We start from the raw sequence: 288358 nt of genomic DNA on the forward strand, positions 1-288358 counted from the left end.
TTCAGTTTTAATTCATCTTTTGTTTCTAGACTTCAACTCTAAATCTTTCCATTTCATGTATGGATTATGAGTCTGTCCTTAAACATCTATGGCCCAGACATCCTATACTCAGTTGTACTTAGAATTAGCTTTTTAAAGACATACACTATAATCCTAGCTACTTGGGAGGCTGAGTTGGGAGGATCACTTGGGCTCAGGTGTTCAGGACCAGCCTGGGCAACATAGTGCAATTATCTCTCTCTCTCTCTCGCCCCTCTTCTCTCTCTCTCTCTCTCTCTCACACACACACACACACACACACACACACACACACACACAAATGGCCAAGAGGTAGGTGGAAAAATTCTCAACACTGCTAATTATCATGGAAATGAAATAAAACCTACAATGAGATGATCTCATTCCAGTTATAATAGCCATTATCAAAAGGGAGAAAATGCTGGCAAGGATGCTGAGAAAAGGGAACTCATTCCCACTTGGTGGCAATGTGAATGAGTACAGCCACTATAGAAAACAATATGGAGACCTCTCAGAAAACTAAAAATAGAACTACCATACTGTCTAGCAATCACACTACTGGGTATTTATTGAAAGGAAAGGAAATCAATATATTAAAGGGATACCTGCACTTCCATGGTTATTGCAGCACTATTCACGATAGCAAAGATAATAGAATCAACCTAAGGGTCCATCAGCAGATGAATGGATAAAGGAAATGTGGTATATATACACAGTGGAATACTATTCAGCCATAAAAAGGAATGAAATCCTATTGTTTGCAGTGACATGAATACACTGGAGGTGTATCCATGGAACTGGAAGTCATTGTATTAAGTGAAATAATCCAGGCACAGAAAGACAAATACTGCATGTTCTTACTCATGAGAGCTAAAAAATTTATTTCATGGAGGTAGAGAGTAGAATGATAGTTACCAGAGGCTGGGTAGGGGGTGTACAGGGTGGGGTGATGAAGGAAGGTACGTTAATGGGTAGATACAAACATACAGTTAGATAGAAGGAATAAGTTTTAATGCTTGATAGCATAGTAGGGTGACTATACTTAACAATGTAAATTTCAAAATGGCTCGATTTGAAATGTTCCCAACACAAATAAATGATAAATGTTTTAGATAATGAGTAACATAAATATCCTGGCTTGATCATTATACATTCTATGCATGTCTCAGAATATCACAAGTACCCCGTAAATCGGAACAAATATATATAAAAAAAAAAATAGTGAAGTGAAAAAGGAAAACAAAGTAGCTTATCTAAGTGCTATTTTCTTTAGGTCACTCTTACCAAAAGTTTAGGTTATCCCAATTACATTCCTAATCAGATTTTATTTCTCGGATTGATATTCAAGTTTCTCATCTAGTCATTTAAAAGTTTATTTTTTCCATAAAGTAAAAGCAAGTTTATTTAAAAAGTAAAGGAATAAAAGAATGCTACTCCATAGGCAGAGCAACCTATTTACTATTTTTTTTGGAGCCACAATCTCACTATGTTGCCCAGGCTGACCTCAAACTCCTAGGTTCAAGGGATCCTCCAGCCTCAGGCCTCCTGAATAGCTGGGACTATAGATGCCTGCCTCTGCCTGGCTCCATTTTTTAAATCCTTTTAATGTAGTGTCTACTCCAAGCCTTCTACTTCTGTACAACTTGTAAAATTCTACTTTCATGCCTTATAGATGAGATAAATGGCATGATTTACCAAGTGCTTTCTCTGTCATGGCCACTATGCTAAGTGCTTTTATATAATTTTTTGCAACATACCTGAGAGGTAGGAGCTATTCCCTATATTTACAAGTGAGACGAAATTGCTCAAATTCATAAAGCTAATAAATGACAGACTCTGGATTTAAACCTGGATCTTTCTGACTCCAGGACCCACGATTTTAATATATTACATTGCCTTCCAAACCAAGCTATAAAAAATTCGGGCGACTTGGGCCAGATGTGGTGGCTCACACCTGTAATCCCAGCACTTTGGGAGGTAAAGCAGGATTGCTTGAGCCCAGGAGTTTGGGGTCAGCCTGGGGAACACAGGAAGACCCCTGTCTGTCTAAAAAATTAAAAATTAGCTGAGTATGGTGGCAGATACCTGCAGCTCCAGCTACTCAAGAGGAGTGGGAGGAGATAGCTTGAGCCCAGAAGATCAAGGCGTCCGTGAGCTGTGATCGTGCCACTGCACTTCAGCCTGGGCAATAGAGCAAGACCCTGTCTCAAAAAATATATATAGGCTGGGCGTGGTGACTCATACCTGTAATCCCAGCACTATGGGAGGCCAAGGCAGGCGGATCACCTGAGGTTGGGAGTCTGAGATGAGCCTGGCCAACATAGTGAAACCCCATCTCTACTAAAAATACAAAAATTAGCTGGGCCTGGTGGTGGGTGCCTGTAATCCCAGCTACTCGGGAGGCTGAGGCAGAAGAATCACTAGAACCCAGGAGGTGGAGGTTGCAGTGAGTTGAGATTGTGCCACTGCACTCCAACCTGGGCGACACAGAAAGCCTCTGTCTTTAAAAAAAAAAAAAAGTGACTTAAAAGCCAGGCAGTGGCTCATGCCTGTAATCTCAACACTTTGGGAGGCCAAGATGGGAGGATCATTTGAGCCCAGGTGTTTAAGACTAGCCCAGGCAACATTGCAAGATCTGTTGGGAAAAAAAAAAAATGAGGTGACTTGGGCTAGTGGCCAAATTAGAATCTGGGTCTTAAACCACAAGCCAGTCTACTTGATTAGCTCATATTTAAATTTAAATCTTGTTTGCTGTAACTTTGGGCATATTACTGTATATAGCCCTTGCCCTCAAAGAGTTAGTCTATCATGAAAGACAAATATAGAATGTGAGAAGTGCTATAGTAACAGATGGGTGAGCAGTTAATTTGACTTAGATGCAGGAAAGAGGCTTAGACATAGAGAATGAGCATATTAAGAGAGGGCAGGCTGGGCATGTTAGCTCATGCCTGAAATCCCAGCATTTTGGGAGGCCGGGGCAGTGGATCAACTGAGGTTAGGAGTTTGAGACCAGCCTGACCAATATGGTGAAACCTCGTCTCTACTAAAAATACAAAAATTAGCCAGGAGTGGTGGTGCCTGCCTGTAATCCCAGCTACTCAGAAGGCTGAGGCAGGACAATCACTTGAACCCAGGAGGCGGAGGTTGCAGTGAGCAAAGATTGTGCCATTGTACTCCAGCCTGGGTGACAGAGTGAGCCTCTAGGAAAAAAAAAAAAAAAAGAGAGAGAGAATGGGCATTCCCAACTGAGTGAACAATACGGTTGGCCCTAAGTATCCGGGTTCCACATCTGTGGATTCAACTGCAAATCAGACATATTTGAGGGGGAAAATGCCTCAAAATTCCAAGAAACAAAACCTGAATTTGGCATGCATCAAATACTATGTTGAATCTATGCAAATGAAGTTATGTGTAGGCATATTAGGTATTGTAAGTAATCTAGAGATAATTTAAAGTTTCAGGAAGATAATATGTCATTTTATATAAGGGACTTGAGCATCATGAATTTGGTATCCATGGAGGTCTTGAAACCAATCCTCCGTGGACACCGAGGGACAAGCTCTATAAAGGGAGTCAGAGGAGAGAGACTGCACCGTGGGTTTAGACAGAATAATCTGATATGGATGCGCAGGCAAATGAGAGTGAAGAAAGGGAAATAAGTCGGGGTCCAAGTTGTAAAGGGTGGTAGTTGCAGATTCTGATAAGAGTATGGACTAAGTTCCAATTAACAATTAAATGGGAACATTTAAATTGTTAAATGTGTAAATTCTGGCCTGGCACGGTGGCTCACGCCTGTAATCCCAGCCCTTTGGGAGGCCAAGGCGATCGGATCACCTGAGGTCAGGAGTTCAAGACTAACCTGGCCAACATGGTGAAACCCCATCTCTACTAAAACAAAAAATTAGTAGGGCGTGGTGGCGTAAACCTGTAGTACCAGCTACGCAGGAGGCTGAAGCAGGAGAATTGCTTGAACCTGGGAGGCAGAGGTTGCAACGAGCCGAGATTGCGCCGCTGCACTCCGGCCTGGGTGACAGAGTGAGACTCCATCTCAAAAAAAAAAAAAAATGTATAAGTTCTGATTTATTAGATTAGAAGTACTGATAAAACACTTAGAGAAATGTTAATTGTTCAGTAGATCAATAAGATTAATAAACTAAACATTAAACTTTAGAAAAAACAAAACTCCTCAACTGATATGGATAAACTAGTATCCCTGGAGCCCTTTCAAAGTGAGAAACAGAAAATGACATATGGGAGGCTGGGTGTGTTGGCTCCCACCTATAATCCCAGCATTTTGGGAGGCCGAGGTGGGTGGATCACCTGAGGCCAGGAGTTCAAGACCAGTCTGGCCAACATGGTGAAACCCTGTCTCTACTAAAAATACAAAAATGAGCTGGGTGTGGTGGTACATGCCTGTAATCCCAATTACTCAGGAGAATGAGGCATGAGAATCAGTTGAACCTGAGAGGTGGAGGTTGCAGTTGAGCCAAGATCGTGCCACTGCGTTCCAGCCTGGAATGAGATTCTGTCTCAAAAAAGAAAGTAACACATGGGAAAAAGAACACCTAGACCAGATTTACGTCAGAAAGATTTTGTCATAGAGATTAAATAGTAAGTTTGTGTGATCTCTTGACTTAATGGATAAACTAGGTTTAACTATTATTGAGAACTGTTGATATATAGTTAGTAATAGCTTTGTGGCTAAGATAAAATCAGAAAATGACCAAAATGGTAGCTTTCTAAATGTTCATGTTAGTGATAATCTGAAATCCTCTACCTTTGTACCTTCAGATCTTCAGATTCTTTTTTTTTTTTTTTTTGAGACAGAGTCTCGCTCTGTCACCCAGGCTGGAGTGCAGTGGCCAGATCTCAGCTCACTGCAAGCTCCGCCTGCCGGGTTTATGCCATTCTCCTGCCTCAGATTCCCGAGTAGCTGGGACTACAGGCGCCCGCCACCTCGCCCGGCTAGTTTTTTGTATTTTTTAGTAGAGACGGGGTTTCACCGTGTTAGCCAGGATGGTCTCGATCTCCTGACCTCATAATCCGCCCGTCTTGGCCTCCCAAAGTGCTGGGATTACAGGCTTGAGCCACCGCGCCCGGCTTTTTTTTTTTTTTGAGACAGAGTCTTACTCTGTCGCTCAGGCTGGAGTGCAATGGCACGATCTCAGCTTGCTGCAACCTCCACCTCATAGGTTCAAGCAATTCTTCTGCCTTAGCCTCCTGAGTAGCTGGGATTACAGGCACGTGCCACCATACCTGGCTAATTTTTGTATTTTTAGTAGAGACGGGGTATCACCACATTGGTCAGGCTGGTTTTGAACTCCTGACCTTGTGATCTGCCTGCCGCGGCCTCCCAAAGTGCTGGGATTACAGGTGTGAACCACTGCGCCCAACCTCAGATTCTCTTAATAAGCATAGTTCTAGTATCACAAAATGTTTATGTCACATGAAGGCATTTCACTACTCATACAATGTGAACATAAGCATGAAACATGTCTTCCTAATCTATTTATAGGTTAAAGTTCTCCTGTCCTCCTCCTTTAAAGGATTAACCTTGCTTCCAGCCAAAGTTAATTAAAAATTCTTTATTTAGTATATTCTCTCACTCAGAGTAAGCTTGATAAACATAGGTTGTTTTAAATATTATAGTAATGGTTTATTGATAGGTAATTTGGTTAGTAGAGTTATAAATACAAAAAGGGAAAGGTTACCAGAAATAAGACATTATTTCTAACAAATCTTCAGGAAAATCTTGATTATTAAAATCCCTTTTATCTTACAAGTGTTGCATATACAGTTTTAGCTCTTCATAGCCCTCTACCAATAAGGCACCTGCAATAGTAAATAATTTGCTACTGCAGCCTTAGAGAGCATTTCTTAGAGGTCTGTTGGTGCTTCTCCTGACAAAGTGCACTTTTTTATTTTTTTTCCCCTGAGACAGAGTCTTGCTCTGTTGCCCAGAGTTGGAGTGCAATGGCACAATCTTGGCTCACTGCAACCTCTGCTCCTGGGTTCAAGCAATTCTGCTGCCTCAGCCTCCCAAGTAGCTGGGATTACAGGTACCCACCACCATGCCAGGCTAATTTTTGTATTTTCAGTAGAGACAGGGTTTCACCATGTTCGAGACCAGGCTGGTCTCGAACTCCTAACCTCGTGATCTGCCTGCCTCGGCCTCCCAATGTGCTGGGATTACAGGCGTGAGCCACCATGCCCAGCCAACAAAGCGTACTTAAAAAAAAAATTATTTTTATTTTTTAAATTTGAGATGGAGTCTCACTCTGTCACCCACGCTGGAGTGCAGTGGCATAATCTCAGCTCACTGCAACCTCCGCCTCTTGGGTTCAAGCGATTCTCCTGCCTCAGCCTCCCAAATAGCTGGGATTACAAGCATGCACCACCACACCCAAATAATTTTTGAATTTTTAGTAGAGACAGGGTTTTCTCATGTTGGCCACGCTAGTCTTGAACTCCTGGCCTCAAGTGAGCCACCCACCTTGGCCTCCCAAAGTGCTGGGATTATAGGCATGAGCCACCATGCCCAGCCCAAAGTACACTTTTAATCAAGACAGTCACACATTTATATATATCCTAAAGTCCTAGTATAAAAACTGTGACTGAACTGATGGACTAGAATAAAAATAATAAATCCTTAGATCCATGCCAGCCTCTCACAAATTATCTGAATTTCATAAAAATATGAAGTGTTAACACAGAGATGGAATGGCAACTGACTTTATGAAAGCTCGCACATTGAAACTAAACAAAATCTCAAGCTGTGGTGTGGAGCTATTCTGTTACCAGGCAGCACCCCCTCACCATATAAATAGCAGCTAGCTACTGGTTTCTTAAAGCCAAACTAATGATGGTTTTGAAGATCAACCTTGTCTATTGCCCTACTCGTGACTCAAAATGGAACACTTTTCCTGTCTCCTGACCCTTTTTCTTTTAGCTTATTTGAGAAGAGCCCTGAAATGAAAAAGGATCATTGAGTGAAATATAATCTCCTGGAGTATCATCTCCTTACTGTAGATACCCCTAACAACAACAGGAGGCTTTGACTCAGCCACATTCCAACAGAGGTTCTAAGTCAGTATCCTGTAAGGTTTCCATAGTCCTGGAGAACTTCACGCAAACTTCTTCTTGGTGGCTGTGAACCTCTCCATGTACTAAAAAACATGAAAGAATACATCAGGGGTATTTTGGCATGAGTAAATAAATAAAAGTCTAATTTTGTGGTGTTTTTTTTTTTAATTTTGGTTTTTATTGCATGTGGTTTTTCATTTCCTACAAAATATAACTGCTCTAAATGCAAAATTAAGTACATAGTTTTGGCCGGGTGCAGTGGCTCACACTTGTAATCCCAACACTTTGGGAGGCCAAGGTAGATGGATCGCTTGAGCCTAGGAGTTTGAGACCAGCCTGGGCAATATGGTGAAATCTCATCTCTACCAGAAATAGAAAAATGAGGCATGGTAGCGCCTGTAGTCTCAGCTAATCAGGAGGCTGAGGTGGGAGGATCACTTGAGCTGAGATCCTGCCACTGCACTCAAGCCGGGTAACAGAGCGAGACCTTGCCTCCAAAAATAAAATAAAAATAAAGCACATAGGGCCGGACGCGGTGGCTTACACCTGTAATCCCAGCACCTTGGGAGGCTGCGGCGGGCAGATCACTTGAGCTCAGGAGTTTGAGACCAGCTTGGCCAACAAGGTGAAACCCCATCTCTGCAAAAATTAGCAAGGCCTACTGGCATGCGACTGTGATCCCAGCTACTAAGGGGGCCGAGGGATAAGAATCACTTGAGCTCGGGAGGTGGGGGCTGCGCCAGTGAGCTGAGATTGCACCACTGCACTCCAGCCTGGGCAACAGAGTGAGACCCTGTTTCACACACAAAAATATATATATATATCTATGTGTGTGTGTGTGTGTGTGTATGCATGTATATATATGCGTGTATGTATGTATATATGTGTGTGTGTATATATGTGTGTATATATCTCTCTCTCAAAAGACAAAGATGAAGACAAAGATGCTTTACAATAAGCTGTCTCTAGAGAAAAAGTCATCTTGGTACAACACCATTCAGCCGATGCTTTGAATCTACTTCCAAAATGGGGAAGAACAAATCCTGTTGACATTAGCTATAAACATTTCTGTGGATTACTTCACCATTGTCTTCTCTGGGGTAGTGACTAGAAATGTAGAAGTACATTAATTCATACCTTATCATAGCCTTCCAGTTCTCGAAGTTTCTTTATTTCAAAAAGATTGCCTTCCACAGCAAGCAGACAGATCTGGGAATCACTGAGGATGCTCTGGGGAAGCATGCTGAGCTCAAGACAATTCTCTTCCAGGCGAAGAATTTTAAGGCGAGGACAGCAAGATATCTTCACTGAGATCTGAGATATCTATTGAAAACCACAAAAGAATAACACGATAAAGCATAAGCACTACATTGGTTACTTTTAGTACATTAAAACAAAACAAAAAATCTTTACTTGACTATTTGTTCTAGTTTTCCCCTCTTTTACCGCCTCCATTTTCTCACTGCCTACTCACTCCAGAAGCCTCTGTTATCTAGCTTCTGTTACTACGCCCCCACTTAAAAAAAAATGCTTTTATGAAGGTCACCAGTGGCTTTTTGGGAACAAAATTTTCTGATGATAAAAGCACTGTATGTCCATTATAGAAAATTTGAGAATCGCAGGTTTAAAGAAAAAAGTTGACCTAGAATCCACCACCCAGAAATAACCACCATAAACATTTTGGTACATTTACTGCCGATGTTTTATGTGTACATAGATACTGACCACTTTACTACCAAATTCAAGGATCCATCGTCCTCAGTCCCTATTGCATTTAACTGTACTATCTATCCCTTCCTTAAAACCCCTTCTTTTTGTCCTTTTTGGTTTTTCTTCCTATCTTTTGGATTATTCCTTACTTCTCTTGTTTTTATAGGCATTTTTCAAGTAGCTGTCCGTAATACTTCATATGTCATCTTCTCTCTCAACTTTTCCTAGAAAGCTCATTCATTAAAGTCCATCACTTTTGTTATGACCTCAAGATCTGTATCTACACTCTTACCTTTATTCTGCTCCCATGTTTCCAACTTTCATTAAGGCATTTCCATTTACAAGATTCACCACAGACAACTTAGCATGTCCATTCTCAATAGCACCACTGTTCCTTTAGGCCCTCAAGCTCAATACCAAGCAATTGTCTTTGACTCACCCCTTTTGCCATTTAAATACTAAAAGTCACCAAATTCTTTGATTCTGCCTAGTATCATCTCAAACCATCACTTATTAGAAATGATGGGAACTTTGGTAAGTTCAATAACTAGCAATGCAAGTTCTCAGACCTCATCCCAGACCTACTGGATCATACACACTGAGGGCAGGGGCTAATGACCTCTTTAAACAAGCTTTTCTGGTTATTCTGATGCATACTAAAGTCAGAGAACCACTGAATAAAGGTACTAGCAGAGGTGAATGTGGAGCAAATCCTCGACTAATACTTGCTGCTTCACTGATTCAGTTTCCCCACTCCCCCCCAAGAAGCTCTATAACATATAAGAATATCCACTTAAGGTAAAAAACATGAGGCCAATCCCTCAAAGACAGACTGAATTTCATCATGATGTAAAATCACTACAATCTAGAAAAGGAATAACTACATGCAGCTAGTGGCTACTTTAATGGATCATGCAGATCTAGAAATACAGACACTAAAAAACTAAAGGCCATCCAGTCTCACAGTGTTGAATGTTTCATCACTTGTGCCTTCATGCCTAGACAAGAATGTTTGGATTGGTTTTCCAGACAAATATTAATTGAAAAGCTGCCAAAGTAATGGAAACAAATTTCAAATATAATTAAAGCTGTATAACAGTGAAATGGGCTCTCTCCAGAAAGCCTATCACTTAATATTCTTCAGCAAAAATAGAAGACACACTTAACAAAGATGTCAAAACCCCCCCACAAAATGAAAAAACTGAATTACCTCTGACACCTAATTCTGAGAACCTCAGTTTAGGCTTCATTTCCACATTCTATCCCTGACATAGCTCCTGGCTAGGTGGTTCGGGGCATATTTGAGGAGGATCTGAAGAATTCTTCAAGGTTTGTGAGACAGTAGTTTAACTTTTGAAATGATCTCTCCCTGTTACCTACCTCATCCTCCCGAAAACACCTACACAACTAACACATCCAGTGTCTCAACTAATTCCATGGCACTTTGGGCCTTGAAATTAGTTCAGCTTACAGAAGAAACCTCTCATCTAACCTCTGATACTTAGCTCTGTGATGGCAGCTTAGGAAACAAGAGGTTAAGAGGTATCAGGAGACCATAAACCCACACATACGCTGTAGGGGAAAAAACCTTAAGCTCTAGACCTGATTCTGGTTGAGGTTGAGTTCGATGACTTGCAGCTCTCCCACTGTGTCAGGTATACTTCGAATCTGGTTCTTAGAGAGATCCACCACATCCAGGTGCCGCAGGCTACAAAGTTGGAGAGGTAATGCTCCCAGTTGGTTCCCAGAGAGGCTCAGGGTCTTGAGGGCAGAGAGTTGCCCAAAGGTAGACGGCAGCTCTCTAAGGTGATTGTTGTTCAGGCTTAGCGTCTCTAGTTTTTTCAGATTGCATATCTCATCAGGCAGAACAGCTGGCAAAGAAAATGTTTTTAAAACCTGAATCTGATAGAGCTGAAAACAACTTTGATGAAGTTTCTAAAGACTATATGGCAGCCTGCTTCGCCTCTTGTTAATATATGTAAAATACCCACATGTGCCATTTTTAGGTATTGCATTTTACCAACATAGTCTTTAGAAGGTGAGGGTGCCATCAAAATGCAGGTGAGCATTTGTGTGTATAATGGACTCCTTTTGTAAAGGGGTCCAAGGCACAATTTGACAGCAATTTTGTGATATTTGGAAGATCCTCCCCTTCCCATCCATCCCCCATTCCAAGTTAGGTAGCTTTGTTTACATTACATCCCCAAAATGTTCTTCCCTTTCAAGTCCAAATTAACCCAGTAACAATCATTATAACACCCAAGGAGGCTTATTTTTGATGTAATTACAAGTAGAAAGAAGGCTTCAAGGATTCCGGCATTCTGCAACTTGAGCCCTCCTGCACGGTTTCATAACGAAAACAAAAATCAGCTTGTAAGAGAAAACCACCCCTGGTAACAGCTTATCACTAGCAAAAGCCTCCCAGGCAAGAGTCATACTCAGTTTGTTGTTGTTCAGGGAGAGGCTCTTCAGCAGAGTGAACTTTCCTATCAGCAAAGGCGGTAGGCTCTCGATCTTGTTGTTGGACAAGTCGATGGTCCTGAGATTGCTCGTGAGCTTCTGCAAGTCTGCGGGGAACTGGAGAAAGGAGTTCACAGCGTGGAGAATCCCGCACCGACTAAGTTCGCTGCCCCCGCCGTCCCTCTCCCTTTAAGTTTCCCGGTCGTGTCCCTCCCATTCTCACCTCGGTCAGCCCTCGGTCCTTAAGCTGAAAGACACCAGTTTTCTGCGCCGTTTCCACATGAGCGCGGAGCGCACTGTTTCCCATCCTAGCACCGCGGCTCAGGTCCCTGCGGGAAGGAAGCGCAGCTGTCACCGCCCAGTCCACTCGGTCGGCCTCCCGCCCCAGCTCTCATCTCCCGCCGATCCCTGGCTCCTGGGGCCCGACCCAAGAGTGGCAAGGAAGAGACGGAAGAACAGACAGCCCGACCACCAAGCCCTGCCGCCTTTGCAGCTCTGCGGAGGCCAGGCGCCTCTGGGAGCCTACGGAAGATCAAGGAACCCCGGACTCGCCTCCCACCGCTCAGCTGCCGGATGGCTCCGCAGGTGAAGACCCAGGACCCGCAGTAGCCGGGATGCGCTCCCCGGCTTAGCCCCGGGCGGGACCGCCCTGTGACGTCATCGAGTCGCGCCGTGCGTTCGCCCTGCGTTCCAACTCACTCTTGGCGCCTTCGTGGGAGGTGAGTCCGAGCCATGGCGGCTGCCAACCCCTGGGACCCGGCGTCCGCGCCTAACGGCGCTGGGCTAGTGCTAGGCCACCTCATAGCTTCGGGGATGGTCAATCAGGTGCGTGGGGGCGGCTGTGGCGTCATCAAGGGGGTGCCCACGATGGCAACAGAATATGGCTGTGAGTTGGTGCTGCTGGCTGTGGGAGTGGTGAGGGTCCTGGTTGGGGTCTGTACTATAGTAATAGATCCCCTTCCAGGCAACAGCCGCGACTGTTCTGCCGTGGGTGCTTGGAAAACGGGGATCTGAGTAGATGGTGTTTAGGGTAGACTGTGTTTTGAGTGTCTGTAGGGTAAATTTGTCCCTGGCCCGTTTGTGGGAGATTAGACTGCTGTTACTGGCCTTTTTTTCATCCAGTGATACTGCCTCCAGACTGTAGTGTAAGGCGGGGATAGGAAATACGGATCGTTACGTCCCCTTGCGGAACAAGCATTACCAACAACGCTCGTTTGTGGGAAGTATTGAATCGTATTTGGGGCGGGAGGTACTGGGTAGAGAAGAGCGCTAGAAGCTCTTTTTTCGTGTTTTTATTTTATTTTTATTTATTTATTTTTTGAGACAGTCTCGCTCTGTCGCCCAGGCTGGAGTGCAGTGGCGCGGTCTCTGCTCACTGCAACCTCTGCCTCCCGGGTTCTAGCGATTCTCCTGCCTCAGTCTCTCGAGTAGGTGGGACTACAGGCGCGTAGCGCCACGCCCAGCTAATTTTTTGTTTGTTTGTTTTAATGTTCAGTAGAGACGAGTTTCACCGTGTTAGCCAGGATGGTCTCGATCTCCTGACCTCGTGATCCACCTGCCTCGGCCTCCCAAAGTGCTGGGATTACAGGCTTGAGTCACCGTGCCAGGCCTTGGCATCTTTACAGGCAAAAAAAAAAAAAAAGTACTGGCTAAAAAGATAAGACCTTGGAACGTGAATGGAGGAAGAGGTTAATTTTGAGAAGGAGAGAAAAGAGACATTAACCCAAGGAGTCACAAAGTGGCAGTTTTAGGTTGGGCAAGAAGAGCATGTCGGGGGAAGGAGCCAATAGAGTGAGAAATTGAACATGTGAGGAAATGATGGAATGCAAGTGACAAAAGGGCATGGGGAAAGTGGGATCAAGGGCATTGAGAAAAATGGGGAAAGAAATTTTGATATATAGAGGAAGTTGAGGAATTTCACTAAAAAGAAAACAGAAAAGTTAAACTGATCTGTAAAAATTAGCACTATATTAGCCGGTGTGGTGGCGTGCACCTGTGGTCCCAGCTACTCCCAGGACCACATGGGTCCCAGAGGCTCAGATGGGAAGATGGCTTGAGCTCAGCAGATGGAGGTTGCAGTGAGACGCGATCGGGCCACTCCACTTAGCCTGGGCAACAGAGTGAGACCTTGTCTCAGAAAAAAAAAAAAAAAGCATTACAAACATGATGGAAGATTTATGGAAATATATAACTTTTTATAGTTAGAAGAGCCATTAGAGACTCTAATACCTTAGAGTATTTTTTAATTTAAGAAACTAAGGCTTAGACCAAGAAACTTGCCCATGGTCACTAGACTGTTGAAGGAGAATTAGATCTTAGCACTCTCCCTTTTGACACATTGTGTCCTCTCTCAAGATGAACTGTTATAAGAGGCTGTGATATTGTCTTGAAAGATTTTAAGCTTTTGTTGAACACCCATTGTCTGGGTGATCAGGAGATTCAGGTGGTCCTAGTTAACTACATTTCCCAGGGGTGGCGACAGCCCTCTACAGTTTAATCCTTCCTCCCTTCTCTCCTGTGTTTTCTTTTTCTTTTCTTTTCTTTATTGTTTTTGAGACGGTGTCTCCCTCTGTTGCCCAGGCTGGAGTGCAGTGGTGTGATCTTGGTTCACTGTACCCTCCGCCACCTGGGTTCAAGCAATTCTCGTGCTCCAGAGTAGCTGGGACTACAGGCACCTGCCATCACGCCTACTAATTTTCATATTTTCAGTAGAGATGGGGTTTCACCATTTTGGCCAGGCTAGTCTCAAACTCCTGACCTCAGGTGATCTGCCTGTCTTGGCCTCCCAAAGTATTTGGATTACAGGCATGAGCCAACGAGCCCAGCCTTTTTCTTATCAGGTTACCTAGTACTCTCACTTGTATTGTCCAGTTCTCCTGTCACAAAATAGTTTGGCAAACTCATAATAGAAAACATTTTTGAGGGCTCATGCCTGTAATCCCAAAGCTTTGGGAGGCCAAGGCGGGTTGATCACCTGAGGTCAGGAGTTTGAGATCAGCCTGGCCAACATGGTGAAACCCAGTCTCTACTAAAAATACAAAAATTAGCCAGGTATGGTGGTAGGTGCCTGTAATCCCAGCTACTCAGGAAGCTGAGACATGAGAATCGCTTGAGCCCTGGAGGTGGAGGTTGCAGTGAGCAAAGATCATGCCACTGCACTCCAACCCGAGTGACACAGTAAGACCCTGTCTCAAACAAAAACAAAAAACCCCCCAACTTTTGGTACTTGGTATCCCTCTAAAGAGCATTGGTAGGAAATACAAATGCCTAAACCAAAGGAGTGAGGCACTGGTGAGAGAATTCTAGGCATTGATGGGTGATCTCTTTTTTGGGGGTGGTGGTTGTCTTGGTGGTGTCTACTGTCTCTCAAGTAACATTAATTGACAGTTACTGGTTTTACCTACAGTTAACATGTCCCACTCTATAGCTCCTTAAGACCTCTGACAACCTTACTACACAGCTAGTCCCAATGAGGGAGCTATTTACAGACTTGTAGGTTGGTTTTACTTTAAGCAAACTTTATACATAAAAACCTTTATCTCTTTTTTTTTTTTTTTCCCTGAGACAGAGACTTGCTCTGTTGCCCAGACTGGAGTATAGCGGCACAATCTCGGCTCACTGCAACCTCCACCTCCTGGGTTCAAGCAATTATCCTGCCTCAGCTTCCTGAGTAGCCGAGATTACAGGCACGCACCACCACGCCCGGCTAATTTTTTTTATTTTTAGTAGAGACGGGATTTCACCATGTTGGTCAGGCTGGTCTCGAACTCCTGACCTGAAATGATCCACCCGCCTTGGCCTCCCAAATTGCTGGGATTACAGGCTTGAGCCACCACACCCAGCCAAAAACCTTTTCCTGTTAGAAGGATTTAGCACTGATTCTTTCAAAATGATTTGTCACATCATCCCTTTAAACAGCCCATCCCTTTAATGCACATCATTTTTTGTGCATTAAAAATTAAGACTACTGAATTCCTGCTGGCAAGAATTTTTAAAAAATTGAGTGATGCCTAAGATTGTGATTTGATACAACTCTTCTGGAAAACATAACTTGTTTGAAGTTTTGTTTCAGTCCATTAGAGAGTGATTTGGTGAAAGAAAGGTAGGGCTCTCTGTAGGATAATGGGGTATTGCTTTAGTTTATTCCCCTAGGGACTGCTTTAGTGGCCTTACATTCTAGATATTTTTCCAGCAAGTGTGAGTGAGTCATGGAGTCTTGACCAAAGCTTGGTCATTGCTTATTGGCAATTAATAAGATCAGGGTCTGGATCTACAAAAAAAAAAAAAAAAAAAAACACGCACAGAATCTACTAATTCTATTTTCTTAACCTGTGTCCTACTCTCCTCTACACCTACTCTCCCATTTGAGAGCCTCTGCTCTTAAATTCTCTGCTATACTAACCTCCCTTTTAGTGTCTCTCAGCTAGAATTCAGTATGAAAAGGAAGGGATAGGAAAAAGAAAGGGTGCCCACAAATTACAAATTTATATATACATATGTGGTATATAATGTTACCAGGATTTTTATATTAAGTGTAAAGGTTCTGGATTTCAGCTTCTTCCTGTGCCTAGCCACGGAATAAACAAAAATACCCTGAATAGACTCCTTTTTCTCAGGATCCTTTCATTTTCAGGGTTCTTTTGCCCTCTGGGGCATGTAATAGCAATATATAATAACAATAGCTAAAGGAAAAGACTTTTCTGTATTCTCAAATCCCTGATGCTTTTTTCTTTTTCTTTTTTTAAATGTGTTAAACTAAGTCTCAATCCTCAAATAGTTATACTTTCTATTCGTTATAGAAAATAAGCCTCCACCTCCCTAAGTGCAGGGATTACAGGTGAGAGCCACTTCACCTGACCATCTTTCTTTCTTCTCTCCTTTTTTGTTATCTGCTTCTTAAACATTCTTATTTTTCCTCTGGTTTCTCTTGCATGTTCTTAGCTAAGCACCATTACTCTACTGTTGAACCTGACAGTTTACTAGTTTGCCAGATATACAACTAAGATTAGTGTATAAGCGTGGAGAGAGGGAGATATACCAGGGAACAAGTTGATTACAATGTGATACATTGTAGAAAATGTTTTAGGCTCATTTACCTCCTGAGAGAAACAAAAAAGAGTCAGCTCATATGATGGAAAGACAGTGGATTAGATGTGTTCTCACTTCCACCCTCGCACACATTGGCAGTGTGAAGTTGGAGTAATACTTTCCTGTTCCTCAATTTTGCCATCAGTAAAATATCTTGTGTTATCTACTTCAGTGAATGGCATAACTCTGTCCACTCACGTGAAGCAGAATCTTTGGAGTATTAACTGGATTTTATCCCTTATTCACCATATCAGTTAAGATTTGTCAATTCTATCTTTGCAGGAACTCCGTCTTTTCTTCCTTTCCTTTTTAACTGTTACTGACCTAGTCCACATTCTCATCCTCACCTGGAATACCGTAGCAGCGATCTGTTTAAAATATCCAATCTCTCTAGTCCATTGCTCCACTAGTGTTGTTTATGTTAGCTAGTTACCAGGGTTTTCCTTCTTTTTTTTTTATTGTGGTAAAATACATACAACATATAACATAAAATTTACCATTTTAACTATCTTAAAATGTACAATTCAGTGGCATTTACTATACTCAATATTGTGCAACTATTTTCAAAAACATTTTTATCACTCCAGATGTAAACCCTGTACTATTCCCTATTCCCTCCTCCCTCTTCAGTAGTGTTTTTATTTTGTTTGTTTTGTGGGTGTATTTTTTTTTTTTTTTTTTGAGAGAGTCTCGCTCTGTCGTCCAGGCTGGAGTGCAGTGGCGTGCTCATGGCTCACTGCAGCCTCGGCCTCCTGGGCTCAAGTGATCCTCCCACATTGGCCTCCCTAGTAGCTGGGACTACAGGCATATGTCATCATGCCTGGCTAATTTTTGTATTTTTAGTAGAGACGGGGTTTCACCATATTGGCCAGGCCGGTCTCCAACTCCTGATCTCAGGTGATCTACCCACCTCCGCCTCCCAAAGTGCTGGGATTACAGGTGTGAGCCACCAGGCCCAGCCAGTTTTATTTTTCACACTTCCCCAGTTAAATATCGCTACCTTCCCCGCCGCCTCTGAGACAGGGTCTCACCCTGTTGCCCAGGCTGGAGTTGCAGTAGCATGATCACAGCTTACTGTATCCTCAATCTCCCAGGCTCAAGGGATCTTCCCACCCCAGCCTCCCAAGTAGCTGGGACTATAGGCACACGTTACCATGCCTGGCTAATTTTTTTTTTTTTTTTTGAGACAGTCTCACTCTGTCACCAGACTGGAGTGCAATGTGGCGTGATCTCGGCTCACTGCAACCTCCGCCTCCTGGTTCAAGCGATTCTCCTGCCTCAGCCTTCCGAGTAGCTGGGACTACAGGTGTGCCACCATAGCCAGCTAATTTTTGTATTTTTTAGTAGAGATGGGGTTTCACCATGTTGGCCAGGATGGTCTCGATCTCCTGACCTCGTGATCTGCCCACCTTAGCCTCCCAAAGTGCTAGAATTACAGCCGGGAGCCACCATGCCCAGCTGCCTGGCTAATTTTTTAAATTTTTTATAGAGACACCCTGTGTTGTGCAGGGTGGTCTCAAACTCCTGGGCTCAAGCAGTTATCCTGCTTTAGCCTCCCAGAGTGCTGGGATTACAGGTGTGAGCCATCATGCCAGGCTGTATTTCTAAATAAGTATTATGTATGATTGTATTACTTCTTTACCAGAAAATGTTCAGTTGCTCCCATTTTCTGCAGTATGATTGTTGAGCATAGCACTCAGGATCATCTGTGATTATGTGGAGACTATGTTTTCAGCTACCTCTTACCCTGTTTTCACATATATGCGAACACTGGTGGTTATTGAGCATTTATAATGTTTTTGATCTTTCTATCTAGAATACCTTTTTCTTCCCATACATTATGAGCCTCGTGAGGGTGGAGAGCTTGTTTCATATTTGAATATTCCATTGCCTAACTCAGTAAGTGTTTATAAAATTGGTTATTTTTAGACAGTAAACTTTTACTGTGAAGACCAGAGAGTAAATATATAAGGCTTTGTGGGCCATATGGTTGCAACTACACAACTAGGTAGTTGTATAAAGGCAGCCAGAGATAGCATGTAAATGGATGAGACAAGTCACGTTCCAATAAAACTTTATTTCTAGACCATGAAACATGAATTTCGTATCATTTTCTTTGTTTTTTTTTTTTTTAGACAGAGTTTTGTTCTGTCGCCCAGGCTGGAGTGCAGTGGCGTGATCTTGGCTCACTGCAACCTCCGCCTCCCAGGTTCAAGCAGTTCTCCTGCCTCAGCCTCCCAAAGTAGCTGGGATTACGGGCACCCACCACCATGCCCGGCTAATTTATTTTGTTTATTTTTTTTGAATAGAGACAGAGTTTCACCATGTTGGCCAGGCTGGTCTCAAACTCCTGACCTCAGGTAATCCGCTTGCCATGGCCTCCCAAAGTGTTGGGATTACAGGCGTGAGCTACCATGCCCAGCCTTTTTTTTTTTTTTTTTGAGATAGGGTCTCACTCTGTCGCCCAGACTAGAGTGCAGTGGCAATCTCAGCTCACCACAACCTCTGTCACCTAGGCTCAAGTAATTCTCCTGCCTCAGCCTCCCGAGTAGCTGGGATTACAGGTGTGCACCACTACTGCCTGACTAATTTCTGTATTTTTAGTAGAGACGGGGTTTCACTATGTTGGCCAGGCTGGTCTTGAACTCCTGACCTCAAATGATCCATCCACCTCAGCCTCCCAAAGTGCTGGGATTACAGGCATGAGCCACTGTGCCCAGACTGTTATAAAATATTGTCTTTGATTTTCTTTTTCCCAACAATTTGAATATATAAAAATCATGCCTGGCTCACAGGCTATACAAAAACAGGTAATGGGCTGCATTTATTTCATGGACTATAGTTTTCCAATCCCTGGCCTATCTGATCTCTAAAATTCTTTGGCCTGGGCACGGTGGCGCACGCCTGTAATCTGAGCACTCTAGGAGGCTGAGGCGGGTGGATCACCTGAGGTCAGCAGTTGTAGACCAGCCAGGCCAACATGGTGAAACTCCAACTGTACTAAAAGTACCAAAAAAAAATAGCTGGGCATGGTGGCGATAATCCCATGGTAGCTGGGAAGCTACTTGGAAAGCTGTAATCCCAGCTACTTGGGAAGCTAAAGCAGGAGAATCAATTGAATCAAAGAGGCAGAGGTTGCAGTGAGCGGAGATCATGCCATTGCACTCCAGCCTGGGTGACAAGAACAAAACCCAGTGGGTGGCTCACGCCTGTAATCCTAGCACTTTGGGAGGCCTAGGTGGGCAGATCACGAGGTCAGGAGATTGAGACCATCCTGGCTAACACAGTGAAACCCCGTCTCTACTAAAAAATACAAAAAAAATTTAGCTGGGCATGCTGGCAGGCGCCTGTAGTCCCAGCAACTCAGGAGGCTGAGGCAGGAGAATGGCATGAACCCGGGAGGCGGAGCTTGCTGTGAGCTGAGATCGCGCCACTGCACTCCAGCCTGGGTAACAGAGCGAGACTCCATCTAAAAAATATATATATATATGTATATATTCTTTGCTGTGCTAGCATTGTAGAAAACGAAATGATAGAGAAAATTATGGATGAAGTCTAGGGATGCACAAGATAATACTCAATTCTGAGATAATGTGCATGGACTCGTGGAATGAAAGGATAAAAAAGAAGGGGTAACCTTTTTGAAAGAATAATTATGCCTGGATACAAATAATCCTTTAACTGAAAGATAAGAATGTGAATATACACAGTATGAATGACTTGTAGCCAACTGAGGTCATTTAGCGAATCAGATAAATGATTCCATGAAGGGGAAAAGTATTTGATTTCAACCCCAGAAGCTCAGAGAGACTGGGCCTGAGTCATTTGGAAAGATAGAGGTGATTCTCCAACAACTTTAGTCTTAGAATCCTTTGATAAACTATCAGTAATACAAATCTATTTTGTATGATACCTTAGGAAATAATACAAAGGGAGTGTGTTGTTTGTTTCTCTTATTTTTTTTTTTAATATTTGAGCAAGTGATTTGTGATGGTGAAGGTTCTAAAACAAGAATTACACATTGCTACTGTTTTACTTTGTACTTCATGTTCAAAGGCAGTGTTGGACATAATATATTCTCATATTTTAGACTATGAGCATGCTATTCCAATGTACCTAGAAACTTTTTGTGACATTCTGCTACTTTCCTTGTTCGTTTACCAATAGGAGATGTTAAACATGTCTAAGAAAACAGCTTCTTGTTTTGTGAACTTCACCAGACTACAGCAGATCACAGACATTGAAGCTGAAATCTACCAGGTAAATCATGTTGAGCTTTTCACTTTCTTTTCTTTTTTTTTTTTTTTTTTTTTTTGAGACAGAGTCTCACTCTGTCACCCAGGCTGGAGGCTGGAGTGCAGTGGCACGATCTCAGCTCACTCCTAGCTCCGCCTCCCAGGTTCACACCATTCTCCTGCCTCAGCCTCCTGAGTAGCTGGCACTACAGGCGCCCACTACCCCCACTGGCTAATTTTTTGTATTTTTAGTAGAGACGGGGTTTCACCATGTTAGCCAGGATGGTCTCGATCTCCTGACCTTGTGATCCACCTGCCTCGGCCTCCCAAAGTGCTGGGATTACAGGTGTGAGTCACCGCGCCCGGACTGAACTTTTCTCTTTGTACTTCTAGTATAGGAAAACAAAAACAAAAGCTGGCCAGATGTAGTGGCTCACACCTATAATCCTCGTGCTTTGGGAGGCCAAGGTGGGAGGACTGCTTGAGCCCAGGAGTTTGAGACCCTGTATGGGCAACATAGGGAGATCCTGTCTCTACAAAAAAATTCAAAAAGTAACCAGACATGGTGGCACACACCTGTAGTCCCAGCTACTTGGGAGGCTGAGGTGGGAGGATCACTTGAGCCTAGGAGGTCGGGGCTGCAGTGAGCCATGTTTGCGCCACTGTACTCCAGCCTGGGTGACAGACGGAGACCCAGTCTCAAAAACAAAATGTGATCCTCCCATCTCAGCCTCCCAAGTAGCTGGGACTACAGGTGTGCACCACCACACCCAGCTAATTTTTTATTTTTAGTAGAGATGGGGTTTCACCATGTTGGCCAGGCTGGTCTCGAACTCCTGACCTCAGGTAATCCACCCACCTCGGCCTCCCAAAGTGCTGGGATTACAGGAGTGAGCCACTGTGCCTGGCCCCGGATACTCTCTGATTGAGCTAAATGTTACTTTTGTTCCCCATGTAGAAAAACCTGGAAATTGAACTCCTGAAACTAGAAAAAGATACAGCAGATGTTGTTCATCCTTTCTTTCTGGGTAAGTGGTTTGGTTTTAGTTAAGTGGATAATCACTGGAATTTCAGCTTTTTCTTGGATTACTGTAATAAGCACCAGTCAGTCAAATTATGATGCACCATCGTTTTTCCAGGTGTTGTTCCAAAGCTAACGAAGTCGTCTATTTCTGTGCTGAAATAGAAGTTCTGTTGGCTTTAGTAGTACAAACAGCATAAAAAGTGACTAAATTGGCTCTTCAAAGTCAGGAGAACTTGGAAGAAAAGTCTGAGGAACTTTCAGATTAAAGGAGACTAAAGGGACATGACAACTAAAGCACTGTACGATCATGGATTGATTTTTTTTTTTTAATGAGATGGGGTCTTCCTATGTTGCCTAGGGTAGTCTTGAATGGCACAAGCAATCCTCCCAAATCAGCCTCCCAAGTAACTGGGATCACAGGTGCATACCACCATGGCTGGCAATGTATTGAATATTTGACGAGAAAGTTTTCTTGTGGCCAGGTGTGGAGAGTCACACCTGTAAACCCAGCACTTTGGGAGGCCAAGGTGGGTGGATTGCTTGAGCCCAGGAGTTCAAGATCAGCCTGGGCAACATGGTGAAACCCTGTCTCTACAAAAAATACAAAAACTAGCCAGGCATTGTAGTGTGTACCTGAAGTACCAGTTACATGAAAGTCTGAGGCAGGAGGATTGTTTGAGCCTGGGAGGTCGAGGCTGCAAGGAGTTGTAATCATAGCACTTCGCTCCAGCGTGGGTGACAGAGTGAGACCCTGTCTCAAAAATTAAAATTCTTTTTGCTGTAAAGGACATTATTGGGATACTTAGTGATGTTTAAATATGGGCTGTACTAAATATTGGTAGTATTGTATCAATGTTAAATTTTTGAATTTGGTAATGTGCTGTAGTTATATAGGAGAATGTTCCTGTTCTTGGGAAATACATGCTAACGTTTCACAGGGAAAAAATATGCTGTCTGCAGCTGACTCTCAAATGGATCAGCAAAAATAAAGAGAGAGACAGAGAGAGAGAGAGAGAGTGTGTGTGTGTGTGTAGAGAGAGAAGGAAGATAAAAAGAAAATGTAGCCAAATGTTAACAATCAGTGAATATAAATAAAATGTATATGTGAGTTCACCAATTTTTTTTGAAACTTTTCTGCAAATCTGAATTTTTTCAAAATAAGAATTTTAAAGACAGGTCAATTGGCAGCCATAACTGAATGGGGAAAATAATGAGATAATCAGAAATAGCTTGTAAGATGACTTTAAGAGTGTCACCCTGTCACCCAGGCTGAAGTACAGGTCACTGTAACTTTAACACCTGGTTTCAACTGATTCTCTCAAGTAGCTAGGACTACTGGCATGTGCCACCATGCCCAGCTAATTTTTTTTTCTTCAATTTTTTTGTAGAGATGAGGTTTTACTATGTTGCCCAGGCTGGTCTCAAACCCCTGGCCTCAATTCTCCCAGTTCAGTCTCCCAAAACACTGCGATTACAGGTATGAGCTAGCGCACCAGCTAAGGTGACTCTTTTTTCAATGGTCTTTTATAGACTATTAGAATCAGAGATAGGAAAAAACTTTGTGTTAAGAATACAGCTCTGGGCCGGGCGCGGTGGCTCACGCCTGTAATCCCAGCACTTTGGGAGGCCGAGGCGGGCGGATCACAAGGTCAGGAGATCGAGACCACGGTGAAACCCCGTCTCTACTAAAAATACAAAAAATTAGCCGGGCGCGGTTGTGGGCGCCTGTAGTCCCAGCTACTCGGAAGGCTGAGGCAGGAGAATGGCGTGAACCCGGGAGGCGGAGCTTGCAGTGAGCCGAGATCGCGCCACTGCACTCCAGCCTGGGCAACAGAGCGAGACTCCGTCTCAAAAAAAAAAAAAAAAAAGAATACAGCTCTGGCTATTAAGAACTGAATAAGAGGTAGAGATGAGAAACACAGAGAAAGAATTTAGCACTAGATTTGGTTATCACTAGGAAAAGAGATAATAGAAATATATTATATATACAAAAACCGACTAAAAGAAAATTGTTGAAAATGAAATTGGTATTGGTATTAATACCAATTATTAATACAGAGGAGATAGGAGGGTAATGATGGGATGAATTTCTGACATTGGTGGTGTTAAACCAAGGCAAAGAAGAAATTATTAGTGATTCTGTTATTTGTCCTATTGCTAACTGTAATTACTATTTTTAATTTGTATAGCTCAGAAGTGTCATACTCTGCAAAGCATGAATAATCATTTGGAAGCAGTGCTGAAAGAGAAGAGATCCCTTAGGCAAAGACTGTTGAAACCCATGTGCCAGGAAAACTTACCTATTGAAGCTGTTTATCACAGGTTAGACTGAAAAGTAGAAATTAACAGTTACACCTGTTTTCTCAGTTTACTTTTTGTTTTGCAGTTACTTTGCAGCAGAATTCATAAAACAATTAGTGATTCTATTTGTTAACATTATTAATGTTGATATATTAAACCAGAAAGAAAATCATTGCTTTTAAACCACTATACCTATGGCAAAAAGAAAGAATTTGGCTATCGTGTTTTGGGAATTACAAATTATGACTTTAGTGAAAGAAATTAGATCCATAATATGTAACAAAAATTGTATGTGAAGTAAATTCATTGTTGTAAAGTAAATTCATTGTTGAGTTAATGTTGCCTATATGTAAAAATTCTATTGTGGGCGTTTAACTGGGGCAGATGAAAACACTATCAACTAAGGGAGGAAAAAACCTGGATTTTGTTCTCATCGCTACTGTTTATATGCCTCAAAGCCTTGAGCAAATGATTTAAATTTTTCACTTGGTTTCCCAATAAATAGAATGGAGATGACTTCTATTGCCCTCTTCCTCACAGTATTACAAGTATCAAATTGAAGATGTAGATTATGACTAATGATAAATACCAGCCTGGGCAACATGGCAAAATCCCATTTCTACCAAAAAAACAAAAACAAAAAACAAAAATGAGCAAAGCATGATGGCACACACCTGTATTCCTAGCTACCTGGGAGGCTGAGCTGGGAGGATGACCTGAGCCCAGAAGGTCAACTCTGCAGTGAGCTGTGATTGTACCAGCCTGGGTAACAGAGTGAGACTCTGTCTCAAATAAATAAGAAGCAAGCATCTGGGGATCTCATTGCTAACTTTCTCCACCAGTGCCTCACTAGCTTAAGCAAATCAGTATCTTCTTTTTTTTTTTTTTTTTTTGAGACAGAGTCTCGCTCTGTCGCCCAGGCTGGAGTGCAGTGGCCGGATCTCAGCTCACTGCAAGCTCCGCCTCCCGGGTTTATGCCATTCTCCTGCCTCAGCCTCCCAAGTAGCTGGGACTACAGGCGCCCGCCACCTCGCCCAGCTAGTTTTTTGTCTTTTTAGTAGAGACGGGGTTTCACCGTGTTAGCCAGGATGGTCTCGATCTCCTGACCTCGTGATCCGCCCGTCTCGGCCTCCCAAAGTGCTGGGATTACAGGCTTGAGCCACCGCGCCCGGCAGTATCTTCTCTTAAGTGTCAGATTTTTTATTTTGTAGGAAAACAATAGATATGCAAAAACTTATTCTTCCAAAAAGACAAAACAAGGCTGGGCACAGTGGCTCACGCCTGTAATCCCAACACTTTGGGAGGCCGAAGTGGGCTGATCACTTGAGACCAGGAGTTCGAGACCAGCCTGGCCAACATGGTGAAACCCTGTCTCTACCAAAAAATACAAAATATGCTGGGCATGGTGGCACATGCCTGTAATACCAGCTACTGGTGAGGCTGAGGCAGGAAAATCACATGAACCCATGAGGCAGAGGTTGCAGTGAGCTGAGATTGTGCCACTGCACTCCAGCCTGGGCAACAGGTGAGACTCTGTCTCAAAACAAAAAACAAAACAAAACCCCTTTCCTGTGGCTATATTCAGTATCTCTTTAGTACATTATCATTACCCTTAGCGTATATACTGTACTACATCTAAGAACTGGGCAATGATTTGAAAGCGTTTTTGCAAATGCAGAGATTCAAAGTAGCTTTCTATGTAGGCTATTTCAATGAAGTACATTTATTCTTATTGTCTTCATTTTTCACAGAGAATGAGTAGGTTGAAATGGAATGAGGCGGGGCGTCATAGCTCACGCCTGTAATCCTAATAATTTGGGAGGCCAAGATGGGTGGATCACTTGAGGCCAGGACTTTGAGACCAGCCTGGCCAACATGACAAAACCCTGTCTCTACTAAAAATACAAAAAGTAACTGAGTGTAGTGGTGCATGCCTGTAATCTCAGCTACTCAGGAGGCTGAGGCACAAGAATCACTTGAATCCAGGAGGCGGAGGTTATAGTGAGCCGAGATTGTGCCACTACATTCCAGCCTGGGCAACAGAATGAGACTCTGTCTCAAAAAGAAATAAATGGGGCCGGGCGAGGTGACTCATGTCTGTAATCCCAGCACTTTGGGAGGCTGAGGCGGGTGGATCATGAGGTCAGGAGATTGAGACCATCCTGGCCAACATAATGAACCCTGTCTTTGCTAAAAATACAAAAATTAGCTGGGCATGGTGGCATGTGCCTCTAATCCCAGCTACTCAGGAGGCTGAGGCAGGAGAATTGCTTGAACCCAGGAGGCGGAGGTTGCAGTGAGCTGAGATTGTGCCACTGCACTCCAGCCTGGTGACATAGTGAGACTCCATCTCAAAAAAAAAAAAAAAGAAAAAGGAAACAGAATGGGATTTTTTTTATCTAGGGAAATTCCTTTACTTATATGAGAAAATGATTATGATTAACATTGAGGTTTCTTTAACATTAAGTTGGATTCCAGATATGATTACTGTTATCTCTTTCCATTTTTTTATTGGATGACAGGTTGCTTAAAGTGAAAGAGAAGGACCTTTTTTTAATCACTAATATTTCTATGAATGCAGGAAGGTTGTTATTGGCTCTCTAGGTTGATTGTAATTCTTATCTCAAATTAAAAGTCCTGATTAAAGGAAAAGAAAAAGAACGCAAAACAATTAAACTTTAAAAAATGGTTAGGCCGGGCGCGGTGGCTCAAGCCTGTAATCCCAGCACTTTGGGAGGCCGAGGCGGGCGGATCACGAGGTCAGGAGATCGAGACCATCCTGGCTAACACGGTGAAACCCCGTCTCTACTAAAAAATACAAAAAACTAGCCGGGCGAGGTGGCGGGCACCTGTAGTCCCAGCTACTCGGGAGGCTGAGGCAGGAGAATGGCGTGAACCCGGGAGGTGGAGCTTGCAGTGAGCTGAGATCCGGCCACTGCACTCCAGCCTAGGCGACAGAGCGAGACTCTGTCTCAAAAAAAAAAAAAAAATGGTTGACTTTTTTCTTTCTCTTTCAGATATATGGTACATTTGCTGGAATTGGCTGTGACTTTCATTGAGAGATTAGAAACCCACCTTGAAACAATTAGAAATATACCTCATTTAGCTGCAAATCTAAAGAAAATGGTGAGTATTAATATAACTATCTTTAGTTATTTTATACTAGAATCTTAGAGGTATGCTCTCCCAGTTTAGCTTTTTAATAGCTAATATTACGAGCTAGTTATTTTTTAAATCAAGAAGTGTTTTCTTGGCCAGGCAGGTGGCTCACGCCTGTAATCCCTGCACTTTGGGAGGCCGTGGCAGTTGGATTACTTGAAGTCAGGAGTTGGAGACCAGCCTGGCCAACATGGTGAAACTCCATCTCTACTGAAAATACAAAAATTAGCTGGGCATGGTGGTGCACGCCTGTAATTCCAGCTACCCAGGAGGCTGAGGCAGGAGAATTGCTTGAAACTGGGAGGCAGAGGTTGTAGTGAGCCGAGATCGTGCCACTGCACTCCATCCTAGGCAACAGAGCAAGACTCCATTTCCCAAAAACAAAAAAAAAAAGAAGTGTTTATTTAGACCTTGGATTTAACATTTTCTTTTTCATATAATTTTTCTTTAGAAGCCATTTTAAATTCTTTTATTCCAACATTTAATAAACATGTGTTGCCTTCATTGTGCTGTGGCTATGCTACATGTATTGTGAAAGATAGATATGACCAAACCCTGCCTTCAAATTCTCAATGTTTGGTGAGACAGCTATAAAATATGTATTTTCTACTTTATAGGATTGTATTTGCATAATCGATGCAGCAGAGAATTATAAAGAGATGCCATCTATTGAGCATAGAAAAGAGAGGAATTACTTCCAGTCTAGGAGGATTCTGAGTAGGATAGGGGTAGGAAGACTTCAATTAAGTTTTTGTTTTGTTTTTTAAATAGAGACGAGTTCTCACTATGTTGCCTAGGCTGGTCTTGAACTCCTAAGCTCAAGTGAGGCACCTGCCTCAGCCTCTCAAAGTGCTGAGATCACAGGCATGAGCCACCACGTCCGGCTTCAATAAAGATTTATTTAGGTGTTAGCAGTAAGCCGAATCTTTTTTTTTTTTTCTGAGATGGAGTTTCACTCTTGTTACCCAGGCTGGAGTGCAATGGCATAATCTCGGCTCACTGCAACCTCCGCCTCTTGGGTTCAAGCGATTCTCCTGCCTCAGCCTCCCAAGTAGCTGGGATTACAGGCGCCCACCACCACGCCCTGCTAATAGTTTGTATTTTTAGTAGAGATGGGGTTTCGCCATGTCGACCAGGCTGGTCTCCAACTCCTGACCTCAGGTGATCCACCTACCTCGGCCTCCCAAAGTGTTGGGATTAAAAGCCTGAGCCACTGCGCTTGCCAAAGTAAGCTGAATCTTCAGGAACAGGTGAAATTTAAGTATGGAGGAAAAGTGATACTCCACTTTGGCTGGTGCCTAAAGGTATTGAGGAGATTAGCTTAGGGTTAGTTTATGCAGTGCCTTAAAAACCAGACTAAGAATCTTAGACTTTACTGTCTGAGTATTGGGGAGCCATTGGATATGTGTGTGTGTATGTGTGTGTGTCTATGTGTGTGTGTGTTTTCTTTTTTTAGTGAAGGGTGCAGAGGAGTGACTTGATTAGAACTGTGCCTTAATCATGGAGAAAATACTGGATAGAGCAGACTGAGCCTTGCTACTCCTAAGTATGGGCAGAGAGTATCAGCATCACTTGGAAACTTGTTTTAAATACAAAACTACAGACATCATGCACCCTAGACCTTCAGAATCAGAATCTTATGTTTTAACAAGTTCCTCAGGTGATTCCTGTGCACATTAAAGTTCGATCAGCTCAGGCCAGGCGCAGTGGCTCACGCCTGTAATCCCAGCACTTTGGGAGGCTGAGGCGGGCAAATCACAAGGTCAGGAGATCGAGACCATCCTGGCCAACATGGTGAAACCCCATCTCTACTAAAAATACAAAAATTAACATGGTGTGGTGGCGCACGCCTGTAGTCCCAGCTACTTGAGGGGCCGAGGCAAGAGAATCGCTTGAACCTGGGAGGCAGGTTGCAGTGAGCCGAGATCGCGACACTGCACTCCAGCCTAGCGACAGAAAGAGACCCCGTCTCAAAAAAAAAAGTTTGATCAGCTCTGGGTTAGAAGACTAGGCAGAGAAACCAAAGGCAGAAAAACCTGGAGACTAATTTACAGTCATTCAGATAAAAGATGTAAAGCGTAGAAATACAGAAGATAATTTTTTTAGATTTTGGAGGTCAAATTTTTAGAACTTGGCTATGAATTAGACAAGGGACACATCAAAGATAATGAAGTTTCTAGTCTGGGTGACTTGAAGGTGAGTAGGATCAAGTGTGGGTTAAAGAAGTTAGTTTGTTTTTTGACACATCTTGCACATGTAGTAAATGGTCAATCACTGTTGAACTGTAGTTAAACTGAGTTTGAGATATTGAAGGTACATCCAGATAGAGATTACCAATAGTCTTAAATGTGGGCCTGAATTTTAGGAAGGGGGTTAGGTTTAGCAATATAAATTGAGGGTCATCTGCATTGAGTGATTATTGAAGACAAAAGAGGTGAACTCACAAAGAGTAGGTTGGTGCTATAAAGTGGGAAGGCATAGTTTTAAGGAACTTTTGAAGTAAGGGGCTGGAAAAAGATCAGGTGTTAACCTTTGGTATCAATTATTCATGATATAATGAATTAACAAGAGATATAATTTCTCCTGTTTCCCTTTTCAAATGTTACAGAACCAGGCTTTAGCAAAGATGGATATATTGGTGACTGAGACAGAAGAACTGGCAGAGAATATACTCAAGTGGCGTAAACAACAAAATGAAGTTTCGTCTTGTATCCCCAAAATATTAGCTGAAGAAAGTTATCTTTATAAACATGATATTACAATGCCTCGTTTACCTTTTACTTCTAAAGTTCATGTCCAAACTACTAATGCCAAGTAGTCATCAACTTTATTTTTGCTTAATTATGTGTAGTCATATGAAGTCTATTTCTAGTTGACTGTAACGTGGGTATTAATAGTCTTTGCTGCTAGTAATACTGAAGGAACCTGCTTTATGTTGGAGTATCAAGATCTCAGGTTCATTAAGACCAAACTGACTTTTCCTTTGTTTTTTGTGTATTTTTATTCTACCTTTCAGTAAAACTAGAGAAGATAAAAAATAGCCATGACAATTTATTAACATAAGTGAATTAACCATTTCTCAGGCAGAAAATTCTCTTTTTTAAAAAATGTGTGTTTATGGTCTGGTGTGGTGGCTCACACCTGTAGTCCTAACACTTAGGGAGGCTGAGGCGGGCAGATCGCTTAAACCCAGGAGTTCAAGACCAGCCTGGGTAACATGGTGAAAGCCCGTATCTACAAAATATACAAAAAATTAGCCGACCATGGTGGTGCATGCCTGTAGTCCCAGCTATTCAGGAGGCTGAGGTAAGAGGATCACCTAAGCCTGGGAGGTCATGGTTGCAATGAGCCATGATCACACCACTGTGCTACAGCCTGGACCACACGTTTCAAAAAAAAAAAAGTGTGTTTCTGGCCAAGCACGGTGGCTCGTGCCTGTACTTTGGGAGGCCCAGGTGGGCGGATCATGAGGTCAGGAGTTCAAGACCAGCCTGGCCACCATGGCGAAACAACTGTCTCTACAAAAAATACAAAAATTAGGCTGGGCGCAGTGGCTCACGCCTGTAATCCCAGCACTTTGGGAGGCCAACCCAGGTGGGTGGATCACCTGAGGTCAGGAGTTTGAGACCAGCCTGGACAACATGGTGAAACCCCATCTTTAGTAGAAATACAAAAAATTAGCCAGGCATGGTGGTGGATGCCTGTAATCCCAGCCACTTGGGAGGCTGAGGCAGAAGAATCGCTTGAACCTAGGAGGCAGAGGTTACAGTAAGCCGAGATTGTGCCACTGCACTCCAGCCTGGGCGACAGAGGAAGACTCCATCTCCAAAAAAAAAAAAAATTAGCCAGGCATGGTGGCATGTGCCTGTAATCCCAGCTACTGAGGAGGCTGAGGCAGGAGAATCACTTGAGCCCAGGAGACAGAGGTTGCAGTGCACCCAGATCGTGCCACCACACTCCAGCCTGGGCAACAGAGCAAGACTCTGTCTTCGAAAAAAAAAGGTGTTTCTGAATTAGAAGAGTCTTCTTGAATCTGAAAATGTCTATGGTGATTATTCCTATGGGAATGTCACTAAGTATGCAGAAAAGAGTAACATAGCCAGCCTGACTTATCCTTTGAAAGGCCTGATGATAAGGTTCGTCCTTGGCTGTTGCATCTGGGAACTTAGATATCAGGTGTCTTGGTCTGTTCTGCCGTCATAACAGAATTACACAAACTATTTTATAACGAATAGAAGTTTATTTGGTTGATGGGTGTGGAGGCTAGGCAGTCCAAGAACATGGCGCCAGCATCTAGCGAGGGTCTTGCCATGGCAGAAGGCGTCACGTGGCAAGTGAGCATGAGAAAGATATATAGGTCTAAACTTAGCCTTTTATCATGAGCGCACTCCCGAGATAGCAGCACTAATTCACTAATGAGAGCAAAGCCTTCCTTACCTAATCACTTGTTAAAGGTCTCATAACACTTTTACAATGTCAATTAAATTTCCAACACTTGAACTTGGGGGACATATTTAAACCTTAACAGGAGGGCTCCACTCACTGAAAAGAGTGGTTCATGGTAACTAACCTGTTTGTACAATGTGGTGTGTGCTGAACACCTGCTTTCTTCCTGGGAGTCTAGAATTTTGGTACATGGTAGGTAGAAGGTACCTACGTGACCAGCCCCCAGTAAAAACCCTGGGCACTGTATCTCTAACAAGCTTCCCTGGTAAACAACATTTCTCACATGTTGTCACAATTCAGTTGCTGGTGGAATGAAACAACACATATGTGTGACTCCACTGTTAGGGGACTCTGGGAACTTATACCTGGTTTCCCCAAGACTTTGCCTCTGTACCTCTTCTCTTTGCTGTTTTGCTTCATATGCTTTTGCTGTAATAAATCATACCTGTGTGATGATATGCTGAGTCTTGTGAATTCTAGCACATCATGGAACCTGGAGGTAGTCTTGGAGACCCTGGCACACAAAGCAGTTCCTGAGTGTTCACTGGCAGCTGTAGAAAGAGGCAAAGAAGAAACAGCAAAGAAAAGGGCACATTGTGGTACAACTTTGGAGGTTTACCTTGCAAAATGCTCAGATATTTTACCTATCTGAGGTTATTGTGCATATAATAGAGAGTGATATACTAACAACTGCCTCAGGATATACTCTTTTTAATCAGTATTGTAACTACCCTTGGCTTATTTTACTTTTAGACTTGGGGTTCTGTTTTGCAATAAGACATGTACATCAGTTTTGTTTTTTGTTTTTTCTTTTCGAAGACAGGATCTCACTCTGTCACCCAGGTTGCTGAGAGTGCTGAGAGTATGGTATGGCCTGATCTTGGCTCACTGCAGCCTTGACCTTTCAGGCTCAAGTGATCCTCCCACCTCAGCCTCCCAAGTAGTTGGGACTATAGGCACGTGCCACCATGCCTGGCTAATTTTTGTATTTTCTGTAGAGACGGGGTTTTGCCATGTTGTCGAGGCTGGTCTTGAACTACTGGGTTCAAACGATCCTCCCACCTCAGCCTCCCAAAGTGCTGGGAGTACAGGTGTTAGCCACCGTGCCTGGCCTCATTGCACTCCTTAACACAAGAAGACTTCAACAATGATGAGTAAAATAGTTGTTTATAAGGAAGCAGGATCATTACCAAAATAAATCCGGCTAAAACAACAGGAATCGTGTTTTAAAGCCTACTTCGCTAATTTTTACTAGTAGGATAGGAGTGGTAATATCTCGAACATTACATAGGCATAGCATTTAGTTGTATTTCATCAAAAATCTCTTCATACCCCACGTTGGTTTCAAAACATACTATGCTTTTTCTTGATGTTATTTCCTATATTCATTTTTGTGTGTCTGTGTATGTCACAAATATTGATATGCCTCGTTGTTTATTTTTGTTTTATGCCTTTTTCAAAATATAAAAATAAACCTGTAATTTCTAACTAAAATTTTGTAGTCCTAGTCTGAATTTAAAGTGATAGAAAGGACTGATGTACTCTTTAGCTTATACAGTATAGGCATACAGGCTATCAGAATCAAAAGAGCTGGAGGTAAGTTAAGCCTGAGGTCTACTTTAAAGGGAAAAGCTAATTTAATACTCTTCCAGAGTCAATCAGTGCTGATTAATTTTTCTTTAATTATTCAACTTTTAGATGTGTGGATACTAAAAACAAAAAATCAGCTCTGCATGCCTTTTTTTTTTTTTTTTTTTTTTGAGATTGTCTTGCTCTCACCCAGGCCGGAATGCAGTGGCACAATCACAGCTCACTGCACTCTCAACCTCCTGGGCTCAATGGATCCTCCCACCTCAGCCTCCCAAGTAGCTGGGACTACAACTGCGCCCCACCACACCCAGCTAATTTTTAAATTTTTTTGTAGAGATGAGGTCTTGTATTGCCCAGGCTGGTCTTGAACTCCTGGGTTCAAGCAATCTTGGCCTCCCAAAGTGCTGGGATTACAGGTGTGAGCCCCTTTGCACCTAGCCTGAATGTCTGTGTTTTCTACTTACACTAGAAGAGGTGTGTGATATTTGCAAATTTATTACCAGCATAGTAGTGATACCAGTTTGTGAAGACCATTCTGGAACAATTGAGATGCTGCCTGGTTTTCCTAGCATTTTTCTTATTTTCTTTCTTTCTCTATGTGACTCTACCAGTCTGACCCCTGATTTATCCTCTGATTTATCCCTGATTGATCCCCTGATTTATCCCTGATTTATCCTAAGTGAAGTCAGGAACATAGTCTGAGGATTTCTTGATATGCAAAATCTATAACAGAGTTGAGATTTTAATAAGACTGTAATTAGTGTATTGTGGGATTTCTTCACATATCTATAAAACACATGAATTTACATAAAAGGTTTATCCCACAATTTGGGGAATCCACTAATTGAGTTTACTGAAAAATTATGCATTAGACCCTTGAACAACATAAGTTTGAAGTGCACAGGTATATGCAATTTTTTATTTTATTTATTTTTTTTGAGATAAGACTCTCATTGTCACCAGGCTAGAGTGCAGTGGTGTGATCTCAGCTCACTGCAACCTCTGCCTCCTGGGTTCAAGCAATTCTCCTGCCTCAGCCTCCTGAGTAGCTGGGATTATAGGTGCACACCATCATATCTGGCTAATTTTTGTATTTTTAGTAGAGACAGGATTTCACCATATTGGCCAGGATGGTCTCGATCTCTTGACCTCGTGCTCCACGCACCTCGGCCTCCCAAAGTGCTGGGGTTACAGGAGTGAGCCACTGTGTAGGGCCACAATTGTTTTTTTTCAATAAATATATTGGAAATTTGTTTGGAGCTTTGTGACAACTTGAAAAATTCACAGGCCAGGCATAGTGGCTCATGCCTGTAATCCCAGCACTTTGGGAGGCCAAGGCGGGCGGGTAATCACCCTAGGTTGGGAGTTCGAGACCAGCCTGACCAACATGGAGAAACCCCGTCTCTAGGAAAATTACAAAATTAGCCAGGAATGGTGGCACATGCCTGTAATCCCAGCTACTTGGGAGGCTGAGGCAGGAGAATTGCTCGAACCCAGGAGGTGGAGGTTGCAATGAGCTGAGGTGGTGCCATTGCACTCCAGCCTGGGCAACAAGAGCAAAACTCTGTCTCAAAAACAAAAACAAAAAAGTTCATAGATGAACTGTATGGCCTACAGATATCTTGAATGCAAAAGATATATGTAGATACTGGTCTATCATTTACTACTCTAAAATACACAAATCTATTAAAAGTTAAATTTTATGAAAACATAGACTGTACATGTAAGCAAATTTAAAATGCAATATTAAATTATAACTCCATAGCTGCCACTGTCTGGCCACAGCCCCGCGCTCTTCGCCGTCGCTCACCATCTTGCACAGAGTGGCCCCGGTTCTGGGGTTTGGTGCCAGAATTAAACAACCATCATGTCGAGCAAAAAGGCATACCAAGACCACCAAGAAGCGCCCTCAGTGCGCGACATCCAGTGTGTTTACCGTGTTTGACCAGTCACAGATTCAGGAGTTCAAAGAGGCCTTCACAACTGATCAGAACAGAGATGGTTTCATCAACAAGGAAGATTTGCATGATATGTTAGATTACTTCTCTAGGGAAGAATCCCACTGATGCATACCTTGATGCCATGATGAATGAGGCACCAGGGCCCACTAATTTTACCATGTTCCTCACCATGTTTGGTGAGAAGTTAAATGGCACAGATCCTGAAGATGTCATCAGAAATGCTTTTGCTTGCTTTGATGAAGAACAGGCACCATTCAGGAAGATTACCTGAGAGAGCTGCTGATAACCATGGGGTATCAGTTTACAGATGAGGAGGTGGATGAGCTGTACAGAGAAGCACCTAATGACAAAAAGGGGAATTTCAATTACATTGAGTTCACAAGCATCCTTGCTTGTGAAGAAACATGGAGTAAAAGACAAAGATGACCGAAAAGAACTTTAGCTAAAACCTTCCAATTACATTGTCTTACTCTGTTTTATTTCTCACACACTTCCCCCACCTTCATAGAACCTGTTGCATGCAACTTAGTTTCACACCTTTGCCTCTTTTTTTTTTTTTAATGTATTTATTCCAGACCTTTCTGCCACTTAGCACCTGTATAATCAGACTGGAAATGGGGATGAGGGCATAAATTGTATTGAAAAAGAGATCGCCAATAAAAATGGCCCCCCCAAAACATAACTCTATAAACTAGTACGTACTGTACTACTGCAATTTTGTAACTGCCTCCTGTTTTAGTGAGTCAAGTGTTGCCAGTATCTGCTTAAAACTCTGTGATGCTAATCATCAGAGCAGTTCCTCTCTTCAGTAAATTACAGGTTACAGTAAATTATTGTGTATTACAATAAAACGTGATCTCTTGAGGTTCTTGAGTGTTTTCACCATATTCAGTGCAATACCATAAGCCTTGAATAACATCAGGGGACCAGTACAAAGTGCCACTAGTGATGCTGGAAGTGCTCTCAAGAAGCAGAGAAAAGTCATGACATTACAAGAAAAAGGTGAATTGCTTGTTATGTACTATAGATCTGCAGCTGTGGTTGCCTACCATTTCAAGATAAATGAATCCATTGTAAGGCCCATTGTAAAATTTTAAAAAATTGTGCAACCATGACCACAGCTACACCAGCAGGCACAAAAACCTTGCGCTTTTTGTGAAATACCTTTTTTATAGTTTATTTTTATTTTTTAATTTTTGTAGAGATGAGGTCTCACGATTTTGCCTAGGCTGGTCTCAAACTACTAGGCTCAAGCAATACTCCTACCTTGGCCACTCAAAGTGCTGGGATTACAGGCGTGAGCCACCATGCCTGGCCCTGAAATAGCTTTTTATCTCATATTGAAAATGCAGCTTTTGGCCGGGTGCAGTGACTCACACCTGTAATCCCAGCATTTTGGGAGTGGGCAGATCACCTGAGGTCAGGAGTTTGAGACCAGCCTGGCCAATATGGTGAAACCCTGTCTCTACTGAAAATACAAAAATTAGCCAGGCGTGGTGGTGCACACCTGTAATCCCAGCTACTCGGGAGACTGAGGCAGAAGAATCGCTTGAACCCAGGAGGCAGAGGTTGCAGTGAGCTGAGATCATGCCACTGCACCCCAGCCTGGGCGACAGAGCAAGACTCTGTCTCAAAAAAACAAAACAACAACAACAAAAAAAAACAAAATGCAGCTTTTATGCGGGTACAGGATTGCTGTAAGAAAAACATACCTGGCTAGTGCGGTGGCTCACGTCTGTAATCCCAACACTTTGGGAGGCAGAGGTGGTCGGATTGCCTTAAGTCAGGAGTTCAAGACCAGTCTGGCCAACATGGCGAAACCTCGTCTCTAATAAAAATACAAAAAATTAGCCAGGCGTTGTGGCACACGCCTGTAATCCCAACTACTCAGGAGGCTGAGGCAGGGGATTGATTGAAGCAGGGAGTTGAAGGTTTCAGTGAGCTGAGATCGCACCACTGCACTCCAGCCTGGGCGACAGAGTGAGACTCCATCTCAAAAAAAAGAAAAAGAAAAAAGAAGAAAACATACCTATATATTCTAATACGATTTGAGAACAAGCAAAGTCATTATATGACAACTTGAAGCAAAAGGAAGGTGAAGCATCTAAAGCTAAACAATTTTATGCCAGTAAAGGACGGTTTGATAAATTTGGAAAGGTTTGGTTTACAATATGTCAATATAACAGAAGAAGCAGCTTCTGCTGACCAAGAGGGAGCAAATGAGTTCCTAGACACCATTAAGGAAATGATCGAGAAGAAAGGGTATCTGCCTGAACAGGTTTTTGGTGCATATGCAAGTGCCCTATTCTGGAAAAACAAATGCCACAAAGGACATTTATCAGTAAGGAAGAGAAGCAAGCACCAGGATTTAAGTCAGGAAGGGATAGGCTAATATTTTGTGCAGTTGGGTTTATGATCAGCACTGCCCTCATCTATGCAGCTGCTAACCCTCAAGCCTTGAAGGGAAAACATAAACACCAGTCACCTGTCTTTCGGTTGTACAAGAAGACCTGGACAATAATCCTTTTTCTGGATTGGTTCCCTCTCTGCTTTGTCCCTGATGTCAGGAAGTACCTTGCCAGTAAGAGACTGCCTTCTGTTATTTTATTTTATTTTTTTTAGACGGGGTTTCACTGTCGCCCAGGCTGAAGTTCAGTGGCCTGATCTGGGCTCACTGCAGCCTCCACCTCCCGGGTTGAAGTGATTCTCCTGCCTCAGCCTCCCGAGTAGCTGGAATTACAGGCGCTCGACAACACGCCCGGCTAATTTCTGTATTTTCAGTAGAAACGGGGTTTCACCAGGTTGGTCAGGCTGATCTCGAACTCCTGACCTCAGGTGATCTGGCCTCAGCCTCCCAAAGTGCTGGGATTACAGGTGTGAGCCACCGCACCCAGCCTGCCTCGAAAATTTAACCACAGAATTGACAGTTCAAGCGAACGCAGAAAATAAAAGTATTTAGCAAATTACTTTACAAACTTTCAGAACAAAACTTAATTGATTTACTTGACTTTACATAGCACGGACACCGAGTCAAAGAACAAAAACTATTTCAGGGTAAGCGGAGCCGGGAACAACAGACTTGGCACTGCGTCCTCGCGGCCCACTCGGCTCAGGATTGGCTGAAGCTGGGCCGGCACTGATGGGCCCGGCGCGGCACGCGCAAGGGTGGGGGCGTCCCAGGAGGCCGTGGGTCGTAGCGAGGCGAGGCGAGCCCGGGCGTCCTCCCACCCACCGACTAGCCAAGGCTAGGCCGGCACCACGCGGCTCTGGATGCAGCGCGTGCTTGGGCGGGGGCGACCCGGGAGGCTTCGGGTGGAGTGAGGCGGAGCGAGCGCTGGCATCCTCCCGCCCACCACGCTAAGGAATGACCGAGTCTCGGAAGGAACCTGCCAGCTCCGGCTGCTGCGCGTGCTTGGGCGGGGGCGCGTCGGGAGACTTTAGGGAGGATTGAGGGGAGGCGGGGCCGGGAGTTCTCCCGCCCACCGGGCTCAGGATTGGCCGAAGCTAGGCAGGCACCGCCCCGCTCGGGCGGCAGCTCCCGTCCGCGCGGGGGCGTCCCCAGAGGCGCGTGGGGCGGGCGGGGCTGGGTTGGGGTTGGGGCTGGGGCTGGGCTTAGGGCGGGGGCCTGGGATGCTGCCGCGGAGCTGACTTGCTGGACTTGGTTTGTGGCAGACGGATGGCGAACGTGCGGGTCGCCGTGCGGGTCCGGCCGCTCAGCAAGAGGTGAGTTTGGGCGGGAGGGGGCGCCTGAGGCTTCGCAGGAGCTGAGAAGAGCTGGAGGTCAGCGTCTCCCCCTCCAGAGATTCTGGCGCGCAGAAACCGGTGACAAAGTGACCCGGGGGGTCGGGGTCCGGAACCCACAGAGGCCTGTCGGGACGGGACCTCAGTCGAGCTTTCGCGTTGTGTCCTGGGGATAGCGGTTCTCGGACGGCCGCGGGAGGGCTGCCCTGGGTGAGCGTCGCTGGCGTCCTGCCAGCAGGAGTTTCGAGGGACGGCGGCTCGAGGCTCGCGGCATCGGGTTGGGCCTTTGAGAAAGGCTGGGAGAGGGATGAGCATTCTCCTTTCTCTTTTGGGGGGCTTGGGTGTACCCATGAGGACTGAGGCTGAATGTTGTGTATTCCTGGGTGTGCATGGGTTTCTCTGCGAAGATGTGGAGAAAGCAGAATGTGAAGGCGTGAGGGGGAAATTGAGGCCCACACAGGTCACGGTTTCTTTCTGTGCTCGACAGCTGACTTAATCCAGGACGGAACTGTTAAGTAGGGGAAGTTGTTCCAACCCCTTCCTTCTGTCAGAGCCCTCAGTGCCCGTTTCCTCGTGGCTTATTTTGATCGCGCATCTCTCATCTCTGCCCTTGAGACATCCAGTGTACAGCCACGAACTTTTTTCTCTTTGTCACCAGATGAAGTGTTTTTTAAAGATCAAGTAGAGTTTGTTGACAGGTGGAGAGAGTGTAAAGAGCCATCTATGTAGTAAGACCGCCAAGAGCAAAGGACTTAGACTGTGAGGGACTAACTAGAGGTTAAGTTTTGATGGGGAAGGGGTGGTTGGTGTGGAGAGCAGTGAGTGGTGGGAGGTAAATCTGGCAGAGTGTCCTTTGGGGGACCAGAAGGCACATGTTGGAATTATTTGGCAAGTTTAAAAATCTCTACGACGTAAGATAGTTTGATAATTGGGCAGAAGGATTAAGATAGGCATTGTCTCCCATAATAAAATTTGGTACTAGTGAGGATTATGTTCGTCCTCATATGGAAATGATTGTCTTTGAAAAGTCTTGTAATTGACAGACTAACGAGAAGAGCAATGAAATGGAAAGAAAGAAAAAGAGAATAGGAAGAGGGCAAAAGAGGTACACTGAAGAAAGAGGGAAAGCCTGAACTGCTGCGTTTTGATTGGTAAATGGCGTGGGACACCTGGCTTCTTCATAACTGGATGTGGTAGCTCAGGGCTGGGGGATTTTTCATATGTGCAGATGCTACTCTGGAGGTAGCCTCTGGTATATTCTGTATTTGTAAAACTGTTCTTTTAGGGTTTTCAAGATAACAATATTGACCACTCCTAACAGTAACTTCTCAGTTCCTTGGACACTAGGAATTTATTTTTTAATTTTTATTTATTTTATTTTATTTTATTTTTTTGAGACAGTGTCTGGCTCTGTTGCCCAGGCTAGAGTACAGTGGACGATCTCAACTCACTGCAAGCTCCGCCTCCCATATTCACGCCATTCTCCTGCCTCAGCCTCCTGAATAGCGGGGACTATAGGCGCCTGCCACCACGCCCTGCTAATTTTTTGTATTTTTAGTAGAGATGGGGTTTCACCATGTTAGGCAGGATGGTCTCAATCTCCTGACCTCGTGATCCACCCACCTGAGGCCTCCCAAAGTGCTGAGATTACAGGTGTGAGCCACCGCGCCCAGCTGAACACTAGGAATTTATAATAGCATGAATTAGATTAAGAAAATGATGCTGAAATTGGTTTACTTGCAGCCGCAGTAGAGAATAACATATCAAACAAAACTGAAGTGAAAAAGAAAAGCACAATTTATTTACTTTAGCTCAAGTTAAGAGCCTTGAGCAGCAAGTGGTAGGATGTCAAGACTGTAGATACCCAGGTGTGAACAGATTGTAGCAGGCTGAAGATTCAGGAGCAGATACAGATAAACCCAGTGTGGCCCTAGCCAAGAGGTCCAGATCACTTCCCTCTTCTCACAGAATCCTGCAGAGATGGCAGCTATTCTTCAGAGTGTGTTATACGGTCTTCATTGAGGCTTATCTGAATGTGGGGAATCTGGTGATTATATGGTTTGTTCCAACCTTCAAATAAGTCATTGGCACACACTCAGTTGACAAAGTCATTGGATCTGATGTGCTTGGGAAGAAATCTTAGAGACAATCTGGCCCAAGCTTCTATTTTTTATTTTTCCAGATGACAGAATGGTTTGGCTTAAGTTCTAAAAGTAGTTAGAGCCAAGATTTGATTCATTAGACCTACTGCTCTTTCTGAGATTACAGAAAAGTTGCACTTGTGTCTCAAGTGCGCATTTATTCAGTAGGACTAGAGTTGACCCTCAATTTTTTCTTTTCTTTCTTTTTTTTTTTTTTTGGTGATGGAGTCTCACTCTGTCACCCAGGCTGGAGTGCAGTGGCACGATCTCAGCTCACTGGAACCTCCGCCTCCTGGGTTCAAGCGATTCTCCTGTCCCAGTCTCCTGAGTAACTGGGATTACAGGCGTCTGCCACCATGCCTAGCTAATTTTTGTATTTTTAGTAGAGAGAGGGTTTCACCATGTTGGCCAGGCTGGTCTCGAACTCCTGACCTCAGGTGATACGCCCGCCATGGCCTCCCAAAGTGCTAAGATTACAGGTATGAGCCACCACACCCAGCCTGACCCTCAATAAAATGATACTGCTGTATAGGAAATGGTTTTGATGTCCTCCTCTCTACCTCACAGTTTCCCATAATCAGAAATTCCATACCTCATTATGAAATTGCTGCCCCTTGTCTACCCTCAATTAACCATTGTGAGAACATATCTGATCTGCCAATACTGTAGGCTCTAGAAGACTATTTGCCCTTCAAAACTTACTCTTAACCCACTGTATAGCTTTTTTTAAAAAAAGTTTTTCGAAGAATATGTAAAATGAGATTTGGAGTTTAATTAAAATCAGAACAGGGATACATTAAACAAAAGATACTTTTCTGATTATCAATTTTTGAGACTCAAAGCATCCCCAAAACATTGGCAATCCAGCTTGTTCCTGAGAGACAGCCATCACAAAAGGTTTTCACTCTGAACTATTCACATTTTTGTAGCAGAAAACAGAACAAAGTTCTGCAGACATCCTCTCTTCTTTCTAAAATGTGTTCACAAACAGGGTCTTTTCATAGTTCAAAAGGAAAACAAACAGGTTTCTTTTGTGGCCAAACGGCCTGTGACTCTCACCCTGGGATCTGATTTCTAAGAAAGTTCAGGACACCAAATCCAACCAGAAATTCCCAGGACACCAGTGGCTACTTAACTATGAGGGGATGGATGCTTTAGTCTTTCTATGAGGGGAGTCATTCTCCTGGGATTGTTGTGCCTGTCAATAGTCCCAGGAGAGGTAGGTGGGAATGCAAAAGCTAAAGGGTCAGAGAAAAGAATGAGTCTTTCACGAACAACCCATAACAAGGCAGAATGGTCCAGTTTTACAAACCACCCACTATGAACTCCAAACATGCACACCCAAAACTGGAGGGGAAAGGAAAGAGCTTCTGAGGGATGAGGAGAGACAAAAGATGGTGACATAGAACAGCAGACTTGCCTATGAACATTTCTCACCTTCCTAACACTGGAAGATGTTTAATTAGAAAGTTGCTGTTCAAAATGGTACTGAAAACATATTTAAAAATAGGTCTGTAGTCATCTTAAAAATAAAAGGTCACTTCTCAGATAAGAGGAGTGACAGATATTCTCAGATGCTAACACTTGAGGTATCTTTGATGTAAATTTGAAAAATGGCCAGGTAGAGAAAAAGGAAGGAAAGGAAGGAGAGAGGGAGGTAGGGAGGGAAATTCAGAGTATGATAGGAAAGGCAAGAAAACTGGGAGGAACACATTTTTTAAGTCCATGCTTATCTATCTCAGCAGCCAAACAAAGCAGATCCACAAAGGGAAAAAAAATGCAGTTATTTTCTAAGAACATTCTGAAAATCGACTTCAAACTCAAAACATAAGGAACTGCAATCTGAGAACAGCTATCACAATGCTAACTGGACTTAAAAATGACTACTGAGACTGGGTACTCAAATGGGTCAATGCTCTTCAGAGGTCATTCTTAGGCATTATCTGACACGATACTATGATCAGGCCTTACCCACCAAGTGGAGGCCAAAGTGCCTCTATTACTTGCTATGGACCTGCTCTAGGAGCCGACAAAATCACTTGGCTTTCTTGAAGTACAAGAGGACTCTGCCAGCAACAAGATGCAGGCAGGGAGGAATGGCAGAAGAAGAGCAAGACTGGTTACCAAGGGCTCTCTTCTGATGTACGGAGTTAAAAATGACTGCACAAATGTGCTAAGTAAAAGAATGGGAAGATGAACTGTAATACCAAAGACAGAAGACATTCCTCCCAGAGGAAAGAAGGGAAGTGGACCTCAAAACAGTGTCCCAGGGTAATGCTACCAGAGTTGTACGAACTGTGCTCTGTCCCAAGGGACAAATACCTGAAGGTAAAAAGGAAAAGCAGCTCTCTTCTTATCATTTCCCCCTGCTGGTTTTAAAGACCCAAGTCCAGAATCTTGCAGCACTGAACCATAGGTGGGATACAGGGAGGAGAGGCAGAGGGTAAGGAACATGAATGGTGTTAGGCCCACCAAGCCTCTGTATCCTTTCCCCAGACTTCCCCATTTCTTCCCAAGCACAACAACAACACGCCAGGCAGTTGTAGGTTGATATTGGGTTTGGGACAAAATTGCGGGGTATGAGGGTGACTCAATAAAGGAGAGCCTAGGAGGCCGGGCACGGTGGCTCACGCCTGTAATCCCAGCACTTTGGGAGGCCAAGGCAGGCAGATCACAAGGTCAGGAGTTCGAGACCAGCCTGGCCAATATGGTGAAACCCCGTCTCTACTAGAAATACAAAAAGTTAGCCCGGTGTGATGGCACACACCTGTAGTCCCAGCTACTCGGAAGGCTGAGGCAGGAGAATCGCTTGAACCTGGGGAGGCGGAGGTTGCAGTGAGCCGAGATCATGCCACTGCACTCCAGCCTGGGAGACAGGGCAAGACTTCGTCTAAAAAAAAAAAAAAAAAAGAAAACTAGGAAAGCCAGAGTTTAACTGTTTTCCTCTAAGGGATGCTTAGCTCTACAGAAAATACACCAAGGGCCTTCAATCTAACTTGTTTAACTGGGAAGGGGAACAGGAGACAGGGAGAAGAAATGGTCAGATGAAGCTTATCTTCCTATCATCATTTGGCACCCAGAGGAGGAGTGGGAGGTGGAGAATGTAATGGGGACTGCTGGTATTGCCTCTTCGGTCTTTTCACTGTTGATCCTATTGGCCAAATCAGGTGCATTCAGGTGTCCCTGTTGCTGCTTTTCTTCTAATCCTTGCAGGAGAGTCAGATGTCCATCTCCAACTGGCACCACCCCCAACTGCATGTTTCTTGTCAGGGTTGTTCAAATTACTGACTTCTACTTTGGAGTCTTCACTTAAGGTGCCAGGGCTAGTGACTCCTGGGATATTGGGCAGATGGCAGGGTGGGGTCCTAGCCGTAGGAGAACTGCGAAGATCCAACAGAAACTTTCTATCATAAATGATTCGAGTTCCTTCTGGTGTGGTGGAGAAGAGCGTCCCCTCGGGCGTCGTGCAGTGGTCATGAGGTAGCTGCGCGGCGTAGCTGATGACCACGGTGTGGGTGGGGAAGGCGCGGCTCTGGCTGGGCGGATGGCCGCTGCCGGCGGAGGAGGACATGGCTGTGGGCGCGGGCTCTGGGCTTTGTGTGGCGGGTAGGCGGCGGCGCCGGGCCGGTCTGCTCCGGCCCCTCGGGCGGGCGGAAAAGCGTGCTCTGCGCGCTCCTCGCTCGCTTCCTCTGGTTCCCTCGTCCCGCTACACCCCTGCCTCTCGATCTTCCAGCCTCAGCAGCGGCGGCGACGACGATGACAGGAAGCCTATATAACTTTTTTTGTTTTTGTTTAAGTCTGTAAATAGGGATAACTACTTCAATGATTTTTATGAACATTTGATAAAACAATACAACAATTTTTATTGCTCAGACCCCTGTGCTTGGCTGTCTGGTTTTTAAAAGTTTTACAAGGGGTCAGGCACTGTTTCTTACGCCTGTAATCCCAGCACTTTGGGAGACTGAGGCAGGAGAATCGCCTGAACCCAGGAGTTCAATACCAATCTCTGTCAACAAAAAATAAAAAAATAAAAATTAGCTGGGCATGGTGGCATGTGCTTGTAATCCTGGCTACTTGGGAAGTTGAGGTGGAAGAAATGCTTACGCCCAGGAGATTGAGGCTGCAGTGAGCTATGATTGCACCACTGCACTCCAGCCTGGGCAACAGAGTGAGATCCTGTCTCTAAATAAGTAAATAAAATTAAATCTAAAAACCCCTGTCTCACTGTGCTTCTCCTACCCCTAGTTCTCTAGGTCACAGCCTGGGAAGCCTGAGGAAGGATAAAAAATAAGACTGAAGATATTGTCTCAACTTTCAGGTTCTAGGCTAGGAGTAATTTAATTGATAACTTTCATTATCAATTAAATATAATTGATATTGGATCAATTATATTTGGTAAGGAGGATTATATATAATATTATATATTAGTAAGGAGGATGTACTAATTAATTTAATTCTCATCTGTTAACATTTTGGTCATGAGTACTTTAGCTGTGACTTTTTATATTATGAAAAAAGATAGGCATCAGATGTGTGTGTGGGTCATCTGGATTAAGCCCATTAAAGTGAGTGTAGAGATTGTTTAGTTGTTAGCAGTATTACCAGATAACTGCAACATAGGAAGATTCTTGAGGATCTTGGCCCTCCTTCTAATTTAAGAAGATATAAGGAAAGAATTTGAGAAATATATTCTCAGGGTCTCAGCAGAGAGGATTCCAATACTTTTTTTTTTTTTTTGTCAATATCCATGCTCAAAATGCTACGGAAAATGAGAGATGATGCTGTGTTATATGCTGGGCCAAGGATGCTCTCTGGAGTTTCTTTTGAGAGATGAGATCTTGCTCTGTCACTCAGGCTGGGGTGCAGTATCGTGATCATAGCTTGCTGCACCCTTGAACTGCTGGGCTCAAGCAATCCTCCTGCCTCTCAGTCTTGCAAGTAGTTGGGATTATATGTGCAAGCCACTGCTCCCTGCACTCTCTAGGGTTTCTAAGCCTGACTTTAAGGTATAATTCAGAGCCTAGGCTTCGTGGTCAGACAAATATGAGTTTAAATCCTAGCTCTGCCACTGATAGCTGTGTGACCTTGGACAAGTTACATAATTTCTCTCAGCTTTAGTCCTCTGCCTGTAAAAATGATATGTTAGCAAACTATGTCAGGAGGGTATGTAGGAGGATAGCATAAGATGAAGAACAATATGTAGTGCACCTAATACAGTGCCTCACACCTAGAAGGTACTAAATGTGAATGTGAGCTGTTCCAGAGCCAAATTGTAAAGATCCAGGGAAGCCTGCCAGCTAGGGGATTGCTTGACGTGACACTTACAGCCATTTATGGAGACAGACACTTCTCTTAAGGGTACAGCAGTAGGGAAATATTTTGTCCCACTAGCACTGGTTTCAGCTTCTTTTTTCTTGATTTAAAAAGAAAAGCAACATTTCTTCTGAGTTTGGGTCTTGTTTCTAGGGAGACCAAAGAAGGGGGAAGAATTATTGTGGAAGTTGATGGCAAAGTGGCGAAAATCAGGAATTTAAAGGTAAGCCTGAAATTGTTTTTCATTTTCTTTCCACTGAGGAGCTAATATTGCTACAGGGGCTTCCAGGCTGAAGGTGTATATGTGAATGTGTTGAGAGTTGGGGAGGGAAGGGTATATAAGGGGAATAGTGGGAAGAGCTTGTGCCAATCATAAAGCAAATTAAGAAATCAAGAAGGTGGCCGGGCGCAGTGGCTCACGCCTGTAATCCCAGAACTTTGGGAGGCCGAGGCGGGCGGATCACGAGGTCAGGAGATCGAGACCATCCTGGCTAACATGGAGAAACCCCGTCTCTACTAAAAATACAAAAAATTAGCCAGGCGTGGTGGTGCACGCCTGTAGTCCCAGCTACTCGGGAGGCTGAGACAGGAGAATGGCATGAACCCGGGAGGCGGAGCTTGCAGTGAGCTGAGATCACGCCACTGAACTCCAGCTTGGGTGACAGAGCGAGACTGTGTCTCAAAATAAATTAAATAAATAAAATCAAGACGGAAGTGCAGGGCATTTGGCTGCTGCAGCCTAAGTTTTATCAAATAGGGTGCAACTGTTTGGGAAATTAGTTGGTAGATGTTTTGAAAGTAAACTCGGGATGTTTTGGGGGCAATAGTTAAATCATGCTGTAGGCAATCCATATGCTATTTAACTCACCTGACCAGTTAAACTTTGTGCTAATCTTTTCAGTTGATACCACTTTATCTAGAGACATTATTAGGGATTTTAGTATGCACCTGGTAATGCAGGGTTTATTTTAGCTATACTGAGATCCAAGCAACATCTTTCAGATCCCAGAAGGGAGTCAGTCACTAACCTGGGTTTTGTTACAAATTCCGTTTCACAGATCTCAGTGAACTTTGAGTCATGACTGGACAGACACTTGGAACTTCCTTCCATACCCCTCAGTCTCCCTTCGGCCTAATTTTCTCCACCCTGTTCCTCCATTTACTAGGCAAACAGAAGATGGAGAGGTTTCTTTCTTTCTGGGCCTTGAGGAGTGGAGAGAGACTGGGGAAGCTGACCATGTGACTATTGCTATAGTCAGCTTGCAGGTGGCACTCAGCATTCCTGAGAGCTGAGGAAACTGGCAAAAGTGAGAGTTATTTGGACCCCAGTCTTCACAGTCATGCCTGCTCTCTTGTTACTCCTGTGATGTGATCTGTTTCCTCTTGTCAGTAGTTCTCTGCTAAAAAACAATGGGGACCTACCAGACTTTCAACAGGGCTCCCCAGGGACAAAGGACCTTTTATTCTTTGCTGTCTCTTATTTATATCTCTGTTGCCTAATCACTTCAGCTGCTTTGTTCTAAGATCTCATGTTTTTGTTTCTAAGAATCAGTCAAACTTGAATCTACCTTCTGCACACCTCCCTGGCTGCTTACTTCCCTGAGGTCAGTTATCCATGTAGAATCTCTTAATCATTCTGGCGGCCTCATTCTTCTGTCATTTGTGATGGCTGGTGTCAGGGTTGTCTTTCCCCATCCAGAGTGTATAAAATAAGGCATTTTGGTGAAGAACGCCATTCTCTCCAGTACCTGGAGGTCAGTGCAAGGCCAAACTCTGGCTCTACTCTCATCTACCTTGAGCAGCTAGATTGCTTCTGGCTCTTCTGTCCAATGTGGTGTCTAATTGGAGGTTGAATATTCCAGGAATCTCAGTGAAAGCCCCAGGTTGATGGAGCCCGTCAGGCACCATGGCCACACTACTCACACACTCCAGGATCCTCTGCAGAAATACTTAGAAAAGAATATAGGTTGAGCATCTTAATTTGAAAATTTGAAATCTGAAATCCTTCAAAATCTGAAGCTTTTTGAATGCTGACATGACGCCACGAGTGGAAAGTTTCACAGCTGGTTTCATGTGATGGGTTGCAGCCAAAACTGTTTTATGCACAAAATTATTTTATGCACAAAACTGTTTTATGCACAAAAATGTATAAATTTATCTTCAAGCTATGTTTATAAAGTGTATAAGAAACATAAAAGGATTTCATGTTTAGACTTGGATTCATCCCCCAGATATCTCATTATGTATATATAAATATTCAGAAATCCAAAAAACTCTGAAATCCAAAAAAATCCAAAACGCTTCTGGTCCCGAGCATTTCAAAGAAGGGACATTCAACCTGTAGTGATAAGAAGATGCCCAGAGCGGGAGAGGCTTTCTCTCCCAAGCTTTACCATGTCTCATATAGTTGGTTCTTATGTAGGCAGATATATGATAGGATGACAGACAAATTTAGTTCTCTGTGTTTTATTTGTATCTAATAAGATGGAGACAAAGTTTACCTTTTCTTTTTCAGGAAGATAATATAAACAGTCTCATGACCAGTCCAAGTCTCTCTAGCTATGGTAGAGGGTGATCAAGTGCCACTGGCCAAATTCTAATATTATGATAGAAAGACACTGGATCCTATGTTTGATTTTAGGTGGACAGTCGACCAGATGGCTTTGGGGACTCCCGGGAGAAGGTTATGGCGTTTGGCTTTGATTACTGCTACTGGTCAGTCAACCCAGAGGATCCCCAGTATGCATCTCAAGATGTGGTAATATCATTTATCATTTTTCTTTCACTCTCTTCAGTTCTTTTTTTGTGTATAATGTTTAAGATGTTTATTATAAAGATACTTCTCAAGGTTATTATAGCACAATTGTACAGATTGGAAGTACTCTAATTGGTACTTTAAGAAAATGTCAAAATAACCAACAAATTTTCAAAAGGAAGAAACTTCAATACATCAAGAAACCAGTGGCCTTTTCAAGGAATCATTTTCATGGTAACATTAACAAAAGAAGCTTATTTCAAATGTAATCTTATTGTGTATTCCTCATTTCTACATAACTGGATATTCATTGGGAAATTTACATGAAATCTGAGTCCTGGCTATTTCTTATGATACTTTGGTCTGAAACTAATGATGTTTTGGTCTGAGAAATGGTAGTGAGAGTTATCACTTCCAGAAAGAACAAAGAAGGTGGGAAAAGACTGCTTGCCCAGGACATCTAAGTTGGTTAGTGTCCATTTAAGTTTGAGCCTCCTCATGATTCAGGGGGCTGTAAGTTAGTTCAGGTAGTGTCCTGCTCCTATGATAGGTGAACGGCCGTGTATTATGTGCAGCACAAGGGAATTATAGAGGCTAGTATCTTCTTTGAACCTTAAGCTTGTACTTGTCCTCCTAGGCAGAGTGGGAAAGGGCTAGACAGCTAGTAAGCCAGCCTGCAAGGTAGGTAGGAGGCAGGTGAGTCTATCGATCTGCTGTTTGAGCAGCCAGAGCTTTGCCAGCTGAGCCTGTTGGTCACCTGTCATGTGTCCTGTGGTTCTGCTTAGCTCTCTTTCAAGTTTCCAGGGCAGCAGCAGGTCTGGCCAGTGGGTCTACAGGACCTCTCTGTTTCTCTGAAGCGGCAGTGTTATTTGGGTTTGAGCACTGTTAAAAGCCACGTACCCAGTCCACATCACGGCCAGTAAGCCTTGCTGCATTCGCTTCGGTGGCCACAGATGGTAGCCCTTGCCCCAGCAGCTATCAGGGTGCTTTGCAAAAGTCCAAACCTAAAATTGGGAAAGCCATTTACTTGGCCTTTCATGGTTCATTATCATCATATCACATATGAAAGAAAAGACTATGGGAATATATCCTTGGGAAATACTATTGGAAATATAAATATTTTGGGGGAGCCTGGATTATCATTGCCTAGGATTCTATATAACTTTGAATAAAAAGCCGAAGTATGTTTTCTGACAAGTATTTCAGTCTCTTGTAAAACTTTTTTTTGGGGGCGGTGGGTGGGGGAGATGATCTTGCTCTGTTGCCCAGGCTGGAATGCAGCATAATCTCAGCTCACGTCAGCCTCTGCCTTCTGGGCTGAAAGAGATCTTCCCACCACAGCCTCCTCAGTAGCTGGGACTACAGGTGTGTGCCCCTATGCCCAGCTAATTTTTGTATTTTTTGTAGAGACAGGTTTTCATCATGTTGCCCAGGCTGGTCTTGAACTCCTTGGCTCAAGCAATTATCCCACCTCAGCCTCCCAAAGTGCTGGAATTATAGGCATGAGTCACTGCACCCAGCTATAAAGCTTTTAATAATTATGTCAAAGGAACAACATTATCAAGTCCGAGTGACTCAGAGGAGATAGGACTGATTTTTTGCTGTTGTAGACTTCTGAAGATGATTGAATATTTCTAAATCACTGATTTAGATATTTCTAAATTTAAGTATTTCTAAATTACCCCATTCTTCCCTTCTGAAAGGAACACACAGAAATACGACCCTAGACCACTGTGGGATTTGCTGTCACAGTGGGCCTCTTCTGTTATATAAGCATCTCACCTTTGTAGTCCTAATGTGTTTGCTGTTAATGCTCAGTAGAAAAGGGCAGTGTGGACATTACCTGCCCTCCACTGAGTCTTCTCTGTCCTTTTGAATATGAGGACAGGGGCAGGTCTAGGCTTGTCTTGTGGCCCTTGATTTATTTATTTATTTTTATTTATTTATTATTTTTTTAGGCGGGGGATGGAGTTTTGCTCTTGTTGCCCAGCCTGGGGTGCAATGGCACCATCTCAGCTCACTGCAACTTCTGCCTTCTGGGTTCAAGTGATTCTCCTGCCTCAGCCTCCCAAGTAGCTGGGATTACAGGCATGCGCCACCATGCCTGGCTAATTTTGTATTTTTAGTAGAGACGAGGTTTCTCCATGTTGGTCAGGCTGGTCTCGAACTCCTGACCTCAGGTGATCCACCCACCTCAGCTTCCCAAAGTGCTAGGATTACAAGCATGAGTCACCACGCCAGGCCAGCCGTTGATTTTATATCTCAGCACTCAAGTGTGTATGAGGCATCTGGTTACTAGTGTTTGTAACCATTCCCTTGAGCTCCTCCAAGAAGAACCAGCAAAGTAACTGACTTTCAGTAAGAAAGATGGGACTCCTATAACAGTCCACAGTTGTGGCTAGATTTGTGGCATAGACAGTGGCCTTTCCGTTAGCAGAGAGTATGAGCATTCTGATAGCTGTTTGAGACCTCCCTGGCCATGGCATATGTGTGGCTGTTCTGTATGTAAGAATAATTAACTATTTTGTATAACATTTGATAAATCAGTCATCTTGGAAGGGGTGTGTGAATGTGTTAAAATTTTATATGTTTGTGTGTGTGTGTATGTGTGTATTAGTATCAATAAGCTTGAGTATCAGTTTGGTTGTGAGGCCCATATTTTACATTTACGTGCCTTAACTGTATAAAAATCTAGTGAAAGCCCAAAAGGCCATAGAGGAGGGAGATTCATAAATGTGATTTTTCTTTTGCCTGATTTGAAATTTAGTGGAAAGATCAAATGAGATCCAGACAGGAAGCCTGTGCAGAGAGATAAAACCAGTGTCTCCTGAGGTTTCTTTTGGCTTGTTTATTAATTGTCTGAGTCCCTCATCAGTCCTAAGAGGAGTTAGGATAGGAAAGAGAAGGAAGGGAACCTCTGTCACAAGCTGGAGTGGAGCCAGAGGTCCCGGAATGGTGGCAGGACTCATATCTATATGATACAAGCAGAGTGGCTCTTTGCTTTAACACAGAAATTGGAGCCCAGATTTAACCCTAATCACTATGGCTCTGAGGCCACCATGGGTAGGAAAGGTAGAATCCATACAATCTTAGGACTTGGGGTGGGAAAGAATTTGGATATAATCCAGTTTATCCTCTCTACAGCATTTTTTTTGGGAGGGGTGTGGGGAATAGAGTCTTAGTCACCCAGGCTGGAGTGCAGTGGCACAATCTTGGCTCACTGCAACCTCTGCCTCCTGGGTTCAAGTGATTCTTGTGCCTCAGCCTCCCGAGTAGCTGGGACTACAAGCGTGCACCACCACGCCCAACTGATTTTTGTATTTTTAGTAGAGATGAGGTTTCACCATATTGGCCAGGCTGGTCTCGAACTCCTGACTTCAAGTGGTCCACCTCAGCCTCCCAAAGTGCTGGGATTACAGGTGTGAGCCACCACATCCAGCTCTCCACAGCATTAGTGATCAGATTTTGAGGGGAGGGGTCAGTCTGTTGAAGTATAATTTAGGTATAGTAAAACATTTACCTTTTTTTTAAACAATTATTTATTATTATTATTTTTAATAGAGATAGGGTCTTGCTATATTGTCCAGGCTGGTCTTGAACTCCTTGACTCAAGCAATCCTCCCGCCTTGGCCTCCTAAAATGTTGCGATTATAGGCATGAGCCACCACGCTTGGCCAAATTCACCTTTTTAGTGTACAGTAACACTTTCATGTGTGTAACTGACACTATAATCAATATACAAAATAGTCTATCATCCCAGAAATTGCTTCATGCTCTTTTATAGTCTATTTCCTCAGCCCCTGGCAATTACTGATCTATTTTCTGTCCCTACAGTTTCATCAGTTCCAGAACGTCATATAAATGGAATCAAACAGTATGTAGTTGTTTGAATCTGGCTTCTTTCACTTTGCATGATGTATTTGAGATTCTTTTTTTTTTTTTTTAAGATGGAGTTTCATTCTTGTTGCCTAGGCTGGAGTGCAGTGGTGTGATCACGGCTCACTGCAACCTCCGCCTTCTGGTTTCAAGTGAGTCTCCTGCCTCTGCCTCCTGAGTAGCTGGGATTATAGGCACCTGCCACCACGCCCAGCTAATTTTTGTATTTTTAGTGGAGACGGGGTTTTACCATGTTGGCCGGGCTGGTTTTGAACTCCTGACCTTGTGATCCACCTGCTTTGGCCTCCCAAAGTGCTGGGATTACAGGCATGAGCCATCGCACCTGGCCAAGATTCATCTTTACTTTGTGTGTGTCACATCTTCTAACCTTAATTCTTTTTTTTTTTTTTTTTTTGGAGACTGGGTCTCACTCTGTCACTCAGGCTGGAGTAGGGTGGCACAGTCACAGCTCACTGCAGCCTCAACCTCCCGAACTTAAGTGATCCTCCCACCTCAGCCTCCTGAGTAGCTGGGAGTAAAGATGTGTGCCACCATGCCGGCTAAGTTTTGTAGTTTTTGTAGAGATGTGGTCTCACTGTGTTGCTCAGGCTGGTCTCGAACTCCTGGGCTCAAGCAATCTGCCTGTGTTGGCCTCCCAAAGTACTGGGTATTACAGGCGTGAGCCACCACACCTGACCTTCTTAATTCATATTTATTTAAATTATCTGCTCTCCCAAAAGGAATCTCATGGCTTTGGAAGCATGGATTCTGACTGTAAAGGATGAGAGACCAAGTGCTTGGAGTACAGTGTGTCTTTCATCCCTAGGTTTCTTCTTGTTACAAAGGAAGGACTGCTCAGTAATATGGCACTGATTTCAGATATCAAAATATCTGAGGGAAATATCTAAATTTCTCTTAGTGGATATGGAGGGAGTATCTAAATATCTGACTTTAGGGGGATTTAGAGCAACATCTTAAGAAGCCATTCAGAGACAGATGTTGATAAGAACGTCACCTGATCAATGTTGGTGCTTGTGTTAATCTACTTTGTGGTGTTATAAAGGAATACCTGAGGCTTAGTAATTTGTAAAGAAAAGAGGTTTATTTGGCTCACAATTCTGCAGGCTGTAAGAAAGCATTGTGCCAGTATCTGCAGTTGCTGAGGGTTCAGAGAGCATCCAGTTGTAAGAGGGAGACAAAAAGCACACGCGCATGAGAGAGATGGAAGGGAGGCCACTCTCTTAAACAGCTCCGATGTGAACTAATAGAGCGAGAACACACTCATTACTGTGGAGAGGGGACCAGGCCACTCATGAGGGATCTGTCCCCATGACCCAAACACTTCTCACCAGGCCCCACCTCCAGCATCGGGGGTCACATTTTAACATGAAATTTGGAGGGGACAGATACACAAACTGTATCAGTGCTGCCTTGTCATAGCCTTTTAGTATGTTAGAGTTTGAAGATAACTTATTAGTCATCTAGGCCAGAGTTTGTTGATCTCAGCGCTATTGACATTTTGACCATATAATTCTTTGTTGTGGGGGTCTGTACTGTGCATTGTATAATGTTTAGCAGCATTCCCGGCCTCTACCCACTTAATACCAGTAGCAGTCCCCAATTGTGCCAATAAAAAAAACATGTCCAGGCTGGATGCAGTGGCTCACGCCTGTAATCCTAGCAGTTTGGGAGGCCGAGGCAGGTGGATCACCTGAGGTCAGGAGTTCGAGACCAGCCTGACCAACGTGGTGAAACCCTGTCTCTATTAAAGATACAAAAAATAGCCAGGCATGATGGCTCATGCCTGTAATCCGAGGTACTCGGGCTGCTGAGGCAGGAGAATTGCTTTAACCCGGGAAGTGGTGGTTGCAGTGAGCCGAGATCGTACCACTGCATTCTAGCTAGGGCAACAGAGCGAGACTCCATCTTAAAAAAAAAAAAAGTCCGGACATTAGCCACTAATCTAGGCCAACCCTCATATGTTACAGATCTGGCCATGTAACTTATGGCATTATACAGGTGGTTAGTGCTCAAGCTGGAATAGACCCAGACTTCCTTATGGTGGTCTTTTCATAGCATTGTATCATTCTCTGTCTTTTTATATTACTTTACAGCCTCAAAAGAGGTTCGAAGTTAAAATTCCTTAGTGCTTTGGCACTTCTTGGTCCTTAGTGGTGATATGCCTGAGTAAATAGATCAGGTGTCACCAGTTGGGGACTACTAGAGGACAAGTCAGCTACTGCAAGTTCTACTGAGAGGCAGCTTTATTTTTTAAATGCCTATTGGTAGCCAGATACAATTGTAAATGTTTATCACTTCATTCACATTCTATTAGATCTATATTATTTACTCCATTTTATAGATAAGGCAACAGGCACAGAAAGTTGATAAGACTTGCCAGTAAGTGGTGGAGCAAGAATTCAAATTCAAGACTGTTTAACTCTAAATTTTATGTCATTTCCACTAAACCTCACTGACTCTCAAAAAAAAAAAAAATACCATTTAGCCTACCAGTGATCTGATCATCTCTTTGTGTGTGTGTGTGTGTGTGTGTGTGTGTGTGTGTGTTGAGACGGAGTCTCACTCTGTTGCCCACGCTGGAGTGCAGTGGTACAATCTCGGCTCACTGCAAGCTCTGCCTCCTAGGTTCACACCATTCTCCTGCCTCAGCCTCCCGAGTAGCTGGGACTACAGGCGCCCACCACCACGCCCGGCTAATTTTTTTGTTGTTGTATTTTTAGTAGAGACAGGGTTTCACTGTGTTAGCCAGGATGGTCTCAATCTCCTGACCTCGTGATCTGCCCACCTCGGCCTCCCAAAGTGCTGGGATTACAGGCGTGAGCCACTGCGCCTGGCCTTCTTTATGTATATTTCATATAATTTCTTCAACACCCTAAAAGATAGAGGATTGTATCCCCCTTTTATAGTGGAGGAAATTTAGGCTTAGAGAAGTTATGTGATCTGCCAAAGTTACACAGTAAGATGTGAGTTCTAGATTTGAACACAGGATCATCTGACTGCAAAGTTCGTATTCAACACTATGCTACAGTACAAAAAGAAAACGAAGGACATGGGAAAAGAAAGAGATGGAAAACTGGAGAAGAGGAAAGAGAGAAAAAAGACTATAGTGAATGGGTTGTGGTTGAGGATTGTAGCACCTGTCTTGTCCATTACTCCTTGACCCTGGTATTACCAGCTTCCCGTTTTTTTTCTTTTTCTTTTTTTTTTTTTTTTTTTTTTTTGAGACAGAGTCTCACTCTGTCACTCAAGCTGGAGTACAATGGTGTGATCTTGGCTCACTGTAACCTCCACCTCCCAGTTTCTAGTAATTCTCCTGCCTCAGCCTCCTGAGTAGCTGGGATAACAGGTGTGTGCCACCACACCCAGCTAATTTTTGTATTTTTAGTAGAGACGGGATTTCTCCATGTTTGCCAGGCTGGTCTCGAACTCCTGACCTCAAGTCATCCACCTACCTCAGCTTCACAAAGTGCTGGGATTACAAGCGTGAGCCACCGCACCCCAGCCAGCTTTCCATTCTTAAGGCAAGTCATTATTGGTCTAAATGCTCTTTTCAGTATTTGTTAATATTTGGACTTGCAGCAGCAGTTTTTCTTCAAAATTGGCCTGTATTTTTTCTGGCTTGAATCTGTATTAAAGTCAATTTGCTTCTCTGAAGTTAAACCTGGACTTGAAGTCAGTTATTGGCAGCTTACTTTAGACAAGTTGCTTATCCTTTTTGCATTCTAGTTTTCTTCAACTCTAAAATAGAGATCATATATGCCTCAAAGAGTTACTGTGAGGAGGAAATGAAATAATTATCTAAAGTACTGGCACCTAGGCATCAAATGAGTTTATGAGTGCTGTGCCTTGGGTCCCTGCTGTGATTACCATTATCATACATAGTATGAGAGAAGCAAGGCTCATGATATTTTTCTGAGTTGAACTAGATTTGGAAACCTCTTTTCTGAATCTGGTTACGATCCCTTCGTGGACCATCCTGCTCCATTTGGAAAACTAACTTCCCTCCCTTCCTCCTGGTGAGGAACATCTGTTGGAGTGGGAGTCCTCTGCTCAAGCGTATTGTGTTTGGGTGACTGTGTGTTTGTAAAACTTTCCATGAGGAGTATTAGCTCACCTTTACCCACCAGGGCCTGAAAGTGGCTGTTTAAAACAAATGCAGACTGAGTCAACAAAAATCATGTCTATGAACTAAAAGCTAACCACTCTCAAGGAAAGCAATTGCTCCTATTCTTCTGGAAGTATTTATTTTAAAATGGTCTGTTATTTAGCTAAAATACTTGTAGCGTTTCCAGACCAAAAAATAAAAAAAAAAAGTCATGTGAGTGAGCAGGAGATTTTTGTCTGAATTCAAAACAACTGCTGTCTCCAAAACTGAAAGTATTTTAGTAGTAATATGGTTGTGCTGCTTGTTGTTTTAATATTTGTTTGATCTCCACAATATACTGAACACCAAACAACACACAGAATACATCATTACCTACTGTCAAAGAGCCCTGAGAGAGTGAGCATTCTGCATGTGATGATTCAATAAAGGAATGTTGATCCTGAGATGGGAACGCAGAGGTGATAATGCTCCATAAATACTGAACATGAGGCGTTTTACAGTTTCTGGAACATGAGAACCAGCTGATCTTTGTTTGCATTAGGATAAAAGAAGATTTCAGTTAAATTGCAGAAAATTGTACATAATTAGGACACGAAGAGTAACTTGTACAGAATTTTTGAATCCTGATATATAGTAGCTAAATAGCTTGACTTTAGAATTCCAGAATGTTAATATTAGAAGAAATGTTAGGGACCATTCAAGATACTTGTTTTCAAATTGAATGTCTAGAGAGACAAAGTAACAGTTACAAGTCTTTTTTATTTGTTTTCTTTTTGGCCAGTCCAGAATTGTTCTTTTGTTTTTTTTTTTTTGTTTTTTTTTTGTTTTTGTTTTTTGAGACGGAGTCTCGCTCTGCCGCCCAGGCTGGAGTGCAGTGGCGCGATCTCAGCTCACTGCAAGCTCCGCCTCCTGGGTTTACGCCATTCTCCTGCCTCAGCCTCCTGAGTAGCTGGGACTACAGGCGCCCGCCACCGCGCCCGGCTAATTTTTTGTATTTTTAGTAGAGACGGGGTTTCACCGTGGTCTCGATCTCCTGACCTTGTGATCCGCCCGCCTCGGCCTCCCAAAGTGCTGGGATTACAGGCGTGAGCCACCGCGCCCGGCCCAGAATTGTTCTTGATGTGGCTGGGAAATCCTGTTGTTTATTCTAATGGTAGGGGCCATGGACTGCAACACAGTGGTCCTAGCATAACAGGTAATGTGCCACTAGCAGAATCTCAAGGAAAGATATTGTTCTTTAGATCTAACCTGTCCCTGACTCTGTAGTCACCTGGGATGAGAAAATTGCACTATTGCCATTCTAGTAGTATGGGGAAGTATTCCATACCTGTTGTTATGAGTTCTCTAATATGACCAGACATGATTAGATACTGTTGCCATAAAAGCAGCATTTCTGTTTGGGAAACTCCAACCCGTTACAAAATGATAACAAGTGATCTGTTATCTGCTGCCTCAGAAAGTAAGCGGGATGAGCTGGAGAGATGAAGTGTGACCCTCACTTATTTTATGCCTCACATTTCTTGTATCTGCTGAACTTGGAGTGGGAATGAAGGCTTTGAGGAAAGGGGAAAGAAGGTGGAAGAATGACTGAAACTGAGGAGGGACCTTTGAGGAGCTAGAGGAGAGGGAAACACGAAGAACAAACAGATGAGGAGAAATTTGAGAGCTCACAGTGTGGTAGGTACTGTTAGGATTGTATCACTTTTTTACAGCAGGTATCTCCATTTTAGGGATAGGAACAGGCTCAGATTTGTTGCATTCTTGCTTAAGGTCATGCAATCAAGTGATGGAACCAGCAATCAGACCTTGACTGTGTGACTCCATGGTCCAAGCTCTCGCACACTATACCACATACAAGTCTATTCCTGTATTTCCAGTGCTGTACATCTTCCATTATCAATCAGTGGCTATTAGATTAGTTATTCGATTAATGGTTCAGTGGATGACCAACAAGATAGGACTCTGCCTTCTTGAATGTTGCCTGTTTTGGGAAGGCCGCATAGTTTGCCTAAGTTAAAGAACCACAGATGCCTATCAGTTTCCTTGTGCATCCCCTTTTTCTGATGCATGTATGTGCTAGGGGAGCTGGGGAGCATGTGGATTAGAAGCAGCATTTTCTCATGAATATTTGTAGAGCTTTGTACATTCCATCACTAGTGCTGGTTTTTTTCCAACCAAGATGGAGACAGAAGTCAAAGGGAGAGAAGTTTATAGGAAAAAGGCTTTTTGTGCAGTAATCGGATGGGGCTCTGCAGAGCTGAGTGGGGGAAGGGAGGGGTTACCATGAGTGTTTCAGTATGTCCCTCTGCCAGCAGCACAGCTGTTTGGTTCCATAAGCATGTCCATGAGCTGGATTTTAAAGGAAGTCATTCTTCTGGCTTAATCTAACTTTTTTTTCCCCTCTTTAGAAACTTGATTGTGAATCTTTAAAGAGTAATTTTCAGACTCGTAGAAATATCTGAAAGACAGAGATTCTTGACAATGTTTGCTGCTCGTGCCACATGCCTATGCAAAAATGAACAGTGGAAACTAGAGAAATTTTTTTAAAATGTCAAAGCTTATGTGGATTTTTCCCCCTGGGAGACAAGGGTAATGGAAATTCCTTGTGGTAGCTAGAGCCCTTGAGATCCAGGCTGGAGAGAGAGGTTATCTGTAGGGGAGACAGGCCCAAAGCCTGATAGTCATTTGCAGATGACCAAGGGCTGCCTAAGCATAAATGTAGAGTTCCTAAGACAATTGTCCTTGATGTCACCCCATTTTTATCTTACTTGGATCTGCAATACTGAAAATTCGTTATACTCCCCCTTTGCACCTTAAACTTGGGTTTGTCCTGGGTTTAAAGCAGTTGTCTGTTGTCAGTTAATTGCTTGAGGAAGAGAAGTATGATGATGGTGATGATTACTTTGAGAGTCTTTGGACAAAATGATTTGCAAAATCATCTAAATGAGAGGATATAAAATGAACAACAGCCCTTTGAGAAAAAGATTCATATGTCCACCACAGTAGACGGGCATGCACAGGCAGACTGCTAACAGGTGCTAAATTTTCTTCCCACATACTTGCACAGTAAGCCTGTGTCCAAGTACCCTCTTAACCCCATTTCTGTAGTCCTCTGTTTGGGGGAGCCAGTGTAGCTGACCAACAAAAGGCTCCTTCTAAGTACAACATTCAGAAAAGGGTTCAGAGAAAGTATGGGGAAAGAAATGGTTTCTCTCCAGTTCTGTACTCAGCAGAAAACAGATAACAGCATAAATGAAAATGTCAGCTAATTGATTAGCTTATTTAAAATATTTTGCTTAAAGGCAATGTAAGATAATTATAAAATATTCAAACAGTACAGAAGACTATAATGTTAAAACTAGAAAAGCCTTCCCTTTCTATACCTCCCACTCATCTTATTCTCTAAAGGTAACCATTGTTGACAATTCTTTTGGTATCCTTCTAGATAGCATCTATTTCTTATTTTTCAAAGGAGTTAGCATATTAAGGAAATTGATTCATCTGTCATAGATATTGTAAACATTTTCCCTGTTTATACTTTTGTTTTGATTCTGTTTATGATTGTGTGTGTGTGTGTGTGTGTATATTTTGTTTGTTTGAGACAAGGTCTTGTTCTGTTGCTCAGGCTGGAGTGTAGTGTTGTGATCATGGCTCACTGTAGCCTTGACTTCCCTGGCCTAAGCAATCCTCTTACCTCAGTCTCCTAAGTAGCTGGAACCTTAAGTGTGTACTACTACTCTTGGATAATTTTGTAGTGCCCAAGCTGGTCTTGAACTCCTGGGCTCCATCTTGGGCTCCCAAAGTGTTGGGATTATAGGCATAAGACACTGCACCTGGTGCATGCATATATATAGATATATAATATATAAACATTATTTATATCTATTATGTAATATATATTTTATATATATATATATATACTGGCCCAGCCTGTATATATAATATATATTATTGTATATATTTTTGTGTATATACTATTTTATATATTACATTATTATATATACTATACATCTATATATACTATAGAATCCATCTCAAAAAATATATGTATAATATATACAATATATAGTATACGTACAATAATATATCTATAAAATAGTATATATAACTATATATAATATATACACTATAATTATATAGTATATACAATAATATATAAAATAGTATATATACTATATAATTATAGTGTATATATTATATATATTGTTATATATACTATTTTATAGATATATTATTGTATGTATACTATATATTGTATATATAATATATTTTATATATATATATTTTTGAGATGGATTCTCGCTCTGTCACCCAGGCTAGAGTGCAGTGGTGTGGTCTTGGCTCTCTGCGCCCTCTGCTTCCTGTGTTCGAAGATTCTCCTGCCCCAGGCTCCCAGGTAGCTGGGATTAGAGGTGTCTGCCCCCATGCCTGGCTAATTTTTGTTTGTTTGTTTTTTTAGACAGAGTCTCACTCTGTTGCCCAGGCTGGAGTACAGTGGCACAATCTTGGCTCATTGCAACCTCTGCCTCCTGAGTCCAAGCGATTCTCCACCTCAACCTCCCGAGTAGCTGGGACTACAAGCACCCGCCACCATGCCTGGCTAATTTTTATATTTTTAAGTAGAGACAGAGTTTCACCATGTTGGCCAGGCTAGTCTCAAACTCCTGACCTCTGGTGATCTCCCTGCCTCAGCCTCCCAAAGTGCTGGGATTACAGGTGTGAGCCACCATGCCCAACCTCTGTGTGTGTGTGTGTGTGTGTGTGTGTGTGTGTGTGTGTGTGTGTATATATTTTTTTTTTTTTTTTTGAGGCGGAGTCTTACTCTGTTGCCCAGGCTGGAGTACAGAGGTATGATCTCGGCTCACTGCAAGCTCCACCTTCTGGGTTCACGCCATTCTTCTGCCTCAGCCTCCCAAGTAGCTGGGACTACAGGCGCTTGCTACCATGCCTGGCTAATTTTTTGTATTTTTAGTAGAGATGGGATTTCACCGTGTTGGCCAGGATGGTCTCAATCTCCTGACCTTGTGATCCGCCTGCCTCGGCCTCCCAAAGTGCTGGGATTACAGGTGTGAGCCACTGTGCCTGGCCGGTTTTTTTTTTTTTTTTGGAAACCGAGTTTCGCTCTGTCATCCAGGCTGGAGTGCAGTGGCATGATCTTAGCTCACTGCAATCTCCTCCTCCCAGGTTCAAATGATTCTCCTCCCTCAGCTTCCCAAGTAGTTGATATTATAGGTCGCCACCACCACGCCTGGCTAATTTTTGTAGTTTTAGTAGAGACAGGGTTTCACCATGTTGGCCAGATTGGTCTCTAACTCCTGACCTCAGGTGCTCCACCCACCTCGACCTCCCAAAGTACTGGGATTATGTGAGCCACCGCGCCTGGCCTATACTTTGGGATCTCTTTTAAAACTCTGTTTTGTTTCCTCAAACAGATTGAGTTTGTATTTTTGTGCCTGAACTATACTGTTTCAGAAAGTTTCAAATATACATGAAAACACCATCTTGTTTCACTACTTTTTAATGTTGGTGAGGGCTTGTTCTTTCTCAGACTGTCCTAGTTATTTTGGTTATTGCCCTTCCCCAAAATGCCTGTACTTCCCTGCTTTTGCTTATACTGGCTCCTCTTCCTAGTGTATGTTAATACATCTCACCTCTCCAGTTTCTGTCATACAAAATACTGCTTGTTCTTTAAGGTCCAGTTAAAATGATGCTTCCTCCTTGGAGTCACCATCTCTTGAATTCTCATAGTATCTTGTTACTCCCTTGTGATACATTCTGTTTACTAACTAACGTTAATGTCTTTGGATACATGGCTTATCTATTTTATTAGTCTGAGTGATCCTTGAAGGCAGACTAGGTCTCATCTGTCTTTGAACATGCCACGTTTCCTAGCACAGTGACCATTCATTCATTCATCCATTCAGTAAGCATTTAGGAAGCAACACATGGGGTTTAGTGCTGCAAGGAATACGGAGTAGTAGATGTGATTTCTGCCCTCAAAAAGCTTACAGTCTTATTGGGATTACCAGGCTTTAGGTATGTAAAGATCATCAAGAATAGCAAGCATTTATTTAAGTGTTAAATGGTACTTAGAGTAAGTACTAAGGAATCCGGAGGAATAAAAAATTCCAAAGTTTGTTTTGAATGAGTTCAGGAAAGGTCATTTTGGTTGGAGGGAGGGAACAGCTTAAAGACTCTAAGGCAGGAATGTACACATGTGTTTGAGGGGATCAGGTGACGCTAGTCTGGGTGAAACTAAGAGAGGATATAGTCACAGTGCCCATCTTTCCAAGTGTTTCAGGAGGCCAGACTCCTACATTTCAACGCTAAGCTGGTCCAGACTCCCGGAGGAGATGAAGACCAAATGGTTTATCTGGTACAATGGCAAAGTGGCTTCAGGAGCATACTGGATACTTAGCTGAGTCCAGCATATGTAGGACATGTCATCACTCCCATTCCAGGAAGCAAGAAAGGGAGGATGGGTGCTTTCCCTTAGATAATTTGGAGGAGCCATGAGGACTTTTAACCTGAGGAGAGGAAGCAGTGTATATTGGATACAAGTTTATAGGTCACAGAAAAAGCATTCTTCACTCAACAAACATTTATCTATTATATGCCAGGGATGGGCTAGGTGCTGGGTAAACAAATGAGGGGTGCGTGTGCGTGTGTATGTGAGGCAGAGACAGAGAGAGAGAGAGTTTTGCTTTGTTTCCTTCCTTCCTCCCTCCCTCTCTCCAAGTTTCGCTCTGGTTGCCCAGGCTGGAGTGCAATGGCACGATCTTGGCTCACTGCAACCTCCGTCTACCGGGTTCAAGTGATTCTCCTGCCTCAGCCTCCCGAGTAGCTGGGATTATAGGCTTGCACCACCATGCCCGGCTAATTTTGTATTTTTAGTAGAGATAGGGTTTCTCCATGTTAATCAGGCTGGTCTCGAACTCCTGACCTCAGGTGATCCACCCGCTTTGGCCTCCCAAAGTGCTGGGATTACAGGTGTGAGCCACGGTGCCCAGCCTGCTTCATTTCTTTATCTCACTTGATACATCTGTTTTTCTACAGGAGGGTTTTCTGAGCAAAACCCTCCATTGTCAGTCTGTTAATGTATTCTTTATTTCACCTATCAGTGCAAAGATAGAGAGTGTGTTTAATTTATATCCCACAAACCCTACAGCATTAAGTCTAGTGTCAGCAGATGACCTGCAAAAAATTTACATTTTGCTCTATGGACTCTGAAACCAATTTTATTTTATTTTATTTTATTATTTTATTTTATTATTTTATTTTATTTTATTCTATTCTATTCTATTATTTTATTTTATTTTATTTTATTTTATTTTATTTTATTTTGACAGTCTTGCTCTGTTACCTGGGCTGGAGTGCAGTGGTACGATCTCAGCTCACTGCAACCTCTGCCTCCGGGTTCAAGTGATTCTCCTGCCTCAGCCTTCTGAGTAGCTGGGACTACAGGTGTGTGTCGCCACGCCTGGCTCATTTTTATATTTTTAGTAAAGACAATGTTTCACCATGTTGGCCAGGCTGGTCTTGAACTCCTGACCTCAAGTGATCCACCTACCTCAGCCTCCCAAAGTGATTATAGGCATGAGCTACTGCCGCCCAGCCTAGAGCAAATTTTAATTTAGTGTTTGTTTCCTACACCAAAGGCAGTCAGAGTCTTTGTCAGGCATGGCGATAGTTTGATCTGGCTTCTAGAACATGGCTGGGTGGCTTTATCTCTTAAAGACAAAGTCAGAAATTGATAATTTACTATGAAATATTTTGGGGCATTTCCAGTTGCAGGTCTTGATGTACCTGGCTAAGGTATGTTCAAGGTAGAGGGTCATGACTGCAAGTTGTCCAAGTTCTTGGTGTTTTGAACAAAGAATTGGACAAAACGCCCAGTAAAGCAAAGAAAGAATGAAACAACAAAAGAATGAAAGCAGGGATTTATTGAAAGTAAAAGTACACTCCACAGTGTGGGAGCAGGCTGAGCACTGACTCAAGGGACCAGATACAGAATTTTCTTGGGTCCAAATATCCTCTAGAAGTTTTCCCATTGGCCACTGCAGGCTCACCTCATGTAAATGAAGTGGTAGCTTACAATCCATCTGATTGGTTGCAGACAGAGCCTGAAGTGAAGTTACCAAAGTCACACTGCTGTGCAAACAGAGGCTGGGGTGAAGTTACAAAGTCATACTTCCATGCAAACGTAGAAGATTCGGCCAGCAATCAGCCTGATTGGTTGTAGACAGCAACCATTCAGAGCTGTGGAGTGAAGTTACAAAGTTGTAAATGAAGCCCAGACCCCCACCCTTCTTCACCCCACCCTTGTTACTTTTGTTACTTAGGCATGTAAAGTCTAGGGTTTTCTTTTAAGTTTAGTTCTGGGAAGTCGGAGTGAGAGCCTTAGGTTCCCTGCCTCTGGACCCTGTTCTCCTGCCTCATATCCAGTATGGATCCTTGCTTCTACTTGCTGCTCTTTCTGAACTGCATTTTTTGGGACTGGAGTTTTGCCTCATATATTCTTTTCCAGGATCCAAAGTCAGAGGTGGTGGTTACAATATGTTGGCTCCAATTGTTCCGTGATTTACATGATTTACATATATTTACATAAGCCCACTTTCCAGTAAAAATAAACTTTTTATTTATTTTATTTTATTTTCTTGAGACAGAGTCTTGCTCTGTTGCCCAGGCTGGAGTGCAGCCTGCCTCAGCCTCCTAAGTAGCTGGTACTACAGGCACATGTTACCACGCCTAATTTTTGCATTTTTAGTAAAAATTGGGTTTCCCCATGTAAGCCAGGCTGGTCTTGAACTCCTGACCCCGTGATCCTCCTGCCTCAGCCTTCCAAAGTGCTGGGATTTACAGGCATGAGCCACTGTGCCCGGCCAAAAATAGACTTTTTAGAATTGTGAGCAGGTGTGGAGGTGAGGAGGAAGCAATTTGTTTCTTTGTTTTTGTAATCGCCTGACAGGTTCTTGCCTGCTGCCCCATAGAGCCAATTTACCGAGACCATGGAATCACAATAAAGAGTTGAATAAACACAGAGCCAGCTAAGCAAAAGCCCAGAGTTTATTACTCAAATCAGTCTCCCTGAATATTTGAAGACTAGGGTTTTTTAAGGATAGTTTGGCAGGCAGGGGGCTAGGGAATGGGGAATACTGATTGGTTGGGTCTGGGATGAAATCATAGTGGGTCAAAGCTTGTCCTCTTGCCCTGAGTCAGTTCTTGGGTGGGAGGGCCACAAGACCAGATGAGCCAGTTTACTGGTCTAGGTGGCACCAGCTGGCCATCAGAATACAGGGTCTGAAAAATACTGTTTTCTGTCTGCTTCCATCTGTCTGTCTACTTCCGTCTGTCTGCTTCTACTTGTTTGATCCCTGCTTCTCTTACCTTTCTTTTAAATCAACATCAAATTTAATGTTCTTATTTGTGGAAGCTCATAAGGTCATATAATATGTGATTATTCCACCTTGTTCATTCACTCAACATGCATTTACTTAAAAATATGCCAAGAATTGTGCTAGGCACTGGAAATAACCAATAAGAACTGACATTGTATTTGCCCTTTAGAAAGTAATAGTTCTTGGCTGGCTGTGGTGGCTCACGCCTGTAATCCCAGCACTTTGGGAGGCCGAGGCGGGTGGATCACAAGGTTAGGAGATTGAGACCATCCTGGCTAACACAATGAAACCCCGTCTCTACTAAAAATACAAAAAAATTAGCCGGGCGTGGTGGCGGGCGCCTGTAGTCCCGGCTACTCGGGAGGCTGAGGCAGGAGAATGGTGTGAACCCGGGAGGTGGAGCTTACATTGAGCTGAGATCATGCCACCGCACTCCAGCCTGGGCCACAGAGTGAGACTCCATCTCAAAAACAAAAAACAAAAAACAAACAAACAAAAAGAACTGGCCAGGCGCGGTGGCTCAAGCCTGTAATCCCAGCACTTTGGGAGGCCGAGACGGGCGGATCACGAGGTCAGGAGATTGAGACCATCCTGGCTAACACGGTGAAACCCCGTCTCTACTAAAAAATACAAAAAACTAGCCGGGCGAGGTGGCGGGCGCCTGTAGTCCCAGCTACTCGGGAGGCTGAGGCAGGAGAATGGCGTGAACCCGGGAGGCGGAGCTTGCAGTGAGCTGAGATCCGGCTACTGCACTCCAGCCTGGGCGGCAGAGCGAGACTCCGTCTCAAAAAAAAAAAAAAAAAAAAGAACTAATAGTTCTTGACAGAGATAGATACCAAAGAGAGAATTACTTCACAGTGTAGTACATGTTACCATATTTTAACCAAGGATTTGAAAAAACGTGAAGAGTGAGGAAGATTGTTTTTGTCAGGGGAGGAAGTCTAGTTCATAGTATAGTGTGATTGCTTTATTTATTTATTTATTTATTTTTGAGACAGGGTCTTGCCCTGTCACCCAGGCTGGAGTGCAATGCAGTGGTGTGATCTTAGCTCACTGCAGCCTCAACCTCCTGGGCTCAAACAATCCTCCCACCTTAGCCTCCCGAGTAGCTAAGACTACAGACATGTGCCACCACACCTGGCTAATTTTTTTTATTATTTATAGAAATGAGGTCTCACTATGCTGCTCAGGCTGGTCTCTAACTCCTGGGCTCAACTGATCCATCCACCTCAGCCTCCCAAAGTGCCGGGATTACAGGTGTGAGCCATCGTGACTGACCTGGATCGAATAGAATTTAAATCTGTAGATTCTGTTCCAAAGATGGGAAGGACATTTCTTCTTAAAACTTGAGGGTGCTGTTTCATATACATAGATTTAACCTCACAGCTTGGTGAGCTTCCAAAAAGATCAAAGGCTTCTCAAAGCATCATATGAATTATTCACTAGTCCTAACATGGAGCTCTCTCCTGGGTTTTATTCTGGATGCCATTTAATCTTATAATAAAATAGGTATATGAATCATTTGATTGAGGCTGGCTACTTAGCATATTAACTTGATGTTTGGTCATTATGGAGGGGCTGGGTTCAGATGTTTGAACTTTAGCAAAAACGTTTCTGCAGGAAAGGCAGAGTTGACAGTTTCTTATTTTTCAAGTATGAGGCAAAGGAACATGAGCTATTTATAGACTCACTTCCCCAACAGACTGAATACAATAGAAGCATGAAATCAAATGGTGACCAGATGGGCCCAGGCATCCCCCAGTTTGGTTGTCAAAATTAAAAAAGACAGAGCCCCTGGGGAATTGGTTTGAGGGCAGAAGCAGTGCATTCAAGCCCTTAAGATCACCATCTGTATACAAATAGCCCCTTAAACAGCTGGTCCTCAGGAGTGGAAGAGGTAAACGAGAGTGTGTTCAAACTCACTTTTCTTGCTTCTCTTCCTAGAAGTGGGGGATAATCCCTTTGTCAATAACTTTATTGCCCAATTCTTGTCTCTCTAGTTAGGCAGTTAGAAAAGATCCAGCTGCGTTCTGGGGATATGCACTGAATTGGTGTCAGAGGAAGATTAATGCAGCTTCCATGCAGTTGGTGGAGATCGTGGTTCTGCTGAGATGAGAAGACATCTGACAGGAATGGAAACCCATAATTACTTTTCTTTCTTTACTGTTCCTCCCCTGTTAAACTAATTTCATCTTGTTTGTGGTGGTGTTGTGGCGATGTTTAAAGCACAAACATGTAGCGGTCTCTGGCTGGTATTGCTTTTCCTTTTCTCCCACATCAGAGATTTTAAGAAAATAGAAACAACTTCCTCTTTCCATAAACATCTGGAAACATTCCCATGGAGTTTAAAAGATTCAATTTCAGGGTTTGGAAAAGTTGTACTTAATTTTGGAAAATGTTCTAACCAGCTTGCTTCAATGGGAAGGGAGAAATCAGAAAATAGCTCTTTTTGAGAACCTACAGTCTTCCAGGTACTGTACAGAGTACTTATCACTCTTCACAGCAAGCCTGTAAAGTGGGTTAGTATTCTGTTTTACAGATGAGCTTACTGAGGTTCAGAGATGCAGCCCAGTTTTAGTCCATTCTACTGTCTCACCACATCCTGCTACCTTTACACTCCTTCTCTGTGCTAACCTCTAATATTTGAAGTACGATATGAATTAACTGACAATTGGAAAATATTGGACTGTTAAATCTTGCATTTACTGTAGGAAAGGACCAAGAGTCATGAATATAGAACATGTGTTTTTGAGCCTCTCTATAGGCCCCTCTCTCTGAGATGTGGAGAACACCACCTAATTTTAGTTTTGTTTTTTGAGATAGGGTCTGACTGTGTCACCCAGGTTGGAGTGCAGTGGTGTGATCTCAGGTCACTGCAACCTTCACCTCCTGGGCTCAAGCCGTCCCACCTCAGCCTCCCAAGTACCTGGGAACACAGGTGCGTGCCACCACACCCAGGTAACTTTTGTATTTTTTTTTTTTTTTTTTTTTAAGAAATGGGGTTTTTCCAAGTTGCCTAGGCTGGTCTCGAACTCCTGGGCTCAGGCAATCCTCCCACCTCAGCCTCCCAAAATGCTAGGATTACAGGTGTAAGCCACCACACCCAGCCTATTTTTAGTTTTGTATCCAGAGTAAGTGCTTGTATACATGTACAGCCAAGGTGCTTTCTTCTGAATACCCTGAATAGCCCTAACTGACCTAGATACTCTCTAAGGCACAAAAAGTAGCTCACACATTATAGCAAATGGATGCTTCATTTCATCCATTCTGACCCAGAGGCTGGGTTTCAAAGTGTACTTGATTGAGTAACAAGGTCTCATTCTGTCTCCCAGGCTGGAGTGCAGTGGTGTGATCATAGCTCACGGCAGCCTCTATCTCCCGGACTCAAGTGATCCTCCCACCTCAGCTTCCTGAGTAGCTGGGACTACAGGCATGTGCCACAAAGCCCGGCTAATTTTTATATTTTTTGTAGAGAAGGGATTTTGCCATGTTGCCCAGGCTGGTTTTGAATTCCTGAGCTCAAGAGATCCTCCTGCTGCAGCCTCCCAAAGTGCTGGGATTATAGGCGTCAGCTGCTGTGCCTGACTTGAATTACACTTTAAAAGTGGTGAAATATAACCAGAGGTGCCCATGGAGGGGTCTAAAGTCTGTGCACAACCCTGTAACCATTGTGCTCTTTTTCCTTCCCAGCACAACCCTGCATTTCCTGGTGCCCTTTTTTTTTTTTGAAGATGGCGTCTCGCTCTGTCACCCAGACTGGAGTGCAGTGGTGCGATCTCAGTTCTCTGAAACCTTCGCCTCCTGGGTTCAAGCAATTCTCCTGCCTCATCCTCCTGAGTAGCTGGGACTACAGGCATGTGCCACTGTGCCCGGTTAATTTTTGTATTCTTAGTAGAGACGGGGTTTCACCATGTTGGCCAGGCTGGTCTCGAACTCCTGACCTCAAGTGATCTGCCCGCCTTACCCTCCCAAAGTGCTGGGATGACAGGCGTGAGCCACCGTGCCCACCCTCCTGATGCCTCTTTTTCTGAGTAGATTCTTTGTCATCTGTGGAGTACCCTAGGAAGTCCAGTTTCATATTAGAGAGGGAAAGAATAAATACAGGACTGCCAGACTGAATCTAGGAGAATCTTAATATATACACACACGTACACACACACACATACACACATATATATTTGAATAGAATTAAATCCTATATTGTTTTCCTGGTTTTTCCTAAATCCCACCTGCTTCCAGGTATTTATTTTCTAGCAAGGATTTACCCCCTCTGATCTGTATCTTCCATATATAAGTACTTACATAGTAGGGAGGATGAATCTCTTAGGCATTTGTCAGTTCCATTAAGACTTTCAGAGGTTTACTATGTTTTATTGAAAATCAGCCTCAAGTTCCTGATTGACTGTCCAGGTTTGTGTCAGTATATTTCTTAGTTGTCACTAACAAGTAATTGTGGAGCTGAGTGCTCACCCCCACCCCCTGCAGGTCTCTTTTCCATCATCTTTTTTTTTTTTTTTTGCATACACTTTGGTAAGTTGCTGAGACAACCTTGAGAAACACCTTTGTCCAGGGATATGGGCTAAGGCTGGAGTCAGGCTTTGTTTGCTTGGTTGAGGTGACTTCCTATGAAGGGCTGAGGTGTAAGAAGTGCCACAGACCAGTGTGGTTAGAGGTCTCGTGACTCTAGCGTGTAGCACTGCCCTTCTGCAAGCTAGTCTTTAGGATTGGAGGAGGGTACCATGGCTTGAGGGAAGTGTGGCTTGAGGGAAGACAGGACCCTGCCAGCCGGATGCGTGAGGTGGATGCTGTTCAGATCAACACATAACTAATCTCTTCAGCCAGACCGTGGATTGCCAAGAATGACATGGGCTTCAGCTGGGCTGGCTGAACCCAACAATGAAACCGGAATTGTCTCAGAGGCTCAGCTCCCTTGCTTCTCTTACATTAAGATTGGTCTCTAGAGACCCATTCAGACTAAACGGTATTAAAAACAGGAAATTTGCTCCTAGCAGCCTGATTGCAGAAAAAGTTTTTCCACATAGGCAAGAATGAATGTTAAGAACAAAAACTCCATCGTCCAAGCTTGTCTTCCTATATAAAAGTATTAGCAACCAAAAAACCTTGAAGCAGCTTTGACCTATTGGACTACCTCTCAGAGTGCTGACAGGACCCAGTACCAAAAAGTGATAAAGAGCTCCTGTGAACACACTCAAAAATACGAAAACAGTGCTCTGTGGAAGATACTGACCACGATACTCATAATGTTTATCTTGCCTGAAGATCAGATATGTGGAAATTAATGCAGAAAGGATTGGGGGAAACCTAGAGAACAGCTATAATTTAATTTTAGTCAACACACATTTATTGTGACTATTCTGGATTCAGTCCATAGATTATGTATTCATTTATTCAGTGTTAACTGAGCATGTACTGTGCGTTGTGCATGGGTGCCATGTCCCAGCTTCAACCTTTGATGTGTGAGATCCTCTTTCCTCTTTAGTACCTCAGGGGCTTGGTAGGGTTTTCTTATGACAGTTCATGGCATCCCTGGATCTAGAGACCAAACTCCTGGGACTGCTGCTCTTTTGCATGATTTTGCTGCTGAGGATGGTGGGGGGTGGGAAGGGGAATATATTGGAAGAAGGGAAAGGGGACAAAGAGAAAACTAAAAGCTAGAAAGGAAATGCTTTTTTTCTTCTGTGATGTCATTCTGCCCAAATAAGTCGAGTGTTGAGGAAGGCTTCTAAGCCCTCAGAACATGACCCAATTCCTCTCTCTAACCCTGGCTTCTATTCATAACCCTAATATGACTCAGTCTGTGTCATGAACACACTTCTGCAGAAGATACAGTATGGCCAGAAGATTCTTTAGTAGATCTGTGTCATTTGTTTGCTTGTGAGGAAACCGAACTATTTTTAAAACTTTTTTTTCTTTTTTATTTTTTTAAGATGGAGTGTTGTTCTGTCACCAGGCTGGGGTACAGTGGCACAATCTTGACTCACTGCAACCGCCGCCTCCCAGGTTCAAGTGATTCTCCTGCCTCAGCCTTCTGAGTAGCTGGGATTACAGGCACACGCTACTATGCCCAATTAATTTTTATATTTTCAGTAGAGATCGGGTTTCACCATGTTGGCCAGGATGATCTGGATCTCTTGACCTCGTGATCCACCTACCTTGGCCTCCCAAAGTGCTGGGATTACGGGCGTGAGCCACTGCGCCTAGCCTAAAAACTTTTTATTGAAATAAACATACAGAAAAATGCACATACCATAAGTGTGTAGTATAATTAATTTTCTTTTTCAGAAGGGTGAGCAGTCTCCCTCTGACCAGGCTGGAGTGCAGTGGTGTGATCATGGCTCACTGCAGCCTTGACCTCCTGGACTCAAGCCATCTTCCCATCTCAGTATCCTGGGACTACAGGCATGCACCAACATACCTGGCTTTTGTTTTTGTTTTTGTTTTTTTGAGACAGTCTTTCTCTTGTTGCCCAGGCTGGAGTGCAATGGCGCGATCTCAGCTCACTGCAACCTTCGCCTCCCGGGCTCAAGCGATTCTCCTGCCTCAGCCTCCTGAGTAGCTGGGATTACAGGTGCCTACCACTATATCCGGCTAATTTTTGTATTTTTAGTAGAGATGAAGTTTCACCATGTTGGCCAGACTGGTCTCAACCTCCTTAGCTCAGGTAATCCACCTGCCCCGGCCTCCCAAAGTGCTGGGATTACAGGTGTGAGCCACTGTGCCCTGCCTTTTTATTTTTTTGTAGAGACAGTGTCTCAACATGTTGCCCAGGCTGGTCTCAAACTCCGGGGCTCAAGCAATCCTCCTGTGTCAGCCTCCCAAAGTGCTGGGATTACATGTGTGAGCCACCACACCCAGCCCACAGTGAATTTTCACGAACTGAGGATATCCATGTAACCAGTATCCAGATCAAGAAATAAAACATCATCAGCACCTTAGAAGCCCTCGTACTCTGTTAAAACACATTTTAAAGCAATTTTCTGTGAATTTTTTTCCAGTGAATTCTGTGAAATGTTGAGAGATGAGCTCCTTGTTAATGGAGCTTTTCACCTTAGTTCAAGAGTGAGTTTCATCATGCTGCTTCCTAGAAGACCCTCTCCTGGGTCCACTAGCATTAAATGCTGGTGACCCCATTAAATTCTCAGTGCATCAAGGTGATAGCACTTGTTTGCAGGGGTTACTCTTTTATGTAGTTTTGTTGTGGTGGTGGTGGTGGTGGTGTTTTTTTTTAGATGGAGTCTTGCTCTGTCACCCAGGCTGGAGTGCAGTGACGCAATCTCTGCTCACTGCAACCTCCGCCTCCCAGATTCAAACCATTCTCCTGCCTCAGCCTCCGAGTAGCTGGGACTACAGGTGCGTGCCACCACGCCTGGCTAATTTTTGCATTTTTAGTAGAGATGGGGTTTCACCATGTTAGCCAGGATGGTCTCGATCTCCTGACCTCGTGATCCACCCGCCTCGGCCTCCCAAAGTGCTGGGATTACAGGCATGAGCTACCGCGCCCGGCCCTTATGTACTCTTAAAGTGTACTGGGTGAAGGAGAGGCTGAGACACCAGCAGTGGAGACCCTGTGCAAAACAGACCCAAGAAAAATCAAGTGGTCTTCTAAAAATGCCTAAGGGTACAAGTGGATAGAAAGTTTGGACTTGGGGTATAAGTCTTCCTTCTACCACTAACTTGCTGTGTGACCTCGAGCATATATTCTTCTCTAGACATCAGTAATGACTCTACCTTAACTGTTAATCTCTGAATGTAAGAGGGGGCAGACATAAGCCAAAGATGGCCCTGTTAGGCTTTCTCTTCAACCTTTCTTTATTTTTTTACTTCAAGGACTATGTGGCCTCCTAGAACAAGCTTATTCTGAGATGGAAGGCCCAAGACAATTCCTCTCTTCTTCTGTTTTATTTCTGTTTATATCGCACTTATTTTATATAGGAACTTAACTGGGATTCAATTGAGAGTTATCAGTACCCATTTAACCTTCTCCATGTGTCCAGTCCTGTTCTTGTTTCTAGCTATGGAGATGGATTTTAATTTATTCTTACTTTGTATTATAATTATAAAATATACTGAAAGTTTAAAAGTGTGTTTTTAAAATAAATCTGTATGTTATGAAGAACAACTTTAAAATAGATTAAATTAGTGAAGCTTTGGTATATTTATCATTCCTGCTCAGTTTTGGCACTGTTCATGTTGAATTCATGCCAGTTTAATAGTTGCATGCAGGATTATATTACAGCCCAGCATTATTAGCTATTATTCATATCCAGGGCGAGTAACCAGCAAGCTTCCTGGGGAGCTATGCATGGGTTTTGGGGCAGCTCCAAGCTTGATTGTATGGCCCACATAAGAATGGAAGGTATACATGTTAAGGAGAGCCGATAAGAAGAAAGACTGTGGAGTCAGACTTTTGTAAACTGGGCAGAGTTTTAAAAGATCACCTATCATGCGGTATAATTTTTGGTTAAGACTGTGGACTATAGAGACACAACCAGGCAGCTTGGGCTTGAATCCCACCTCTGCCATTTACTGGGTGTATGACTGGGCAACTTTCTTGACCTCTCTTTGGTTCAGTTCTCGCATCTGTAATATGAAGATGATGATAATAAGTATCTACTTCATGGGTTATTTTGAGAAGTAAATGACTTAACATATATAAAGGACTGACCATTACTTGGTACATCATAAACTGAATAAATTGTTCTTGATACTTTAACATCTGTCATGACACTAGACTAGCAACTGAGCCTCTTTTTTTTTTTTTTTTTTTTTTTTTTTAAACTATAAGCTTTTTAATCCCATGTGAGGGAATTCTTTTCTGATGGAAGAAACTGTTTATTTTTAAATGCAAGGCAATTTGGGATGAAGATGCAATATAAAGTTTCCTCTACAGAAATTTTTTTTACAGCCAACTTTGCTTGTACATATCTATTTCCTAAGATGAGGACATCCGTAGCGTGGGAAGAAAATCTCACAATAATTTTTTAAAGCTGAATCTTTGTTTTCTAGAAATTCTCTCTGTAGTATGATAGAACCACTGTAAGCTTCTTAAGTTCCTCTTGAAGAAGTCACTGAAGTTTTCCTTATAACAGTGGTTCTCAGAGTGTGGTCTGTAGAACAGCAGCATCAGTATTACCTGAGAACTTGTTAGAAATGCAAATTCTTGGGCTCTACCTCAGACCTACTGAATCAAAACTTTGTTGGGGGTGGGCAGCAATTTACAAGTCCTTCAGGTGATTATGATGCATGTTAAAATCAGAAAACCGGTGCTCTAGACAAGTGGGAGCATAATTAGAATTACAGGCATGGGGAGAGATCACTTAGACTTAGAAAATAGCTGTCCTAAATGAGTGGATGTCTTCATAATAGAGTGTAGTTTACAAAGTGCTTTCATATATGTTATCACATCCACATATATTTCATTGTCATAAAATTACTGTGGTATTTACCATTATTTCTGTATTTTAGAAGGGCTGATAGAGCCTGCCTTTATCTAGTAAGTTGTGGAGCTAGAACTGTAACTCGGAGTCATCTAAGTCCAAATCCTGGGCTCCTTCTATAGAACCACATAATCTTTCTATTCTAAAGCTGTGGGTGAGCAGTTTTTCAGGTTGGCTTTTACTTTAACAGGCCTTGAGATGAGGAATTGTGTGAAAGTAATTTATTAGGATGTATTGCCAGGGGAAAATGGGGTAGATGGGATGGGAAATTGGAACTAGCAACAGTTGGAAGGCAAACAAGGGTTCCTTGGAAGTTAACTTTGACTTAACTTCACAGGGGTGCCTTGAAGACAGAATATAGAATTTTCCTGATCAAGAATTTCCTCTTTGTTTATTTGCTATTAAACTGTTTGAGAAGAAAAAAAAAAAAGAATTTCCTCATCAGAGTTTTCTTGCACCCTTCAGTCATTGGTTAAGGCTGTCCCCCATAGGATATCTGGCTCTCAAAAGGAGTTCCAGCAAAAAGAAAAAAAAAAAAAACAATATTCATAATGATGACTTCAGGGTCCTGCAATATCAAAGTCCTTAGACCCTGAAGAAAAATAGATCAAATGGTGATTTGATTTTCTTTTTCTTTTTTTTTTTTTTTTTTTGTGCTAGGGTCTGGCTCTGTTGCCTAGGTTGGAGTGCAGTGGCAGGATCTCAGCTCACTGGCGCCTCGACCTCCCAAGGCTCAAGTGATCCTTCCACCTCAACCTCCCAAGTAGCCAGGACTACAGGCGCATGCTACCATGCTCAGCTAATTTTTATATTTTTTGTAGAGATGGGATTTCACCATGTTGCCCAGGCTGGTCTCGAACTCCTGGGCTCAAGCCATCCACCTGCCTCGCAAAGTGTTGGGATTATAAGCATCAGCCACCACGCCTAACCCAATTTGAAATTTTATTTTATTTTTGAGACGGAGTCTTGCTGTGTCACCCAGGCTGGAGTGCAGTGGCCCGATGTCAGCTCACTACAACCTCCTCCTCCCAGGTTTACAGTTCTTGTGCCTCAGCCCGCCAAGTAGCTGTGCTGGCCTGAATCTTTTTTTTTTTTTTTGAGATGGAGTCTTGCTCTGTCACCCAGGCTGGAGTGCAGTGGCGTGGTTGTGGCTCACTACAACCTCCACCTCCTGGTTTAAGTGATTCTCCTGCCTCAGCCTCCCGAGTAGCTGGGACTACAAGCACATGCTGCCACATCTGGCTAATTTTTGTATTTTTTTAGTAGAGACGGGGTTTTAGCATGTTGGCCAGGCTAGTCTTGAACTCCTGCCCTTGTGATCTGCCTGCCTTGGCCTCCCAAAGTGCTGAGATTACAGGTGTGAGCCACCGAGCCTGGCTCTGGAATTTTAATTTAAGTGAAGGTGACAGTGGTTTCTGGCTAACTAGTTAATCAGAAATGTATTTGAATAATGACTGGGTGTGGTGGCTCATGCCTGCAATCCCAACACTTTGGGAGGCTGAGGCGGATGAATCACTTGAGTTCAGGAGTTCGAGACCAGCCTGGCCAACATGACGAAATCTTATCTCTACTAAAAGTTCAAAAATTAGCTGAACGTGGTGGCAGACTTCTGTAATCCCAGCTACTCAGGAGGCTGAGGCAGGAGAATCACTTGAATCCAGGAGGTGGAGGTTGCAGTAAGCTTAGATTGTGGCACTGTACTCCAGCCTGGGCAACAGAACGAGATGCTATCTCTAAAAAATAAAAAATAAAGAAATGTATTTGAATAAGAGTCTCGTTTGGCGATCATTTAGGTAACAGTGGCATAACCATTGCTTAATGATAGTCATTTTTGCTGCTCACTGAATATTCATTGCCCTTCATCTCCTGCTGCTAGGATTTCACTTCCCAGTCCCACTTGGTGAGGTGGGGCCATGTGATTGATTCTAGCCAGTGGGTTATTAGCAGAAATAATGTCTGAGCCTTTAATTGCTGGGATATGACCCTCTAAAGCCCTCTTTCCTTTTGGCGGCATGATCAGCAACATTGGAGATGGGTTGTTCTCTCAGTTGGGCCCTAGAGAAGCTACAACAATCAGAATCTCCTGTGTAGCATGAGCCAGAAATAAACTTCATTGTTTAAGCCACTGTGCTTTTGGGGTTTGCTGCAATATCCAAACTTATGCTTTCTTTTTCTTTTTCTTTTTTTTTTTTTTTTTTAAGACACTCTCACTCTTGTTGCCCAGGCTGGAGTGCAGTGGCGCGATCTTGGCTCACTGCAACCTCTGCCTCCTGGGTTCAAGCTTCTCCTGCCTCAGTCTGCTGAGTAACTTGGATTACAGGCACCCGCCAACATGCCCAGCTAATTTTTGGACTTTTAGTAGAGACGGGGTTTCACCATGTTAGCCAGGCTGGTCTCGAACTCCTGACCTCAGGTGATCCACCTGCCTCAGCCTCCCAAAGTGCTGGGATTACAGGCATGAGCTCCCGTGCCTGGCCCAAACTTTTTCTTTCTTAACTGATAGATTATTCAGTGTTGAGTTTATTGAATGGCTTTAACTTTGATGTAATATCAGTAACAGTAAGAAAATGGGTCAATGTGATCTGTATATGTACTTTCATTTTATTTTCAATGATAAATTAGTTTAATGAATTTCCAAGAATTGAAAGTACCCAGGACTCTCTTCAGTCTTGCCTTTTTCCCTTTTCCTATGGAAACCCACAAATCTATTATATTTTTTGAAGTTGGCTCTAAAAAGGACTTTTGCCCTACAGCAGGGCTTGGCAAACTATGATTGGTGGGCCAATCTTGCCACCACCTGTTTTAGAAAGTATAAGATTTTTTGAAACACAGCCGTGCCCATTCGTTTATGTAATATTTGTGGATGATTTTGTATACTTCAAAGATGGAGTTGAGTAGTTGTGACAGAAACATTATGATCCACAAAGCTGAAAATATTTGCTATCTGGCTCTTGATAGAAAAAGTTTGCCAGTGTCTGCCTTGCAGGATCCTTAATTATTAGGAATGGAAATGTTCCCAGATGATTTGCCTCAATTGTTGGAGACATTCTCGTTCTTAGAAGTTCCACCTGATGGGAGGAAAGCCTCCTTTTGGATCTCTAGTCCAGTGTTGCCTTTTAAATATACTATCCTTTAGGCAGAAACACAGCTTACCCTTCTTGGGTTCTGCCTATGACTAGGTAAAGACTCCCTCAACCTTGATGATCATGCCATCTTTTATATTGCCACCCTCATTGTCCTTGTCCAGACCAGCTGCTGGACAGACTGCTAACATGTTCGCTTCTCATACAACTGCTATTCAGTATGTCTGCTTTGTGCTTGTTGCTGTTGGCTATTAAGCTTGCCATTGTATTACGGCTTTTTCAGGATACAAGGATGAGGGGTGGTTAGGTTATCTCACATTGTTGGTCATTAAGGCTAAGTGAAGAAATAAACTGGAAACTGTCAGCAGTCACACAGCCAAGCCACATGACACTGGAATATTATTTATGACTGCTCAGAATTCAACAGTAACTATAAGAGACTAATGGTACCTATCTCCTCTCAAGAACTCCCCAAGGCTGGGCGCGGTAGCTCATGCCTGTAATCCCAGCACTTTAGGAGGCCGAGGCAGGCGGATCGCAAGGTCAGTAGATCAAGACCATCCTGGCTAACACGGTGAAACCCCATCTCTACTAAAAATACAAAAAATTAGCTGGGCGTGGTGGCGGGTGCTTGTGGTCCCAGCTACTCGGGAGGCTGAGGCAAGAGAATGGCGTGGGCCCGGGAGGTGGAACTTGCAGTGAGCCGAGATCGCACCACTGCGCTTCAGCCTGGGGGGCAGAGCGAGACTCCGTCTCAAAAAAAAAAAAAAAAAAAAAAAACCTCCCCAAGAGAGTTGATCAGTTAATCTTTGGCATACCCTTATTAGCATTATTATCATTATTGTTAGAGACAGGGTCTCACTCTGTTGTCCTGGAGTGCAGTGGCACAATCATGGTCCACTGCAGCCTCAATCTCCTGGGCTCCAGTGATCATCCTGGCTCAGGGCCTTAGCCTCCTGAAGTAGCTAGAACTACAAGCATGTTCCACCACACCTGGCTAGTCTTTATATTTTCTGTAGAGACAGGGTCTGTCTATATTGCCCAAGCTGGTTTCAAGCTCCTGGCCTCAAGTGATCCTCCAACCTTGGGCTCCCAAAATGGTAGCATTACAGGCCAGAGCCTGGCCACTTACTAGCATTCCTGTTTGGATCACCTGTGAGTTGACAGTGAGCACCTAAGAGCATGAGTCTTAGGCTCATGCTAAAAATGTTTACCTTTGCTTGGGAATTGAGTCAGTGAGGCTCTGGAAAGAAGTGACATAAAACATGGTAAATTATGATCAAGGAATCATTTGTGGTTGTCTTTTTAGAAGAGACTGTGGGGACGGCAAGAACTTAGAGTCTATTCCAGTAAAGCTATCTTTCATCATTTCTCACAGGATTCTAATGAATCCATCTTTTTGTAGGGAGGAGGGAAGTGTTAGAGCTAGATGTCCATCTGTCTGTTAGGATAGCCACATAAGGAATCTATCAGATCTCACATGCCACTTGGACAGTTGTCCATGGGAACGTTAGCAAAAAAAAGCACTGACAGAAATAGCAAAATCCAGCAGGTCGCAGTGGCACACGCCCGTGATCCTATCAATTGGGAGGCCGGGCATGGTTGCACATGCCTGTAATCCCAGCTATTCAGGAGGCTGAGGCAAAGAGAATTGCTTGAACCTGGGAGGTGGAGGTTGCAGTCAGCCAAGATCATGCCACTGCATTCCAGCCTGGGCAACAGAGCGAGACTATGTCTCAGAGGGGGAAAAAAAAAGCAACATTCTGTATAAAAAAAAGAAATTTTTTTTGTTGATCTCAAAGCTCACATTTTCTGGTTCCCTCAGGAACTAGAGTCTTATGCTGGGAATATGGATTTATGTTTCTGTGTGCATTTATGTATATCTGTCATCTGTATAGTGAATATACATATCTGTTATCTCTATATAAACTCCTCCTATTTGTTATTTTCTTTTTTTTCTTTCCTTTTTTTTTTTTTTTTTAGCTTTTCAGAAAATAAAGTGCTAGACAGGGACTTAGGGAACTGACCTAGGGACAGAGAGATTTCCATTTTTACATTTTTACCTTCCAACAAAGGTAATAAGAGTAGCATTTAGCAAAGAGGGGATATTTTAGGGCCTGATAACAGAGAGATCCTAAACTTTCAACTTTGGTACCCCAACCCCTTCTAGGTGAAAAGTGGTCAAGCATAGTGATTAAAAAGTGTGGTTTATTTCCCAGATTCATAATTTACTGGCCATAATCCTGGGCAAATCCATTTCTATTTCTGTGTCTCAGTTATCTATAAAATGAGGATAATAATGATACCTGAGAGTTGTTGTGAGAACTATGTTAGTAAATAAATGCAAAGCACTTATAATAGTGCTTAGTAGATAAAAAGTGCTGTGTATAAGTGTTATCTGTTGTTATTGACTTCTCTGATGTCATATCAATAACTTGTCAGCGGGCGAGATGGCTCATGCCTGTAATCCCACCACTTTGGGAGGTCGAGGCGGGTGGATCATCTGAGGTCAGAAGTTCGAGACCAGCTTGGCCAACATGACAAAACCCCATCTCTACTGAAAATACAAAAGTTAGCCATGTGATGGCTTGCATCAGTAATCCCAGCTACTCGGGAGGCTGAGGGAAGAGAATCACTTGAACCCAGGAGGCAGAGGCTGCAGTGAGCCGAGATCATGCCACTGCACTCCAACCTGGGTGACAGAGCAAGACTGCATCTCAGGAAAAAAAAAAAAAAGAATGAGGACATCTGAATAAAATATGGCTTACATAATAACAGTGTATCAGGCTGGACGCGGTGGCTCATGCCTGTAATCCCAGCACTTTGGGAGGCTGAGGTGGGTGGATCACAAGGTCAGGAGTTCAAGACTGCCCTGACCAACGTGACAAAACCCCCCTCTACTAAAAATGCAAAAATTAGCTGGGTGTGGTGGTGGGCGCCTATAATCCCAACTACTCGAGAAGCTGAGGCAGGAGAATCACTTGAATCTGGGAGGTGGAGGTCGCAGTGAGCCAAGATCACCCCATTGCACTCCAGCCTGGTGACAGAGTGAGACTCCATCTCAAAAAAAAAAAAAAAATTATAAGAAGACCTTTAAGTGGACAAGAAAAAGAAAAAGCAGTTCAGTAGAAAAACAGTCAAAGGATGTAAATAGGCACTTCATAGGAGACCAAAACCAAATGGCCCAAAAAATGAATGAAGAGCTCAAACTCGTTACAGTAGTAACAAGATACGGGTTTGTTTCCTTTAAACTAGGGAACAGTGAAAAAGAACAGTGATGCTGATTGCTGGTGGGAAAGTGCAGAAAAGGGCCCATAAATTTTCAGTGGAAGTGTAAAATTGTTACAGCTTTTGGGAAAGCCATCTGGTAATATGTATTAAATATTTTACCCTTTGACCTAGGGGTCCCACACCTGACACTTACTCTATAAAAATAAAACACCAGGCTGGGCACAGTGGCTCACGCCTGTAATCCCAGCACTTTGGGAGGCTGAGGCGGGCAGATCATGCGGTCAGGACTTTGAGACCAGCCTGGCCAGCATGGTGAAACCCTGTCTCTACTAAAAATACAAAAATCAGCCAGGAATGGTGGTGGGCACCTGTAATCCCAGCTACTTGGGAGGCTGAGGCAGGAGAATCCCTTGAACACGGGAGGTGGAGGTTGCAGTGAGCTGAGATCATGTCACTGCACTCCAGCCTAGGGGACAGAGCGAGACTCTGTCTCAAAAAAAAAAGCAAAAAACAAAACAAAACCCCAAAAACAACAAAAAAACAACAGTTCATAAGGATATATAGTCAAGGATTTTTTTTTTTTTTTTTGAGTCCTGCTCTGTCGTCCAGGCTGGAGTGCAGTGACGCCATCTTGGCTCACTGCAATCTCTGTCGCCCGGGTTCAAGTGATTCTCCTGCCTCAACCTCCTGAGTAGCAAGGAGTATAGGCACCCACCATCATGCCGGCTAATTTTTTTGTATTTTCAGTAGAGACACGGTTTTACCATATTGGCCAGTCTGGTCTCAAACTCCTGCCCTCAAGTGATCTGCCCACCTCTGCCTCCCAAAGTGCTGGAATTATAGGCATGAGCCACCATGCCCAGCCATGGTAAGGGATGTTTACTGGAAACATTGTTAGTAAGGATAAGATGGTAGAAACAAAGTGATTGCTCATAATTGTTGAATCAGTTTTGGTGTATTCATAGGATGAAATACATTGCAGCTTCCTTGGAAGAATTTCCGTGAGATGATATTAACTGAAAAAAACAAAGAATATGATAACATTCCATTCTTTTTAGTTAAAGAATTATTTAATAACATCCCATTTTTTAAAAGAAGTAACTAAAACCCATATATATAATATATATACATATACGTATATAATATATATACATATATATATAAATGTGTGTGTTTATGATTATGACTCTGGGAGGAACAAGAAAGGATGCCTGATGTTAACATGTTACCTGAGAGTGAGGATTAACATAGGAGGAAAGAGAGAAGGGAGATGAAAAGGAGATTAAAAAAAAAAAGAAAGAAAAGGAAAGGAGATAAAGCATTCCCACCTCAGCATGAATGCTGTCTCAATTATTTTAAATAGTATTTTGCGTAACTGTGGCTGTATGTGTACACATGAAAAAGAAGAGTTATGTGCATAGCTAATAGATCCAGTCTTTATGTCTATGATGTATTATGTGATAAAAAGCATATTGATGTATATTGTATGTATCTATTTCAGTAAAAATAAAACAAAGACCACAAAAATCCTTGTATATGTGGAGAAAGGTACGGAAGGAAACACATTAGGCCTCTATTTGAGTACTTCAATGAGTAGGATTAGGGGCGAGCTTTTTCTCAGACCTTGTGTTTTTTTTTTTCACTTGGTACAAGAAGTGAAAAATTGTTTGTAATTTGAAAAACAGCAAAGAAAAAATGTGATTGTGTTCTACTCATTTAATAATGGCCATGTGGGTGAAACTTGTGCAAAGGAAAAGGTTAATATGTGCAATGAAGAGGTTAATAATGGGCAAAAAGACTCCAGAAATGATTTATGTGCAAATTAAAAGGTTAATAATGGGCAAAAAGACTCCAAAAACGATTAACAAATGGGAGTGGGATCAGATTTTATTACTTTTGGCCAAAGGCCATTACAAAATATTAGTGAGACTGTTATTCAGAAACACTGAAGGGGAGACATGGTAAAGTTTCTTCCACTGTAAAGTGAAACAACGGGAAGTAAGGAACCTTGAGGAACAATTTTAAACTGTAAAGTAATAGCTTAGTGTTCAACAGATAAGATTTGCCTTTCCTAATAACTCTGCCAACAGAGTTATTTTATTAGCGGCAGAATATCACAGTGGTTGAGAGCAAGAGCTTTGTTTAGAAGTACCTACTACTAGCTGTGTGCCTTCAGTTTTCTCACATGAAAGTTACAGAATAACAGTAACTACTTCATAAATGTATCGTAAGGATTAAATGAGTTAATCTTTAAGGTGCTAAGGAAGTAATCTAATACAAAATAATTCCTTAGTTAAGTGTTATTAGCTATATGGATCTAAAATGCTGGTTTTGAATAGAACACTCCAATGAAGTATTCATTGTGTAGAAGAATCCTAAGAGTTCGCCTTAAACAGTAAGAGCAGTGCCCAGCACAGCATTTTGCTTTAGTACATGCTTTACAAATACTGGTGGAATAAATAATTTTCATTCCTTTCACATAATTTTATTAGAGTGTCTGATTAGATTAACATTATTTCACATACATTGATTAATATAGAATTTCAGAAATTAATGTCAGTCAAATTAATGTTTGACTTCAGAAAATTAGGAGGAAAAGAACATTTATAGGGTGATAACTATTACCTATAATATTTTTTTTTCTTTGGAGACAGAGTTTTGCTCTTGTTGCTCAGGCTGGAGTGCAGTGGCATGATCTTGGCTCACTGCAACCTCCTCCTCCCGGGTTCAGGGGATACTTCTGCCTCAGTCTCCCGAGTAGCTGGGACTAGGTGATAATGGTTATCACCGTAGTTGGGATTGGATTCAAGAATGAAAGAGACTCCTGTGTACATAAATATACACAGCTTTCAATGGGGGAATGTGAGTATACTAACTTGTACTTTCAACAGTCATTACACATTATCACTACTTTATATAGAAAAGGAATCTAAACAATTTTGTTTATTGTACTACCATTTGATTTTTAAATTCTCTTTCGCTGTTGTTTTCACTCCTTTGTTTTTGTTTAAATTTTCACTTTGTTCTTTTCTTTTTTAGAGACACGGTCTTGCTCTTTTGTTCAGGCTGGAGTGCAGTGGCACGATTACAGCTCACTGCAGCCTCAACCTCCCAGGCTCAAGCGATACTTCCACCTCAACCTCAGCCAGAGTAGCTGGGACTGCCAGCATGCACTATCACACTCTGCTGATTTTTTTATTTTTTGTACATATGGGGTCCTACTATCTTATTGAAGTTAGTCTCAAACTCCTGGGCTCAGGTGATCCTCCTGCCTGGCCTCTTTGAGATGCTGGGATTATAGGCATGAGCCACCATGCCTGGCCCATTCCTTCATTTAGTACACACTTTATGTATTTAGTAGTATACTTTTATTATGTATTTCTTTAATTTACACTTTTATTTACTATTTATTTATTATGTACAGGGCCTTGCTGTCTCCCAGGCTGGAGTGCAGTGGTGTGATCATAGCTCACTGCATTCTTGACCTCCTGAGCTCAATTGATCCTCTTGCCTCAGCCTCCTGAGTAGCTGGGAGTACAGGTGTGCGTCACCACACCTGGCTAATTTTTGTATTTTTTTTGTAGAGGTGGGGTCTCCCTATGTTGCCCAGGCTGGTTGTGAACTCCTGTGCTCAAGTGATCCTCCTGCTTCAGTCTCCCAAAGTGCTAGGATTACAGGCATGAGCTGCCACACCCAGCCACTATACACTTATTTGAGTTGATTTTGGTGATTTATATTGGGCTAGATAATCATCCATTTCATCTCGGTTTCCAAATTTATGGTGCTAGAATATATCACTATGCATATGCATGAATGTCCTCTTCTAATTTAAAATATACTTGAAAAAAGTTGTCTTTTTTATTTTTATTTTTTATTTATTTATTTTTTTGAGATGGAGTCTTGCTCTGTCGCCAGGCTGGAATGCAGTGGCTTGATCTTGGCTCACTGCAGCCTCCGCCTCCTGGGTTCAAACCATTCTCCTGACGCAGCCTGGGATTACAGGAGTGCACCAGCACGCCCGGCTAATTATTGTATTTTTAGTAGAGACGGGGTTTCACCATGTTGGCCAGGATGGTCTCCATCTCTTGACCTTGTGATCCACCTGGCCTTGGCCTTTCAAAGTGCTGAGATTACAGGTGTGAACCACCGCGCCCAGCCAACAGTTTTGTCTTTTATATATGGTTCTTTTTTCTTGTCCCCAGATATATTTTTTTAATCTTTCCCCATCTTAATCTGGCATTATCTATTTCATTGTTTTCCCAAAGAAATTGCTTTTGTAAATATTTATTCTTTATAACACATTTTGTTTTCTAGTCTGTTAATTTCAGTTTTTACTCTTTTCAGTTTTTACTCTTTAATTTCAGTTTTTCACTCTTCCAAATTTTGTTGAATTTTTAAAAATTTAAATTTACATATGGTAAAGTTTAGTTTTTTCGTGTACATTTCCATGAATATTTACACATGCATAGATTATTGTAATCACCACAGACAGGACACAGAATAATTTGAACAACTCCAGGAATTCCCAAGTGCTGCCCTTTTGTATTCCAACTATCCTCCCACCCTAACCCCTGGCAACCACTGATAATGCTTTTTGTTCCTATAGTTTTGCTTTTTCCAGAATCTCATACATAGACTTACTGTAGTGTGTAACCTTTTAAGACTGGATTTTCAGCCTGGGCAACAAAGTGAGACATCTCTACAAAAAATAAAAAAATAAATAAAAAAAATAAAAAAGCTGGGCATGGTGGCACACATCTGTAGTCCCAGCTACTTGAGAGGCTGAGGTGGAAGGGGAGGGGTTTTAGGCTGCAGTGAGCCATGATTGTGCCACTGCACTCCAGCCTGGGTGAGAGAGCAAGACCCTGCCTTAAAAAAAACCTTTTTAAAAGACTGGGTTTTTTCACTTATAATAATGCATTTGAGATCCATCCATGTTGTTGCATGTATCAAAGAGTTTGTTTCTTTTTATTGCTAAATAGTATTCCACTGTGTAGATATACCACAGTTGGTTTATCCATTCACTCAAGCCAGCAGTCCCCAACCTTTCTGGCACCAGGGACCAGTTTGTGGAAGACAGTTTTTCTACAGACCAGGGCAGGGTGGAGGGATGGTTTCAGGATGACTCAAGCACATTACATTTATTATGCGCTTTATTTCTATGGTTATGTTGTAATAAATAATGAAATAATTATACAACTCACCGTAATGTAGAACCAGTGGGAGCCCTGAGCTTTTTCTCCTGCAAGTCGATGGTCCCATCTGGGGGTGACAGGGACAGTGACAGATCATTAGGCATTAGATTCTCATGTGGAGGCCGGGCGCAGGGGCTCACACCTGTAATCCCAGCACTTTGGGAGGCCGAGGAGGGAAGATCACCTGAGGTCAGGAGTTTGAGACCAGCACAAACATGGCGAAACCCCGTCTCTCCTAAAAAATACAAAAATTAGCCTGGCATGCTTGTGAAGCTGAGGCAGGAGAATGTCTTGAACCTGGGAGGCGGAGCTTGCAGTGAGCCAAGATCGCGCCACTGCACTCCAGCCTGGGTGACAGAGCAAGACTGTCTCAAAAAAAAAAAATTCTCATAAGGAACATGCTACCTAGAACCCTTGCAGGCACCTGTACAATTTAATAGGATTCACACTCTTGTGAAAATCGAACGCCTCCGCTGATCTGACAGGAGGCGGAGCTCAGGCAGTAAAGTGAGGAATGGGGGAGTGGCTGTAAATACAGATGAAGTTTTACTCGCTCCTTGCCTGCCTGCTCACCACTCACCTCCTGCTGTATGGACTGGTTCCTGGTTGGGGATCCCTGGCTCAAGCTCTACCTAATTTCTTTGGGTTTATTTTGCTTTTGTCCCCTCTCATTCCTTAAAATGAATATACTGTTGTACTAATCAATGGCTAAGTTGCTCTAAGGCTTGAGGTTGGAGTTGAATAAACGAGAGGCCTTTATTCAGATCAACAGGAGGTGTTTCCTCCAGTAGAATTGTCTTGGTCTGGCATCTTTTAACTTAAAGTTAAGCTTCTCTTAAGCTGGTTTCTCTTCATCATTCTCCTTCCAGGTGACCACTTCTTTCCATTGACCCTTTGGGCCCAGGGGTGCTGAATTTCCACTTTCGTTGGTTCTAGGTTACTGGATTATTTTTGTGGTTTCCTGCTCCTCAGTGTTGACCTAAAAGGAAAAAGCTGAGGCAAAATAAGCAGAAAGTTTATTTGGGCCAAGCTTGAGCATTGCAACCTGGGAGCAGAGGTTCAAGTTGCCCTGAATATACACTCCAATTTAGCAGTTATAAGAAGATTTTTCTTTTTTTCCGAGATTCTGTCTCTACAGAAAATTTAAAAATTAGCTGGGCATGGTGGCTCACACCTGTATTCCCAGCTACTCCAGAGGCTGAGGCAGGAGGGTTGTTTGAGCCTGGGAGGTCAAGGCTGCGGTGAGCTGTGATCCCACCACTGTATTCCAGCCTGAGTAACAAAGTGAGACCTGTCTCAAAAAAAAAAAAAAAAAAAAAGTTTCAGGAACTTTAAGTGTTAATTGCCACCATCTAATCCTTAGACTTCATTCAGGTTTCATTGATTGTCCTAGTAAGATCCTTACAGAAAAGATCAAGTTCAGCATCACTCGTTGCCTTTAGTTATCTTAACTTTAGTCTAATTCAGTCTGGAATAGGTCCTCAGTTTTTCCCTGATGTTCATGATCTTAGCACTTATGAAGATTACAGGCCAATTATTTTGTAGAATGTCCCTTTTATTTTATTTTATTTTATTTTATTTTGGAGGCAGAGTTTCCCTGTGTCACCCAGGCTGGAGTGTAGTGGTACAATCTTGGCTCACTGCAACCTCCACCTCCGAGGTTCCAGCAGTTCTGCCTCAGCTTCCTGTGTAGCTGGGATTACAGGCATGTGCCACCACACCTGGCTAATTTTGTGTTTTTAGTAGAGATGGGGTTTCACCATGTTGGCCAGGCTGGTCTCGAACTCCTGACCTCAAGTTGCCCACCTGCCTCAGCCTCCCAAAGTGCTGGGATTACAGGGGTGAGCCACCACACTTGGTTTTAATGTCCCTTAATTTGGATTGTCCAGTGTCTCCTCATGATTACGTTCAGATTATGTATCCTTGATAGCAGTATCACTGAGTTTACTTTGATTGCTTGATTAAGGTGGTGTCTGCCAGATTTTTTTTCACTGTAAAGTTACTCTTTCTCTTCTTTGTAATTAATAAATATTTTGTAGGAAGTACTTTGAAACTATGTATTCCAGCCCTCATCAGACTTTCAAATTATTTGTATCTGTGATTCATGGTTATATTATATATTATATCTTTCATTCGTAGTTTCCTATTTTATACAGTGGATTACAACCTGTTACTATCATTGCTTATTGTGTTAAAAGAAAAATTTTAGACAAATTTGACAGAGCTTAATTGAGCAAAGAAGAATTTACAAATAAGGCAGCCCCTAGAACTACAATAGGTTCAGATAGAGCCTGAGGCTGCCATATGGTTGGATAACATTTATGGACAGAAAAAGGAAAGTGACATACAGAAAACAGGTGAGGTACAGAAACAGTTGGATTGGTTACAGCTCATTTGCTTTATCTGAACACAGTTTGAACAGTTGGCTGTACGTGATTGGTTGAAACTTGGCTACTTGTTACAAAAGTAGGTTACAGTATGTTTATACATTTAGTTAGGTTATAATCGCTATGTATGGAAAAACCTTTGGTCCACACTTAAAATCTGTAAGGAGACAGCTTTAGGCTGAACTTAACAATTGTGATGCTCAAATTGTTGCTGTTAGTGGAAAATGGTATTTAGAAACCAAGTTCTGGGTGCTAGATGTGATCATTTCTGTTGGGTTATTACTGTTTTCAGGTCCTTTCAGTAATGTTAGACAAAGCTAGGGAATATATATTTGCATATACATTTTCATATATACACACATATATATATCTAGTTCTTTATCAATCTATGTTGAAGCCTACGAGTTCTCACTGATTCTGATCTAATACCATACAATTCGTTCTTTTTTGTTTCCTTGACTCTATGTTAAAAGAATTCATTCTTGCTTTCTTCCTCTCCTAATTTATAACTCCTTTATCCAATGATGAGGCTGGCTGTGGTGGTGTGCAACTGTAGTCCTAGCTACTTGGAGGCCAAGGCAGGAGGACCCTTGAGCCCAGGAGTTCAAAGCTGTAGTGGGCTATGATTGTACCACTGCAGTCCAGCCTGAGACACAGAGTGAGACCCTGTCTCTTAAAAGCAAAAAACAAAGAATAATGAAAACTGAAAGCCAAGTTTCTCATTATCACCTGTAGCTTTCTCTCTAGCTCTTTTTTTTTTTTTTTTTTTCCAGAGACAGGGTCTCACTTTGTTGCTTACCCTGGAGTGCAGCTGCATGATCATAGCTCATTGCAAGCTTGAGCTCCTGGGCTCAAGTGATCCTCCCACCTCAGACTCTTGAGTAGCTGAGACTTCAGGCATGAGCCACTGCCCAGTGGATGTCTCTCTGTTTTGGATCCATATTTCCTTATTCAAATAAAAGTAACTTGAATGAAGGGTTGGGGCAAAGAGATTTGTTTGAGTGTTTCTGTGGTTACTTGCCTGGGTATCCGTTGTTCCTGAGGCAGGAGATCTTTAGTTCTAACCATGAACTTTCCAAGGTTGACAGCCAGGTATTAAGAGCTGACAAATGGAAGTACAGAGATTTTTCAGAGGGAGTAATGTGACATGGTTGTTAGTACTGTTTTATCCAGAGCTCTGATGTTCTAAGGATTGAAATGATAAGGATGCATTTTATATTTTACGGTGATACAGTCATGGGGTCAACCTCACTTAAGAGAGAAGGCCTTTATCTGGGGACATTATGTGGGGCTTCAAGGTAGGGACCGGTCTCAAAGTGAGCTTTGAAATAAGTAAGTATAGCTTAAGATGCAGATCAGGGCTGGGCGTGGTAGCTCACGCCTGTAATCCCAGCACTTTGGGAGGCCAAGGCAGGCGGATCACCTGAGGTCGGGAGTTCGAGACCAGCAAGACCAACATGAAGAAACCCCGTCTCTACTAAAAATACAAAAATTAGCTGGGCATGGTGGCACATGTCTGTAATCCCAGCTACCTGGGAGGCTGAGACAGGAGAATCACTTGAACCTGGGAGGCGGAGGTTGTGGTGAACCGAGATCGTGCCATTGCACTCCAGCCTGGGCAACAAGAGTGAAACTGTCTTTAAAAAAAAAAAAAAAAAGGCCGGGCGCGGTGGCTCAAGCCTGTAATCCCAGCACTTTGGGAGGCCGAGGCGGGTGGATCACGAGGTCAGGAGATCGAGACCATCCTGGCTAACACGGTGAAACCCCGTCTCTACTAAAAATACAAAAAACTAGCTGGGCGTGGTGGCGGGCGCCTGTGGTCCCAGCTACTCGGAGGCTGAGGCAGGAGAATGGCGTGAACTCGGGAGGCGGAGCTTGCAGTGAGCCGAGATCACGCCACTGCACTCCAGCCTGGGTGACACAGCGAGACTCCGTCTCAAAAAAAAAAAAAAAAAAAAAAAAAAGATGCAGATCAAATGCCAACTCTGCTATGAATATTTCCCTCACTACCTCAGGTCACAGTCATTTTCCTTTCTCCAAATGTAATATTTATGTTTACTGTTTATTCATATTTTACTGTGTACTGGTATTGAACTGTTTACTGACTCTATGGTCTGTCTCTCCAACTATATGATAAGTTTGTTGTGGACTGAAGACAGTGTTTAAAAGGTTTTTCAAACCTCTCTCAGTGTCCTATGTGGTGCTGGGTTCCCGTTAGGAACTCAGTAAATACTTTCTTCCAAGGTTAAAAGAATTGTAGTTCTGGGACTTGAATGTTTCAAGACTCATTCCTTTCAAAATAATGACTCTTCTTTCTTTCTATTGGGTATGGCATAGATTTCATTTGGCTTTGTTCGTGTTTACCTGCATTTCAAAATTTCTGTTGTAGTCTCTCCCTCCTCTTGTTCTTTGGGAACTGTTTAAATACCAATTTCCGTGGTATGCCTTGCATGGATAAATATAGAATGTGGATGAACATGGGAAATAAATCTATCTGTAATTCACAGCATAAAATGGAGAAGTCAAATAGGAAATCTAGATTCATTTGTCAAAGTTACATATAGGCTGTTGCCTAGGAAAATCTGCAGTGTTTCAGGGATAGTATCTGGTCCACACTTGGGCCAGGGCCCAAATTATGTTAGTTAAACTCCTAGCTAGGCTTACAATGGGAATAGATGCATCTATAAACATTTATATTGGGTAGAGACCCAGAGATGAATGGCTTGTAGTGGGATTGAAGGAACAGCCCAGAATTTACCTGACATTTATGAAGAGTGGACAGTATTTCCTGAAACTGTGGGGTTATGTTTGCAAAGCTGGCACAGATGACACTTTCCCTTCTTAAATTGTTCACACTTTGGGTAGGCTACTGCCAAGTGGACAGTGGCTTATGTAAGGCTTGGATGCCTTGTGAGTGGAGCTATAGCATGCTTTCCCACTGTGGAAATTAAATAGGAAATTTTAATTATTAAAATGAAAAATATTAAGTTGCCTAAGCATAAACAGAAAAACACTATGTCTATAATATAACAAAATAAGGTTCAGCTTAGTATCCTCATTATATTCAAGTATTCTTAATTACTTTATTTACAACAGAATTTAAGACCTTGAAGGAACGTTAGATATATCATCTAGAACTAGAACAAAAGTCTGAAAGAGTTATTTCAACACCAAATGTTAAGAATGTATTATCTCCAAACAGGGACAATTTGACTTCTTCTTTTCCTAACTGAATACCCTTTATTTATTTCTCCTGCCTGATTGCCCTGGCCAGAACTTCCAACACTATATTGAATAGGAGTGGTGAGAGAGGGCATCCGTGTCTTGTGCCAGTTTTCAAAGGGAATGCTTCCAGTTTTTGCCCATTCAGTATGATATTGGCTGTGGGTTTGTCATAAATAGCTCTTATTATTTTGAGATATGTTCCATCAATACCTAGTTTATTGAGAGTTTTTAGCATGAAGGGCTGTTGAATTTTGTCAAAGGCCTTTTCTGCATCTGTTGAGATAATCGTGGTTTTTGTCTATGGTTCTATTTATATGCTGGATTACGTTTATTGATTTGCATATGTTGAACCAGCGTTGCGTCCCAGGGATATTTAGAAAGCCCCATCGTCTCAGCCCCAAATCTCCTTAAGCTGATAAGCAACTCCAGCAAAGTCTCAGGATACAAAATCAATGTGCAAAAATCACAAGCATTCCTACACACCAGTAACGGACAAACAGAGAGCCAAATCATGAGTGAACCCCCATTCACAATAGCTTCAAAGAGAATAAAATACCTAGAAATCCAACTTACAAGGGATGTAAAGGACCTCTTCAAGGAGAACTACAAACCACTGCTCAATGAAGTAAAAGAGGACACAAACAAATGGAAGAACATTCCATGCTCATGGATAGGAAGAATCAATATCATGAAAATGGCCATACTGCCCAAAGTAATTTATAGATTCAATGCCATCCCTATTAAGCTACCAATGACTTTCTTCACAGAATTGGAAAAAACTGCTTTAAAGTTCATATGGAACCAGAAAAGACCCCGCATTGCCAAGACAATCCTGAGCCAAAAGAACAAAGCTGGAGGCATCACACTACCTGACTTCAAACTATACTACAAGGCTACAGTAACCAAAACAGCATGGTACTGGTACCAAAACAGAGATATAGACCAATGGCACAGAACAGAGCCCTCAGAAATAATACCACACATCTACAGCCATCTGATCTTTGACAACCTGACAAAAACAGGACATGGTGAAAGGATTCCCTATTTAATTAATGGTGCTGGGGAAATTGGCTAGCCATAAGTAGAAAGCTGAAACTGGATCCTTTCCTCACTCCTTATACGAAAATTAATTAAAAATGGATTAGAGACTTAAATGTTAGACCTAAAACCATAAAAACCCTAGAAGAAAACCTAGGTAATACCATTCAGGACATAGGCATGGGCAAGGACTTCATGTCTAAAACACCAAAAGCAACGTCAACAAAAGCCAAAATTGACAAATGGGGTCTAATTAAACTAAAGAGCTTCTGCACAGCAAAAGAAACTACCATCAGAGTGAACAGGCAACCTGCAGAATGGGAGAAAATTCTTGCAATCTACTCATCTGACAAAGGGCTAATATCCAGAACCTACAAAGAACTCAAACAAATTTACAAGAAAAAAACAACCCCATCAAAAAGTGGGCAAAGGATATGAACAGACACTTCTCAAAAGAAGGCATTCATGCAGCCAACAGACACATGAAAAAATGCTCATCATCACTCACCATTAGAGAAATGGAAATCAAAACCACAGTGAGGTACCATCTCACACCAGTTAGAATGGCAATCATTAAAAAATCAGGAAACAACAGGTGCTGGAGAGGATGTGGAGAAATAGGAACACTTTTACACTGTTGGTGGGACTGTAAACTAGTTCAACCATTGTGGAAAACAGTGTGGCAATTCCTCAAGGATCTAGAACTAGAAATACCATTTGACCCAGACATCCCATTACTGGGTATATACCCAAAGGATTATAAATCATGCTGCTATAAAGACATATGCACATGTATGTTTTTTTGCGGCACTATTCACAATAGCAAAGACTTGGAATCAACCCAAATGTCCATCAGTGACAGACTGGATTAAGAAAATGTGGCACATATACACCATGGAATACTATGCAGCCATAAAAAAGGATGAATTTGCGTCCTTTGTAGGGACATGTATGCAGCCTGAAACCATCATTCTCAGCAAACTATTGCAAGAACAGAAAACCAAAAACTGCATGTTCTCATTCATAGGTGGGAATTGAACAATGAGATCACTTGGACACAGGAAGGGGAACATCACACACCAGGGCCTATTGTGGGGAGGGGGGAGGGATAGCATTAGGCGATATATCTAATGTAAATGATGAGTTAATGGGTGCAGCACACCAACATGGAAGATGTATACATATGTAACGAACCTGCACGTTGTGCACATGTACCCTAGAACTTAAAGTATATTTTTAAAAAAGTGTATTATCTCTGAATAGTGGGATCATTTTTGTTTATCACCATTTTCTGTTGTCTCTTTTTTTTTTTTTTTTTTTTTTTTTTGAGAGTCTCCCTCTGTTATCCAGGCTGCAGTGCAGTGACACAATCTCGGCTCGCTGCAACCTCCGCCTCCCAGGTTCAAGCGATTCTTCTGCCCCAACCTCCCAAGTAGCTGGGACTATAGGCATGTGCCACCACACCCAGCTAATTTTTTGTATTTTTCATAGAGACAGGGTTTCACCATGTTGGCCAGACTGGTCTTGAACTCCTGACCTCAGGTGATTCACTTGCCCTGGCCTCCCTAAGTTCTGGGTTTACAGACATGAGCTACCATGCCCAGCCTGTCTTTTTTTTTTTCTTTTTTACTTTGAACATACTATTTATATAATAAAACATAAGAATAATTCTCATAGTGAATACACAAATACCCTTGTCAGTAAAGATGTTATCTGGTACTGCATTTAGTAGCAATTTTTCTAAAACAGAATAAAGTTTTCTAATACTCTTTTATTTTAACAATGGAGTTACAGACCCATAGAGATAAGTAATATTTAAAATGCATTTAAACAGAATACATCATAAACATTTAAAGTTTTTTTCTTTTTTGTTTGAGACAGTCTCAATCTGTCACCCAGGCTGGAGTGTGGTGGCACAGTCTTGGCCCACTGCAACGTCTGCGTTACAGGTGTGCACCACCACAACCAGCTAATTTTTGTATTTTTAGTAGAGATGGGGTTTCACCATGTTGGCCAGGCTAGTCTCGTATTTCTGACCTCAAGTGGTCCGCCCACCTCAGCCTCCCAAAGTGCTGAGATTACGGGCGTGAGCCACCACCACCAGCCTTAAAGCTATTTTCTGTTTTTGGAGACAGAGTCTCACTCTGTCTCCTAGGCTAGAGTGCAGTGGCGCGATCTTGGCTCACTGCAACTTCCACCTCCTGGGCTCAAGCAGTTCTTTTGTCTCAGCCTCCCAAGTAGCTGGGATTACAGACGCATGCCACCACTCCCGGCTAATTTTTGTATTTTAGTAGAGATGGGGTTTCACCATGTTGGCCAGGCTGGTCTTGAACTCCTGACCTCAGGTGAGCTGCCTGCCTTGGCCTCCCAAAGTGCTGGGTTTACAGGTGTGAGCCACCATGCCCGGCTGCTATTTTCTTCTTCCTTTATTATTATTATTATTTTTTGTAGATTAACAAAAACTAATGTGTTTCTTTTCTGTGTGAAAATTTTAGTTTTTAGGCCGGGCGCGGTGGCTCAAGCCTGTAATCCCAGCACTTTGGGAGGCCGAGACGGGTGGATCACGAGGTCAGGAGATCAAGACCATCCTGGCTAACACGGTGAAACCCTGTCTCTACTAAAAAATGCAAAAAACTAGCCGGGCGAGGTGGTGGGCGCCTGTAGTCCCAGCTACCCGGGAGGCTGAGGCCGGAGAATGGCGTGAACCCGGGAGGCGGAGCTTGCAGTGAGCTGAGATCCGACCACTGCACTCCAGCCTGGGCCGCGACAGAGCGAGACTCCGTCTCAAAAAAAAAAAGGAAATTTTAGTTTTTAATAGCAATTTCAGTTTGTAATAGACATGCATGAAACATTTTTGTGGGAAGGTATTAAGGGCTGAGGACTACATGTATTTTGTTGGTTAAGTAACCTCCCTCTCAGTGGAATGATTTTCATATTTATTAAAAGAAAAAGAATGACACCAAGCCCTAACAAAACCTTCAAGATACGAGGAAAGAGTTTTAGTTATTATTATTTTATTTATTTATTTATTTTTTGAGACCGAGTCTAGTTCTGTTGCCCAGGCTGGGGCACAATGGTGCGATATCGGCTCACTGCAGCCTCTGCCTCCCAAGTTCGAGCTATTCTGCCTCAGCTTCCCAAATAACTGGCATTACAGGCACCTGCCACCATGCCTGGCTAATTGTTGTGTTTTTTAGTAGAGACAGGGTTTCACCATGTTGGCCAGGCTGGTCTCTGAATTCCTGACCTCAAGTGATTTTTCCCGCATCAGCCTCCCAAAGTGCTGGGATTACAGGCATGAGCCACCACACCTGGCAAAAGTTTTAATTATTTCTTTTCTTCTTCTTTTTTTTTTTTTTGGTGGCCGGGGAAAGAGTTTTACTCTTGTTGCCCAGGTTGGAGTGTAGTGGCGCGATTTTGGCTCACTGCAGCCTCCACCTCCCGGGTTCAAATGATTCTCTTATCTCAGCCTCCTGAGTGCTAGGATTACAGGCATGTGCCACCATGCTCAGCTAATTTTGTATTTTTTAAAGTAGAGATGGGGTTTCACCATGTTGGTCAGGCTGGTCTTGAACTCCTGACTCCAGGTGATCTGTGCTGCCTCGGCCTCCCAAAGTGCTGAGATTACAGATGTGAGCCACCGCGCCTGGCCATCTTTTCTTTAATTTAATGGTTTATGAGAGGGTTTTTGATATCAATTTTTTTTCAAGACAGTGTCTCGCTGTCTTGCCCCAGGTAGATGGAGTGCAATGGTGTGATGTCGGCTCACTGCAACCTCTACCTCCGTGGCTCAAGCAATCCTTCCACTTCAGCCTCCCAAGTAGCTGAGGCCTCTCAGTCTCCCAAAGTGCTGGTATTACAAGTGTGCACCACTGTGCTTGGCCAGTTGTTTTCTGGGAGGCCGAGGTGGGCAGATCACTTTGAGTTCAGGAGTTTGAGACCAGCCTGGGCAACATAGTGAAACCCCATCTCTATAAAAAATACAAAAATTAGCTGGGCATGGGGGTACATGCCTGTAGTCCCAGCTACTTGGGAGGCTAAGGTGGGAGGATTGCTTGAACCTGGGAAGTTGAGGCTGCAGTAAGCTGTGATTGTGCCACTGCACTCTAGCCTGGGCAACAGAGTGAAACCTTGTCTCAGAAAAAGAAAAAAAAAATTATGGGTATATAGTAGGTATATATATATTTATGAGGTACATGAGATATGTTGATACAGGCATATAATACATAGTAATCACATCAGGGTAGATGAGATATCCATCACCTCAGGCCTCCCTAAGTGCTGAGATTACAGGTATGAGCCACCATGCCCGGCCTGAATGATCTTTTTAACATGTTGTTGAATTTGGTTTGCTGGTATTTTGTTGAAGATTTTTGCATCAGTGTTCATCAGGGATATTGGCCTGTAGTTTTCTTTTTTTGATGTATCTTTGTGTGGTTTTGGTATCAGGGTAATACTGGCCTTAAAAGATGAGTTTGTAAGTATTCCCTTTTTCATTTTTTTGGAGTAGTTTTAGTAGGCTTGGTATTAGTTCTTCTTTAAATGTTTGGTAAAATTCAGCAGTGAAGCCATCGGGTTCTGGGCTTTTCTTTGCTGGGAGATTTTTATTACAGCTTCATTACTTGCTATTGTTCTATTCAGGTTTTGGATTTCTTCATAGTTCAATTTTGGTAGATTGTGTCTAGGAATTTATCCATTTTTTTCTAGGTTTTCCAGTTTATTGGTGTATAGTCATAGTAGTCTCTAATGGGCCTTTGGATTTCTGCAGTGTCAGTTGTAATGCTTCCTTTTTCATCTCTGATTTTATTTATGTGGGCCTTTTTTTTCTTAGTCTGTCTAAAGGCTTATCAATTTTATCTTTTCAAAATACCAGCTTTTCAATTTATTGATCTTTTGTATTGCTTTTTTCATTTCAATTTCATTTATTTCTCTCTAATTTTTTTCTTCTGCTAATTTTGTGTTTGATTTGCTCTTGCTTTTCTAGTTCTTTTTCTTATTAAAAAAAGAGAAATGAATTCTTGCTATATTGCAAGAGTTTATAGAGCTTGAGTCCAGGCTAGTCTTGAACTCCTGGGCTCAAGTGATCTTCTTGCCTTTGCCTTCCAAAGTGCTGGGATTACAGACATGGACCACCATGCCTGGCCACTTTTCTAGTTTTTAAGATGCATTGTTAGGTTATTTGAAGTTTTTCTACTTTTTTGATATAGATGCTTATTGCAGTAAACTTTTGTCTTTGTAGTACTTTCGCTGTATCCCATTTGTTTTGGTATGTTGTGTTTCCATATCTATTTGTTTCAAGAAATTTAGGCCAGGCATGGTGGCTTAAGACTGTAATCCTAGTACTTTGTGATGCCAAGGCAGGCAGACTACCTGAGCTCAGGAGTTAAAGACTAGCCTGTGAAACATGGTGAAACCCTGTCTCTACTAAAATACGGAAAGTTAGCCAGGCGTAGTGGTGCGCACCGGTAGTCTCAGCTACTTGGTATACCGGGCCATGAGAATTGCTTGAACCCGGGAGGTGGAGGTTGCAGTGAGCTGAGATCACACCATTGTACTCTAGCCTGAGTACAGAGTGAGATTCTGTCTCCAAAAAAAAAAAAAAAGAAAGAAATTTGAAAATTTTCTTCTTATTTTGTTCAGTGACCTACTGGTCATTCAGGAGCACATTGTTTAATTTCCATGTGTGTGTATAGTTTCCAAAATTCCTCTTGTTATTATTTCTAATTTTATTCCATTGTGGTCATAGAAGATACTTGATATGATTTCAGCTTTTTTGAATTGTTTTATTATTTATTTTTTCCTTAACCCACCTTTCAGGAAGATTTTTTTTTAAATTCTTTAAAACATGTGTTGTGGCCTAACATGGTCTATTATTGAGAGTGATCCATGTGCTGAGGAGAAGAATGTGTATTCTGCAGCCATTGGATGAAATGTTCTGTAAATATCTATTAGGTCCATTTGGTTTACAGTGCAGATTAAGTCCAACATTTCTTTGTTGATTTTCTGTCTGAATGATCTATCCAATGCTGAAAGTGGGGTGTTGAAGTCTCCAGCTATTACTATGTTGAGGCCTCTCTCTAGCTTTAATAATATTTGCTTTATATATCTGGGTGATCCAGTGTTGGGTGCATATATATTTACAATTGTTACATCCTTTTGCTAAATTGACCCCTTTCTGATTATATAATGACCTTTGTCTCTTTTAAGTTTTTGTCTTGAAATCTATTTTGTCTGATATACGTGTAGCTAATTCTGCTCTTTTTTGGTTTCCATTTGCACGGAATATCTTTTTCTCTCCCTTTGTTTTCAGTGTATATGTGTATTCACTGGTGAAGTGTGTTTCCTGTAGGCAATAGATTGTTGGGTCTTGTTTTTTAAATCCATTTAGCTCCATCTTTTGGTTGGAGAGTTTAGTGCCTTTACATCCAGCGTTATTATTGATGAGTAAGGACTTCTGCCATTTTGTTATTTCTTTTCTGGTTGTTTTGTGGTCTTTTCTTCCCTCCTTCTTTTCTTCCTGTCTTCCTGTTTTGTGAAGGTGGTTTTCTTTGGTGGCATATTTTAATTTCTTTTTATTTTTTTGTGTATCTTTTGTAGGTTTTTTGATTTGAGATTACCATGAGGCTTGCAAATAACCCATTTGTTTAAACTGATGACAACTTAACACTGATTATTAAAACAAACTAACAAAGAGAAAAATAATAAAAATGCCCTTAATCCTAGCTACTCAAGAGGCTGAGGCGAGATGATCCCTTGAGCCCAGGTGTTCAAAGCTGCAGTAAGCTATGATTGTGCCACTGCACTTCAGCCTAGCTGACAGGATAAGACCATGTCTCTTAAGAAAAAATAAATAAATAAGTAAAGGGCCAGGCACAGTGGCTCACAACTGTAATCCCAGCACTTTGGGAGGCTGAAGCACGTGGATCACTTGAGCCCAGGAGTTCAAGACCAGCCTGGGCAACATGGGGAGACCTGTCTCTACAAAAATACAAAAAAATTAGCTGGATGTGGTGGTGCACACCTGCAGTTCCAGCTGCTCAGGAGACCAAGGTAGGGAGATCGTTTGAGCCCAAGAGGTCGAGGCTGTGGTAAGTCAAGATTGTGCCACTGTACTCCAGCCTGGGGGACAGAGCAAGACCCTGTCTCAAAAAAAAAAAAAACAAGGAGTGTAGTCTTGAGTTAGCAGCTCCTATCTTTGTCCCTAATTAAGTGTATTACTTTAATCTTCATGACAAACCTGTATTACAGATACAAAAATAAACATTTTATACCTAAAGAAACGGAAGTTTACAGAGTTTAAGTAACTTGCCCAATATCACACAGCTTTGAAGTGTAAGAACACACTACACCTTAGAATCATATCAGTGGAGTCACAGAATTGAGGGGAAAGTTGAAAAATGGGCAGGAAGACATGGGATACTAAGCAGCAGGGACCCCAGGCGGAACTACATCACAGAATTGTCTGATTTGAGCACCACACTTGGCACTTCTACCACTGCATGCCCAGCAGGCAGTGCTATTGGATCCTTGATGCCAGTATGGACAATTTATTAACTATTCTTTATTTTTATGTCTTTCTTTCAAAATTCAAATGATATTCTACTTGTCAAGTGACATGTAGTTGTCTGGCCCCATTTCTTTCTTTCTTTCTTTTTTTTTTTGAGATGGAGTCTCACTCTCTCTCCCAGGCTGGAGTGCAATGGCACGATCTCAGCTCGTTGCACTTCCACTTCCTGGGTTCAAGTGATTCTCCTACCTCCACTTCCCAAGTAGCTGGGATTATAGGTGCCTGCCACCATGCCCGGGTAATTTTTTGTATTTTTAGTAGAGACAGGGTTTCGCCATGTTGGCCAGGCTAGTCTTGAACTCCTGACCTTAGGTGATCCACCCACCTCATCCTCCCAAAGTGCTGGGATTACAGGCGTGAGCCACTGCATCCAGCCCTATCTGGCTTCATTTCATGTGCTAGCGTTGTCCTAGGTGGAGAGGAATATCTGGCCTGTTTGGCTTCTATAGTAGAACATTGAGTTGTGCTTCCCACCGAGACTGACACAACCAAAGGTTCAAAGGAAGAGTATTTTGATGCTGGGCAACAATACAAAGGGTAAACGTCCACTGTAACAGCCATGGGTATGCAGATGCCCACATACCACTCTGCTGAAGACTGGCTGAACTAGGAAGCTGTGCCTTCCCCATAAAGCTGGCTGTTTTTTCCTGAGACCAGAGTCTGCCAAACAGAGCTCAGTAGGACTTCCAAGCAGTATTCCAAGTATAGGAGTTTTCACACGAGGACCTCTGCCTGTTTCTGATTCACTGAAGCAGGGGTAAATGACCAGCAGAACCAGCCAGCTCTTAGGGTCAATCTGAGGAGGGAGTGTATAGAAAATAAATGCACATGGAAAACACCTCCCTAACTTCTGGTCTTACTGATCTTCAGTGTGGTATCCTAAGACCCTGAATTTCTTTGTTATTGGGCAGTATTTCGCTGCAGCTTTACCTGATTAACCATATTAAACATTTTCTTATGAGAGATACAGAATTATTTTGCTTGCATATCTTTGCTCTTCTACACTCTCTTTGCCTTAAGTTTAGAGACCATATTACTTTTGTATTTTCAGAGTCTAGTATTGTGTCTAGATACCGTAGGCACTTAAATAATTTGACGGGCTGAATGAATGAATTTTCCTTAGCTATCTTTTTATGAAGCTAAATTGATTCCTATGAAATGGTAGTGAATTAATAGTCATGGATGTTTGAAATATTTTATATATTTTTTTAGATTAGAAAATAATTCTAAATCTGCTATGAGAAGAAGGACCACAGTGATATTTCCTCTGCTTTTGTTGTTACAGGTTTTCCAGGATTTAGGGATGGAAGTACTGTCTGGAGTTTCCAAAGGCTATAACATATGCCTTTTTGCTTATGGACAGACAGGCTCTGGGAAGACATATACCATGCTGGGGACCCCAGTGAGTATTACAATGAGATATAGTCCTAATGCCATAGCAAGCCTGAACCTTGCATTGTCCTTACTACTGTGAGATAGAATATGATTTCTGTAGTCAGTCAACTTTAAAGAAGATTGAATGAGCCGTCTTCTGTTTTAAGAATGAGTTTTTCGGGTGGGCACGTTGGCTCATGCCTGTAATCCCAGCACTTTGGGAGGCCAAGGCGGGCGAATCACCTGAGGTTGGGAGTTCGAGACCAGCCTGACCAACATGGAGAAACCCCGTCTCTATTAAAAATACAAAAAAATTGGCTTGGCGTGGTGGCGCATGCCTGTAATCCCAGCTACTCGGGAGGCTGAGGCAGGAGAATCACAAATCATTTGAACCCAGGAGGCAGAGGTTGTGGTGAGCTGAGATCGTGCCATTGCACTCCAGCCTGGGCAACAAGAGCGAAACTCCGTCTCAAAAAAAAAAAAAAAAAAAGAGTTTTTCAGCATTTAATTGGAAGGTAAACTTTGAATAATTAACCCCTTTTTATTAAACCCTGAAGAGCCTTAGAATTTTACAGCTCCCTTCAACAAAGCGGTTCTCGTCAGTCCTACTGAATTTCTTGTTATCTCCAGGTTCGTTATTTGAAGCTGTTTTGCACCTTTGCTGTGGACAAGACCTGGACTAAATCTTAAGTGCAGGCTAGAGCTGTGCAGAGATTTGATTATTGTGGCCAAGCTCCAAGCCTACATGTATTAGATCTGTGTATTAGAAGAAAGCAGGAGAACTAGCTCCTGAGCCAGCGGCTTTCAAAAGTATATAGGATTTAATGAGAGCCTTCCTTTATCACAGAAAATCAGGAGGGCAGAGTTCCTTAATACCTTTTTGTTTTGGGTTTAGAAGTATCCTGGTCGGGGTGCCAGGCGCAGTGGTTCACACCTATAATCTCAACACTTTGGGGTGGCTGAGGCAGAAAGATCTCTTAAGCCCAGGAATTTGAGAACAGTCTGGGCAACATAGGGAGACCCCATCTCTATAAAAAATACAAAAATTAGCCGGGTGTAGGGCCACATGCCTGTGGTCTCAGCTACTTAGGAGGCTGAGGTGGGAGGATGGCTTCAGCCTGGGAGGTTGAGGTTGCAGTGATCAGCCATGATCTTGCCACTGTACTCCAGCCTGGACAACAGAGTGAGACACCCTGTCTCTGCTGGGTGCGGTGGCTCATTCCTGTCATCCCAGCACTTTGGGAGGTCGAGGCGGGTGGATCATGAGGTCAGGAGTTCAAGGCCAGCCTGGCCAATATGGTGAAACCAAGTTTCTACTAAAAATACAAAAATTAGCTAGATGTGGTGGCACGCACCTGTAATCCCAGCTATCTGGGAGGCTGAGGCATGAGAATCACTTGAACCTGGGAGGCTGAGGTTGCAGTAAGCTGAGATTATACCATTGCACTCCAGCCTGGGCAATGGGGTGAGACTTCGTCTCAAAAAAAAAAATAAATAAAAAGAGACCCTGTCTCTAAAAGTATATATATCCTGTTAGGTGGGTAACAAAATAAACACTACACAGGAACATTCTGTAGAACATGATTCCTCTTTGATGATTATCCCTGATGCCTGGGGCCTAGCTCATTGCTCACTTTGTCCGGTGTTTAGTGTGATTTCACAGTATTTGACGTTAAAAGAATTGGGGCTGGGTACGTTGGCTCACACCTGTAATCCCAGTACTTTGGGAGGTTGAGGCAGGTGGATCAGCTGAGCTCAGGAGTTCGAGACCAGCCTGACCAACATGGTGAAACCCCGTCTCTACTAAAAATACAAAAATTAGCCAGGTGTGATGGCAGGTGCCTGTACTCCCAGCTACTCGGGAAGCTGAGGCAGAAGAATTGCTTGAACTTGGGAGATGGAGGTTGAAGTGAGCCGAGATTGTGCCATTGCACTCCAGCCTGGGCAACAAGAGTGAAACTCTATTTCAAAAAAATAATAATTAAAAAAAAAGAAGAAATTGGCCGCTAAACCAAAAGTATAAAGCCCTTAACCGGGTACAAGTTAGCACTGGATACAAGATGAGAAAAGAAACTACCTCTTTCTAAACGTGTTTTGTTGTTGTTGTTGTTGTTGTTGTTGTTTTGTTTTTGAGATGAGGTCTCACTCTGTTACCCAGGTTGGAGTGCAGTGGTGCAATCTCAGCTCACTGCAGCCTCTGCATCCTGGGTTCAAGTGATCCTCCCACCTTAGTCTCCTGAGTAGGTGAGACCATAGGCACACGCCACCATGCCAGGCTAATTTTTTTTGTATTAGCCAGAGACAGGGTCTCCGCAGGTTGCCCAGGCTTGTCTCTAACTCCTGAGCTCAAGTGATCCACCCACCTCGGCCTCCCAAAGTGCTGGGATTACAGGGGTGAGCCACCACACCTGGTCTAAATGTGTATTTTGAATACTCATATACTCCATTCCCCAGGTGTAGAGAGTCTAGGAGGAACATTGGTAAAGTGTTTTTATCCAAGAATAATGTAACCTTCATTGCATAAAAGCAGGTGTCTGGGTGTGCTGGCTTCTCTTCCTTCTTCTTCTTCTTCTTTTTTTTTTTTTAAATCAGAGTCTCACTCTGTCGCGCAGGCTGGAGTGCAGTAGCGTCATCTCAGCTCACTGGTAGCTCCACCTCCTGGGTTCATGCCATTCTCCTGCCTCAGCCTCCCGAGTAGCTGGGACTACAGGTGCCCGCCACCGCGCCCGGCTAATTTTTTTAATATTTTTAGTAGAGACGGGGTTTCACGTGTTAGCCAGGATGGTCTCAATCTCCTGACCTCGTGATCCGCCTGCCTCGGCCTCTCAAAGTGCTGGGATTACAGACGTGAGCCACCACGGCTGGCCTCCCCTTTTCCTTCTTATGGTGATACATATGCCTCTCATCTGGTACATTTCTTCCATGAGTGTCTCTCAGAGCACTGGCACATAAAAGTCGTCTATATTCTCCAGTGAAGCTGCCTGAAGTGAAGAGGCTAGCACAAGGAGTCCAGGCACCCATCCCCCACGCTGAGGATGGTTCCTGGGTATTCGGTGGGGGAGAGCATCATCTTGAGTAAACAATAATGCTTTCTTTTCTTCTGTTCTCCAGGCCTCTGTTGGGCTGACACCACGGATATGTGAGGTATACACTATCTTTTGGCTGGATCCTCTCAAAGTAGGTCTCTGTACAGTTCCTACAATGAAACCCCAACCCTCTGGTTTGTGCAGGGTCTCTTCATCAGGGAGAAAGACTGTGCCTCACTGCCTTCCTCCTGTAGGATAAAAGTAAGGTAAGAACCTACCAAGCTCTGGGATCTGCAGTAGTTCTCCTTCCCCTCCAAATTCTGCCATGTTCAGCTGTCCTCTCTTTGCTTCCAGAGTCACCACAGGGATGGAGAAAAGCCACAGAAGAAATACCTTGCAGTACAAGAGCTGAGAAACATACTTAGGCCCTTTGTTGTAGAAAACTTAATTTCCTACCCATAGACTTAACAAGCAGGTCTTTCCTTCTGTGGCCCAGCTGACCCTGGCTGTCAAGTAGCCCTTGAGATGCCTTCACAGAACAATAGAGCTCAAAGCTCAAGGGTCATGTTTGAAACTCACTCAAGAAACAACCTCTGTAGCTGGGTGTGGTGAATCTGGGAGGCGGAGGTTGCAGTGAGCCGAGATTGTTCCATTGCACTCCAGCCTGTGAAATAGAGTGAGACTCTATCTCAAAAATAAAAATACAATTAAAAAAAAACACTTTTGTATATGTATGGAAAGAGACTCAAGGGGGAACCTTCGCTTGATCAGTGCCTTAGAATGTCAGAGGTGGAGCTGGAACAGGAACTAAGGACCTCCTGATTTTTAGTGTCTGATTAAATTAGTCCTGATTAAATCATTAGTCCTGATTAAAAATCAGGACCTCCTGATTTTTAGCTCAGTGTTGTTTCTACTTTTTTTCAAAATGTAATTATGTTGTTGCCTTCTTCTACTTCTCTCTAGTTTTCTAGAAATCTATAATGAACGGGTGCGGGATCTGTTGAAGCAATCTGGTCAAAAAAAGCCCTATACCCTGCGGGTCAGGGAGCATCCAGAGATGGGGCCCTATGTACAAGGTGAGCTACTGTGGTCCTGGAGATCCGAAACCAAACTGAAGCCTGGGAAGCTCTCCTAATATTCACTAATTCATTGAACATATGTGTAATGAACACTTATTGTGTGCCAACTACTGTACTAGACACTGAATATGTATTGATAAATAGAGAAGACATGGTCCTGCCCTCAGGCAAGCTTACAATCTAGTGGGTGTGAGTCAGGAAACAAACAATTACAAGTAGTGATAAAGGCTAATAAATAAATAGATGTCAGTGGCAAAGAACATTGGAAAGTGTTGGTGACCCACCTTTATGGGGTGATCAAGAAGAGCTTCTCTGAGGAGGAAACATTTAAGCTGAGACCTGAAAGGAGTATAGTCATGTGAAGAATGATGTAACAAGGTGAGAAGTGTTTCAGGAAGAGGGAATGGAATGGACTAGAGCCCTGGGAGAAGGCTTGGTGTTTTCAAGGGGCCAGTGTGGCTAAAGCATGGTGAATGAGAGGGAAAACTGTAGGGAATGCGGTGGGATCTTCAGGCGCCCGATATGGCAGAGCCTCTACTGGTTCCCTGGTAAACCAGTCCCCTTTCTCTTCCATTGGTGGTGGTAGTCAGTAGGTAGGAGAGATAGGGCGAAGTCAGACATCAGACATGGAGTAGGATTTGATGTGTTTCCTGATCAAGTACTGATGTTTGGTGCTTGGTACCATCTGTCTTATATCATTAAGGTAGATCCTGCTATTAAGTAGCAATAGTTGGGTTCTTTTATGGGCGAAGTTTTTACCCTTCCAGGCCACTTATAAGAGTTAATATATGGCCCAGGTGCAATGGCTTATGCCTGTAATCCCAACACTTTGGGAGGCTGAGGTGGGTGAATTGCTGGAGGTCAGGAGTTCAAGACCAGCTTGGCCACCATGGTGAAACCTTGTCTCTACTAAAAATACAAAAGATTAGCTGGGTGTGGTGGTGCATACCTGTAATCCCAGCTACTCAGGAGGCTGAGGCAGGAGAATCGCTTAAACCCAGGAGGCAGAGGTTGCAATGAGTCGAGATTGCGCAACTGCACTCCAGCCTGTGCGACAGAGCGAGACTCCATCTCAAAACAAAACAAAACAAAGTAATATATACATTTTATGTTCCTATAGCAGTATGCTAGTTTATTTTTTATTTATTTTTTTAGCCACAAGGTCTTATTCTGTAGCCCAAGCTGGAATGCAGTGATGCAGTCATAGCTCCCTGCAACCTGAACTCCTGGGCTCAAGTGATCCTTCTGCCCCAGTCTCCCAGGTAGCTAGGGCTACAGGCGTGCACCTAGGCAGCTAATTTTTAAATTTGCTGTAGAGATGGGATCTCACTGTGTTGCCCAGGCTGGTCTTGAACTCCTGGCCTCAAGTGATCCTCCCACCTCAGCTTCCTAAAGTGCTAGGATTATAGATGTGAGCCAGCGCGCCCGGCTGTAGTGTGCTAATTTAAATCCTGATAAGGAGCAGGACATGAACAATCAAGAGCCGCTGTTCTCTGGTCAGGGCATGGCAAATGGATGATACAATAGGTATGCCAGTGACTGATTCTGCTACCTGTGTCTTTTCCCAAATGTTCAATCATAAATGGCAGCTTAGAAACAACAAAAATACCATTTCCTTTGCTAGGAACCAGTTTAAGTTTGCTCTGTAAAACTCTGTGGGTATACATATCTGTGTAAAGCAATACTTTCAAGGCAGACCATGAGTCAATGCAGCAGTATCAAACTTCTTATCTTAAAAGTCCGTGTGGGCTGGGTACGGTGGCTCACGCCTGTAATCCCAACACTTTGGGAGGCTTAGGCAGTCGGATCACGAGGTCAGGAGATTGAGACCATCCTGGCCAACATGGTGAAACCCTGTCTCTACTAAAAATACAAAAAATTAGCCGGGCATGGTGGCACATACCTGTAGTCCCAGCTACTCGGGAGGCTGAGGCAGGAGAATTGCTTGAACCCGGGAGGCGGAGGTTGCAGTGAGCCGAGATCCCTCAGCTGCATGCACTCCAGCCTGGTGACAGAGCAAGACTCCGTCTCAAAAAAAAAAGTGTGTATGTATGTGTGGGAGGAGTAACCAGAGGAGAACTCAGACATAGTTCAGATATCCGCATTATACAGAAAACAGTGAAATCTGGAGAAAGTTAAAGGTTGTTCCAAAGTCACACAGCTAGAGTTGGAACAGAATTGAAACTGGGAAACTGTCACTGGACTGGAAGAGAGGAGTGGAACAGAATCCTGAACATCAAGAGCCTGAAGGGAGGCCTAGGAGTCTAGATTATTTGATTGGCATAGTGCCTGCAACCCAGAAAATATGATTCTTGCAAGGTCATACAGCTTGGGTCATATGTCCAACGTCAATGACAGGATCAGGACTCAAATCTCAGGGTTTATGGTGCAAAGTTCAGGACACTTTTGAATACCTTTATGGAGTGAACCCTTGAGGGGAGGGAGGTAAGAAATGCTAAATTCTAAACCAGTGAAAAATCTCTTAGATTCTGTGTCACAAGTTTCTTGAACCGCTCTGGACATTCTTAAACCTTTACAAATACAGGTGGACATTTCTTAGTGAAGGAGCCATGAGCTGAAATAGTATAGAACCCGCCTTGGAAGCTAGGACCCTGAGTAGTCACACTGAACTATATTATTCCCATCACCACCCTCTGATGAGATCTTAGTAAACTTTTTTAAAAAAATGTTTTCTTTCTATATATATATCTTATCTATCTGCCCGTCCATCTGTCTTAAGGCTCATCCATTCTGTGAATATAACTTTAAAGTGGAAAGTGGTTTCTGGCTTGAAACTAATTCTACAGAAATTTATTGAGTACCTACAAGATGCCTATAGTATTCCGGGTGCCATGGGAAATATGAAAATATAAGCCCTTAAAGAACTTGCAGTTCCAGTTCAGAATTGTGAGATGGACCTTGATAGCTACCTAAATCCAAAGAAAGGAAAGGAGTAGCCTTTCCATTAGAAAGTTTATTAATTAGATGAGAGATTAAGTTGAAATCTGAAATGCACAATGGCCTGCCCAAAGCACACGTAAGAGGCCAGTGGTTATAGGATCTAAACTGATACCTAAGTGAGACAAAGACAGTACTGTATTTTCACTGTGGTCTTTATTTTAATGTAAAGGTACAGGTGCAAACCAAGAGGTAGGTAGTTGGAACTTGAGAAAAATTCTGTATTTCCTATATACTCAATCTGTAAGTCACAGGAGTTTCCCCCCAACCCCAACCATTTAGTTCTTGTGCCATTTTTTTCTTGCCTTTCTGCATAAACTAGGACCTCTAGTACAATAGTAAATAAAAGTGGTGACAGTCTTGTTCTCAGAGGAAAGCTTCACCATTTTACCATTAAGTAATATATTTGCAATAGTGATTATTTTTAAGAGATATTCTATATGCTTCTCGAACTGTGGTGAAGGCCCAGTTTTTTTTATGGTGGTGTTTTGTTTTTGGATCAGAGTCTCATGCTGTCACCCAGGCTAGAGTGCAGTGGCACGATTGTGACTCACTGCAGCCTCAAACTCCTGGACTCAGGCAGTCCTCCTATCTCAGCCTCCAAAGTAGCTGATACTACAGACATGTGCCATCGTGCCAACTAACTGTTTTTTATTTTTTCTTTTAGAAATGGGGTCTTGCTATGTTGCCCAGGCTAGAAGAACCAGTTTTTTTTTTTTTTTTTAATTCCAATCTTTGGCATACTAATACATTTATAAAATAAAATAAGGATGAATTACTAGAAAAATGAATGAAAGCAATGTCTTAATTACAAGCCCCGAATCTTCTTTACTAGATTCAACAGATATAAAATTACTTCATCAAAGTTACCCTTGTATTGTTTTTGATTTTGTTTTTCACTCTGTCACCCAGGCTGGAGTGCAGTGGTAGGATCTCGGCTCACTGCAACCTCCGCCTCCTAGTTCAAGCAATTCTGCTGCCCCAGCCTCCTGAGTAGCTGGGATTACAGGCACGCACCACCATGCCTGGCTAATTTTTGTATTTTTAGTAGAGATGGGGTTTTACCTTATTGGTCAGGCTGGTCTCGAACTCCTGACCTCAGGTAATATACCCACCTTGGCCTCCCAAAGTGCTGGGATTACAGGCATGAGCCACTGCACCTGGCCCCTCATTTTTTTGTTTTGTTTTGTTTTGTTTTTTTAAACAGAGTCTCCCTCTGTCACCAGGCTGGAGTGCAGTGGTGCGATCTTGGGTCACTGCAACCTCCGCCTCCTGGGTTCAAGCGATTCTCCTGCCTCAGCCTCCTGAGTAGCTGGGACTACAGATGTGCACTACCGCACCCAGCTAACTTTTGTCTTTTTAGTAGAGGTGAGGTTTCACCATGTTGGCCAAGATGGTGTCAAACTCCTGACCTCGTGATCCGCCTGCCTTGGCCTCCTCTTTTTTAGTGTATTTATTTAGAGTTATAAATTTCCCTGTAAGCGTGACTTTAGCTGTATTGCACCAGTTTTACTGTGTAGTGTTTTCATCATTAATCAGTTTAAAAAATACATAATTTCCAATATGATTTCTTTTGACCCATGAGTTTAGAAGTGAGTTTCTTTATTTTTTAACACTCAGGGATTTTCTAGTTGTATTTTTGTTATGGGTATCTAGTTTAATAGTATTGAGTTCAAAGAACATGCTCCATATAATTTCACCTAAAACAACATGTATGCAGACATGCTTTGGATATATTGCAAGTTTGATTCCAGGCCACCACAATAAAGTGAGTATCACAATAAAGCAAAAATCAAAATAAAAACACAAATGTTTTTGTTTCCCAATGTATATGAAAGTTATATTTATGCTATATTTTATTAAGTACAAAGTAGCATTATGTATTAAAAGTGTACATACCTCAATTTAAAAATACTTTATTGCTAAAAAATGCTAGTGGTTACCTGAGCCTTCAGTGAGTCATAATCTCTTTGCTGGTGCAGGATTCTTCCTTAGTGATGATGGCTGCTGACTGATCAGGATACTGATTGCTGAAGGTTTGGATGGCTGTGGCAATTTCTTAAAACAACTTATGGAGTTTGTTACATAATTGACTCTTCCTTTCATGAAAAATTTTTCTGTAGTGTGAAATGCTGTTTGATAGCATTTTACTCACAGTAGAACTTATTTCAGAGTTGGAGTCAGTCCTCTCAAATCCTGACACTTCTTTATCAACTAAGTTTATGTAATATTCTGTTTCTTTTTTTTGTCATTTCAACAATATTCACAGCATCTTCACCAGGAGTAGCTTCCATCTCAAGAAACCACTTTCTCTGCTCATCCGTAGGAAGCAACCCCTCCTGCATTCACATTTGATCCTGAGATTGTGGCAATTCAGTCACATCTTCAGGCTCCTCTTCTCATTCTGCTTCTCTTGATAGTTCCACCACTCTGGAATTACTTCCTCCACCAAAGTCTTTAATCCTTTAAAGTCATTCGTGAGGGTTGGAACCAACTTCTTCCAAGCCCCTCAATGTTGATATTTTGAGCTCCTCTCATGAGTCATGAATGTCCTTAATGCCATCTGGAATGGTGAATTCTTTCCAGAAAGTTTCCAGTAGACTTTGCCCAGATCCATCAGAGGAATCACTGACAGCTATAGGTTTATGAAATGTATTTCTTAAATTATCAAAGTCGAAAGGACTCCTTGGTCCATGGGCCATAGAACAGATGTTATGTTAGCAAGCATGAAAACAACATTAGCCTTCTTGTATGTCTCCAAGAGAGCCCTTGGGTGACCAGGAACACTGTCAATGAGCAGTAATATTTTGAAAATAATCTTTTTTCTGAGCAGTAGTTCTCAACAGTGGGCTTACTGTAAGCAGATATGCTGTCATCCAGGCTTTATGGTTCCATTTATAGGGCACAGGCAGAGTAGATTTAGCATGAATCTTAAGGGCCCTAGGATTTTTTTTTTTTTTGAGAGGGAGGGTCTTGCTCTATCACCCCAACTGGAGTGCAGTGGCGTGATCACAGCTCACTGCAGCCTCAACTTCCCAGGCTCATGTGATTCATTTTCCCACCCATGCGCTACCATAGCTGGCTAATTTTTTGTGTATTTTGTGGAGACAGGGTTTCACCATGTTGCCCAGGCTGGTCTTGAACTCGTGGGCTCAAGAGATCCACCTGCTTTGGCCTCCCAAAGTTCTGGGATTACAGCTGTGAGCCACCACGCCCAGCCTGGCCTTGGGATTTTCAGAGTGATAATGGCTTCAATTTAAAGTCACCAGCGGCCGAGCATGGTGGCTCATGCCTGTAATGCCAGCACTTTGGGAGGTTGAGGTGGGTGGATCACCTGAGATCAGGAGTTCGAGACCAGCCTGGCCAACATGGTGAAACCCCCATATCTACTAAGAATGCAAAAATTAGCCAGATGTGGTGGCGTGCACCTGTAATTCCAGCTACTCAGGAGGCTAAGGTAGGAGAATCACTTGAACCTGGGAGGCAGAGGTTGCAGTGAGCTGAGATTGTGCCACTGCACTCCAGCCTGGTCAACAAGAGTGAAACTCCATCTCAAATAATAATAATAATAATAAAATAAAGTCACCAGCTACATTAGCCCCTAACAGGATAATCAGCGTGTCCTTTGAAGCTTTGAAACCAGACGTTGGCCGCTTCTTTCTAGCTCTGAAAATCCTAGATGACACCTTTTTCCAGTAGAAGCCTGATTTGTCTACATTGAAATTCTGTTGTTTAGGGTAGCTACCTTCGTTATCTTAGCTTTAGCTGTATCTTTTGGATAACTCGTTACAGCTTCTCCGTCAGCACTTGCTTCACTTTGCACTTTCATGTTACTGAGAAGCTTATTTCCTTAAACCTCTTGAACCAACCTCTGCCAGCTCCAACTTTTCTTCTGCAGCTTCCTCACTTCTCTCAGCCTTCATAGCATTGAAGGGAATCAGGGCTTTGCTCTGGATTAGTCTCTGGCTTAGGAGAATGTTGTGATGGTTTGATCTTCTAACCATACTGTAAAAACTTTCTTCATATCATCAAGAAGACTGTTTTGTTTTCTTATCATTCATGTATTCAAGGAGTAGCACTTTTAATTTCCTTCAAGAACTTTTCCTTTGCATTCACAGCCTGGCCAACTGTTGGGCACAAGAGGCCTAGCTTTCAGCCTTTCTTGGCTTTCAACATGCCTTCCTTGCTAAACTTTAGCGTTTCTAGCTTTTGATTTAAAATGAGAGACTCTTTCTTTCACTTGGACACTTAAAGGCCATTGTAGGATTATTAATTGGCCTAATTTCAATATTGTTGTGTCTCAGGGAATAGGGAGGCCTGAGTAGAGCGAGAAGGGTAGGGGAAAGGTTGGTTGGTGGAGCAGTCAGAACATATACATTTATCAATTAAGTTCGCTTTTCTATACGGGCAAGGTTCTTGGTGTACCAACATAATTATAATAGTAACATCAAAGATTACTGATCACAGATCATCATAACAGATATAATAATAGGAATAATAATAATGAAAAAATTTGAAATATGTATAGCACGGTTTCATTTGTAGCCTAGCACACTGGCCAGTTTGTGTAAATTTTCTGTGTGTGCTTGAAGAGCGAGTATATTACACAATTGTTGGGCATGGTGTTTATATATTACTATTTATCAGGTTTGATACTTGTTCAAATCATCTGCGCCCGTATTGATTCTATTTTTCCACTTGTTTTAACAGATACTAAGAAAGGCAAGTTAAACTTTCCTGCTATGAGTATGGATGCCTTTTTCTCCTTTTAATTCTGCCAATTTTTGTTTTATGTATTTTGAGGCTTTATTATTACATGCATACAAAATTAGAATTGTTAAAACTTCCTGGTTCGTTGAACCCTTTTTTCATTGTGAAGGATTTTTATCTCTAGTAATGCTTTTACTTTAAAGTCTACTTTGTCAGGCATTAACTAAGCTAGCTTTCTTTGGGTTAGTGTTTGTATTTTTATCTTCTTTTCTATTTTTACTTTCAGTTTTCTTTATATATTTCAGATGTGTTTTTTATTTTAAAAAATTTTCCTTTTGCTTTGTTTTACCTTTGTTTCATCACAATTTTGGTCTTTTAATTTGATATTGTGGTCTGCTTATATTTAATGTAGTCACTAATTTTATTTGGGTTTAAATCTGTTATTTTGTGTTTTCTCTTTACCTTTCCTGTTTTATGTTTCTTTTTCTTTACTTTGTCTTTTGGTTTGATAGCTTTAAAAAATCATTCCATATTTCTTCTCCACTAGCTTATTATTTACACATTGTCTTACTATTTTGGCGGTCACTCCAGAGATTACAACATAGACCACTGACTTATCAAAGTCTAATATTTACTGATTGTTCTGCTTCTTCCCAGACAATAAACCTTATAAGACTTGAACTCAGTTTGTCCTTTCTTAAATGCCATTTTTATGGCTCTTAATTTTTAAAGAATATCCTACCTTTTATCTCCGAGTTCCTTCTACTTCAAGAATAATCTCATTTTCCCTCTAGTGTAGATCTGCTATTGACAAGTTCTATTTTGGCTTGTTTGTTTGTTTCAGATAGAGTCTTGCTCTGTCACCCAGGTTGGAGTGCAGTGGTGCGATCTCGGCTCACTGCAACCTCCACCTCCTGGGTTCGGGCACTTCTGCTGCGTCAGCTTCCCGAGTAGCTGGGATTACAGGCGCCTGCTACCACGCCCGGCTAATTTTTGTACTTTTAGTAGAGACAGGGTTTCACCATGTTGGCCAGGCTGATCTTGAACTCCTGACCTAAAGTAATCCACCAGCCTCGGCCTCCCAAAGTGCTGGGATTACAGGCATGAGCCACAACGCCTGGACTGCTTTTCTTATTATTGAAGGTAAAGTTCACTGAGTATAGAATTTTAAATTAATGGTTATTTTCTTTTAGTCATTAAACATTATACCATTGTCTTCTGTTTTCCACTGTTTTTGCTGAGAAGTCTTCCCTTAGTTTAATTTTTTCAATATTTTTCCTTTAGTCTTTGAACAGTTTATTATGATCTACTTAGGGTTAGATGCGGGATTTTAAAAAATCATGCTGGAGGTTTTGAATCTGTGCTTTTGTATCTTTGTATCAGTTTTGGAAAGTTCTTAACCATTACCTTTCCTTTTCCCCCCCACCTTCCCTCCACTACCATTATCGCTTATAATATTCCTTCTACCCCATTCTTTTGGGACTCTAATTACAAGTATGTTAGGCCTATTCTCTGTATATTCTGCGAGTCTTACCGTTTCTTCTATATTTAATTAATTAATTAGACATGTAGTTTTGCTAATGTTGCCAGACTGGTTTTGGACTCCTGGGCTCAAGGGACCCTCCTGTCTCAGCCTCTCAAGTAGCTGAGATTATAGGTGTGCGCTACCATACCTAGCCTCCATTTTTTTTTTTTTTTTTTTTTTTTGAGATGGAGTCTTGCTCTGTCACCCAGGTTGGAGTGCAATGGCGCAATCTCGTCTCATTGCAACCTCCACCTCCCGGGTTCAAGTGATTCACCTACCTCGGTCTCCCAAGTAGCTGGGATTACAGTCACGTGCCACCACCCCCAGCTGATTTTTGTATTTTCATTAGAGATGGGGTTTCACCATGTTGGTCAGGCTGGTCTTGAACTCCTGACCTTGTGATCTGCCCACCTCAGCCTCCCAAAGTGTTGGGATTACAGACGTGAGCCACTGCACCCGGCTGCCTCCATATTTTTAATCTTTTGTCTCTCTGTGCTAAATTTTGAGTATGTTTCTGATCTGTCTTCTTGCTCACTCATTCTTTCTTCAGCTATGTCTAACCTGCTATTAAACTTTATATTGAGTTTTTATTTTCACTTACAGTATTATTTCTCAGATATCCATTTTATTATTTCATTATAGTTTCCAAGATTACAGTCTTCTTTCAGCTCCTTGAAAATAGTAAGCAGAGTTACTTTTTTTTTGAAACGAAGTTTTGCTCTTATTGTCCAGGCTGGAGTGCGATGGTGAAATCTCGGCTCACTGCAGCCCTGCCTCCTGGGTCCAAGTGATTCTCCTGCCCCAGGCTCCTGAGTAGCTTGGCCTATAGGCTCCTGCCACCACATCCGGCTAATTTTTTTGTTTTTTTGGTAGAGGTGGGGTTTCACCATCTTTGCCAGGCTGGTCTTGGAACTCCTGACCTCATGATCTACCTGCCTCGGGCTCCCAAAGTGCTGGGATTACAGGCATGAGCCACCGAGCCTGCCCCCCCACCCCCACACTTTTTTTATTTTGAGACAGAATTTCGCTCTTGTTACTCACGCTAGAGTGCAATGGCGCGACCTCCACTCTCCACAACCTCCGCCTCCCAGGTTCAAGGGATTCTCCTGCCTCAGCCTCCCAAGTAGCTGGGATTACAGGCCTGTGCCACCACGCCCAGCTAATTTTGCATTTTTAGCAGAGACAGTGTTTCTCCATGTTCTCCAGGCTGGTCTCAAACCCCTGACCTCAGGTCTGCCCGCCTCAGCCTCCCAAAGTGCTAGGATCACAGGCATGAGTCACAGCACCCAGCCTTCAGAGTTACTTTTAGATTGACCTGGTAGCCTCAGTATCTGGGTCTTTCTTGGATTGCTTTCTATTGACTATTATTTTTGTTGGTTTCATTTATGTTACTTTGTTATTTTCGGTGTAATTGTATTTACTAATAAGCCCATGAAGTTACTTTGTTTTTGAATCTCTAATACAGAGATGCTCTAGAACAGTTGGGAAGGCCTTTGGGACTTGGTTAGTAACCAGCCATGAAGATTTACTTTCATACCCGTAGGCTCCTCTTCACCTATCTAAAGCCTCCCCATTCTATAGTGGCTAAATTTAAGTCTCACTTCTATAGAGCCTGCCCTGACGACGCCTCTGATCTCCTCGTGTATCATCTTTCCAACTTCTGTGGCACTTGGCCATATTGTCTTGTATAGTGTAACTTACCATGATTGTAAACTGTGGGAGGACAGAGACAAGTGTACTGTGTATTTTGTATGCCAAACCGAGTCTGCCACCTTGTGGGGAAAACAACACTGGCCTACCTCAGGGACTTTGTGAGGGCCAAATGAGGTAATATATGAGAACAGTTCTTATAACCTATATAGCAGAATTGTAAGGAATTATAGTTGTTGTTAGCATATGGTCTATATGAATTATAGACCGTAATCTCTGTGAGAGCAGAGACCTGTATTCCTAGAGCCTATCATATACCTGACAAGAGGTTTCCAATAAATATTTCTTGATTTAACTTATTATCTGAATGAATTTGGCCAGATTCCCTCATTTTTGTCTATTAAATAATATGAAATAGGAATGATAAAGACTTACAAGAAAAGGTTAAACTTTACCAAAAATTTCATTTAATTTCTTTTTTCTGTTTCACAAATCCGATAGGTTTATCTCAACATGTAGTTACCAATTACAAGCAAGTAATCCAACTCTTGGAGGAGGGAATTGCAAACAGGTAACAGGTTTGTTTGTTTCTATCATTCTTTTATCCTCACACTCCTGTGTTCCCATTTCCCTTTGGGGAGTGTATAATGACACTTAAAATTGTCTCTGTGTAGAGGTGTTCACAACCAGGAGGCTCTTTCCAGAACAGTAGTGTTCCCAGGTTAAGGGGTGGTGACTAAGATTTAGTCTCTTCTCACTAGTAATTAAGCTGGAATCTGTTCTGGACATAGTAATATTAGGCAGTAAGCCCAAGGAAGTTACTCTACTTTGTTTAGAGCTTCTAAATTTGGAAGAAAAGATTCTTACCTGCATTGTCCTCTCCTCAGGTTTGATAGATATAAGGACAAATATAGTGTAAAAGTTTCAGAAAACCTTTTTTTTTTCTAGTTTTGCATACTTGTAGCCCCCTGAAAGACTGTTTTGAATCTGCTATGAATAACCAGGTGTTGTAGATTCCCCTAAAAGCTATTGTAAATTGTAATAACATGCCGTTTGTAAGTTACTATGAAATACCTAGAATATTACTAGTAAATGTCCCTAAAAAGGGCTTTTTTCCCTGGGGTAAAAAAGTCTATAGAGCCTTCTATTTATCCTGTTAATAGCAGGACCAAGTTAATTGAACATAAAGGAAGAAATTTATATTTAACATTCTCCTGAGCTTCATGGAACTCTCCTGGAGACACTTGCTTCTGGTCTTCAGGATACCCTGAGCTCCGTGATTTTTCAGTGTCAAATTTGAATCATGAGACTAGCCTCTAGATTTTGGCCCTTTTCTTCAATTCTCCAGATCATCTGAGAACAGAACACGGTGAGATGCTCTTAGATAAAGGAAAACCTCTCCTGACTTTGAAGGTTAACACTGTAATGGATTTCTAAGGGAGATATGAATTCTACCTGGCTTAAGCATGATATTGATGTGATTTGAGATCTCATTTCCAAGATCTTTCTGACACTGTAGAATTAATATTTGATTAATAGAATTTGATTAAACACAGAATATTAATTCAAAACTTACCTTCTCTGTCTTTGAGGTACCTTCTCAGCAAGCTCTCTACATCCACTTGTCTTATTAAAATGGGTCTAAGAATAAAATAAAATGAAAGAATAAAATAAAATAAAATGGGTCTATCTTGGTCATGTTCTTCCAGGTTGATGATGCGCTAGTCTTCATTTCTCTTTACACTCGAATTTTTGCTTCTATTGCTTAAAAAAAAGTTTCAGTGTATTTTAGTATGAAGCTGCACTCCGTTTTATTCTCAGATAGCACCTAGCATGCTGCTTCTGCCCTCTTTGGACTATTCCTCTTTACGAAACTGAACTAAATATGATTCTCATCTGTGAATCTCAGCACTAACATTTATTGTATTCCCTATAGATCCTTAAGAATCCACCACGTGTGAACAATCCTCGTCCTAACAGTTTTTCCTTGTATACACAGAATCACAGCAGCCACCCATGTTCATGAGGCCAGCAGCAGATCCCACGCCATTTTCACTATCCACTACACGCAGGTTGGTAACCCCTTATGTTTGGTGAGATTTCTTCCTCTCCTTGTACCTTTAAACCACTTTCTTGTCTTCCTTCCTATTTCTGTTTGTTTGTTTTTGATACAGGGTCTCACTCTGTTGCCCTGACTGGAGTGCAGTGGTGTAATCTCGGTTCACCACAACCTGTGCCTCCCAGGCTCAAGTGATTCTCCTGCCTCAGCCTCCCGAGTAGCTGGGATTATAGGCACGCGCCACCATGCCCAGCAAAATTTTTTTGTATTTTTAGTAGAGATGGGATTTCACCATGTTGGCCAGACTGATCTCAAACTCCTGACCTCAAATTATCCACCTGACTCGGCCTGCCTAAGTGCTGGAATTACAGATGTGAGCCACCGCCCCCGGCCCTATTTCTTTTCCTTTTCTCCTACTCTCACATTTATAGGTCCTCTGATAGAACCTAATATTATAAACCGGATTTACACACAATCCATTAAGCTGTACACCCAGAATGGGTAGAAGCATTTTATAAAGACTAATCAAAATATCTTCTGCTTGTATTTATTTTTAACATTTTACAATACTTTCACATCTGTGTGATCAGTGTGGACATTTAAAACAAAAGGTTGAAAAGAAAATAAGCATTAAAATGAAATATTAGAAGATTCACTTCCATTATGATGGAATGAGGAGGTCAAGTCATATCCCCAGAAAGCAACTATAAAGCTGGACAAAATCCTTTCTGTGGTCTGAAAATAGATTAAAGGAATGTAACAAAGTGAGGAGCACCACACCCAAAATAAAACAGTGACCAAAAACTTCCTAAATTTGTGAAAATCATTTAGAGATCTAAGAAGCTCAAAGGACTCCAAGTAAAATAAACACAAAGAGATCCACACCTAGACACATCATATTTAAACTGTTGAAAGACAAAGAGAACATCTTTAAAACAGCTAGCGAAAAGTGACTCATACAGGAGAACAATTACATGATGAATGGCTGACTTCTCATCAGAAGCATTGAACCCTAGAGGGCAGGGTGCTGAGAGAATGTAAAAAACTGTCAATAAGAACATTCCCAGATTGGGGGGGGGGGGGGGAAGGTAGAATTTATTGGCAGCAGACTTACCTGACAAGAAAACTAAATGAAATCTTCTAGGCTGAAGGAAAGTGATGTTAGAAAGTATCTTAAATCTATAGGAGACAATGAAATATCTGGGAATGGTAAATGTGTGAGTAAATATAAAAAAACCTACATTCTTTCTCATTTCTTCTCCTAACGTCAATAAAAGAATGAGATTACGTAAAACCATAATTATAACAATGCATTTTTGTACATTGTCTTATATGAAAATAACAGCACAAGGGAAGTGAAATATATATTTAAGTAGAGTTTCTATATTTTACAGGAATTAAGTTAGTATTACTTTGAAGTAGATCATAAAGATATGTATTGTAATCTGGAGAGCAACTACTAAGAAAATAGCTCAAAAACATAATTTTAAAAATCAGCATTTCTTCTGCCACCTCTGAGCAAAAAAAACCCAACAGAAATTAAAATGTTACATATTAATAAAAATACTTAACAGTTAAAGGCAGTGAAGGAAGAGCAGGAACAAAGGAGATATGAGACACAGAAAAAAGAAAAATCAGACATGGATGGTTCTGAGCACATCAATAATTAAATGCATTAAGTGTGAACCGCCTAAGGTACAAATTTTCAAATTGCATAAAAGCAAGACCCAACTATATGCTGTCTATAAGAAACACACCTTAGAACCACAGACACGGGTTGAAAGTAAAAGGATGGGAAAAGATATACCATAAAAATAGTAACCATAAGTCCTAGCCAGAGTAATGAGACAAGAGAAAGAAATAAAGGGCATCCAGATCAGTAAAGAGGAAGTCAAACTTGCTATTTGCTGACAACATGATTGTGTATCTAGAAAACTCTAAAGATTTATCCAAAGAGCTCCTGGAACTGGTAAATGAATTCAGCGAAGTTTCAAGATACAAAATTAATGCACATAAATCAGTAGCCCTGCTGTATACCAGCAGCAAGCAAGCTGAGAATCAAATCAAGAACTCAACATTTTTTACAATAGCTGCAAAAAAAAAAAAAAAAAAAAAAAAAAACCACTTAGGAATATATTTAACCAAGGAGGTGACAGACCTCTACAAGGAGAACTACAAGACATTGCTGAAAGAAATCATAGATGACACAAACAAATGGAAACATATCTATGCTCATGGATGGATAGAATCAGTATTGTGAAAATGACCATACTGCCTAAAGCAGTCTACAAATTCAATGCAATCCCCATCAAAATACCACCATCGTTCTTCACAGAACTAGAAAAGACAGTCCTAAAATTCATATGGAACCAAAAAAGAGCCCACATAGTCAAAGCAAGATTAAGCAAAAAGAACAAATCTGGGCCAGGCACAGTGGCTCATGCCTGTAATCCCAGCACTTTGGGAGGCCAAGGCAGGTGGATCACTTGAGGTCAGGAGTTTGAGACCAGCCTGGCCAACATGGTGAAACCCCCCTCTACTAAAAATAGAAAAAATTAGCTGGGCGTGATGGTGGGCACCTGTAATCCCAGCTACTCGGGTGGCTGAGGCAGGAGAATCTATTGAACCTGGTAGGCAGAGGCTGCAGTGAGCCGAGATCACGCCGCTGCACTCCAGCCTGGGCAACAGAATGAGATTTCATCTCAAAAACGACAAAACCAAATCTGGATGCATTACATTACCCAACTTCAAAGTATACTAGAAGGCCAATAGTTACCAAAAACAGCATGGTACTGGGACAAAAACAGACATATAGACCAATGGAACAGAACAGAAAATGCAGAAATAAAGCCAAATACTTACAGTCAACTAATCTTCGACAAAGCAAACAAAAATGTAAAGTAGGGAAAGGACACCCTGTTCAACAAATGTTGCTGGGATAATTGGCAAGCCACATGTAGGGGAATGACATTGGATCCTCATCTCTCACATTATACAAAAATCAACTCAAGATGGATCAAAGACTTAAAAGACCTAAAACCATAAAAATTCTAGAAGATAACATTGGAAAAATCCTTGTAGACATTGGCTTAGGCAAAGACTTCATGAGCAAGAATCCAAAAGCAAATGCAACAAAAACAAAGATAAATAGATGGGACTTAAATAAAACAAAAATCTTTTGCACAGCAAAAGAAGTAATCAGCAGAGTAAACAGCCCACAGAATGGGAGAAAATCTTTGCAATCTATGCATCCTACAAAGGACTAATATCCAGAATCTACAAGGAACTCAAACAGCAAGAAAAAAAAACAGTCCCATCAAAAAGTGGGCTAAGGACATGAATAAACAGTTCTCAAAAGAAGATACACAAATGGTAACAAACATAGGGAAAAAAAAAAAGCTCAACATCACTGATTATCAGGGAAATGCAAATCAAAACCACAATACAGGCCGGGCGCGGTGGCTCAAGCCTGTAATCCCAGCACTTTGGGAGGCCGAGACGGGCGGATCATGAGGTCAGGAGATCGAGACCATCCTGGCTGACACGGTGAAACCCCGTCTCTACTAAAAAATACAAAAAACTAGCCGGGCGAGGTGGCGGGCGCCTGTAGTCCCAGATACTCGGGAGGCTGAGGCAGGAGAATGGCGTGAACCCGGGATGTGGAGCTTGCAGTGAGCCGAGATCTGGCCACTGCACTCCAGCCTGGGCGGCAGAGCGAGACTCCGTCTCAAAAAAAAAAAAAACCACAATACAATACCACCTTACTCCTGCAGGAATGGCCATGATCAAAAAAGAGGCTGGGTCGGTGGCTCATGCCTGTAATCCCAGCACTTTGGGAGGCTGAGCCAGGTGGATCACCTGAGGTCAGGCGTTCGAGACTAGCCTGGCCAACGTGGTGAAATGCTGTATCTACTAAAAATACAAAAATTAGCTGTGTGTGGTGTCACGCTCCTGTAGTCCCAGCTACTCATGAGGCTGAGGCCAGAGAATTGCTTGAACCTGGGAGGCAGAGGTTGCAGTGAGACAAGATCATGCCACTGCACTCCAGCCATCTTAAAAAAAAAAAAAAAAAAAAAAAAAATTGGCGTGGATATGGTGAAAAGGGAATGCTTTTACACTGTTGGTGGGAATATAAACTAGTACCACCGTTATGGGCAACTGTGTGGAGATTCCTTAAAGAACTACAAGTAGATTTACCCAGAGGAAAAGAAGTCGTTATATGAAAAAGATACTTTCACATGCATGTGTTAGCAGCACAATTCACATCTGCAAAAATATAGAACCAGCTCAAATGTCCATCAGTCAATGAGTGGATAAAGAAAATGTGGTGGCCGGGCGCGGTGGCTCAAGCCTATAATCCCAGCACTTTGGGAGGCCGAGACGGGCGGATCACGAGGTCAGGAGATCGAGACCATCCTGGCTAACATGGTGAAACCCCGTCTCTACTAAAAATACAAAAAACTAGCCGGGCGAGGTGGCGGGCGCCTGTAGTCCCAGCTACTTGGGAGGCCTGAGGCAGGAGAATGGCGTAAACCCGGGAGACGGAGCTTGCAGTGAGCTGAGATCCGGCCACTGCACTCCAGCCCGGGCTACAGAGCAAGACTCCGTCTCAAAAAAAAAAAAAAAAAAAAAAAAAAAAGAAAATGTGGTATATGTATACTGTGGAATACTACTCAGCCATAAGAAGGCACGAAATAATGGCATTTGCAGCAACCTGGATGGAATTGGAGACCATTATTCTAAGTTAAGTACCTCAGGAATGGAAAACCAAACATATCTTCTCACTCATAAGTGGGAGCTAAGCTATGAGGACACAAAGGCATAGAATGATACAAAAGCATAAGGACACAACGGCATAAGAATAAGAATGGACTCTGGGGACTTGTGGGAAAGGGGGGTAAGCGATAAAAGACTACACCTTAGGTACAAGGTACACTGTTTGAGTGATGGGTGCACCAAAATCTCAGAAATCACCACTAAATAATTTATTCATGTAACCAGACACCATCTCTTCCTCCAAAACCTATTGAAAAATTTTAAAAAGTAAGCATAAGAGAACTGGAGTGGTATTTTAATGTCAGGCAAAAAAATAGGTTTTAAGGCTGGGCATGGTGGTTCAAGCCTGTAATCCCAGCCCTTTGGGAAGCTGAGGTGGATGGATCGCCTGAGGTCAGGAGTTTGAGACCAGCCTGGCCAACATGGTGAAACCCCGTTACTACTAAAAATACAAAAAAAAAAAAAAAAAAATTAGCCAAGCATGTGGTCCCAGCTACTTGGAAGGCTGAGGCAGGAGAATCACTTGAATCTAGGAGGCAGAAGTTGCAGTGAGCTGAGATCGCACCATCGCACTCCAGCCTGGGCGACAAGAGCGAGATTCCGTCTTAAAAAAAAAAAAAAAAAATTGGTTTTAAGACAAATACTAGAGACAGGAATATTTCATAATGACAAAGGGTCAGTCAGTACATTGAAGAAATATAACATTTATAAATGTATGCACTCTGAACAACCAAACCTCAAAATACATGAAAAAACTGATGGAATTGAAAGATTAAAATAGACAGTTCAATAATGGTTGGATATTTTGGTACCTAATTTCCAGTAGTAGGTAGATAACCAAACAGAAATCAGTGAGGAAATAGAAGATTTGAGCAACATTATCAAACTATGTGACCTAACTGACATTTTCAGAACACTTCATTCAACATCACAGAATACACATATTTTCAAGTGCACATGGAGCATTCTCTGAGATAAACCCTATGCTTCCTAAAGCTAAAGTAACCAAGATAGTGTGGTGGTAGAGTTAAGATAAATAGATTACGGGAACAGAATAGAGTCCAAAATAGACTCATACATATATAGGCAACTGATTTTTAATAAAGTTGCAAAGGCGATTCAGTGGAGAAAATATCTTTTCAGCAAGTGATGGGAGACCAGTTGGATGTCTACATGAAAAAAAACTTTGATCTATATTTTGCACTTTATCGAAAAGTTAACTCAATTGAATCATAGATCTAAGTGGGAAACCTGAAACTATTAAACTTTAGAAGATAACTTAAACCGAACGTTTGTGATTTTTGATTAGGCAAAGGTTTTATAGATATGGCACTGAAAACACAAATTGAACAAAAGTACAAATTGAATTTGAAATTTGAAGTTAATCAAAATTTCAAACTTTTGCACTTTTATAATTTTTTTTTGAGACAGGGTCACACTCTGTCACCCAGGCTAGGGTGCAGTGGCACAATCATGGCTCACTGCAGCCTCAACCTCCTGGGCTCAAGCGATCCTCCCACCTCAGCCTCCGAAGTAGCTGGGACTTACACGTGTGTGTGTGTGTGTACACTTACAGTGTACAAAATCACTTTTTTATTTTTATTTTTTGTAGAGACAAGATCTTGTTATATTGCCCAGGCTGGTCTTAAATCCCTAGGCTCAAGTGATCCTCCTGCCTCAGCCTCCCAGAATGCTGCGATTACAGGCATGACCCACCATGCCTGGCCTTTTGCACTTTTTTTTTTTTTTTAAATAATGATACTGAGTCTTGCTCTGTCTCCCAGGTTGGAGCACAGTGGCATGATCTTGACTTATTGCAACCTCCACCTCCCGGATTCAAGTAATTCTCCTGCCTCAGCCACCTAAGTAGCTGGGATTACAGGCACGCATTACCATGCCTGGCTAATTTTTGTATTTTTAGTAGAGACGGGGTTTCACCATGTTGGCCAGGCTGGTCTCGAACTCCTGACCTCAAGCAATCCAGCTTGCCTCTGCCTCCCAAAGTCCTGGGATTACAGGCATAAACCACCGTGCCTGGCCCCTTTTTTCTCTCTTAAAGACACTGTTAGGAGAATAAAAAGAAATGCAGGCCAAGTACAGTAGTTCATGCCTGTAATCCCACAACTTTGCGAGGCCGAGGCAGGTGGATCACTTGAGGTCAGGAGTTTGAGACCAGCCTGGCTAAGATGGTGAAAACCGTGTCTCTACTAAAAATACAAAAATTAGCCAGGCTTGGTGGCATGCACCTGTAATCCCAGCTACTTGGGAGGCTGAGGAGGAGAATTGCTTGAACCCAGCAGGTGGAGGTTGCAGTGAGCCGAGATCGTGCCATTGCACCCCAGCTGGTTGAAAGAGCAAGTCTCCCTCTCAAAAAAAAAAAAAAAGAAAAAGCAACAGATAGGTAGAACTTTGCTAAACATACATCCAATGAAAGAATTATATCCAGAATATATGAAGAACTCTAAACACCATAAGAAAACAACTCAAAACAATGGCAAAAATTTTGAACTGACATTTCACTAAACAAAATATGCTAGTGACAATTAAGTACTTGCAAAAATTCTCAACATCCTTATTCATTAGGGAAACACAAATTAGAACCAAACGAGATACCACTACCCACCTTTTAACATGGCTAAAATGCTAAGTATCAGCAAGTTGCGTAGGAGCAGGAGTTTTCATACACTGCTCTACTGGTGGGAATGTAAATGGTGTAACAACTTTGGAAAAGAGTTTAGCAGGTTTGTATTTTTGTGTTTTTTTTTTTTTTTTTTTTTTTTGAGATGGAGTCTCGCTGTATCACCCAGGCTGGAGTTCAGTGGCACGATCTTGGCTCACTGCAACCTCCGCCTCCCGGGTTCAAGCGATTCTCCTGCCTCAGCCTCCTGAGTAGCTGGGACTACAGGTGCCCGCCACCATGCTGGGCTAATTTTTGTATTTGTAGTAGAGACGGGGTTTCACCATGTTTGCCAGGATGGTCTCAATCTCCTGACCTCGTGATCCACCCACCTCCGTCTGCCAAAGTGCTGGAATTACAGGCATGAGTCATCATGCCCAGCCTAGCAGTTTCTTAAAAAGTTAAATATATAACTACCATATGACCCAGCAATTCTACTCCTAGGTGTTTATCCAAGAGAAATGTCCACAAAAAGATGTACACAAATATCCATAACTGTTATTTATAATTACCCCCAAATGGAAACAACCCACACATCTATCAAAAGGCAAATGGATAACTATGGTAATCCACACAGTGGAATAATAGCAGTAAAAATGAATAAACTATTGATGCATGCCTTAACATGGATGAATCTCAATTATGTACAGTGAAAAGAGCCAGACATTGTATGATTCTATTTATATGAAACACTCTGAAAAGGCAGACTTTCAGACATAGAAAGTTAAGTGATTGCTTCAAGCTGGGGATGGGAACAGAGATTGATTGCAAAGACTTGAGGGATTTGGGGATTATTTGAAATGTTCTAAAACTACATTCGGTTGATGATGTATAACATTAACAATTTCTGGTCGGTGCAGTGGCTCATGCCTGTAATCTCAACACTTTGGGAGGCCAAGGCAGGCAGATCACCTGAGGTCAGGAGTTTGAGACCAGCCTGGCTAACATGGTGAACCCGTGTCTCTGCTAAAAATACAAAATTAGCCGGGCCTGGTGGTGCATGCCTATAATCTCAGCTACTTGGGAGGCTGAGGCAGGAGAATCAATTAAACCTGAGAGGCAGAGGTTGCAGTGAGCTGAGATCGCGCCATTGCACTCCAGCCTGGGTAACAAGAGCAAAACTCTCTCTCAAAAAAAAAAAAAAAATCCCAAAAATTAATTTCTAAAACAAAGTAACAAAATCCACATTGAATCAGGGTGGGGGTCAGAGTAGTTTCTTCTTGGGGGCTGGATGCCACTGAATAGAACTTATAGGGCAGAGTTTCTGCCCTGGCCAGGTGCTCTGACTGAGGTTAGCAAGAGGCCATCAGAGGCCACCCACATGCTGTGGCTCTCTGCTAGTAAGAGTCAGAGCCCCCTGGGAGGGAGTTGAGCATTTGCGTGGTAAATTGTACTGAAATTCCTGATACCCCTGAAAGTTATGCTCAGTGAGCTTCATGGAAGTTTGCTTAGTCTGTAAGTTCTGCTGGTGTTTTTGTTTTGTTTTGTTTTGTTTTGTTTTGTTTTGAGACGGAGCCTTGCTCTGTCACCCAGGCTGGAGTGCAGTGGCCGGATCTCAGCTCACTGCAAGCTCCGCCTCCCGGGTTTACGCCATTCTCCTGCCTCAGCCTCCCGAGTAACTGGGACTACAGGCGCCCGCCACCTCGCCCGGCTAGTTTTTTGTATTTTTTAGTAGAGACGGGGTTTCACCGTGTTAGCCGGGATCGTCTCTCGATCTCCTGACCTCGTGATCCGCCCATCTCGGCCTCCCAAAGTGCTGGGATTACAGGCTTGAGCCACCGCGCCCGGCCTTGTTTTGTTTTTAAAGTGATGATCCAGGGCCCTATTGATTTTATCTGTCAGATATTGAGAGCTCATCTGGTTTGCATCATATTAGAATACAGATTTGTTGAGTGAATTGGATAAAAATCCAAAATATCAACTTGGTTAGAAGAACGTCTAAGGGGAAAACAATACAAATCGTTCCAAATGACAGGCTTTAAATGTGCTTTCTCCTCTAGGCAATCCTGGAGAACAACCTCCCTTCTGAAATGGCTAGCAAGATCAACCTTGTGGACCTAGCAGGCAGGTAATTAGGATTTCAAAGCTAAGGGGAATTACTCTAGTTCTTGCCTGTTTTACAGGGAATAAGCTCTTTCTTAAAAAGTTAAATATATAACTACTTTTACACATATAAAAATATATAACTACTTTTATATTTTATAAAAATATATAAAACTCCAATCTTTTTCACATTTCAGTCATCCTGAGAATATTACAAAAGAAGCTCTTCGAATGCTAGGTCAAGAAGTTATTTTCTGGGGGCTGAAAAGTTCCTGTACATCAGGGATTCTCAATCTTGGTTGCACGTTAAATCAATCACCTGAGAACCTTTTCTTTTTTGAGACAGTCTTACTCTGTTGCCCAGGCTCCAGGCCGGAGTGCAGTGGTATGATCATGGCTCATTGTAACCCTGAACTACTGGGCTCAAGTGACCCTCCTGCCTCAGCCTCTGGAGTAGCTGGGACTACAGGCACGTGACACCACATCTGGCTTTTCTTTTTTTTGTAGAGACAACATCTCATTATGTTGCCCAGACTGGCCTTGTACTCCTGGCCTTGGGTGATTTATCTGCCTCAGTCTCCCAAAGTGCTGGGATTACAAGCATGAGCCACTGCACCTGGCCACCTGAGGACCTTTTAAAACTCCCCATATCTATACCTCAGATCAGATACATCAGATTATTAGTGAGATTGGTGGGAGTGCAAGCATCAGGAGATTGTTAAAGCTGCCCAGGTGATTCTAATGTATAGGAAAGATTAAAAAACCGCTGCTTTCGGTGAGGGTAACTGAATTAGTACACCTCTTTGATTTACTATTGATTTTATTTTCTCTTTATTTAATATTGATTTCTATGCAGTTTTTTTTAAAATAAAAGTTTTAGGCTGGGCGCCGTGGCTCACGCCTGTAATCCCAGCACTTTGGGAGGCCGAGGCAGGTGGATCATGAGGTCAGGAGATCGAGACCATCCTGGCTAACACGGTGAAACCCCATCTCTACTAAAAATACAAAAAAAAATTAGCCGGGCGAGGTGGTGGGCGCCTGTAGTCCCAGGTACTCGGAAGGCTGAGGCGGGAGAATGGCGTGAACCCGGGAGGCGGAGCTTGCAGGGAGCCGAGATCGCACCACTGCACTCCAGCCTGAGCACAGAGTGAGACTCCGTCTCAAAAAAAAAAAGTTTTACTTGGTGGTGCACATCTATATTCCCAGCTATTCAGGAAGCTGAGGTGGGAGGTTCACTTGAGCCCAGGAGTTTGAGGCCAGCCTGGGCAACATAACAACATAGCTCAACCCCATCTCTAAAGAAAAGAAGTTTTAAAAATCTTGAAAGGTTGAGACGATACTGCCTTGTAGGTATTAGAAGAGAGCATGAATTATAATTACATATGTATTTAGAAAGAGTTAGTCTTGAGGGGGATAATGTGATCACAAGAAAGTGTAAGGTGAAATAAGGCAAATTTTCTTATTTTAAAACATAATTAATATGGTACAGTATTCCTTTAAGAGCTGAGTGCTGTTTGAAAGAAACTATTAGCCAATTGGAAGTGTGAATTTAGCATTTCCTTAATATTAATATTTCCTTTAATATTAACTTAAAAAAGAAATTCAAAACTGTTGTCAGCTAATGACACAAATCCCATAAAGCTATAAATACATGAATTTAAAACAATAAAGATAGAGAAGTGAATATACCAAAAAGTCATGCTAATATCATAATTGTAAATGAGCATTACATTTAGCATAAAGTGTTCTGACAGTCAAAAACAGAAACCTAAAGAGTTATTCAATTTTTATTGCCTGAGAAGCAGAAAAAGTCTCGTTCATTACAAGATGGTAACAATTTTTCTGGAACTGAATTCTGAAAGGAATTTATTATGTGAGTCTTTTGCAGCATGATATACAGAATAATGGATAGTATTTTTCAACAATATTATAAAGATAATGTCTTTTTTGCTTTTGTTTTTGTTTCTCATTGACTGTGTTTTAGTGAAAGAGCAGACCCCAGTTACTGTAAGGACCGCATTACTGAAGGAGCCAATATCAACAAGTCCCTTGTGACTCTGGGAATTGTCATCTCCACCTTAGGTATTTTGCTGGTAGATACTAGGACTGGGAGGGAGACTTTGGAAAGTAACTCATGTTTTCATGTTGTCACAATAGGGTAGATACAGGGTTCCTTTTGGTAAGGTCACCTTCTGGTTTGGGGCAATAAAAATTGATATTTGTCCTTGGTTTTAGAGTAGAATGCTATCTTACTACCATCAGTTCTAAAAGAGGGGAGTCTAAAAAAATTATGTGGCTCAAACATTTCGTATCCTAAGTCTGAAGTCTTTAGGAATCCCTAAAATACCCTATTGTATGCAGAAAGGGATTAGGAAATACGATGGTTAAGTCTGTGTTCTCCAACCATTGTTTTGTTTTAATATATTTGCTTCCTAATTCCTTCTTTCTTCCATTTTCTTTTTTCGTCTTTTAAGCCCAGAACTCCCAAGTTTTCAGCAGCTGCCAGAGCCTCAACAGCTCAGTCAGCAATGGTGGTGACAGTGGAATCCTTAGCTCTCCTTCTGGGACCAGCAGTGGAGGGGCACCCTCCCGAAGGCAGTCTTATATCCCATACCGAGACTCTGTGTTGACTTGGCTGCTGAAGGACAGCCTTGGAGGCAACTCTAAAACCATCATGGTTGCCAGTGAGTGGGATGCCAGAACTGGATCTGTGTTGGGACTGGTACTGTATCTCAGAGAAAGGGCCATGGCCACCCAGGTTTCTCATTTTATCAGGGGTCTTATACAGCATGGGCAGTAGTATCGAGGCAAGTGAATAAGGGCTGGGATGGATGGGCTGGCATGTTTTTAAACTTTCTCCTTCTACCTCAGCGGTGTCTCCTGCACACACTAGCTACAGTGAGACCATGAGCACACTGAGATATGCATCCAGTGCCAAAAACATTATCAACAAGCCACGAGTAAATGAGGTGAGACCTTTTCAGAAGTCCTGGTCTGGTATAGTTTACACAAAGCTCTCATTTTTTTGTTCTCTTGTTGATTTCTTTCTCTTTGTACTCCCCTCAACTTTCCAGACTTGTCCTCCAAATGATGAGGGAGTAGAATTCTTCCTTGTACTGTCATCTCCTTCTCTCCTATCTCTGTTGCCCTTCATTCAGTAACCTTTTATGAATAACTTATTTTAGATACTTCTCTAAGGCCATTCCTCTTAAGGTTCCTTAGTTTACCATTACCGCTCTAAGAAAGATCATTTATTTTTTATTTTATTATTTTATTTTTAGAGACAGGGTCTCACTCTGTCACCCAGGCTGGAGTGCAGTGGTGCAATAATGGCTCACTCTAAGAAAGTTCACTTAAAAATTTGTGCTTACTGCTTTTATTTTGAATTTTTGTTGATTCATTCCTGTGTTTTTGTATTTGTTTGCCTGTTTTGAGAAGGGATCTTGCTTTGTTGCCCAGGCTGGAGTGCAGTGGCACTATTGTGGCTCACTGCAGCTTCAACCTCCAGGGCTTAAGTGATCCTCCCACCTCAGCCTCCTGAGTAGCTAGGACCACAGGTGCGTGCCACCACATTAGGCTAATTTTTTAAAAAAGTTTTTGTAGAAACAAGGTCCCACAATATTGCCCAGGCTGGTCTCAAACTCCTGGACTCAAGTGATCCTCCCACCTCAGCCTCCCAAAGTGCTGGGGTTGCAGGTGTGGGCCAAGGTGCCCAGTCTTATGCCTGTGTTTTTTTATGCAAGTTGTCTGTGTTTCATTTTTCTCTTTGCAAATTGCAGTGACTTCTCTGTTTAGATATTAAAAGGAGAGTGTAGGAATTCACTGGTTTTTGATTATCGTTTAATGTTTTTTCTCTCTATTGTTTTTCTCCTCTGCCCACACAAAACCATTCATTGGTTTTTCAAAGCTAAATGAGAATTTTTCAAATGTTCCTTCACAATTTCAGTGAGAAGTTCCAGAGCAGGGATCATAGGTGGTGGCCAGACACACACTACATATATATATGTATACATGTATATACATACATACATATATACATATATGTATATATACACACACACATATATAACCCATATGTAGACTGTTTTAAAAAGGCAATGTAATTAGGCAATATTAGGCTTAGTCACAATACAGGAAGGTTAGCACCTACTACCTACACATGCCCTAGCTTTTGTGTTACCTGCTTGACCTCTAGGGAAGTGATTCTGAAACTTTAGTGTGTATCAGAATCACCTGGAGGGTTTGTTAGAGCACTGCTGGGCCCCAGTCCTTCAGAGTTTCTGATTTAGTAGGTCTGGGGTGGGCCAAAGTGTACATTTCTTAACAAGTTCTTAGATGAAGTGGATGCTGCAGGTCCTGGGACCACAACTTGAGAATGATTGACCGCTGTAGAGCCTACTCCAAAGGAGTAATCTACCTCTTCCAAGCCAATTGCAAATAGCATTTCACAGCTGAGTGGGACTTGATAACAATCAGTGGTGATGGAGTTCTCTGTGTTTCAGGATGCAAACGTAAAGCTGATTAGAGAACTCAGAGAAGAGATTGAAAGACTGAAAGCCCTGCTGCTGAGCTTTGAACTGGTATGCAGACAGTCAGAACCTTTCCATACTTAAGTGAAATTCTCCTTCTGAGCCTCTCTTCTTCTCCATAGAGTCTGGGCCCTGCTGCATTCCATGTTCTCAGTTGACTCTCATGAGGCAGAGACAGGAGCAAAGACAAAACAGAGATTTATCTGATTTCTTGGTGTAGCTTCAGGTGGTGTGGGCATTTTTTCACTTTATCATCTCTTGTCTTATGCCTGAATGGTCCTTGCCCTGTGTACGCAGGTACGGAGAATGGGGCCCTCTAGGACAATTTATTTTTATTTTCCATCTTTGTACCAATATGAGCCCAAATACATAGGTTCCTGATTTATTTCTCATTTTAATGATAAAGTCTTTCCTTTATCTGCACCGTATATTCCTTCACAAGTGTAAGAGTGGGACCTACCTGAAGTTCAGACCAGGAAAATATCAAAGCACATCTCTATCTTTGTGCAGAGAAACTTCGGTTCATTGAATGATGAAAAGGATGAAAACCTGAAGGAGCTGGTTCTCCAAAATGAGTTGAAGGTGGGTGTGTTGGGTGGACTCAGTAGTGCTTTACATCACCCTGGGAGCTCCCTCCATTATTCCTGAGCCAGGTAGGGTTGCTCCCTTGGCAGGGCAGAGAAGAGCTGTCTAATTTGAAGACAGTGTTTGTTTCCTTTAAGCCTTGACCAGGGGATGTGTTTGCCTAGGGGAGTGTTAATGGCTTTCTGACTTTCTGTATTGTTCTCTCAGGGATTCATAAGTCCTTTGGATAGTGAGAGTAGCCTGGGGGGAAAACACTGTTTTCTTGTCTGTAAATCAGTCAACCAAGATATATTCATTGTTTGAGGACCAAATAGGTTCTCAGCATGATGCTGCAAGAGGTACAGAGAGGTCCCTGCCCTCAAATGGTTTGCAGTCTAGTTGGAAACACATTTAAAGAATGGTGTGTTTCATGAACCATGTGATTTAGATGAAAAGGATCTAGGGAAGGAAGAAATCATTATGGTTTGGGATTTTCAGAGCAGACATCATATGTTGGTGCTGGAAGGCAGAGAACTGACCTTGAACTAGCCCTGGAAGGTTTGCTAGGGTTGTTACACAGGGAGAAGGGGTAAGGCATTGGGTGAGGGAGGGATAACATAAGCAAAGCCTTGAAACTGGGAGAAGGAAGGGGTGGTGTGAGAGGCCACGTGGAAGGAGACACTGTGAGGAAGACTAAGCTGGTTAGAATGGGTGTTCATGGTAGAGGGTAGTGCAGGTAAGGTTACGGCAAGTTTAGAAGGTTTGAACTTGGTGTAAACAGGATTAATAGCTTCTTGAATCAGGTTGGTGACATAATAAAGGAGTATCTTTGGGAAATTAATATGATAGTTGTATGCATGGTGAATTGAAAGGTGGGAAGACTGGAAGCAGAGGACCAACCAGGAAAGAGGCTACTGTAATCCAGTGAGGGCAAGGACAAGACATTTTGGAAAAGTAGAATAAATGGTGATTCCCAGAGACATTTTTTTAATTAATTTTATTTTTTTTGAGAGGGAGTCTCACTGTGTCACCCAGGCTGGAGTGCAGTGGCATGATCTCAGCTCCACCTTCCAGGTTCAAATGATTGTCCTGCCTAAGCCTCCCGAGTAGCTGGGACTACAGGTGTGCACCACCACACCCATGTAATTTTTGCATTTTTAGTAGAGACAGGGTTTCACCACGTTGGCCAGGCTGGTCTTGAACTCCTGACCTCAGGTAATCCACCCGCCTTGGCCTCCCAAAGTGCTGAGATTACAGTCATGAACCACTGCACCTGGCCCCCAGAGATATTTAAAAGGAAAAAATGGTGGGCTGTTGTTTTTGTTGACAGATTAGATTTATTTTTATTTTTTTTATTTTTTATTTTATTTTTTTTGAGATGGAGTCTCATCCTGTCACCCAGGCTGGAGTGCAATGGTGCAATCTCAGCTCACTGCAACCTCTGCCTCCCAGGTTCAAGCAATTCTCCTGCCTCAGCCTCCCAAGTAGCTGGATTACAGGCTCACACCACCACACCCGGCTAATTTTTGTATGTTTAGTAGAGATGGGTTTTCACCATGTTGGACAGGCTGGTCTTGAACTCCTGACCTTGTGATCTGCCCACCTCAGCCTCCCAAAGTACTGGGATTACAGGCACGAGCCACCGCACCTGGCCTATTTTTTATTATTTTGGGATGGAGTTTTGCTCTTGTCATCCAGGCTGGAGTGCAGTGGTGTGATCTTGGCTCACTGTAACCTCCGCCTGCTGGATTCAAGCAATTCTCCAGCCTCAGCCTCCTGAGTTGCTGGGATTATAGGTGCCCACTGCCACGCCAGGCTAATTTTTTGTATTTTTAGTAGAGAAGGTGTTTCACCATGTTGGCCAGGCTGGTCTCAAACTCCTGATCTCAGGTGATCAACTCGCCTCAGCCTCCCAAAGTGCTGGGATTACAGGTGTGAGTCACCACACTCGGCAGATGGGTTAAATTTAAATCCTACAACCAAATGTTTCAATTTCTAATATTCTGTTGCATCATCCTTATATGTCATTAAAGTATCCTGGCCACGTTAACATTTTGTCACCCTTACTAAACCTCAAGACTAAATAACACGTCTAGAAGTTTCTCTAAAAAATTCCTCCTTCAGTCATGTATTCTGATTTTTGGTTCAGAAAATATCATCCCTCTATACTAAGAGATGAAGTAGGGGAGCCGAAATCATTCCAAACTCATGAGCATACTTGCATTATGCAGGCCAGCTGAGCTGGACTTGAACCTTCCCCTTGTTGGCTGTATCATCTTAGGCAGTGTAGGAGTAGGTGATGAAAGCTAGCCAGCGGGGCAGCTGTGCCAGGTTGGCTGAACTGTAAGCCAGAGTGCCCTACCACTCACCAATGCCAGGGGTCCCTATCCAACCCAGCCCTTTACAGGTACCCTGTAGTTTCCTGGTTTGCAAACTTCAACTCAATGATTATTAAAATAATGTTTCTAGGGCACATAAAGTACTTGTACCTAAACCTGGCATAATTTTTTTTTCTTTTTTTCTTTTTTGAGATGGAGTCTTGCTCTGTTGCCCAGGCTGGAGTGCAGTGGTGCCATCTCGGCTCACTGCAAGCTCCGCCTCACGGGTTTACGCCATTCTCCTGCCTCAGCCTCCCAAGTAGCTGGGACTACAGGCACCCACCACCACGCCCAGCTAATTTTTTGTATTTTTAGTAGAGACGGGTTTCACTGTGTTAGCCAGGGTGGTCTCAATCTCCTGACCTCATGATCCACCTGCCTTGGCCTCCCAACATGCTGGGATTACAGGTGTGAGCCACCACACCCAGCCAACCTGGCATAATTTTTTTGTAAGTATTCCCTTTATGAGAGAAATACTTAGCTAATCTAATTTTTTTTTTTTTTTTTTTTCTGAGCTTCCTCAGTTCTTCCATTCCCAGGATAAGCTCATTGCTTAGGCATCAGTTTCCACTAAGAGAATAAAAAGGACCCTACATTTATCACTGTGCATGTCCATATGGTGGTCTTAGCTTAAGCCTGGGTATATTTACTTTTAAAATTCTGTTCCTGGTACACATTAAACACTCAGTATTTTACTGTTATTGTTTTTATTGTCTTATTACATGATCTTCCAGACAATTTCCATATAGTCTTAGTTCCACCTGGGGAGATTCCTGTCAGTGCTTTGTGGTTCTGTGAGCCATGTGCAAGCTTATATGATAACTCAAAGTACTGTACTTTGGGAAAGAAGTGTGTTAGGTCATAAAAGGATTCCCAAGTATGGATCATATAAAAGTGGGGTGGGGAAAGGGAAATTATAAACACAGATGTCTAACATCCCAATTAATTTTTAAAAAATAACTTGAAAATAACATGTTTTTTTCTAATTATAAAAACAATACATGTTCATTGCAGAAAACTTTAAAAATAACATTTATTGAGGGGTCTTCTGTTTATACAAGTAACACTTGCTTATTGTAGAAAACTTGGAAAACACAGCTTGCAGTTGGAGGAGGTAAGGGCTTCTGTGGGGCTTTGAATAGTATCCGTGAGGATCATAATAAAGTAGTACCCTGGGGAAATAGGAATAGATGTAATGATTTCTGACCTTTAGTCTGTTCCCCATGCCGAGTGTCTCAGATCACCTCCTATACCTCTGCAGATAGACCAGCTGACTAAAGACTGGACCCAGAAGTGGAATGATTGGCAGGCCCTCATGGAGCATTACAGTGTGGACATCAACAGGAGGAGGGCTGGGGTGGTCATCGACTCCAGCCTGCCACACCTGATGGCTTTGGAGGATGATGTGCTCAGCACAGGTGTTGTGCTGTATCATCTCAAGGTGAGGAGGCTGGTGTATCCTTTTCTTCCTAAGCCACTGGCCCCAGAGGTCAAGGAGGGAAAAGCTAGGAGTAGCAGCCATGTTTCTGTGGATTGAAATCAAGACAGATGCCACAGAGCTGACTTCAGGTTTGTTCTCAGGAAACTGGTCTACCTGACAAATTGTGATCTGTTTTGCCTTTGTATGTATAGAGCAGAAGACTGGAAATCAGAATAATTGTTTTTCAACTGCAGCTACTGTTGTTCTCATGTAACTTACTTTTGTTCTCTTTGCCTTAATTTTCTCGTTTTAAAGTAAGAATGATGCTTATCATATTCCTTTTCTGGCTTACTGAAGCATAGGGGTACAGTCATGGAGAGTGAAACCCTAACCTCAAGATACCATTAGTGCTCCTAAACTCTACAAATACAGACTGCTCAAAGGTGGCTTTCAGGCTGGGTGTGGTGGCTCACACCTGTAATCCCAGCACTTTGGGAGGCCAAGGCGGGCAGATCACTTGAGGTCAGGAGTTCGAGACCAGCCTGGCCAACATGGTGAAACCCCACCTCTACTAAAAATACACAAATTAGCTGGGCATGGTGGTGGGTGCCTGTAATCGCAGCTACTCGGGAGGCTGAGGCAGGAGAATCACTTGAACCCAGGAGGCAGAGGTTGCAGTGAGCTGAGATCACGCCACTGCACTCCAGCCTGGATGACAAAATTAAGACTCTGTCTCAAAAATAAATTAAATACAAATAATGTTTTAAAAAGGCGGCTTTCAGAGACTAAAGGGGGAATTCAGAAGATTTGAAAGTTTTCTTCTGACAGTTCCCCACTTCAACCCCAAATTAACAAACAGTACACCTCCCACTTCTCCATCACTACATTTACCTGAAAAAGGAGACAGAGAAAGTAGGTAAAGGAAGCTTAAAACATAGGGAGGGTCCAAAGAGCTAGAGTGGTGTGATGGCGGGGGAAGAGGGGATGAGAGGCATCCATCTAGAAAAAGATTGAAGTGAAAGCTTCCAAACAGCACCTGGCCCACCTGGCTCTGTGTCACCTGGAGGCCAGTCCTCATATTCTGAGTGAAGTGGTTTTGAGAGTTAGAGGCCTATGGTAGAGAGTCTTTCGTCTTGTTCTCATCAGTGTGTTCTGTGGGAGGACAGTTCCTATGGACAGCAGAACGTACTTCACATGCTCAAAATCCCTGTGCTCACTGAAAAGCTAGTTTTCATTCTCATAATTATCCCCAGCTGACATTTAAAAAGAACAAAGAAAGAGTTTCTGGGGAGTATGTAATGCTGCTGTTATCCCTGGAGACACTGGACTCCTTCCTAGTGCTGCAGAGCATATGGAAGTGAGATGTTAGCAAAGCTCATCGGGGTTCTTAGGATAAGCCCTTTGGGAAGTTGTCAGAGACTGAGCTTCTCAGACAGAGAATTTAAAGTAGCTTATTTTCTGGTACACGGGGCATAAATTTTCTTAGTGAAAGTGCCTGAGGCAGAAGTGGCTGACAACTTTTACCTTAGCAAGAGAACTAACCACCAAATGGCTGTATAGATCCTCCCATTAGTCAGAACCACAGAGAGAGGTTGGAGGTCAGGAAGAGACCAGATTGATTAAAATGGTCAGTATCTGAGTAGAACTGATCTGATATATAGATTGGATGTGGAGTGAATAGATGAAGCTAGAAATCAAGTAGTAGAGCTTAGGGTAGCAGCAGAGGGTTAAAGGACATGACTATTAGATTGAATCGTAGACATGGAGATGAACGATGACCTCATCTGAAGATAGGATTGCTGATTTTTTTTTTTTTTTTTTTTTTTTTTGAGACGGAGTCTCGCTCTGTCACCCAGGCTGGAGTGCAGTGGCGCGATCTCGGCTCAGTGCAAGCTCAACCTCCTGGGCTCAAGTGATTCTCCTGCCTCAGCGTCCTGCGTTGCTGGGATTACAGGCGTGCACCACTGTTGGGAATAATGCTTAAAATGTTAAGGAAATTGAACACTTAAAGGATTTTTAGTAAAGCAATTTTACTTTTGCACAGAGGGGTGCTTCTCTTTGACCAGTTGCCATGAGAACACATCTGAACAAAGGGGCACGAGAACCTTTATTTCTGATGCAAGTTCTGCTCCTGTACCCTTTCCCCTTCCCCGTTGGCCAGGGTCAGGTCGTACATTCTAAACTAATCCCGGTTGGCTAAACATTTGAACCTTTTTAGATAAGGTGGGCATGTAAGGGAGAGAGGGGAAAGGGGAAGAAGTGTCTGCAATGAGCTAGACAGCTAGTTTTTTTTTTTTTTAAAAATAAGGAAAGGAATGTGAGCTGGTACTGATAATGCCTGGTACTGTGGCATGTCTGGGCATGTAATAAAGGCAGAAAGGAAGAAAAAAGTGAAAAAGGAAAAAAAAAGGGGGGGTGGGAGATTACCATGAATTGAAGAATAAACTATTGATCAGGCTAATTTTTGTGTTTTTAGTAGAGACGGGGATTCACCATGTTGGCCAGGCTGGTCTTGAACTCCTGACCTCAAGTGATCCACCGACCTTGGTCTCCCAAAGTGCTGGGACTACCGGCAGGAGCCCTCACGCTCCGCTGGATTGCTGATTTTTATTGCTTAGTCTGTGCATAGTGAGGATTTTACTCCCTTCCTGGTGCATTTCCAGAGGACCTGGGTGATGAGATTTTAGTCTACTTCTAATCCTGCCATTTCTACATTTTATGTACTTTCCCCACCTTTTGTTTGTGTAGCTATTGACTTAGGTAATAGTACTAACAGTAATGGCCCAAGATTCTGTTTGTTGTTTGTTTGTTTGTTTGTTTGTTTGTTTGCTAAGTTTGTTGCCTAGAACTAGTCTCTGGCAACCTGGAATCTGTTTTTCCCTGGGTCACCTTGGGGAAGTGTCTTGGGTGGGAAGAAGACAGAGAGGAGGACAGGGAGAGCCCAGGTTACTGATATGCTGGACTTCATCCTCATAATTGCCTTTGTGCCACTAACCCTCCTTACATAAAGAGGCAGGGTGGGCAGTGAACGCATATGCCAGCCAGCTCAGTCCTCATCTGAGATGCCATCACCTTTTGTTGGTAATTTCTACCCTGCAGATCTAGAAGTTATGATGTGCCGTAGCCTTTATCTTTTTGGAAGGGCTGTCCCTGAACACACATGAAAAGTTTCTACCTTTTTCCCTTGAACTGCCCTCTGATTCTGTTTGACAGTGTTTGTGGAGGCTAGCATCTATTGACTGCTGTGGTCCTCAGTGCCTGAGCAGGAAAGGCTGGCTCTGGCTGTTTGTGTGTTTGCAGGGAGGAGTGACAGAGGGGGATGCAGGGAGGACAGAGCCTCATTCATTACTGCCAGGATTCTTCCTTCTCACAAGCTATTTTGGAGGAGTGTCAGGGACCTCCCTGCTCTGGCTGCTGACAGTGAAGCCTAGTGGGGAATTCTCTGGTCTCCTTAAAAACATTGCTGGGCCAGATGCGGTGGCTCACACCTATAGTCCCAGCAGTTTGGGAGGCTGAGGCAGGCAGATCACCTGAGGTCAGGAGTTCGAGACCACCCTGGACAACATGGCAAAACCTCGTCTCTACTAAAAATACAAAAATTAGCTGGGCATGGTGGCACACACCTGTATTCCCAGCTACTCGGGAAGCCGAGGCAGGAGAATCACTTGAACCTGGGAGGCGGAGGTTGCAGTGAGCCGAGATCATGCCACTACACTCCAGCCTGGGTAACAGAGTGAGACTCCATCTCAAAAATAATAATAATAATAATAATTACTGGTCAGGTGTGGTGGCTCATGCCTGTAACCCCAGCACTTTGGGAAGCCAAGGCTAGCAGATCGCCTGAGGTCAGGAGTTCAAGACCAGCCTGGCCAACATAGTAAAACCCTGTCTCTATTAAAAATACAAAAATTAGCCAGGCATGGTTGCAGGCGCCTGTAATCCTAGCTACTTGGGAGGCTGAGGCAAGGGAATTGCTTGAACCTGGGAGACGAAGGTTGCAGTGAGCTGAGATTGCACCACTGCGCTCCAGCCTGGGCATCAAAGTGAGACTCTGTCTCAAAAAACAAACAAAAACTCATTCATTACTGGGGAGGTGTTATGGTAAAGTTGGAAAAGCCTGCAGGGGCTTAGGATCCAAAGAGACCTGAATTCTAGTCATAGCTCTCCTATTTGGTATGTGGGTTTCTTAGACAGTTTATCCCCTGTGAGCTTCAGATTCCTCATCAATAAAAAGAAGATGAGAATACCTACATTTTGAGTTGTTAAAGGATAAAGTAATATGATTTGTGTAAAGTACTCAACAAAATGCCTAGGACATATCGAATGGTTAGTCAATAAACGATAAAGATATGTCTAAAATTTAGCATCCTGGTTGCCATGTTGCTGCCTTTTCCTAACAGAGCTATGTGGGTCTTAAGCAGATTTGCCGTAATCCAAGGTCTAAAAGGCCTTGTCTTCAACTAATCCACTGATTCATTTATACTAACTCCAGTTTCCCCCTCTTCTCTTACACTCTCTTCCAGTTCTTTTTTATTCTCGAGGTGCTTTTCTCCTATTTGTGCTTTTACCCTTCTTAGAATCTGGTGTCTGTTAAACTTCATCTGCGGACCAAGAAGGTAAAAATCCTGTGTTTCCATAAATCTTCACAAAATGCTTGTTTCATTGAGACTTACTGGATCAAACTTGGACCACACCAACCTTTGCCTCTTAGGGAAAAGCCATACTTTTGCATTTATTTTCTCAGACTAGAGAATTTTTCTGACCAATGGCTGTAACTATTCCCTAACTTTAGGCTGTGGGACAGAAAGGAGTGTGCCCACACTTGCTGGACTTTGCAAACAGCTTGGGCTGCTTTGTGGTATATTTTTAAGCTGTACCATATCAGGGGCTTCCTGGCTGTAGAGTGAGTGGGCAGAAGGTCAGAACAGCCTGGACCAAAGTTGAGAAGTGGAACAGACCAGGCTGGGATGGGATGAGAAGTGGTACAGATGAGGCTGGGAAGAGAGTGAGAACATTCTAATGTGGACTGTCCTGTAGGGCAAGGCTCTGTCCCTTTTAATTCTCATTAAAATGGCTTTTTTCCCCCTTTAGGAAGGGACAACAAAAATTGGAAGGATTGACTCAGACCAGGAACAGGACATTGGTAAGCGACAGAGCATAGGAGTCCAACGTTTTGGGGCAAGTATTTGTGCCTGAAAGGTTTCTTCAGAGGACTCTGATGATGCTCTGAAAAGGGAATCATTGGCGTATTCAGGGCCTGCTTCTCTTTCCGCTGCTAGGTTTCAGGTCTGGGATGTGATAGGGAGAGACCCGCACAGTGGGAGGATTTCAGGTATGGGTGGTTTCAGGTCGGCTCTTCCTCTTTCATTATGGTATGAGGTCTTCCAGATGTTGGATTCTGATCTCACAGAAAGAAATGGAGAAGATGTTTCCCTGGATCGTCCTCCCACCCAAGTGACCACCACCTCTTTTGTAGTCCTGCAGGGTCAGTGGATCGAGAGAGACCACTGCACTATCACCAGTGCCTGTGGTGTAGTTGTTCTCCGGCCTGCCCGTGGGGCCCGCTGTACAGTCAATGGCCGGGAGGTCACTGCCTCCTGCCGTCTGACCCAAGGTAGGACTGTCTACAGCCCTGTTTATCCCAAGACGAGTGATGGACCATTTCCAGTCTCATGGGCCCAGAGAGCTCAGTGAAGCAGGCTTTAAAAACGAATCACCCAGCCTCTGCACCCTGAAATCTGAAGATTTTCTAATATGATCCTATTCCCCTAAACAAGCCTTAATTCCAAAGTCTTGGAGTGAAGAATGACTCTGAAATTGGTACCTGTGTTCATTAGCTCTGTCTCCCTAGGAAAGTCTCTGAGCCTCACTTTCCTCATCTATAAAATGGGGATAATAATAGGATCATTGTGAGGATCAAATGAACCTTATAGTTCTTAACAGTGTGCTTGGCACTCAGTAAACACTCATTATCATTATTACTATAATTACCGCTACTGTTATTAATCTATGCAAATTCTGTCTGTCCTTTGATACTGAACTGAGATTCCTCCTCTTCCATCAAGTGTTCCCTGACTACTCCACCTGGAACTCAACTTCCTTTCCCTTGGAGTAGTCGAGTTCTTCCTGTGTATCTTATTAATTCAAGATGTATGCTGTGAGATACAGAATTAATACATATCTTATCAACTCAGCAAAATTATCAGTTATCGAGGGCATGACTTTGTCTCATAGAACAGTACCCTACACATAGTATGTACTCCAAAACATGAGCTGTTGATTGAATTCTCACTTGTCTCTGTGCTGCAGGAGCTGTCATAACCCTGGGGAAGGCACAGAAGTTCCGATTCAACCACCCAGCAGAGGCTGCTGTCCTGCGGCAGCGAAGGCAGGTTAGCAGGGCTGTGTTTTCTAGGTTATTGCTGGCCTCCCTGTTTCCACTTTTTAGAGGAAACACCAAGCTGGGAGAGGTGGAGGTGATGACAGCAGCCTCACTGCGCTTTTTTCCGTGTTCAAGGTTGGAGAGGCTGCTGCTGGTGGTGGCTCTTTGGAGTGGCTGGATTTGGATGGAGATCTCACTGCCTCCCGGCTAGGTCTCTTCCCTTTGCTTTGGAAGGAAGGGTAAGAAATAGCTGCTCATACTGATGTGGAACCTACTGGGTTCACTTCTTAGTCCATTACAGCATGGATCAGGGTGGGGGTGGGGGGTGATTAATGTAGCAGCCAAGGTCTGAATGAGCCCTTGTCTGAATCAACTTGGGCAAGTCATTTGATGATGCTGAACTAGCTGCTAAGTTTGTAGTTGGCAGGGAAGTGGTCTTGGCCCTTGTTCATTTCTTGTTTGGTATTTCAACATTTTCATCACTGAAAGAGGTATTTTATTTGATGTTCCTATGGCCACCTTTTCTCTCTCCACAAAATTTAGCTGTGATGTGTTTGTGGACATCTTTGTTTTGAGCTTACCTTCCTATATACTCCTTTAAATTCTGGCCTATCTGTGTGTGAGCTCGTAGTATATGTCACATAGTATATGTGAGCGCATAGCTTCCAGAACATACAGCTTTCTCTGAGTTTTTAAAGATAGTGTGTGACTGAGAATCCTTTCTTTCTCATAACCAAGAATCCAGAACTGTGCATGAGAGAGGCAGAAACTAGAGGAACAATAGGAAAATATCTTTGGGTTCTACCCTCTCATACCCACTTTGCCTGCATTGTAACTATGAGACACTGAGTCAGAGTTCTACATGTGATTGATGGCAACTACTTTTCTACTTCATCCATTTCTACATAAAACACCATTCCCAGATCTAGAAGCCTTGCAGATTTGGTACTGGGAATCCTTCTATTCCTGTACATCAAAGTGACCTCTGCCTTAGAGATTTCCTTTAGAAAATTTCAGCAGGGGACTTGGTGCCTGTGACATCACTGGTGCTGGGAGGCTGCCAAGCACCTTGAGCACAGGGTCTCAGTAGAGTTACGGTGGCCCATAGTTTCTTCAGAAGGATCCAGCAGTTCTTTCCTCAGGCCAGCAGCATTTGATGGCAGATGAAGACAATCTTATGTCTAACCTTGGCAGTGAGGAGTGTTGGATACAGGAGCAGAAGTGCTCTGGTTCAGGGCCGGGCGTGATGGCTCATGCCTGTAATCCCAGCACTTTAGGAGGCCGAGGTGGGCAGATCACAGGGTTAGGAGATCAAGACCATCCTGGCTAACATGGTGAAACCCTGTCTCTACTAAAAATACAAAAAAAAAAAAAAAAAAAAAAAAGCCTGGCATGGTAGCACGCACCTGTAGTCCTAGCCACTTGGGAAGCTGAGGCAGGAGAATTGCTTGAACCCGGGAGGCGGAGGTTGCAGTGAGCCGAGATTACGCCACTGCACTCCATCCTGGGTGACAGAGCAAGAGTCCATCTCAAAAAAAGAAAAGCAATGTTCTGCTTCAGGAAACATGAACAGCAGGCAAGTCCTCATAGGAGAGCTGCTCAGTGAAGGATGCTACAACAGAAATTTAATGAAGGATGATCCTAGTGTTGAATAACCGAGAACTCTATGGGATGGAGAATAAGGTAGAAGAAGTGACACAAAGTGGATTCAGGGCTTAGGCTGGAGCTTTTGTTTTGTCAGAGCGACTTTCCTTCTTTGTGGTGAAGTCATGAAAGTAGCTCCTATTTTAGGTAAGGTTTGTGTCGGGAAGACTCATTGAAGATCTGTTTTTCCCACAGTTCAGAGGTTTACAGAAAATATCACTGCAACTTAAATAGCTGAGAATGGAAGAGATGCATTGCAGCAGACAAAATTGGTTCATGTCCTGGCTGTGGTACAGAAAAGATACGTGACCTTAGGCAAGTCACTGAACCTCTGAGCCTGTTTCCCTACCTCTAAAGAGACAATACTGCCATCTGTTTTCCAGGGATTCTTGTGATAAAGATCGAAAGAGCGAGTATATATGCATGGTGTGGACACACCCCACAACCCCTATTGCTGCCAGCAAGGCTGCCTCCCTTTCTCTTTCCTGTCCTCCTGTCTCAACCCAGCTCACCTGTCCACCCCAGAGTAGATCATGGTGTTGTGCTCTTCTCCTGCCTTTTAAAAGTCTTCTATGGCTCTCTAGCCCCACAGGCACTGACATGACCTTTCAGACACATAAGCATGTGTCCTTTCATTCAGAGAAGACAGGAATTTCAGAAATCACGCCCTCTCCCACACACTGCCTCCACTCTTGAGCCACCAGCTCTAGGAACCCTGGGCTGGTTCTGCCCAGCTACCGTAGTCAGCATCTGTGCCAATCCGTGGTGGAGGTGGTGTGGTGTGGTGCTCAAGTCTGTGATTGGGCAAAGGGACCCGGGAGAGGAACCTGCACGACTAGAGAAAAATATAAATTGTCAGCTGGGCTCCCAGTCTGGATTTGTGGTTGTGTGTCTACGAGTCTCTCCCTCTGCTCTTGGATGGGGTTGGCTCCAAAGCCTCCCTTTATCCCAGGCTTCCTTTCCCTCATTTGTCTCTGGAGCAGCATTCATGAGGAGCCTGCAAAGCTGGAGCTGGCTCCAGAGCCAGGGGAAATCGACCAGTCTGCCTTTCTTTTCTCCTTGCAGCAGTAATCCAGACCAGAGAGGAATTTGTCTTTGAATACCGTTGCCTGTGTTCTTGGCATTTTCCCATTTGGAATTTTAGGGGGTTAACCTTAAGTGCCTAGAGCCTGGGAGCCACTGTTGCTGCTGCCGCTGCCACCACTGCTGCCACTGCGGCTTTAGTAAGTAGATGCTGCTGCAATCTGCTGCAGAAGCTGCCAGACCCCGAGACTGGGGGAGGGCTGTGAGAGAAGCAGCAGGAGGGTGCAGTGGAGTCCTCACAAGCAGATGACTAGGCAGCAGCCGGGGGATACTGGAGCCACCAGAGATGAAGGGCAGAGGTCCCTTGGCTGGCAGGTAAATGAAGACTTGCCCTTTGTAATCTACCCAGACATGTAGCATAAGGTTGCTATTTTCTTTTTCACCTGCTTTCTGGGAACTTGACAAAATGTGCTTAGCAGAGGGGCCATTCTGTCTGATCGTGTGGCCTCCTGGGTGAACGCGCTGCATCTATAGAAATCACAGCAGACAGCCTCTCCTTACAGGTCCTATTGCTCTGCAGGAAACAATATCATAGCTGCCACTTTCTTAGGTGAACGGTAGGGAGCGCCCCTTCTAGGGAGAAGCAAATTGTAAATCTGAAGGTTGAGGAGAAAGCCAGGCAAGGAAGCTGAGTAATCTCAGAGTTCAGATAAAGATCCTGTCTCAGCCTCCTGCATCTGGTGGTCTGTGGGTCTTAGCTGGGTTTGTCTAGGACCCTTTGATGGGCTCATGTTTGTAATTCAGCCATTTCTTTAGTCAGACAGAATTTGGAACAGTAATACAAGCATGATACATATAGATATATGTTTCCTGTTAACTGCTTTTTCTATTTGTTTGGCATTAACAGGTTTCTATTCCAGTTGCTATCCTGAGCCTCCGCGTAACAGAGTACCCTTCCTCTTTCTGTATGCTCCACTGTGTATATCTGGCCTTTTGCCCACAGCAATCAGTGCTAGTCTTCTGAGCACACTCACTCAAGTGTCTGGACATGTTCTAGTCCTTGGACCTGTTGCAGATTGAATGACCTCATAGCCTCCTTCCCTGGGAAGAAACTGGTTGTGTCAGTTCCCACTCCCATTCCCCCGGGCTATTCCACCTATCACTCTTCACCCATCCATCTTTCACTGTCCTCCAAAGGCTGCATTATGAAATCTTAATTTCTTCCAAGGCAGGGGCGGCAAACTTTTTCTGTAAAAGGCCAGATAGTATTTTAGGCTTTGTGGGCCATATGGTCTGTGCTGCAACTACTCAGTTTTGCCAAGGTGGTGCAAAAGCAGCCCTAGACAGTAAATAAATGGGTGTGGTTGTGTTCTAATAAAACTTTATTAATAAAAACAGGCAGCAGACCAAATTTGGACTCACGGGCTTTCATTCGTGGACCTCTTCTGTGATACCCATGTGATTTCATTCTGCTGTACGAAGTGGTAGATCTCCTAAAAAATGGTTCCCTTACAGCATACTGGTCATACTGCCTGAGATATGGTTCCAGCATCAAACCAATAAGCTTCTCCAAGCTTCCAAGTCATGACATCCTGGGATTGTAGGGAAGGCTGGATAAAGCAGGCTTGATTCTAACTTTTTTGTCAGCCTCTGGCAGAATCTGACTGCTCCCAGCCACTCCCATTCTGTGCCCATCCTGGGGTATCCATACAGTTGGCTCCTTTAAATACCTAAATAACAGGGATGAAGATACCCTGCAGAAAAAGCATTTGAGGTCCTTGCATGACCCCAGGGAAAGGTCGGCAAGTGAGTAGAAGCTGTCAGTTTCCAGAGTAAGCCTCTGAATCATCTGTGGTCATATAGGAACCTGGTGGCAGAGTAAGGCATGACTAAAATCTAGAATTTTTTAGGCCGGGCATGGTGCATAGTGGTTCATGCCTGTAGTCCCAGCACTTTGGGAGGCTAAGATGGGGAAATCACTTGAGGTGAGGCGTTTGAGACCAGCCTGGCCAACATGGTAAAACCCTGTCTCTACTAAAAATACAAAAATTAGCCAGGCGTAGTGGCACATGTCTGTAATCCCAGCTACTTGGGAGGCTGAGGCAGGAGAATCGCTTGAACCCGGGAGGCAGAGGTTGTAGTCAGCCAAGATCTTGCCACTGCACTCCAGTCTGGGTGACAGAGTGAGACCTTGTCTCAAAAAAACAAAAAAAGCCGGGCGCGGTGGCTCACGCCTGTAATCCCAGCACTTTGGGAGGCCGAGGCGGGCGGATCACAAGGTCAGGAGATCGAGACCACGGTGAAACCCCGTCTCTACTAAAAATACAAAAAAATTAGCCGGGCGCGGTTGTGGGCGCCTGTAGTCCCAGCTACTCGAGAGGCTGAGGCAGGAGAATGGCGTGAACCCGGGAGGCGGAGCTTGCAGTGAGCCGAGATCGCGCCACTGCACTCCAGCCTGGGCGACAGAGCGAGACTCCGTCTCAAAAAAAAAAAAAAAAAAAACTAAAATTTTTTAAAGCTGTTTATTATGGAAGACTTCAAATACAACACAAATTATCAACTCATGGCTAATCTTAGTTCTTTTATATCCACACTCACTTTCCCTCATTCCCTCTCACTGGATCTAGACAAATTCTTGACATATTTCACCAGTAAATGCTTCAGTATCTATCTCTGAAAGGTGTGGTAGAGTCTAAAACTCTTGGATCCTATTCCAGGGCTTATTCACTGAAAACAGCTCTCAAGTGGAGACCAGCTGTGTTTTGGGTCACACACACAGGCATGGTGTGTGTGTAAATTATCAGCTGGCTTTTGCTACCAGATCACAGAGGATTTCTGTTTCAGGGAATGGAGATGCAGTAACAATCTCTGAATATGTAGGAGAGAGTGTTTCTGGAGCTTCTGCTTTACTGAGTGTTTCCAACATATTTTTAGCAGACACCTTTTGATTCTTTTTAAAGGACCAAACTTCTGAATTTAGCGAAAATGTTTTTGTGTCTTTTTAAAAAGAACAATTTTCCTGGTGATTTTCCTTATCTACAGTGGATCTGTGTTTCTGCTAAACCCACAACTCTAAGAATACGTCAGTTTAATGACCATTCTCCCCTCCTGCACTGTGACATCATGACCTGCCTGTGACACCATGCCTGTTTGTCCAAGGTTGCCAGAAGTCCAAAGCACTCTCTACCCTGTTGATTGCAGGGGCTCTCTTGGAAGGCCTTATACTGCTGTCAGTTTGTCCTGAGCTTGGTTTGCATTTCCTGTTGGGTAACCTCAGCTGCTTCTGTGACAGGAGAGCACTTGAAGAGCAATGTGACGAGGACCGTCAGCCACCGAGGGATGGAGAGACATCCCACAGGGCCCAGATTCAGCAGCAGCAGAGCTACGTGGAGGATTTGAGGCATCAAATCCTAGCAGAAGAGATTCAAGCTGAGAAGGAACTGGAATTTGACCAAAGTTGGATTAGCCAGCAGATTAAAGAAAGTAGGTGTCCACCACTTAATGTGTTTGCCTGACCTCCTTATTCTTTCATTTTCATGCTTCCTCAGCCTTCTGTATTCTCTCTTTGGTTTTCTTTGTGATATGATGGAATCTTTGGTATTAGATGTTCTCTTTTCTTTTAGACACCAGAGGTTCTTATAAGAAGAGGGCTGGAAGCAAGAATAAGGAAGCTAATTTCCTTATTGTCCTCAGAATTATGGACCTACTACTTACCACTCCTCATTTGCTTATGTGTCCATACACTACTGCCTGCCCTAACATGTGCCCACTGTTGTGCTGAGGCTTGAGGGTCTTCATTCCCTTACCCTGTGGTAAGGGAGCCCTGTAGCCCTGCAGCCCTCATCCTGCCACATCACCTTGGCCAGCTCTTTCACTCCACACAGGTCCAGCCATGGCTGGAGGTGTCTGAGTCCAGGCAGCCACAAGCAGGGAAGGAGATGCTGAACTTCTCTCTGGGTGTTTTTGGTTCCCAGACCAGCAGTGTCTGCTCAGAGAAGAGACCTGGCTGGCCAGCTTGCAACAGCAGCAGCAAGAAGACCATGTAGCAGAGAAAGAACTTGAGGCATCTGTGGCACTTGATGCGTGGCTTCAGACAGATCCTGAGATTCAGCCATCCCCATTTGTCCAAAGTCAGAAAAGGGTGGTGCAACTGCAGCTCCTGCGGAGACACACTCTTCGGGCAGCAGAGCGGAATGTCCGGCGGAAAAAGGTCTCATTCCAGCTAGAGAGAATCATCAAAAAGCAGAGGCTGCTGGAGGCCCAGAAGAGACTGGAGCAGCTCACGACATTGTGCTGGCTCCAGGATGACAGCACCCAGGAGCCCCCATACCAGGTCCCCAGCCCTGATGCCACAGTCCCACGGCCTCAGTGTAGAAGCAAATTGACGAGTTGCAGTTCTTTGAGCCCCCAAAGGCTCTGCAGCAAGCACGTGCCCCAGCTACACAGGTAGAGCCAGTAGTTGTCACCTGGAAGCACTTGGTTAAAGTTTACAACCTTGTTGCCCAGGTAGTGTTCTGTTTTTCCCCATGCCTCATTTCCTCAGTCTGTGAAATGGAAGGATGTGTATAGTCCTCTCTTCCTCATGGCTTTTTCTGTCTTCTGGCTACTCTTCTTCCTTCTGTGTATATCGTTTTAGATTCAGGCCATTCCCATCTTCCTTACCCTCCAAGCAGCAATTCTTGCTTCTTTGGTAATATCTTAGGAGTAAGGATCTCGGCCTCATTTTTCATCTGTTCCTTAGACCTGGACTATCCATATATGTTTCTTTGTAAGTCACACCTCAGTCTTGTCATGCCTGTAACCAGACTCTTGACTCCTACACCACCTCCCTCCCTGACCCACCACATCAAGTGAGCTTTCTGACCCCACCTCCCACCTGGTGAGTAAGCTCTCTTTTTGACTCCCAGGTTCAAGTTGGGACCTTCCTTCTTTTCTCTATTACCCCTTATATGCCACCAAGGCCAGGCTGTATTATCTCCCAGACTCGTTGGAGCAAGGGTTTCTGTCTTATATCTCTTTATATCCTCAGGACCTAGCACAGGTTCTCGTCCATAGGAGGTTCACAATTAACGTCTATTGGTGTTATGTTTGCTCACCTCTCTGGTCTTCAAAGTACTCGGTGGGCTTTCTAAAAATTTAATATGAAAAAAATTTAAACATATGCCAAGTTGGAAGAATAGTATATGTATCACTGATACTATTCAGCGATTATTAGGCTTTACACACTTGCCTACCTTCCCATTTTCTGAAGTTTTTTAAAGCAACTACTAGACACCTTGTCCCTTTAGTTCTGCATTTCTAAGTATATACTTCTAAAAAAAAATGGACTTTTCTTGTAACCACAGTGTTGTGACAGCTACCAAAATTAAGATTATTTGATGTATTCTAAAACCTAGGCCATGTTCAAATTTCTCTGCTTGCCTAAAACTATTTACAGTTTTCTTTTTTCTCTCTCTCTTTTTTCTCTAACATGGTTCAGCATTAAAATGGTTGGTTTTTCAAATCAAGATCCAAGCAGGATTTACATGCTGCATTTGTTTGTTGTTTTTCAGGTTTCTTTTAACCATTCTTCTTGTTTTATTTGTAATCATTATTTTTACTACTTCATATTATTGATAATTACAGTTCTGTAGAATGTGTATCACTCTATAGATTTATCTTTTGCTTCCTTATAATACCATTTAAATTGTTCCTCTATTCCTCATATTGCCTATTAATAGGAAACTTTCCCTGTAAGTGTGATTAGCTTCAGTTCAGTTTTTTTTTTTTTTTTTTTAATTTTCTTTTTTGAGACGGAGTCTTGCTCTGTCACCCAGGCTGGAGTGCAATAGCGCAATCTTGGCTCACTGCAAGCTCCGCCTCCCAGGTTCACGCCATTCTGCTGCCTCAGCCTCCTGAGTAGCTGGGACTACAGGTGCCTGCCACCACACCCGGCTAATTTTTTTAAATTTTTTTAAATTTTTTTATTTTTGTAGTAGAGACGGGGTTTGACTGTGTTAGCCAGGATGGTCTCGATCTCCTGACCTCGTGATCCACCCATCTCGGCCTCCCAAAGTGCTGGGATTACAGGTGTGAGCCACCGCGCCCAGCCACTTCAGTTCAGTTTTTTAATAAGATGAAGAAATTGAGGAACAGTGTGGGCCTGGAGCTTCTTGGAGAGCTAGGACTAGTGTCCACAATTTCCTTTAATACCTAGGGAGCTTTTCTCTGGCTCTGAAGTCAATAGGGGACAGTGACATTGGCCTTGTTTTTAACCTCCTTCTGTTCACAGGAAGTAGTACCTCACGTCTTCTGAGATAGCTTTCCTTGTCTTCACAGCATTTTCCTAAGTTGGGATCCCTCTACCACATTACCACCTATGCCTGACCCTACTCACCAAACATCAGAGAAAACATCATCAGAAGAGTGTTTGTCACAGGCTGCTTCCTACCCTCCAAGGACAGGGTGTCTCCGCAAGAACGGCCTGCATTCCTCAGGCCATGGGCAGCCCTGCACAGCCAGAGCAGCCTTGTCCAGGAAGGGAGCCTCAGCTCCAGACACTTGGCTCACCGTGAGTCCCAACTCTGTTGGCATCCAGGAAATGGAGAGGGTGGGTAAGCAGCCCCATCAGATGGTGATCCAGGGCTTAGCATCTCTGAGGAAATCAGCTAACAAGCTAAAGCCAAGGCATGAGCCAAAGATCCTCACCTCTACTACCCAGACCAGAAGGGCAAAAGGACTAGCAGACCCTAGCCACACACAAGCTGGGTGGCGAAAAGAAGGTAACCTTGGGACCCACACGGCTGCTAAGGGAGCCAGTTGCAATTCCCCATATCCTCATGGACCCAGGCAGACTGCTGGGCATGGAAAGGCAGTCAAGACTTTTTGTACAGAATACAAACCACCTTCTCTAAGCAGGGCATCAAAAAGGCATCAGAGGGTTCTGGCAGCTAGGGTCAGAAATATTACCAAAAAGTCCTCTCACTTGCCTCTTGGCAGTCCTTTGAAGAGACAACAAAATACGAGGGACCTAGACACCATGGCCCCACTCACAGATTTTAGTCCAGTAGTGGATCATTCAAGAGAAGACAATGATTTTTCTGACTCAGATAGCAACTACTCAGTGGATTCTCTCTCGTGTGTCTATGCCAAAGCCCTGATAGAGCCGCTAAAGCCAGAGGACCCTCAGGAGAGGAAGTGGGATTTCCCGGAGCCAGAGAACTCTGAAAGTGATGACAGCCAAATATCTGAGGACTCACTGGCTGAGAAGAGGTACCAAAGCCCACAAAACAGGCTAGGGGGAAATCATCCCACCAACCACCATGGCCACCCCAGGACCAGAGCTAGAGCTTCTGTGAGGGGCTTCACTGCACCCTCAGACAGTGACCTACTTGCTCAAACTCACAGAAGCTTCTCCTTGGATAGCCTGATTGATGCTGAGGAAGAACTAGCGGAAGATCAGCAAGAAGAACCTTGCCCTGGTTCAGCCGATGAGATACCCACAGAGACTTTTTGGCACCTGGAGGACTCCAATCTGCCTGTAATGGACCAAGAGGCAATATGCAGGCTTGGTCCCATCAACTACAGAACAGCAGCTAGGCTGGATGCCGTCCTGCCAATGAGCAGTTCGTTTTACCTTGATCCTCAGTTCCAACCCCGTTGTGAGCTCCAACCCCATTGTGAGCAGGCAGAGTCACAGGGAGAGCCAAGCTACTCTGAACAGGCCAACTCTCTCCAAGGCATGCAGCTTTCAAGAGAGAGCCCACTGATGTCCATGGATTCCTGGTTTTCCTGTGATTCTAAGATCAACCCCAGCAGCCCCCCAGGAATAGTGGGTTCTTTATGTCCAAGTCCTGATGTGCAGGAATTTCACCACTGTAAGGGGGAGAGACCTGGATACTGGCTAAATACTGAGGAACTAAAGCCATCAGATGCAGAAACGGTTCTGCCATATAGCTCCAAACTGCACCAAGGCAGTACTGAGCTGCTCTGCATTGCAAGAGATGAGCACACAGCCTCTGCTTCTGATATGTCGAGGCTGTCTCTCTGGGGAATTCAAAAGCTTATTCAACCAGGAGCTGATGGCACTTTTCAGGGCAGATGCATCCATGACACGACCCAGCAGGGCAGCTCTGAAGCATCCCACAATTCTAGTGTATCAAACGTGCTGTCTGCCTCTGCCACCACATTGACTCATGTAGGCGGCACCCACGAAAGGGACTGGTCTGCCCTTCAGCAAAAGTACCTCCTTGAACTCTCTTGCCCTGTTTTGGAGGCCATAGGAGTGCCCAGGCCAGCTTTCCCCTACCTTGAGGAAGACTCTGGTTCCCTGGCCCAAGCTTCTGGTGAAGGAGGAGATACTTCATTGCCAGTTGGCCCTAAGGTATCTAGCAATCTGAATCTCAACAACTTTCCAATCCATCTTTCCAGAATCAGGCGTTTGAGGGCAGAGAAAGAACAGGACAGTTTAAATGCCAAATTAGAAGGTGTTTCAGATTTCTTTAGCACTAGTGAGAAAGAGGTGAGTTATGACGAAACTTATTCAGCAGACTTAGAATCATTGGCTGCTTCTCGATCTACAAATGCACAGGTCTTTGCAGTAGGGAACACGATACCAGGTTCCATGACAGAAGCATGTGAAGTCAAGCAGAACAACTTGGAAGAATGCCTTCAGAGTTGCAGGAAACCTGGACTGATGACTTCCTCTGATGAGTATTTTTTCCAGAAGAACGCTTGTCACAGTAATGTCACTACAGCCACCAAAGCAGACCATTGGCCTCACGGCTGGGCTCCTCTCAGGAAAAATAGTGCAGTCCAGCCAGGGCAATTAAGTCCTGACAGCCAGTACCCACTAGAGGAAGAGAAGACAGATTGCCAGGAGAGCTCTAAGGAAGCAGTTAGAAGACACATAAATATCTCCTTTGCCTTTCCTTCAGGTCCAGAGCTATACCTTCACTCTGCTGCCTGGAATCCATTGTCATCTTCCCTGCAGCCCCCACTCTTGGAAACATTCTATGTGACCAAAAGCAGGGATGCCCTGACAGAAACTGCCTTAGAGATTCCAGCTTGCAGAGAAGTAAGGGTACCTTCCCCACCCCCCAGGGAAGCCTGGGGCTTTGGTCACAACCGCCAAGCTCTCCAAGATGCTTATTTGAAGACTAATTTGCCAGTGCTGTTACAAAACCAGAATTCTAAGGTTGCCTCATCTCAGCAGGTCACAGCTGAGATACCAGTAGATATGAATACCGGGGAAGTCATCAGAGAATCAGGTAAATGCCCTGGAAATATTACAGAAGAAAGCCGTGATTCAGTTTATTCTTCTGTTACTCAGAACAGACATTTTCTCCCCTCTACCAGCACAAAAGTATGTGAATTTGAAAATCAAGTTGGAATTTTAAATAAACACAGTTTTCCAGCACTTGAAGGAGGAGAGGTCACTGCTCAGTCCTGTTGCAGTGTTTCCTCAGACAGCACTGAGTCTGGGAAGCCTCTCCTCCTCTTTCTCGAATCTGAGGCATGTGAGGAAGAAGAGCTGGATCAGAATACAGTTCTGAGGCAGACCATCAATGTAGGCCTTGAGAAAGACTTGCCATGGGAAAGTGCTGTTTCTTTGAAGTCCAGATCAGTACATCATAGAGTAAGCAGCCCAGGGATGGTGGCCCAGGATGAGAGTCCAACCCCTAAGTGGGAAGGGAAAAATGAAACTAGGCTTCTTGAAAAAGCTCTTCATCCCAAAGATAGCTCAGAAGAGTTTAAGCTTCCAGGCACAAAGCCTGCATATGAGAGGTTCCAGTTAGTTACATGCCCTCAGGAAAGAAACCCCGGTGAATGCAAGGGTCCTGGAAAGTCACAAGGAATGTTAAATCCCAACGGAGAACCTTCTGAAAAGAAACAGAATAAAAGAGTTAATAATACTGATGAAATGGCTAGGCTAATTAGGAGTGTAATGCAGCTGGAAAATGGCATCTTAGAAATTGAATCTAAGCAGAATAAGCAGGTTCATGCTTCCCACACACCAGGTGTCGACAAGGAGTCAGTGTTCCAGGACCAGAAGGAGCAGGAGAAGACTGACCATGCCCTTAGGCCAGACAGCTCTGGAAACCTTTTGACCTCTAAGGATCAGCCATCTTCTCCAAGACAGACAGATGCTACTGTCTTTAGGGATAGTGAAGCTGGAGAGATGGAGGTTAACAGCACTGGGAACCATCCCCAGGTCCAGAAAATCACCCTGAACCCCTTCAGGTCAAGGGAAGGTGTACAAGAGAGTGGACCTATGAGACAGCACACCCACCCAGCTGGATCAGACAGACCTGCCAGGGATATTTTTGAGTCTTTAGGGAAACACACAACTTGCAGAGAGTTCACCAACACTTCTTTTCACCCACAGAGAATGAAAGCCTTGACTAGAGCTCTGCCATTGCAGCCCAGGCTAGAGAGGTCTTCTGAGAATAATAGCCAGTTGGTAAAAGCATCAGCAAGTCTCAAAGAGCAGCCTTGGGGCTTAGGAAGTCTTGAGGAATTGGAGACTGTGAAAGGTTTTCAGGAAAGCCAAGTTGCTGAACACTTAAGTAGTTCCAACCAAGAGGAGCCAAAAGCTCAAGGTAAAGTTGAAGAAATGCCTATGCAAAGGGGACGCAGCCTACAGGAAGAAAATAAAGTGACTCAGAAACTTCCTAGTCTCAGCCAGCTTTGTAGGGACACATTTTTCAGCCAGGAAACTGTCAGCCCGTTACTAAGCTGGACCGAATTCTCTACAGCTCCTCCTCACCAAGACCTGAGTAATACCTTGCCCTTGAATTCTCCAAGGCGGCCAAGAAGCTGTCTTCATGTACCTGGTGTTCTAGGCATCTCTTCACTTGACTGTGTGCTGGATCTCACAATGTTGAAAATTCATAACAGTCCCTTGGTAACTGGAGTACATCATCAGGACCAGAGTACAGAGACCAGAGGCCACAGCCCTGAAGGAAATGTTAGAGGGGGTTCTTCTGAGGCACACACTGCCTGGTGTGGGTCTGTGCGATCCATGGCCATGAGATCTCATAGTCAATCTGGTGTACCAGAGAGCATTTCTCTGGGGACAGAGGACAAGATCTCAGCAAGCACCAGCCCCCAAGACCATGGAAAGGACCTCAGAATCACCTTGCTGGGTTTCAGTACCAGCGAAGATTTTGCTTCTGAAGCCGAGGTGGCTGTGCAGAAAGAAATAGGAGTCAGTTCACTGAACAAGGTCTCTAGCCAGCCTGAAAAGAGGGTCAGCTTCTCCTTGGAAAAGGATAATGACCAAGCCAGCAAGCCAAGGCAGAAGGCAGAGAAGGAGACTGAGGACCTTGGACTGACCAGCAGTGTTTCCTTAGCACCTGTTTCCTTGCCAAGGGTGCCCAGTCTGGAGCCTAGGCTGTTGGAGCCCTCTGACTATGCATCCATGTGTCTGGCCATCTTGGAGGAGATCAGACAGGCAAAGGCCCAGAGAAAGCAGCTTAATGACTTTGTGGCCAGAGGCACAGTCCTTTCTTACTGTGAAACTTTACTAGAACCTGAATGTTCTTCAGGGGTTTCTGGCGGGCCTCAGTGTAAACAAATAGAACTGTCATCATCAGACCAGACCAGGAATGAGGGTGAAGCACCGGGATTTCATGTGGCATCTCTATCTGCTGAAGCAGGGCAGACAGATCTGTCAACTGATGAGAGGAAAGTCCAGGCCACACCTCTGTCTGCAGACAGCTTTCAATCTCTGCCCAATACGGAAACTGACAGACAGCCGTGGGATCCTATGCAGGCTTTCTCCCATGCTGCCCCTGCTCTAGACAAAAAACATTGTGCTGGAGAACTGAGGCAGTTCGCGGGAACAAGTGAACCGTTTATATGTCACTCTGGTTCTTCTGAAATCCTAGAGAAAAAGAAAGATGCAACCAGAACGCTTTCCTCTGTTGATCCTTTGGCCCCAGACAGTCTTCTTTCTTCACCTGTGGAGGGGGTCAGGAGGGTAGTATCAAAGCAGGTAGTGGCTGCCTTATCTTCTCAGGCCCCTTGTGATGATCCTAGAGTGACTCTGCATGAGCTAAGTCAGTCAGTTCCGCAGGAGACCGTAGAGGGCATACCCGCTGGCAGTCAGGACAGCAGCCCAGAGCATCAGGAACCCAGAGCTCTAAACACCACATATGGAGAAGTTTCAGGTCATTCGTTAGTGACTGCACAGGAAGAAAAAACAGCCCATTTTGAAAGTCAGTCTGTGACCTGTGATGTTCAGAATTCTACAAGTCCCTCAGGGCCTAAGCAAGACCATGTCCAATGCCCTGAGGCTTCCACTGGCTTTGAAGAAGGTAGGGCAAATGCCAAACAAGATACCGTTCTGCCTGGAGCTCTGACAGGGGTTGAACTGGAAGCTCCCACACAGCAGTGTGTGAAGTGGAAGGAGAGTGTTGGGTCTGGGTTGACAGAAATCTGCAGGGCTGGCAGCAAACATTCCAGACCAACTCCACTGCCAGATCAAAGACCAAGCCCAAATCCTGAGGGAATTGGAGAGGGAGCCCCATGCAGATATCCAAGGGAAGCTTTACATGGCCCTGTCTTCTCAAGGAACCCTGAAGGCAGCAGGACTCTCAGCGCGTCTAGAGGAAAAGAGAGCAGAACTCTTCCTTGCCGACGGCCGTGCAGTTCTCAACCTGTTGCTACTCGTTCTTATTCCTGCCATTCCTCTACTCTACTGTGTTGTAGAGGTGGTGACCTGGGGAAGGAGCCTTTCAAGGCTGCTCTGCGTACTGTCTACCCCCCCTGTGGAGTACCTTCCAGGGCCTGTGAAGTGGATGAGACAGGAGAGACCTCTTCTAGGGGACCTGATGTGCTCTTGACACATGGCCTTGAGCCCAAAGATGTTAATAGGGAATTTAGTATAACAGAGAGCAGCACTTGTGAGCCCTCTACCGTGGCTGCTATCCTATCTGGGGCTCAAGGCTGCAGATCCCCTTCTGCCTCTGATGTGAGGAGGACAAGTTCCTTCAGCCACTCAGCTACTGATGGAAGCTTAGGATTAATAGGCGCTCCTGAGAAAAAGGTTGCTGAGAACCAAGCAAGCACAGAACTTGAGGCTACCTCTTTCCCTGCAGGCATGTACTCTGAGCCACTGAGGCAGTTTAGGGACAGCTCTGTAGGTGACCAGAATGCACAGGTGTCTCAAACCAGTCCAGAACCACCTGCAACAACTCCGGGACCACACACCCTGGATTTAAGTGAAGGGTCTGTGGAGAGCAAGTTGGTGGCAGAGCCACGACATGAATGTTTTGAAAATACCACCAGATGTTTTTTGGAAAAGCCACAATTTTCCACTGAATTGAGAGATCACTATTGCTTGGATTCCCAAGCCAAGTTTGTAGCAAGGTTAAAACATACCTGCAGCCCCCAGGAAGACAGTCGCTGGCAGGAAGAAGAGCAGCGCAGAGACCAGGCTTCAGGTGGTGGTGAAGGCTTCACCCAGGGTATGAATCCGCTTCCTTCTGATGAAGGTGGCTTAGATAGCCGTCAGATTTTAGATGCTAGGAGACAGGAGGTGGCTGTGGCCAAGCCTCCTGTGTCCAAGATTTTATCACAGGGCTTCAAAGACCCAGCCACTGTGTCCTTGAGGCAAAATGAAACACCACAGCCTGTTTCTCAGGGGCCTGGCAACCTCTATACTGGCAGAGAGCAGCCAGCCCTCAACCACAGGGGCTCACTTCCCATGACTGCAATCTTCTCTGGCCCCGAACGCTCCAAGTCCTCCCCCACACCACAGATCTCAGTTGTCAGCTCTTCTCGTTCTCTTCAGGAGCTAAACTTGAGTGTGGAGCCTCCTTCCCCTACAGACGAAGATACACAGGGGCCTGACAGATGGTGGAACCCACATCTCAGGGGCTATTCCACAGGAAAGTCAATGGCAAGAACATCTCTGCAGGCTGAGGACAGCAATCAGAAAGCCTCATCTCACCTGGATGATGGCACTACTGATCACAGGCCCCCGAAGCCTGCCACCCCTCCTTATCCAGTGCCTTCTACCCTCTCACACATGCCAACCCCTGATTTCATGACCAGCTGGATGTCTGGTACTTTGGAACAGGGCCAACAGGGAAAGCCAGAAAAACTGGGTGTCCAGGTTAGGCCAGAAAATTGGTGCTCTCAGATGGACAAAGGAATGCTGCACTTTGGCTCCAGTGACATCAGTCCCTATGCCCTGCCCTGGCATCCAGAGGAGCATGCACGTATCGGCTGGAAGCAATATGTTTTTGGCAGTACAGTCAATGTTTCCTGCAGCCAGAAACCCCAGGGCCTGACACCATCAAATGTGGCCCGGTGCTCCAGCATGGACAATGGCCTAGAAGACCAGAACTCCCCCTTACACTCTCACCTCAGCACTTATGCCAATATTCGCGATCTGTCAACCACACACAGCAGCACTGAGAATGCCCAAGGTTCAAATGAGGCCTGGGAAGTATTCCCAGGGAGTTCTTCAGTTTCTTTAGGAGACCCCCACATCCTGACGAGCTCTGAAGGAGTAGCCCCCACTTTAGGTCATGACAGAAGACCCCAGTTCAGGGGCCCTTCTGGTGAAGCAGACTGTCTGAGGAGTAAGCCCCGCTTGGCTGAAGGAAGTGTTGCAGGTCCAGCGGATGAGATTATGCTGCCGTATCCATCAGGGGCGGGCTGCCCTGTGGGACAGACCAGGACGAACATATTCGAACAGGGCACACAGACCCTTGGCAGCAGGTGCCACCAGAGCAGCACTGACATCTCCTTTGCTCAGCCTGAAGCTAGTGCGGCATCAGCCTCTGATCTGGCCTCATGGACCAGCATGCACAATCTGTCTCTCCACCTCTCACAGCTCCTGCACAGTACCTCAGAGCTGCTTGGGAGTCTCTCCCAGCCAGGTGTGGCCAGAAGGGAGCAGAACACCAAGAGGGACGTCCCAGATAAAGCCCCACAGGCCCTGATGATGGATGGCTCTACTCAGACCACTGTGGATGAAGGCAGCCAGACTGACCTCGCCTCACCCACCCTGCGCCTCCAGGCTTCAGAGGCCGAACCTCAGGGGGCCAATGTGATCCTTGAAGGGCTGGGTTCACATACCTCAACTGTGTCTCAAGAAGAGGGAGATGTGCCAGGGGTACCTCAGAAGAGAGAGGCAGAGGAAACAGCACAGAAAATGGCACAGCTCCTGTATCTTCAGGAAGAAAGCACTCCCTACAAGCCCCAGAACCCTTCAACACCCTCATCCCACTTGAGGTTTCAGAAAGCCCCGCTTAGGCAGCATCTTCCTTCTGTGGGCCCCTCAGTTTCTGATGCTTTCCTGCCTCCCAGCTCCCAGCCAGAGGAGTCGTCTTGCATAGCTGTCAGCAGTCCCAGTCCCAGCCCCTGTCATTCCCCAGGGCTCCTTCCCAGTACTTCCGAGTACCCTGGGGACCCTAGGGTCCAGAAGAAGCTGGGCCCCACCAGCGCTTTGTTGGTGGACAGGGCTTCCTCCCCAATCCTCACTCTTAGTGCCAGCACCCAAGAGCTGGGTCTTCCCCCAGGCTCTTTGACCCTCTCAGCCCCTTCAGCTCACCCTGTTGAAGGCCACCAGAAGCTTGACTCCAGCCCAGACCCTGTTGGTGCCCCGAGGACTCCGATGGATAATTATTCCCAAACCACTGATGAGTTGGGCGGCTCCCAGAGAGGTGGAAGTGTATTACAGAGGAGTAACGGGAGGTCCTTCCTTGAGTTACACTCCCCGCACAACCCACAACAGAGTCCAAAACTCCAATTTAGTTTCTTAGGGCAGCACCCTCAGCAGCTTCAGCCCAGTACCACGATTGGGGTCCAAAGTAGACTGCTGCCACCACCACTGAGGCACAGGAGCCAGACGCTGGCCGACAGCTTTGTGCCTGAGGAGGTGGCTTTCCCGGAGCGTGGCCCACTGAGCGGTAGGGAGCCAAGTCAGTGGCGGAGCAGGACAGAAAATGGAGGTGAGAGTTCAGCATCTCCAGGGGAACCACAACGCACTCTGGACCGACCTTCTTCATGTGGAGGCCTCCAGCACCTCAGCCCCTGCCCTGTCTCTGAGTTGACTGATACTGCAGGGCTCCGAGGTTCCGCCTTGGGCCTCCCTCAAGCCTGCCAACCCGAGGGGTTACTGTGCTCCAGTTGCCAGATGTGCATGGCCCCTGAGCCCCAGCACCACAGTCTGAGGGACCTCCCGGCGCATAACAAATTTAGTAACTGGTGTGGGGTTCAGAAGGGCTCACCTGGGGGGGTGGACATGACTGAGGAGGAGCTGGGGGCCAGCGGTGATCTCAGCTCTGAAAAGCAGGAACAGAGCACCCCACAACCTCCTAATGACCACAGCCAGGACCCTGAGTGGTCCCAGGGGGAGCAGATCCCCCTGCAAGTTGGGGCCCAGAACCTCTCACTCAGCGTGGAACTCACAGAAGCGAAATTGCACCACGGCTTTGGGGAGGCCGATGCCCTGCTCCAGGTGCTGCAGAGTGGGACAGGGGAGGCGCTTGCTGCTGATGAACCTGTGATATCCACCTGGAAGGAGCTCCATGCACGGTAAGGGCCCCCAGCCTGGAGTTGGGAGGGGAAGGGGTGGGCTGTGAGGAAAGAGAACCCCAGAAAGCTAATAGCTTGCTGTTTCCTCTGCCCTGGTTCATCTCTGGGATTTTCCAGGGGTCAGAGATAGCTCTTAAAGTGAAGGACATTCAGGGCCAGCTTCAGCGAATCATGTTTTGCCTCAGGCAAAAAAAAGCCATTGAGACCCTCAGGAGAGAGCGGGCTGAGCGACTTGGGAACTTCTGCCGGACGCGAAGCCTTAGCCCGCAGAAACAACTGAGCCTCCTGCCCAACAAAGAGCTCTTCGTCTGGGATCTTGACTTGCCCAGCCGACGCCGAGAATACCTGCAGCAACTGAGGAAGGATGTTGTGGAAACCACCAGGTAGGGTGGACCCAGAACCCTGCTGGAAGCAGGCTCTGTTGCGGGAGGGAAGTGTGGAGAGCAGGAGCTGAAGTTTTAGCATCCTGGAGGGTTCTCTATCTCAGACAGGGTATGTGGAAAGAGGACATAGAAGGGAATGGAGTGAGGGAGGGGTTGGGCAGAGAGAAGGCATAGGAAAGGATGGACAGAAGGGCTCTGACATGCTATGCAAGTCTGCAGGCCTGGGTCTCAAGGTGGCTTGGTTCTCTCTGTACAGCAACCTCTCCTGAGGCTAAAAAATCAAACTTTAAAACCCTGTGGGCAAATGGAGGATGGGTCTTTTAAGAAGGTGGTATCACCCAAGCTAGCCTTGGATGGACAGACCAGGACTGTTACCCACCCACCGTGTTCTTTCCACCCCGTGATCTTCCTCAGGAGCCCAGAGTCGGTGTCAAGGTCGGCTCAGCCACCCTCTGACATAGAGCTGATGCTGCGAGACTACCAGCAGGCCCATGAGGAGGCCAAGGAGGAGATTGCCCGGGCCCGAGACCAACTGCGGGAGCAGACTGAACAAGAGAAGCTGAGAATCCACCAGCAGATCGTTTCCCAGCTGTTGAGGGTGTGGAGTGGGGCAAGCCTCTGATTTCAGGATAGGCCTGGACCTCAGACTGGTCCACCTTCACCATGGCTACCTCTGAATCTTGGGACATGCATAACATTTGGAGGAGGCTGTGGGACCCCTGTTGTCAACTCAAAGCTGGGCTCACTCTCTTTTTACATCATCACACCAGCTCCTTTGCCTGGCCACGGCCTGGGAGAAAGGCTTTGGTGTGAAGTGCAGGGTATGGGGAAATATGAGCAGCGGTGGCTTTGAGGAAGCCAGGGCATGTGAGGCTAAGTCAGGGAGGCCCTGGGAGGTGGACAAAGGAGCAGTAGAGGTGAGCAGGGAAGGGGTGGCTTTGGGTAGGAGAGGGCATAGCCAGTGAGGGCACTTCAGAAGCTGGTAAATGGTGATTTGTCCTTCCCAGGAAGAGGATAAACTACATACCTTGGCCAACTCCAGCTCCCTGTGCACCAGCTCTAATGGAAGCCTCTCATCTGGTATGACCTCTGGCTATAATAGCAGCCCAGCCTTGTCAGGCCAGCTCCAGTGCCCAGAGAATGCGGTGAGTAGGCAGATGTTGGGAATGAGCCAGGGGCCCAGACTGCCAAGGCAAGAGTCTGGGCGGGATGCTGTGCCTCCTGCAGTCTGGGTGGGACGCTGTGCCTCCTAGAGGCCACTGCTGACATGAGCCCTTCTTATGTGCCGGCCTTTGGTTTTCCATTTAGTTTGCCCCTTGCCTCTTCTGTTTATTCATTCGTTCAACAAATGTTTATTCTGTGGGTATCGTTTTAGGATACAGCGGTGAGCAAAACTGTTCTTGTCCTTAGGCTGTTTGAGGGATAAATATTAAACAACTGATTTTATAGTTCAGTTATTGTTGCAGTAAATTGTTTGAAGGAGGGTTGCTAAACCAGCATAAAACCAGGGGTCTGACTTAGTCTGGAAGGTCACAGAGATATTCCGAAAACAATGTGTTTAGACTGAGACTAAAAGGATACGAGGTAGTTAATGCAGTAAAAGCTTAGTGGTGCTGTTATTGGGAAAGATGTGGGCCTAGCAAGTGAGGCCTTGAGGACGAAGAGTTTGAGGAACTAAATGAAGGTTAGTGTGGTTGGAATGTAAAGAGTGAGATGGGAAAATGACTTGAGAAGGAACTAGAAAATCATGTGGACTATAATGAGAGTTCTGGCCCCTTTCTAATCCATTTCATTGTGTGACTTCCCAAAAGTGAAAAGGCTGCTGAGAGATGACTGCTTGCTTTAGGGCACTGCCAGTGAAGACGAACAGAGGTGGATGTAATGGAGAGAGAGATCTACGGGACTTGGTGACTGGTTGGGTGTTAGAGGAAGGCAGAGCGGGGAGTTGAGAACAGCACACGCACTTTCGACTTGAGCAGCTGAAGGGCGGCCATGTGAACAATGACAAGGAACACTGGAGGGAGAATCAGGTTTTGTGTAGAAGATGATGAGTTTAGGTTTGTACTTACTGAGTTGACGGTGCCTGTGAGAAATCCAGGTGGAGCAGTTGGAAATCTACAGCTCATAGGTAAGATCTGGCTGGGGATGAACATTTGAAATTCATTTTACAAATACAGCGTCATTTAATAAAAATAATATTTAAACAGTAGCAAAGGACATCCAATGTCAGGTGCATGTTTGAGTCTCCTATTTCCTTTCCCCAGAAGCAGTCATTTACCCCAGTTTGGTGTGTATTTCCAGGGATGATGTATATACGTCTTTTTGTAAAGCAGATGAATGGGAGTATACTGTACTCACTTTCTCACTTTGCTTTTTCTTTTTAAAAATATCTTTGGGATATCATTGCATATCAGTAAATCTAGTGCTGACTTATTTTATTTTTTTAAGAGCCAGGGTTTTGCCATGTTGCCCAGGTTAGTCTCAAACTCCTGGGCTCAAGCTGTTTGCCCAGCTCGACCTCCTAAAACGCTGGTATTACAGGTGTGAGCTACCGTGCCTGGCCTTCTTTTTAACAGCTGAATAGTGTTTCCTTTTTTCTCTTTTATTGCATGTTTTTAAGTTTGATGTTTTACATAGATAATATATTCATATAGTAGAAAGGGTACAAATATATACATATACAGGTTGAGCATCCCTAATCCAAATATCAGAAATTTAGGATACTCCAAAATCGAAAACTTTTTGAGCACTGTGACACCAGAAGTGGAAAATTCTACACCTGACCTCATGTGACAGGTTGAGTTGAAACACAGTCAAAACTTGATTTCATTCTCAAAATTATTTAAAACACTATATGAAATTACCTTCAGGCTGTGTGTATAAGGTATATATCCAACATAAATTTTGTATTTTGACACAGATCCTATCCCCCACATATCTCCTTATGCATATGCAAATATTCCAAAATCCAAAAACATTCAAAATCCAAAACACTTCTGGTCCCAAGCATTTTGGAGAAGGGGTACTCAGCCTGTAAAAGGGATACAGGGAAGTACCCATCCCTGCCGTCAGTCTACCTCATTCCTCTCCCTTACCCCACCCAAGGAAAGCAGTGTTGTTTCTTGGAAGGTGTCCTCCTAGGGGTCTTTATGCATACAAAATAAAGCATAGTATGCCACTGTCCTATACGTTATGTATCTTTTTCACTCAGTATAATTTGGAACTCTATTTGAATATGCAGAGAACTTTCTCATTTTTTTCATTGCTGCGTAGCATTCCATTGTAGAGTTGCACCGTAATTTAACCAGTATTCTAACTTGGGTTGTTTTCAGACTTTTGCTGTTATCAGCAATAGTACAGTGAATAACTTTATGCATGTATCATTTTGTACATAAGCAAATATATCTGTGGGATACATTCCCAGAAGGGCACTTGTACAAAGAGTATTTACATTTAAATTTTTGATAGAGACTATTTTCTCTCACAGATGAGCTGATTTATACTCCCACCAGTAATAGCTGAGAGTTTACCTTTTCCCACACTCTCACCAACATGTTATCAAATGTTTGGATTTTTTGCTGAAAATTATATCTCATTTTTCTCATATGCTTAAATATTTTTATTTCCTTTTTCATGAACCATCTGTTCATATTCTTTGCTCATTTCTCTTTTTCTCTGACCAATTTCGAGAGTTCTTTGTATTTTAGCAAGAATAGCCCTTGGACTGATCTGAACTATAAGTGTTTGTTTCCCAGTGCTTCATTCTCTTTTGTCTTTGCTGATTTTGTTTGGGGCCACGCAGGCAGATATACTTGCCAGTTTTCCTTTTATGGTATCTAGGTTATAAATAATAACTAGAAACACATTCTTCAATCCAAAATTATAAAGAATTTCTTCCATGGTTTCTTCTAGAACTTCTGTGGTTTTAGTTTTTCATATTTAAATCTTTGTTCCTTTTGGAGTCATCTTCATATGAGGTCTGGATCTGATTGTGTTTTTTCCAGATGGCTGTCCAGTTGTTCCCGTAATGCTTGTTAGTTTATCTTTGCCTCACCTGTTTAAGGGGTCCCTTTTGCTTACACCAAAGCTTAGAATAGATTCTACCCAGCTGGGCGCAGTGGCTCACGCCTGTAACCCCAGCACTTTGGGAGGCCGAGGCGGGTGGATCACGAGGTCAGGAGATCGAGACCATCCTCGCTAACACGGTGAAACCCTGTCTCTACTAAAAATACAAAAAAAATTAGCCGGGTGTGGTGGCAGACGCCTGTAGTCCCAGCTACTCAGGAGGCTGAGGCAGGAGAATGGCGTGAACCCGGGAGGTGGAGCTTGCAGTGAGCTGAGATCGCACCACTGCACTCCAGCCTGGGTGACAGAGCGAGACTCCGTCTCAAAAAAAAAAAAAAAAGAATAGATTCTACCCTGTGGTAGTGTTAGTCCACCACTACCCTCATTGCTCTTCTCTTTCTGAGTTTACCGGAGTATTCTTTCTTGTTTATTAAAAAAAATTGTCTTATTTTATTACAATTTACACATAATGTAAATATTTGTGAGGTACAGTGTGATGTTTCAATACACGTATACATTGCGTAATGATCAGATCAGGCAATTAGCACATCCATCACTTTAAACGTGTATCATTTCTTTGTGGTGATAACACAAAACCCTATCTTCTAGCCAACTTGAAATATACATTACATTGTTATTAGGTATAGTCGCCCTGTTGTGTTTAGAACACCAGAACTTATTATTCTTCCTTTCTAACTTTGTACTCATTGACCAACCACTCCCCATTACCCTCTTCCTGATCCCCTCCCCAGCCTCTGGTAATCACTATTCTACTCTCTCCTTCTATGAGATCAACTTTTTTGTTTTTTTTTGAGACGGAGTCTCACTCTATCGCCAGGCTGGAGTGCAGTGGTGCGATCTCAGCTTACTGCAAGCTCCATTTCCCGGGTTCATGCCATTCTCCTGCCTCAGCCTCTGAGTAGCTGGTACTACAGGCACCTGCCACCATGCGTGGCTAATTTTTTGTATTTTTAGTAGAGAAGGGGTTTCACCATGTTAGCCAGGATGGTCTGGATCTCCTGACCTCATGATCTGCCCGCCTTGGCCTCCCAAAATGCTGGGATTACAGACATGAGCCACTGCACCTGGCTACTTTTTAAATTTTCATTATTTATTTATTTTTGAGACAGAGTCTCATTCTGTCACCCAAGCTGGAGTGCAGTGGTGTGATCTTGGCTCACTGCAACCTCCGTCTCCCAGGTTCAAGCGATTCTCATGCCTCAGATTCCTGAGTAGCTGGAATTACAAGTGCCCACCACACCCAACTATTTTTTGTATTTTTAGGAGAGATGGGGTTTCACCATATTAGCTAGGCTGGTCTCAAACTCCCGACCTCAGGTGATCCACCTGCCTCAGCCTCTCAAAGCACTGGGATTACAGGTGTGAGAGATCAACTTTTTAAGATTCTGCATATGAGTAAGATCATGTGGTTGTCTGTCTATACCTGGTGTCTTTCACTTAGTATAATGTCCCTGGGTTCATCCATGTTGCCACAAATGACAGAATTTTATTCTGTTTTATGACTGAATACTATTCCATTATGTATATATACCACAGTTTCTTTGCCCATTCACCTGTAAACATTTAGGGGGATTTCATCTCTTGGTTATTGTGAGTAGTGCTGCAATAAATAGGGGAGTGTAGATATCTCTTTGACATAGTGATTTCATTTTCACTGGCTATATACATAGTGGTGGAATTGCTGGATCATATGGTAGTTCTGCTTTAGTTTTTTGAGAAACCTTCCTACTGTTTGCTATAATGGCTGTATTTACATTTCTACCAACAGTGTATAAGAGTTCCCCTTTCTCCACATCCTTACCAACATTTGTTGTTTTTTGTCTTATTACAGCCATTTAGATGGAATGAAGTGATATTTCATGTTAGTTTTGATTTGGATTTTCCTAAAAACTAGTGATGTTAAGCATTTTTTTCATATACCTGTTGGCCATTTGAATGTCTTTTTTTGAGAAATGTGAATTCAGGTTTTTGCCCATTTTAAAGTTGGATTGTTTGGGATTTTTGCTGTTATTTGAATTCCTTATATATTCTGGATATTAACCCTTTGTCATATGCATAGTTTGCAAATACATTCTCCCATTCTGTGGGATGTCTCTTCACTCTTTTCCTTAGCTGTGCAGGATCCTTTTAGTTTGATGTAACCTCATTTGTCTATTTTTGCTTTTGTTGCTTGTGCTCTTGAGGTCTTATCCAAAAATTCCTTGCCCAATCCAATGTCATAAAGCATTTCTCATATGTTTTCTTCTTATAGTTTCATATTTTCTGGTCTAAGATATAAGTTTTTGAACCTTTTTGTATATGGTAAGAGATAGGGGTCTAGTTTCATGCTTCTGTATGTGGATATCCAGTTTTCTCAGCATCATTTACCACAGAGACTGCCCTTTCTCCATTGTGTGTTCTGTCTTTGTCAAAAATCACTTGGCTGTAAATGTATGGATTTCTGTGTTCTCCGTTCTGTTCCTTTAGTCTATGTGACAGTTTATATGCCAGTACCATGCTGTTTTGGTTACTATACCTTAGTAGTATTTTTTGAAGTCAGGTACTGTGTGATGCCTCCAGCTTTGTTTTGCTCATAATTTCTTTGGCTGTTTGGGGTCTTTTGTGGGTCAATATGAATTTTAGAATTGTTTTTTCTATGAAGAATGTTGTTAGGCCGGGCGCGGTGGCTCAAGCCTGTAATCCCAGCACTTTGGGAGGCCGAGACGGGCGGATCACGAGGTCAGGAGATCGAGACCATCCTGGCTAACACAATGAAACCCCGTCTCTACTAAAAATACAAAAAAATTAGCCGGGCGTGGTGGCGGCGCCTGTAGTCCCAGCTACTCGGGAGGCTGAGGCAGGAGAATGGCGGGAACCCGGGAGGCGGAGCTTGCAGTGAGCCGAGATCGCGCCACTGCACTCCAGCCTGGGCGACAGAGCGAGACTCGGCCTCAAAAAAAAAAAAAAGAATGTTGTTAGTATTTTGATAGAGATTGCATTGAATCTGTAGATTGCTTTGGGTGATATGGACATTTTAACAATACTCTTCCAATCCATGAACATGGGATATCTTTCCATTTATTCATGTCCTCTTTAATTTCTTTCACCGGTGATTTATAGCTTTCATTGTAGAGATCTTTCACCTCTTTCTTTTTTTTTTTTTTTTTTTTTGAGACAGAGTCTCGCTCTGTCACCCGGGCTGGAGTGCAGTGGCTGGATCTCAGCTCGTTGCAAGCTCTGCCTCCCGGGTTCCCGCCATTCTCCTGCCTCAGCTTCCCGAGTAGCTGGGACTACAGGCACCCGCCACCTCGCCTGGCTAGTTTTTTGTATGTTTTTTTAATAGAGATGGGGTTTCACCGGGTTAGCCAGGCTGGTCTCGATCTCCTGACCTCGTGATCTGCCCGTCTCGGCCTCCCGAAGTGCTGGGATTACAGGCTTGAGCCACCGCGCCCGGCCTCTTTCACCTCTTTCATTAAGTTTATTCCTAGGGACTTTATTTTTTTGTAGCTATTATAAATGGGATTGTGTTCTTGCTTTCCTTTTCAGATAGTTTGCTTTTGGTATATAGAAGCACTACTGATTTTTGCATGTTGATTGAGAAATAAAAGTAAAATTCTAAGCCTCCAACTGACTGAACAGACCACCTCTCAGCCAGGGAGGCCCCAGAGAAACCTTAAAAGCTGAGTGCATGACCAACAGAAGATGCTGAAATAAATGCCCTGGCCGGGCACGGTGGCTCATGCCTGTAATCCCAGCACTTTGGGAGGCTGAGGCAGGCAGATGACAAAGTCAGGAGTTCAAGACCAGCCTGGTCAACATAGTGAAACCCCATCTCTACTAAAAATACAAAAAATTAGCCAGGTATGGCTGGGATTACAGGCGCCCGCCACCATGCCCGGCTAATTTTTGTATTTTTAGTAGAGATGGGGTTTCACTATGTTGGCCAGGCTGGTCTCCAACTCCTGACCTCATGATCTGCCTGCCTCGGCCTCCCAAAGTGTTGGGATTACAGGCATGAGCCACCGTGCCTGGCCTGTTGTTATTATTTTTAATCTGTCTTTTATTCTTCATAGCAAAGATAGGAGTGGTTTATCTACTACAGTTATAATTTTAGAGTATTCTAAATTTGTCCGTGTACTTAGTTTTACCAGTGAGTTTTATACCTTCAAATGTTTGCTTGTTACACATTAGCATCTTTTTCTGTCAGATTGAAGAACTGCCTTTAGCATTTTTTATAAGGCAGGTCTAGTGTTGCTGAATTTCCCCAACTTTCGTTTGTCTGGGAAAGTCTTTTATCTCTTCATGTCTGAAGGATAATTTTACTGGATAAAGTATTCTTGGTTGATATTTTTTTTCTTCAGCACTTTGACTGTCATACCCCTCCCTCCTAGCCTGTAAGGTTTTTGCCGAGAAATTTGCTGCCAGACCTATTTGAGCTCCTTTACTTGTTATTTGCTTATTTTCTTTTAAAAAAATTACAATTTAATTTAAGTGTTTTGTAGAAATGGGAGTCTCACTATGTTGCCCAGGCTGGTCTTGAACTTCTGGCCTCAAGCAATCCTCCTACTATAGCATCCCAAAGTGTTGGGATTACAAGCATAAGCCACCACACCTAGCCTATTTACTTCTTTTCTCTTGCTGGTTTTATGACCTTTTCTTTGTCCTTGACATTTGAGAATTTGATTATTATATGCCTTGGAGTAGTTTTATTTCGTTAAATTTAACTGGGGACTTTTTACCTTTTTATACCTGAATATTTGTATCTTTCTCTAGGTTTGGAAAGGTATCTGTTATTATTGCTTTGAATAAACTTTCTACTTCCCTCTGTTCTCATTCTCCACTCCCTCTTGAATGCCAGTGACTCATACATTTGTTTTTTTTATTTTTTTATTTTTTGAGACAGAGTCTTGCACTGTTCACCCAGGCTGGAGTTCAGTGGCACAATCTGCCCACTGCAGCCTCTGCCTCCAGGGTTCAAGCAGTTCTCCTGCCTCAGCCTCCTGAGTAGCTGAGATAGGCACCCACCACCATGCCCAGCTTTTTTTTTTTTTTTGTATTTTTAATAGAGACAGGGTTTCACCATGTTGATCAGGCTGGTCTCCAACTCCTGACCTTGTGATCCGCCCACCTTGGCCTCCCAGAGTGCTGGGATTATAGGCGTGAGCCACCGTGCCTGGCCACATTTGTTCTTTTGACACTATCCCACGGATTCTTTAAACTTTCTTTTGTTCTTTTTCATTCTTTTTTTTTTCTTTCCTCTTCTGTATTTTCAGATATCCTCTCTTTGAGCTCACAGATTTATTCTTCTGCTTTATAATTTCTGCTGTCGAGACCCTGTAATGCATTTTTGTTTGTTCAATGTATTTCACCTCCAGGATTTCTGTTTGATTTTTTAAAGATTATTTTAATCTCTTTGTAAAGTTTCTCACATAGATTTCCGAATTATTTCTCTGTGTTTTCTCCAAGTTTGTTGGGCTACCTCAAAACAACTATTTTGAATTCCCTGTATTAGATTATACTTCTCCATCCCTTCAGGATGGGTCACTGGCACCTTATTTAGTTGGTTTGGTGAGGTCATAGTTCCCTCAATGTTATTGATGCTTTCCAATGTGTGTCAATATCTGGGCATTGAAAAAAAATGATATTTATTCCAGTTTTTGCAATCTGGCCTTGTTTGTACCTGTCCTTCAGAGGGCCTTCCAGGAATTCAAAGGAGCCTGACTGTTGAGTTCCCTAAGCCTGTGGTCACTGTAGCCCTCTTAGCACTAGAGGGCACTCTAAGCCTGTGTAGCTGGGACTCTGTTATGGACTCCAATGTCCCTGGCCCAGATGGACCTGAGTAAGACCCAGGGAGAGTTCCCCACCTTGTGTGGTAATGCTGGCCAGGGCCCTGAACCAGGTGCTGGTTTTGTTGTGGGCTTGGTGCTGGGTTCCAAGGAAAAGTCCCACGCACATTTCCTTCTCCTTCCCCCCAAGCAGATGGTGTCTTTCTCTGCACCATGTTGCCTAAAGTTGGAGGGAAAGGTGATGTGGGCATTCCTGTGGCTGCCACAATTGATGCTATGCAGGGTTACACCTGAAGCCTATGGCCTCCTGGACCAGGGTGGAAATGGGTCACGCTCAAAGTCCAGGCCGCTACCATGCTGAAATTTATTTGGGGCCCAAGAACGCTTTAGTTGGCCAGTGATGTGAGAATCACATTCATCCTGATGGGTGGTGAGTTCTTTTCTGGTGCTTAGTGTGGGTCCACAGTCTTTGTCCATGGGTACAGGCCTGTAATTAGGCTGTGGGGTTTTTTCTGGTTCTGCGTATTACTGTGGCAGACTTAGTACTGGGCTCTAAGGCAAAGTCCCATGTCCACTAACCTCTTCTTCTCCCATGTGGACAGTGTCTCTCATCACTACCTAGGGTTGGGGGAGGGTTGGTGCAGATAATATGAAACTGTCCTTCCTATTCTCTTTAATGCATCTTCTTCTCCTTGTAAAATCTAGTACTTTTATCTATCAACTGGTTTTCCTAGCTGTAGTGAAGATACTTTCTAATGTGGATAGTTGTTCAAATTGATGTTTCTGTGGGGAGCTATCACTGAAGGGTCCTATTCTGTCATCTTGCTGTGCCTCTGTGTTACTGATCTGTTGTTTTTTTTTTTTTTTTTTTTTTTTGAGATGGAGTCTTGCTCTATCACTCAGGCTGGAGTGCAGTGGCGCCTTTCTTGACTCACTGCAACCTCCACCTCCCAGGTTCAAGCGATTCTTCCTGTCTCAGTTCTCCAAGTACCTGGGACTACAGGCCTGCTTTATCCTCCACGCCTGGCTAATTTTTCTTGTATTTTTAGTAGAGATGGGGTTTTGCAGTGGAGGCTAGGCTGGTCTCAAACTCTTGACCTCAGGTGATTCGCCCACCTCAGCTGAACAAAGTGCTGGGATTACAGGCATGAGCCATTGCACCCAGCCTGTTGTTTGTTTATTTTATTTTTTATTTTTTGAGATGGAGTCTCACTCTGTCACCCGGGCTGGAGTGCAGTGGCGCGATCTCAGCTTACTGCAACCCCCGCCTCCTGGGTTCAAGCGATTCTCCTCTCAGCCTGCTGAGTAGCTCGAATTACAGGCGCCCGCCACCATGCCTGGCTGATTTTTGTATTTTTAGTAGAGATGGGGTTTCACCATGTTGGCCAGGCTTATCTCAAACTCCTAACCTCGAGTGATCCACCTGTCTTGGCCTCCCAAAGTGCTGGGATGAGCCAGCCACTGCGCCCGGCCTGTTGTTTATTGTTTATATGAAATTTAGGATCTTACCTTGTCTAGTTCAATTGCAAGAACTTGTTACTGTTTTTATTTTATTTTATTTTATTTTTTTTGAGACGGATTCTTGCTCTGTCGCCCAGGCTGGAGTGCAGTGGTCGGATCTCAGCTCACTGCAAGCTTCGCCTCCCAGGTTCACGCCATTCTCCTGCCTCAGCCTCCCAAGTAGCTGGGATTACAGGTGCCTGCCACCACGCCCGGCTAATTTTTGTATTTTTAGTAGAGATGGGTTTTCACCGTGTTGGCCAGGTTGGTCTCGATCTTCTGACCTCATGATCCGCCTACCTCGGCTTCCCAAAGTGCTGGGATTACAGGCATGAGCCACCGCGCCCGGCCCTTGTTACTGTTTTTAATAGGATCATGTGGATTGACTTAGGGAGGAACCACATCTTATGCTATAGAATTTTCTAACCAAGAACATATTAGTTTCAAACTTTCTTTTTGTGTTTTTAAAGTTTTTTCATATGTCTCTCACATTTCTTGTCAGATTTATTTCTAAGTATTTTAAGGTTTTTGTTACTTTTCTAAATAGGTTTTTCCTTCTTTTATATCTTCTGATTATTTTGTATGTATTAAAGCTATTGATTGCTGTGAATTAATTTTGCATCTATTTTTTTTGGTTGATTCTCTAGACCTGCACTACTAATTTAGTAGTTGCTAATACATGTACCTATCTTAATTACTTTTTTTTTTTTTTTTTGAGATGGTGTCTCGCTCTGTTGCCCAGGCTGGAGTGCAGTGGCGTGATCTCGGCTCACTGCAGCCTTCACCTCGATCTTTAAGTGATTCTCCTGCCTCAGCCTCCCAAGTAGCTGGGATTACAGGCGCCTGCCACCATACCTGGCTAATTTTTGTATTTTTAGTAGAGTTTGGGTTTCACCATGTTGGCTAGGCTGGTCTTGAACCCCTGACCTCAGGTAATCCACCCATCTCGGCCTCCCAAAGTGTTGGGATTATGGGCATGAGCCACCACACCTGGCTTTTTTATAGCTTTTGAGCTGAGATAGATATATTTTTGCAATACTAAGGAAATATCCAACTATTCCTAGCTTGTAGCATATTCTTATCCAGAATGGGTATTTCAGAGTCTTTGGAGATGATTTCATTCATTCATACATCCATCTATCTATTTTTGGGCTAATATTGAACTATTCTTGCAATCCTGGAATAAATCCTATAATATATATTTATGATTCTGATGTACTGTTCTTTTAATGTGTTGTTGGAGTCCACTTATATTTTAGAATTTTGCATCAATATTTGAATTTTTCTGTGGTTTTTGCTTTCACAATATATTCTTTAGGTTTTGTTATCAATGTTATACTCCTTTTATAGGAAAGAAAGGTGGTACTTTTCCTTTTCAAGGCTTATGAATAGTTAAAAAGGTAATAAAAACTTTATACCTATTAAACTGGGAAAATTTAGGAAGCCAGATGATGCCAGATTTTGGCAGGACTTTGAGGATGTTGGAACCATTATAGGTTCCTATGACTCAGCAATGTTTGCATAGGTTATGAGAGAACATGTAAGGAATTGTTTATTGAGGCATTATTTGAAGTGGCAATGAGTTGGAGGACATTCCTGAATCCATGACTGAGAATGGATAGGTAAAATGTGGTAGTTGCACACATGAAATATTAATACTATGCAAGAATTGAAATCAACACATTAAACACCTAGGCAGAATACTGAGTGAAAAACTTTTTTTTTTCTTTTTGAAACAGAGTCTCGCTGTGTCGCTGAGGCTGGAGTGCAGTGGCACAATCTCGGCTCACTCCAACCTCCAACTCCTGGGCTTAAGAGATTCTCCTGCCTCAGCCTCCCTAGTAGCTGGGATTACAGGTGCCTGCCACCATGCCCAGCTTATTTTTTTGTATTTTTAGTAGAGACAGGGTTTCCCTATGTTGACCAGGCTGGTCTGAAACTCCTGATCTCATGATCTGCCCATAAAATGAGACATGTTACTATTTGTAAATTAAACAACATATATAGTATATAAATACAATATATAAAACAATCACTTTTTGCAAGAACATATACAAACAAAAATATATACTCTAAGCATATCAATGATTTTGGTGGGACAGCGAAATGGGGATGAAAAGTAAAAAAAATTTGAGAGCCAGACATGGTGGCTCACACCTGTAATCTCAGCACTTGGGGAGGCTGCGGCAGGAGGATTACTTGAGCCCAGGAGTTTGAGTCCAGACAGGGCAACATAGGAAAAAAAAGAAAGCCAGGCGTGGTGCTGCATACCTGTAGTCCTAGCTACTCAGGAGGTTGTGGTGGGAGGATTGCTTGAGCCTGGGAAGTCGAGGCTGTGGTGAGCTGTGATCATGCCACTGCACTCCAGCCTGGGTGACAGAGCAAGACCCTGTTTCAAAAAAAAATTTTCTTTTGAATCATCTTTTAAAGTTTGATGTAATAATCCTTTTAAACTGACAAGGCTTGGTGTTTCAGCAGGGGATTAGTTCTTTGAAAAACTTCTTCAATGGAAAATGGTCTGTTAAGATCAGGGTTTAGTAAACTATGGCTCTTTGGCCAGATCTGACCTGCTTCCTGTTTTTGTAAATAAAGTTTTACTGGAATACAGTCATGCCCATTCATGTACATGGTCGTGTTCCCACTACAGTGGCAGAGAGTCGAGTAGCTGCAACTACTCAAATGGCCCACAAAGCCTTAAATATTTAGTATCTAGCTCCCTACAGAAAAAGTTTGCCAACTTTTGGTTTAGATTTTTCGTCTCTCCTGGAGCCAGTTTTGATTCTAACTTGTTTATTTCTGTGTATATTGTGATCAATTTCTTTTTGCTGTGATAGTTTCTCAGTCTTTTCTTGCTTCTTGGTCAGTAATTTTTTGGAATGTGTTTTATCTGCTGTTACTTTCTTTCTTTTTTATTTTTTATTTTTTCATGTAAGACAGGTAATGTGCTCACGTAACAAGGTTTGAGAGAGGCACTTCTCAGACATCTATGTGAAAACCCAATTATCATGCTTATGAACTACAAAAGGATCGTGTCTGTGGTTTTCTCATGGTTAGATTGAAGTTATGCATTTTTTGGCAAAAAATACCATAAAAGTGATTTGCCCTTCTCAGGGTTGACAGATTAGGCAAAGAAAAATACAGGATGCTAGTTAAATTCAAATTTTAGAGAGACAACAAATAGTTTTATAGTGTAAATATGTCTTATCATATTTACATATCATGCAATACCTTATTCTCAGTGCATTGTATCAGAGATTACTGGATACCAATCTGTCCTATTTCTGGTGATGTAAACTTTGATGTTAAGGTGGTATTTGGGAGTCTCTCCACTGAATGTTGCTATTTTGCCCTTTATGATTAATAAACATGGCTGAATGTGGTGGCTCACGCCTGTAATCCCAGTGCTTTGGAAAGATGAGGCAGGAAGATCACTTGAGTCCAATATTTTGAGATCAGCCTGGGCAGCATAGTGATATGCCATCTCTAGAGACACACACACACACACACACACACACACACACACATAGTGATACGCCATCTCTAGACACACACACACACACACACACACACACACACATAGTGATACGCCATCTCTAGACACACACACACACACACACACACACACACACACACACACACACACACACACACACACACACACACACACGCTATGTTGGTGGTGCATGCCTGTGGTCCCAGCTACTTGGGAGGTTGTGGTGGGAGGATCGCTTGAGCCTGGAGGGGAATGGAGGTTACAGTGAGCCATGATTGCACCATTGGCCTTGGATAGAGGAAGACCCTGTCTCAAAAAGTCTTGGAGACTGGCTGGGCGCGGTGGCTCACGCCTGTAATCCCAGCACTTAGGGAGGCAGAGGCAGGTGATCATGAGGTCAGGAGTTCAGGACCAGCCTGGTCAGTATGGTGAAATCCCGTCTCTACTAAAAATATAAAAATTAGCCAGGCATGGTGGCACACGCCTGTAGTCCCAGCTACTTGGAAGGCTGAGACAGGAGAATAGCTTGAACCCGGGAGACGGGGGTTGCATTGAGCCGAGATGGTGCCACTGCAGGCCAGCCTGGGAGACAGAGCAAGACTCCATCCCCCGCCCTCTCCCCCCAAAAAAATCTTGGAGACTATGGAAAATCCTGTTTTTCCTCAAACTTTCATCCACTGATTTTAGTGTCTACTAGTGTGTCTTATCTGTAAAAATTATTGTGATATTTTAGTGGCAATTTTGTATTCTCTTCATTTCTTCTACATTTATTTATTTATTTATTTGTTTGTTTGTTTATTTATTTATTTATTTATTTTGAGACGGAGTCTGGTGCTCTGTTCCCCAGGCTGGAGTGCAGTGGCACAATCTCGGCTCACTGCAAGCTCCACCTCCCAGGTTCATGCCATTCTCCTGCCTCAGCCTCCCAAGTAGCTGGGACCACAGGCACCCGCCACCACGCCCAGCTAATTTTTTGTATTTTTGGTAGAGACAGGGTTTCATCGTGTTAGCCAGGTTGGTCTCGATCTCCTGACCTCATGATCTGCCCACCTCAGACTCCCAAAGTGCTGGGATTACAGGCGTGAGCCACCGTACCCGGCCTCCTTCTACATTTATTAATTGGAACTTTTCTCTAAGGAAGTGCAGTCCCTTCTTCCACCACTTAATTTATTCAACTATTTAGTTTTTTTCATTTTGGAATCATATTCTTTGGGGAATGATTCAATACGGTACTGTCATTATTAATTTCATTGTTCAACTTGTTCCTGCTTTAATTATTTGGAGTTCCTTCAGCTTGGGTCTTGTGTCTTTTTGACATGCCTTTTTTTTTTTTTTTTTGAGATAGGGTCTTGCTCTGTTGCCCAGGCTAGAGTGCAGTGACACAGTCATGGCTCACTGCAGCCTTGACCTCGCTAGGTGCCAGTGATCCTCCCACCTCAGCCTCCTGAGTACCTGGAGTACAGGTGTGGGCCACCACGCCCGGCTACTTTTTGTATTTTTGTTTTCTAGAGATGGGGTTTTACCTGTTGCCCAGGCTGGTGTTGAACTCCTGGGCTCAAGGGATCTGCCCGCCTCAGCCTCCCAGTGTTGGGATTACAAACATGAACCACCGTGCCTGACCCTTGAGCACTTCTTTAATTGATTTTTTATTGTTGTTGTTATAATCCATTGGCTTTAGTATATTCATAGAGTTGTGTATCCATCAGCAATTTTAGGACATTTTCATTACCCCCTAAAAAACCACATGCCACTAGTTATTCCCTAAGTTCACCATTCCCCAGCCCTTGGCAACCACGAGTCTACTTTCTATCCCTATGGATTTGCCTATTCTGGACATTTCATATAAATGGAATCATACAATATATGATCCTTTTTGATGGCTTCTTTCTCTTAGCATAATATTTGCAGGATTGTGTTAGTTTCCTGAAATTGCTGTAACAAATTACCACTCATAGAGTGGCTTCAAACAACAGAAACTTATGCTCTCATAGTTCTGTAGGCTAGAAGTCCAAAATGTTGGTGTTAGCAGCACCGTATCCCTCAGAAGGCTCCTGGGAGAAGGATCTGCTCCAGGCCTCTTTCCAGGCTTCTGATGGTTACCAGCAATCCTTGGCACTCACTCCCATTTCTGTCTCTTCCTTCATGTGACAGTCTCGCTCTCACTCGCGCGCGTTCTGTCTCTCTCTGTGTGTGTCTGTCTCCCTGTCTGTCTGTCCCAGTGTTTAAGAGACAGGGTCTCTGTCACCTGGACCTGACTGCAGTGGTGCAATCACAGCTCATTCTTACCTGCAACACCTGACCTCAAGTGGTCCTCCCGCCTCAGCCTCTCAGGGTGCTGGAATTACCGTCGTAAGCTACCACATAACTTGTTTGTTTTGTTTTGTTTTTTTGAGACAGAGTCTTGCTCTGTCACCCAGGCTGGAGTGCAATGGCACGATCTCGGCTCACTGCAACCTCCGCCTCCTGGGTTCAAGCGATTCTCCTGCCTCAGCCTCCCAGGTAGCTGGGATTACAGGCATCCACCACCATGCCCAGCTAATTTTTTGTATTTTTGGTAGAGACGGGTTTTCACTACATTGGCCAGGCTGTTCTCCTGACCTCAGGTGATCCACATGCTTTAGCCTCCCAAAGTGTTGGATTATAGGTGTGAGCTACTGCGCCCAGCTCCACATAACCTTCTTATAAGGACATTAGTCACTGGATTTAGGGACCACTCTAATCCAGTTCTGTCTTATATTAACTTGGTGACATCTGCAAGGAACTTATTTTCAAATTAGGTCAAATTCACAGATACTGGGGGGGTTTGGACTTCAACATATTTTCAGTGGAGACAGTGATTTAACCCCCAACAAGGGGTCCTTCATGTTGTAAAATATATGAGAGCTTCATTCCTTTATATGGCGAGTAATACTCCATTGTATGAATAAACCACATTTTATTTATCCATTCTTCAGTTGATGGGCCTTTAGGAAGTCGTTTTCTGCTTTTTGCCTACTAATAAATATTGCTGCTACGAACATCCCTGTAAAGCTTTTGTATGGATATGTTTTCTTTCTTTTTTTTTTTTTTTTTTTTTTGAGACGGAGTCTCGCTGTGTCGCCCAGGCTGGAGTGCAGTGGCCGGATCTCAGCTCACTGCAAGCTCTGCCTCCCGGGTTTTTACGCCATTCTCCTGCCTCAGCCTCCCGAGTAGCTGGGACTACAGGCGCCCGCCACCTCGCCCGGCTAGTTTTTTGTATTTTTTAGTAGAGACGGGGTTTCACCGTGTTAGCCAGTTGGTCTCGAACTCCTGACCTCGTGATCCGCCCGTCTCGGCCTCCCAAAGTGCTGGGATTACAGGCTTGAGCCACCGCGCCCGGCCAAAATGGGCTAGTTTTTTGTATTTTTTAGTAGAGACGGGGTTTCACCGTGTTAGCCAGGATGGTCTCGAACTCCTGACCTCGTGATCCGCCCGTCTCGGCCTCCCAAAGTGCTGGGATTACAGGCTTGAGCCACCGCGCCCGGCCAAAATGGGAGGGCGTGCTGCATGGGCCGGGAAGCAAACCCGGGCCTCCCGGGTGGCAGGCGAGAATTCTACCACTGAACCACCCATGCACCATGTTTTCATTTCTCTTGGGTATGTATCTAGAGTTGAGTTGCAGGATCATAGAGGAACTGCCAGACTGCTTTTCACAGTGGCTGTCCTATTTTACCTCCCCACGAGCAGTGTGTGAGCAGTGTGTTTCCTCCGTCCTCACTGACGGTAGCTATGACCTATTTTGGATGACAGCTGTCCTAGCAGATGGGAAGTACTATCTTATTGTGGCTTCAGTTCCATTGCCCTGATGGCTAATGGTGTTGAGCATCTTTTCACGTGCCTTTGCCCATTTATACATCTTCTTTGGAGAAATAGCTAGTCAGATATTTTGTCTATTTTAAGATTTGGTTATTTGTCTTCTTAAGAGTCCCTTAGCAAATATATAATTCACAGAAAATGTCCTCCCATTCTTTGTGTCTGTTCACTATCTTGATGTAGTGCCCTCTGAAGCCAAAAGTTTAATGATGTCCAGTTTATTTTTTATTGTTGTTCCTTGTGCTTTGGTTTCATATCTAAGAAACGAGTGCCTAATCCAAGATCACAAAGATTACACCTATGTTTTCTTCTAAGAGTTTTATGCTTTTAGCTTCCACATTTCATTCTTTGACCCATTTTGAGTTAATTTTTACATATGGTGAGAGCTAGGGGTTGAATTTCATTCTTTTCCATATGGATGTCCAGTTCTCCCAACAACATGGGTTTGAAAGATTATTATTTCTCCCACTGAATTGTCTTGGCAGCCATGTCAAAGATCAGTAGACTACAGATGTATGACTTTATTTCTGGACTCCTAATTCTATACCATTGATCTACATAGGTGTGAGCTGTTGCACCCAGCCTCACACTGTCTTCATTACTGTAGTTTTGTCGTACCTTTAGAAGTCAGGAAGTCTGCATCTTCCAACTTTGTTCTTTTTCAAGATTACTTTGACTATTCTGGGTTTCTCAGATTTCCATATGAATTTTAGGATCAGCTTGTCAATTTCTGCAAAGAAGTCAGCTGGGATTTTGATTGGGATTACTTTGATCGGTAGATCAATTGGGGGAGCATTGCTATTTTAACAATATTAAGTCTTTAGCTCTGTGAATATGGGATGCCATTGTGTTTATTTAGGCTTAATTTCAACAATGTTTTGAAGTTTTCAGAGTATAAGTTTTATGCTTATTTTATTAAATTTATTCGTAAGTATTTTATGCCTGTTGACGTTATTATAAATGGAATTGTTTTCACTTCATTTTCAGTTTCTTCATTGCTATTATGCCGAAATAAAATTGATTTTTGTATATTGTTCTTGTCTCCTATACCCTTGGTGAATTCATTTATTAGTTCTAATGTTTTTTTTAAATAGATTCCTTAAGATATTCTATATGCAAGATCATGCCATCTGCCTTTGTTGTTGTCTTGCCAGTTGTGCTGGCTACAATCTCCAGTACAATGTTTATTAGATGTGGTGAGAGCGGAGGAGGAAGGTGTGCATCTTTCACCATTAAGTGTGATGTTAGCTGTGGATGTTTTATAGCTGACCTTTATCAGGTTGAGGAAATTCCCTTATATTCCTAGTTTTTTGAATTTTTATCATGAAAAGGTACTGGATTTAGTCAAATACTTTTTCTAGCGTCTACTGAGATAATCTTACGGGTTTTTTTCTTTTATTAACACAGTGCATTGCATTGATTTTTGTATGTTGAGCCAGCCCTGTGTTTCTGTGATAAATCCTACTTGCTCATGATATCTTTTTTATGTGTTGCTAGATTTCAGTTTACTAGTGTTTTGTTGAGGATTTGTGTGTGTGTATTCATGAGGGATATTGGTCTATAGTTTACTTGTGATGCCTTTGCCCAGTTTTTGTATCAGGGTAATTCTGGCCCTATAGAATGAGTTGGCAAGTGTTCCCTCCTGATTTTTTGAAGCATCTAGGAAGGATTGGTATTAATTCCTTAAATGTTTGGTAGATTTTACTAATGAAGCTATCTTGAAATTTTCTTTGATCACTAATTTAATATCTTAAATTTGTAAATAAAATATATGTACTAAGTTTCTTTTTTTTTTTTTTTTTTCTGTCACCCAGGCTGGAATGCAGTGGTGCTGTCTCGACTCACTGCAAGCTCCGCCTCCTGGGTTCACATCATTCTCCTGCCTCAGCCTCCTGAGTAGCCAGGACTACAGGCGCCCGCCACCACGCCTGGCTAATTCTTTTGTATTTTTTTAGTGGAGACGGTTTCACTGTGTTAGCCAGAATGGTCTCGATCTCCTGACCTCGTGATCCACCTGCCTCCTCCCAACGTGCTGGGATTACAGGCGTGAGCCACTGCGCCCAGCCTGTACTAAGGTGTTTTATTTGTCCTTGAGTCAGTTTAACTTTTGCGTCACTAATTTATGTTATTGAATTTGTTGGCATATAGTTCATAGTATTAATTCATTTATTTTTATTTCTTTTCCCAGATGTTTTTAAAGCTAAAATTTCCCTCTGAGCATTGCTTCAGCCATTTCCCATAGCTTGTGACATGTATTTTCATTTTTAATATAATTTTGCGATTTCGGTTTGTATTTCTTCCTTGATTCAATTGTTGTTGAGAATTTCTTAAAACATTTTTGAGGCCAGGTGCAGTGGCTCATGCTTCAAACTCCTAGACTCAAGGGATTCTCCTGCCCAGCCTCCCGGGCAACTGTACTACAGGCACAGTTACCTTTTCAATTGTGTTTTCTTGTAATACCGTTGTACTCCTCCATCTCCCAGTGTGTCTTTGATTCATAAAGCATAAGGGATCCATTTTGGTATGTCTGTGAAATGGGTCTCTATGCAATCTTTTTTTTTTTTTCAGATGACTGCCCATTTGTCTCAGCAATACTTATTAATTTATGGATATTTATTTTTGGAAGTCATGAGTTCAGCACTGGGAACAGATTAGGTTACCTAGGAATACATTGTGGAGTGAGAAAATAGGGCCTAGGCCTGAATTTTGAAAGGTTCCCAAAATGTCAACAGTTGAAGAGGATGAATCAACAACAAAAAACCACTCAGAGAGATGAGAAGCCTCTGGAAGTGATTCTGTCAGTAAAAGGGAGAGACTGGCTAAGTCAAAGCTTGCTGAGAGATTCAGGAAGTGTAGGACAGAAGTTGTTCACAAGATCCAGCCACACGGACACCGTGGACCTTGGTGACTGCTGTTTGGAGGAGAGACGAGGGCAAATGTTAGATTAGGGTGGGTTCAGAAGTCAGCAAGAAGTGGGAGATGGCAAACAGCGAGACTAGTTGCAAAAAGCTTATCTGTGAAAGGCAGGAGAGTGAAGAGGAAGGTTTTAAAGATGAGAGAAACCGACACAGGGGCTCACGCCTGTAATCCCAAAACTTTGGGAGGCTGCAGAGGGGAGGATCACTTGAGCCCAGGAGTCTAAGACCAACATGGGCAACAGGTTGAGATCCTGCTTTTACAAATTTTTTTTTTTTTTTTTTGAGATGGTGTCTCGCTCTGTTGTGCCCAGGTCGGAGTGCAGTGGCACAATCTCAGCTCACTGCAACCTCTGCCTCCTGAGTTCAAGCGATTCTCCCGAGTAACTGGGATTACAGGCGCCGCCACCACACCCAGCTAATTTTTTGTATTGTCAGTAGGGATGGGGTTTCACCATGTTGGTCAGGCTGGTCTCGAACTCCTGACCTCAGGTGATCCACCGCCGTGGCCTCCCAAAGTGCTGGGATTATAGGCATGAGCCACTGCTCGGCCCCCAAAGTGTTTTAAAAATTAGCCAAGTGTTGTGGCTAATAGTAAGGATCCAGTGAAGAGGAAGAGGTGGAGGCAACAAGTGAAGAGACTGGTGATCAGTAGTGAAGGGCTTCTGACACGGCAGCGTGAGAACTAAGCCTGAGGCAGAAGGGCCTGCTTTGTTGCAGCAGGTGAGGAGATGAGGATGGAGAGAGGACTCTCTTTGTTTCCTCCTTTATTGTGATCAGAGCAGCAATAGGTTAGAGGTGATGATGGAGGTAGGATGGTGGGTGCCTGTGAGTTCCAGCAGAGGTCAAGGGTCATGTTGTTGAGGGGCCTGCTGAGGTGGAGGTGTGGTGACCACATTGCAGATCCAGAGGGTCACCCCATCTAATCCCCAGTTAGGACCTTTAGCTTGGCTGCCGCACCTGGGGTAGGGGCCAAGCGTTCAGCTTTTCATAGCCCGTTACTTTTCCTCCCATCCCATCTTCCACATTTATTACCCTGCTAAAGCCCCTCTAGCCATGGCCTCATTCTTGTTGCCCGGGTGGTTCAGAGAGCCTCTCATGCACTGATCCCTGGTACCCCCAGCTTGGAAGGCTGGCAGAGCACCCCATACTCTCAGGCCCTGGTGGTTCTGATCCCTGTTGGAACTCCCCTGTAAGCAGCCTCTGCCTGTGTGGCTTCGAAGGTGAGCAGAGATTATCTAGATACTAATTTCTATCGCTGTGGTCTTCTTGGGGGGATGTCCAGCCTCTGGTATTCCCATCTGGGAAGACCATTGCAGTTGATTCATCTTATTGGAAGCTGTGAAATGCAGTTTCGAGGCAGAGGAGATAATTTTGTGCTTGCCTTCTGGCTCAGTCCTGAGTATCCTCTCTTCTGCAGGGGTACACAAACTTGCCTGATTCCAGGGATGTATGGATAGGGGATGAGCGAGGAGGCCTTTCTGCAGTGAGGAAGAACTCCGCCTACGGTGAGTTGCGGGGAGTGTTGGGGATAGCCAGCTGCCTGGTTTGGGGACTCGGGGGCTGATGGCTGTTAGATCTTAGTGGGTCACTGGTCTGCGGGAGAGCTGTTGCTGTCCTGAGGCCATCACAGGGTCTCCACCTATTTCTTGTAGGCCGCAGAGCCTCCCTGGGCAGTTGCTGCTGTTCACCATCCAGTCTGTCCAACTCGGGGACCTGCTTTTCCTCCTCCTATCAGGATTTGGCCAAGCACGTCGTGGACACTTCTATGGCTGATGTGAGTAACTGCTCCTGCCTGTCCCTGTCATTCCTTTACCTAGACCTCTGCTGGGTGTGCGGGAAGAGAAAATAGGAAAAAAGCTGGACAGATGAGGAGCCCAAGGCTTATGGGCATCTTCAGTGGTTCTTCATCTTGAGAAAAGGGGAATTCAGGCCAGGTGTAGTAGCTTATGCCTGTAATCCCAACATTTTGGGAGGCTGAAGCGGGACGATCACTTAAGTCAGCAGTTCGAGACCAGCCTGGGAAGCATAGCAAGACCCTGTTTCTACAAAAAAATAAAAACATTAGGCCAGGCGTGATAGCTCACACCTGTAATCCCAGCACTTTGGGAGGCTGAGGTGGGAAGATTGCTTGAGTCCAGGAGTTCAAGACCAGCCTGGACAACATGGTGAGAGTCTGTTTCTACCAAAAAATACAAAAAGATAGCCGGGTGTGGTGGTGTGTACCTGTAGTCCTAGAGACTGGGAGGCTGAGGTGGGAGGATCGCTTAACCCCAGGAGGTTAATGCTGCAGTGAGCCGTGATTACGCCACTCCACTCCAGCCTGGATGACAGAGCTAGACCCTGTCTCAAAAAAAAAGAAAAGGAGAATTGAGCAGAGGCAGGCCAGACTGACTAACCCAGGGGCTTAGTTTTTACGATGCCTCCTAATTTGGGTGTGGCCATTGTGTCCCCAGGTAATGGCTGCTTGTTCGGATAATTTGCACAACCTCTTCAGCTGCCAGGCAACAGCTGGCTGGAAGTAAGTTTGTGTGGGGTCCTTTGTCCAGTGTCTGTCTTGGTCCTAAGCTTGTCACTCTGCTCGGCTTCTCTCCTCCCTTCCCTTACCTGGATTCCTCGAGTCTTCACTCTGAGCCCCTCCTTTGTGACCCTTGGAGCCCATTTTTGACTCCCTCCTATTTTCTGTGCTTGGTGTCTCCCCCCAGCTACCAGGGTGAGGAGCAGGCGGTGCAGCTTTACTACAAGGTGTTTTCTTCCACTCGGCATGGCTTTCTGGGGGCAGGTGTGGTGTCCCAGCCGCTGTCTCACGTGTGGGCGGCTGTCAGTGACCCCAGTCTATGGCCCCTGTATTACAAGCCCATCCAGACAGCAAGGCTGCATCAGCGAGTGACCAACAGCATCAGCCTGGGTGAGCCCAGGGAAGAAAGGCTTCCACGGGGCCTGGCTTCTGGTGTGCCCAGTGGGGTCCTGCTGGGTGATAGAGGTGGTGGAGGGTTGGAGGCAGCCCTGTTGGGAGGCCAGGTACTCAGGTTACCTTGATTGCTCAGCCTAGGTTGAGCTAGGTGTCAGGTGATGGGGTGATGGCGGGGGGCTCCCTGACCGGGAAGGCTTTAGGACTAGGTCTGTCCATGGGCCTCCTGACCCGCCTTATCCCTGTCCCTCCAGTGTACTTGGTGTGCAATACTACCCTGTGTGCATTGAAGCAGCCGCGGGATTTCTGTTGTGTCTGCGTAGAAGCCAAAGAGGTGCCTGCCTTGGTGGTAAAGACGTTGTGGGAAGAACTTGGGCTGAAGTGTCATGAGAAAATCTATGTGGGCATCAAGTCCTTTAGGGGAAGGAGGGCAAGTTGGGGCTGGAGCCAGAGTAGGGGTGACTTGAAGGCTGGCCCAGTGTTGCCTTTCACCATACTGTCTACAGGGGAGCCTGTTCCTGTTTTGTCCACACCACACAGGCAGACTCCCACTTCCCTCTGTCCGCAGGGTCACCTGTCTGTCATGGCAGCCCAGTCTGTGTATGATACATCCATGCCAAGACCCAGCAGAAAAATGGTTCGCGGGGAGATCCTGCCCAGTGCCTGGATCTTGCAGCCCGTCACTGTGGAAGGGAAGGAAGTCACCAGAGTCATCTACTTGGCCCAGGTGATAAATCCTTTGTGGCCGGCCTCACAGCACAGGCTGACTTGGTCCCACAGCCCCCTGGGATTTTTCTCTCTCGCTGTTGAACATCCTCCAGTGCCCAGGCCCTTTGGCCTGAGACCTGGAGACTCAAGGGCTTCCTGAGCTTGCAGTAAAGGGAGTCACTGGGGAATTGGAGAGAAGGGAATGAGACAGGCATTCATCAATCTTTTCTGAAGCTGCTGTTACCAAAAACCTAGTGACCAGCATCCTGTGGGTGATCCCAGTGTCCTTAGGAGATAGATGAGTCATTGTGAGGCAAAAGCAGCAACCTCAGCAGAGTGATGACCTGTTTGGTTCACCTCTCCCCTCCCAGTCCCTTGACTTGTACTTTGTCACTAGGAGGTGAACACCAATGCTTAGATCTGAATAGCAGAGCCCAGGGGCCTGTAAACACTGAGCCACAATCTGAGGTGCTTCTCCCATCACCACAGGCTGGGGGAACTCCATGGGGCTGGAGTGCGCCTGGCACACTCTCTCAAATCTATTTGCACCTTAAATTCTTCTCTCTCTGCTTTCAGGTGGAACTTGGTGCTCCAGGCTTCCCACCTCAGCTCCTGAGCTCTTTCATCAAACAGCAGCCACTGGTAATAGCCAGATTGGCTTCCTTCCTTGGTAGCTAGCATCTCACCATCAAGATGGTGCTGCTGAGATGCAGGCCCAGGCTGCTCAAGAGAGACACTGTGGCAGCTCCTTGTTACTTTCCATACCCCAGTGCAGGAAAAGCTGATGCTACCTGCTGTGGCCGACTGGGGCAGACAGCACTGGCCCACGGATGCCAGCAAAGCCCGGTCAGTACTTGGTCACAGCTGGCACCAGTGCAGAGCAAATGGCCTGAGCTCCTGGCCCAGGCTATCCAGAGTGAATGCAGCTCAGCTCCTTTTGGATTTCTCACCTCTCTTTCCTGTTTCTGGGACTCTGCAGCAAAGAGGCCACTTAAGGACCGGGACTGGGCACAGCCAGCAGAGCCAGGGGACTGCAGTGCTTTGGCAAGGTGCTTCTGCAGGCTGGTAGGGAAGCAGGCAGCCACTGGCCAAGACTCTGCTCTGAATCTACCTCCAGCATTCAGCTCTACTGTGTGATGGGACGTTAAAAATACCAAAACAGAAAGAGGGTTCAAAAAACAGCCGCACAAACCAGAACACGGATTCAGAATCTTTTCTCCCTCTTGAATTTTTGCAAAATACTTTCTTATTGATTTTGTTTTTTTTTTTTTCCTCCCTTTCTCTCCCAGGAGAAGACACTTGGGTCTTGGCATGAGTCGGGGTGTTGAGCGACGATGCTCTGATACGGAGCCGTCACTCTAGAGCTCGGTCAGATGGAAGACACTGTAGAACCAGGTTGGACAGATTTGGGGTCAGGGTCGGGGGCTGAGCTCTTTTGAGGACTGGTGGGAGCGGCAGCCAGATGATGGTTGCTGACAAGGCAAGAGGAATTTCAGAGATTAAACATTGTCCTTTGAGGGAGAGGAGGTGAATGAACTCCCAGAGGAGGGGAGTGGCTCATTGGGAGGAAGCTCAGTTCCAGAACTGACCTCAGTGCACTTGGGAGGTGTGAAGTCCTGAGCATTCCATGATTTCTGCTCTGGCCCCACCTATCCTAGGATGGGATTGGAAGGGATGGAGAGTGGGTTCGGTGTTCTTGTACTTTAGTCTGGCTGAACATGAACTCTGAATATTCTGTTTACCTGGAAGTGGCAGGGGTGGGAAAGATTCACATCTTTAGTTCTCGTGCCCAAAATCTTTGGTAGATGGAGGGTAACTGGGGATTCAGAAGATGTGGTCGAAGGTATATTTCTGTCTAGTGTGGCAGAGATGTATTTTTCTAAAGTGTTGGCAGGGCATTTTTCCCTCTTACCTCAGACTAAGTTATTTATATATTGTTGATTGAAGGTTTTTTAAAATTGCTTTTAAACTTCTTTTTCTCGGGTAAATTTTTTTTGGTGACATGATATATTTAACACCCTATTTATATACTCCTTCCTCTTTTCATATAAATCTCTTACTAAGACTACTGACCAAAAAAGTCAGAACATTTTTAAATTGAAAGTCCTCTGTGTACTTTATCTAGTGAAGAGTAGATGAAATACTGCACTGGGATAGCCTAAGTGTGTGATTTGAGCTTGGCAGAGGTAGCTGGAGATCACACTGGCAATACCCACTCGTAGCCGTCTCAAAGATTCAGTTTACATGTAGGTACAGTTTCCCATGAACTTGGCATTGCTTTGCAGGGTAAATAGCAAGCGGGTAAGTTGCTCAACTGTGGCCCAAGTAAGAACTGAAGGGGAGGATCCAGAGCCATCACTGCCACACCTAACACTGACCACAGTGCCCTGGGGCTTCTCAGGCAGAGCCACCTATGGGAATCTGAGTCAGGGGATAACCAGGAGGTGACCCTGTCCACCTTACTAGAGAAGCCAGCTGGGCGCGGTGGCTCACGCCTGTAATCCCAGCACTTTGGGACGCCAAGGCAGGTGGATCACCTGAGGTCAGTTCGAGACCAGCCTGGCCAACATGGTGAAACCCAGTCTCTACTAAAAATACAAAAAATTAACCAGGCATGGTAGTGCATACATGTAATCCCAGCTACTTGGGAGGCTGAGGCACAAGAATCGCTTGAACCTGGGAGGTGGCGGTTTCAGTGAGCCAAGATTGTGCCGCTGCACTCCAACCTGGGTGACAGAGTGAGACTCCGTCTCAAAAAAAAGCCACACACCAGACCTGACTGAATCAACAACCGAAAAGATTGAGAGGGATCTTGTAGCAAAAAGCAAAAGTGGAGTCAGATTTTGGTTTCACGGGGTGGTTCTCATACTTTTGGTGTATCAGCATCACCTGAAGGCTTTCTTATGCCCCCAGGCTGGGCCCTACCCCAAGTTACTGGTTTGGTCGCCCCGGGGAGGGACCAGAGCATTTGTGTTAACAAGAAGTCCCAGGGGACCCTGAAGTTTGCTGGTCTGGGGACCACATTTTATAAACAGCTGGCTTTGACAGTTAGCAGACATACAGAAAAGAATCTGATGAGTTCACTGACCCACTAGCTGCCTATCTCCATAATCCTTAGAGTAGCTTCCCACAGACCAGCAGGAAGTTCCCTTCATCGGGAGCATGTTCAATTTCCATTCAGATTCCCAAGAACTCGTTTTTAACTCAGTGGGCCTTAGCCAGGCCTGGGTTATGGCCCAGGCCTTCAGTCTCAGCATCCTTAAGGGTTTCAGGTTTTCCTCTCCTGCTCATCACATGTCACACACCTCAGCTGGGTCGTCTGGAACAAGTCAAGAGGTAGCCATGAGCGTGACACTGACCCTAAGCTTCCTGGGGGCAGTGCTGTGGTTTAATCACACTCCATGCTGGTCTCTGGGCATAGAAAGCTTTTTTTTTTGAGACAGGGTGTCACTCTGTAGCCCAGGCTGGACTGCAGTGGCGTGATCATGGCTCACTGTAGCCTTGACCTCCTGGGCTCAGGTGATCCTCTGACCTCAGCCTCCCAAGTAGCTGGGACCACAGACATGGACCAACACTCCTGACCAATTTTCTTCTGTATTTTTTATAAAGATGGGGTTTCCCAGTGTTGCCTGGGCTGGTTCAAACTCCCGAGCACAAGTGATCCTCCCACCTTGACCTCCCAAAGTGCTGGGATTACAGGTGTGAGCCACCGTGCCCGGACGAGAAAGCATTCCTTAAACCTTTTTTGGTTCCCGGGCATTCAGAACAAATTGGATTTAAAGGATAAAGATAAAGGCCTTTGAAAATGAAGAGATCGGGGGAAAAGGTTCAGATGCAGAAACTTTAAGTAGCTGAGCTGAGGAGAAGGGAAAGGCATGGTATTTGGGAGAAGTATGATTACAAGGTGGTGACTGAGAAAAACTCCCATTTTTCACTTTCTGCGCTGATGGGATTTCCTGGCTCTACCGTGGTCACACAAGTGGATCCCTGTAGGTCCTCCTGAGGATTGGATTACCAGCCCAGCTCCTGGTGGTAATGCACATGACCATAGTAGTGCTTTTTTTTCCTCAAGGAGATGGGGGTCTCACTCTTGCTCAGGCTGGAGTGCAGTGGCACAAACATAGTTCACTGTAACCTCTAACTCCTGGACTCGAGCAATCCTCTCGGCCTCCCAAAGCGCTGGGATTACCAGTGTGAACCTGTCAAAATCAATGGCTCAGTTATAGAGCTCGATACTGCTGTCATCGAGAAGCAGTGCTTTTGCCCTGAGAAACTCCAAGCCAAATCAAACACCCCGGCCTTGACAAGCGTAACAACACTGCCCCACCATGTGGTTCAATAGGGAATATCCTGTGTGTGGAAACTACATTATCCTAACCCTTTCTCCCACAAATAAAGTTACACAGAAGTCAGTACCACTGGCAATAAATTAATAGATATTGCTGCCAGAGACTAGCCCTCTAGAGTGGAATATACAGGCATTTCTAAGAGGCAAGGTAGCTCACTTTAATGGACAGAGCAAAGCCATAATTACGGCGCTCCACCTAAAGCCCACCTGAGACTCTGCAGCCTTCTAAAGCGTTTAAAAGACAGGTGAAAATGACTAGACATCAAGCCCTTGTTAAAGAAAACCAGTTTATTTTAAAAAGCTCTAAATGCCCTGTGCTTGGTCCCTGGTCAGAGAAAGAGGTCTCAAGAGTTACTGCCTGCACAGGGGCTGAAGGTACGGGGTGGGGGGAAGTCAGGTTTCAGTTGGTTGAGTCTTACCTCATCTGTTAGGCTTTTTTTTTTTTTTTTTTTTTAGGGCAGTCTTGCTCTGTCCCTCAGACTGGAGTGCAGTGGGGCCATCTCGGCTCACTGCGACCTCCGCCTCCAGGTTCAAGCAAGTCTTGTGCCTCAGCCTCCCGAGTAACTGGGAGTACAGGCACGCACCACCACGCCCAGCCAATTTTTGCATTTTTAGTAGAGACGGAGTTTCCTCATGTTGGCCAGGCTGGTCTCGAATTCCTGACCTCAAGCGATTCGAACTACCTCAGGCCTCTCAAATTGCTGGGATTACAGGCTAGTCTCGAATTCCTGATCTCAAGCGATCCGCCTACCTCAGGCCTCTCAAAGTGCTGGGATTACAGGAATGAGCCACCACAGCCGGCCTGTGTTAGGCATTTTTAAGGAGATGGCAGTCCAGCTCCTGGTGATAAGAAAATGTAGACTCCCAAGATTCATATTTTTTTCTTCGTAAGTTAAGCGGAAGTCATTTGCCTCTGTCATGAGTTCCAAGACCACAAAGTTTTAAGAGCTGCTGGGATAGCAAATGAGGCTTGAATTCTGTGTTGACAAGCCCACACACCTCATTTCATTTAGTATCCAAGAGATAAACACCACCTCTTCTACTTCAGGACGGACATCTTGGCTTTTCTGCCATAATCCCGAATCAGGCCAACTCTCCTCCTCCTCAGATTTGTGTGGTGGGATGCCAGGCAGCGACATCCTTCTTTCACAGAGCAGGAAGTCTGACTGTAGACCCGGCTACTCCCCAACCAGTGAGGGTCCGCAGTGGGCACTTCGGCCTCCTTGTGAGGCGGGGGTCCAGGGTTTTGGTGAGATGCCCCAGGCAGGGCCACTTCTCAGCCCTAGCTCTGGGCCAGCACAGTGCCCCGGTTTGGCTGCACCAACTCACAAGCTCTCAGCTGGGGTTCTGGCAGGGGGGGCTCGGCTAGAAACAGGTTAGACAGTGTTGCTAATTCTTCAGCAAAGTCCTGGAATATGTAGAAAGATGAGGAAAAAGGCAGCATGTAATTCTCAATGGCTCATCCTTTTTCACTGAAGACCACAACCTGGCTGGCTACATTATTTTTTCTCAACTGCCCTCCACACTGAAATGGACATGAAACCTTGTCTGTTAGGACTCTGGGAGGCTGAAGTTATGGCAGGGAGTGAACCCTGATGGGGGAGGCACAGGCTTTACCAGTTTTTGAGTACTACTGAGTGCATCTACTTCCATCTTGAAATTATTAGTCCCATTAAAAGATGAATTATTTTGCCCCAAATTAAAAATCCACTTAGTTTGGCCCCATCACTTGCTTCCTTTCAGGACAGATGGGATACGTAACATCTGTTCTCTCTACACGTAAGACAGGAGACTCCTTACCCCTGGCCACTGGGCCTGGTGGAGGCTGCCCAGGCAGGCCTCTATCTCCATCCTTCCCATCAGACCCTTCTCCACCAGCTCCCGGAGCAAGAATAGCAGCAAGTCCCACTGCAAAACACACCGAGAAGGTCAGGGTTGCTAGGGGGATGGCAGAGTGACCCTAATGACACACATTGAGATCTCAAAGGACAGAGCTGCTGAGAAGAGACTTGAGATGGATAAATGGAGTCCATTTCTGTGTGGAACAGAAGAGGGAAATAGAGCAGCTCATAGTTTGAGGCAAGGGTGGTGCATGTCCGGAGTGTGACTGCAGAGGGCTGAGATGCCTCCTCCTCTGTCTGACTCACCTCCCTGGGCCTTGTGTCTGCCAGAAGCCCCACGTTTCTTGGGCTCAGCAGCAGCTGCAGCGGAACTGGCCCCTGAAAGTCTTCCTTCCACAAGGAAAGCAGCATGTGCAGAAGCCTTCGAGCCTGCCCTCTCTCCAGCCTGTACTGTGCCGGGGGACCTAGGATGGGAATTTGGTCTGCAACTGTGGAAAGAGAGGAAAGCGAAGCTTTAAGAGATGGGGGCAGGCTGGGCGCGGTGGCTCACGCCTGTAATCCCAGCACTTTGGGAGGCTGAGGCGGGCGGATCATGAGGTCAGGGGTTCGAGACCAGCCTGGCCAACATAGTGAAACCCCATCTCTACTAAAAATACAAAAATTAGCCGGGCGTGGTGGCGGGCACCTGTAGTCCAGTTACTTGGGAGGCCGAGGCAGAGGTTGCAGTGAGCCGAGATTGTGCCACTGCACTCCAGCCTGGGCAACAGAGCAAGATTCTGTCTCTCAAAAAAAGAGAGATGGGGATGGAAGAGGGCTCTGTTTCTAATCTTGCTTGTACCCAACCGTGAGATCTAGGGGGTCAGGCAAGAGAGGGATTTGATGGAAAGGAGCCATACCGAGGAGGGAAGCTAACTCCACAGAGCACTTTGCCAGATGCTGCTCAGCAGGTGGGCACAGGAACTGCAGTGGGCGGGGGAAGAGAGAGCATAGGTATCACCACGCTTACTGCTGCGAGAACCAGCGCTAAGCCAGTGTGGCTCTGGTTATCAGGTCTCACACGAGGACAAAGAAAAAAGCAGCCCTTGAGTGGCAGATGCCACATCTCACCTGGCGGCACCGCAGTGTCTGGCCCAGCTGGCCTAGGAGCTGTTCCAGATGCTCTGGGGAAACTCCCTCGTCAGGGTCCCGTGGCCCCACGGCCAAGGAGAGCACGTCCTGTGGAGAGCAGGGGGAGACATTACCCTGCGCTGGGGACCAGGATGCCACAGAATTTGGCTTGGGACAGGGATCGGCCAGTGGAGAGAGGCAGAATAGGGCCCCAGGGTATGGTGAGTGAAGCCAAGTTGCCCCTAGGCCTGGGACTTGGGCAGGACAGCACAGCCAGGGGAAGCACCACGTGGACAACGAGAGAGGGAACAGATGGAGGAGGTCAGCTGAGGGACAGCAGGCTGCCACAGCATGGGAAACGTCACTCAACTTGGGAGTAGCTAACCAACTGTAGCTACTGTAGTAGCAAACTGTAGCTAACCAACTCCCATAGGGCATCTTATTCTTGAAGCATGTAAGGAAACTGGCCTATCAGATACCGTCTTAGTATCTTCTGTCTCTGAAGCCTCTGTTCATCTTCTCTGGAGAGCTGAGTTTTCAATGCAGAAATCCTCTGCATATTGACAACCAGTATCAAATGGCCACTAAGCCTCTCCCTCCTACATCATCTCCATTTTTAGTCATTGCACCTTAGTCCCTATTCCAATCTCTATTCCTAGATCATACCCTAAACCAGAACCAGACAGTAAATATTTTAGGCTTTGCAGGCCATAAAGTCTCTGTCCCAGCTATGCAACTCTGCTGTTCAGTAGTTGCACAAAAGCAGCCATAGACAGCTCGCACACCAACGAATACGGCTGCATTCCACTAAAACTTCACCCACAAAACAAGGGGCAGGCTCGCTTCAGTCCATGGGCTGTTTGTTGACTCCTGCTCTAGACAGTCCTTGAATTTTAAAATCAAGTTAGGAGAACCAATGGTTTATTCTTACTGCCTATAACTAAACGAGCATCACCTCTCGCATAGAACATTTCTGAAATTGTCTCCAAATACTGGGCGACTGCTTCCTAGAGACTCATTTGCTATCAAACCATTCACCACCCCACTCTCATTGCCATCTGCATAATAAGCATTTAGTCAAAAATGTCTTATCTACCCTTTTCCCCTTTTGGATGATTAAAAAATCAGAGTGACAATTAGGAAAACCATTCAATTCAGCTCTGCCCTACCTAACCCCATTCAGTAATGAGTGAAATGGGGACTAGTGGACAGCACAGACAGCTTCTACATAAAAATCCTGGAGCTGATGTGAGAACAGCAGGGAGAGGGAGCAGGGAAGCCAAAGGGAGTAGGGTAGCCGTGTACTTTGATCTCGGAGATGAGGTGGGAGGGGAGGGGAGCATGGTGCTCACAGGCGCGGGAGCAGCCCCTCCGCTCCCCCCGGGCAGCAGGTTCAGGACCCTGGGCTCGAAGTGTGCGACTCACTGCTGCTTTCACCTCCCTCCTGATCAGTGCTGCGGGGCAGAGGGAGAATGGGAAAGGAATCACGGGGGAGCCCTGCACAGGCTCGCCATGCTGACCCACGCCTGTTGCTGTTTCCTCCTGGCTCTCGGCCCCATCTCCCCCAGAATGCCTGCGACTCTCTGCCAGTCCACTTTTTAAACACTCGATTCAGCCATTCCCCTCTCCTGGACCTTACCTGTGATATTGGCTGATAGCCAAGCACAGGCTTTCTCTGTTGCAAGCCCCACAGCAATGTTCTCTGCACTGCTCAGAACCTGCGAACCAGAACTAAGAGTCAGGGGCTAGGGAAGGGCTGGGTGCAACAAGGGATGCCAGAGTTGGGCACCGACCCTGCCCCCCACCACCAGCTTCACACAGCTGTGTCTGCACACAACTACTCCGTGCACCTCTCCCACAACCGCCTGGCCTGCTAGCTGCAGGCCTCCCTCCCACGTACGGCTGCCGGGGTCTCCTCTGGAAGCAGCGCCCGCACAGCCCCAGGGCTCTTCCTTTGGCAGAACCTAAAAGGAGACAGACGGGGTCAGTGGTCTCTGGGTATTTCAGCCTGGCTGTAGAAGTAAATGCCCAGAGTGCACCAAGCATCTGGTCTGGGAGGCTGTACCTTGGAAGGAGGCACCGTTTGCCCTTCCGCCCCACCCCGGGTGCCAGAGAAAAGAGAAGCCCAACTGCCAGCCCCACAGCATCATACATGCTCCAAACTTAGGTCTGGATTTTGTGCCACAGAAGGCCTACAGCCAGTGCAGGGCTTACAGAGGATGGGGGCGAGGAGAAGAAAAAAGGAGGCGTGGAGAGACGGGAAAAAAGAGTAAGTGTGAAAGCGGAAAGAAAAGACGGAGAAAAGCCAAGAGGAGAGTGGATCAAATGGACCAGCGCTGCTTACTCCCGCCCCAGGGCCAATGCCTGGGCCCCGTGGGGGCATAGCTGGGAACACAAGATCTCCAACAGTTGGGCTGGGTCTCCCCCTTCCTCTCCCTGTGTCACCAGCTGCTCTTGGAGAAGTGACTCTGCCTGGCGCACCAGATCTGCCACCAGTGTAGCCCTGCAGCAGGGACAGCAAGGTGGGGGTGGTTGGAGGGTTAATCGGAAAGGGGCTGCACATTAAAGGGAACGTGTCCGCCACTTCAGCCCCACACCCGCCCTCTGGCTGACCTCCTCAGCTTAGCAACTGAGGAAAAAGGGGAAAAAATGGTAGGGCGATGAGACCAGGATCCTTAACCCACTCTTACTTGATATGTTTGACACAGTTTGATCCAATTCTCTCTGCCACAAACTCTACAGTCCGGCGCAGGGAGGGTGGCTGGTTGTGGAAAAAGGCCTGGGCGAGCCGCGCCTGGCGGGAGAAGGGAGAGGCAGCGAGGCTTCCTCCGACCTCCCCCCACCTCCCCACTTTCCCCAGTGGCTGTCTCCGCCCTGCCCTTACCTGCAGCCCCTGGCTGGTCTGGGAAGGCTGGGCTCCCAGGCCGGTGGTCGTGGTGGGGGTGATTTTCCTCATGAAGCCCCCACTCCGTCCACTGCTGCCTGACACCCACAGCGCCAGCAGTTTCCGGAGCTCCCCTGCGTCAGTAAGTCCGAGTTCTCAGTTCCAGCACCCTCTCCCCAAGTATCAGAATTGATTTGTGCAGTCAAGAGGCTCAGACACCCAGGGATGACTATGAACGGAGCAGTATTCGAGGGAGCTGGGCCAGGGGGCGCCTTCTGGGTGCTCATGGAGGGGGCAGACCAGGGGCCCTGCAGGGAGATGGGTGCTTACCGATGTAGGGGCAGCAGGTGTAGAGCAGCTGCTGGTCCACCACAGGCGCGGCGTCCTGGGGAGAACAGGCTGGGGTCGGTCAGGCTGCCCCTCCCCCAGCGCGCCCAGGAAACAGGCAGTTGGCAGGGCATTTACAAGGGTTACATCTGCCCCTGGCCGGGCCTCCCCACGCAGCCCACTTCCTTTATTCCTGAGTTTCCCATGGCTCTGGCTGGACCCCAGCACTCACCAAGCCATGCTCTGGGGCTACTGTGTCCACCTCAAAGGCATCTGAGGGACCCTCTTCCAGAAAGAACAAGTCCTCAGGGACTGTGGGAATCTGGCAAGACAGGAAGACAGTCACAACTCAGGTCAACTTCAGAGACCCCCACCCCACCCCACCCCACCTCTTGCATGGTCCCAGGGAGAAGGTGCCAGCTTCAAAGCAGCCTCCTCTGAGACAATGGGAATCACCAGGCCTTTCCTGAACCTTTGTCTTCCAGCCCTTGCCTCATTCGTACTCGGACATTTGCCCACTCCGCATCTTCAGCTGCAGAACCACTCCCAACCTGGACCCTCACTCTGCCCACCTGGAAAAGCCAGCCCAGGACAGCAAGTAGCAGCAGCTTGTTCAGGAAACACATCTTCCCCTCACTCTCCTGCGACAACACCAAGCTCCTGAAACAGTGGGCAGTACACAGGATTGAGCAGAAAGGGGAAGGGAATGGAGGCAAACGCTGTCACTGGAGGCTGGCTCGCAAAAGCAGAACTAAAAGGGACTGGGGCCATGTCGGCAAGCAGGATCCCCCCAGCGCCCCCTCCTGCATGGGGACTGTCTCTTGGTGGGGCCACCTCGGGAACAGCATGAAGCCAATGAAAGTGCAGATGATGTCCCACCATCCACCTCAGGGGAGCCAATCCTGCCTCTCCCAGGGCTCAGTTATGGCCGGGGCACCACACACACACGCAGACTGCTCGACCCTCTTTATTAATAGCAGGCTTGACCAATGTCCCCTGACTCCCAAGTCCTTTCGTCAAGCCTTAGCCTTGTTCCACTCACCGGTGCAGGCGCAGCAGGAGAATGAAGATGTCCCGGTAATAGTCCAGCAAGGGAACAACATGGTCAGCAAAGGAGAGAAACTCCACCAGCCAGGGCACGGTGAGCACCGCCCGGCGGGCCTGCAGCCCTCGCTGCAGCAGAGTCCGCACATCCAGGACCGGAGGGACCTGGAAGGGCCAGAGCTCAGTCAGGTGGGTCCCTAGGAAGGGCTGGGAGGTGCCCTCTAACCTGCCTGGTTTCCAGAATAGCCAAGGAAACCAGTCAGCTTCAGTGCCTGGCTGGTCCTCCCTGCTCCCTCCTCACCAGAATCCCCCGCCCATTCACCTGGCTCCTGAGGGCCAGAATGGAGTCCTGAAGCTCACCGGTCGGGGGAGGTTCAGGCCCCCGGTATGGCAGGAAAGCCACAAAGCCCAGGAATTTAGCCAAAAGTCTCAGGCTAAGAAGCACCACAGCAAACTGCCTCCGCTCACCCTGCATGGAATCAAGGGAAATAAAAGGTCCAAGCATGAGGCTTCTAGAACAATTCCCGGTCTGTTACAAAATTCTTCTTCAACATACTCCCTTCCCTCCTGGGTCAGACCCCATGATTTCCCTTGTTCTGTTTTCAGACCTGCCAGTCTACATCTGACTCCCCGTCTTCATCACTGGGCTCATGCTGGGGCAAGGCCAGGCCATTGAGCTCCCGGATCTTCAAGCTCAGACTGTCCATGAGATGCTGGTTAAACTGGAAGCTGAGAAGGGGTGGGTGGGGCATAAGTACTGGAAAAGGTACAGGAAGAGCCAGAATCTAGAAGGGGCACTCCAGAGGGAAGGGAGCAGCCGGACAGACAGGGAGGCCCAGGAGCAATGAAATCACCCACATGGGTGACAGAATGAGAAGTGCAATGAAGCCAGCAAGTACGAGCTGGAAGGAGCCTATCTCCAGGCAAAGGAGACTGGAGAACTATTTACCCTTTTGGGAAGCCAAACCTTTCCTGGCCTTTGCCCCATTCCTTGCAAGACACAGCGGAGCCTACCTGCTGGCACTAAGGATGAAGTCCCTAAAGAAGCCTTGACAGCCTGGGAAGGTGGGGGGTGGGCAGGGCCCCCCACTGCTCTGAGGAGCCATAAGCCGTTCCTGTAGGCGCCACAACCGCCCCAGCTTGTCAGCTCCCAGCATACTCAACACATCTGGGGCCTCACCCAAGACGGTGCCCCCAGCACCACCAGGGCTCTGACACATCTGGGGTGGAAGAGGAAGGAGAGAAATTAAAAAATCAGTAAGTGGGAGGGAAGGACTGAACAAAAAATGAGAAGTAATGAACATTTAAGGAATGCCAACTGTGTCAAGTGCTTTAGATTTTCTGAGGTGTGAATTACAGTATTGTTTCACAGGTGAAGAAACTGAAACTCCAAGGTTAAGCATGTGCCTAGGGTCACTAGAGCTAGGATCTGAAACAAAGCTTGATTACTTACTAAGCCTGGGCTCTTTACCACAGCACAAATCAAAGGGAAGGCAGCAGCAGGCTGGGGGAGGTGCAGGGCCCAGGACATGTCAGAGAGTGTGCCCTGGCTTTTCTTTGGCCACTCGAGTTTCAGCCACTCCGCAAGGAGTAGAACTCTTGTTCAAATTCCAGCCTAGGACCTGCCAGGCTGTCCGCCCTATCCCAAAGTGCAGCCGTTACGTGGCTGCCTATGATACCTGCTGTTTCATGTCGATTAATCTCTTGCTGGGGCTGTTACCTGGAGTAGTTGTTTTTGGAAAAGCCGAACAAAGTGGCTGTGGCTGCAGGCTGCAGACAGCTGGCCCATCATGGCCCTGAGGAATAGAAGGCGGGAATGAAGGGTGTGGAGAGGAGAGGGAGAGGGAGAAAGATCTCAGAGAAGCAGCGAACACCTGGACTTTCCAGCCCTTTACCAGGGACTTGAGCAGACCTCAGCCAGAGCCTGCCTGCACAGGGACACTGAAGGCAAGGGACACTCCCTCAGCACCAAGGTCCTCTGAGGCTAGAGGTGCACTTAACCCAACGAGAAATCATGCCACCCTCCCGTCTTCAGCCACACTGACAGGCGGCGAGCTTCATGAGCAATGTGACTGGACTGGGGTTCGCGTGCTGAGCCCAGGCATCTACCTACACAGTGGCCAGACTTGCCCAAACTAGAGGATGGAGAAGATGGAGGCTGGATGTGTCTAACCAGTGACTTGGGCCAAAAAACCTCAAGCAGCCTGGGGTGAGAGCTTTGGACTTTCTAAGCAACTGCCACTATAGAACAAGGATAGGAGACATCCCTTTCGAGTAGAGGCAGAGTTATCAGTAACTAAAGAGATTTTGGAGGCTAGAAGAAAACAGCTCACGGCTGGAAGGAGCAGGGGAAAAGCCTTCCCTCCTCCATCCCTCCTGCCACCGACCAGTACTGAGCTACTCATTGCCAGGCGCAAGACAAGGTCTGAGCACCCACCTGATTCTGCTGCCCAAGCCCTTCTCAAAATCCCAGCCAGGCTCCTCATGGTGATCTTCCCACTCTCGCAGCACCTCATAAAACACATCCCTGACGCATAACAACACCTGATCAGCCGAGGCACTCACTCCCACCAGTGCCTTCCCACCCCTGGAAGAACTGAGGACAGGACTATCCACAGCCCACCCACCACTTTTTTTTTTTTTTTTTTTTTTTTTTTTTTGGAGATGGAGTCTTGCTCTTGTCACCCAGGCTGGAGTGCAATGACGCGATCTCGGCTCACTGCAACCTCCGCCCCCTGGGTTCAAGCGATTCTCCTGCCTCAGCCTCCGGAGTAGCTGGGATTACAAGTGCCCGCCACCACAGCTGGCTAATTTTTGTATTTTGAGTAGAGACGGAGTCTCACCATGTTGGCCAGGCTGGTCAAGAACTCCCGACCTCAGGTGATCCACCTGTCTCGGCCTCCCAAAGTGCTGGGATTACAGGCAGGAGCCACCACGCCCACCCGGCCAGCAGCCCTTTTTTAATTTCTCCAGAGTTCTCTACATGATGACAGTAGTGCTACAGACCAGCAGCACACTACAGGCTTCATGTACTTCTGTGGGCAGTGACAGTTCATCCTGGCACATTCTTGCCTGAGAACCCCGAGACTAAAGCCATACACCTGTAAGACGGCTGGCTAAGCTCCGGGGTTCACAGGCACGCAAGAGAATGAAGCCAGGTGGTCCCTATGATGGCCAGCAGGAAGGAGCTGGGAGAACTAACCCACCACCTGTTAGTGCCAAACTCCTAATTTCTATGAAACCGAAACAGCTGCCTCTTCCAGAAAAATGTCATCTCATTCCCTCCCCCAAAAGTCCCTTTTCTTATCACCTCTGTTTTTTAAAAGTATGAAAGGCTCGGTCACTGGAGAAGTTGGCACGATTGTCAGTCTCTGGCTGAAAGGAGACAGCTTGAGCAGAGGGAGGCATTGCCAGAGAGACCTAAAATACAGCAGGAACATTAGGAACCGCAGGGTCATGCTGAGACAACTTCTCCCTCTTATTCTTGCCCAGAGTAAGCTCACATTACACTTAAGTGTCGTCAGCAGGGTTGCCTGAATTTATGAAAGCTAGGAAGGGTTAGGTCCAGGCTAGTGGGCATCTAAGTTGGGGTCACTACCTTGGCAACACTGCCCTCATAGGCAGCTCGAAGGCGGCCTTGCAGAGCTGGTGAGAAGCACAGCAGCCGCTCATTCTCAGCCAGCAGCTTCAAGGTCCCTTTGTCCAGGTTGGAAAGAACCCTGCAGGGATGAGAACACCTATGACTGAGACCGGAACACAGACTGCAAGCAGGAAGCAAGCACCTGCACACCACACAGAGGATCTCTAAGGCATGGTGCAGGTGTGCGAGCCCAGATATGTCCTGCAAGGTCGTGGGCCAAGGATCAAAGACAATGAAAGTAAAGGGGAGGATATCAGACTTTACAGAGCAGGGACCAAGACAGCAGGACAGGTACATTACCCAGAAACCCAAAGCTCAGCTGCCAAGGCCACAGGGGTCCTTTTTTTTTTCTTTTTTTTTGAGATGGGGGTCTCTGTCACCCAGGCTGGGCTGCAGTGGCGTGATCTCACTACAGCCTGGACCTTCCAGGCTCAGGTGATCCTCCCACCACAGCCTCCTAAGTAGCTGGGATTACAGGTGCACTCCACCACATCCAGCTTTTTTTTTTTGTAGAGATGGGATTTTTGTAATGTTGCCCAGGCTGGTCTCAAACTCCTGGGCTTAAGTGACTGTCCTGCCTCAGCCTCTCAAAGTGGTGAGAATGCAGGCGTGAGCCACCGCACCTGGCCCCATCTCATTCTTTTAGGTACTACATTCATAGCCTTAACACAAAATGAAAGATTACAGGTAGGAGAAGGTCCAGGGCCACTGCCCCCGTGTTAGCATCAGCATAGGTCCCAAGCAGCCAGAGAGCTAAGCAGATGATAAGAATGAGGCCCAAATGCCTCAGCCAGGGAAACTCACTGAAAGTGACACTCCAAAACCTGCACTGCAAAGAAGACACAATCGTGGATGCTTTGGAACAGTGGACTTTCCAGGGAATCTAGAAGGACAGTACCAAACTGTCAGTTAAGAACGGTCCTGTTTCTAGACCCCACGTCTCAAAAGGAGGCTTGCTCACTGACCTAGGACACCTGGACTTAGTTCAGGGTCACTGTCCTTGGCAGTCACCATCCTCCGGGCAGTGAGCAGCTGAAAGACGAAGAAAAGCTCCAAGAAGAGGTTTGGTACGAGGTTCTCTAGATAGATACAAAAAGAAATCCCATGCCATGGGGCACCACTTGGAGCCAAGGTTCAGTTCCAGGTGCCTTACCAATTCTCTTACCCAGCAGTTCTACAAGTATCTCCACTCCAGCTCCCTCTGCTCTCACTCACCAGCAATGCACGAGGAGTAAACAAGGGCTACCAGCTCCAGGCGCTGGCGGGAAGATACTCTGGCAGGGTCTGCAGGTTCATCTGGGAGGCTTCCTGCCCGGCTGGGGAGGGGCGACCCCAGTTCTGGGGTGGGACAGGTAGGGGTAGGTGACTGCTGCAGCTGCTTAGAGCTATGGGAATAAAGAAATTTCATGAGCAGTCAGCTTGGCTTCCCTGCCACGGCGACACTCAGGTCCCTCCAGAGAAGATACCAATAGCCCAGAAGACAAACCCAGAGTCCCCAAGAGGGAAATCAATTTCAGGGAAAACCCCTGAAGATCCCCCATAGCGAGGAAGCCGACATCCCCAGGAGCGGCCAGGCCATACCGCTCCTTCCTGAGCATCTCCCGCTCCTCTTGCAGACTTCCGCACCCTGGGGGAAGGCCAAGGCCCCAAGGGCTAGTGTCCAGGGCTGAGGGTTGGGAACTGGGGACACAGCTGATTGGGGGTGAGGTGAAGCAGGTCTTGGGCTTGGAGAGTGACCGCTCTTCGCTCACCGGAGTTGGGTTGATCCTGCGAGAAGGCTTCGTCCTGCTGAGAGTAGCCACAGGTTTTTCTCAAATTCCTATCTTCAAACATCCCCCCTCCACAACCGCAACAGCTAGACCTCTTGCAAAAAAAACCCCACAAAAACCCTCGCCATCACCCCCAGCCTCTACTCATCCTCGCGCTCCACTGCGGAGCGCCGAGCCCGAATGACTGACTCCCCCAGAGCCTTCGTGGTACCCATCTCCCGCATGAGAGCCGAGTCTCACCCTGCAGGGCCGGGGGGAACCGAGCCTACGGGAGGGAACTCCTCCAGGTTGCTGAGGTTTGGTGGATCAGAGAGCGTGAGGCTGGGGCGGCTGGGGCTGCCAGAGCCCCTGAGCCTCCGGCCCCCGGCTCCGGGCAGGTTCTCCCCGCTGACCCCCTCCTCCAGGCCGCGGCCTCCACGCTCGCGGGCCGGCCCCGGGCCCCGCCTCCTTCCCCCGCGGCGGGCCAGAGGGGCCTCGGCGGCGGTGCTCGCGGCCTCGGTCGGAGGGAAGAGCTGGCTGCGCGCCCCGCGGCTACCCCGCGACGGGCCTCCCGGCCTCCCTGGCAAGGCTGCCGAGGCGCCCGGGGCCTTGGCGGGGGTCGGGGGCCCCTGCGGGAGGACGCGGCTGCTCTGCTCCCTCAGGAAGTTCAACAGGAACGGTACGAATTCTTTCCGCAGGGGCCGGAGTGAGCTCAGCGCGGCCGCCTCCCCGGGGTTATCCTAGGGCAGAAGCACAGGCCGAGGGGCGAGAGGGTCAGCCGCCGGCCCGGGGGCTGTGAGCAGCGGGGGCCGCGGGGCGAGCCTCGGGTGGGCGGCCCGGGCAGCGGCGCCCAGTTGGAGCGCACTCGGCCCGGCTTGGCAGCCCGGCGCCCTCGGGGAAGGGGACTGAGGGCTGGGCTCCCTGCGGGAACCGGCTTCGGGTCAGACCTGGGGGCGTGTCAGCGCTGTTACCTCCGAACCCCGGGTGCTGCGCGCGATCCACCGCACGACGGCTGCGACCGACACCTCTTCTCGCAGCAGCGACTCCAAAACGGCCGCCATCCCGGTCCGGGCTCTCTGGGGCGACTGCGCAGGCGCCGGCGCGCCACGGGCGGCCAGGGAGGGGCGGGGCCGGCGGCGGGGAGAGACCGTTGGGTCGCGGGGCGGGGAGGGACCGGCCTGGCGGGGCGGGGCCGGGCCGCGGGGCGGGGCGGAGCTGGCTGTTGCCCAGGCCCACGGTCAAGGCCTCGCTGGGTCCTCAGCCCGGGCTGACAGGCGGGTTGCTGGGAGGCGAAGTGCGGATCGCAGCGCCTGGGGAGGCCCACCTTGGCTGCCCGCCCTGGAGCGACCTGAAGGGAAGGATTCGAGCTGGGAGTGGGGCTGCCGCGGGTCGGACGCCCCTCTGGGGAGACCGAGGAGCCGGGAGAGAGGTAGAGGGGAACAGAGACAGCCACCAGCTTCTATCTTCTGCTCTAAGCACATTCCTTCAAGAGTTTAAGTTTCCTAGATCCAACTGGCACCACCCCAGAGAAATTATAAAGTTAATCCAATCTTTCATTTTGACTTTTTCTCAAAGGCCGATTTTTCAATCCCTTGGCCGAGCAGTACCTATCGGCTTTTCAGCGCTCACCATCAACTGATTGACCATTTAGAACAGAATTATTTCTAGGAGGTTCTTAATAATCTCCAAGCCAGAACCCTTAAAGTGCCTCGGACCCCCGTGCACACAGAATCTCTTGTATGTAGCTTTATTTACTTAAATGGGTTTACATGAGGTTAATACTTCAACTATTTTGCAGTTTAGATGTCAGTAAGTATATCATGGTTAGCTTCTGGGAGCTTGAGGGTTTTTTTTCCTTTTTTGTTTTTTGTTTTGTTTTGTTTTTGAGACAGGATCTTGCTCTGTTGCCCAGGCTGGAGTGCAGTGGCGTGAGCAGGGCTCACCACAGCCTTGGCCTCCTGGGCTCAAGCAATCCTCCCAACTCAGCCTCCCTAGGGCTACAGCCCAGCTAATGTTTTGGCGCGGAGGGGGCAGCAGATCCAAAGTGCTGGGATTACAGGCGTGGGCCACCACGCCCAGCCTGAGTAATTTGTTTTAATCTCCTTTAATTTTATTTTGAGATGGAGTCTCGCTCTGTCGCCCCCAGGCTGGAGTGCAATGGGAGGCCAAGGTGGGCGGATCACGAGGTCAAGAGATAGAGACCATCCTGGCCAACATGGTGAAACCGTGTCTCTACTAAAAATACAAAATTTAACTGGGCGTGGTAGCTCGTGCCTGTAGTCCCAGCTACAGGAGGCTGAGGCAGGAGAACTGCTTGAACCTGGGAGGCGGAGGTTGCAGTGAGCCAAGATCATGCCACTGCACTCCAGCCTGGGTGACAGAGCGAGACTCCATCTCAAAAACAAAACAAAAAAACCCGAGAGAGCATTTTGGAGGTTGCTGTTTAGTGAGAAATCAAGCAAGGGAATCCAGGCGGAGAAAACCAGATGGCACTAACATTCCAGGTCAAACCAAACCAGGAGGGGTGAGGCAGTGCCCTTGTGAATGCCTCCTGAGAGTTCCTCTGGTTCAAAGGAAGGTTAAAGGTGGAAAGATGAGGGTGGGGGTGCAGGAATCTCTCTAGTGGTAGAAGGGATATTTCCTACGGAGAAGGAAAAAGTACCTCCAGCCAGACAGAATAATGGACTAAAAAGAAGTTTTTAATATTTTAATTTTATTGGAGGAAAACATCTCCTAACATCCTTGCACCCTGGTTTCCACCTGCAGGGACACTGAACGCCTAGTTTCTGTTCAGTCCTGGGCTGCTTTTTCCAGGGAACTTCTAGATGTGGTACTGCATTTACAGTAACACTGTCTGCTCCCAGTTGATCTTGTAACATCTGGTGTATTCAATAACTTTATTAAATTAGAAAAATAATATTTTCCACTTTTGAAATCCAGACCATCACACAAATAGAGCTAGATTTTGCATGCGGAATGAATATTTTATTACTAGGGTATAAAAATAAAATACAAAATAATTTTAAAACAGAACTTAAAACACTGTACAAAGCTTTAATATGATACAAATGGGAAAATTAAATAAATAATTACACTTTTCTGTACAGGTGGCCTATACAAAAGCACTCCAGGTTCCTGCCAATACTCTGTCCTTGGTTGCCTGAGCACAATCGTATAAAGGGAGCTGCTTGGAAGGAAAGGAACACAATGAAACGCCTCTGGAGGCATTTCAAAGGGTAGTTTCTCATCTCTCTGATTTCAGGAAGAGGAGAAGAGAGGGAGAGAAAAGTGGAATTATTAAAGTCGTCTAACTCATTGGTCTTGTTCAACAAGAAAGAATTCTGGTTTGTGGCTGAATCTGATTTAACAGCTGCCAATAGCTCATTCCTTCTAAGATGTGTATCTAATTCAAAACTAGATGCTCCCCCCTCCCTCTTTTTTTCCTAAAAGCTGGGAACTTGTAAGTAAATGGCCTAGTGAAATAGACACTGGCTATTTTAGAAAAAGGGTCAGAAGGTGGACCAGGAACTATATATCAGGGAGAAGTAAGCGAGGCACAAGCCCAGGTCATCTAGGCTGTGTTTATTCAGTCCACCCAATCCAATTTCAAAGCCCCAAGTGGGCCAGGGTTACCTTTATCTTCCCACCTTTGTATTTCCGAAAGCTTTCTCACCTCAGTGGACTACTTTGTCTGATGAATAGTTCAAAGAGAACATTGTTTTGGAAAAAGTCCCAAGGGCTTTCCCCTTCCTGGGTAGCTCCCTACGATAAGTCAAATTCAAGTTCTGGTAGCCTTGTCTACCCCTCGTAGGCGAGTGAAGAATGCCCACAGAGTCCAGATGTGGTGAAATGCTGCGCATGGATTCCTCAGGATTTAAACTGCATATTATTAGAGAAAAAGAGCATTCTATGGCAAGGGTAGTCTATATAAAAACTTGGTTTACTCAATGTTTTTAATTAGGCGAGTGAACACTTATGTACATAATATTGAATAATATTAAACTAATAAAAAGAGAGGTAAAATTCCTATCCATTGTAATTGTAAAATTATGTCATCAGCAAATGCTATAGTCACATGGGCTCAAAGACCTGCCTCATCCACTCTTGTTCCCTAGGTCAAGGAACCCAGAGCCAGGGTACCTGGGAGGCATGGTCAGCATCGCCAGTGCACATACATTCTGTGCCCATACTAGCACTAACGCTCCCAGCTGAAGAGGAGGCAGAAAACCGTTACGTTGCACAAGGCCATGAAAGGAAAGGCTCCACTACTTTTACATGTTACCTTAAGACCAAAGATCCAGCAAAGTCTAAGGCAATACGCTACTCATTACTGAGTCATGTTACTTTTTTGCTATTCAGTGTCTTGAGATTGTGTGGAAATTCAAGGTGACCTGATCTTGTCACATACTTTAATTTTCTGATCCAAATTTGCTGAAAGGGAATAATTAAACATTAAGCTTACATATTTTTTTAAGTAGGAGCAGACAATCACAAAAGACGTCTTAATGGGCATAAACTTTATTTTTGTTTTACTTTTTTTTTTTTTTTTTGAGACGGAGTCTTGCTCTGTCACCCAGGCTGGAGTGCAGTGATGTGATCTTGGCTCACTGTAATCCTCCGCCTCCCGGGTTCAAGTGATTCTCCTGCCTCAGCCTCCTGAGTAGCTGGGACTATGGGCGCCCGCCACCACACCTGGCTAATTTTTTGTATTTTCAGTAGAGACGGGGTTTCACCCTGTTAGCCAGGATGGTCTCTATCTCCTCACCTCGTGATCTGCCCGCCTCAGCGTCCCAAAGTGCTGGGATTACAGGCGTTGAGCCACTGTGCCTGGCCTTGTTTTACTTTTTAAAATTTCTGTGAGCTGCTCTAGAAAACTAAAGGGCCAAAACTTTACTGTCATAATTCCACGTTCAGTCAGGGATTTCTCAGAATTGCGGTGTGCAGCATCCAGACTCTCCTTTATGTGGCTGGGGATCCCTGTGCCATGTCTTCGGCTTACCTAAGAACTACAGGAATTCCCCATGTGCCTCCTACAGTTTTTCTAGCAGTGTGGGTAATGGACTCTGAAGGTTCCTGAGACTTTGTTAAACTTCTCATAATTCCAGAGGGAAGGCCAAAATATTAAGAATACTCAATGACAGGCTAAGTTTCCATCTACTTCCTTATCTCAAGTCACACACCAGAGTTCCACTGGGTGAGGACAGGGAAGTGGGATGTCCCAACAGCCTCTTTTAGGGTTTTCATGCATTAATCCCCCCATATGGGCTGATGGTTGGAACTGCCTTTAGTTCTCTAAGTAAAGGTCTAAAAATGCACCTGTGGTTTCTGAACTTGGGTATATGCTGATACATAAGGACTACCATAGAAGTTACATGCCTTAATCCTGTAATACTTTCATGTGGTATCATTCTGCTAATATATTGTCTACAGAGCCAAACCCCAAGTTACACAGCGCAACAGTACTTGTCAACCACTCCATCTCCTCAGTGACACAGGTGCTAAAGTACCTCTCCCCTGAGGCAAAGTCCCCACACATCTGTGGTAAGTGCACATAAACAGAAATGGGCAGATTTTGAAAGTGAATGCAAACAACTTAATTCCAAAGTACATAAACATGACAGAAGTCTAACATATGCCATGTTTTGATCAATATAAAGGAATATGTTTTTAACGTATAAAAAACTTTGATCTTCAAGACTAAATCTAGACTTATCTACAAATAAATAAATTTTCAAACAGCCAGGGGAAAATGCATTTTTTCCCTGAGTCTCACTAAATCGTTCTGAATTCTGCTTCTCCTATCACCAATTCCTAATGTCATGTTAGAATGTAGAATTGTCTGCTCTTGGGAAAAATAAAGCGTCTGCTTTTAATTCAAAGCTCTTGGGTATAGAAAAACTAATTACGGTTTTAGCTATCGGTGTCTGAGTTTGTAAAACATGCATCAATGTACACTTTCTCCTTGTAGACTGAATGCAACTATAGAAATATTAGCATAAAAAATATGTGGCCTGGAAGAAATCTCTGATGATGCTGAAGAACCTCAAGTTCCCATCATGGCTAGGAGTCAAGAGAAGGAGACGCTGCACACCTAAGTGCTGAATTAGCAGCCGAGGCTTTAGTGTTTGAAAGCAAATAATATAAAGTAATGACTACAGTGGGTGTCAATTACCATTTTGCTACTTATGTAGGACTCGATTAACTTGGCAACTTCTACAAAAAACATTCACGTCACAACATGCAACTTAGAAAACAGTTAATGTAACTGTGCCACTGTCAGCAAGGCCAGCTTGCATACCAGAGTTAAGAATGAGAGTACCTGTCTGCCTAGGGCTTAACATTCAAAGACATTTATAATCTGTGTTTTAAGGTTAAATTTTATATGACCCAGTTTTCCTTCTTTGTTCACTATCCACTAAAATTAAATGCCTCTATGCTGTGCAAGAAATCACAATGTATGATTTTACTATTTCAACCAATCCATAGACCCTGGGGATTTGGCAGCAGAATTCAGGAGAAATGCTACCTAAAGTGATTGAGCTGTTGCTAATTCTACCTTCTGTTCCACTCAAGTACTTCCAGGGACTAACAAGGGAAGGCGAGGGCAACCGTGACTGACTAGGTAACCGGCTATTCTATTGTGACAGAAGAAACCAGGCAGTACTTGATTTTCAAAAGATAATTTTAACTGCTGCCCTATACTACTTTTAGCATAGTTTGGCTTGACCTCAATAGCCATGTCCCTCATCTTAGGTAGAATAACCAAATCAGTTTAAAATTACTTGATCTATGTCACTGAAACCTGAAATATGCCATCACTAAGAGAACCCCCAAATAAAAAATAAAGAACTAAAAAACACAACCAAACCGAATCAAACCAAAAACCTCATTCTCTGTATCATACTTTAAAACAAAAATAAAAATCCCTGCGTCACAGGTGCTTGCTCAGGGCTGCCAACTTCTATTTTTCGCCTGACAGACATCTAAAAGTACAAACTATGCTTGTAAAAACCAAAAAGTAAATGTCTACATAGGACGGTACTTATAAGCGGACCTACTGATACCACCTATGATATAATTAGTCTGTTTTCTTTTGAAAGTATCAGAGCAGAAACGTCTTTGGTTAATTCTTTCCTCTACATGCAAAATAACATATTCTTACACGATGAGACTGTTTCTCTCTGGATCTTGATGAGTTCATCAAGGCCATTTAGAAAAGGGGACAACACACTGGAAAAGCGGAGATAAAAATGGAAGGAACCAAGAAAGAGAGAAAACATTCAGTTGCCACGTTCCCATCGCTGTCAGTTCCAACCGCCGGCAGAGAAATGCCAATAAGAAATAAAATCTCACACACATACCACAGTTGTAGCCTCATCAGCTTTTCCAATGATTACTACTAGCATATTTCTGACTAAAGGGGTCGGGATTTAAAGCTAGCTACTTTTAGCAACAGAAATATGATAATTTCTTCATTATTCCCCCAACCCCCTGCAAAAAAAATGAGATGAAAAGAGGAAAGTAGAATGGTAATTTTTAAGAAATGTTTCTAAAATCTGTCAGACTCATCATTATCATCCCAGTTTATCCACTGTAACTATAAGGAGAGAACTATGTGATTAACGTGACAAATCTTTGAACCAGTATTACAAGCATGTCCCTGTAAGTTTTTCCCTATTAAAATCTTTTTGAAATGAAAATTAAATTAAACAACCTGTCTTGGCTTGTTAAATGCTGCCAACCCTTGCGTTGTACTCAGGGAAGGCAAGAAGACTCTGAGGTGTCACATGCCAAGAACATATTTTCAGAAAATGAAGATAGGCAAGGCCCAAGTATACATGAGGCACACAATAGAAAAGGAATTTCGCCATCTGTGATCTTGAAATTACAAATGGAGAATGACAAAGAATGAGTCTATATAAGGATATGTCTCTCTATATATTTATAAATATTTATATAATTTACCATGAAGACATGCAAGTAGTGTTACAGCAACTATTATACAATATAATACAGAAGGACTGGACTTCCAATATTACAGTTGCTTTAGATAAACAGCAAATATGTCTTATCTATTGCATTCCTCTGTAGTGTTTGAAACTGGAGAGAAATTAAGATTCCACACTATGCTACATTTCTTATAAGAGACGTTATATGCCTCAATGGTGTTCTGAGTTTGTTTTTTTAAAAAGCTCAACACAGATAAAGAGAACAAGAGAAGTTCAGTGCAGCTTCAGGGCAGCTTTGATGCAGCATTAGAAGATGTTCACTTGGGGAGGAAATGTATTTCTTTCTTTTTTTTTGTTTCCCAATTCAACTGTGTTAGGTTTGGCAGCAAACACAAGGTCAAACAGAAAGCACAGATGTTTGCTAGAAGGCAAATTTCAACAGCAAGCAGACCAATTTACCTGACCTTAATAAGGTCTTTACAACACAAAACACCTAGAGAGTATAAAAGAGCCCATTTTAAAAGTCTGGTAGACTTTTTGCCTGATTCCTATTAGAAGAGTGAGATTAGAACAAGTATCTTTCTCTTTACAGCTTCATGAATTGAGATTATATGAAAATCAGGCCAAGCAGCCCAAATATTGAACTAAAACACAGGAGAAGCAGGTAATAAAACATTAAAAAAGAAATATTTAGCCTAAATTTATTTCCCCAGATATTAATTCCTTATTGGCTAAATGTAGAAAATACAAAGTTTGAGGATTCTAAGCCTCAATAATATATCTAATTGATTTCTAAATCTCAAGTCACATTCCAAAGCATTGCTTCCCTTGTATCGTCTTGGAGGCTGATACCACAGACAGCTGGAGCCCAGAAGACTCAAGGAAGCAGCTCACTCTGGGCAGTTTCCTTCTCGAGTTTCTAAAGGAGGACACTTAACAGGGAGGAAGGGGCACCTTCTGTCTTGAAGGCCATTACCCCACACTTACCTTCTCTCCCTAAACACTAAAGCCTGCACAGTAGCTCTAGTTAGACTTTTCTTTCCTTTACCTAAGTTTCTTATTTTTCATAATAAAAACGTAGTAGGTTAAAACCTGTTACTCTAAAAAAAAAACAAAATCAGGGACCTGAAAAAAAGTAATTGGATTTGATAGTACAATTAGGACCATAAAATAAAAGCAGAGAGACTGAATCAGATGAGACATACTAAACTTTAAAAAAAAATCTGAACTCCAGGGAGGGTACTGGGAATGAGGCAAAGGAAAGGTGTTCATTCTCAATACACGAAATAAACACACAAGCCAAATATACATGAGTACTGGCTCCCTGGCAACAGACTTCTTACAAAATCTAATATCTGATCAATGACTCTCCGGGGGGGGAAAGTTTTGAATGAAAATATCAAACAAGAAGTTTCACTTTTGCTATATAATCTTTGAGTTGAGGCTTAAAAAATTAGGCAACCCCCCTAAAATTCCATTCTATCTCCTATCCTCAACTCTTTTGTTTCAAAGGCAGCTTAAAAAATGAGAGCTCATTTTAATGAGTTTCTCCCCCTTGGATTTTTGCTCTGTTTTTCCTTCTTGTACAAAGACATTGATTCCTAATCTGCTTGCTGCCTGCCTTAGGTAATTCCTTATCATGTATTTATGTCTTCTTATAAATAATTGATCATGTTACTTTCTTTTGCAAGAGAAGATCAACACTGATTTTTTTAAGTAGACAGTACAGGGACACACATGCATCAGGTTTAGGAGGAAGATCTCACACCTTTCAAAGAGATGCAGCCTGGCTCCTATCTGCTGAGTTTACTGGCTGGCTTACTCTTCCCTGGGGGGGTTTTAGTGCTGGCTGAGTGGTGGTGAAGGCTGCCGGATCCTTTCAGGCCATTCTTGCTGGGTTTGCAATGCTCCTGTTGGCAGGACCTCCTGGAGGAGGAAGATCCTGAGTGGCTGGGAGGTGACTTGCTTCTCCCCAGATGTGGGGATGAACTCCTCTGGTCATGGTGGGGCCGTCCAGCCCTAGATGGTGAGGAACTAGACGTGCGAGGCAAGGATGAGCTTCGAGGAGAGGCACTGGGACTCCTGCGAGGGACAACTGGACTCTTGGGTGGTGTTTTTGGATTGTGAGGAGATCCTGGACTCTTGGACTGAGTAGTGCTCCGGGGTTTCTGAGATCCATTTTGAAGAATTTGGGCCAGGCGGGAGAAAAGGTCTGAGTCGGAGTTACTACTCCCTAGGACTTTGTATCTGCGTAGCCTTAAAAGAACAGAGAAAATATATTTTTATTTTAATTCATTTCAAGTGTGCCTAAAAAGTCACAATGTCCCAAAATCATAATGTGAATGTGTAGAAATCAGAAAATAGACTAACAGGATACAGGGTTACTCTACTATATACTAGTTGCATGACCCTGGAGAAATTCTTTAATCTTCCCCTGCTTTCAATGGGAATACTATCTGTCTCATAGGGTCACTGAACAGACCAAGGGCAGTGACCCAAGTACTTAGATGAACATCTGCCATGAAGAAGCCCTTAAATGATATTAGTTCCTTTCCTCCTACGCCATGTTTTACTCTGCTAATTTTCAGATGAATTTAATTAATTGTCTCTAGCATGTTAGCACATAAGACAGAGAGTAAACTATATTGTGTAAGGATGCTAGGACAGGAATCTTACAAACACAAAATCCCACAAAGTAAGTGTTTTTTTTTAATTTTCCTTTTTCTGCCAAGGCTCTGTCACCCCTAAGTCTTCAACATGAACTATACTAAGCAACAGGAGGAACTATAGATAAATGTACATTCCACTCATTTAATAATTTCCAAGAGAAAAGAGTAGTCATTGGTTTCTGTGGAGCTCAGTTTGTATTCCTGTTAATAGCCTGGGATTAAGGAGGGTGGATGCTGGAACTGACTGCCCCCCACCCCCTCACACTGGCAACTGAGCTTGGGCCTCAAGCTGTACCTGCAGTGCACCTGTAGTGCACACCTGGCTAATTTTTGTATTTTTTTGTAGAGACAGTTTTGCCACATTGCCCAGGCTGGTCTCAAATTCCTGGGCTCTAGCAATCCTCCTGTCTCAGCCTCTCAAAGTGCTGGGATTACAAGCATGAACCATAGCGCCTGGCCCTTGGGCCTCAGAATTCTAAGAGTATTCATATGAACAGCAAATGTGTTTCTTGTCCTAAATGTCTTTCTGATTTGGCCTAAGAATCAAAGAAAATGGAACATATAAAAGTGTCTTTATGAACTATAAAGCAGTGGTCCCCAACCTTTTTAGCACCAAGGACCAGTTTCGTGGAAGACAATTTTTTTCCACGACGGGGGGAGGAGGGGCAAGGATGGTTTTGGGATGAAACTGTTCCACCCCAGATCATCAGGCATTACTTAGATTCTCATAAGGAGCACACAACCTAGATCCCTCCCATGTGCAGTTCACAACAGGGTTCGCGCTCCTATGGGAATGTGATGCCACTGCTGATCTGAGAGGAGGCAGAGCTCAGGCAGTAGTGCTCACCTCCTGCCATGCAGCCCTGGGGCCAGGGGCCTGCTATACAGCAGTCTACAATATATTTTAGTGGCAATGCCAAATTATGTAGTGAGAAGGACCCTAGGGCCCCTGTAATAATAAAATTATGCTAATAGAAAGTATACAGCAAAGGAATAGACAAATGAATGGAACAGAGCATTGAATCCAAAAAACATTTCCCATGTTTCTATGGGAAATTAGTATTAAGATATCACTAACTACTTGGAAAAAAACTTCACATCATATATAATGATAAACTTTAGATAGACAATACATTTATACACAAAGCACAAAACTCTAAAGGTACAGGAAATTACTACCTTTTAAAAAAATATTAGGTTTGAAGGACCTTCCTACGCATGATATAAAACACAATTAATAAAAAAAAATTCAGTTCCATGAACACTAAACTTTTGTATCAAACAAAAGGCACTACAACCCAAGTTAAATTCAGACTAGGATAAAATATCTTTGATATAATTTGTAGAGAAGGGAGTTAGTTACAGAAAGTAACTCAGGCCGGGTGCGGTGGTTCACATCTGTAATTCCAGCACTTTAGGGGGTTGAGGTGGGTGGACAGCTTGAGGTCAGGAGTTTGAGATCAGCCTGGCCAACATGGCAAAACCCTGTCTCTACTAAAATACAAAAAATTAGCTGGACGTGGTGGCGGTGCCTGTAATCCCAGCTACTCGGCAGGAGAATCACTTGAACTTGAGAGGCAGAGGTTGCAGTGAGCCAGGACTGCACCACTGCACTCCTGCCTGGGCCACAGAGCAAGATTCCATCTCAAAACAACAACAACAACAACAGTAACCCAACAGAATGTTTTTGACATGAAGACAGCCAACAACTCATAAAACGATCCTCCCACCTCAGCTTCCTGAGTAGCTGGGAATACAGCTGTGTGGCACCCATGCCTGGCTAATTCTTATAGAGATGAGGTTTCACCATGTTGCCCAGGCTGGTCTCAAACTTCTGGGTTCAAGCAATCTGCCTGCCTCAGCCTCACAAAGTGCTAGGATTACAGGTGTGAACCACCACATTTGGCCCTGGAAAGCACTCTTCACTGGTTTACCACCTCCCGATATTTTCCCCTCTTCCTCAAAATATAAATATTCTGTGGTCAAATATATCATGATAATATTTAAATAAAAAGTATAGCATGCAGTGGACACTAAAGCAGTGTCTTTACTATGTATGGTTGTACATACCATCAGACCTACGGAAATCTTCTATAGGATTTTTTTGGTTTAATTCATTATAACCAAGATAAACAGCACTGTTACCAGGGTCCATTTATCAAATCATGGACCATGTGTTCTTCACTAGCATTTGACATCATATTTGAAGCACTAGGAATCTGTCTCCCCACCTAGGCAACTCCACTGGCAGAATCTGTCTGATGTAATTATCTTGGAAATCTGGAGTCTACCGAAGGCTTGCAACTTCCAGGAGAAGGCTTGGACTGTCAATAACAGTTAATTTTAGTCTATTTCAGATCTTAGCACATCCCCCATTCCTGGCCCTGTGGCAGGCAGTTGTGCACTTATTTCTGGAGCAGTTTGCACACAGCTTACAATAAGCAGGTGGGCAAAAAGAACCCTGTCCTCCAATTACTGGGAATCTGTGCTCTGATTACTCATAGCTGGTTCTGATCACAGAAGAGCAGAGAAAGAGGTGGGTAGTCATTCTTATATTTTTCCCTATTGTTACAAACTGGTTCTCCTCTGGCTGAAGTAACTGCTAGGGGATTAAAAGGGCCAGTGCTCTTTTTTTCCTTCCCTCATTTTTCTTTTTTCCCTTCTTCAGAGCCAGATATTAAAGACTTGTGTATTCAAAACCAACCACATATACTGGGGAAATCAGAAAGCTATTATGCTTAGCCAGAAAAAAATACAGGCTTCGAAAAGGTCTGAGACCTTAGGTTTACATCTCAGGGTGGTCCTCAGCACAGAGACAGTCTACAACCATCAAAAAACAAATAAATTAGCTAGGTGTGCTGGCATGCACCTGTAGTTCCAGCTACTCAGGAGGCTGAGGCAGGAGGATCACTTGAGCCCAGGAGTTAGAGGCTGCAATGAGTCATGATTATTCCACTGCACTCCAGCCTGGGTGACAGAGTGAGACCCTGTCTCAAAAACAAAAAGAAACAAAAACAACCCCCAGCAAATCCTGAGGAAAGGGGAAAATCTTATTTTCAGAGTTACCATATTATTAGATTCAAATATCCAATTTTCAACAAAAAAAATTAAAAAAAACATACACAGAAACAGGAAGGCACGGTCCATTCAAAGGAAAAAAAATCAACAGAAATTGTATCTGAAAAAGACCTGATGGCAAATCTACTAGACAAAGATTTTGAAACAACTGTCTTAAGGATGCTCAAAGAACTAAAGAAAGACACGGAGAAAGTCAAGAAAACAACGTGTGAACAAAATGGAAATATCAATAAGAGACAGAAAACCTAACAAGAACCAAAAAAAATGGAACTGCAAAGTACAATCACTAAAATAAAAAATTCACTAGAGGAATTCAAAAGCAGATCTGAGCAGGCAGAAGAAAAAAAAACAGCAAACTTGAAGACAGGACAATGGAAAGTATTGAGTCTGAGGTACAGAAAAAAAAGGAATAAAGAAAAGTAAACAGAGAGTAAAGGGCCTGTGGGGCCATCAAGCAGACCTGCATGCACACTGTGGGAGTTCCAGAAGGAGAAGAGAGTAAGAGGCAGAGAGAATACTTAAAAAAAAAAAAAAAAGGCTGCAGACTCCCCAAAAGTCGTAAGAGACATGAATATACAACATCCCAGAAGTTCAACAAACTCGAAGTAGGATGAACTCAGAGACCCACAATGAGACACATTATAATCAAACTGTCAAAAGACAAAGACAGAGAATCTTGAGATTCTCAAAAAAATTATCCGAACACTTCTCACCAGAAACACTGGAGGCTGGAAGTACTTTAGTACTTTAAAGTACTTCTTTTAAAATACTACAAGAACTGTCAACTAAGAATCTTGTATCTGACAAAACTGTCCTTCAAAAATGAGGGAGAAATTAAGACATTCTCAAATAAAAGCTAAGGGAGTTTGTTACCACCAGACCTGCCTTGCAAGAAATGCTAAAGAGAGTCCTGTAGGTTGAAATGAAAGGATGCTACACAGGAACTTGAAGCCATATGAAGAAATAAAGATCTTAATAAAGGCAAACACATGGACAATTATAAAAGCTAGTATTTTTGTAAGAAGTCTATAACTCCACTTTTTGTTTTCTGCATTATTTAGGAGACCAATACTTTCTTTTTCTAACATTGGTTTGTAACTCCACATTTTATTTTTTACATAATTTAAGATATTAATGCATTTAAAAAAGTATTAGTTTATGTGTTTGAACACACAATGTATAAAGATGTAATTCTGTAACATCAACAACTGAAAGGAGTGGAGACGGAGACTGAAAGGAGCAGAGTTATTGCATGATATTGAAGTTAAGCTCATATAAATCCAAATCAATGTTATAACTTTAGAACTTAAGTGTAACACAACAATGTGAATGTACTTAATACCACTGAACTGTACACTTAAAAAAGACACAGCTGGGCACAGTGGCTCAAGCCTGTAATCCCAGCACTTTGGGAGGCCGAGGCAGGTGCTTCACTTGGGGCCAGGAGTTTGAGACCAGCCTGCCCAACATAGCGAAACCCTGTCTCTAGTTTAAAAAAAAAAAAAATAGCCTGATGTGGTGGCAGGTGCCTGTAATCCTAGCTACTCGGGTGGCTGAGGCACGAGAGAATCTCTTGAACCCGGGAGGCAGAGGCTGCAGTGAGCGGAGATTGAGCCACTCCACTCCAGCCTGCGTGACAGAGTGAGATTCTGTCTCAAAAACAAACAAAAAGTCAAGATGCTAAATTTTATGTTATGTGCATTTTACCACAATAAATTGGAAAAAATAAAATGATTAACCTGGATCAATCTGATTACTTCCACTGCACTAGGCTGTAAGGCCTGGGAAAGGCAGGAAAGAAAGATACTGAGAAGAGGGTAACACAGAAATGATGCCATTGGTGGAGTACAATAAAGCAGATATAGAAATGGTGTCACACACTTAACACAGGGAGAGCACACAGCATTACCTGGCTTCTACTCCAGGCCTCGTGGGTGGCTTTCCTGGTGGTGGCCGAGGAAAGAACTGAGATGAAGTTGAGCTATTGACTTGATCTGTGTTGACCCATGAAACTGGCCTTGGAATTTTGCTCTTTCTAGACTGGGAGATGATGGGTGACAGAAAGCTATCTTCAGCTGACCTACTCAGGTGAGAATCTACTGTCAGTCTTGAAAAGGGAGTGAGCACTTCCTCCTCACAAAAGGTAGCAGGAACAGTAGCTAGTTTCTCCTCTAGCAATTTATCAGAGGCACTTGAGAGGTCTCCAAGGAAGGACTTGAATTGTCTTTTTTCCACCAGAAGCTTGACTAGGTCTGGCTGATAAGCTTTCTTTTGGAGGAGCTTTTCTTTTGCAGAAACCGAAGAGGATGATTCCAAAGTTGAGTCGATCTCTTGTGCCAAAACAGGGATTCGGCTGTGTCTAGTTACAAAGGATGACCTAACCATATCCTTCCGGGTTGGGGCACCATGTTCATTCTCTGAAACACAATGAAATAGTTCTCCATTTCTAGGGGCAATTTTCTCTCTCTTACCCTCTTGGTGCAAAAAAGTAGAGAGGTCTCCTTGATGACCCGGCAAGTCTTCACTCATGATGTCATCATCCTTAGATACCTTATTTTTTTGTATTTCTGCCACCTGGCCTATCTGACCTTCAACATGTGGGTCAATGTCTCTGGGAGAAATTTCTGAAGTTCCAACTGTCAGAAGCTTCATTATCTCATTATTTTTGTCTTGATTTGGCACCACACTAAAAGTCTGTGTTTTTGTCACATGAAGAGGTTCAGTAGTAGCTGAGTGATCCTTTTCCACAATTACCAAATCTCCTGGGAGAGAGGAGATCTCCATACAATGCTGCCCTCTACTTAATTTCTCATCTTCATTATCTGACTCTAAAAGGATGCTTTTCTCTTCAGTTTCCCCAGGGAGATTTTCAAATTCTCTCACAACTAGTCTGTTATGATCAGGAAGTTCTTTTGGTCCCAGGTCTTGAGATTTGTTACTTTCTCTAATGTTGGGTAACACGTCATGACCAATGTGATCTATCTGAAGCCCCAAATCTGTTCTGCTTCCTCCACTAGGAGGTTCACCCTCTGTCACAGCCAAGCCAGAGAAGTTTTCCCTTGGAGAATAAAGTTCCACAGTGGGCTCCATGGGCTGAAGATCTTTCTTCTCTGGCTGCTGACCATAGTGAAAGCTTCCTGAAGTTGACTGTGTAGATGCCACAGAAGGTCTAGGAATTGTAATCTGGAGAAGGGGGAGAAAAAATTAAAATGCAATTATGTAAAATATCAATACAGATGCATGCTGTGAGATTTAATATCTCAAATTCTAATTTATAGGAAGAACACAGATGTTGACCAGGTCTGCGCAACTTATATGAAAAATGAACAATTCTGAATAACAATGAATGACACTTAAGCTACCCTACTCAGAAACTGCAGAACAGTCTCTCCCAGTAGGTTTATCCCTGCCCCTTCTTTGGTGTGCTGTATGCTCTGGAAGGCTAATTTATACAGATTGCACCATCTGGGCTTCCTTGCTTTCTGATTTGTGGTTAGATCTGCTCAATGGATGGCACCAACAGACAATCAGAGGGTTAGAGGAAAGAGAGGGCTGGGTAATGATTATCCTTGCTTCCCCGCTGAGGACTGTGGCGCTGGTGATGGCTACATTCCACTATCCTGGCCACAGCTCCCTTCTTGTGGCCTCTCTCTCAGCTACTACCCTCATCAAGTTCTGCTTACACCCACTTCAACTCCCCTTTCAGGACTCATGGTAGGAATGGCTCCCTCTGTTGCTGGTCCCATTGGCTTTCTTAACTCTGCCCATACATCTGTAAAAAATTCCTTACATTAAATTCTCTCCAAGTCTCTTTGAGTATGCCATCTATTTCTTGCCAGAATCTAGATACAGGATTACAGGAAAAAATTACTGGCACATAATTGTTCACTGAAAAACTCCAAATTTTCATGCATTTTGTTGTTTTCCATAAATTCTATTAAATACTAGGATTATTATATCTTCCTATAAGTAAAGACATACAAAGATATTTAGTAATGTTTTATGATTTCTCTAATTTTTTCCTTTTTTTTTTTTGAGACAGGGTCACCGTGTCACCCAGGCTGAAGTATAGTGGTGCGATCTTGGCTTACTGCAACCTCTGCTTTCTAGGCTCAAGTGATCCTCCCACCTCAGCCTCCTGAGTAGCTGGGACTACAGCATGCACCACCACACCTGGCTGATTTTTGCATTTTTTGTAGAGATGGGGTGTCACCATGTTGCCCAGGCTGGTCTCAAACTCCTGAGCTCAAGTGATCCATCTGCCTTGGCCTCCCAGAGTGCTTGGATTACAGGTGTAAGCCACCACACCTGGCCAATTTTTTTTTGCAGGAGGGGGTGTTGTCTTGCTGTGTCACCCAGGCTGGAGAGCAATGATGCAATCTTGGCTCACTGCAACCTCCGCCCCCTGGGTTTAAGTGATTCTGCCTGCCTCAGCCTCCCGAGTAGTTGGGACTACAGGTGCCCGCCACCACACCCAGTTAATTTCTGTACTTTTAGTAGAGATGGGATTTCACCATGTTGGTCAGGCTGGTCTCGAACTTCTGGCATCAGGTGATCCGCCCGCCTTGGCCTCCCAAAGTGCTGGGATTACAGGGGTGAGCCACTGTGCACAGCCCACACCTGACCAATTTTTAAAGATCAAGCGGGCTGGGCGTGGTGGCTCACGCCTGTAATCCCAGAACTTTGGGAAGCCAAGGCAGGCAGATCAACTGAGGTTGGGAGTTCAAGACCAGCCTGGCCAACATGGAGAAACCCCGTCTCTACTGAAAATATAAAATTAGCCGGGCATGGTGGTACATGCCTGTTAATCCCAGCTACTCAGGAGGCTGAGGCAGGAGAATCGCTTGAACTCGGGAGGCGGAGGTTGCGGTGAGCTGAGATTGCACCACTGCACTCCAGCCTGGGCAATAAGAACAAAGCTCCATCTCAAAAAAAAAAAAAAAAAAAAAAAAAAATCAAGCCTATGAGAGGTGAAACTCTACCCCTCTTCCACTGAGGTAATTTTAATTCTATATGAGTAAGATTCAACATCTGATAAGAATGTCCTTCCTTAAGATACCTAAAGTTTTTATATTTTCATATCACCTAAAGTGACATGTAAGCAGGCTGAAAATAACTATATAAACTGATAAAGAAAAAAAGTCTTTTTGAGAAATCAAGTAAGTTCAAATCACTTAATGAGACCCATTAAGTTCTAGGAAAACTATAGAAATTGGTCTGAATACAATGCAAAATGAATTTGGATTAGTCATGGGAGATTTAGAGTCAATCTCTAGTCCAAAGACACCAAGAAACCATGTGGTTCCAGGGTCAGCTAAGATGTTTATATCTATTTCACTTCGTGTCAGGAATACTATTAGTTGGACATGGATATGTAAAGCTCATGGACATGCAAAGCTTGTCCTAAGTCCAGCCCAGGAAAAATACACCTAACTAATGTCCTGGAATAGCTCCCAAATGCAACCAGGGTCCTGAGGATCTTTCAGGCTAATCCAAGACAGGCAATTTGGGTTTAGATCTAAACTCTTAGCATAAGCGCAAATCTAAAATTACCTTGGGAAAAAGCATTAGGTTCTATTGGTGCTGTTTTCCTTCAGGAAGTTATCTCATACTTCTGTTTTAATTATTCTAAAATAAATTTAGACAGATGGCAATTTTCTAGTATATTTTGAAAGTGATTTTGAAATCTAAAATTTATAGTAATTCACTTTTCAAAATTTACTTTAGTAAATGGACCCAAAAGTGACCATGATAAGAAAAGCAAATATAAAATTATATTAAATATCAAATAACAGGGAGATGATAACCTATATCCAAAATCGGGCCAGGTGTGGTGGGTCACAACTATAATCCCAGCACTTTGGGAGGCCAAGGCAGGCTGATCACCTGAGGTCAGGAAAGTGAGACCAGACTGGCCAACATGGTGAGACCCTGTCGCTACTAAAAATACAAAAATTAGCCAGGCGTGGTAGTGTGCGCCTGTAATCCCAGCTACTCAGGAGGCTGAGGTGGGAAAACTGCTTGAACCTGGGAGGTGGAGGTTGCAGTAAGCCAAGATCGTGCTACTGTACTCCAGCCTGTGCAACAGAGGCAGACTGCTAGACTCTGTCTCCAAAAAAAAAAAAAAAAAAACAACCAAACAAAAACCAAAAAAACAGTCACCTCATTATTACATGTAATTCTAACTACATCAGCCAAAATGAACAGGGCAGTGCAATAAAAATAATACTTTAGGCCGGGCACGGTGGCTCATGCCTGTAATCCCAGCACTTTGAGAGGCTGAGGTAGGTGCATCATCTGAGGTCAGGAGTTCGAGACCAGCCTGGCCAACATGGTGAAACCCTGTCTCTACTGAAAATACAAAAATTCGCTGGGCGTGATGGCGGGCACCTGTAATCCCAACTACTCCAGAGGCTGAGGCAGGAGAGTGGCTTGAACCCGGGAGGCAGAGATTGCAGTGAGCCAAGATCATGCAACTGCACTCCAGCCTGAACAACAGAGCGACACTCTGTCTCAAAACAAAACAAACCAACAAAAAACTCCATTGGTCTTCTGAGATTGAAGCTAGGGTTGAATTTCTACAGTTCTGAGATTAACTCATTTGAGATTCAGGATATAAATGTGTATATATGTATGGTATAAAAAAAAGAGTGACAATCTTATACATAGAAAATATATATGAGCCAAGCAAGCATGGTGGCCTGTGCCTATAATTCCAGCTACTCAAGAGGCTGAGGCAGGAAGATTGCTTGAGCCCAGGAGTTTAAGACCAGCCTGGGCAACATAGCAAGACCCCGACTCAAAACAAAACAAAACAAAAACAAAAACAGAAAAAAAACCCAACAATAAAAATATATACGAATCACCAGACAGGAGAATTTTTCTTGAAAAGATTCTGAGCAATTATGATAAACTGTGCATAAACTACTCTCATATAATATTTTCATAGTACTTTAAATTTCATAAGATATTGCCTAGATCATTTTTACAAACCCCATTTCATAGCTCCTTTGTATTTTAATTGGGTACTACTATTTGATTATTATTATTCTTATTTTTTTAGAGACAGAGTCTTGCTCTGTCACCCAAGCTAGAGTGCAGTGGTGCAATCATAGCTCACTGCAGCCTCCAACTCCTAGGCTCAAGCAATCCCTCCACCTCAGACTCCCAAGTAGCTGAGACTACAGGCATGCGGCACCACACCAGCTAATTAAAAATTTTTTTTTTGCACAGACAGGGTCTCACTATGTTGCCCAGGCTGGTCTTGAACTCCTGGGCTCAAGAGATCTTCCTGACTAGGCCTCCCAAAGTGCTGGGATTACAGATATGAGCCAAGTGTGCCCAGTCAGAGTACTATTACTAATGCAAATTCACAAATGAGGACAAACACAATCAAGAAGTCATAAATAGGACTTCAGGATTTTGAAAGTTGTGCACAGCACAGTACAGCCTACTGACATGTTCTACACACTCTCAAATAAAGTTGGGGAAACTGAGTCTGCAATAACATTATCTGACAAAATAAAAGGAGAAAACCTAGGATCAGTAGTTGAGTATAGAGAAGAGAAAGCTAATTCTAAGTGTAGCTGCAAATAGCTTCCTTAAACTATAAAGACATAAAAGCAGTTCTCATACTTGGGGCTCTCTACAAATGGACCAAATAAATAATCTGAGAGTAAGCCATATGCATCTTTTATATCTTTAATTTTCATAATTCACAAATATTTCATTACAGCATTAATCAGATCATTTCCTTTATTCTGTTCTGTAATTGTATCATGTACATCTTTCTAAAGAATTAGAAAAGGATCTCAATATTTTCCATTTCTTTCACAGTTTCTTAGTTCTATTAATGCCTAGTACTAAGTTTGACCAAAATTAGTGTCTTAATTAATAGTTCAGGTAAAGCAGCCTCACTATTTTTCAGTCACCCCATGTTTCAAACTAGCCACTAGTGAGAAACAATGAACTGCAAACCAACTACCATTTGCATTTTAACTTATAAATTATCCTTTTACTTTTCTCTCATTCAAGGATTGTAATGTTACTAAGATAATAAAAACTTTGTAAAATTTAACATCCATTCCGAATAGCCTTTCTTCCAAATGAAAAGAATGTGGTATATGAAATTTCTATTTCTCATTTTTGTTTGTTGACAAAGACAAATAATTGAGCAGAGATATACATAGTAGAATAATCTATTGGTACCTAATACAGCCTGGCCTATTAAGGAGTTAAGTTTTAGCCATTCAAATTCCACCATAGACCTCTCTTGTCTAAAGCAGCTTCATATAATACTTTATAGAAGTGTTGAAAATTATAGGCCGGGCGCGGTGGCGCACACCTGTAATCCCAGCACTTTGGGAGGCAGAGGCGGGCGGATCACCTGAGGTCAGGAGTTCGAGACCAGCCTGACCGACATGGAGAAACCCCATCTCTACTAAAATTCAAAATTAGCCAGGCGTGGTGGTGCATGCCTATAATCCCAGCTACTCGGGAGGCTGTAGCAGGAGAATCACTTGAACCCATGAGGCGGAGATTGTGGTGAGCTGAGATCATGCTATTGCATTCCAGCCCGGGTGACAGAGTGAGACCCCGTCTCAAAAAGAAAGAAAGAAAAAAAGAAGTCCAAAAAGGCAGAATGGAGGCACCCAGCTGCCCCGTTACCCAAGCCCAGATTGGACTGGAGTCAGGAGGGACTTCCTGTTGTGGGAAAAAGAAGCAGAAGAGCCTCATCAGCCCTCACTGCCACTGCAAACACCTGCAATCCTTACTACAAGAGTACCCACAGTACTCCCAAGCCTGGAGCCTAGTTTGGAGAGCTGCCAAAACTTCACACAGCTGCTTTGCTCCAGATTAGGAGAACAAGGTGAGCATGCCCGCCCACCCTTGTGAGCCAAGCTGCCACAGCTTAGTGTCACCCAAAGGCCAGAGCCACTTCTGGAGTATACTCTGTTCTGGGGGCCAGAAGCCACTGCACCTCTCTAGCCCTTGGGCTCCATCTTCATTCCACCAAGATCACACAGGTGGCTGGTGTCTACAATGTCATGACCCTGACTGCTTGGAGCCTGGGCTCAGGATCAGCTGTGATTCGAGTCCTGCACAACAGGAAAACTAACCCCTGCCATGCACACTTCCAGGTAGAAAAGCAGTCTGGCAGTACCACACAGGGCAGACACACCCTTGAGCAGGAGAAGCTTCCAAACCACTGAGGAGCTGACCCACCCTCAGGTCAGTGTACGTGCCAGCACTCAGGGCCAGCTGGCTCAGGCCAGCTCCTGGCAGATACACCCCCAGGCCAGCTGAGCGGCTGCACACCTGTGCCTTGGACCTGAGAAAAACAGCCTGCTGAGCCTGCCCCTGGCAGGTATGCCTCCCAGACCAGCCCAGCAGCCATGAGCCCATGCTCCTGGTTAGAGTGACAGCACTGTGGCCCCAACCCCAGTGAGCCAGACTTGAAACTAGCTGACCCACTTGTGTGTACATGCAGACCCTGACCTAAGAAGCAGCCTGGTGAGACCACACTCAGAAAAACCATGCCAACAGTGCCACAAACTCTCTCACCTTAGGCCACAGAGACACTTGCAAATATCACCAGTATGGGTTGCAGCTGAAGAAATTGCATGAGGACTACACTATTGCATCCACCTAGCATCAAAGCCAAGGCACCCCACCTAATTGCTACCCCAAGACCCAAGTCTTTCCCTATGAAACCTACTCCATAAAATTGGGAGAGTCAACTGTTCCACCAGATGCATAGAAATCAACATAGGGACACATCAAACATGAAAAAGCAAGGAAATATGACACCTTCCAAGAAATGATAATTCTCCAGTAAAAGACCCCAATCATAAGGAAATATACAAAATCCCAGAAAAAAATCTAAATAATAATTTTAAAGAAACTCAGTGACATACAAGAGAATAGAGACAATTCAATGAAATCAGAAAAACAATTCATGATTTCAATGAGAAATTCAACACAAATAGATATCATAAAAAAGGACCAAACAAATCTTAGCACTAAAGAATTAAATGGGCCGGGTGTGGTGGCTCACGCCTGTAATCCCAGCACTTTGGGAGGCTGAAGTGGGCAGATCACTTGAGGTCAGGAGTTCGAGACCAGTCTGGCCAACATGGTGAAACCCCATCTCTACTAAAAACATAAAAAATTAGCCAGGTGTGTTGGCATGTGCCTGTAATCCCAGCTACTCAGGAGGCTGAGGCAGGACAATTGCTTGAACCAGGAGGCAGAGGTTCCAATGAGCTGAGATCATGCCACTGCACTCCAGCCTGGGTGACAGAGCGAGACCCAGTCTCAAAAAAAAAAAAAAAAAAAAAAAAAAAAGAATTCAGTGAATGAAATAAAAAATAAAATTGAGAGCTTCAACAACAGACTAGACCAGGCAGAATTTCTGAACTTGAAGACAGGTCTTTTGAATAACAAAAATAAAATGTTTTAATGAAGAAAACCTATAGGATCTACTAGATTTTCTGTATTTTAGGTATAATGTTTGCTTAACAAATAAAATAGGAATAAATTTAACCAAAGAAGTGAAAGATCTCTACAAGTAAAACCAGATGACACTGATGAAAGAAATGGAAGAAAATATACAATAAAATGGGAAGATATCATGCTCTTGTATTGGAAGAATTAATATTGCTAAATTAATAGTGTTTAAATGTCTGTAGTACCTGAAGTGCTACCGATTCAATGCAATCCCTATCAAAATACCAATGATATTTTTTGCAGAAACAGAAAAACAATCTGACCCCAAATAGCTAAAGCAAGCCTAAGCAAAAATACAGAAGAAAACAAAACAAAAGCTGGAGGTATAACACTACCTAATTTCAAATTATACTACAAAGCTATAGTAACCAAAACAGCATGGTACTGGCATAAAAACAGACACATAGACCAACAGAACAGAACAGAGAATCCAGAAATAGATCCATTTATCTACAGCCAACTGACTTTTGACAAAGGCATCACAGCATTCACTGGGGAAAGAACAGTCTCTTCAATAATGATGCTGGGAGGCCGGGCGCGGTGGCTCAAGCCTGTAATCCCAGCACTTTCGGAGGCCGAGACGGGCGGATCACAAGGTCAGGAGATCGAGACCATCCTGGCTAACACGGCGAAACCCCGTCTCTACTAAAAACACAAAAAATTAGCTGGGCGAGGTGGCGGCGCCTGTGGTCCCAGCTACTCGGGAGGCTGAGGCAGGAGAATGGCGTGAACCCGGGAGGCGGAGCTTGCAGTGAGCTGAGATCTGGCCACTGCACTCCAGCCTGGGCGACAGAGCGAGACTCCGTCTCAAAAAAAAAAAATAATGATGCTGAGAAAACTGGATATCCACATGCAGAACAATGAAACTAAGACTCCCATCTCTCACCTTATATAAAAATCAGCTCAAAATGGATTAAAGACCTAAATGCAAGGCCCAAAACTACAAAACTAGTAGAAGAAAACACAGGGTAGGCTGGGCGCAGTGGCTCACACCTGTAATCCCAACACTTTGGGAGGCCGAGGCGGGTGGATCACGAGGTCAGGAGATGGAGACCATCCTGGCTAACACGGTGAAACCCTGTCTCTACTAAAAATACAAAACATTAGCCGGCTGTGGTGGCGAGCGCCTGTAGTCCCAGCTACGTGGGAGGTTGAGGCAGAAGAATGCCATGAACCCGGGAGGTGGAGCTTGCAGTGAGCCGAGACCGCATCACCGCACTCCAGCCTAGGCGACAGTGCAAGACTCCATCTCGGAAAAAAAAAGAAAAAAGAAAAAAAAGAAAACATAGGGTAAATGTTTCAGAACACTGATCTAGGAAAATACTTTATGAGTAAGACCTCAAAAGCACAGGCAACAAAAACAAAAATAAATGGGATTATATCAAACTAAAAACCATCTTCACAGCAAAGGAAACAGTCAATAGAGTGAAAAGATAACCTACAGAATGGAAGAAAATATCTACAAACTATTCATCTAACAGGGGATTAATATCCAGAATATATAAGAAACTCAAACATCTCAACAGCCAAAAAACAAAAAGAAAAGAAAAACATCTCATTAGAAAATGGGCAAATGGCCTAAGCAGACATTTCTCAAAATAAGATATATACAAATGGCCAACAAATATATGAAAAAATGCTCAATATCACTAGTCATCAGAAAAATGTAAATAAAAACCGCAATGAGATATTATATCACCCCAGTAAAAATGGCTATCAACAAAAAGACAAAAAATAACAAATGCTGGCAAGGATGCAGAGAAAAGGGAACTCTCAAATACGGCGTTGGTGGGTATGGTTTGGCTGTGTCCCCACCCAAATCTCATCTTGAATTCCCACGTGTTGTGGGACGGACCCAGTGGGAGGTAACTGAATCATGGGGGCAGTTCTTTCTCATGCTGTTCTCATGATAGTGAGTAAGTCTCACGAGATCTGATGGTTATTATAAGGGGGAGTTTTCCTGCACAAGCTCTCTTTGCTTGCTGCCATCCATGTAAGATGTGACTTGCTCCTCCTTGCCTTCCACCATGATTGTGAGGCCTCCCCAGCCATGTGGAACTGTAAGTCCAATTAAATCTCTTTCTTTTGTAAATTGCCCAGTCTTGGGTATGTCTTTATCAGCAGTACGAAAACAGACTAATACAGTGGGATTGTAAAATAGTACAGTTACTATGGAGAAAAGTATGTAGGTTCCTCAAAAAACTACAAATAGAACTACCACACAATTCAGCAATCCCACTACTGGGAAGATCAGTATATCGAAGAGATATCTGCACATTCATGTTTACTGCATCACTGTTCACAATAGCCAAGATATGGAATCAACTCAAGTGTACGACAACAGATGAGTGGATAAAGAAAATGTGGTGCCGGGTGTGGTGGCTCAAGCCTGTAATCCCAGCACTTTGGGAGGCTGAGACGGGTGGATCACGAGGTCAGGAGATCGAGACCATTCTGGCTAACACAGTGAAACCCCGTCTCTACTAAAAAATACGAAAAACTAGCCGGGTGAGGTGGCAGGCACCTGTAGTCCCAGCTACTCGGGAGGCTGAGGCAGGAGAATGGCGTAAACCTGGGAGGCAGAGCTTGCAGTGAGCCGAGATCGTGCCACTGCACTCCAGCCTGGGTGACAGAGCGAGACTCCGTCTCAAAAAAAAAAAAAAAAAGAAAAAAGAAAATGTGGTATATCAGCCAGGCACGGTGGCTCATGCCTGTAATCCCAGAACTTTGAAAGGCCAAGGCAGGTGGATCACCTGAGGTCAGGAGTTCGAGACCAGCCTGGCCAACGTGGCGAAACCCCATCTCTACAAAAAATACAAAAATTATCCAGGCATGGTGGTGTGAGCCTGTAGTCCCTGCTACTCAGGAGGCTGAGGCAGGAGAACTGCTTGAACCCAGCAGGCGGTGGTTGCACTGAGCCGAGATCACCACCACTGTACTCCAGCCTGGGCAACAGAGCAAGCCTCTGTCTCAAAAAAAAAAAAAAAAAAGAAAATGTGGTATATATAAACAATGGAATGCTATTCAGCCATAAAAAATAAATCCTGTCATTCATGGCAACATGGATGGAACTGGAGGCTGTTACATTAAATGAAATAAGCCAGGCAAAGAAAGACAAATACCACATGTTCTAATATATAAGGAAGTTAAAAAGAAAAGTTGATTTTATGTAAGTAAAAAGTAGAAGAGAGGTTATTAGAGGTTGGGAAGAGTAGCAGAAATGGGGAGATAGGGAAAGATTTGTTAAAGGATACAAAATTACAGCTAGATAGAAGGAATAACTTCTAGTGTTCCATAGCACTGTAGGATGATTATAGTTAACAATAATATATATTTTCTTTCTGTTTTTTGTTTTGTTTTGTTTTTCTGTTTTGAGACAGAGTCTCACTCTGTCACCCAGGCTGGAGTGCACAGCGTGATCTTTGCTCACTGCAACCTCCGCCTCCTGGGTTCAAGCGATTCTCCTGCCTCAGCCTCCCGAGTAGCTGGGATTACAGGCATGCCCCACCACACCCTGCTAATTTTTGTATTTTTAGTAGACACGGGGTTTCACCATGTCAACTAGGTTGGTCTCGAACTCCTGACCTCAGTGCTAGGATTACAGGATTACAGGCGTGAGTCACTGTGCCTGGCCCAATAATATATATTTTCAAATAGATAGAAGAAAGGATATTGAATGCTCCCAACACAAAGAAATAATAAATGTTTGAGATGATGTAGATGCCAGTTACACTGATCTGGTCACTATACATTTCATGTGTCAAAACATCACTATATACCTCATACATATGTATGATTGTTATGTGCCAATTATAATGTTTTTAAGAGGCTATATATGGTATCTCCCACTTTGGCCAATGTGGATTGAGGTGAGGGTGGATAGGGAAGAGCGCGGAAGGCAGCAGTCTTTGCTACAGAGGTGGGCAAAACTAAAAACCTAAAGCCTCAAAAGTGAATGAAAAGTAAAAGCTGCTTTTTTCCTTCCCTTATCATGCCACTCTCCAGACAAGTCACTCATTATTTATAGTTTAATGTGTCTTTAAGGGGGTTTGCAATTACAAAAATTTTGTAGGAGTACTAAAAATTATAAGCAAGCCACAACTCATACCCAAAGAATAGAAGCCCAGAAAAGATGGACTAAAACAAAAACATTTTTTGGCAGGCCTGTAATTACATATTATATACATGGCTAAAGGATTAAACAGTCAGTTTTCTAGCCCCTTCATGCAGTATTGAAAGACACCTCAGGGATTCTGTTCCAAGATGGCTGAATAGGAACAGCTCTGGTCTGCAGCTCCCAGCGTGACTGACGCAGAAGACAGGTGATTTCTGCATTTCCAACTGAGGTACCTGGTTCATCTCACTGGGACTGGTTGGACAGTGGGTGCAGCCCACAGAGGGCTAGCTGAAGCAGGGCAGGGCATCGCCTCACCCGGGAAGCACAAGGGGTTGGGGGATTTCCCTTCCCTAGCCAGGTATAGATGGTACCTGGAAAAATGAGATGCTCCTGCCCAAATACTGCGCTTTTCCAAAGGTCTTAGGAAACGGCACACCAGGAGATTATATCCCGCACATGGCTCCGCGAGAACCATACCCACCTAGCCTTGCTCACTGCTGGCACAGCAGTCTGAGATCGACCTGCAAGGCAGCAGCCTGGCAGGGGGAGGGGCATCCATCATTGCTGAGGCTTGAGTGGGTAAATAAAGCAGCCAGCAGCCAGGGAAGCTCGAACTGGGAAGAGCCCTCCACAGCGCAGCAAGGCCTGTTGCCTCTGTAGACTCCACCTCTAGGGGCAGGGCATAGCTGAACAAAAGGCAGCAGAAACTTCTGCAGACTTAAACGTCCCTGTCTGATAGCTCTGAAGAGAGCAGTGGCTCTCCCAGCATGGTGTTTGAGCTCGGAGAATGGACAGACTGCCTTCTCAAGTGGGACTCTGACCACTGTGTAGCCTAACTGGAAGACACCTTCCAGTAGGGGCTGACTGACACTGCATACAGGCAGGTGCCTCTCTGGGACGAAGCTTCCAGAGGAAGGATCAGGCAGCAATATTTGCTGTTCTTCAATATTTGCTGTTCTGCAGCCTCCGCTGGTGATACCCAGGTAAACAGGGTCTGGAGTGGACCTCCAGCAAACTCCAACAGACCTGCAGCTGAGCGACCTGACTCTTAGAAGGAAAACTAACAAACAGAAAGGAATAGTATCAACATCAACAGAAAGGACATCCACACCAAAACCCCATCTGTAGGTCACCATCATCAAAGACCAAAGGTAGATAAAACCACAAAGATGGAGAGAAACCAGAGCAGAAAAGCTGAAAATTCTAAAAACCAGAGCACCTCTTCTTCTCCAAAGGATCACAGCTCCTCACCAGCAACGGAACAAAGCTGGACGGAGAATGACTTCGACGAGCTGACAGAAGTAGGCTTCAGTAGGTCAGTAATAACAAACTTCTCCGAGCTAAGGAGCATGTTCGAACCCATTGCAAGGAAGCTAAAAACCTTGAAAAAAAGATTAGACGAATGGCTAACAAGGATAAACAGTATAGAGAAGACCTTAAATGACCTGATGGAGCTGAAAACCATGGCACAAGAACTATGTGATGTATGCACAAGCTTCAATAGCCGATTCGATCAAGTAGAAGAAAGGGTATCAGTGATTGAAGATCAAATTAATGAAATAAAGTGAGAAGTTTAGAGAAAAAAGAATAAAAAGAAATGAACAAAGCCTTCAAGAAATATGGGACTATGTGAAAAGACCAAATCTACATTTGATTAATGTACCTGAAAGTGACAGGGAGAATGGAACCAAGCTGGAAAACACTCTTCAGGATATTATCCAGGAGAACTTCCCCAACTTAGCAGGACAGGCCAACATTCAAATTCAGGAAACACAGAGAACACCACAAAGATACTCCTCAAGAAGGGCAACCCCAAGGCACATAATTGTCAGATTCACCAAGGTTGAAATGAAGGAAAAAATGTCAAGGGCAGCCAGAGAGAAAGTTCGGGTTACTCACAAAGGGAAGGCCATCAAACTAACACGGATCTCTCAGCAGAAAGCCAGAAGAGCATGGGGGCCAATATTCAACATTCTTAAAGAAAAGAATTTTCAATCCAGAATTTCATATCCAGCCAAACTAAGTTTCATAAGTGGAAGAGAAATAAAATCCTTTACAGACAAGCAAATGATGAGAGATTTTGTAACCACCAGGCCTGCCTTACAAGAGCTCCTGAGGGAAGCACTAAACATGGAAAGGAACAACCGGTACCTGCCACTGCAAAAACATGCCAAGTTGTAAAGACTATTGATGCTAGAAAGAAACTGTATCAACTAATGGGCAAAATAACCAGCTAACATCATAATGACAGGATCAAATTCAGACATAACAATATTAACCTTAAATGTTAATGGGCTAAATGCCCCAATTAAAAGACACAGACTGGCAAATTGAACAAAGAGTCAAGATCCATCAGTGTGCTGTATTCAGGAAACCCATCCCACATGGAGAGACACACACAGGCTCAAAATAAAGGGATGGAGAAAGATCTACCAACCAAAGGAAAGCAAAAAAAAAAAAAAAAAAAAAAAAAGCAGGGGGTTGCAATCCTAGTCTCTGATAAAACAGACTTTAAACCAACAAAGATCAAAAGAGACAAAGACGACCATTACACAATGGTAAAGGGATCAATTCAACAAGAAGAGCTAAGTATCCTAAATATACATGCACCCAATACAGGAGCACCCAGATTCATAAAGCAAGTCCTTAGAGACCTACAAAGAGACTTAGACGCCCACACAATAATAATGGGTGACTTTAGAACCCATTCAATCTGTCTCATTGATCTGTCAATATTAGACAGATCAATGAGACAGAAGGTTAACAAGGACATCCAGGACTTCAACTCAGCTCTGCACCAAGCAGACCTAATAGACATCTACAGAACTTTCCACCCCAAATCAATAGAATACACATTCTCAGCACTACATCACACTTATTCCAAAATTGACCACATAGTTGGAAGTAGAGCACTCCTCAGCAAATGTAAAAGAACAGAAATCACAACAAACTGTCTCTCAGACCATAGTGCAATCAAGTTAGAACTCAGGATTAAGAAACTCACTCAAGACCACACAACTACATGGAAACTGAACAACCTGCTCCTGAATGACTACTGGGTACATAATGAAATGAAGGCAGAAATAAAGATGTTCTTTGAAACCAATGAGAACAAAGACACAACGTACCAGAATCTCTGGGACACATTTGAAGCAGTGTGTAGAGGGAAATTTATAGCACTAAATGCCCACAAGAGAAAGCAGGAAAGATCTAAAATCGACACTCTAACATCACAATTAAAAGAACTAAAGAAGCGGCTGAGCGCGGTGGCTCACGACTGTAATCCCAGCACTCTGGGAGGCCGATACAGGTGGATCACAAGGTCAGCAGATCGAGACCATCCTGGCTAACACGGTAAAACCCCGTCTTTACTAAAAATATTTTAAAAATTAGCCGGGCATAATGGCGGGCGCCAGTAGTCCCAGCTACTCGGGAGGCTGAGGCAGGAGAATGGGGTGAACCCAGGAAGCGGAGCTTGCAATGAGCCAAGATCATGACACTGCACTCCAGCCTGGGCAACTGAGCGAGACTCTGTCTCAAAAAAAAAAACCAAAACAAACAAACAAAAAACAACAACAATAAAAAGCTAGAGAAGCAAGAGCAAACAAATTCAAAAGCTAGCAGAAGGCAAGAAATAATTAAGATCAGAGCAGAACTGAAGGAGATAGAGACACAAAAAAACCCTCCAAAAAAATCAATGAATCCAGGAGCTGGTTTTTTGAAAAGATCAACAAAATTGATAGACTGCTAGCAAGACTAACAAAAAAGAAAGGAGAGAAGAATCAAATAGATGCAATAAAAAATGATAAAGGTGGTATCACCACCAATCCCACAGAAATACAAGCTACCATCAGAGAATATTATAAACACCTCTGTGCAAATAAACTAGAAAATCTAGAAGAAATGGATAAATTCCTGGACACATACACCCTCCCAAGACTAAACCAGGAAGAAGTTGAATCTCTGAATAGGCCAATAACAGGTTCTGAAATTGAGGCAATAATTAACAGCCTACCAACCAAAAAAAGTCCGGGACCAGACAGATTCACAGCCGAATTCTACCAGTGGTACAAAGAGAAGCTGGTACCATTCCTTCTGAAACTATTCCAATCAATAGAAAAGAGGGAATCCTCCCTAACTCATTTTATGAGACCAACATCATCCTGATACCAAAGCCTGGCAGAGATACAACAAAAAAAGAGAATTTTAGACCAATATGCCTGATGAACATCAATGCAAAAATCCTCAATAAAATACTGGCAAACTAAATCCAGCAGCACATCAAAAAGCTTATCCATCACGATCAAGTCGGCTTCATCCCTGGGATGCAAGGCTGGTTCAACATACACAAATCAATAAACATAACTCATCACATAAACAGAACCAACGACAAAAACCACACGATTATCTCAATAGATGCAGAAAAGGCCTTCGACAAAATTCAACAGCTCTTCAGGCTAAAAACTCTCAATAAACTAGGTATTGATGGGACGTATCTCAAAATAATAAGAGCTATTTATGACAAACCCACAGCCAATATCATACTGAATGGGCAAAAACTGGAAGCATTCCCTTTGAAAACTGGCACAAGACACGGATGCCCTCTCTCACCACTCCTATTCAATATAGTGTTGGAAGTTCTAGCCAGGGCAATCAGGCAAGAGAAAGAAATAAAAGGTATTCAATCAGGAAAAGAGGAAGTCAAACTGTCCCTGTTTGCAGATGACATGATTGTATATTTAGAAAACCCCATCGTCTCAGCCCAAAATCTCCTTAAGCTGATAAGCAACTCCAGCAAAGTCTCAGGATACAAAATCAATGTGCAAAAATCACAAGCATTTCTATACACCAGTAACAAACAGAGAGCCAAATCATGAGTGAATTCCCATTCACAACTGCTACGAAGAGAGTAAAATACCTAGGAATCCAACTTACAAGGGATGCGAAGGACCTCTTCAAGGAGAAATACAAACCACTGCTCAAGGAAATAAAAGAGGACACAAACAAATGGAAGAACATTCCATGCTCATGGACAGGAAGAATTAATATTGTGAAAATGGCCATACTGCCCAAGTAATTTATAGATTCAATGCCATCCCCATCAAGCTACCAATGACTTTCTTCACAGAATTGGAAAAAATTACTTTAAAGTTCATATGGAACCAAAAAAGAGCCTGCATTGCCACGACAATCCTAAGCAAAAAGAACACAGCTTGAGGCATCACGCTACCTAACTTCAAACTATACTACAAGACTACAGTAAACAAAACAGCATAGTACTGGTACCAAAACACAGATATAGACCAATGGAACAGAACAGAGCCCTCAGAAATAATACCATACATCTACAACCATCTGATCTTTGACAAACCTGACAAAAACAAGAAATGGGGAAAGGATTTCCTGTTTAATTAATGGTACTGGGAAAACTGGCTAGCCATAAGTAGAAAGCTGAAACTGGATCCCTTCCTTATCCCCTTATACAAAAATTAATTCAAGATGGATTAAAGACTTAAATGTTAGACCTAAAACCACAAAAACCCTAGAAGAAAACCTAGGCAATACCATTCAGGACATAGACATGGGCAAGGACTTCATGCCTAAAACACCAAAAACAATGACAACAAAAGCCAAAATTGACAAATGAGATCTAATTAAACAAAAGAGCTTCTGCACAGCAAAAGAAACTACCATCAGAGTGAATAGGCAACCTACAGAATGGGAGATAATTTTTGCAATCTACCCATCTGACAAAGGGCTAATATCCAGAATCTACAAAGAACTTAAACAAATTTACAAGAAGAAAACAAACAACCCCATCAAAAAATAGGCAAAGGATATGAACAGATACTTCTCAAAAGAAGACACTTATGCACCCAAGAGACATGAAAAAATGCTCTTCATCACTGGTCATCAGAGAAATGCAAATCAAAACCACAATGAGATACCATCTCACACCAGTTAGAATGGCGATCATTAAAAAGTCAGGAAACGGGCCGGGCGCGGTGGCTCAAGCCTGTAATCCCAGCACTTTGGGAGGCCGAGGCGGGTGGATCACGAGGTCAGGAGATCGAGACTATCCTGGCTAACATGGTGAAACCCCGTCTCTACTAAAAATACAAAAAAAAAAAACTAGCCGGGTGTGGTGGCGGGCGCCTGTAGTCTCAGCTACTTGGGAGGCTGAGGCGGGAGAATGGCGTGAACCCGGGAGGCGGAGCTTGCAGTGAGCTGAGATCCGGCCACTGCACTCCAGCCTGGGAGACACAGCGAGACTCCGTCTCAAAAAAAAAAAAAAAAAAAAAAAAAAAAGTCAGGAAACAACAGATGTTGGAGAAGATGTGGAGAAATAGGAATGCTTTTACACTGTTGGTGGGAGTGTCAACTAGTTCAACCATTGTGGAAGACAGTATGGCGATTCCTCAAGGATCTAGAACTAGAAATACCATTTGACCCAGTGATCCCATTACTGGGTATATACCCAAAGAATTATAAATCATGCTACTATAAAGACATATGCACATGTATGTTTATTGTGGCACTATTCCCAATAGCAAAGATTTGGAACGAACCCAAATGTCCATCAATGATAGACTGGATTAAGAAAATGTGGTACATATACACCACAGAATACTATGCAGCCATAAAAAAGGATGAGTTCATGTCCTTTGCAGGGACACTGATGCAGGTGGAAACCATCATTCTGAGCAAACTATCACAAGGACACAAAACCATATACTGCATGTTCACACTCATAGGTGGGAATTGAACAATGAGAACACTTGGACACAGGGTGGGGAACATCACACACTGGGGCCTGTTGGGGGTAGGGAGCTGGGGGAGGGATAGCAGAAATATCTAATGTAAATAAGGGATCCAAATAAGTGAAACATGTGCCTCGCCAGGAAAGCCACATGGAAGTACTATTTCTTTTCTTTTTTGACATGGAGTCTCGCTCTGTTGCCCAGGCTGGAGTGTAGTGGTACGATCTCAGCTCACTGCAACCTCTGCCTCCCAGGTTTTTAAGCAATTCTCTGGCTCAGCCTCCACAGCAGCCGGGATTACGGGCGTGTGCCACCACACCTGGCTAGTTTTTTGTGTTTTTAGTAGAGACAAGGTTTCACCATCTTGGCCAGGCTGGTCTTGAACTCCTGACCTTGTGATCCACCCGCCTTGGCCTCCCAAAGTGCTGGAATTACAGGCATGAGCCACCGCGCCCAGCCTGAAGCATTGCTTAATCTTCCTAGGAAGATTTTTAATTACCATGGTTAAAAAAAAATTAGAAAATAAAGAAAAGTTGAGAAAATAAAGACATCCAAAATTCCACTCCTCAGTCCTAGGCAGATATGTCTGTGTCCTCATTCCTATAAAGAGCCCTATTACAATCATTTCAGGTTGTTTAAGGTAACTGTTAAGATGTAAGTTTTCATTGCCAACCTGACAGGTTGGTGCCAACTTGTTATCCCTGAAGTATGGCGTAACGCCTGGAACTTAGCAGATACTTCACAGGTATGAAGATATAAACATAATTAAGAAAATATAACTAACTGTTAATTTAAATTTTATTAGTGCTGGTATTGGTAGTCCTGTAAATACAGTCAGAGGAATTCTCTCAATAGATGTTGGCTAACAGATTATTAAAAATTCTGCTACTCTTTTTCTTTTGGTCCTGCTCCTACTTTGTGCATTATTTTAAACCCCCTTTCCTCTTCTCAATCTCTAAGAAATAAGCCAATTAGGAAAGTCTTTCCATATGTTGGCAATGCCCTGGTATAGGGACAGAAGACTGGTGTAAGGTGTAATCTCCTGGCACGAGGGATGGAACACCAAGTCTAGTCTACCAGCATCTGACTCTTCATGGGTTCTTCCTTTCCTGAGGCTTAGTCACCTCAGTACAAAAAGCTAAAATAATATTCCCTCTGCTTGTTCCATGGAGTTGCAGTTGAGATCAAATTGGGAAGTATTCTGTAAAATGTAAATGTAAGGTAATATGGTAGACAGCTCTAAAATAGTTCCCAATGACCCAGATGTGTCTTCTGGTATTCACACCCTCATATAGACCCTCATACATCGTCCAGGGTTGGTCTGTGTGACTGACAGAATACGGCAGAAGCGATGGTATGCCCCTTCTGAGACAGATCAGAAAAGACACTGTGGCTTCTACCTTGGTGGGGATGCATTCCTGTCACCTCTCTTCCCCATCTCTGTCTCCTCCTCACTTCACTCACTGGGAAAGCCAGATGGAGAGGCCCAAACGGCGAGGAACTAGAGCCTCTGGCTAACAGCCAGTAAGGAACTGAGGCCTGCCAACAGTCACGGGAGTGAGCTTGGAAGTGGATCTTCCCTTTCCAGCCAAACTTTTAAGCTGATTTTAACCCTGGCTGAGAGCTTGACGACCTCTTCATGAGAGACCACGCATGAGCTAGAACCACTGAACTAAGCCACTCCTGCATTTCTAGCTCCAAGAAATTGTGTGAAATAATGACTCTTGTTTAACGATGCTGAATTTGGGCTAATTTGGTACATAGCAATAGCAATGGATAACATATGGGTGATGTTACTAGGCCCAGCCACATTTATACTGTTTCTAAAGGTGGTATTAAAATGAAGCACTGGCTGGGCACAGTGTCTCATGTCTATAATACCAAGACTTTGGGAGGCTGAGACAGGAGAATCTCTGGATCCCAGCAGTTTGAGACCAGTCTGGGCAACACAGTGGGACCCCGTCTTACAAAAGATTAAAAAATTAGCCAGGTGTAGGAGCTCAAACCTGTAATCCCAGCACTTTGGGAGGCCGATGTGGGAGGACCACTTGAACACAGGAATTTGAGACCAGTCTGGGCAACATGGCAAAAGCTGTCTCTACAAAACAACAACAAAATGAGCTGGGTGTGGTGACTCATGCCTGTAGTCCTAATGACTTGGGACGCTGGCATGGGAGGATCACTTGAGCCCAGGAGCTTGAGGTTACAGTAAGGTATGATCGTTCCACTGTGGTACAGCCTGGGTGACTGAGGAAGACCTTGCCTCTAAAATAGAAACAAAAAACTTAGAAATAAATACACAATTGATGCAGCTGACATTTCATTAGAGACTTTCAATTAATACAAAAAAGGCCGGGCGCGGTGGCTCAAGCCTGTAATCCCAGCACTTTGGGAGGCCGAGACGGGCGGATCACGAGGTCAGGAGATCGAGACCATCCTGGCTAACACGGTGAAACCCCGTCTCTACTAAAAAATACAAAAAACTAGCCGGGCGCGGTGGCGGGCGCCTGTAGTCCCAACTACTCGGGAGGCTGAGGCAGGAGAATGGTGTGAACCCGGGAGGCGGAGCTTGCAGTGAGCTGAGATCCGGCCACTGCACTCCAGCCTGGGCGGCAGAGCGAGACTCCGTCTCAAAAAAAAAAAAAAAAAAAAAAAAAAAAAAAAAAAAAAAAAAAATTAATACAAAAAAATTAGCCGGGCGTAGTGGTGGGTGCCTGTAATCCCAGCTACTTGGGAGGCTAAGGCAGGAGAATCACTTGAACCCAGAGGTGGAGGTTGCAGTGAGCCACGATCGCACCACTGCGCTCCAACCTGAGACTCCGTCTCAATAAATAAATAAATAAATAGAAAAATAATTCAAAGATATCTAAACATAAAGTCAAACATCACGTACATGAATGCAAGCCTATCAATAACTTGTCAGAGAAAACACTGCAGTAGTGTAAGAGAACCATGAGCACAATCTTTGTGAATAGGACAGCATCGAGAGAGGGCAAAAAATACCAGGAGAAATGAAGCAAAGGCTTTAGAAAGCCTCCATGAAGGAAGGCACACCAGAATGCTGCTGGAAACATGCTAGAGCAAAAGTTAGTACACAGCATAACAGAGTTAAAGAAGAAAGTGAACCTGGGAAGGTGGAAAGAGGGGATGAATGGAAAGAGGAAAGGTGGGGTGGGAGAAAGGATGGAGCAGGGAGGGAGGGAGTTAGCAGTTACCTACCTCTCACCCACATGATAGCTTTGTACAATTTGGAAAAGAATGCCCTTCCAAAAGGAAACAGCCCTGTGCCAAGATGCACAGTTTAGAAAGCAAAGTCTGGGGTGGATTTCAGTCCTAATTTGTTTCCTGGCTAGATTCCTTTATGCCGTGAACAACCTGCCTACTATACAAAGCAGTCCTGGGAAAGACGGACCTGCTAACTAACTCTGGTGAAGAAGCAGGCAGGCCTTTGTTTCCCTGTTTTGGAGCACAGGCAAATTTCTCAGAACTGTACACAAAATGAATTTTCACTGGTATCTTTTCCCACTGTTTTGCACCTGATGTGGAATTGTGTTCTAACAGAAAACATTTCAGTTTGGGGAACAATGCTGTTTCTGGTGAGTTGCGGGAAGGGGACTGCTAGATGATTACAGAATTTAAGGAAACCTGGTAGCTCCCATCACATAAGGATAGATGTACCTGTGGGTGCCTAAGATTTGTGTTCACAGTTACTTATGTAGCCTGGGGGTTTTTCATGGCTTTGCTTGGCCGTCTCTGGCTTTTCTGGGGCTCCTCCTCACATAAGTCACCGGGGGCACCACTGCTTACTGGTAACAGGGTAACAGGCTTCTCCAGCTGAACGCCCAAAACTGAGAATACACAATAGTGGTTCCTCAAAAGTTTCCTTTGTAGAAGACCTGTATCATAAATGCTGCCTCTACCTGCTTGTTAAAATGAGGATTCCTGAGCACGCTCTTTCCCAGACCTACTAAAACAAAAGTTCTGGAAGTGAGGCCTGGAATTCTGCATTTTGAACAGTGGCCATCAATGTTAGAAAACAATGGTTTAACAGGAATATGAAATATGAGAAATTCCTGGGTGGACTTTATGAAAGAGAAAGGGAACTAAAGACTCAGGCCTAGCAATAGTGTAGTGTAAAGAACAAACCATGACTGGTTAAATATATGCCTTCCTCAGTAAAGTATAGTAAAAATTGCTAGAAACTTTAAAAAATTGTAGCATCTATAAACACACATAGATAACTAGTGCTTGTAGTCTAATTAAAAATGTTATTCCAAAATTAGGTTATAATGGTATTTCATGTATTATGTTTTATATAATAAAAGAAGACCTCACTTTTTGAAAAATTTCATATTGGAGGGTTGACTATAGAACTTAATACAAAATCACTCCCTGGGCCATTTGCAAAATTTAGGCCTCTGCTGAAAAATCTTAGTTGATCAACTGTTAGTCCGAATCTTAATAGCACCTTGAGTGGATAACAGAGAATAATAACAGGAACAAATTTCTTACCGCTGTAAGGGGTCCTTCTGCCTGTGCCTCCATTAGACTTGTGGGCGTCGCTGCAATAAACTGACTAGCAGCTCCAGGCTGGAGTTCCAGCCTATCTGTATACTGTTCCGAAGCAGCAGTAGGAGGACCCTCTGCAGAAAGTGCTAAGACCACACCTGAGGTTTCCTTCTTTAAATGATCATTTTCTGCCCAAGGACCTAACTGGAGCTTTTCATCTTGAGGTGATGCCTCCAGGACTTGAAGTACTTCAGGCTCCTCATCAGAAGGACTTCCAGTTGTTTTATGTCCTACAGCCTCATTTGTCCTAAAATCCTGAAGGTCCTGCTCCTTGTCCACAATCACCCATTCTTTGGAATCAATCTCTTGCTTGCAAGAGCTCAGGTTAACGGCTATAAATCCGTTGCTGCCACCACCATCTGCCTGCTCTGGGGTGTTGGCAGAAGCAGGCTTGGAGACATCTGGAAGATACTCTTCATCATAGTGCCAGATATGGTCAGTACGGGACACAGCAGGAACACAAGGCTTATGCAGCAGAGCAGGGAGAATAGATTCTTTTCCTGCACTGGTATCTTTCTGCATTTTCTCCAGGCTTAAGGAAATGGAAAGAAGTTACTCAATTTTCCTAAGGAAACATTTATTATATAATATATAAGCACCATACAGAACTAATATGGACACAAAGATGAGAGAAAAAAAGACGGATAAAGCATAAGGAAAGTTTCACAGCATTGACAATGTTCTTCTCTACCTGCCACATCCTGCTTTGGAAGATGGAGTTCACTTCCTTCCTCAGCAAGGCCCTTTTTAGTTCCCTTCTTTTGTCAAACCAACTTTTTATTGAACTACGCTTTTATCCCTATTGTATGTTGATACTTATTCTCAATATGAGCCACAACTCAAAATGTGTAAACCAATGCCTCATCCATCCTTTTGATCATGTGAGCATGCAGACACGTGCTTACATAACATAGCTATGAATGATTACCACGTGAGGAAGAACACACATATGTGAAGGATTGTTTAAAATGGAAGCTAGATTGGAGTAGGCCAGAAGTGGCTGAATTGTCTTCGGACACAGTAATTACCATGTTAGTCAAATTCACAGTCCCTCTAACCTAATATTTCATTACCAATAGTAGCCACCAGAGACGTACCACTGAAGGGTGTGACTACTATTAAAGGAAATTAGGTCTTAATACTGTGAATACTGTTAAAGCCTTCTATAACTCATAAATATATCCCACACTTTTTTCATTTCTGTCTTCTGTCATCAAAATTTGTTGTAGGGATAATGTGCCTCATAACTATGCACTACAATCTTTACCTATGTATAGATCTCTCAAGTTTCACCTTCTTTTCTCTCTAGGTAGACTGTGAACTCTCGACGGCAAGCATGATATACTTATTGGTATCTATTTTCCTACAGTATTTTACTCCGAGAAGGTCTTCACTAAAGTGAATTGAACTGACTGTCTCTTGTATATAAATCACTTTTCCCCTCCTTTATGTATTCCCCTCATCTCCGCCTAATGCCACGTTTATCCTGCCGTCTCCAATACTACACTGTTATGTGGAAGAGATTGCTTTCCAAACAAAGTTACTGTAAAAAATGCTCATTTAACTTGTTCCTAGTGTTAGGAAGTTATCAGCTCTTACTGCTCAGCTTCCAAAGCCAAAGGATATGCTATAGAATTTATAATAATTAAGAATCAGGGCAATAATAATTAAAAATAAGGATGAAAATTAGAGTTTAACAGAATCAGTGTTACAAAAATGCAAGAATTTCTTATTTGAAAGACTTTATGTAACAGAAATATACAACAACAACAAAACAATAACAATGGTACCTTAGAATCTTTAAAAAGAAAAATAAACTATTTTATACCAGGTCTCAAGGAACTTGTCAGTGTCTGGCTTTGGCTCCAGGGTCAGACGTTTTTCCAGCTCAAAGCTGTGGATGGAACGTAACTTTCGCACCAATGGAATATCTCTGTCTGGCTGAGTAATCTCTGAGCGGACACGAACTGGTGACCCAAGGCTTGGAGCATTGAGAAGACCATTTGCCTGGCCATGGCTGTTCTCCTCTTCAGTAGCAGCCTATCCAACATATAAAATAAACCCATGAAAAACATTCTAGGCAATACACATGATAGAATCATTGAAGCCTTTCAAAATAATATCAATAAATGATTAGATGTGTTTTCAGACGATTCGGATATTTTGGCTAGTTTACTTCATTACATTCTTATCTATTAACTCTCCATTAAATGTGTTTTCTTAATTTATACTCAGTTTCAGTATTATTTTAGGTTTTTTTAATACTTTTGGAACAAAGATAAACAATCTAAAAATGTTTAACAGACTTGGCTTTTTGAATTATGTCTGACTTGAGGCTTGTAGGACCCCATTCCACTAACCTAAAACTGAAACCTGGAAAGGATGTTCTCTTTGAGACATAAGTGGTCTCACAAGTTAGGAGAGACTGCCAAGCCTCAGTCGCTATACCTCTTTTCTCCTTCCTCCTCTAAAAAACAAAAAACAACATATGTATACTTGTGCCAAAAAAGCCTGGGGGCCAGACTACTAAGGAGCTGAGGCAAGGAAGGAGGATGAGTGTGAGGCAGCCCAGGGGGTGGGACTGTTTAAGCACAGGTGCCTACAGCAGCACATTATCAGGGAAATTAAGCCTCATATCAGGAGTGTGGTGACAGAGGGAAGTCTGGGACATCTACTCTGATTAGAGACTCTCAAGAGGATGCCCAATTGGCTCAAATTGGTGATATACTCAGGGTAGCAGCAGAAACACAAGCCAGCCTTCCCTGAAGGAAGGTTTCCCCAAACCCCAATTTAGGTCTCCAGAACTCCCATCAATTATTAATTAATTAGCCAAAAAAAAAAAAAGAGAGAGAGAATCAATACAAGAGAAGGCATGCTACCATGACTGACACAACAGAAATAATAGTCAAAATTAAGAAAAACATTTAAAACTCCCAAAGATTTCAGATATTGAACTGGTTTCAATACAAAATATAGATCAGCTATGCACAAATGTTTAAATAAATAAAGGTTATTATAACAAAGATCAACAAAGGGTTATTTGGAATTAAATGACTGATTAACTTAATATTCAATATTCAATTAACAAGTTAAACAGCAAGTTAGCAAAAAAAAAAAAAAAAAAAAGGTTAAAAATTATTAATTAGTGAAGCAGAAGACACAGCCAAAGAAATTACCTAGAATAAAAAACAGCAACATAGGCCTGGCATGGTGGCTCACATCTGTAACCCCAGCACTTTGGGAGGCCGAGGAGGATGGGTCACAAGGTCAGGAGTTCCAGACCAGCCTGGCCAACATAGTGAAACCCCATCTCTACTAAAAATACAAAAAAAACAAATTAGCTGGGTGTGGTGGCGCAGGCCTGTAATCCCAGCTACTCGGGAGCCTGAGGCAGGAGAATCACTTGAACCCAGGAGACGGAGGTTGCAGTGAGCCGAGATCGTGCCATTGCACTCCAGCCTGGGCAGCAGACCAAGATTCCATCTCAAAAAAAGAAACAAAAAAAAAAAACCCAGCAAAAAAAAAATTATGAAAAAAAATATTAAGAGATATGATGGATACAATAAAAAGCCATAATATATGTCTAACTGGAGTCCTAGAAAGAGATAATAGAAAGAATGAAGAGGTAGTAACATTTAGATACAGAATGGCTGTTATTTCCCAGAACATATTTTTTATACAAAAATAGGAATAAAAACATTCAAGGGACACAAGATATCCCAAGCAAGATAAACAAAAAGAAATACATGCCTAGAAACCTAGTTAAAATGCAGAACACCACAGACAAGAACAAGAACTAAAAAGTAGCTGGAAAGGAAAGATGAAGGTGGGGAAAACAATCACTTAAAAAGAAAAAAACAATTAGAATGACAGTAAATTTCTGAACACCAATGACTGAAGCCAGAGGAAAAATAATCATCAATAGAAAACTTTATATTTGAGCTGGGCGTGGTGGCTCACGCCTGTCATCCCAGCACTTTGGGAGGCTGAGGTGGGTGAATCACTTGAGGTCAAGAGTTCAAGACCAGCCTGGCCAACATGGTGAACCCTGTCTCTAATAAAAATATACACAAAAAATTAGCCAGGTGTGATGGCGCATGCCTGTGGTCCTGGCTACTCGGGACGCTGAAGCAGGAGAATTGCTTGAACCCAAGAGGTGGTGGTTGAAGTGAGCTGAGACTGCACCACTGCACTCCAGCCTGGGCAACAGAGCAAAACCCTGTCTCAAAAGAACAGAACAAAACAAAAAACAACTTTATATTCAGCATAAACTATCTTGAAAGAATGAAGCTAAAATAAGTACATTTATAGATAAATAAATACATTTATAGAAAGAATCCTCTACCAAAAGACCGGAAGTAAAGGAACTTCTGAAGGAAATATTTCTGGAAGAAAGATGAGCCAAGGACTTTCAGAAATGAAAGGAAATGGTAAACATCTTTGAAAGTCCATATAAACACTACTTGTATAAAAGAACAACATTAATAATCTAATTCAAGGCTAGGCTGGGTGGTTCACGCCTGTAATCCTAGCACTTTGTGAGGCCGAGGCAGGTGAATTACTTGAAGCCTGGAGTTTGAGACTAGCCTGGCCAATATGGTGAAACCCTGTCTCTACCAAAAATACAAAAAAATTAGCCGGGTGTGGTGGCACGTGCCTGTACTCCCAACTACGTGGGAGGATGAGGCATGAGAATCACTTGACCCCAGGTGGTGGAGGTTGCAGTGAGCTGAGATTGCACCACTGCACTCCAGCCTAGGTGACAGAGCGAGACTCTGTCTCAAAAAATAAATAAAATAAATAATAACCTAATTCAAGTCATTCTTTTTTGTTGTTGTCTGTTTGAGAAAGACTCTCACTCTGTCACCTAGGCTGGAGTGCAGTGGCGCAATCTTGGCTCACTGCAGCTTCTCCTCCCAGGTTCAAGTGATCCTCCACCCTCAGCGTCCCAAGTACCTGGGACTACAGGCACACGCCACCATACCCAGCTTTTTTTTTTTTTTTTTTTTTGGTAGAGACAGGGTTTTGCCACGTTGCCCAGGCTGGTCTCGAACTCCTGGGCTCTAGTGTTCCTCCCACTCTGGCCTCCCAAAGTGCTGGGATTACGAGTGTGAGCCACTGTGCCAGGGCAAGTCTTTTTTTTTTTTTTTAAAGAAAGAATTCAAATTAGAAGAGTACTAAAATGTTGGGAGAAGAGTGAATGAAGTTAAAATGTTCTACAGTCCTTGGAATATCAGAAAGGTGGTTAAGATATTGCTTAATTTTAGACTTTTAGGTTAAAAATAATTGGGAAATTTCAAGGACAACTACTAAGAGAACAGAATTAGAATGTTTAAATCCCCAATAAGTACAAAGAAAAAACAGAAGACGAAAAATAGCAACAAAATCTGTAACGAAAAGAAAGGCGGGAAAATGGCATTAAAAAACTGAATAGAAATTTAAAAGAGAAGAGAAACAAGTTCATATAAAAATAATTTGGCTGGGCATCGTGGCTTGTTACTGTAATCTTGCCACTTTGGGAGGCTGAGGCGGACAGACCACCTCAGGTCCGGAGTTTGAGATCAGTCTAGCCAACATGGCAAAACCCTCTCTACTAAAAATACAAAAATTAGCCAGGTGTGGTGGCGGGTGCCTGTAATTTCAGCTACTCGGGAGGCTGAGGCAGGAGAATCACTTGAATCAGGGAGGCAGAGGTTGCAGTGAGCAGAGATCGTGCCACTGCACTCCAGCCTGGGCGGCAGACGGAGACTCTGTCTCAAAAACTAAATACATAAATAAAATAATAATTCTAAATGTAAATCAATTAAGCTAATTAAAACACAAAGACATAAGATTGTCTACTTATATTCCATTTAATGAAAGTCACAACAGAATACAGATGAGAAAAAATAGAAAGATAAAGGCAGAAAAGACACCAGGCATGTACTACCCAAAAGAAAGTTGGCATAACTGTATTAACATCTGACAAAATAGGCTTTAATGCTAGAAAAAAAAATAGTAGGAACAGAATAGAAATAGTCACTACATAAAGAAAAACAAAACTTTTAATCACCTGGCAGATGTAAAAACTCTAAACTTGTATGCACTTAGTAACTCATGGATGAAAAAAATCATTATGGAAAAATATTTAAAACAGAATGAGAATGAAAATACAACACACCAAAACTTCTGCAATACAGTAACAGAGATATTTATTACCTTCTTTCTGCTTATCTTAGCTAATTCTGCTGCTTCTTTTTCTAGTTTGTTGAGGTAGGATTTAGACTATTGATGTAAAACCTTATCTTTCCTAATGTAAGTATTTAGTGCTATACATTTCTCTCTCAGCACTGCTTTAGCTGCCTCCCAAACATTTTGATATGTTGTAGTTTCAATTTCATTCAATTCTATGTAAATTAAAAAATTTTCCTTTCACCATGTTGGCCAGGCTGGTCTTGAACTCCTGACTTCAGGTGATCCCTCCCCCACCCTGGCCTCTCAAAGTGCTGGGATTACAGGTGTGAGCCACCATGTCTGGCCCTCATGTACATATTTTTACTTCTACTTCTACTTCAACCACTTCTTCCATAAGGCATGTTCCCAACTCCCACCCCATCTGCATGTATTTTAATTCTTTTAAATGTTTTGCACAATGTTCTGTCTTGTATTATATTTGCTTGTGCAGCTACATATCTACCCAAAGAGACTGTAAGCTCCTTAAGGGTAAAAGATGTATCTTAAACTGCACAGCACCTAGCTTAGTACACTGTCTTCAATATTTAGCTTAATGCCTTAGCCAGATGTTCAAAATGAGAGCTTGTAATGTTCAGCACTATATATTATAAATTCAATAAACTGCACATGATAACAAATAATGGACTTAGGGTCAAAACTATTTACCATTCAAATTTCACTCAGATTAAATAGTGATAGTGGGTAAAAGACAGAAACTAAAGTAACTAATCTTCTGTGTCAAGTGATCTTCTATGTCAAGTGCCATTTCATTCTCTCACATACACAGATATCCATATGGGCTGACAACTGAGAATGTCACCAGTGATTTTTTTGCTATAAGAACAGTTTGTTCTTGGTGCCATAAAGACAGCCACAGCTGATACTACAAAACTCTGACACTGACTCCCTGTCTACTTTCCACTACTCATTCCTGACTACTATTGGTCCAGATTGTGCTTTGTCAACAGCCAAATCACATTGTGGCATATCACATCGATCCAGAGATCATTTTGCAAATGACTCCCATGACTGAACATATATACCTGCTATAGTCTGAATGTTTGTGGCCCTGTTGAAATTCTAATTTCCAATGTGAGGGTATCAGGAGGCGGGTCTTTGGGAGGTAATTAGGTCAAGAAGGCAGAGCCCTCATGAATGAGAGCGGTGTCCTTACAAAAGAGGTCCAACAGAGACCTTTCCCCATCTACATGAGGACTCAGCAAGGAGGAGCCACAAAACAACCCTCACCAGATACCAAACCTGCCTAGCCTTCCTTCTTGGACTTCCCAGCCTTATGAACTGTAAGAAATACATTTCTGTTGTTTATAAGGTACTGATACCTTACAAATTCCAAGCTTTATCTTGTTTTTGTTGGCATCCATTTCTTCCCAAACATCCTTCTCCTGGGGACGGGGGTGACCCAGAGATCCAGGCAATTTATCTGGTGACACACCAACAGGGATGCCATTTTCTCCATCGCTAAGCTGTTCATCTGGAAATACCTCATCTGTATTTTCCCGAAGCAAGTCTCCTGGGATGGGAGTGGCATTCGCAATTCTACATATGAAGGGAGGAAAAAAAAGGCAAAAATCAAAAATTACTATGATACTATCTTACATAATTATATTTCTTCATTTAAATGAAGTCCACGTATAATTAAGAGAGTTTAAAAAAAAAAGCACCTTGAAAACTTAGTTTGGCCGGGCATGGTGGCTCACGCCTGTAATCCCAGCACTTTGGGAGGCTGAGGCGGGCGGATCACTTGAGGCCAGGAGTTCGAGACCAGCCTGGCCAACATGGTGAAACCCTGTCTCTACTAAAAATACAAAAAATAGCTAGGCGTGGTGGCGGGTGCCTGTAATCCCAACTACTCGGGAGGTTGAGGCAGGAGAATTGCTTGCATCTAGGAGGCGAAGGTTGCAGTAAGCCGAGATTGTGCCACTGCACTCCAGCCTGGATGACAGAGCAAGACTCCAGCTCAAAAAACAAAATGAAACAAAAAAAAAAAAAAAAAGAAAGAAAGAAAGAAAAAAGGAAAAGAAAAAAAAAAACCTGAGGTCATGCCAATTCTACAAAATAAAACTTTAACATTTTGATCAATTAGAATTTTCAAGCTGATTTTAAAATACAAATTCTAAAACAATAACACACTAATTTGACAATCACTTTATAAGTAAGAAGCATTTCATCTATTTTCAAAGAAGTCTTTGTCAATTAAAACATCTTTTTTTTTTTTTTTTTTTTTTTTTTTTTTTTTTTTTTGAGACAGAGTTTCACTCTTGTCACCCAGGCTGGAGTGCGGTGGCATGATCTTGGTTCACTGCAACCTCCACCTCTCGGATTCAAGTGATTCTCTTGCCTCAGCCTCCTGAATAGCTGGAATTACAAGCATCCACCACTATGCCCGGCTATTTTTTGTATTTTTAGTAGAGACAGGGTTTCGCCATGTTGGTCAGGCTGGTCTTGAACTCCTGACCTCAGATGATCCACCCACCTCGGCCTCCCAAAGTGCTGGGATTACAGGCATGAGCTACTGCGCCCGGCTTGTTAGAGAATTTAAAAAAAAATCTAAACAGGAAAATGTTAAGTGCTGTTGAACTCCAAATAAAATACAGAGATGAATCTCCAAATTAACATTTCATTTGGGAAGCAAGAACTACAATTTGGGGCACATATATAGACTGAGTGGGTCTCTGGTATATCTGAAGACCAAAGAAGAGGTTGGGGGTTTTATTAGAGAGATGTCACATACTGTTTTGAAAGAAAGCTCATTGGCACTAGAGAAGCTTTTGGGAGCTGGCAGGCTCTGACTGGTGAGTGACAGAGGTATGTAAATTTAGTGTTAGAGTCACAAGAGGCCATTTCAGCAGCTGGGCTTGTGAGAAATCAAATTCTTGGAGCAGGTGCTATATGCCCCAAGTACTTTCTCCCTCTGGCCTCTTGATTGATTTAGTTGAAATATGACAAGAATGACCTAATTTGTATAATCAACTTTCGCAGTGCCATAATGAAATAAACAGGTGTCAGATCAATCAGCTATGCTATTTTTTTTACAGTGTGAAATGTGTATTACTTTTTCACTCGCAGACTTTTTTTTTAATTTTTGAGACAGAATCATGCTCTGTCTCCCAGACTGGGGTGCAGTGGCATAATCTCGGCTCACTGCAACCTCCACCACTGGGGTCCAAGTGATTCTCCTGCCTTGGCCTCCCAAGTAGCTGGGATTACAGGCATGCACCACCATGCCCAGCTAATTTTTTATATTTTTAGTAGAGATGGGGTTTTGCCATGTTGGCTGGGCAGGTCTTAAACTCCTGGCCTCAAGTGATCCGCCCACCTCGGCCTCCCAAAGTGCTGGGATTACAGATGTGAGCCACCACGCCCAGCCACTTGAAGACTTTTTACTAAGCACCTACTACATGCATTGCCCTAGCAACACAAACAAGAGGAAGGAAATTCTTGCCCTAGAGGGAAAACTAGACTTCCTGTAATTATACAGTTTATATAGTTCAGCATGAACTGACCTGGGGGTAAAAATAGCAAATATTAACTGGTATTTGTCTATATATTTCTTTCAAAGTAATTCCAGGTCTTATTTACACGGTTGGTCATCTCTTCCTTAGACCCTCCCATGAGAGGCTTTTTTAGTTCACAGTTATCGTTCACCAAGTGAAAAGGCTCCTGCCAGTTCTACAACGCTATGTTCTAGGTTTTTTTTTTTTTTTACTATTGCTGACTGAACACAATACTTAGTACACAATGAAACCTCCTCTTAGAAGTGACCTGGAATGTCTCAAAGTAGACAAATCAGTCTTCAGTACATTATACTGACTCCTGTAATTACTGTGAGTGGCAACACAGGCATCCTCTCAGTGAGCCACTTTAAGAGTCACAGTTAGATCCTGGCAGTGGTGTCACGAGTACTTCATAGGCTGTGAGAAGACCAGTGATTTTTCAGGGACTTGTTCCACCTGACTTGGTGACCGATGACCTTCATCACTACCTTTGCCTAAATGGGTCAACGCTAGAATGAACCTCTTTATCGACAATTTACAATGATACAATCTAGAAAAGCACTGATAATGGCTCCCAGAAAAAAAACTTATAACCGAGTAGTGTCTGTAGTTCTGACAGTGGAAGCATATTTAAAAGGTAGTTTGGCCTAAAATAGTTCAAATAAACAGATTTATTATAGAGATAATTAAAGATCAGAAATAAATTGGCTACTAATGGATTTTTCAGATATTAGTTCAATATAATTTATTTATTGTTGCAAGAGTCACAATGGACACTAACATACATGTACTACATGGTAATCCAAATGTTTATTGAAAGAATTCCCTCTATTCCTGAGGAAAGAGAAAGGGAAATAGATGAATATTTGAACTGAAGAAGCTTAGTCTATTATCTTCACCTTTTTTCCATTTTAATCACTCAGTATTCTTCCAAGCCCCTTTTTCCCTTATGTCTAGCCATTATTCTGCTTTTTTTCCAACTACCTCAATTCCTTGGCATTTCCTTCTTTCACACTTCAGGAAACAAACCACGCCTCCATCTCTGAATACACTTCTACTTCTACTTGAATACAATCCTACTTTTTCTCTTATATCTTATGCTTCAATATGATACCACACACTGCAAGGACCTCGTCTATCTCCTCCACACAGTCTCTCTTTTACAGGACTCAGGTTCCTCCCCCACCCATCCCCTCCCTCTGCATTTATTCTCCACTCCTTACTCCTTCCCTGGTTCTTGTTTCCTTTCTTTTCCTAAACTCTGATCCAAATCTGGAGTATGCAATATAGAAAGAAATAATTCCTTCCCAGGAAAATTATATCATGTTCAGGAATATGAATGAGTGAGACAGTACACATAAGAGTGTTATTAGCACATGGCCCGTGTGTCCAGGCAAGGTGTTATGTAACTGAAGCAGATTAAGGGAATAAGAAAATGTGTGGAAGAACTGAAGAGATATGAGAGAAAATAGTAAGAATGAACATCCTTTTCATATTTCATTCCCCATAATCTAAGGCAAACTAGTGTCTGTGGGCCAAATCTGGCCTGCAGATCAGAGGAAAATCTACGGCATTAAACATAAAACATGTTTTTTTTTTTAATAGACTTGTTGGAACACAGTCAGTCTCGTTTGTTTACGAGTTGGCCATGGCAGCTTTTGCACTACAACAGCAATGAGAGTAGTGACACAGACAGCATAGCTCACAGATATTCATCTAGCCCTTTACAGATAAAGCTTGCTGGCTCATGATTTAAAGCATCCTCTCACCTTCGCCTAAACTTTCAATCTCCCTCTATGAAGAAATTCAGGGTTCTGGGACATACCCTATACATTTTTCTCTTTAACACTGATTCTCCAGGTGTTCTACCATATCATTTGCAAACAGAAAAAATCAGAGATTGTCAAGCTTTTTCTTGGAGGGTCAGATAGTATTGTGGGCAAGAGTCACTGTTGGATGCTACAATTAACAGGCAAAAGTATGACAAGAAACACAGTGCTGACATAGTTGCAAATATCTTCCCACAAGATTATTTCTTACAAAAACAGTTAACTTTATAGTAGAAAGAACTGGCCACTGTAACCAAATTATCAACACTAGTATCATCAGTAAAAAGACATATTGACATTATGTACCTCCTTGTTTAATGCCATAGATTTTCCTCTGATCTTTGCTCTAAATTTATCTCATAGATTCTGATAAGTAGTGTTTACATTATCATTTTTTTCTATAACTTTTAGTTTTTATTTTCCTTTTCACCCAAGAGTACAGTCATGCATCACTTAACAATGGGGATACACTGTAACAAATGCCATCGTTAGGCAATTTCGTCATTAACCAAACGATCACAGTGTACTTAAAAAAACTGTATTATATAGCTTATTACATGCCTAGGCTATACAGTATAGCCTATTGCTCCTAGGTTACAAACCTGTACAGCATGTTACTGTTCTGAATACTGCAGGCAAGCATAACACAATGGTATTTGGGTATTATAACTTATCTAAACATAGAAAAGGTAGAATAAAACTACAGTATTGTAATTTTAGAGGACCACTGTCATATATGCAGTGTGTTGTTGATGGCAATGTCATTACGTGGCACATGACTGTAGTTTAACAGGTTTTTAAATTTCCAGTAAAAGGGCCTTTGATACTTTAATTTTGCTGGTAATTTCTAGTTTTCTTGCAGTATGATCAGATAGTGTAATACTTCTACTTTATGGAACTACTTAGAAACTATGTTTCTTTGTGACCTAATGCGTGATCAATTTTTGTGAATGTTCCAGGGGTACTTGGGCAGGAGGTATAGTCTCTATCATCAAGGTACAGAGTTCAGAAAACATAAATAAGATCCACCTTACTATGATCATGTTGTTTAAGTCTTCTATCTTTCTATTGTCTGTTCACTTAATCTGTCTTAAACCGAGAGTGGTGCATTAACATCTCCGATTATGACTGTGTTTTTATGTCGCCTTGAATATCCTGCAGTTGTTGTTTCCTAAAGGTGAGTGTCATGATTCTGGTGACTAAATATTAAAAAATTTTGTATCCCACTTGTGAATTGTGGCATTTGGCATTAAAAAGTGCCCTTCCATCTTTTGTAAGTTTTTTTGTTTTGGCTTGAATTCTACATCATCTGCTATTAGGATCATTTCTCTTTTCTATCTTTCTGATGTATCTTGGTCCATCTCTTTCTTACTGTTTTTAGGTGTGTGTGTCTTATATACAGCATATGAATATAGCTATATAACCCAAACTGAAAAGCTTTTCCTTTTAATAGGTAACTTAAGCCCATGGATATTTATTGCTATGACTGATATGTTTGATCTTAAGTCTGCTGTGGTATTTTATTTCCTTAAATTGTGTGTATCTGAGCTTTGTAACATGATGTAATAGGATACACATAGACAGTAAAATGGTTATTATAGGGAAACAGATTAACATATCTATCAACTCATACTTTTTTTGTGATAAAGAGCAGCTAAAATCTACTTATTTAACAAAAATCTCTAATACGATTTTATTTTTATTTAAGATATGTCCAAGTCTTCTGAAAATACAATTTTATTAAGGTTATTCTTTATGTTGTCCATTAGATCTCCACACTTGTTCATCCCACATATCTACTATTTTATATCCTTTGACCTACATCTCCCCATTTCCTTTCCTTCCTCCCTCCTTGAACCCCCTGTGGTAACCACTGTTTCATTCTCAATCTCTGTGCATTTGAGCGCATATATATATATAGATGTATGTGTGTGTGTGTGTGTATATATGTGTGTGTGTATATATATATGTTTTTTTCACATACAAATGAGATCATGCAACATTTTTCTTTCTGTCTGGCTTATTTCAGTAAGCATGTCTTTTAGTTCCATCTACGCTGTGGCAAATGGTAGGATCTCCTTTTTAAAAGCTGAATAAGGTTGGGCGCCATGGCTCATGCCTGTAATCCCAGCACTTTGGGAGGTTGAGGCAGGTGGATCACCTGAGATCAGGAGTTCCAGACCATCCTGGCCAACATGGTGAAACCCCATCTCTAATAAAAATACAAAAATTAGCCAGGTGTGGTAACACAGGCCTGTAATCCCAGCTACTCAGGAGGCTGAGGCAGAAGAATCGCTTGAATCCAGGAGGCGGAGGTTGCAGTGAGCAGAGATCGTGTCATTGCACTCCAGCCTGAGCAACAGGGCAAGACTCAGTCTCAAAAAATAAAAATAGAAAACTTAAAAAGCTGAGGCCAGGCACGGTGGCTCAAGCCTGTAATCCCAGCACTTTGGGAGGCCGAGACGGGCGGATCACGAGGTCAGGAGATCGAGACCATCCTGGCTAACACGGTGAAACCCCATCTCTACTAAAAAATGCAAAAAACTAGCCAGGCGAGGTGGCGGGCGCCTGTAGTCCCAGCTACTCGGGAGGCTGAGGCAGGAGAATGGCGTGAACCCGGGAGGCGGAGCTTGCAGTGAGCTGAGATCCGGCCACTGCACTCCAGCCTGGGCGACAGAGCGAGACTCCGTCTCAAAAAAAAGAAAAATTAAAAAGCTGAGTAATATTCTATTATGTGTGTGTATGTATTTATACATCTATATTCCATTGTGTGTGTGTATATATATACAAATATATACAATACACACACATACACACACACACACACATTTTCTTTATCAATTTGTCCATCAATGGGTATTAAGGTTATTCCTGTATCTCGGCTATTGTAAATAATGCTGCAATGAACATGAGAGTGCAGATATCTTACTTGGTCACCTAATTTTCAACAAGGGCACCAAAAAGACACAATGGGGTCCAATAAATGGTGTTCTTCGACAAACGGTGCCGGAAAAACTGGATTTCCACATGCAAAGGAATTGGACCCCTATTTTACACAATACACAAAAATCAACTAAAAATGTATAAAAGACCTATATGTTAAGACCTGAGACTATAAAACTCCTAAAAGAGACATAGAGGGAAAGCTTTGTCATAGTATTTTATTATTATGTGTAGAGTATCTTGCTACATTTGCTACATTTCTTCCTCTACAAGATGTATCCTTTGTCCAGTTTTTTGTTGTTGTTGTTGTTGTTTTCTGAGTCAAGATCTCGCTCTGTTGCCCAGGGTGGAGTATAGTGGCGCGATCTCAGGTAACTGCAACCTCTACTTCCTGGGCTCAAGCCATTCTCCAGCTTCAGCCTTTGGAGTAGCTGGGACTACAGGTGCATGCCACAAAACCCGGCTAATTTTTGTATTTTTTGTAGAGACAGTGTTTTACCATGTTGCCCAGGCTGGTCTCAAACTCCTGAGCTCAAAGTGATCTGTCCACCTTGGCCTCCCAAAGTACTGGGATTACAGGCATGAACCACTGTGCCTGGCCTGTACTTTAATTTATAAATAATTTTGTGGGAGTATTTCAGGAGGTTCGCCTTTTTGTTCTAATGCTTATCTTTGGACACAAACCTTTTTAAATGCTCTTAATTCTCTGTGGGTTTTTTTGTTTTTTGTTTTTTTTTTGAGATGGAGTCTCACGTTGTTGCCCAGGCTGGAGTGCAGTGGCGTGATCTCGGCTCACTGCAACCTCTGCCTCCTGGGTTCGAGTGATTCTCCTGCCTCAGCCTCCCAAGTAGCTGGGACTACAGGTGTGCACCATCACGCCCAGCTCATTTTTGTGTTTTGTTTTGTTTTTGTTTGTTTGTTTTGAGACAGAGTCTCATTCTGTTACCCAGGCTGGAGTGCAATGGCGCGATCTCAGTTCACTGCAAGCTCCACCTCCCGGGTTCACGCCATTCTCCCGCCTCAGCCTCCTGAGCAGCTGGGACTACAGGCACCTGCCACTATGCCCGGTTAATTTCGTTTTTTTATTTTTAGTAGAGACAGGGTTTCACCATGTTAGCCAGGATGGTCTCAATCTCCTGACCTCATGATCCATCCACCTCGGCCTCTCAAAGTGCTGGGATTACAGTCGTGAGCCACCGAGCCCAACTAATTTTTGTATTTTTTAGTAGAGATGGGGTTTCACGACATTGGACAGGCTGGTCTCGAACTCCTGACCTTGTGACTCATCCGCCTCAGCCTCCCAAAGTGCTGGGATTACAAGTGTGAGCCACCACACCCAGCCAGTTCTGTTTTTAAATTTAATCTTCTGCTATTTGGTTTCTCAGTTTTAACTGGTATTATTTTGTTTTTTTTCTTCAGGCACTCCAACAACCTGAATGTTATTTCTTCTCTGCCTTCAGTTTGCACTACCTTCTCGCTAACTCTTTTGAGTTGTTTTTTTATCTCATTTTCATTCTCTCTGGGTTTTTTCCTTGTCCTTATTCAATGACTTCTATTAAATTTTCACTTAAGTCTATTCTCCTTTGTGCACTTTGTAATATATTCTTCAATTCTGAGATAATTTTGTCTTTTCCTTCTATTTCTTTCCTGAGTTCAATCAATTCTGATTTCCTTTCTTCCTCTCCCAATAAGGTCTGAACCTCAGCCCTTGAGTAGGGGTGGGACAGCTCTTGCTTGGAGGTTTAATCTCAGTCCTAGGCATCGTGGCTGGACCTTGTATCTGCTATTCCTGTATCTGTATTCTGTACATTTATCTTTATTTCTTATTAATCAATTCCATGTTATTCCAATTTCCTATTATTGACTATAGTTAACAATATCTTACGTAGGCTGGGCACGGTGGCGCATGCCTGTGATCCCAGCACTTTGGGAGGCCGAGGCAAGTGGATCACCTGAGGTCAGGAGTTTGAGGCCAGCCTGCCCAACGTGGTGAAACCTCGTCTCTACTAAACAAACAAAAATGAGTGTGGTGGCACACCCCTGTAATTCCAGCTACTTGAAAGGCTGAGGCAGGAGAATGGCTTGAACTCGAGAGGTGGAGGTGGCAGTGAGCCTAGATTGCGCCATTGCACTCCAGCCTGGGTGACTGAGTGAGCTTCTGTCGCAAAAAAAACAAACAAAAATACTCACATATATTTCAAAATATCTAGAAGGTTGGAAAAGTTCCCAACACAAAGAAATGATAAATGTTTGAGGTAATGGATATCCTAATGACCCTGATTTGATCATAACACATTGCATGTGTGTATTAAAATATTCCATTTATCCCATATATATGTACAATTATTGTGTATCAATAAAAATTATAAATAATTCTTTAATTTTTTTCCTATTCAAATTACTGTGTAGTTTCTGTCTCCTGACTGGACCCAAACTGATACATCTTTTTTCCTCCACCACTCCACTAACGAAGCACACTTCTCCCTTTATTTTCTTTCGAATTATGCATACTTTTACTTCCCTGAAACTCATCATCTGATCTATCAGGACACTCTTTAGTATTTTCCTTATTAGCATGGGTTTAGTCTTTCTAGCACTGGTTTTATGTATTTATTTTTGGATCGAAAGACACCTGGAGTATGGCATTGGTTTTAGATCAACCTTACATCCCATTGCTAATTTCCGTCTTCCCCCCAGTTTTTCTTGATCTGTCTTTATAAAGTCTTCTGGCAGGGGTAGGTGAGGCAAGAGCATGAAAGATACTGCACTAGGATTTGTGGTCTCATATTTTCCTTTTTATTTACAGTTATTTTGAAGCTTGGACATCTTCTACAAGTTATGCTGAGGACATGGTTTTTCTGCGTAGCTGTAGTTTTCTTTCTTTGCTGTTCTGTGTTATTTTGGAGGAAACATTGGAAGATGGGAACATAAACTGCCTTCATTGTCTTTAGGTCCCTGATGTGCTATCACCTGAATTTTTGCAAGTTTGAGACTTATTTCTAACAACAATCAAAGGGGAAGGACAAAAACACTAGAACGAAATTTCTGGACTGGCTCCAGCTCTGCCACTAATATTTACCTAAAGTTGGATTTACTTCAGTGTTAGAATTATTTCCTCACTTGTAAGATAGGGTGGCTGGACTAGGGCAGTGGATCCCAAACTCTGATAAGCATGAGAAGTATTTGATGCATATGGACTTCTGTGCCCCACCTCTAGGCATTCTGATTCAACAGGTCTGGGGCAGGTCCCAGGAACAGGTGTTTTTAAAAAACATCTGCTTAGACAAGATAGTCAGTGATACTATTCAGTTATATGAGTCTATGAAAACTCTTCCGATGATTCAACAAGTTCTAGAGATCTCATCTTTCAGTATAAAAATCAGAGCTGGACACAAGGGTGCATGTCTGTAGTCTAGAGGGTTGAGGAAGGAGGATTGCTTCAGCCCGGGAATTTGAGGCCATAGTGCACTATGACTGTGTCTACAAATAGCCACTGCACTCCAGCCTGGGTGACATAGCCAGACTCCATCTCTTAAAAAAAAAAAAATCAGGCCGGTGCAGTGGTTCACGCCTGTAATCCCAGCACTTTGGAAGGATGAGGCAGGCAGATCACTTGAGGTCAGGAGTTTGAGACCAGCCTGATCAGCATAGTGAAATCCTGTTTCTACTAAAAATACAAAATTAGCCAGGCATGGTGGCAAAGGCCTGTAATCCCAGCTACTTGGGAGGCTGAGGTAGAAGAATCGCTTGAACCTGGGAGGCGGAGGTTGCAGTGAGCAGAGATCACGCCATTGCACTCCAGCCTGGGCAACAAGAAACTCCATGTTAAAAAAAAAAAAAAAAAAAAAATCAAAGCAATGGATTAGTGGTATAATATCCCAATTAACTTAAATTGTATGACAATTTGTCCCTGTTCACTTTCTTTTCCCCAGAGAAGGGTCCCACTCTGTTGCATAGGCTAGAGTGTAGTGGCACAACCATAGCTCACTGCAGCCTCTAACTCCCGGGCTCAAATGATCCTTCTGCCTCAGCATTTCGAGTATTTACTATTTTTTGTTTGTTTGTTTTGACCAAAAGGTTTGAAACAACCAAAGCAGGTAAAAAAATTAGAAAAAAAAAAAAAAAGACAAAATAAAAGATAAAAGGAAACTAATACATGTAGAGGAAAAAACATTAACAATAAAAAACTAAGATCACGAAAACAGATCAAAACCTTTTCTTAATACATTATGAAAGTTGTTAAATCACTTTAAGAAGAACATGCTATATACTTTGTTCCCACTAACCTTTGGCACAGTATAGATATAATTGTGGCACATTCTTTTCAGGGTTCCATATATTATTTGGAAATACAACTAATGCTGGTCCTCATTTTGAAGAAAACCCATTATAAATTTGACATCAACAAGTCACATAAGCTCTAAGCTCCCATTTCACAGTATAATCTATTAGTACTATCTAAAGCAAGTAATTCCAAAGGCGTACATAAGAGCAATGTCAATTCGAGGAGATCCATAGGCTTTCCCTGATCTCTTAGCATTTGGTCATCTGAGGGAATCCGGATGAAATAAATTTTTGCAAATATAATGCATCCAGGAAAGACACCACCAAATGATCTGTTTAGGACATACCCGATTGCAGCAGGGGTCAAGCGAGTGTGCAACTGAGGGGTGGTAGAAGTAGTGGTGGTTGTTAGGGAGCCATCATTTCCAGTCTTCTCCCAGTCAAATGGGTCACTCTCAATTACTCCAAAAGTCTTGATGCTATTGTCAAACACGGATGTAAGAAGCTAAACCACAAAGAAGAAAACTAGAGTAAGTGAACAGTAAACAGTCGCTTTATTCTATGAGAAAGCACACCAGACTCACAAAATGATTTTGTAATGTGATTTTCTTTAAAAACTGATGGTTCAAATTGAGAAATTTGAATAGGAACTATATGTGGATGATGATACTGAATTAATGTTGATTTTTCTCAGTTGTGTAGAATGTTTCTGTTTTTGAGAGATACATAATGAAGCAACATATCTATAACCTACTCTCAGATGGTTTGGCTAAAGGATATGTGTTGTTTATAAGTGTCTATGTTAGTGTACATTCAGTTGAGCCATCTATTTTATCATTTATTTGTCAAAACAAAACAAGGACATTTTTATATGTTTCAACCTAAAAAAGTAGCCAGCGTTAACAGGTGATGTGTCTAGGTAAGGGGAGTATAGAAGTTCATTGTGCTTTCCTCCATTTTTTTTTTTGTAGGTTTAAAAAATTCTTAAAATATGTGTGTGCATGTTGGTGTGTCTCCATATACAAATTACCAAAACATTGCTTGACTTATATTGTTAGTTTGATATATATTCTGTATAATTTCATTTTTTGTCTTTCAATTCCTAAAGTTTGAGGTGTTCTTGAGAAGGATTTCATAAAAGACCTTTATTGTTTCTGTTGGTAGGCACCATTTCCAATTTTACGATTATAGCTTCATTCTCTCCTCATCATTTCTGGAACTGTTAGTATCCTATCCTCTGAGATTCATCTTTTTTTTTTTGTTTTTTTTTTTTTGAGACGGAGTCTCGCTCTGTCACCCAGGCTGGAGTGCAGTGGCCGGATCTCAGCTCACTGCAAGCTCCGCCTCCCAGGTTCACGCCATTCTCCAGCCTCAGCCTCCCGAGTAGCTGGGACTACAGGCGCCCGCCACCTCGCCTGGCTAGTTTTTTTTGTATCTCTTAATAGAGACGGGGTTTCACCGTGTTAGCCAGGATGGTCTCGATCTCCTGACCTCGTGATCCGCCCGTCTCGGCCTCCCAAAGTGCTGGGATTACAGGCTTGAGCCACCGCGCCCGGCCAGCTCCTCTGAGATTCATCTTGTGCATTTCCTACCCAGACCTGAAATCAGCACTGCTTTGGAGGATTTTACACAGGTCTGATTTAGGTTTTAAAAATATTACTCCACCAGCCTGGCGTACATGGTGAAACCTTGTCTCTATTAAAAACACAAAAATTAGCTGGGTGTGGTAGTGCACGCCTGTAATCCCAGCTACTCAGGAGGCTGAGGCATGAGAATTGCTTGAACCTGGGAGGCAGAGGTTGCAGTGAGCCGAGATCGTGCCACTGCACTCCAGCCTGAGTGACGGAATGAGAACCTTTCTCAAGGGAAAAAAAAAAAAAAAAAGATTACTTCAGCTATTGAGTGGTCAATAGATGCCATAAACAGGGATGGGAATGAGGGTACTTGGAAAAGATGACCAGTTAAGAGATTACTGTCAGCTAAACCAGCATGGTAACAGTAAAGGTGATAAGAACTGGACATAGATTTCTGTCCTGAGTCACTGGGCCAATGCAGTGACATGGAAAGCAGTGAGTTTAGGGAGGAATAGGAAATGCAGATATAAATTTGGGTGTCATCAGCATATAGATATCAAGAGATACCAGCCTATGGGTCCTATTTTTGTTTATGTAAATCACCTACGTTACAACTTAGACTTCTCCAAATGTCAGAGGTAGAGGGCTGCAGAAAACACAAAGGAGGAAATAAAGATGGACTGGAACCTAGGATATGGGAATTGAAGTGCCAGACCTCTGACCCTCTCTCCTAACTCTGAAACCAAGGTTCTCACTGGCTCTCACAGAGTGAGATGCATGCTTCCTGGAAGGTGGAATCCCCATCCAGGGGAGCCTTGCTATATGAGCACTTAGACTGCCACTGCTAAGTTCTCTGTCTATACTGTGCTGCCACAGAAATGATCCTAAATGGTTTTTATGTCAGATGTCCTTCTATCATGGAATTATTTTCTTACATCTATCATAGTATTGTGTGTCTTAGAAAATGTATTCTATGGCACTGGACCTCAAATTAGAAACAGTTTGTTACTATGATGGTGATATTAGACACCAGCAGCAGGAGACAGAAAGACGGCGAACACAGAACAAAAGAAACAGGAAAGCTAAAAGCACTGAGGCACTTAAAGGCACCCTAGTGGGAACAAATGGTCAGACTGGGCAGAGCTCTGCAGATACTTTAGAGAAAAACATTTCTAATCTAGCAAAATAATTTTCTAATTCGGGAGCAGGGTGGCGCTAAATCCTAACCTTCCTCAGACTGGAATAGCAGAAACAGGACAAGTCAAGGACTTACTTTTCTGGTAACTGAATGTGTTACATCATGTTTGGCTATGATAAATAATAAAAACAAAAAACTCTAATTCAGTTAGTCAAATAGATTTTAGAATAAAAATTACCTTGTAAGTCATCCATATAGTATATACAGTATATGTAGTGTGTGAATATGTCTGTGTGTGTATATATATGTGTGTGTCTGTTAAATTTGAATAGCCCTCATTCTTTTTTACTTTTTATTATTTTTATTTTATTTTATTTTATTTTATTTTATTTTATTTGAGACGGAGTCTCACTTTCTTGCCCAGGCTGGAGTGCAGTGGTGCAATCTCAGCTCACTGCAACCTTCGCCTCCCGGGTTCAAGCGATTCTCCTGCCTCAGCCTCCTGAGTAGCTGGGACTACAGGCGCATGCCACCACGCCTGGCTAAATTTTGTATCTTTAGCAGAGATGGGGTTTCACCATGTTGGCCAGGGTGGTCTGAAACTCCTGACCTCAGGTGATCCGCCCACCTTGGCCTCCCTAAGTGCTGGGATTACAGGCATGAGACACCATGCCCGGCCTCTCCTTCTTTTTTATATCCCAATATCATTGGGGAACAAAGCACTTTCCCATCAGAACAGGGACTCACTGTGGCAGTAATTCTCAAACTGGAAAGGGAGAAGGGAAAAATCTGAAAAAAATCTTCCAAATGATTCCAATGCTTCCCTCTAAAAGGCATGTCCCATATCTCTTCATTGATAATCTCTGAAAATCTAGTATACATCTGACTCCTTCTTTTACTTAATAATATATTCTTAGAAAATACAAATTCATCTACATTTAGAGTCTAAGTTTCTCAAACTAGGGTAACAGGTACCCCCAGGGGATGCAGCCATATGCCAGAGAGAATTTAAAGAGATTTGACAATGTGGCACAGGTTCCTGGAGTATTTTACACAGAGGTATGATATTTATTATAATATTTTATAATATAATGAACACAAAGAAGTTGGAAAGCAAAATTTAAATGAACCTTTTAGATAAACCAGGAGAATACAAAGAAATTTTGGACTTATGGTTGACACTGTAAGGCTATTCCCAGACTTCTTGAGAAATACACTTATACTTGGCTGCCAGAGGAGTAACTGATGAAATAGTGTGAGAAATACCAGAAGCAATCATCTTCGGGAAAGTGAATCTTCTGTAAATGGATGTAGGGAAGGGAGGCAGTTAAGTGAAGGGGAAGTTGTGTGAAGAGGAGGAAAAGAGGAGGGAGAACTTGAAGAAGGTAATGAACAGGCAAAAATGCTATACAGATTGAGCATCCCAAATCTGAACATCAAAAATCCGAAATATTCCAAAACACAACTTTGGGTACTGACGTGATGCTCAAATGATACGGTCACTGGGGCATTGTGGATTTTGGATTTGTGTTGCTCCACCAATATAATGCAAAATAATACAAAATCCTAAAAAATCTGAAATCCAAAACACTTCAAATAAGGGATATTCAACCCTGTATTACTTTTTGTTTGTTTGTTTGTTTTTGAGACTCCCTGTTGCCCAGAATGGAGTGCAGTGGTGCAACCTCTGCTCACTGCAACCTCTGCCTCCTGGATTCAAGAGATTCTCCTGCCTCACTTCCCAAGTAGCTGGGACTACAGACACATGCCACCACACCCAGCTAATTTTTTTTTGTATTTTTGGTAGAGATGGGGCTTTGCCATATTGGCCAGGCTGGTCTTGAACTCCTGACCTCAAGTGATACTCCTGTCTCGGCCTCCCAAAGTACTGGGATTACAGGCGTGAGCCAATGCGCCCAGCCCTGCATTACTTTTTATTTGGCCACTGTGTGGATTATTTGTGTCAATCCCTCTTCTACTTGCACTTATGAATAAGAAGTAGTCCATTTAAAATTTGATGGGATATTCAATACAATGATTTTTCAAAAGCAAATTATTCAAGATACAAAGTAATGAAAGTCAATTACAGTCTAGGCAACATGGTGAAACCCTGTCTCTAATAAAAATACAAGAAATTAGCCAGGTGTGGTGGTGTACACTTCTGGTCTCAGCTACTTGGGAAGCTGAGGTGGATTACTTGAGCCCGGGTAGGCAGAGTTTGGAGTGAGCTGAGATCACGCCACTGCACTCCAGCCTGGGTGACAGAGTGAGACCCTGTCTCAAAATAAATAAATAAACAATAAAAGTCAATTACTATGTCAGGATAATGAGATTCTGAGTAATGTGAATTTACTATTTTTCTATAATTCTAAAACTTTTATAATGACCACGTATTAACTTTAAATAACTAGAAAAAATCAACAAAAATATATTATTCTAAAATAAATCGACTATATACCTATACGCAGCCTACATAGATGCTTGGTGCCAGCTCCTACTACCTGAAATACCCTTACTCTTTATGGCAGTCAGTCATCTGACGTACACACAATGCCTTAGTGAAGCACTCCTCTTATCCTTAGCACAAAGTGCAATCAATAGCTGTATCATATTTACCGCCATGTGAAACCCCAGTTTGCCCTTTCAAAGAGAGTGTAGACCAAGTCCAGCTTTTGCAAAACCAAGAATTATGTGTAAGGTGATATTAAGAACTCACTAACAATCCTGATTCCTGAATTCTCAGTTAATAAATTGTAAATTAGTGGATCAATAAAGCACTTAAGCAGAGGAGCACAATAGCAATGTTGGCTTGGCTGATTCAAAGGCAGATTATTTACTACAAAAGAAATTTGCCCTACTTCAGTGACAAGTAGATGCAATAGCGGGAAAGAAATGCACACATTCTTTTTTCTTTTTTTTGGCAGAGCTACCTGAGGTTTTATTTTGGACCGGAAAAAAAAAAAAAAAAGCAATTGAATTGTTTGGTAGCTGGAGGCATGGGCAAGTGGGGTCACCAGGTAGTTAACTCCCACACGGATGGCTGAGGGCTAGGGCGGAGCCTCAGGCGGGTCTCCCATTCCCTGTGTTAACCTGCACAGTGGCCTCCCTCCTGGGGCTCTGCGGCTGCCGCAGAGCCCCAGGAGGGGCAGGCTAGGAGGAGCTGCCACAACTGTTCACTTGGGCAGGACGTTGGAGGACTCAGACACCAGCTTCCCATCACGGGTTTCATTCTTCACAACCACGACCCTGAAGGAGCTGATGTGGCTGAAGGAGCTGGAGCCCCGCCACAGACAAAGCTGGAGCCCAGGCTGTAGCTGAGGCCGGGGCTTGTGAGGCCCCCATAGGCCAAGCTCTGACCACCTACATAGCTGCTGGTGATCTTCATATGAATACTCATGTTCTGCATCCCAGACTCCAGTTGGCTCTCCTCGCCCTCGGGCAGCTTCCTGTAGGTGGCGATCTCAACGTCCAGGGCCAGCTTGACGTTCATCAGCTCCTGGTACACAAGCAGCTGCTGTGCCATGTCCTGCTTGGCCCGCTGCAGGGCGGCCTCCAGCTCAGACAGCTTGGCATTGGCATTCTTAACGGCCAGCTCCCCCACGCTGCTCGGCATCTGTGATGGCGGCCTCCAAGGAAGTCCTCTGGCCTTTGAGACCCTCAGTCTTAGCCTGGAGCCCACTGATGTTCCAGTTTATCTCAGAGATCTCAGTCTACGTATGCTGCAGGTCATCCCCATGCTTCCCAGCCAGCGTCTGCAGCTCCTTATACTTGATCTGGTACATGCTCTCAGCCTCAGTCCAGCTGCGGTTGGCAATCTCCTCGTACTGTGCCTTGACCTCCGTGATGATGCTGCCCATGTCCAGGAAGCGGCTGTTGTAAATGGACAGCACCACAGACGTGTCCAAGACCTGGGACTGCAGCTCCAAATCTCCTTTTCACACAGCTGCCTGAGGAAGCTGATCTTGTCAGTCAGCCCTTCCTGGGAGACTCCAACTCCACCTTGTTCATGTAAGCTTCATCCACAGCCTTCTCGATGAGGACAAATTCATTCTCCAACTCTGTACGCTTATTGATCTCATCCTCATACTTGTTCTTGAAGTCCTCCACCAGCCCTTGCATGTTGCCAAGCTCCGCCTCCAGCTTCAGCTTCTCCTGGCCCAGAGTCTCCAGCTGTTGCCTAAGGTTGTTGATGTAGCTCTCAAACATGTCATTCATGTTGCTCTGAGCCATGTTCTGCTGCTGCAGGAGGCTCCACTTGGTCTCCAGCATCTTGTTCTGCTGCTCCAGGAACCGCACCTTGTCTATGAAGGAGGCAAACTTGTTGAGGCTCTTGATCTGCTCCTTCTCTTGGGAGTACACGGCCTGGATGTTGGGGTTCATTTCCAGGTTAAGGGGGCTCAGCAGGCTCTGGTTGACAGTGACGGTGGTGATGCCTCCCATACCACTGGCCCTGCCACAGCCTCCACCCAGGCCACTCCAGAAGCTGCTGCTGCCCACTCGGGAGAAGCTTGAGGAGCTGATGCAGGCACCGGGCCCACTCGTGTAGGAGAGGCTGCTGAAGGCCTGGGGGCCAGAGGTGGACACCTTGTAGGACTTCTGGGTCACCCTGATGGACATGGTGGAGGCAGGAGTGGGGGCAAGTGGGCCAAACCAGACAGAGATTCCAGACGGGGTGGACTGCACATTCTTTACTCTGTGCTCTTCTTGGGGATTTTAGCAACATTGGTAAAGAAAAAAATTTAATTGCACCCATCCTCTAGCAAACTAAGCCAGCAAAATAATAATAATAATAATAAAATAAAATAAAGAGAATGAGTCAAAGAAGTTGCAACCTTCACCTGTTTTAATCATTAAATCAGGTGTCACATAGCAATGGGGATACATTCTGAGAAATGTGTCCATAGGCATTTCATTGTGCAAACATCATAGAGTGTACTGTGATGGTTAATACTAAGTGTCAACTTGACTGGATAGAAGGATACAAAGTATTGATCCTGGGTGTATCTGTGAGGGTGTTGTAAAAGATTAACATCTGAGTCAGTGGACTAGGGAAGGCAGACCCACCCTTAATTTGGTGGGCACCAACTAATCAGACGCCAGCGAATATAAAGCAGGCAGAAAAACATGAAAAGGTGAGATTGGCCCAGCCTCCCAGCCTGCATCTTTCTTCCATGCTGGATGCTTCCTGTCCTCCAACATCAGACTCTTCAGTTTTGGGACTCAGACCGGCTCTCCCTGCTCTTCAGCCTGCAGATGGCCTATTGTTGGACCTTGCAATCGTGTGAGTTAATACTTAATAAATTCCCCTATATATATGTGTGTGTGTGTGTGTGTGTGTGTGTGTGTGTATATATATATGTATATTCCCTTAGTTCTGTCTCTCTAGAGAACCCTGACTAATAAATGTACTTACACAAAGCTAGATGGTATAGCCTATTACACACCTAGGCTATAGAGTGTAGCCTATTGCTACTAGGCTACCTATCTGTGTAGCGTGTTATTGTACTGAATACAGTAGGCAATTGTTACGCAGTGGTAAGTATTTGTGTATGTAAATATATCTAAATATAGAAAAGGTAGAGTAAAAACACAGTATTATAAGCTTATGGGACCACTGTCATATACGCAGTCCATCACTGACTTAAATATCATTATGTAGCGCATGACTGCATATCAAGATACTGGAGATTCAGAAGTGCCCCCCATGGTTGGCTGCCCCAGGACCTGAGGCAGGGTAAGGCAGCATGGTCACTTACTCAGTCAAAAGTGCTGGCTGATATCAGTCTTCCCTTTCAGGGGCTCAATCAGTCCAAACGGTAAACTGCCTGGAAATATAGTACACTAAGGCTTTTCAGTGCCTCCTCACAAGGCCAATAAAAAAGGTAAACAACATTTTCTTATTGCTGTGACAGGACAAAACAGCAAAGAGGAAATAAAAGAAGTTCTACTAACATAGAAGGTAATGCTCAGTGAAGAAAAATGAGATGATTATAGGCACGGTGCTGTGGCTCACACCTGTAATCCCAGCACTTTGGTAAGCCAAGGCAGGCAGATCACCTGAGGTCAGGAGTTTGAGACCTGGCCAATGTGGTAAAACCCCATCTGTACTAAAAATTTAAAAAGTAGCCAGATGTGGTGGTGCACGCCTGTGGTCCTAGCTACTTGGGAAGCTGAGATGAGAGGATTGCTTTAACCCAGGAGGTGGAGGTTGCAGTGAGCCAAAATTGTACCACTGCACTCCAACCAGGAGTGCAAAAAAAAAAAAAAAAAGAAACAGAGATGATTATAAGCAAATGCAGCATCACGGAGGTACATGTAAAACCACTTACATTTCTAACATTTACATGATACTTTAAAATTTACAAATTATTCTTGTAATTACCTCATTAAAAATCTTAACAAGGGCCAGTCGCCGTGGCTCACACCTGTAATCCCAGCACTTTGGGAGGCCGAGGTGGGCGGATCACCTGAGGTCAGCAGTTGGAGATCAGCCTGGCCAACATGGTGAAACCTCATCTCTACTAAAAATACAAAAGCAGCCAGGCCTGATGGCACATGCCTGTAATCCCAGCTACTTGGGAGGCTGAGGCAGGAGAATTGCTTGAACCCGGGAGGTAGAGGTTGCAGTGAGCCGAGATCACGCCATTGCACTCCAGCCTGGGTGACAAGAGCAAAACTCCGTCTCAAAAAAAAAAATCTTAACAACAATGCTGTGAAGTCAGTATTTCCACCATTTCACCGACTACAAAACTGAGATCTAGAAAGGTTATCTAAACAGTATGTGGCAAAGCACCAATTTAAACAGGTCTTTTAAGTATGGTGCTATTTCTACTATAGAAGAGTTACAGCCAGTCAGCAGGCAAGATAAAAACAGCATATAGTTGAAATTATCCTTGAAAGCACCTTAAAATGTCCATAAAGTACAGAATACTACCATTTCTCCATAGGTGCAACAGAGCCAGTTTTTCCTCCAGCTCCAGAATAGATGTCTTTTCCTCAGATGAATGTGGATAAAGTAATCTGGCTGCAGACAGCAGTCACACTTTTACCCAAAAAAGTACTCTGCTTTCAACTACTGGACTCATACTTGGTGCAGCCTGATTTGGGGCCACTGGACTGCTGTCAATGAGAAGACTGAGAGAATAGCAGATGCTTGAGGGCACTAAATCATTACCCTCACCATAAGGCATGACTAAGCCAAAGGGCAGGCAGAATCACAGATGTTAAGATTTTTCTACCTCCTGAACACACAGCTGAATTTAAGTGAGTCATGTAAACACAGTGTGACTCTATTGTATTCTACAGCTACATCAAATATTCACTCTTTGTTTCAGACATACATTGACCGCCTACTGTCCTGAGTGCTAGGAATATAAATATTAACAAAACATAGTCCTGTCTTTGGGTGGTTTACATTCAACAGAAGCAAAAATCAAGCAGATTTAATGAATTTTTCACTTTTATTAAACGCCTATCATTGTGCTATGTTCTTGAGAAAATTGAGATAAATGTGCAAGGCCCTGGCTCTTAAGGAGCTCATATAATAAAGAGACAAAACAAAGCACTGCTGCTCTAAGAGCTGAACAGAAGAAATTACTCCAGTATGGAATACGGAAGGAATGGAAGGGATCAGAGGAGACTGCGGAGAAACTGACATTTGAGCTGGGCTTTCAATTTCACAAGACAAGCAGTGTTATGAAACAGAGGCACATTCCAGGCAGGGCACACTGGGAGAAGAGCTGGTAATCTCATTTGACTGCATCAAGGGGTCTAATATGACTAGATCACATAAGTACAACGGGGAATGAAAGGAGATAAGGCTAACAGGGCCGAAGCAAGAAGTCACCCATTTCCCTCCATCTCTACTACTTCTCTCAAGTCAAGGCCATCATCATCTTGCCTCCTGGCCACAAGGGAATACTCTATCTCCTAGCCTCCCCTGCAGTTAGAGTTGGGTCAGCGTGATTGAGTTCTGACTATTGGGCATACACCAGTGTTGTAGATCACTTCCAGGCCTGCCTGTAAAACCCCTAAGCCATCATCCAACTATTCGCTTTCCTGATAATAGTAAAAGGCCATGTATTAAAGACAGCAGTGTCAATATGTGGGCAGATCCTGGATTTTCAAGTTACTCTTAAGAGTTGCCTAGGAGAGTTGTACAACTTGACTCGTGTATTATATGATCAAGAACCTTTATGGTGTTAAGACACTGATTTTTAGGCCAGGCATGGTGGCTCACACCTGTAATCCCAGCACTTTGGGAGGCCAAGGCAGGTGGATCACTTGAGGCTAGGAGTTTGAGACCAGCCTGGCCAACATGGCAAAACCCTATCTCTGTAAAAACCCTACACAAAAATTAGCTGGGCATGGTGGCATGTGCCTGTGGTCCCAGCTATTTGGGAGGCTGAGGCAGAGAATCACTTGAATCCAGGAGGCGGAGGTTGCAGTGAGCTGAGATCACACCATTGCACTCCAGCCTGGGCAACAGAGCAAGACTATGTCTCAAAAAAAAAAGACACTGATTTAAAAAAAAATTATTTCTTTCCAAGGCACAGCTCAGCTTATCAAAGTACCTTTCCAACTAGTCTCTGATTCTCCTTTGTTTCATTTGGATGCCCATAACTGCAAAAGTAATCCTCTTAAAGCACAAATCGGATCACCATGCTCTTGTCTGTAACACTTCCAAGGCTTTGTGTTGTACTTAGAATAAAAATCCAAACTCCTTAAAAAAGCCTACAAGGCCCTGCATAATCTGGTTTCCGACTCTTTCCAACCTCACCTCAACCTGTTCTCTCTCCTTATTTACTGTCTGGCCAACTTGTCTCCTTTCAGTCCTTTCTCCCATTAGGGCCCACGCATGTGCATGTTCTTCCCTCGGCTTCTAACATTCTGCCTCTTATTTTTGCTCTTCACATGGCCAACACAATCCCATCTTTTGGGGCTTGGCTTACAATCAAGCTTCTCTAACCCGTAACATAGGACGGCTTTGAATGTGGCCCAACACAAATTTGTAAACTTTCTTAAAACATTATGAGATTTTTCTGCAATTTTTTTTTTTTTTTTTGGCTCATCAGCTATCATTAGTGTTAGTGTATTTTATGTGTAGCCCAAGACAATTCTTCTTCCAATGTGGCCCAGGGAAGCCAAAAGATTGGGCACCCCTTGGCCTTACATGGTAGCTTTAAAAAGAGACCTTCCTTTACCACTCTATTTGATAGGAGGTTCCCCCTTGTTTTCAGCTTAACCTTTTTTCTTGTTTGCCTCACAAGTAGCATCTGTGCCCTCAGAAAAATGTAATTCAGATGTTATCAGAGTCAGAGGATCCTACAACTGCTCTATGTCCCCCAAAGCAAGAGGCAAATCTACTGCATTTTGACGTAATCTACATTTAAATAGTCCCATTCCTAAACCCGGAAAGTATATTAAGAAAATTAATGAAGCTTGCTTAGCTTTGCATTTCCTCTCTATCCTATCCTCTGATATTAGCAATGCTGTAGCAGTGGGTGAACTGGTTGAGATACACATTTTAGTTTCAGTTTCACCAACAGTGTGAATATTTATGGATTTCATTAGTCTTCTCAACTTGCTAAGTGATGCTTAACATAATTTGAATACTCTAATAAAGATATTTGTGTTCTTATCAGGATCATGTGATCCTATTATTGTTACTATTGTTATTGAGATGGAGTCTCACTCTGTCACTCAGGCTGGAGTGCAGTGGCACAATTATGGCTCACTGCAGCCTTGATTCACTCAAGCAACCCTCCCATCTCAGCCTCCCAAGTAGCTGGGACTACAGGTGCATGCCACCACACCTGGCTAATTTTTTTGTTATTTGTTGTTGTTGTTTTGTTTTTTGTAGAAACAGGGTCTTACTGTGTTGCCCAGGCTGGTCTCAAACTCCTGGCTTCAAGTGATACTCCCGCCTCAATCTCCCAAAGGTGCTGAGATTACAAGCATGAACCACTGTGGTTGAAACACTCTGTCTCTTATAGTTGTTATAATATTCAGAATCTAACAAAAACAATATTTATAGGAACATATCTGCTTTAATCTTGTTTATAATTCTGATATCTTCACATTTATTTTAACAGACAGAAAACAGTATTTAATCACTTATAGGGTTAATTTTTCTTGTATTCTCTGTGTAGGAGACTGTTGGTAAAGACTCAATTAAATTTACCTAACATTTGTTGAAAATTTAGGTGCCAGGTGTAATATGGAGTTAAAAAAATAAGACATAGTTTTTTCTCCAGGATTTAAAAGCTAGTTAGGAAAACACAATCATACATAAATACTAAGTACATACAGATAAACTTGATGTAATTTCACAAAATAATATAAAACTTCTCAAAAGCAAATTTCAGCCTTTATTGTAAAGTGAGAGACACATAAAAGATTCCTGGTAGAAAACAAAATAGCTATTCTCTCTAGGTCCACACCTGATGTCAGAGTGAACGGTAGCAGCTATTGGATGAGGTGTCAGCCATGTGCAACATGTTGAAGTAATAACATTCTATGGCAAGATATTCTAATTTTTAAAGATTTATAAAATATACACAAAGTGAAAGTGGCTCTGTAAAACTGCATCATTTAACACTTTGACTACAACAAAAAAATTGACTTTGGTCTTAGCTCAGAATAGACGAAGCTGGAAACATATTATTGCTATTTGACCTTTGATGTAGCTAGGGAAGCAGTCATACTAAACATGGATATGCTTTTTGCTTGTTGATGAAGGTTTATTGTTGTTTTTAACTTTACTGGTTGTCCCATGAAAAATCTAAAATTTTGAAAGAAAAGACCAGGTATGGTGGCTTCATGCTGATCATCTCAGCACTTTGGAAGACGAAGGCAGAAGGATTGCTTGAGGCCAGGAGTTCGAGACCTGCTTGGGCAACATAAGGAGACCTCATCTCTGCTTTAAAAAAAAAAACAAAAACAACAACAAAAAAAGCCAGGCATGGTGCACACTTGTACATAAAGCTACTTAGGAGGCTAAAGTGGGAGAATCACTTGAGTCTTGGAGGCTGAAGCTGCACTGAGCCGTGACTGCACCAACTGCACTCTAGCCTTGCTGACAGAGCGAGACCCAGTCTCAAAAAATGTTTTTAAATAAAATCTTGAAAGAACAGTAAGTAAAATCAAATTCAGGAATGAATCTCAAACTGCAAAATTAATCACAGGGACAGCATTAGTTCACAAGACCATTCAGATTAAAAGTAGTTATTTTTCTCAAGATGAAGACTGAGCAGAAAAACAAGTGGCAGAAGCTGCAAAGCTCAGGGTTCTGAAACCTGATGGCATATTGATACAAGTCATTAGAACACACCCATCACTTACATCAACATCTTTTTTCAATTATCCTTCTCCTGTCCACCTGCCCTCTGTTCTCACTCACTGCTTATGAAAGATCAGAGCAGGAAAGAGCTGGATTATTTACAGAATCTGTGAAACAAAGTAATGTTATGCCTGTTCTCTTTCTTCCAAAAATGGAAAATTACCATACTTTGCTTTGTTATTAAGTGACAGAAAAGCCCTTAGGAGAATGTCCAACTGAAAAACTTGAGAACAATAATTTGTTAGTTTAAAATAATCATAGATCTAAGTTTCAAACTTTAGCTGGTAAATATGATAGTCTTCTTTAGACGTAGGTTTAACTAAGAAGAGAATGTGATCAAAGTCTTTTACTGTCCTAAATTCCCCTATGCAAATTTTATCAGTAAAAAATTATTAGCACTCAAGATGGGAAAGTTGGAACATTTTTCACCTCCTCTTGAATCTACTCTTACAGGTATAATTTCATTGCTTTAAGTAACGTGAACTCTATACATTTCAGAAAATACATACAAAAGGCAAATATAAGAACACGTACAAAAACAACTCACACACAGTGTATCTTCTCAATTTGTTAGGCAGTCCCTATTGTTTACAACACAAATTGGCATATGCGTGAGAAGACAAGCTCACCCATTTAAGGTCTCTAAGGACTCATGGCTGTATGTTGCCTCTTTGCTTTATATCCTGTTTGTATCTTATACAAAAGCAGCAATTTCACAGAGAAATGATTACTATATGCAAATACATTCACTGTGCTATAGATACTTCTTAGTCTTTTGACTGCACAACACTGACAACACTTTAGAATTGAACTACCATTCTCATGCAGTCTATGTGTTGTCCTTTGTAAGAATGATATACTAATATACATATATAGTTTATATATATATTATATATATACTATATAATTCTTATTACTCTGTGTGTGGCTGCATTTATGTTTGCAGTGGTAGCAATTATTTGGTATTAAGCCCTGACCAAATTCTCCCTGAGAGCAACAGAATCTTCTGAAATACCGCTGGTTGGGGTTAGGGATGCAATTTATAGTAGACCAAGTAGAGCCTTCTAAGGCTCATTAACTGATGCTCTAAGGAAATGATTCTCTGACCACAGACAAAATGGAGCCAATTTTCATTGACCGCTGTCCCACAGCATATTAACATACGATATGCTGCCCTAAAGCCCTTGACAGATGCATTACCTAGTTGGACATTTCCTTCTGGTCAAAAAATTAGCTATAGAATTTACATAATTTCAACTATCAGCAGTTCTATATGCCGAAAGAATCATGCAGGAACAGTGAAATTTGTTACAAGATGAACAAACCTAAAACTCTAATGAAGTTAAGTCCATCCAGAGGGATGAAACATAACACACACACTGACACTCCCATCACAAGTTAATTTCACCATGTTTCTCAGGATGTATTAAAACAGTCTTATTCTAAGGACCTCCCCTACTCATTTGTAACACCTTCAAAGCTACAATAAGTGAAAGCAGAGACTAAGAGAGAAAATAACTAACCCACAGAACTCACAAAGATGGTTACCTGGTAGTCTGGTTTTGTAAAATAATCCAAAGAAGAGATATGGTCTAGAAAGATGCTGAATTCTGGAGGGAGATGTTTCAGCATGAGCCTGTGGTCATATCTCTCCTTAATAGAGCCTACTTGCTCCTGGGAAGTAAAGAGAAAAAGAGCTACAGTCAATTTCTCTTGGCGGTTAGGCATTAAGAGCCCCTCAGTAGCCGTCTCAAGGGTATATACTAGGGAATGAGATAGTGGGTAATTAAGTATAAAGCAAGAACTGAGCTCTTACTAACAGCTTAATGTACAATGTTTTAAAATGGAAAAAAACTATTATGCAGAACCAAACAAGTACTACAGAGTTCTGCATCAGTATACTGATAGTCCCCAAAAGAAATTATTTAATTTAGTTTTCTGAGACAGGGTCTTGCTCTCTCGCCCAGGCTGAAGTGTAATGGCATGATCACAACTCACTGTAGCCTCGACCTTTGAGACTCAAGTGATTCTCCTGCCTCAGCTTCCCAAGTAGCTGGGACTACAGGCACATGCCACCATGCCCAGCTAATTTTAAAAAATTTTTTGTAAAGATGGGGGTCTTGCTATGTTATCCAGCCTGGTCTTGAATTTTTGGGCTCAAATGATCCTCTTGCCTCAGCCTCCCAAGGTGCTAGGATCATAGATGTGAGCCATTGCACCCATCTCAAAATAATTTATCTTAAATCTGATCTACTTTTCTTTATCAACACATGTGTTTACAGTTTTCTAAATCAAACAATATAATGTGACAATCAAAAACTAAAAGCTTACTTGACTTATAAAAACAAAGGGGAGAACTAATAAAATTAAAAGCTAAGATGGAAGGCTATAAATTAATCAGAAGCAATTAGTGTCTATTCTCCATGTACACAGAAAAATCTCATAACATTAATTTGATCTCTAATGTCAGCTCAGAGAGAAAAATATATATACTGGGATATAGTAAAAGTGCTTATCGATTTTAAGTCTTATACATAAGTATATTTTCAACAAAAATGTTTATTCAGGAGAAATTTTTATTTCTTCCACCAAAATTAACATCTCCATTCCCAAAATTACCTTGTCCTTTATTTTTCTCCATGGCAGCTGACCAACCACAAACTCCACTAACATGTAGAATAAGGACCAAAGGTCATCATGTCTTCCCATTTCCTTCATAAACAAAACAAAATCCAGTCACATTACATTACTATTACTTGTGAGTACATTACATTGGTCAAGGCCTAACCATTTTGTTTCACCTTATTAGGTGAAAAATGTAAATTGATTTCCCAAGAAATTATATGGTAAATATATATATAAATTTACATAGCAATACAGCAATCTATATGGCAGAATATACAAATTGCAAAACGTTTTGAAACAAAGGACACCCCAAAACATGGAAATGCTGGAAGTAATATAACAGCCCGTTAGTTAATGTGTTCATTTAGAAGAAAGAGAACTCTTAAAAGCTTTTTTTTTTTTTTTTTGAGTCGGAGTCTCACTCTGTTGCCCAGGCTATAGTGCAGTGGCCGATCTCAGCTCACTGCAAGCTCCGCCTCCCGGGTTCACGCCATTCTCCTGCCTCAGCCTCCCGAGTAGCTGGGACTACAGGCACCCACCACCGCGCCCGGCTAATTTTTTGTATTTTTTAGTAGAGACGGGGTTTCACCGTGTTAGCCAGGATGGTCTCGATCTCCTGACCTCGTGATCCGCCCATCTCGGCCTCCCAAAGTGCTGGGATTACAAGCTTGAGCCACCGCGCCCAGCCCAGCTTTTTTTTTTTAAAGGTGGAAACAAGGGAAGCAAGCTGCTCCTGAAGTTTTGGCTGCTCTGGGGGCATCTGTCGTCAGCGTATCCACCAGGAAGGGGACAGGCATAAACTCCTACATGGGACGGGAGTTGTAACTGAGATACATGCCACCCCCACCATATAGCTAGGGCCCTAAAAGGGTTACATCCGTAGTGTAGTATTTGGTGTGTACCTTAGACTATAATAATTGTTTTCTGTAAAATTTAACTGCTATCAAAAGAAAAAAATGAGTTTTTTAAAAATTGCCCTGAGAATTTGTTACCATAGGCCTGTCCCTCATTTAGACTGGGGGGTTAAATATATACCTGTGTGGTCTGAAAAACCAAGGGTGATCATGCCCTGCAGGAATGACAGAAGCAAATTTGTCCTCTCAGGATAAATACATCCCTAAATTCAGACCTCATAGAAGTGCTATACAAAAAGCCTCACCAAATGTTCATTATTCAGATTTATAAAGTATATTAATAAGCTAATGTCAAAAGAAGCTACAAAAAGTAGAAAAAACTATCCAAGGATTTCAGAAATGGAATCATAGGATACAAAGAATGTTTAAAATGTTAAAATGAAAAACGGAATCAGTCACCAGAAAAGAATCATATTCAATAAAAACAAACCAAAACCCAACCAGATTTGAAAAATGACTAAAAAGAACATCTAGAAATAAAAAGCATAATTATGGAAATTAAAAACTCAATGGACAGGTTTAAAAGCTGATCAAACACAGCAGAAAAAAATCAATTGGAAAATAGATCTGAAAAAATTATCTAGAACGCAGCACAGAGACACAAAGAATTAGAAAATCCAGTAGTGAACTTAAAAGGAAGTACAAAGGACAGCATAAGAAAACCTAAGAAAGTCTAATACATCAATTTGGTGACTGGGCAAAAAGGGTATAAAGGGAAAAAGGGAATATGAGAATCTTCCAGAATCGAGGAAAGACATGAACATTTTGGTTAGGAAACACATCAAATCCCAAACAGATAAATATTTAAAAATCCACACCTAGGCACATTTGAATGCAGGACTCCAAAGACAGAAGATACCAAAAGTATTCAAATAAAAAGGACAAATTGGCTAGGCATGGTGGCTCATGCCTGTAATCCCAGCACTTTTTTGGGAGGCCAAGACAGGTGAATTGCTTGAGCTCAGGAGTTCCAGACTAGCCTGGGCAACATGGCAAAGCTCCGTCTCTACAAAAACTACAAAAATTAGCCAGGTGTGGTGGCGCATACCTGTGGTCCCAGCTACGCAAGAGGCTGAGGTGGGAGGATTGCTGGAGCCCAGGAGGTCGAGGCTGCAGTGAGCCGAGATCATACCAGTATACTCCAGCCTGGGCAACAGAGCAAGACTCTCCCAAAAAATAAAAAATAAAATAAAATTTTAAAAAGGACAAATTAAGGCCGGACGCGGTGCCTCATGCCTGTAATCCTAGCACTTTGGGAGGCCGAAGCTGGTGGATTGCCTAAGCTCAGGAGTTCAAGACCAGCCTGGGCAACATGGTGAAACTCCGTCTCTATTAAAAAATACAAAAAATTAGCTGGGTGTGGTGGTGTATGCCTGTAATCCCAGTTACTCAGGAGGCTGAGGCAGGAGAATTGCTAGAACCCAGAAGGCAGAGGTTGCAGTGAGCCAAGATCACGCCATTGCATTCCAGCCTGGGCAAGGGAGGGCGAGAGAGCAGGACTCCATCTCTTAAAAAAAAAAAGTAACAACAATTAAATAAAGTAACAAAGATGTTTTCAACAGTGACCCAAGAAGCAGAAGAAAGTAATTTTTTTGAAGTATTGAGATAAATATTAACAAGATTAAAATGTAAAACAACAATAAGACAGTATGACAGAGTTCAAGTGTTTTTTTGTTTTGCTCGTTTTTTGAGACAGAGTCTCGCTGTAGTCAGCCCGGGCTGGAGTGCAATGGGGCACTATCAGCTCACTGCAACCTCTGCCTCCCAGGTTCCAGCAATTCTCCTGCCTCAGCCTCCCGAGTAGCTGAGATTACAGGCGCCTGCCCACCACACCCGGCTAATTTTTATATTTTTAGTAGAGACTGGGTTTCACCATGTTGGCCAGGCTCAAGTGTTTTTAAAAGTCCTTGTATTATTTAAGAATTATTTATGTTAAAACTTTAAGATTTGGCAAGGCATGGTGGCTCATGCATGTAATCCCAGCACTTTGGGGGGCTGAAGCTAGAAGACTGCTTGAGGCCAGGAGTTTGAGACCAGCTTGGGCTACATAGCAAGACTGTCAATACAAACAATTAAAAAATTAGCCAGGTACAGTGGTGTGCACCTGTGGTCCTACCTACTGAGAAGGCTGAAGCGGGAAGACTGCTTGAGCCCAGGAGTTCAAGGTTATAGTAAGCTATGATCCTGCCACTACACTCCAGCCTGGGCAACAGAACAAGACCCTGTCTCTAAAAAGTAAAGTTTAAGGAACCAGAAAAAGAGAAATGGAGTGTATTATTTTTAGATATTATCAAATCAGGGATTCAGAGTATGGAAAAAAGCAGCATGTTAGAATTATCTGGGAAACCTTTTAAGATTAGACAAGCAACTCTGGAAGTTCCAAGAGCTGCACTCCTGCATCACCTCACAAATTAACAATCGTTGTGAACTACATTACTGAGTAAAAGCATTCTACCCCTCAGGTGTGCTGGGAGCAGGAAAGAGGGTTAAGAACCACTGCTATATACTATATAACCTCTACAAGGTTAGATGAGTAACAAATAAGCAAGTTATCAAAGTAACTGTTAAAGGATACTACACTGGAAAGGCTTTTAGAAGAAATTGCCGCTGTCTAAATTAAAACAATAAAACTACATAATCTCTTTCTATTCGCTATTTTGAAAATGCTTATGTAGCTATTATAATCTCTGAAAATACTTACATTTATCTTAAAAATAATGTACTTTCACAGATTCCAATGTTGACATAATTCTTTAATAAAATTAATTGGAAAACCTAGTATTTCTAAACTTTTATAAGAATCTATCAGGAAAAGAAGAGAAATTCTTTTCAAGGCAAAGTAAATGACTAGATATCATAAAATAAAGCAACATTGAATCAAACCAAATGAGTTTAAATGCTTGGCAGAGTGCTACACACTGAGAAAAATGGCTTTACTATTTTCAATTTATAATCACACCATAGGAAACCAAATTAACTGGAGCACAGCATTTAAGATCACAGTATACTCTTCCTATTATATGTTGGTCAAGTTCTCATTAAAGCAATTTTGGCTTATCAAAACAGGAACAAGGTAAAGAAAAGAATCAAGAAAAAACACTTTTCTCCCTATTTTATCAAGGAATCACTTGTTAAGCTTCTCAACTCCATGCAAAAAAAGTTAAAGGATTGATAATCCATAAAAAAGCCCACTTTTCCTACTCATAAAGTTTGAGATGAAGGGGAAAAAGTCAGCGCAGAACAAAGGGACCAAAGGAAGGGGGTGAGGGAGATATTTTTAAAATTTAACCCAAGAGGAAAGGGATAATTTACTAAAATGAACATTTTTAAATTGTCAGTACTTGAAATCTTCATGAAAACAAAAGTTTTGGTAGGGAAAAGGATATCACAAATTAGATACGTATTATAGACAAAATGATGACTCCACATTTCATTAGGTATTGATAGTATTATATTACCAAATAATTTCTTGAAATAGTACACAGGTGTTCAATCTCTTCCAAATTCTCTCTCTCTATATATATGTATCTTTTTTGAGACGGAGTCTTACTCTGTTGCCCAGGCTGGACTGCAGTGGCGTGACCTTGGCTTACCACAACCTTCGCCTCCCGGGTTCAAGTGATTCTCTTGCCTCAGCCTCCCAATTAGCTGGGACTACAGGCGCATACCACCATGCCCAGCTAATTTTTGTATTTTTAGTAGAAACGGGGTTTCACTATGTTGGCCAGGCTGGTCTCGAACTCCTGACCTTGTGATCTGCCCACCTTGGCCTCCCAAACTTCTATATTAAATTTGTTAATACTTATATCTAATTAAGGACACAGATTCCCCATAGACATAAATACACTTAGCTATTGTCTTTTCTGGCAAATTCAATTTTATTTTCCAAGCAGCTGCACATATCTATTATCCACGATACACTATACCTTGCATTAGTATTACCAATTCCATTACCATCAGTGCCACACAAGAATGAATTAGGACAAACATTTCAAGCAACTTTGTAGCTATTAAAGGGATCCTCAACTCTCAAGCACTTTCCATACCTTTGTTTTTATTAAGAAGTCAATCTCACTTTGGGAGGCCAAGGCAGGTGAATCATGAGGCCAGGAGTTTGAGACTAGCCTGGCCAATATGGTGAAACCCCGCCTTTACTAAAAATACAAAAAATTAGCTGGGCGTGGTGGTGGGTAATTCCAGCTACTCAGGAGGCTGAGGCAGGAGAATCACTTGAACCTGGGAGGCAGAGGTTGCAGTGAGCTGAGATCACACCACTGACTCCAGCCTGGGGGACAGTGCAAGACTCTGTCTCAAAAAAAAAAAAAAATAGTATAAAATAATAATAATAATAAAATAAAAAAGAAGACAATCTGATTTAAGCTATTAGCATACTTATACAGATATGACTCCAGTTCAGATACCTACCCTGTTCCGATGTGCATTGATTGATGCATAACGAACTGTCCCTCGAAAGCCTGCCACAGCTCGAGGCTACAACAAAGCCATGCAAAGAATAATAAATGAGTTTCAAACAGCAATACACTCAGCACACTTGAACCCATGAAGTAAATGCAAGAAACATGTCTTTTATTGTCACAATAAAACACTATTTAATTTCTAACTTTTAACTATGAAATTACAAGAAACTAGAGAGATTATCTCTAAATCACATCTTTAAAAAAAAAACACTGATAAAATTGTAATTTTCAGTTCCGTTTTTTCCTACCTACATTTTAAAATACAGGGGCATTTATGACATCTATAGAACTCTGTATATTAGAAAATATTAAATGCTTTCATATACCCATAATCATGATAAGCATCATAGTATATACATTAATATTCAGGTTCTGGATACAAACAAATATATTTAGATGGTGAGGAATCACTAAGTAACCTGAGATACCAAGCTCTTCATACCTTGGCTATTTCATTCAAACTCAATTCAAAGGTAGTGGTAACTTGTACCCAACCTTCGTATGCAATTCATGTATTAAAAATTCAAGTTATTGGGTGCTTAGTATGTGCCACATACTAGAAATAACACCAACATGAAAAATATACGATCCTAGTCCTCAGAGAACTCAACTTAGAATAAAGTCCAGGCTTTTTACTTAGCCTATAAGACTTCATGATCTGGCATTTGTCTCCTTTCACAATGGATTTACCGTGGTTTCTTTTATGACCAATTTTAGTTTTAGCTCAAAACAGTGCACACTATTCTCTCCAGTTGGAATCCCAGCTCCTTGAATCTCTCCAATCTACTCCATTTTAAGGCTTCTGCTCACATGTCACCTCCTCAGAGAAACTTCCCTTAATCATTCTAATCTAAAATACTACTCCCCCCATCTGTAGTGCCACTCTATTCTTTTACTCTGCTTTATTTCTTTTTAACACCTTTACTACCCCCACATCAATTTTATTTATATTCTTATTCTGTTTATTGCCCATTTGTTTAGATTTTAATTTTTTTTAAGAGATGAGGTCTCATTCTATAGCCCAGGCTGTAGTGCAGTGGTATAATCATAGTTCACAGCAGCCTCAAATTCCTGGGCTCAAGTGATCCTCCTGCCTCAGCCTCCCAAGTAGCTGGAACTACTGGAGTGTGCCACCACATAGGGTTCATCTATTTTAATTTGTTTACTGGCTGTCTTCTTTTAGTCCATGGAATATAAACTCTGTGTGGGTGAGGTCTTTGTCTTGCTCATTTTACAATTACAGATATAGACTCTGACAGGTATGTAACTTGTCTAAGGACACACAAATCAGTAAATAATAAAACCAGGCATTAACTAAGGTCTTTCAACATTGTCTCCATTCTACCGCTCCCCAAGAATCAA

General features: G+C 43.5%; 5 protein-coding genes, 1 long non-coding RNA gene, 1 other non-coding gene and 3 pseudogenes across 29 annotated transcripts in view; 4 read left to right on the forward strand and 6 right to left on the reverse strand.

Annotated features, from left to right (window-relative positions):
- Positions 1 to 872: 872 nt before the first annotated feature.
- On the reverse strand, positions 873 to 11924 carry LRRC57 (leucine rich repeat containing 57). 2 transcript variants are annotated; one of them, XM_015141911.3, is made up of 6 exons: positions 11824 to 11924; positions 11495 to 11600; positions 11250 to 11388; positions 10414 to 10682; positions 8239 to 8424; positions 873 to 7184 (listed from the first exon to the last, which is right to left on the reverse strand). In XM_015141911.3, exons 2-6 carry the CDS (start codon positions 11576 to 11578, stop codon positions 7143 to 7145), a joined length of 720 nt encoding a protein of 239 aa, XP_014997397.1. In that variant the 5' UTR covers positions 11579 to 11600; positions 11824 to 11924; the 3' UTR covers positions 873 to 7142.
- A 23-nt stretch (positions 11925 to 11947) lies between these two features.
- HAUS2 (HAUS augmin like complex subunit 2) lies at positions 11948 to 33018 on the forward strand. Of its 5 annotated transcripts, none has more exons than XM_015141906.3 (6): positions 11948 to 11990; positions 20527 to 20619; positions 21553 to 21622; positions 23808 to 23940; positions 26937 to 27045; positions 29687 to 33018. In XM_015141906.3, exons 2-6 carry the CDS (start codon positions 20530 to 20532, stop codon positions 29894 to 29896), a joined length of 612 nt encoding a protein of 203 aa, XP_014997392.1. In that variant the 5' UTR covers positions 11948 to 11990; positions 20527 to 20529; the 3' UTR covers positions 29897 to 33018.
- Positions 31359 to 35721, forward strand: LOC711953 (myosin regulatory light chain RLC-A pseudogene; annotated as a pseudogene). Its single transcript, XR_013395407.1, has 2 exons — positions 31359 to 31408; positions 34880 to 35721. The product of XR_013395407.1 is annotated as a myosin regulatory light chain RLC-A pseudogene (transcript).
- Positions 35722 to 38715: 2994 nt separating this feature from the next.
- On the forward strand, positions 38716 to 191524 carry STARD9 (StAR related lipid transfer domain containing 9). Of its 3 annotated transcripts, none has more exons than XM_015142036.3 (33): positions 38716 to 38798; positions 46424 to 46493; positions 48912 to 49028; positions 102895 to 103011; positions 106095 to 106127; positions 106214 to 106275; positions 106973 to 107085; positions 118433 to 118502; positions 119931 to 120003; positions 129444 to 129511; positions 131471 to 131568; positions 131961 to 132170; positions 132358 to 132455; positions 133989 to 134066; positions 134526 to 134597; positions 138219 to 138398; positions 143469 to 143520; positions 143854 to 143991; positions 144687 to 144769; positions 144895 to 144998; positions 150719 to 150909; positions 151401 to 151872; positions 153745 to 163959; positions 164145 to 164342; positions 164757 to 164940; positions 165350 to 165487; positions 187353 to 187440; positions 187588 to 187709; positions 188389 to 188453; positions 188638 to 188840; positions 189098 to 189192; positions 189412 to 189570; positions 190128 to 191524. In XM_015142036.3, exons 1-33 carry the CDS (start codon positions 38752 to 38754, stop codon positions 190227 to 190229), a joined length of 14115 nt encoding a protein of 4704 aa, XP_014997522.3. In that variant the 5' UTR covers positions 38716 to 38751; the 3' UTR covers positions 190230 to 191524. The 3 variants fall into 3 exon arrangements, with proteins under 3 accessions (XP_014997522.3, XP_014997523.3, XP_077795285.1); XM_015142037.3 differs by having other exon boundaries at positions 189098 to 189177; XM_077939159.1 differs by lacking the exons at positions 38716 to 38798; positions 46424 to 46493; positions 48912 to 49028; ... (11 more) ...; positions 134526 to 134597; positions 138219 to 138398 and adding an exon at positions 142930 to 142993.
- LOC144329848 (eukaryotic translation initiation factor 4E-binding protein 2 pseudogene) lies at positions 41746 to 44623 on the reverse strand (annotated as a pseudogene). Its single transcript, XR_013395530.1, has one exon. The product of XR_013395530.1 is annotated as a eukaryotic translation initiation factor 4E-binding protein 2 pseudogene (transcript).
- LOC114680050 (small nucleolar RNA U13) lies at positions 178621 to 178721 on the reverse strand. Its single transcript, XR_003732124.1, has one exon. It is a non-coding gene; the product is annotated as a small nucleolar RNA U13 (small nucleolar RNA).
- Positions 191525 to 194172: 2648 nt separating the features above from the next.
- On the reverse strand, positions 194173 to 207659 carry CDAN1 (codanin 1). 10 transcript variants are annotated; one of them, NM_001194310.2, is given in 28 exon segments: positions 194173 to 195307; positions 195700 to 195807; positions 196047 to 196228; positions 196637 to 196700; positions 196848 to 196955; positions 198153 to 198301; positions 198487 to 198565; positions 198748 to 198811; positions 199192 to 199350; positions 199538 to 199641; positions 199732 to 199865; positions 200062 to 200116; positions 200291 to 200380; positions 200631 to 200718; positions 201101 to 201267; positions 201425 to 201571; positions 201711 to 201831; positions 202117 to 202322; positions 202823 to 202898; positions 203540 to 203629; positions 204413 to 204522; positions 204701 to 204821; positions 205547 to 205625; positions 205708 to 205821; positions 205958 to 206127; positions 206324 to 206527; positions 206752 to 207230; positions 207462 to 207659. In NM_001194310.2, coding segments are annotated over 28 exon segments (3684 nt in total). In that variant the 5' UTR covers positions 207552 to 207659; the 3' UTR covers positions 194173 to 195181.
- Positions 207660 to 211913: 4254 nt separating this feature from the next.
- LOC144329849 (uncharacterized) lies at positions 211914 to 213637 on the forward strand. Its single transcript, XR_013395531.1, has 2 exons — positions 211914 to 212031; positions 212459 to 213637. It is a non-coding gene; the product is annotated as an uncharacterized LOC144329849 (long non-coding RNA).
- Positions 213638 to 214776: 1139 nt separating this feature from the next.
- The window catches only part of TTBK2 (tau tubulin kinase 2), a 169224-nt gene continuing 95642 nt past the window's right edge, over positions 214777 to 288358 (reverse strand). For all 5 annotated transcript variants that reach the window (XM_077939169.1, XM_077939168.1, XM_015142040.3 and 2 more), the window contains 9 exons: positions 286944 to 287009; positions 281599 to 281691; positions 280528 to 280653; positions 265274 to 265431; positions 253696 to 253912; positions 247971 to 248182; positions 246086 to 246674; positions 222096 to 223369; positions 214777 to 216695 (listed from right to left, as the gene is read on the reverse strand). In XM_077939169.1, the coding sequence (XP_077795295.1) occupies positions 216233 to 216695; positions 222096 to 223369; positions 246086 to 246674; positions 247971 to 248182; positions 253696 to 253912; positions 265274 to 265431; positions 280528 to 280653; positions 281599 to 281691; positions 286944 to 287009 (3198 nt within the window). In that variant the 3' untranslated portion in view covers positions 214777 to 216232. The remainder of the gene's footprint in view (positions 216696 to 222095; positions 223370 to 246085; positions 246675 to 247970; positions 248183 to 253695; positions 253913 to 265273; positions 265432 to 280527; positions 280654 to 281598; positions 281692 to 286943; positions 287010 to 288358) is intronic.
- On the reverse strand, positions 270682 to 272381 carry LOC106999158 (keratin, type II cytoskeletal 8 pseudogene; annotated as a pseudogene).

The sequence above is a fragment of the Macaca mulatta genome, chromosome 7 (assembly GCF_049350105.2).
Source record: "Macaca mulatta isolate MMU2019108-1 chromosome 7, T2T-MMU8v2.0, whole genome shotgun sequence".
Classification (NCBI taxonomy): Eukaryota; Metazoa; Chordata; class Mammalia; order Primates; family Cercopithecidae; genus Macaca; species Macaca mulatta.

What these genes read in the sequence shown, in the direction of transcription:
- LRRC57 (XM_015141911.3), bottom strand. Translation starts at nt 11,578, where the DNA reads ATGGGAAACAGTGCGCTCCGCGCTCATGTGGAAACGGCGCAGAAAACT. An exon ending in CCTGAACAACAACAAACTGA is followed by an intron (nt 10,683 to 11,249) that starts GTATGACTCTTG and finishes TTTCTTTGCCAG; the next exon opens with CTGTTCTGCCTGATGAGATA. An exon ending in AACTGGAAGGCTATGATAAG is followed by an intron (nt 7,185 to 8,238) that starts GTATGAATTAAT and finishes CATGTTTTTTAG; the next exon opens with TACATGGAGAGGTTCACAGC.
- HAUS2 (XM_001105290.5), top strand. Translation starts at nt 12,004, where the DNA reads ATGGCGGCTGCCAACCCCTGGGACCCGGCGTCCGCGCCTAACGGCGCT. An exon ending in TGTTCATCCTTTCTTTCTGG is followed by an intron (nt 21,623 to 23,807) that starts GTAAGTGGTTTG and finishes TAATTTGTATAG; the next exon opens with CTCAGAAGTGTCATACTCTG. An exon ending in ATTGAAGCTGTTTATCACAG is followed by an intron (nt 23,941 to 26,936) that starts GTTAGACTGAAA and finishes TTTCTCTTTCAG; the next exon opens with ATATATGGTACATTTGCTGG.
- STARD9 (XM_015142036.3), top strand. Translation starts at nt 38,752, where the DNA reads ATGGCGAACGTGCGGGTCGCCGTGCGGGTCCGGCCGCTCAGCAAGAG. An exon ending in AATTGTCATCTCCACCTTAG is followed by an intron (nt 131,569 to 131,960) that starts GTATTTTGCTGG and finishes TCGTCTTTTAAG; the next exon opens with CCCAGAACTCCCAAGTTTTC. An exon ending in TCGTTTCCCAGCTGTTGAGG is followed by an intron (nt 164,941 to 165,349) that starts GTGTGGAGTGGG and finishes TGTCCTTCCCAG; the next exon opens with GAAGAGGATAAACTACATAC.
- CDAN1 (XM_077938169.1), bottom strand. Translation starts at nt 207,551, where the DNA reads ATGGCGGCCGTTTTGGAGTCGCTGCTGCGAGAAGAGGTGTCGGTCGCA. An exon ending in TTCTGGCCCTCAGGAGCCAG is followed by an intron (nt 201,268 to 201,424) that starts GTGAATGGGCGG and finishes TGGCCCTTCCAG; the next exon opens with GTCCCTCCGGTCCTGGATGT. An exon ending in ACCTCATCTCCGAGATCAAA is followed by an intron (nt 196,956 to 198,152) that starts GTACACGGCTAC and finishes TGCTCTCCACAG; the next exon opens with GACGTGCTCTCCTTGGCCGT.